Below are 288,358 nucleotides of genomic sequence, written 5' to 3'. Positions count from 1 at the left end.
GGAAGAAAAGTTTTTTGCTTCTCTATAGTTTGGATGCTGAACTTCTGGAAGGATGCACAGAAATTTTTATTGGTCACATAAATGAGTGGAATCTAAACTGCTCACCTTCAAAAGAGGAAACTGAATTCCAGATATCTGTTTCCAATTCAACAAGTGGCCAGACACTGACACTCCCACCCTAACCAAAAAAAGAAAAAAGGATAAGTCCTCCACTCATTTTTTAAAACCTATCAGAGAGCTGAGGACACTAAGAAACCTAAATGAAGTAAAATCTAGGAAAATGACAAGCTCTTCCCAGGAAAGAAGAGACTCGGGGATTTTTGATTGTTTGCTTTTTTATCCCCAATACAGTGGTGGGAAGAGGAGGACTCGTCTATAGACAGGAACCTGAGCTACAAAAAATGCTCCATAACATTGTACAGGATGAAGGAAAATATCAAACAGAAACTCAGATCAATAGCAATGAATGAAAAATACCAGAAAGGGTAAACATAAAATACTTTTTAAATTATCTGTATTACATCATATTCAATTTCTATAAAAGTCTATTGACTGGAACAAAAATAATAAAAGTATACTGTAGGATTTATATACATAGTGGTAAAATAAATGACAAGAAGAGCATAAAGGGCAGATGGGGAGTAAATTTAGCTATCCTACAAATTCTTACAGTGTGTGTGAAGGGATGTAATATCATGCAAAAGTAGAGTGTGAATATTCAAATATTTTATTATAATCCAGATAAACTGCTAAATATAAAAGTGACACAAAGACATATAGCTAAGAAAAATCAAGAGATCAAATAAGATGGAATACTGAAAAAAAAAAGGAATGAACAGAAAATGGATATCAAGATGACAGACGAAAACCCAACTACCACAATAATTATATTAAATTTAAATATTGAAATAGACAGTTGAAAGGCAGAGAGTGTCTGACAGGACAAAACAGTTAAGACCCAACTATCTTCTGTCTGAAGAGAATCCTCTAAATATAAAGACAGAAGTAGATTGAAAGTAAAAAGAGGAGGAAGGACCTAACATGCAAACAGTAAGATGAAGAAAAAAAGCTGAACTGGCTGTATTAATATCAGGGAAAGTAATTTCAGGACAGAAAGTATTACAAGAGACAAAAAAGAACATTTCATAGTAATAAAAGAAGAAATTTATCTAGAAGACATAAACAATCCTAAATAAGTGATGCATCGAATGACAGACCTTCAAAACACATGAAGCAAAAACTGAAGGAAGAAATAGTCAAATCCACAATACCAATCAGAAATGTCAACACTCACCTCCTAGTTATTGATAGAACAGTCTAGGAGAAAACATTCACAATGCATACATCTCATAAGGAACTTGTATCAAAAATGTATAAAGAACTTTTAAAACTTAATACGAAGACAAAAAATCCAATTTAAAACATGGGTAGAGGATTTAAACAGACACATTCTAAAAGGAGATACTGCCTGTCAGCACATGAAAAGATTCTCACCACCATTATTCATTGGGGAAATGAAAATTAAAACCACAGTAATATGCCACCGCGCACCTACTGGACAGGCGAAAACAAAAAAGACAAGAATGTGAAGGAACTGGAACTGTAATACCTTGCTGATCAGCGGTGATATGGTGTAACCACTTTGGAAAATAATTTGCCCTATAACCCAGTAATTTCATTTCCAGGTATTTACCACGGAGAAATGAAAACTTGTGCTGAAAAGAGAGCAGCTTTATTTACAATAGCCAAAATCTGGAAACAACCTAAATGTCTACCACCAGGTAAATGTATAAACAAAGTGTGGTATATCATGGTATATTCATACAATGCAATGCTAGTCAGCAATACAAAGAACAAATTACTGATACACACAAACGTAGATGAATCTCAAAAACATGATGTTGATTTTAAAAAGCCTGACTCAAAGAAACTGTATTGTATGACTGCATTTATATGAAACCCAAGAACGGGCAATTAAAATATAGTGACAGAAATCAGAAGGCGGTTGCCTCTGGAGTTGGGGAGGTAGAACTGCTGGAAAGAGGCTTGAGGGATTCACTGGAGTGACAGAAAGTGGTCATTAGCTTTTTGGAGATGGTGGTTATACAAGTGTATAACATTGCCAAAACTCAATGAACAGTAAGAACAGTAATATCTGTTCATTTCATTTATGTGCAAATCATACCTCAGAACCAAAGGCAAGAGGTGGTGGGAAATAAATCCAAGTAAAATTAAGGAACTTGAAACTCTTTACATTGGATTATATATTGCTGCAATAATGCCAAGTACCAAACAACCCCAAAATCAGTGGTTTGCAACTGCAAATATTCGTTTCGTGCTCACAAGTATGCATGTTCCCCAGTAGTCTTGTGGGACTTGTCTTACCCGGAAGCTACAGCAGCCACCCAGGGCAAGTTCTTCTCAAGGCACTAGCAAAAGAAGAAGAGCAATGAGCTGTGACAGCTCTTGAAGCCTCAGTTTGTAACTAGCATCCTGTCATGTTCACCTTTCATTGGCCAATGCAAAACAACTGACCAAACCCAAAGTCAATGGAGCAGGAAAGATATTCCACCTGCAGTGATCCATGACAAGTGTGGGAGGGAAAGAAGAACAGTGGACACGTAATACAATCTCGCTGTCTCCAATTAGTGTAAGAGGTGGGACAAAAGCCAGGACTCTGGACAATTTGCCCAGTGCCTCTGCATCAGGCCATACTGTCTCCATGTGTTCTGGAAGCCAAGAAGCTAGGCTCTAGCTGTGTTCCAGAGGAAAGTTCCAGCACATCTTCATAGTCCCTGACAGAGAAGTGTGATGAAGCCAAAAGCAAACACAGTGTTCCACGCAGATCTGAGATAGAAAAAGCCTCACTCTGGTTTTCCTAACGTTTGTTCCCCACGCAGTCGGGAGGCTGATTCCGGGGAGCGGCAGAGCCCAGTGCTCGCATTGGGAGGAGAAACATCTGTCAATAGAAAGAAATGCAATACAGCCATCTAATGGCTCCTGGGTGTCATAGGCCTGCCTTCAGCCTCCCTGGGAACATATGAAGTAGATCACAGCACAAAGGGACATAGTGTCCCTACTTCGATGGTTTGAGGTTGAGCATAGAAGCCAGCAGTATCGATGGTCACCTGCAAGGGTGGGATGCAGCAGGTGGACGAGCTCTTCCACTGGATGTGAAAGGGTATGTAGGGGGTGCTCTCCAACTTTTGGGGAGAGAAATATTACCTAACTTAAATACATGCTAGCTTAAATACCCAAGAAGATAAGACATAATTCTGTTCCAAGCAAAGGGAAGAAACTAAGCAAATTTTCACCCACCTAAATGTGGTGGAGACCAGGCCTAAAGACATGTGGTGGTCATTTCTGCTGCATGTACTTACACAAACAAGCAAGAAACTCCAGCCTCTGTGTTCCTTTCAGGCACATTAAACCATTGTCTCTGTGACCATGGACACAAAGTAAGTATAGCAAGGGCCTCTAGGTTCAAAGTCCCTTCCCACAAAGTTATAGTCTGACACAGGCAAGTGATCCGAGCTTCCCCAATCCTCCTGACTTTAGTCATTCCAGTCAACCGAAGAAGTTATTCAATCCCATTCATTCTTCTGACAAACAATGATTGCTCACCTGCTATGTGTTAGGAACTCCACTAAGCTCTGGGGGTATAGCTGTGAATGAGGGAAACGTGGTCGCTTGCTTCCCAGAGCTTATACCCAAGTAGACAAGGTAGATATTGACTACACAGTTTCAGTGCAATGCAGTTAAGAAGCAGAATTGCACAGGGGGGCCTTCAAGCCTCATGAGCCACTGTTAGGACTCACACTTGATCCCAATGGCATTGGGGAGCTGTTTAATAGGTGATACCATGCAGCCACCTGGTCTGGCTGCAGTGTTTTCCTGAGAGCTGTCACATAACAGGGTAATGCTCCAGCTTCTCCATCCTTGCAGGGTTTCAAGCTGGGGACCATTCAGAATTTTAAATTTTTACGAACACAGTAAGTGGTAAAGTTGAAGGTGGACACATTATCTTTTGCCATACCCCACGGATATTGGAAACAGCTTTTAGAATCTCAGGGGGGTCTGACAGAGGTGGGCAGCAGTCCCACAGACCACACAAGGACCCTCTTACACTCTCACACCCCTATCTGTACTTTCCAATACTAAGAAGAAAAAATGTCCTCAGATTGTGATGCAGAAACTTCCCTGCCAGGCCACTCATATTGGTTTTGAAAATCGGGAAATTTTTGAAAATCACCAGTAGAACTGGAAAGGGGATTCTTGGGTTCACATGCAGGCTGTACGTGCAGCCTGCTGTGTGACATTAGCAAAGTGTCTTAAATCCTCATTTCCTTTTAAGTTTTCCATGATTCAGATGGGTAGAGCAGACCTGAAAGTCTAAGGCCCAGCAGACAATCATGATGTAGCATGGGAACCCTAGCAGTAAGAAAAATAAAAATGTAATTCCCACAGAAAATATAACTGGAATAACATCTCCTACTTACAATCGGTTGTTCCTCAGAAGGCTTTTACATGTGGAAGTTTAGAGCCAGGACCACAAAAAAAGGTCAGCAACAGTGGTGTTTTTCTTGGCATTGGGCAGAGTAGGGGCAGGGGTGTAGTGGGGATGGGAAAGGACTAGGGCTTTTTCCCCCATCCAGAAAGTTATATTCAGAAGAAACTAAATTTTAGCCAAAATTTGGTATTTGGACAGCACAGCTTTCTGTTTATAAACACACACACACACCTTAGGCGTGTTGCATTTAGCTCCCTGAGTATGACTAGATTGCCCATGTCAGGTTTGGAGAGTGAGTTATGAGGACACGTGTGGAGAATGAGAAGAGAGTGTAGCATGGGAGCCTCAGAGAGTCTTAGGAGCTTGATATCAAAACCAGTGGAATTGACCGAGAGATATTTCATTTCTTCTGACTGTGTGGGAACTCATGTGGGGAAATGATTCTTATAATTTATTCCCAGAGTACCCAGAATAACAGTTTTGCCTTGCAACTAAAACTGCCCTTTGGAGAAAGGCCCTCCACACCACCAAGACAGTGTCAGCACTTCCTCCAAAACAGCTCTGCTCCTGCCTGGGATGGGGAGCTGGGTCTGCACCAAAGTGTGGGATGGGTCAGGGGCTGTAGCCCTGGTCTCACTGCTCTGCATGTCAGCAATGTGGGAGAAGCACTAGAGGTGGTTCCTTATATCTGCTGAGGACTGACCCAAATAAATTACAGTGCCCCTCACTTCAGCTTAAAGACTCCAGGCCAGCCTCACTCCTTGGTTTATGTGCAGAGTTTACTCTGATGTCAGAGCTACTAAGTGTGAATACACATAGACATACACACACACACACACACACACACACACACACACACACAAACCAGGGCTCCATCATTATCTGCATTCTCCTCCTCCCTTTCTTCTTCCAGCAAATATTTAGGGAGCTCCAGCATCTGCTGGGCACTTTATCTGGGAGTCGAGTCACCAGTTTGGAGGTGGTGATTGAAATGGGTGCAAACGAGCTCTCAGTGGAAAGTGACCTGGACCAGAAGGAAAGGGTGAAAGTGATTTGCACTGCTCTCAGCCAAGTGGGAATCAGAGTGGGAATCTTGGGAGAGATTTACAGGGATTCCCACAAGTGCCGGGGACTGGTCTCCAATTATTCCAAAGATCAGGGATCAAGAATTATTCAGAGCCTGCTATTTTTCCTCATCTGACCTTGTTTGTAAACCAAGCAGAGAGAATGGGAAGGACAATTTATCCTGTGGGGGGAAAAAGAAAAAAAGAGACAATGTTTTTCTGTATAAGAAATGTGTTATTCCTTGACTGGTTAGTATCCACCACCCCTTCCCAACAGTACCCTCCTGCCCAAGATAAAGGCTGGCCAGCCTCAGGCCCAACAGCATATGGCAGACTGATTAACAGTACCTTAAAGACGGACATGTCCTGATTTCTGAGCCCTGTGAAAATGTTGCCTGACATACATAGATAGAGACTTTGCAAATGTCGTTAAGTTAAGGACATGGAGATTGGAAGATTCCCCAGATTACATGGGTGGACCCAATGTCATTATAAGGGTCATTGTAAGAGGGAGCCAGGAGAAGAAAGAGTCAGAAGAGGAGAGGCCCTTATGACTGTGGAAGAAGAGGGAAGCAGAGTCAGAGAAAGAAGACACTACCCTGCTGGCTTTGAAGGTGGAAAAACGGACCACGAGCCAAGAAATGTAGGTGGCCTCTAGAAGCTGAAAAAAGCAAGGAGACAGATTCTCCCCTGGAGCCTCCAGAAAGAATGCAACCCTTCAACACCTTGATTTTAGACTTCTGACCTCCAGATTGTAAACAAATTTGTGTCTTAGGCCACTAAATTTGTGGTAATTAGGAAATTAATAGGAAAATAATAAAAATTAATAGGAAACAAATATACCATGTTTGTGTAAGACTGCTTGGCTTCCAGCTGCCAGCCTCTGCTTCTCTTTCTGAAGCAACTCCTACCTGTGGCATGCTGGAAGTATATGAGGATTGACTGCTGTCACCTCCTCCTGAGAGCTGTCAAGCAATGATTGATGAGAGCTGGTGAATATAAAGCCCACTCCCTTGCCCTTGGGTAGAATAAGTCTGTGGTATGGGTTCCACTCAGGCTCTCCAAGTTCCCTTGTGGTATTAAGCTCCAGGTGTCCAGTGTGGCAGCTGGCTTAGTTAGGCACCTGTTACCAGCTGCCTTCCTTTCCCTAGTGCCCTCCAGGTGCTTCCTGGAATCACTTCCCAAATATACTGCTTGTACTTGAATCCTTGTTTGGGTCTGCTCTTCAGAAAACTCAGACTTAGATGGGGTGTAATCAGAGCCCTGCTTTCCTGAGCTAGATTTGCTGGCTGAAGTCAAGTGACTCAGCCAGACTTACCAGACATTCCCATCTTGGAACATGAACCTTAAACAGAGAGACAAGATGAGGGCTCTAAAAAACCAAAGAGTGTTCAGGCCTATGGCAGCTTCCTGACCACACTGCTCCCTCTGGGAGGGTCTCTCAGAGTCCACCTGCCTTCAGTTTTGTGAGCCCACGAGAGCCTTCCAATAAACCACTTCCTCTTAAATTAGCCAAAGTGGATTCTTGTGACCAACTTTGCAATCAAAGAAACTTTACAGATAGAGAACTGGGGAGGGAATGAAGGAAGGGGACACACTCTCTGACAAATAGAAGGAAAACTTGGCTCTGAAAATAGAATGGCAGATAATCAGACTCAATACCCAGGAGCCTTGGTTAAACGTGGACTTCCAGTGTTTTTTTAAATGGAAAACTCTAGGGCATCCATTTTTCCCTCTCTCTGCCAGTGTCAGCCCCAGGTGAGGTCACATGATTATGCTATGAGGGTTGACTAAGCATGGAAATTTGTCCATTTAATACTTGGGAAAATTATTGAATGAGTAGAAAAGCAGGTGTTCAGGAGACCTTCCCTTCCTATTACACAATGCCTGCGGTGATGGGAACTTTTCATTCTAGGTACCCCATGATAGGCTGAGCTCAGGATACGTAGAGCATGATCCTCAGAAATAGAGTAGGGGAGAGAAGCAAAGCCATTATGCTCAAGAAGTCTGTAGGAGACTCATTCAGTGATTTATGGGCAACAATAAAATGTGTTGATGTAGTGAAAGTGACACAGATTCTAGAGAACTGGTTTCTAGATCTTCTACTAACTGTGTATCCCCGGGCAAGAAACTTCACCTCCCTGAGTCTACATCTCCTTCAGTTGTAGAATAATTGGGCAATGTGATCACTTTGTGGTCTTGTGGCTATAGAAGAACACTATTTTTTGGATAATCTGGTAGGAGCCAACTTGTCATGGCCAGCTGTGATAGGCATGAAATTAAGTAAACATACTCCCCCCTGGCCTACACGGCTCCCTACTCATCACATCCAGCCACCAGCAACCTTGGAGTTTGAAACTGGGAATCCAAAATTTTTTCTTTCAACATGAAAAGAGGCTAGAGGAAGAGGGGTACAGCTCTAAACTTAATTTCACTTCCAAATAACTGCTAGACCAATGTTGTAGGTGAAAGCACTGGCTTTAAAAGAGGAAAAAGTCAAAAGAATATCTTATCTTTCATTAGGTATAAAGTGAAAATATCTCTGTTCCCTCCAGAATGCAAGGGCATTTGGTTTTCTAAAGCTCCTTTAAAAGAAATATGTTCGTTTGGGGGATACTTAAGCTTACTGCTTTCCATAAAACTGCTGCTTCTTAGGACTCTAGCTAAAACTCCTAATCTGCTGAACCAATTCATTTAGAAAACATTTTTGAGCACTTGCTATCCATCAGACATGGTTAAGCGAGGAGAATACAAGCCTTAGAACACATAATTCCTTTTACTCAAAAACTCACATTTATTCATTTAGTCCACAACTACCTATTACGGGCTAGAAACAGAGCTAGTCATTGGAGAAAAAAGAGTGAACAGGGCAGTCTCTGCCTTCAGGAAGTCCCCAGAGCAGTGGCCAAGAGTGTCAACAAAAACAGACTCTTCTGATATTACACAGAGATAGACTTATACATACAGGTAACTGACAGTAAGGTGTCCTCAATGCTTTGTGGAGAGGCCAGAAAAGGCCCCAGCACTGCTGACTCCTCAACGAAGACATAAAAGAACCAGATCAACGGGGTATTGGTTGGGGAAAGGCTGGTGAGAAGAATTCCAGGTAAGAGACGGAAGTGTGCTCAGTCAACCTGTTTTCTTGCTGCAGGTTACAAAGTCCAAACTTGTCAGAAACAGAAAAAAGGAATCTCTTTGCCTAAAACTTCTTTCTTTTCCTCTTCCCACAAATTTAAAAACTATACAAACATTCCCAAGTGGGTGAGAAAATTCAGTTTATGACAAGAAATGTTCGTGACATCAGTCATCTAACTAAGAAGGAGAGGACAGGGAGTACACTCTGGGACTTTCACATCTCTTGGGTCTGGATTCAAAACACAGCTCAACTACCTCCTAGCTCCAGGAATTTGGACAAGCTACTTAACCTCTTCTGTAAAGTGACATCAATAAGAGGATTCTCCAAAAATTGTTGGGAGAAAATGACTATATCATCATTTACTAAGTGATCAATAAATACTATAATTATTTCAAATTTTCTTTTGCTCTTTTATACTAAATACCTTTTTGACCACAATGACAAATGTTCTTAGTTATCAGACGTGTTGAGTAATAATTTCTGAACACAGGCTTATTCTTTACACCAGCATGTGAATATGGAGCCAATTTTATTAATTCAAAATATGCAAACAGTCATTTGTAAACTGATCCTGGTTTTACAAACAAATTCCTGGATAATTTTACTTTTATTTTCATTAAAGTGTCACCAAAATGAGAAACGCATGCCAATTTTTCCTTCTCCGATGATAATACTTCTTGTGTTCAAATTCCATTTTTGGTGTAAAGGCCTGTTGGGATTCTGTGTGACTTTATATGACTTTAGATTTGACAGAGTAAGCATGTATGTGATTTGTTAGCTCCTCATCTGCCATTTAGTAGCTGTATGACAGCAATCAGATTACCTTGCCTGTGCTTCCTTTTGCACATATTTCATGTTGAGACCATGGGTTGCTACAATTAAATGAGTTAATTTATGCAAAGCACTTAGGACAGTGCCTGACACATGCCAAATCCACAATAAAAGTTAGGATCTATTTTTATTATTATTATTACAAAAATCTTCAACACTCAACCAAAATGGGTTGTAAACTAATTTGTAAGGACCTTAATAATTATTGACTGTGAAACTTTCTGTATTAGTTATTCATTGCTACACAATAATTCACCCCAAAACTTTGTGGCTTAAAACAATAATCATTTATAACCTCTCATGATATCTGTGGGTCAGGAATTTAGGAGCAGCTCAACTGGGAGTTCTGTCTCAGGGTCTTTCATGAAGTGGCAGTTACATGGTCGCTGCGACTGAGGTCATCTCAAACAGACATCAGGTGGAGCAGCTGGGGCTTCATGGGCAACTCTCCCTATGTCTATGTGGTCTCTCCACAAGGTCTCAAACGCATGGCAGCTTCAGGTGGTCAGACTTTTGACACAGTGGTTCAGGGCTCCCAAGTCTCAGGGAGGGTGAGAGAGAGAGACAGTGTGATGAAAGCTGTATCACCTTTGATGACCCATCCTCATAAGTCACATAGCATCACATCCACCACAACCTATTGTGGTGACAAGCTCCAGATTCAAGAGGAGGGAACACAGCCTCACCTTTCAGTGGAAGGAGGGATTGTCACATTATAAAAAGAGCAGGTGGGATGGGAGATAGACAGACAGACAGACAAATAGATCTCCTTTCAGCTTTATTGAGATGGGATGAGAGATAGATACATCTCTTCAGCTTTTCTGAGGTATCATTGACAAGTGAAAATTGTAGACATTTAAGGTATACAATCTGATATATATATCATGAAATGATTATCAAAATCAAGCTAATTAACATATCACCTCAGCTAGTTACCACTTTCTTTTGTGTGTGTGTGTGTGTGTGTGTGTGTGTGTGTGTGTGTGTATCTCTTTTTCTTTGTCCATTCTTCCATTGATGAACACTTAGGTTTAGTCCACAGCCTGGCTACTGTGAATAATGCTACAGAAAACGTGAGAGTTCAGATGTATTTTCAACATATGATTTTATTTCCTTTGGATAAAATAAAAATAAAAATAAATTTAAAAGAAAATCCAAAGCACAAATGGCAGCCCGTGCCTCCAAGCAGAGCAGTCAAGCTAGAGCTGCCCTCTGTGCCCACAGAGGGACTCCCTTCGCTCCAGAGTGACCAGGGCAGGAGAAAAGAAACAGGGTAATTGAATGGCTGGCCCAGCCTTAATTGCAGTATTTGGTCTCTCTCCAGCCACCAAGGAGAGCTCTGAAGCCAATTTGAAGGCTCCTGCTCGGGGTCAGGTGTGGGGCTTTTCTGCCAGGAGCAAAACTCAGAAATAATTTTGGGCCCAACTTGGTTCTGATCCCATCTGCCTCTCTGTCTACCAAGATATTGGCCCTGGGCAGAGAAACCTGAGGAGAAGAGCTGTTAATGAGCACAGTTCTGTTTTGTGGGCTTTGGGCTCTTCACTGCACTGTCAGCCCAGCAGTTCTCTATGTCTCAGAAGAGCCTGGCCACAGCCCCATGAAAAGGAATCAGGGGAAAAGGCCTTTGGCTACTATGTGCACGTGCAGGGGGACCCGGAAAAATAGGGCAGCAGGCTAAAATCTTTTAGAGGAGAGCTCTCCTTGTCCAAAGTATACTTCAGCATATGAGTGCACTTCAAAAAGTTTATGGAAAGATTCACATAATCTTTTAATTCTGTTTTTCCATAATTTTTTTCAAGTACCCTTGTATCTTTCCACACGGACTCCAAGGCTGAGGTGGATGTGTGCCATGTGTGTGACTCCCCAACATGGTTTGAGTGGTCCTTCCATGTTTGGATAATTTTACGCATTGTAAGTCTGCCTCCTGCAGGTAGAAACCAGAACTCACTCACTCACTTTTCCTGACTTCTTTGTAACTAAGACAAAGACATGTAAACTAAACTCCACCAATCACATATTCCCAACTTGGATTTCAAAGCAAACGTAGTTGCTGTGCGGAATCCGTTCCCTGCTGAGAGTAACTGACTGTGACAGAGCCAGTGCCTACTCCAGGTGGAGCAGTCACTGACATCATGGAGATAGCACCCCACAGCAAAGCACCTGTGGTGAAACCTGTCGGTTGGTGCCTGAAGGTGGCAGCACTTTGGTTCCTCCTAGAGCAGCCGGTGGTGCCACGTGGGCATCATTCCTGACTGCACAGGCTTCATGCCTAATTCCCTTGCCCTCTGTAATGTTATGAGCTATTTACTCTATTGGAATAAGCTTATTTTATTACTTAACTGGTAGAGTCGATCCTGTTCTTTGCTACCAAGAATGCTGCCAATTACCTGCGCTCAAGACCAACATTGCATCACAGCCTGGAAATGTGCACTAAGTAAATACCTGTGGAGTAAATGAATGTTCATTAAAAAAAAAATCTTGAAAAGAAATAAATAGTTTAACATGTTCACAAAAATGGGTCTTAAAAGTTGTGCATTATAAAAACATTTCCATTTTGGAAAATGGTTATACAAAAATTTAGAAAAGAAAAAAATAAACATTGATCGTGACAGACTTTGTGCTTTGTATTTAACGTGTAACTCATCTCATCACATTAACTTCAGTTATATGGAATTTGATGAATCACATACCACCTCCTTGTTGGTCTTAGCCATGACACATGCATTAGGTACCACTGTCATAAACTGTGGGGTATTAGCAACCATCTGTACCCTATACTCTAACTCACAAGATGAAGACATAAATACTATGGGAGTGGGAAAAGTTTTCTGATTGTCTATAAGCATAACAGAATGAAATAGTTAATTTAATTCCATTCATGAATTATTGTTGTTTAAAAAGAACCAGTCATTAATTTATTCATTATTTTTATTCAACAAATATTTATTTAGGTGCCAGCAATAACTTATAGTTAATTATACATCACCTGCTACTGATGTGATTAAATTCAACTCTTCGGATGTTCTCTCCGAAACTGCTTAATGGACATGCAAACTGGATGTGAACTAAAGTCTTCCAGCTCCTTAAGGTCTAGGTAATGTTGTCCCCAAACTGTTTTGCATGTCTGGAAAATTCCAAAAGCCCTCCCTGCCCCAAATTGTAAATGTCTGAGGCCATGTTCTTACAATTCCTTCTGTCTTCTACTTCCAACCTCCAGTGAATTATACACCTTCCACTATTTAGTATGTGACTTTTTTTTTAACCAGTTGTAAAACTCATATTCTTTCCCTGATCCTCACTTCTACGGTCAAAGAATCCTATTTACACAAGACCTGTATGCCTATAGCAGATTTGGGGAGAGAGATATGTTTATATTATAGCAAGGTAAATAACTTTAAAATGAATATCTGCCATCAGAGCTTCAAAGCTCTTCTGTTCCCCTGCAAGGGGGCTCATCTATTCGATCACCTCTGTTCCTATCTCTTTTCCTTTTGTCCCTGCAACCCATTATTCTTGTGTATTCCTATATAACAAAATAATTTTTAAAAATTAGGCTACAGAGCCTGGCCTCTGTGGTGTGGATCCCGGCTATGCCCCTTAAGATTCACATGATCTTGGGCAAGTTACTTCACATCTGTGGGCCACATTTTGCTGGTCTGTAAAATGGGAAGTGCCCTGGGTCACAGAATTTTTGTAAGGGTTGGGTTAAGTGACCCCTGACACATAGTGAGCATTTGCAAGGGTTAGGGCTTTCCCTGTAAGTAGGGGGAGCAGCTCATTTACTCTATTTGTGCCATCACATGGACTAACCCTTCTCACATTCTGGCCTCAGAAATGTTTGTAACAATTTTTTCTTCCCTGAGAGGAGTTCTATTTTCATTTGCTAAGATAATATTTGTTATTGGCCTGAGCATAAAGTCTCATTTGGCAGTACAACGTAGTGTCTCAGTCCTTGGTTTGGATGACAGATGGCCTGAGTTAAAGCCTGGTATCACTCTTCATGACCCTACCCACTTTTAGGTAACTTATTACTCCTGAGGCTTCAGTTTCTTTATCTATAAAATGGGACTATAATATTATCTACTCCATGGAATTGTTCTGAGGATTAAATAAGTTCATACTTTAAGAAAGTAAAAATTAGCTTGAATTGAGAAAGTAAAATTCCGTCCTGCCATTTACCAGGCTTGGAGAACAGAGAAAAGATAAAACCAGGTGCAAAGCTAACAGTAAACAGTATTCTTCCAAAAAGTGTCATGAAACCCTCTTTGTTGGATGGTAACTGCTTCCTTACTCACTGAGAAACTTTGTTCTCTAAAATCATAGACTATCAGAAACATTTTTGCTTGAAATCATATCAGTATAAATGAAACATCTCACTCTTTTTGTTTGTCTAATTTTTGTTTCTGTTTTTAACACACATTTATTGTCTGTTTCTGTAGCTCAGAAGTTCATGTGGGCTTGCCTGTTTCCTCTGCTGAGGGTCTCACAATGCTGAAATTAGAGTGTTGGCAGGACTACATTTCTTTCTGGAGGCTCTGGGGAAGAGTGTCTCCAAGATCATTCTGGTTGTTGGCTGACTTCAGTTCCTTGCAGTTGTACGACTAAGGTCCCCCATTCCCTTGCTGGCTGAGAGCTGGCCAGTCTCTGCTTGTGGAAGCTTTCCACAAATGCGTCCTGGTCTTACCTAGAGTATTTTAGTCACTTTGACACAGAGAAGCAGCCTGGACTTACAACTCATTTTGAGACCTTCATACTTCAGCTTTCTCGTTGCAATATTTCACATCTACCTTAACTTTTGTGTTTCAAAGTAACAGCCCAACCTTGGGTCCAATGTGTGTCTAGACCTAATCTTTACCCATTCCACACAGCCTTGCTTTGTTTTGAGCCCATCTGAATACTGCTTCAGTTAAATTCCACTTAAACTACATCTTTCTCCAAAATCCTGAAATAACTGCATTGCTTCCTTTATTTGGTATGAGTACTCACAAATCCTCTGTTGTGTGTTTCCCCAGTGCCATGAGTCACTAACCCAACTTAGAAGCTTGTCCCTGGAGACTGTAGACTGATTGAGCTGAAAGAACATGGCAATACTTGACTTAATCTTATCTTTAATAGAAAATATAATAATACTAACTATTATTGTTATCGTAAACTCTGTGAGTAAATGCAAATTAAAGGACAATGATGCTGTGCCCGGGATGGAATCTGTGAATAAGCTAACTGGAGAAAACAAACCGCCATGTACAGTGTCTGCAGAAATCCATACAACTGCAGAGATTTTCCCAAGACTAATTACCACTTCAGAAACCTCACTTGCTATCATGTGACAACACCCTCAGTGTTGGCAGAAGCTATTCAGTCATTTGAGATGCTTCTTTAACACGCAGCATGGCTCCATGTTAGTTCTTCTGGACTTAATTGTTGGAACAATTAAGCCATAGTAAACTTTTTTAAACTTTTAAAATCAGCCCCACAAATAAGTAGAAAGATAAATTAATCTCAGAACTGTTTCTCTCTTTTTATTACTAAGAATATAAAAATTTTATATTTTTGATGATAATGATGGATAACACTAGCATAATGTAAAAGACTCTGGGCTTTGTTTGGGGGATCTTTTAAAAACATGTCAGACACCAACAATTTTTTGGTTCTAGGAGGGCCCAGTGAGGATAGAGGACAGGAAGCTCATAGCATCAGAGAGAGGTCACTCAGAGCATCTTCACTGCTCATCTTTCTGGCCCATCTAGGCCACATCTCGCAACTGAAAAATTAATATTCAGTGGTTAGCAAACATTCAATTTACAAGGCTTGAGTCAGTGTCTAGCAATGCTTGGCATATAGGAGACTCTCAAAAATATCTGTTTGAATAAATGAGTGGGCTCTGATATGCACTTCAAATAGCATACCACCCACCAAAAATGCAAATATGAAAGAAAATGCTGACGTGGAAATGATAAAAGGCATCCAGACAGCAATGTGAAAGTAGTTCAGACATAAATGGACAAGACCTTCCCTAGGGCCACAGAAGAACAAAATGGTTTTTAAAACAAAGAGTAGACAAAGCAGTTGAGCTCACTTTAATTGGCAAAGCTAATCACTTATTGGTTTTCAGGTCAACTATCTTGCCTTCTTTAACTCTATGGGTGTTCACTCGTAAATGCTTGCTGCATGAAGTTACTTAGTGTATTTGGTTTTCTTCCAGTCTCAGCAGAGACTCAAGCTCTATCCAGCCCTCATTGGATGAACACTTCTAGTACTCAATTTACAGGGTCCTCCTAAGCTTAGAAATAACTATTATTCACAACAAATACAACACCTGATTCACTAATATGCTAATATGCTATTTGTTCTTTTCTGTTTCTATTTAATAATTCATTGGGGTGGGCAACATTTAATATATAGCAAAACAAATGAAGAAAAATACAGTGAACACCCAACTTAAGAAATAAAATAGGGAGAGCCCCCATCACCTGGCAGAAGGCAAGAGCATTCACAGGTTCATAAGCAGGAGCCATAGGCACCCTCACCGCAAGGTGGAAGGCAGGAGCACACTGAAAACACCACTTCTGTGAGGATGGTCCACCACAGCCACTGCCACAGCAAAGGTGGCTCACCACCACAGTAGCAGCCACAGCCACTGTGCAAGTAGCCCATTGCCCACTTGACTACATTGACACAAGGAGAGTTACCAGCAGAAATCAGAAAAAGAAGAGAAACTCTCTCTCCTCGAAGCCCACTCCAGAGTAATGGAAGAAGCAACTGCTCTACCAGGTAATCAAACATCAATGTAGAGATACTAGAAATACAAAAAAGAAAAAAAGACAGAAAATATGACACCACCAAAAGAACACACCACAAATACCAAAAAGAACAAAACTTGCTGGTCAAACAAAAATGCAAACAAGAAAGAGAAAGAAAATAAATCTTACACCTCAAAAAACCAACAAACTTCAAAGACAAACAAAAAAAGGGAAAGAAAAGAACAAAAGATATTTAAAACATCCAAATGAAAATTGTCAAAATGCCAGGAGTAAAACAATACCTTTCAATAACAACCCTAAATGTAAATGGATTAAACTACCTACTCAAAAGACACAGACTGACCAATTGTATTAAAAAGCTAGAACCAGCTATATGCTGACTTCAAGAGACTCACCTCACCTGTAAAACACACACACAGACTAACAGTGAAGGGATGGATAAAGATATACCACATGAATGGAAAACAAAAATGAGCAGGAGTAGTTATTCTTATATTGGATAAAATAGACTGAACCAAAACCCAGAAAAAGAGACAAAGTTGGCCACTACATAATGATAAAGGGATTTATCTGGCAAGAAGACATAACAATCATAAATATATATGCACCCAACACTGGAGCACTGATATATAAAGCAGACACTATTAGGCCAAAAAGAAAAAAAAGAGATAGACTCCAATATGATAATAGTAGGGGACCTGAACACTGCTCTTCAGCACTGGATAGATCATCCAGGCAACAAATCAACAAAGAAACACTGGATTTCAACTACGCTTTAGACAAATTAGACCTGGCAGATATCTACAGAGCATTTCATCCAACAACTACAGAACACATTTTTCTCAACAGTATGCAGAACATTCTCCAAGATAGGCCACATGTTAGGTCACAAATCAAGTCTCAGCAAACTTAATAAAATTGAAATCATTTCAAGTATCTTTTAAGAACACTACAGTTTAAAACTAGAAATCAATAACAAGTGAAACTCTGGAAACTACACAAATACATGGAAATTAAACAACAAGCTCTGAATGACTGATGGGTCTAAGAAGAAATTAAACAGGAAATCAAAAAATGTCTTTGTTCTGCAGGATCTTGTGAGAATTTATATTTCTATCAGGAGTATATAAAAGTCCCTGTTTCTCCACATGCTCATCAAAACTTGGAATTTTCAGCCTTAAAATTTGTTTTTGATTATGTATGTATTGATAGATCATACAAAGAGATATACCCTCACATATACAGTTAGCCCTCCAAATCTATGGATTCCACATCCATGGATTCAACCAACTGCAGGTCAAAAACATTAAAAATAAATTACATCTGTTTTAAATATATACAGGCTTTTTTTCTTATTATTTCCTAAACAATACAGTATAACAACTATATATATAGCATTTACATTGTGTGAGGTATTATAAGTAATCTAGAGATGACTTAATGTATACAGGAGGATGTGCATAGGTTGTATGCAAAAACTATGTTTTTTTATATCAGGGACTTGTGCGTATGTAGATTTTGGTATCCTTGAGAGGCCTGGAATTAACTCCCCGTAAATACTGAAGGGGGGATTGACTTTTTGAAATATGCATCAAGAAAGACATAGAGAAAGAAGTAGAGAGGTTGAGATTGACACACACAGAGAGAGAAATCAAAGTAAAAGCAGGTCTAGTTTAGGAATGAGAAAAAAGTGGTCAAAGAAATTGGGAGTTGAAAATTTGTCAAAAACACCCTAACTGAAGCTTGGACCTTAATTGATAGTCTTGTACACACCCATCCAAGCAATAGAGCTGTACACATGCTAATTCTTCTTTTTCCCAGTGCTCATTTAGCTGTCAAAGACTAGAGGGGGATATCTGAATTAAAGATCAGAGAATGAAAAATTTCTTTATCTTTAACTCTCAATTTTCCCTACTTTTAACATTATGACTTTTCAATAAATGCTATCCCTAAGCACTTCTGTTCTCTCTTTTTGTTATGAATAATTCAAATAGCACAGAGCAAATCAATAACATTCTTTTTAACCTAAAGTTATCACTTTTCACCAGCATTCATTCATTTTCTTTTGTCTCCTCTAAGAGAAAGAAATGTTTATTATGTATGCTTGATCGATAGGGAAAAGCACTCAAACTATGAATCCAAGGAGATTAAAAGCCTTTCATACAAATCAGACAGCCCCCACTCAAAAAAAAAAAATTTATAACTTACTAGGCTGTGGGAGACTTCAATTTTCACTAGTTCATTAGTATTAACCCTCTAAGCCCACAGGAACCTTAAAGTAGCACCAACTAGAAAATCCCCATCGTGTGGGAAGGAGGCTCTCACCACGGCTACTACAGATTCCTTCCTCATAAAAGGGACTTCTATATTCACCAGATTATAGAAATTTGGGCATTTTTGCAAGGGAGCTATGCTTGACTGGATAAAAAGGTAAGACTTGTTTTATTAAAAAGCAAATTCAGTTCATAAAAAGCTAACATAGTCTCTAACAAAATAAACTATATTTTAGTTACACATCCTATGTTTTCATGGAAAACTCCTCTTTCTCCACTGAAAACTTCAAAGTATTATAACCTCCATAAAACCCTATACCTTAATTTGCAAAGGGAGAATTTAAGAACTCTGAAAATTCTGGGTCCCTATTGAAATTAATTTAAGAATTTTTACTGGCTGTGAACCATCTCTGACCTTGCTACCCCAGAAACAACATCAACAGTAACCAAAAAAATTCTCCCTTTTGTTTCTCAGTCACACCAATTCTAAAATCATCTGAGTTCTTGACATAACTATTTTAGTCCTTTTCTGTTGCTTGTAACAGTAATATCCGGAACTGTGTAATTTGTAAAGAAATGATATTTACTGCTTACAGGTTCGGATTCTGGGAAGTCCAAAGTCCAGGGAACAAACACATCTGGTGAGGGCCTTCTTTGGTGGTGACTTCAGTGATGCAGGGTATCACATTGCAAGAAAGGCAGGAGCAAGAGAGCTAACCTCCTCACTGGCTGTTCTTTTAAAGCCATCAGAACCACACCTACAACTACTATCAAACCATCAAATGGTTTAATCCATTCACTATGGCATTGTCCTCACAATCTAATCACCTCTTCAAGGCCACATCTTTCAATTGCCATAATAGGATTTCCCACACTCAGCAGTAACAGTGGGGATTAAGCTTCTGTGAGTTTGTGGGAACATTCAATCCATAGCACCAACCACAATTATCCAATGGGCAATAGAGCAATTATTGCCCCACCAATAGGGCAATTATCCAACATCTCTTCCAGGTGTTCCAGTTTCAAAGAGAATCCCTGGTTTGGGTGTCACCATTATTGACAAAGCCACTTAGGCTCAGGAATGTAGATAGAATGTCCTGCCATACTCTAAAAAAAAAACAAAAAACAAAAAGGAGTATTTGTACATTTTAAAAGATATTTCTCTCCGTCTGATTCTTGATCAACCAGGTTGTATGTATCCTCCATTAGGAAATGCATGTCTGAAGTCTCTTAAGTTACCCAAGTCTTACAGCTATAACTCATGATTCTAAGAATACCCAGCAACTTTTAAAGAATATTCTGACTAGCAGTACTTGAGCTCTTTTCTCAGAAGACAATGCCATTTAGAATAATTTATGTGACGTAAAGATATCAGGAGATATGTTGTCATGCAAAAATGTGTTCGAGCTGGGACAGATGTTTAGAGGAGCCATCTGGAGTTTGTCATTTTAAGGTGTGTGCAAGGGTTGCAAGAGGTCCAGAGAAAGACCAGGTGTTTGGGAAAGAACGTGGAGTGACAGAAGGAAGGGAGAGGCTGCACAGGGAGAAAGAAAAGTGGGGAGAACAGAACACACACTAAGTAGGACGCATTTCATCTCCTATAAAACCAAAACTCTCCCTAATAGATAAATACGGTAAGAAATCATAATTGTACTAAAGAAACAGTTTTTTCTTTCTTTGACACATTTTCAATTGATTTCTTTGGGGCTACACTAAACTCCAGAATATCAGTTATCATATAGCAAGATTCAGAATATCATGAATGAAAAGCGGCCCCACCCAAAAATGATAAATACTTGATTTTGGAAAAGGAACTGGCTGTGTGTATGCATGCACACACACATACACACCCCTACCCAAATAAACCAAGACCTCTCCTCCTCCTCGGCTTTGTTATGTGTGGCCCATTGGCTGTAGGACTTCGTGGCTGTGTGCTTGATCTCAGGCATAGCTGTCAAATGAGATAAATGACAACCACAGTCATTAGGAGCCAACAATGGGAAACTAACATTATTATTGGTCATTGTTGTAGTGTGGGTTTCCCCAGAAATAGACCCTGAGACAAAATTTTAAGGGTTTTTAGTTTATTTGAATGATAAAGGAAACACCAGGTACAGGAGTGGGGAAGAGAGACAGGGAGAAAACATGGCCAACAAAGAATGCCTTGTCATTCCAGCTGTCCCCAAAGGTGACTGGGGGAAGTCTGGAGACCAGTACAGAACAGAGTGCCTTGGAATTAACCCATGTAAGGGGAGAGGAGCTGGGAGTATATACAGCAAAGTTCTGTAAGTCATTGGTTGAGGCTGCTGGGAGGGAGGCAGAGGGCAGGAGTGCATGAATTCCCAGGTTCCTTCAGTGAGCAAAGGGAGCTTCGATGGCCACAGAAAGCCTTCAGGCAAAGAACAAGGTACTGTCAGGTGAAAGTGAGCCCTGTGAACTGAGGCTGTAAGGGCAAGGGGACGGGGGCATTGATGCCCTCTGCTTATAGCCATGCAGGAACTCAACATTCCACAGAGCTGAGACTTGATTGTACATGCCATCTCTTCCAAAGGCAGGCTATTAAGCTCCAGTAGTGAAGAGACAATGGACTTTTATGTGGCAAACTCTGCTTGCTTTTGGTGCCCTACCAAGATGCCCAAACAGAACATTATAAAGTTCCACTCAAGTTACAGAGCTTGGACGTACTTTGTCTTTTTATTTCTCAAAATAGATATGAAGACATGAAAGGAATCCAGTGTTCTATAATCCCTCATCTCATAGAATCCTCATGCCAACACCATGTGAGCAAATGCCCAGTTACGTGACAAAGAATTTGGCTCATCTTTGTCGCTGGTTGCTGGGAAGAAACCTCTAAACTCTTGGAATTTCTTGAGTAATAGGAATATGTTTGTTATTCATGATGGGTCTCTTGGACCACAAGGTGACTCATGGTGGACCCTCTGCATAGTTTCAGGATGGGATTATTTGTGCTGCAAAGGCCGACCATATTATAAGAGGGTTGGGGCCTTGAGCTATGTGATATCAGTTCAACTTCATAGGAGAAGAAGAGAGCAAAAGATTGAGTTCAATCATGAAACCAATGATTCAATCCATCATACTATGTAATGAAACCCCACCGAGAAGTCTGGACATCTGAGCTTTAGTGAGCTTCTCTGGTTGGCAGTCATACATTGTCAGGAGGAAGATCCACAGAACTTGTAAGTTTCCCACTCAGACATCACCTTGGGCATCTCTTCATTTGGCTGCTTCTCACTGGCACTCTTGATAACAAAACTGTAATAGTAAACATAGCACTTTCCTGAGTTTTGTGAGCCATTCTAGCAAATTATTAAAACTTAAGGGGGTAGTGAGAACCCTGGAATTTGTAGTCAATTGATCACTTGTCGCCTGGTAACCCCCAAGGTTGCAGCTGGTGTCTGAAGTGAGTTCAGTCTTATATTTAATCTGGAAATTTGGCCTGACTCTGGGTAGTTACAGTCAGAATTACATTGCACAGATCAAGAAGTTATGCAACTCATTCAAGGTCCTTTGAGTGCTAAGTGGGGGCAAACCCTAACACGGCTCCTTCTTGCTCTAATTACAAGTGCTTTCCACTACCCCTTGATGAAATTAGGCTATTTCAGGGAAGCTTCAGGATGGGTTCAGGGAAGACTCTAGTTAAACCTGGCTTATGACCTCTAAGAATATTATAAAGTATTTGATGTTTCCAAAAATGTGCAAGGATAACAGTAAAAAACAAAACAAAACCAAACAGAAAGAACACAAAATTTATTTCAACAAATAATTCTTTTATAAAGAGAGCATGCTGATATAATTATGCCTAAACCTGTTCTTAAACTCCTGTAAACCTAAAATTGAATCTACAGAACCTTTGCTGATACTGCTGTAAAATTACATATTGATCCAGCTTGAGATTTTTCTTATGCCATCACTGCCATTGTATTTTGAGAGTTTTCTAGATTCGCTGTCTTTTGTTTCACTTTCTTTAGCAAAAGCACATAAAGTCATACATTTGCCCACACTAATCTTGAATATGCAGGAAAAAAACGTATTTTTATTACTCTGTAGTTCACTATATATTTCTCACAACTGCCCACCTGCTGGCGTGTGTGCGTGCATGTGCGTGCGTGTGTGTGTTAGGTATTGAAACCACCTAAAACCAGCTGAAACTAGTTCTATCTCCCTATCTCAAGTTGTTTTACAAGTCTTACAGACGTGAGCTGAGCATGTGCGGAGAGAAGGACCTTACCTTCCAGAGGACTGCAATGAAGCAAGAGGTCCTTCAACAAGGAAAATCTGGTATCCAGCAGCTTTATTACCATATATTGATTAAGAGCTAGCCAATCCCTCAACCTTCCTCATTCCTTCAACCCCCTTAAAACTTGTCCAGCCCCTAGATTGAGGAGATAGATTTGAGCTTGGCCTCTTGTCCCCTTGCTGGTTGATCTCACAATAAAGCCTTTCTTTTCTCAAAAACCCAATGTCATAGCATTGGCTTCCATGCATGTCAGGCAGCAAGCCCTTGCTGGGTAACAATATTTCATTTTGCCAGGTAGAATATAGATAACTCATACAGATTTTTTAAGTCATCTTTTTTTGAAATATAATAGGTGTCCAGGAATATGTACAAATTATATGTGTATAGCTGGCTGCCTTTTCACAAAGTAAACACATCTGTGTAACCAGCACCCAGCTCAAGAAAAAGAACATAATCAGCATCCCAGAAGCTCCCATGGTGCCTCTCCTAGGTCAATGGCCATATGCAGACGTGCAACCTAGCAGACTCCATCTAGTGTGCCCCCGAAGCCCAGTCCCAGCGTCCTTGGGATGCTTCACACCTAGCCGGATGAACTTACGTAGGACCCACCACTAGATCCAACCTCAGTTTGGGAACACATCTCCAACACCTGACCTGTTCCTCTCTCTCCATCTCCTTTCCTTTCTTTTGCCAAATCTTGTGCCTAGAAGCAGGAGTCTTCAAACTTTCCTTTATTCCACATCATGTCCTATCTAGGACCTTAACTCTCCTAGCTGAGCTTTTCTTTTCTTCATTGGATTATCTATCTCCTTATCCTAGTGGCCATAAACAAAAGGGGTATATTTACTATGTTGAAAGAATATTGATAATTAGAGTTCTCCAAAATTAGAGAATATTTTCTGGCCCAATAAAGCCTGATTTTCAAGAGTCTGGCCTTGTGTGAGGGATAAGAGGGACCTTCTTTTTTATGTCAATTTTTTTTCTCTTTAAATATCTTCTGTAAAAACACTAATCCTAATCTTTTTTTTTCTCTCCTCTCCATGACTCCTTTTTTCTGCTCTAAAACAAACTGCCTCAAAAAGAAAAGAGAGAATTCATATACATAGAAATGTACAATCAAAAAGCATATTCATATATTTCAAAATATTAATCCCAAAAGACAGAAAATACATTAACGTACAATAGGCAGGGAATAGCATACTTTCCCAATATTTCTGCATATAAACAGAACCACACTTGGTAATAAATGAACTTTGTCAATTCCAGAAGCATTCCATTAAATAACTCTGAAAACAAAGGTAGGTAATAGTGTCTTGCATTTATATAATTATGTACAGTTCATATAGTTATAAACTGCAGCATTTTATAGTTTTCAAAATGCTTTTGAACACTTACCTTATGTTAACCTCACAACACTTTTTGGGATATGTTTTATTATTTCATTTGGAGGCCTAGAGCAGTTCCACTGTTTGCCAGCAACATACAACTATAATGTGAGAACAAGAAACCATGTACTCTAAACATATTGTTCCTGTGGTTCTAAAGGTAGAAGTGAAATGAGTATCTGAGCCAAATATTCTTGCTTTTATGAAAAGACATCTTTATCAAGCCCTTTCCTGTGACAATCAAACACAAGCCCTCTCTCTCCCAGTGCCTTGGAAAAACACTCAGCAGGTGGTATAATCTAAATGCAGAGTGTGCACGCCTGCAGGAAGCGTCCTGCTTAAAAAACATGTAAGGTCTCCATCTTCAAAATAAAATGCTCTCCTTGAGGTTACCATGATGTGAATTGGAGGCATGGGTTGTAGATCTTCCACTCTGAAGAACATCAAAAATGTGGGACTTTTGGAGTTGGAGACAGGAACGTTCTCACAGAAGGAGCAAGCCTTTGAATTCTAGGAAAAAGGTATCCTGGTATTTTAGCTTTCCCTTTTCTGCATTGTGGTTCCCTTATATTATCAAGTGTCAGTGGGGTCTGTTGAGTTCAAAAGCCATCATCCTCTTTTCCAAAGAGGAAAGGGGGTAATTCTGAAAATAAAACCTGAGTCAATATTTTAGTACAAAAGTCTACATTAAAGCTATGGACATAAATTAAGAGCTTGGAGTCTAGAATCAAACCCCAATTACTCACAAGCTATGTCCTTACTAACTGTGCAGTCTTGGACAGGCCACCCAATGCTCTGAATCAATTCTGTCATCTGTAAAATCGAGATATCGATGCTATAATCTCACATGGAACTTTGTGAAGATTAAATAAGATAATTTAGAAAAAGTGGTGTCTGGTTTCCTGCCCCGTTTCCTGGCCCTTAATAAGTAACACACAGTGTTACTCTGTGCCAAGGACAAAGCATTTCACACCAGCTAACTGGCCACTGTCGTTCAAATTTATTTTAAGAAAAATTAAAACTTCATGTTTATCGAAATTAAAATGTTCTGGAACCTTGCATTTTGGAATTATAAAGATAACAGTTTTTCAAAATGATAGGGGGAAAAAAATCCTCTGTTTGCCTTAGGGCCAACTTTCTCGGGTAGAATCTGCATTGGTCTGATGGTAAATCCAACCAGGATGTGAGCAAAACAACTGCTTGCCTTCAGTTGGATTTTCAATTACACCAGACATATAATCTAATGTCTGGAAGCCCTAGGCTGTCAAGGACAGGACTGTCTTTCTCAGGTTATTTAAAGGAGATCTTTGTTTACTTTCCCCAAATGTCCTCATCCCATTTATTTCTTGCAGTCTGACATGCTCCCTTTAAATCCCAAAGGCATCTGTCTTCAAGAGTTCCTTATCTATTGTTATGCAAATGTCTCTGGGAAAAAATAGTAACTCTTCATCAATTAATATTTCTTTCTTTTTTTTTTTTTTTTTTGTCTTTTTCGTGACCAGCACTCAGCCAGTGAGTGCACCAGCCATTCCTATATAGGATCCGAACCTGCCGCGGGAGCGTCGCTGCGCTCCCAGCGCCGCACTCTCCCGAGTGTGCCACGGGCTCGGCCCATCAATTAATATTTCGAGGAGAATCATAGCAACAAATGCTAACAACAATGTCTTGGAAGCCCAGATGTAGGAGAGGTGCATGTAAGACAGAAAGAAAGGGGAGAGGAGACAGCAGCTGGAGGGTGGGTTGTCTCTAAAAGCGAGGTAGGGGCGGAGGATGGGTTTTAGAAGTTGATAGGCCGGGTTCAGATTCCCAGGGAGCTGACCTCCATGACCCTTCGCTTTGTTTCCCCATTTGTAAAGTAGACATAGCAACATTTACCTTAACGGGGTATTTTTAAGGATTAAATGAGACAATATGAAGACTTTGCTTGTTGTCCTATACATTGGAAGGAAGTGATGACCATTAGCTCCACCGCTGGGCTGTAGGGTCTCAGGGACCTGCATTCAAGGTCTCATCTACCATTTGTTCAATGTGAGACCCAAGGCATTGCTTGGCTCACACCCATGTGAAACAGAGACACTTCCACTGTGCTAGAAGGTAATATATGAGACACACCTTGTTAATTTCTACTTAGAAAAACATGTAAATCACTCCAGTTGATTGCATTACATTGACCACTTAAAGAAAAGGATCATCAATTGATATTAGGTGAATGGCTTATTAATCTGAAGCAGAATAGTAATTAGCCAGAAATAAATTTATCTGTAGTCATTACAGTTAAAATATCATCTTACTTATAGCTATACTGAAAAGACTATTGAAGATATTTGACATATAATAAAAAAGAGAATGAAGAAAAAGTGAGGGTGAAATTAAAAGGCTCCTGTTTCCTGTTCTCAAACTGACCTCTGGTCTTCACCTGCCCGGAGCTGCCCTGAGGGCTCCGTTAATTTCTTAGTGAAGCGCCCTTTTCAGACTCAGCCACAAGGTGTCAGCCTAAGCTTAGCCGTTTCTGCACTTTTCTGGGCTTCCGACCAATCTCTTCCTTCTCTTCCTTTTTGCTTTTTTTGTTTGGTTAGTTTTTGGCTCTGAGCAGATGAATAATCTTTCATCTGGATTGTGGGCACTAAATAAATATCAATGGGTTAACCTGAGTTCTAGTAGCTTCCAAAGGGCCTCTGCTGGCAGCAGTTCCCACAGTCTCAAGAAAAGCCACCTTTCCTTCCGATTGCAGGTCCCAAAGCCTGGAAGGACACCTTCCTCTCCCAGGCCAAGCATATCCACTGATGCTTCCTGCACGAGAACAGAAAGCCAGGTATCCATGACCCTTGCAGAGGGAGAGCTGTTTACCTGCATCCTGCGGGAGCAAAAGAATGTGATTCGGGGCTGGCTGAGCAGGTCTGGGAACCCTCCAAGGTGAAAGGTACTTTCTCACTTGCAACCTGTCCTCTCCAGTGTGCCAGCAGAACCTTCCCTCCTGCCTAAAAGATGCCTGTGGTTGCTCCAAACATCATGGTCTCACACAATGCAAAGGCAAGAAATGGGCGGCTTTTCTTTCTTTGTGGATTTTTGTGAGTGGAAAAAAATGTCTTCCAGACACCCCCCAGGACAATGCTTACAACTCCCTGGGCACAAATTAATTGATCCCCTGCCTGTCCCTGAAATGGCCACCAGCAAGAGGAGTGGGGATATCACGATAGGTTTAGGTCCGTCAGATCCATGCCCTGGGCCTGGGGAGGGTCTACATCCATGAGCACATTGCTCTTGCCGGAGATCAGTAATCCTGAGGCTGAACTCTAGGGCCTGGGATGATGAACTAGAGCTCAGAACACAGCACTGCCTCCCAGCTTGGTGAACACAAGTCCAGTTGTGACTGCCCAGGAGATGTACAGCCTGCCGGAGCTTCTGTTAAGCAAAGGCCAGGAAACCACCAACTAAACTGCCTGCCCTTTGATGGAGGAGGAGGAGGAAGAAATACATACTTCTGTAATGTGCATTGGCCCCTCCATGGGAGGAGGCATGCCCAGGCCCATGCATGTCTGTCTCTGTGCCTTTGGGCCACCAGAACCATGGGAGCCAGTAATTTCCAACCAAAGAGACTTCTATGTCCACTTTTGATACCCTTTCCTGGAGCTCATCTATGAGATAAAATATCCAGATGCAAAAACAGGATGACCTGAGGAAGTGGGCCTGGGAAGGACGTGAACTGTGAAACCATTGATGTGCATATCTATAAAATGGGATTCACTGGACAGGATTCACTGGATTCATTGGACAGGATTGGGTAATAAAGGCATTTTAATATGTAGGTCCATGATATGCATCAACTCTAGAAAAAGGAAGGAGAAGAAAGGAACAGGGAGTGGCTTGCAATTGTATATGTAATGCTTTTTTCTCTTAAAAAGCACTCTTTTGCAGAAAAGAACATGCTGTCTGTCGCAATGCTGATGCCACATGAACAGTTTCCAGTTCCCTTGGTGCAACCTCCACCTGAGGCTCAGGATCTCAGGAACACTAAACATCACAGGGGACCAGGCTTCATGCCAACATGCTCCAGAAATCAACCCCAGTGCAAGTTCATGAGTGGATAAGAAAATTAATGACATAAGGCTTGAATCATGAGCCTCCAGCTTCCCCAGGCAGCAGGTAGATACATGGGTGAATAACTCAGTTACATTCAGAGCAACTTCAGGCTCCACCAGGAACAAGTCAGGACTGCAAACCACCCTTGGCTCTTACCCCACAACTTTGTGCAAAAGAGAACTTGGCATGAAATATCACAATTCAAGGGAGCCTCTGCCAGGTTGGACAGTACAATTTCCTGTCCCACTCTGCCTTCACCTTGTCTTATTGCTTCTCAAGAGGGGATTTCCAAAAGAGAATGAGTTTGTGAGCCAGGCTGAGAGTTCTGTACATGGAAGGAGAGGGAAAGGAAGGGACAGGTTCTCTCTGAGACACAGACCTCGGTGTGTACGAGCATGTATGTACTCCAGACCAAAATAGCCCAATCCAATGACTCCCACCACCTCCCCTAGCTTAGTGACCTGAGGCAAGTTTTCTGGATATCTCTGTAGCTCAGTCTTCTCTTTGGTAAACAATGCTAATAGTAGTACCTGCCTCTGGGTTGTTATGAGGTTAAAATCACAAAGGATTCCGAAGAAAACACAGTTGTCAGTACAACACTCAGCATATGTTAGTTCTTATAATTTTTACTATGATTTACCAACTACTCTGATTTTGAGCAAAAGGAGTTCTCTGAGCCTTAGGGCTCTCACCCTACTGCAAAGCACTATCCTAGGGACCAAGAAGATTTTACAAGGGCCTCCTACTGCAAAGTTTTAATAGAAACCAGACACTCCTCACCTCTGTTGCATTGAGTTGGACAAGGGATTCCAGCCTGACCTCTGCAGCAGAATCACCTCTGGTTTTTGTAAATATTTTTTAAAAGAATGACACCGGGCTGGCCCGAGGCTCACTTGGGAGAGCGTGGTCCTGACAACAGCAAGTCAAGGGTTAAGATCCCCTTACTGGTCATCTTTCAGAAATAAATAAATAAATAAAAATTAAAGAATAACACCATCGTAATATTCTAAATAGTTAATGTTAATTACCTATACAAGCAAATGATTTAAACTAAAGCTGTTAAAGCAGGGGGAGGTCACAACTTGAGGCCATCTTCTTTGGTGTAATTTCCATTTTTATTTCAACCACAGTCCTTGGAAGTATATTTCTTACTGGATATTCATGGATGTACCATCATAAGAATTATTCTGTTGTTAATGGCCTCCTGCCAGAGACCACCAGAAACAGACCTGTGACTGAACAAGTTGAGTTGATTACCTTTTGAAACAGGGGGAAACGCCATGGAGAACTGTGGGCTCTCTCAGTTAGAGCATGTTAGAAAGGACATTATAGGATATGTGGCTGGAGTTAGATGCTTGTTTTCATCAGTTTGGGGTGCATTATAACAAAGTACAATAGACTAGGTGGCTTATAAACAACAGAAATATATTTCTTATAGTTCTGGAGGCTGGAAGTCCTGGATCAGGCTGCCAAATTTGTTGGGCTGTGGTGAGGGCCCTCTTCCAGATTTCAGACTGCCAATTTCTTGTATCCTCATATGGTAGAAAAAGGCTTGAGAGCTGTCTGTGGTCCCTTTCATAAGGGCAGTAATCCCACTTGTGAGTTCTCCACTCTCATGATTTAAACACTTTCCAAAAGCCCCACCTCCTAATACCATCATCTTGGAGGTTAGGATTTCAACATATTATTTTGGACGGACATAAACATGCAATCCATAACAGTGTTTTAGGGTAGCTTTGAGGAATCATATCTTTGCTCTGCTGTAGATGCTGTCAGGAAGGGGTGTCAACTCTATGGGTATCTTAAAAAATCTTATTTAGAATTTGGGAAGAAGTGGTAAAGAAACGACTGTTACACGTATTGGCCAGGATAGAGGGGTGTTTGGTCATTTGTGTGCTTTGGGCAATGTTCATGTTTCTGTCTGCATTTAGACATGATTGTGGAATGGTCTTCTTTTGTCTTACTCCACCACAATCACAGTGTGGCCTTTCTGACGCTGGTGTTCTGGGAAAGAGTTGATATTCAGCAGGAGAACATTATGGACTAGCTATGAGTGCCTAGTCCATTCCTAGCAACATCAAGTCCTAACAGATCATGACAGGCTAGTTCCTGGGTATTTGGGGCGGGGCTGCTTCTCTCATGTTTAGTACCCCTTTTGTCCAAGACCAAACAAGGTCAGGCTTCTGGACATAAATCAGTGATCTTCGCTGTTGCGACTAAGGAGCGCTGCCTGTAAGCAAATTAGGGTGTTTAATTCACCATCTTGCAGTAGTCAGGATAGAACCTGAAGAGTTTTAGCAAACCTAATTATTCCTATTTTCTTTCATTTTCTAGGATGAAAGAGTCAAGTTATTATTCTGAATTTTGGATGGGCAGAATAAAGTAACAGTGACAAAAGACAAGAAATAAATCATAAGAAAGTCAGTAATAAATTTAAGCAACATTGTAAAATCACACAGTAAATAACAATTGTAACTGAAAACTAAATTAATAAAAAGAAACAAGAAATTTTTTAAAAACTGGTTTGAGTGTACAAAAAGTGCCAAGATTTGACAGAATAATTGAATTAGAAGAAATCTCCATGATCTAAGCATAAAATACCAGTTCATTTTACATAAAAATGACATTCTATTATATAAGCATAAAAAAACAGTTCATTTTACATAAAAATGAAACTCATTTTAATTTTATTTCTTCTTTACATTATTTATGTAACAATTTTGAGTGAAGAATTTATGTACTTAAGCATACACAGATATATAAATAGGTAACAATTTAAGCTTTTACCTATAGCTTTAAAAAACAATTAGCTTATCAATATATTGAACAATGCATATATATATCATAATAAATTTGTCCCATGAATAAACTATCAGAAATTTCTTAAGCAGAAAATCATATCTACTTTCTTTTACACATTTGTATTTCTCTGATTATGTCTTGTATAATTAACAATTTATATTAAATATAAACAATATATATATTATAAATAAATATGTAAATATAAGATAGTAATATAAATAAATATATAACATAGTAAATATAAAATAAGAAATATATTTTATACTATGTGTTAATATATGGGGTATTTCAAAAAGTTCATGGAATGTTTCATTTTATCTTTTAATACTATTTTTGTATGAACTTTTTGAAGTACCCTCATATTTATAATATATATGTCTTATATTTATAATTTACATTATCTCATAAATATGCATGCCCTTCCCTGAGGCCATTAGCCGTGGTGCTTCCCCAGCCTTAAGGCTCTGCTCTTGTCCTGGTGCACATACAGAATCCCCTGATCCCAGCAGCTGAAGCCTGGGCTAACAGCAACTGTGACTGCAGTCAGGGAAGCCAACTTCAGCGCTACTGAACTGACACACCCCCACATCCCTGGCCAGAGATCAGACAGACAGATCCATCTCAGTCAGACTAACCCGCATTCCTTCCTCTAATCCCCAGCCCCACCAGCTGACTGAATTGTGTGCACCTGAGCCCACAAACCAGAAAAACAACTAACTAGTCTCTGCCCTAATGAGTGTGCCCTTGATCCAGTGGAGATAAAGTGAATCTGCCTCTCCCAGAGTAGGAGAGAAGTGGCCAGGAGATTCTGTCCTGAACAGTCCTGCTTAGCAGACTTGCCAACAGTCCCAGAAGCAGCTGTACCTGCCCCCTCACTGCAGGCCTGCCTAGCAGCTCCATCATGACCCAGAAGAAGCTGAATGGGTCCCTTCACTGCAGGCCTGCCTTGCAGCCCTGCCCACCAACCAAGAAGCAGCAGGATGGGCCTCCTCGCTGCAGCCTAACCTAGTGGCCTTGCCCACTTCCTGAGAAGTGGCTCAGCAGCTCTGCCTTTGGCAATCCAATTCCTGAACCACAGAGGGAAGCACAACCTCACATCAGGCCCCAAGTACTGGAAAAGCAAACGAGCCACTGGCAGATCCACATTCAGCTAGCTTAGCCAAAGTGCACCCACACCCCTGGCTCAGAGAAAGAGCTCAGAGAAATGACCCTGGAAGACCCACCACTAAGTCTTTGAGCCATCACATGAACACACATCTGAATGAGAAACAGTTGGACTGGCATGCACCTGATGGGCCCACCCCTGGTTAGAGAAGAGGAACAGTAACCTTGCCACTGGAAAATCTGTCCCAGAGACCCTGACATGCCATATGCCCACACCCCTAGCCAATAATCAATCCAGCAACCAAGCCACCTCCTGAGATGAATGACCCACAGGGTACAAGTACACACCCCCGGCCTTTGAACCAACCCAATATTATCTCTCCTGGGAAAGTTGTACCACCACTGCCACAAACTTCCAAAGCATAGGTCTCTAAGTCACTCACAGACATAGTGAAAGTGGATTGCAGCTAAAGAAACTAAACAGCATCTACCCTACTGCATCCACCCTGAACAAAACCATTGCATTCTACCCAATTAACTCCTTAGGGTGCATTTACAGGTGAAAGTCTGTTCCCATGCAAGCCACTGTACAGAACTCAAAATGTGACTGTTCTATCAGATGCACAGATATCGAGGGAAACAAACAAACAAAAAACATAAAAAATAAAAAAAAACAAGGTAACATGACATCACCAAAAGATATATATAATAATGCTTCAGTAACTGATCCCAAAGATCAGAAATTGCCAACTTGCCAGAAAAGGGACTCAAATTAATGATCTTAAAGGAACTCACTGAAATATGAGAGAATGCAAACAAACTGTTCAGTGAAATCAGAAAAATAATTCATGATCTGAATGAGAAATTCAACAAAGAGATAGATATAATTTTTAAAAATCAAGCAAAACTCTTGGATTGAAGAATTCGTTGAATGAAATGAAAAATACATCTGAGAGTCTCAACAACGTATTAGATTAAGCAGAAGAAAGAATTTCTGAGCTTGAAGATAGCAGTTTTCAAATAATACAGGAAGACAAAAGAAAAAGAAAAAAGAATGAATGAAGTGTACAAAATCTTTGGGATACTGTTAAACAAACATATATTCACATTATGACAATTCCAGAAGGAGAAGAAAACAAAAAAATGTTAAAAACATATTTAAAGAAAAATAGCTTAAAACTTCTCCAGTCATGGGAAAGATGCAGACATCCAAATCCAGGGAGCTCAAAGGTCCCCAAATAGATTCAACCGAAATAGGTCATCTCCAAGAAACACTGTAATCAAAAAATACAATGTTAAAGACAAAGAAAATTCTAAACAGCAAGAGAAAAACATCAAGTCACTTATAAGGTAATCCCATTAAACTAACAGCAGACTTCTTAGCAGAGACCCTAAAGACCAGGAGAGAATGGAATGTTATATTCAAATTATTGAAAGAAAAGAACTGCCAGCCAAGAATATTAGACCCAGCAAAGCCATCTTTCAGAAATGAAGGAGAAACAAAGTCTTTCTCAGATAAGCAAAAATCAAGGGAGTTCAACAACACCAGAATGGCCTTACAAGAAATGCTTAGGGGAGACCTACATCTAGAAGAGAAAGAACAGTAACAACCATCATGAAAAAAATCTGAAAATATAAAACTTATTCATAGAGTAGATACGCAAATTAGAAAAACAAGGAATCAAATCTTATCAATACAAAAAAACACCAAACCACAAGGATAAACATTAAGAGAAGAAAGGAACAAAGGATACACCAAACAATCAGAAAACAACCAATAAATGACAGAAGACCACATATATCAAAAATAACCTTGAATGTAAATGGATTAAATGCTCCAATTAAAAGAAATAGACTGGCTGAATGGATTTTTTTTAAAAGATGAAGAAGAAAAGAAAATGACCCATCCATATGCTGCCTACAAGAAACACAACTTACCTACAAAGACACACATAGACTGAAAGTGAAGGGATGGAAAAACATATTACATGCAAATGGAAAAAAATAAAACCTAGTAGGAGTAGCTATACTTACGTAAGATAAAACAAAATCTGTTTCATTTTGTTTTGCTTTTACATTTTTACCTTTGTTTATTCCTTCACTAATGCTCTTCCTTTCTTTGTGTAGTTGTAGGTTTCTTTTTTTTTTAAATTTTGTCAGGTTATTTTATTATTTATTATCAGCACATTATTACTACAAATTGTGATTTTTCTTTATGCCCTTTACCTATCCCTCCCCAACACCCACCCACCCCATGCCTTCCCCATTTCCAGTGTCCTTAGGTTTGTTTTCCCTTTTGAAAGTTCAATGAGGGGGGGAGGGGGGGAGGGAGAAGGGAGGGAGGTTTTGGTGATGGGGAGCAATAATCAGCTACAATGTATATCGACAAAATAAAATTAAAAAAAAAAAAAGAAAGTTCAATGAGAACTCAAACAACTATGCAGTAAAAAACAAATAATCCAAGTAAAACATGGGCAAAAGAGATGAATAGACATTTTTCAAAGAAAGACATACAAACGGCCTACTGGTATATGAAAAAATGCTAAACATCACTAGTCATCAGAGAAATTCAAATCAAAACCGCATTGAGATATCATTTCACACCAGACTGGCCACTATAAAAAAGAACAAGGAAAACAAATGCTGGTGAGCATGCAGGGAAAGGGGACCCCTTCTACACTGTTGGTGGGACTGTAAATTAGTACAGCCATTATGGAAAACAATATGGAACTTCCTCAAACAACTACAGATAGAACTACCATATGATCCAGCAATCCCAGTACTGGGCATATATTCAAAGGAATGAAAATCATCATGTTAAAGATACCTGCACTCCCATGTTAATTGCAGCTCTATTTACAATAGCCAAAATATGGAACCAATCTAAGTGTCCATCAACAGACAACTAGATAAGGAAAATGTGGTATATAAACATAATGGAATACTACTCAACCATAAAAAATAGTGAAATTCTTCTATTTGCAGCAAGATGGATGTGTCTACAGAAAATTATAAGTGAAATAAGACAGACAAGGAAAGAGAAATACTGCATGTTCTCACTTATAACTGGGTGCTAAGAAAGAAAGAAAGAAGGACCAAAACAAAATCTGTTTAAAATAGAAAATTTTACTAAGAGACAAAGAAGGGCATTATACAATGATAAAGGGATCAAAACAACAAGAGAATATAACTATTATAAATATATATGCATCCAACATGAGAGTACCTAGAAAAATAAAGCAAATATTATCAGATTTAAAGGGAGAGATAGACACAAACACAATAAGAGTTGGAAAATTTAACACTCCACTCTCAGCATTGAACAGATCATTAAGACAGAAAATCAACAAGGAAATACTGGACTTGAATAGCACCATAGACCAGATGGACTAACAGACATATACAGAGCATTTCACCCAGTGGCTGCAGAATACATATTCTTTTCATCAGCGTGTGGACTAACCATATGTTATCCCACAAGATGTCTCAACAAGTTCAAAAAAAATTGAAATTATATCAAGTATTTTTTCTGACCATAATGGAATAAAACTAGAATTCAATAACAAGAGAAATTTGTGAAACTACACAACTACATGGAAATTCAACAACATGCTCTTGAATGACCAATGTGTCAGAGAAGAGATTAAGAAGAAAATCAAAGTTTCCTGAAACTAATGAAGACAGAAACACAACATAACAAAACCTAAGGGATACAGCCAAGGTAGTATTAAGAGGAAAATTTATAGCAATAAATGCCTACATCAAAAAAATAGAAAGATATCAAATAGACAGCCTAAAAAATACACCTTAAGGAAATGGAAAAGTGAGAACAAACTAAACCCCAAACAAGTTGAAGAAATAATAAAAAACAGAGCATAAACAAATGAAATTAAGACTAAAAATACAATACAAAAAAAATCAATGAAACAAACTGGTTCTTTGAAATGACAAATAAAATCAACAAACAATTAGCCAGACTTACAAAGAAAAAAAGAGAAAAGACCCAAATAAATCAAATCAGAAATGCAAATAGACACATTATAACAGATAGCACTGATATATAAAAGATCATCAGAGACTATTATGACCAAGTATATGCCAATAAATACAAAAACCTACAAGAAGTGGGTAAATTCCTGGACACATATGCTCTATCAAGACTGAGCCCAGAAGAAATAGGAAATCTAAACAGACCAACAACAAGTAACAAGACAGAATCAGTAAGAAAACATCTCCTAACAAAGAAAAGCCCGGAACCACATGGCTTTACTGCTTAATTCTACCAAACATTTAAAGAACTAATACAAATACTTCTCAAATTATTTCAAAAACTTGAAGTGAATGGAATTCTTCCAAGCTGATACTGTAAGGTCAGATTACCCTGATACCAAAACCAAGCAAGGATACAACAACAACAACAAAAACTACAGGCTAAAATTGGACCCAACAGCACCTTGAAAAGATTATACACCATGACCAAGCAGGATTTATCCCTGGGATGCAAGGATTGTTCAACATACACGAATGAATAACATAATACACCACATCAACAGAATGAAAGAAAAAAAAATCTGATCATCTCTTTAGATGCAGAAAAAGCATTTGATAAAATTCAGCATGCCTTCATGATAGGGTCTCAATAATTTAAGTATAGAAGAAAAGTATCTTAATACAATAAAGGCTATATATGACAAACCTACAACTAGCATCACACTGAACATGAAAAGCTGAAAGCTTTCCCCCTAAGAACTGGAACAAGACAAGGATTCCCACTCTCACCATTTCTATTCAACTTAGTACTGGAAGTACTAGCCAGAGCAATCAAGCAACAGAAAGAAAAAATGGGTATCCAAATTGGAAAGAAAGAAGTCAAGTTGTCCCTGTTTATAGATGGCATTATTTTATATAGAGAGAAACTTGAAGAAGACACTACCAAAAATCTCCTAGATCTGACAAACAAATTCAATAAAATTGCAGGATATAAAATCAACATAGAAAAATCAGCAGCATTTCTGTACACCATCAATGAAATAGCAGGAAAAGAAATCAAGAAAGCTATCCCATTTACAATACCTAGGAATAGATTTAACCAAGGAGGTGAAAGATCTTTACAATGAAAACTATAAAACACTGGTTAAAGAAATTAAAGAAGACAAAAAAAATGGAAAGACATCCAATGCTCATAGACTGGAAGAATCAACTTTGTCAAAATGACCTTACTACCCAAAGTGATCTACAGATTCAAAGCACTCCCCATCAAACTACGAATGACATACTTCACAGAAATAGAAAAAAACAATTTAAAACTGTATGTGGAACCACAAGAGGCCCTAATTAGCCAAAGCATCCTGAGCAAAGAGAACAAAGCAGGCGTTATCATACTCCCTCACTTCAAAATATAATACAATGTGATAGTAACCAAAATAGCATGGTACTGCACAAAAACAGACAAATAGACCAATGGAACAGAATAGAGAATTCAGAAATAAATCCACGTACTGATTTTTGACAAAGGAGCCAAGGATACACATTGGGGAAAGGACAGCTTCTTCAATAAACGGTGCTGGAAAAATTGGAGATCTATATGGAGAAGAATAAAACTAGACCCCTATCTCTCAACATATAACAAAATCTACTCAAAATGGATTAAAGACTTAAATATAAGATCCAAAACTTCGAGAAGAAATCATAGAGGAAACAAAGACATAAGTCTGGGCAAAGATTTTATGATTAATACTTCAGAAGCACAGGGAACAAGAGCAAAAATCAACAAATGAAATTATATAAAACTAAAAACCTTCTGCACAGCAAAGAAAACAATCAAGAGAGTGAAAAGACAACCTGCAGAATGGGAGAAAATATTTAAAAACTATGTATCCAACAAGAACTGAATAGATATTTTTCATAAGAAGACATACAAATGACCAACAGTCATATGAAAAAATACTCAACATTGCTAATCATCAGAGAAAGGCAAATCAACCCAGAATGAGATATTATCTCAGGCCACTTAGAATGGCTATTATCAAAATACAGAAAACAACAAATGCTAGTGTGGATGCAGAGAAAGGGGAACTCTTACACATTGTTAGTGGGAATGTAAATTATCACAGCCACTACGGAACACAGTGTGGAGATCTCTCAAACAACTACAGATAGAACTTCCATACAATCTAGAAATCCCTCTATGGGGTATATATCCAAAGGAATGGAAATCAAGAACTTGAAGGGATACCTGCACTACCATGTTTATCGCAGCTGCATTCATAATAGCCAAAAGTTGGAACCAACATAAATGTCCTTCCATGGATGATTGGATAAAGAAAATGTGGTGTATATACACAATGGTATACTACTCAGCCATTAAAAAGAATGAAATTCTGCCATTTGCAGCAACATAGGTGAGCTTCAAGAAAATTATATTAAGTGAAATAAGCCAGGCACAGGAAGAGAAACACCACATATTCTCATTCATGTGTAGAAACTAAACAAGTTGATATCATAGAAGAGCAATAGTGGTTAGTAGACACTGGTGGAGTGAAGAAGGGGATAAGGAGAGGGTGGTCAGTGAATACAAAATATTAGAGAAATAGGAAGAATGGTATCTAGGGATCTAAAGTAGTACAGGGAGACTACAATCAACAACAAAGTACCGTGTATCTTTGAATAGCTAGTCAAGATGATGTTGAATTTTCCTAACATAAACAAGGGACAAGTGTTTGGGGTGATAAGCACCCTGACGTGATCACTGCATACAGTTTAAATGTATCCAATTATCTTATGGTACACCATAAATATATACAATTATCGTGGGTTAATTAAGAAAAGTAAATTAAAAAGAGAAATAGAAGTAGAATAGTGATTACCAGTAGCAGGCAAAGGGAGTGGCGAGAGGGGGCCAGAGAAAGACTGGGAGACTGGTACAAAGTTACAAAGTTACAGACAGGAAGAATAAGTTCTGGTGCCCTAGGCTGACAATAACTAATAATATCCTACTGTATATTTCAAGATAGCCAGAAAGGAAGGCAGTGAATATTATAATCACAAAGAAGTGATAAATGTTTAGGTGATAGATATGCTAACTATTCTGATTAGATCACTATATAATATTCGCATGCATTGAAACAATAAATTGCATCCCATAAACATGCACAATGAAAAAATAAAATTAAAGTTAAAAAAAAATAAATAAGTAAATATATTGTGGGCTATCTCTACCACGAAAATTTTTTTAAAAAACAAGAATAGTTTATATTTTTCCATGAATACTTGTATTATTTTAACAATTGAAATGGATGGATACACACACGGACATACACACATGTTTACACACACATTTATTGATATTTGTATAATTTTGAATACATATATATCCTTCAAAGACAATCACAACTTTTCTTGTTAATATATAGACATTCTAAAATAATAAAAATAGAAATTATCATTGTTTGTGTTTTGTGTGTATTTTTTTACTTAGAAACTTTCCAAGCTTTCCAAACTTATTAATTAACTGAATATTTGTCTAAGGTCTTAAAGTTAGATAAGGATTAGGAAATTACAATTTAGTTAATACATTAAATCTTTATGATATATAGTTTTGTAAGAATATTATAAAATTAAAATCTTTAAAGTGGCATCCATTATTATCATTCCTTTAGTTAATATGAGTTTATGCATATAATTATTTTTTAAAAGTTATGGAAACAGTTGTAACTTACTTATAAATCTAATATAGGAAATTTATAAAATTTAAGTTATGAGAAATTTCATAGTGATCTTGAACAAACAAAAATACTGTCCTGACATGTTTATATGGCAAACCGATTTTTAAACACTAAATTACACCAAAAACACTCCTTTTACCTTCATCCCAAAGCTGTTACTTCTTAGGTCATAACTATAGGAACAAAAGTTTATTACATAAAGATGCTTTTAAGTGTCCATCAAAAGAAACATCACTTAATTTTTTCTTCTTTCGTTTCACATTTTAGCAGCTTTATTGCAGAATGATTTCTGGACCATGAAATTTGCCCATTGTAAGTATACAGTTCAGACAGTTTTAGTAAATTTATAGGTATGCAAGCATCATCACAATCCAGTTTTAGTACATTTCTTTCACCCTCCAAACTTCCTTCACACTCATTTGCAGTTAATTTCCTCTCAGCTTTAGACAAACACTGATCTGCTTTGACTCTATAAACTTGCTGTATTACTGTTTCACTTACTTATAACAGAAATACCTGAAACTAGGTAATTTGTAAAGAAACAATATTTATTGCCTGTAGGTTCAAAGGTTGGGAAGTCCAAAGTCCAAGGAGCGCACGTCCGGTGAGGGTCTTCTCCTTGTGGTGGCTACAGTAATGCAGGGTATCACGTGGCAAAAAGGCAGGAGCAGAGAGAGAGCTTCTCTTTATCATACTGAGTCTTCCAACTGATGAATATGAATTGTCTTCTCACTTATTTTTATCTTTTAAATTTCTCTCAGCAATGCTTATAATTTTTGGTGTACAGGTTTTGCAAATGTTTTGTTAAATTTATTACTATTTTTTCATGTTATTATGAAAGGAATATTTTATTTTTGGATTGTTTATTGCTAATATATAGAAACACATTGATTTTTGTAGCTTGATCTTGTATCCTACAAACTTGCTAAGCTCATGTATAACTTCTAAAACTTTCTACATACAAGATCTTGATATATGTGAATAAAAACAGTCTATTTCTTCCTTGACAAATTGGATAATTTTCTATTTCTATTTCTATTTTATTTTTGCTTTATTTCACTACCTAAAAACTCTATTATAATGTTGAATAGAAATGGCAAAAGTGGACATCTTTTCACAAATTTATGGGAAAAGAATTCAGTGTTGGACCATTAAATATGTTGTGTATGGGTTTTTCATAGATATTCTCTATCAGTATGAGGAAGCTTCCTTTTTTCACTAGTTTGCTGAATTTTTATCACACAAGTGTTAGATAATTTTCAAATGCTCTTACTACATGTACAGATATAATCATGTACTTTGTGTCCATTATTCTATTAATATGCCCTATTATTTTATTTGATCTCCTAATATTAAATATATCTTGCAAATCCTATTTGGTCATGGTGTATAATCCTTTTTATATTTTGCTGGATTCAATTTGTTAATATTTTCTTAAGGATATTTGTGTCTATTTCCATGAGGAATATTATATTTAGTTTTATTTTGTTGTGATGTTTTTCCCTGGCTTTGCATCATAACTAACATTAGTCTCATACAATGAATCAAAAAGTGTTGCCTCTTCTCCTATTTTCTGAAAGAATTTGAATATGTGATAGAATTCACCAGTGAAGTCATTTAGGTCCAGGCTTTTCTTTGTGGGGAGATTTTAACAACTATTTCAATTTCTTTGCTTTCTATAGGTGTATTCAGATTTTCAAATTCTTCCACAGTCGACTTTGCTAATTTGTGTCTTTCAGGGAATTTGTCAACTTTATCAAAGTTGCCTAACATATTGGCACAGCGTTGTTCATACTATTTCCTTATATTCCCTTCTACTCTTTTTAATTTTTTGCAGTGTCAGTAGATATTGTCTCTTTTATTTCTGATTTTATAAATTTGTGTTTTGTTTTATTTGGGGTTTTTTGGACAGTTTAGTAAAGCTTTGTCAATTTTGTTGATCATTTCAAAGAACCAATTCTGGTTTCATTGCTTTACTCTATGTTTTTTATTTGTTTCTATTCACTGATTTCTACTCTAATCTTTATTATTTTCTTTCTTATGCTTGCTTTTGGATTGAGTTTGCTCTTTTTCCCTAGAATCTTAAGGGGAAAGTTTAGGTTATTGATTTAAGACCTCAATTTTTTCCTGATAAAGGTGTTTAAAACTCTCTCTCTAATCCCTGCTTCAGCTACATCCTGTAAAGTTTGATGTTTTTATTTTCATTGCGTTTAAAATATTTTCTAATTCTCTGGTGATTTCTTCTTTGACCCATGAGTTATTTAGAAATGTGTTGTTAATTTCTAAATATTTGGAGATTTTTTTTTAATTTCTTTCTGTTATTGGTTTCGAATTTTATCCTGTAGTTGGAGAACATTGTATGATTTGGATGATTTTAAACTTAGTGTGACTATTTTATGGCTTAGCATATGGTGTATCCTGGAGATATATGTTTACATATGCACATATGAACTTGAAAAAAATTTTTAGTTAGCAGTCATTGAGTGGGCTGTGCCAAATATCTCTGTAAAGTCAAGTTGGTTTTTTGTGTTGTTTACATCTATATCTTTCATGATTTTTTGTGTAGGTGTTCTACTAATTATTGGGAATAAGGTATTTAATTCTCCAACTATTGTTGCTAGATTTTTATACTGCTGCTTGTAATTCTATCAGTGTTTGCTTTATGTATTATGAGAACCTCTTGTTAGGAGTATATACTTTTATGATTGTTATATCTTCCTGATATATTAAACTTTCATCATTGAGATGTCCCTCTGTGTTTCTAATAATATTTTTTGACTTAAAAATCTACTGTATCTGATATTTATAGCTGTTTCAGCTCTCTTATGGCTAGTATTTACTATCTTTTTTTCTTTTATTTTCGATTTCTGTGTGTCTTTAAATTTAAGATATGTCTTGTATATAGTCTGATCATGCCTTTTTATTTAGTCTGGCAGGCTTTGTCTTATGACTGGGGTGTTTAGACCATTTATATTAATGTCATATGGTTGCAAGTATGTCTGTCATTCTGCCATTTCTTTTCAACATGCTCTCTCATTTTTATTCTTGGTACTTATTGATTGTCTTCTTTGCTGTTCTACATTTTTTATGTATCATTTTAATTGTGTTGATTTTTTATTTTTTTGTGCTATTTTTTAGTGGCTACTTTAGGGATTAAAATATGATTCTTATCATGGTCTACTTCAGATTAATACAATCTTAATTCTAGTAAAATATAAAAATTTTGCTCCAGTGTAGCTCCGTTTCCTCCTTCTGTGCTATGTTTTCACTGATATTACATTGACATGTTATAATCATGACACAGTATATTGCTTTTAAAGACATTACAAAAAAAGTGAGAAATATATTTATCTTTGTATCTACCCACATATTAACAATTTCTGGTGCTCTTCATTTCTTTTCCTTTGTTTTGAGTTATTGTTCAACATCATTTGCTTTCACCCTGAAAGAATCCCTTTTGTATTTCTTATAATGCAAGTATGATATCAATGAATTCTCTGTCTTTATCTGAGAATGTCTTTATTTTGCCTTCATTTTTTTGAATGATAGTTTTCCTGGGTATAACATCATTGGCTGGCAAGGTTTTCACTTCTTTTAGTTCTCGTAATATGCCATTCCATTGCCTTTTGGCCTCCATTGTTTGCAATGAGAAGTCAGCCCTTAAGCTATTTTATATCTCCACTGTACATGATGAGTTATTTCTTTTACTTGCTGTGTTAAAGATTTTCTCTGTTTTAGCTTTCAACAGTTTGATCACAAAGTGTCTAGATGTATATTCTCTGTATTTATTCTATTTGTAGTTTGTTGAGATTCTTAAATGAGTAAATCAATATTTTTTATCAAATTTTGGAGGCTTCCAGCCATGTGTGAAACTACACATTTGTAGGTTCACTTGATATCCCACAGGTTTCTGAGGCTCTGTTTGCAGGCCTAGTTTAGGAAACAAAGTTCTTCTTATAGACAAAGAACACACAAGATATTAGACAAACAGAGGGACCTGGAAACTGATGTTAGAAGTACAGAAAAATTTCACTGAGTGATGGAATTTGGATGTGTTGTCCCCTCCAAAACTCATGTGGAAATTTGATCCCCAATGTGGCAGTGTTGGAAATTGATTGAGACATGGGAGCGGATCCCTCATGAATGGATTAATGCTCTCCCTGGGAGAGGGGGGATTAATGAGTGAGTTCTCGTTCGATTAGTTCCCGCGATAGCTCGTTGCTTAAAAAGACCCTGGCACCTTCTCTCTCTTGCTTCCTCTCTCTTGCTTCCTCTCGCCATGTGATCTGCTTGTACCCACCAGCTGCCTGCCACTTTGTGCCATGAGTAGAAGCAGCCTGAGACCCATGCCAGATGCAGCTGTCCCAGAATCATAATCCAAATAAACCTCTCTTCTTTATAAATTACCCAGCCTCAGGTATTTCTGTTATAGCAACACAAAACTGACTAAAACACTGAGGAACAATACCTATCTGATCAGATATACAACAGTATCCAAGGAACTTATAATTGGAAAATAAAGTAAATCAAACATAGAGAGGCTTCAATAAACATAAGAGCTCAGTTGTACTTTAACTTCCCACCCAGCCAAGGGCAAGTTCATGCCTCAACAGACAGACACACGAGAGGTCTCAGATGTACACATTCTTACTTGGTCAAGGATTCTGGTTCAAGGCAATAAAGACTTCAGCTCATTTCAGCTGAATCTTTATTTCTGTCAACTCATTACAGGCAAGGACTCTAAGGAACACAACTATAGCTGAACAAGTCTTGCGTATTGATTTAATAAGGAAGAGCATACATAATGGGGAACTATGGGCCATCACAGTAAGCAGGTATTAGAAAAGACAGAATTTGGACTTGTGTGAGGTATTTTTGGAGTGAATTCAAGGAACCAGGGCTTGGCTTTGCATTGGATGTTGTCAGGAAGTGCGGACAATTCCATGATTGGCTATCTTAATAAATTGTATCAAGAAGGTGATATGTTATATGTTTATCTCAGTCTGTTTTTGAGAAACTTTATATCTTCTCTTTACAAAGAGCAGACACATCAGGAGTAAAGTAGCAGTAATAATATATATCTATGACTTGCACTGTAAGACTTATCTGGGCATGTTCCAGGCCTGCTGTTTTCCTCCTATGAGCTATGTCCCTTATCTACATGAGGCTCTGCTGCCTTCAGAAGTTCTGTTTTCATGGATTCAGTTTCTGATCTTTCCAGGTTTCATGGCATTAGTTTCTTCTAGTAGTTAAGGAGTAGCCAGCAAGACACCTTACCTTAAAGGCTGTTTGTACACCATCCTCAGGCCCAGGAACACGGCCAGAGTGAACTAAGCCAAGACACAGACCATGTTTTTCAGGCCTCTCTCCCAAGCAGCCTCTGCAACCTCTCTACAAGAATTTGCAAACAGTGCTCTTTTTGGTTCCTTCACTGGTCCTTGTGAGATAAGAAAAGCTCAGTTTCCCAGTGTCTGAATATCATGCCACTCCCGAGTCTCCAACCATTCCTGGAGAGCTCAAGTCCCTCCTCTGGGCCCTGAGCTAGAAAATAGTTACTGTTGCATGTCACACCTATTTCAGAACAACACAGGATGATAGAGACCTCACAAGGCAAGCTTCATAATTTCAGTGGTGGAGCAGGTGCACTAAAAAAGAGTTTGGCCTTGAATGACTCTCCACTGAAGGCACTCCAAGTCACCAAGTATATTTTAAGTATACTCAGTGTATGTGCTGGAATTTGACCACCATGCTGGTGTCAAAAGAAACAAACAGAGCATGTGCAAGGTTAAGAGTTACATAATCACTGGGAACCAACCCTTTAGTTGAATATTCATAGATAGTATGAATATGTATAGATGGCCAACTATAAAAGGCAGGATCCAGGACTAAAGCAGGGCTGCAGCTCACTTTTGAGGCAGTGCACACTTTGCCTGTGAAGTGTGTATTCCCTACTCTGCATTAATCTTGCTTTCACTTTCTACTTTGATTCTGCCTGTGAATTCTTTCCTGCAGCAGAGTCAAGAACCTGGTAGAGGACAGGGTTGAGGTCAGGTATCTGACCTCCCCAGAAGTTCTCCTCCTCTAACACTAGGGCACTTATGTCTTCCTCAATGTCATCTTCAGAACGGCCTTGCTGCAAAGCGTTATCTGTTAGCTCTGCTAGGACTTATTTCTCACCTGTATAATGAACCGGAAAACTCGAGTGGCCATCTCCATTAGTCATCCGGACTTCCAGGCAGACAGGACATGTAGGGGAGGATTAGCAGGTAAACCAAAGACTCTGGACAGAGGAGTTGGTGCCAGATGAAATTTCTGAAAATCCAAGTGGAAGACCAGGACTGCTGGGAAATGAAAACGGGAGATGGGAGAGTGGGGCACCGGGAGGTGGGAGAGGGAAGCTTAAACCATCTTCCAGCCCAAGACCCAGGAGAGGATATGGGTGAGGTGTCCTTGAGAGAGGACCATATGAAAGAGGTGAAGATGAAAAGGGTCCCAGGGAGAAGCAGTGCCTGAGTGCTAACCCTTCATGCCCAGCCTCTCTCTGCTGGTCTCAGGCCCTGGTGACTGGCCTTTTATCAACTCCCTTTGCCTGCCTGGCCAATCCTCAACTCCACTCTAGGCGGGTCATAATGTGGCCCTTGTGACCTCATGCTCCCCTCCCCCTACTAGTAACTCTATGATGATAAATCCCCCTTAAGCTGCCCCCGCTCCGAGATCCACCCAGCAACAGTCCTGGTCTCCTTCCACCTCTTGCTCCCCTCACTCATCCCACTTTCATCTGTCCAGTAGAGCCAGCTGTCCCAGGTTTTCAGGAGGAAGAAACGGGGGCTCATTCCCAGGATGCACAAGTGAGCTGGGTCTAAGGAGACAAGCAGAGGACTTACCAAAAGCACTGGTGGGGAGGGGTCAGAGACTTGTGGCTGCTGCAGCTGCTCCAACTCCGCCCCCAGCATTGGGTTCAACCCCTTTCAAGAACCTTCCAGGCCACTTGGCTGGAGTTTCCATGGTGACATAAACAAGCCTCAACTGCCTTGGCCACGCTGCTGTGTCCACCCACTCCTGCTCTTGTTGGAGGATCATGAGCTGACAGTCCAGACATGCCGCTGTCATGAGCAGGAGCAGGGAGAAACTGAACCCACAGGTGAGCGGCAGGGCAGACTTGCAGGGGAGCAGCCTCGGAGCTTGGACGTGGAGAGGAGAGGCCCTGAAGTCTGGGCTCCGAAACTTGGAGAGAAGGCCATCAGCAACAGGAAGAACTGAGATGGGGTCCCAAGAGCTTAGAATGGGGAACAAGGACAGAGGCATGGCGCTGGGCAGCCCAGATGTTGGGTCTCTGGGCCAGGACATGACTAGCCAAAGAAAGACAATGAGAAAAACCAGAAAGGGCTCCATCCACATCACAGGTTCTTGTTGATGGGGTTTTCTGAAAATGCAGCAGATGCCTGGACCAGGTGGAGTCTACCAGGCCCTACGGCTATGTGAGCAGAGGCCTGAGCCTCCTTCAAAGCGCACCACCTGTGAGCTTTAACCGTGAAGTGATGATCAGAAAAGAGGCTAGTCGTTAGATTTTTTCTTTTGGAAAAGTTACATAGTCATGTACACTAAACAGTCCCATAGTTTCTTTTAGACTTTGCTTTAGAATATAATTTCCTCCTTCCATCCTCATTGCTTGTCCTCATTTTCTCTTCACTATTGCTCCATATTTATCTGCCCCCAGGTCCCACACCCTGCTCTGCTGGCTCCCATTTCAGTGCTGGCTGGTGTCTGCCCTTCTCTCTGTGAGCAGTGAGCTCTCTGCATGGCTGCTGCGTGTGTGATGTGACTGCTCCGTGTGTGATGTGTCGCGGCAGTTTTGATCACAGTTATTACTTGCTCTCAGGCGATATGTTCCCAGTGAGTGTTTTCAGTGAGACTTGCTTTGCTTTTTCTTTTCCTTCCTTGTCTGCCTTTTGGTTGTATCTTTGTACCTCTCACTAGCTGGTTGATCTGATAACTCATCTTTGAATGAGGTAAATTTTTCCTGAATCATTTTATTTTATTTATTTTATTTTTTGTAGTAGGAAGTTCACAGTGGGAAGCAAGCCCAGCACTGTGGCCCAGGCTCTCAAAATTCGTCAATATAAGTCTAAGTTTTCGTGTCTGGTTACTTTTCCTATTTTAATAAAATAAATAAAATATGTGACTCACTAGAGAGAAAACATTAAATGTGTATGCAAGACAGAAAGAGAATGAATTAAACAATCACTCATCTTAAGGAGTAGAACCCTATTTATCCTAAGTGAATCATTGTGCAGTATATATACATATTGAAATGCACTGTACCCCACAAATATGTAAAAGTGAATGTTAAAATAAAAAGGAAAAAATATATACTTTATATACTAAGAGCATACAAAACTAAAAATTTAAAAAACAGATATTTAAAATAGCATCAAAAAACATCAGATACCTAAGAATAAATCTAAAGAAACGAGTGCAGGACTTCTATCTACAAGAAAACAAATAAAACCTAAAGAAATGGAGAAATATACCGTCTTCATGTACTGGAAAAATCACTGTTAAGATGCCAGTTCTCCCCAGACAGATCTAAAGATTCTTGTCAATCTCAATCAAAATCTCAATTGACTTTTCTTTGTGAGAATTGACGGAATAATTTTTTAAGTTATAGGAAAATTCAAAAGACTTAGAATAGCCAAAACAATTTTGAGGAAGTTGGAATAGTGTGCTACCTGTTTGCAAAACTTACTATAAAGATATAGTTATCAACAGAATGGAATTCATATCAAGATAGACAAATAGATCACTACAACAGAACAGAATCCAGAAATAGACGTGTATAAAGTCAACTGATTTTCAACAAAGGCATCATGGAAATTGGATAGAGAAAGAAAAACTTTTCAAAAAATAGTGCTCAATATTCATATGAAAAAATAAACTGTTACCTTACCTCTCACCATACACAAAATTAATTTAAAATGGCATCTAGACCCAAACAAAAGGGCTTAAATTATACAGTTAGAAGAAAACAGAAGAGGATCACTGAATCCTGAGGTTGACAAGATTTCTTAGACAAGACTCAAAAGCATTAATCATAAAAAAAATTGACAAAATAAACACCATCAGAATTTAAATTTTTCTTCTCAGAAAACACAAGTAAGTGAAATGGCAAGAATGAGAAAACATATTCACATTAGTTTTATCTGACAATATTTTCATCCTAATTTATAAAGAACTCCTACAAATGCACAATGAAAAGATGACCAAATTTAGAAATAAGTGAAAAACAAACACATTTCACAAAAACAGATGGCCCATAAGCATGTGAGAAAGTGCTCAATATCGTTAGTCAGGGAAAGGCATAAAGGAAATTTCCAGTTTAATGGAAATGTTGCACATCTTGATTGAGGTGTTTACATAGGTGCGTATTTTGACAAAACCCATTGAACTCTACATTTAAGATTTACATTTCACTTTGTGTGCATTTTACCTCAATTTAAAGGAGTCCAAACAGATTGTATTTTCTCTAGCTGATTTGTTGCTATTGTACTATTGGTACCTGAGTGTAGATTTGTTTAAATTCTTTATTTTTTGCTTTGAAAAAAAAAGAAGAAATAAAGAAATAGATCACTAGTTACCTTAACAGTGTTCTGTGTGCCCTTCCCCCAACAACCACCTCCTTTGTAGCCATTATCCTGAATCTTATATTTATTTATCAGTTGCCTTTCTTTGTAGTTTTACTTCAACTCTTTTTACTTTTAAGCAATATATTGAATAGTTTCACACGTCCATAAATTTTAAATGTTGTTTTACACTATATTATTCTTCTGCATCTTACTTTTGTGGTACCGTGTCTTGCTCCTGCCACCTCCTCTCCTGAATAGCTTTCAAGTTCACCTGTGTCTCTTCTTTCTATTCCTTTTCCTCTGGTCTAAGCCACTGTCAACACTTCCCTGATGGATCTAAATTGGTGCCTGACAGTCCGTGGAAATGGTGTGTGGGTGGAGACAGGTGTAACTCCAATTAAGGAGCCTGCTCACCTCAAAGGACAAAACATTGGCTCACTCCTACTGTAATAAATGATACACTCATAATTTGATCTGTACCCCCCTGGATACTATTTACATGGACATCAAACTACTACTATAAAAACAAAATGCAAAAAGACATACATATTAGAAGTCACAAATTTTTATTGATGGATTCAGCAAACATAAATTTAGATACATATAATTAGAACAAATATAACATATGGAAAAAGAATTTCAGAAGCTAATCACAGTGTTTGCTGAAAGGGTGCACATGGGTGATCAATATAGAAAATTGCTGTTGTGCTAGTTACTTTTTGTCCCCCAATAACCATACTTTTAAAAATTATGAATAAAATGGCAATTTCCTATATTAAATATGGACACGACATTTTGAACAAACACTGTATTTATTGATATTTAACAGGTTTTAATGTGACAAACTTTCTACTTTCTTATTACCTTATCTGATCTAGATTAAACTGACAGCAGCAGCACTTACCTGGGGATAATTTTATCCCAACTGTTGCTTTGTTCTGTTTTACTAATACTCACACAAGTATTTTGACAAGAATAGAGAGAGTTTTAAAGCCATTTCAACAATCTCACAATATTAATTTTTCTAGTTTTTATCCAAAATGAAGCAGGTGATGATGTGTTTTCAAAATGTATCTTTAATCCTTCCACAATAGCCAGTTGCATAATTTTCCTGTAGAATTAGAATTAAAAGTAACTTATCTTTTAGTGAAATGAATGAGATCTGCAAACATGAATTTTAAGCATGAATCTTCTTTCAACAGAAACAAATTAAAATGTTCTATCAAGTTGGTAAAGTATTTGGCGATAAACTTTGGCAGATATGCAATATCAAGATCATCAACTACTTCACTGATAATTGTTGTTAAGTCATGGACTTGTCTGTAGAAAACCATATTTTTCCAAACTTCTAACTTAGGCTTTTGCCCTTGATCCTATCCTCCATGGAGAGACACCTTCAATTTCTTTCTTGCAAACCAGTATTAAAATCATTGAAATACCCAAAGTATTGGATAAATAGGCAAAACTGGTTGTCCAGTTCCATCTTTAATGTCAGCATCAAACTGGTTGCTCACCCTGCAGAAACACTTGAGTTCATTTTATCGTTCAAAATTCTCCACCAAACTTTTCCCCTCAATAACCATGTACCTTCACATACATTAACAGTTGTTTTTGATCAGCTTCCACATTATTGCCTACAAAAAAGAAAATAATCTTGAATTTAACTTATTACTCTTTAGGGAATGTATGTGTTTTACTAAATCTCTAAGCACAATGTTTAGTTCAACTTAATTTTTCTTTTTTAATAACAAGACTTTCTCAATGAACAAAGCATTGCATTGATTAGAACCTGTCACGACCTTCTTAATCTGGGTAATTATTGCAGAACATGGCCCTTACTGTGCTCAACAATTATGTAGCTCTTGCCATTTGTGACTCGCCATGTGAATTTGACAACACTTGACCTGGTCTATAACCCTGTTCAATAAGATTACAGTGTAACGAAAGTTTCTAAACACTTGCTTTCAATTGCTGTATTATTCCTGTCCCGGGCCAATAGTAAAATGTTCACTGGCCAGCAGTGAGTGGCCCACAAGCCACACCTTGAATTTTATGATTTAGGCATATTTTCTCCCAGAAGATAGAATACTCCTAAAAGCGATATTTAGTTCATTTTCACACCTTGCAAAGTCATATTATGGCATAATACATTGCACTTAGATTTAATTCAGTAAATATTTATTAAAATTAGAAACATGTAATAGAATTAAATGGTGAGGCCATGTAATCATATTCATGTTAAATCATGATCTTCTATATGCAAGAAGTCCTTTTACTTGGTTGTCTTTCTTTGTGTTCAAATCCTGATGAAAGTTTGTGGATTTTTTGTACGATTTTGAGCGTGTCTTTTCTTGGTGGGGAAAGTCAGCAGCAGAGGGTTGAGTTTGTCAATGGCTCAAGTCAAAGTACAGTATAGTCATTGATCCCTCAAAGTCTACTCTCTTCTTTTATTTATTTATTCCAATTTCCTGCTCTTCTTTTTCCTAACCTCCCCCAGAGAAAATCATTATATGTTGAATATATGTGTTTTATTTTATATAAGTTCTTATAAAATGTATTGTGTTGTAACGTATGCTTATTAAATGCTACTGTGTTATATCTCATTTGGTTTTTTGCTCTTTTAGTCTTAAATATTTCCGTAGACCACTCCAAGTGCATGAGCATCACTAGCATATGAGTGGTCTTTTTAATTAAAAAAAAAAAAGATAGATCCAACTAGATTAGCGTTCAGCAACTACTGCAAGCAAGCCATATCTGGCCCTGTGCTTTTTTATGAAAATAAACTTATTGGAACCCAGCCATGCCCATTCATTCTCATACTGTCTGAATGCTTTCATGCTACAAATCCCAAGTCTAGTAGTTGCTATGATACCTTGTGACCTGCAAAGTCAAATATATTTATTATCTGACCCCTCATAGAAAATTTACAGACTCCTGAACTGAATGATCCAGTACAACTTCCATATTCTAGTTTTTCAAAATCTTCTGTTTCTACTTCCAGTCTTCCTAAGAGGAACTCGAGCTGACATAGCAAAACAAATAAGCAAACGGGTATCATGACTGCAGAGATTTTCCTAAAGCAACTTTCCACTTCAGAAATCCCACTGCGGTCATGTGACAAGGCTTCAGTGCTGGCACAGCCAGTCATTCATTGGAAATGCTCCCTCAACAAGCTCCACATTAACTCCTCTGGATTTTATGGGCTTGAACAATTGTCATGGTGCCTAAGACCTTAAGACTGATTTTTAAATCAGTCTTGTAACTAATGCTGACTGACAAAAGAAGCTGAGCTCAGTGAGAACTGTTTCTCACTCTTCGTTACTGACAATGAGCCCTTTTATTTGTTAATACTAATTATGGGTGATAATTGTTTTCCATGTTATAGATTATTGTAAAAGTCTCCAGTTTTGGGGGGAAAAACATTTAAAATGTAGTAGGCATAGACACTTTGGGATTAGAGTAGGGTTGGTAAAACCAGAGAACTCTAAGCTTAATATCAAATGAAGGTCTTTCAGAGCATGATTATTCTTCATCTTTTGTCTTGATGTAAGCAGCATCTCATATTACAGTATTTATTACAGTCTCCATTTGCAGTGGTTAAGTCATTGTCTGGTACAGTGCTAGGCACATAGCAGACACTCATTAAACATTTACTGGATGCATGAGTGGGGCTGTGAAGAGTACTTTCAATTGAATCCCATCTCTCTAGAAACTTTAAATATAAGAAAAACATACTGACATGGGCATGAAAAGAGTCCAGACATAAATGGATAATGAATTACTGCACCTAAGACCTGCACAACGGCTGTGGGGTGGAGGATCTGCAGAGGGACACACCAAAAAAAATGAATGACCAGCTTCTCTAGAGTCTTATTTACACTCAATTAGTATAATTAGCTTCATATAAATGAGTTTGTGTTCATTAACCCTATGAGCAACCAGTAATAAATTCTTGCTACATGATTTTTTTCATTGCTTTTAGATTCCACTTATGTTTAATTCCTTAGGATTTAAATTGAATCAAGGCATCATTATATAAAAGGTGTAATATTGAAGTCAAAGGGCCTTTCCAAGTTAACAAATAACTTTTTCCCATAAATATATAAGTTAAAAGCTGAGTCATGAATATGCTATTCATTCTTTACTTTTGCTATTTGTTGCTTTTTTGTTGTTGTGCAATATTTAATACTTACTGAAAGACATGAGGAATGAACACATATTTACACATTACCCAACTTAAGAATGGAAGCATTTTCAGTTCATTTGAAGCCCCTGTGGTCTTATGCCTGATCATAGAACTCTCTCTCCCTATTAGCAATAACAACTCTCTTGACTTTGAAGATTATCATTCCTATGTGTCTTTTTATACTTTTCTACATATATATTTATCCCTAAAATTATACAGTATTGTTTACACACTTGTGACTTACATGTGACTGGCATTCATAATTTGGGTATTCTTTTGCATACTGTTTCAATAAGTATTACATTTTTGAGGTTTATTCACATTGATACGTGTAGCTGTTATATACATTGATACCACTACCAATAATAAAATTTGTAACTTATTGAGAACTAAAAATGTAACTTACAAGTATTTTATGTATATTAAATCATTTTATTCTCACATCAACCCTATGAGAGAGATAAAATTATTATCTCCATCTTATGGATACAGAAAATATAAGTGGGCAATTGTTGGGTAATACGCCAAATTTTTCAGCTTTACCAAATATGGAAAATTATTCTTCAAAGTGTTATAACAATTTCTATTCCCATTAGTGGTATATATGTGTTTTTACTCATCCACATTCTTGCAGCAGTTGATAATGTCAGACTTTCAAAACTGGGTTTCAAAAATCTTTTTTGAGATAAGTAATATATATATACATGCATTATTTGTGTAAACTCTCAGATGAGAGAGACTGAGTGATCAAAGTAAATTCTATCTTAGGAGTGGTGGAAGAGGAAGGAGATCACAGAGGTTGGGAGTTGTGAACACAGTAAAATGTCCCTAAGAACGTCAAATGTTATTGATCATCTGGGACATGACTTTTCACAGGGTGGAGCCAAGGAGTTCAGCCACAAAGTCTTTGTTTTTCCAGAACTCAGAGGGCTGAACACTACAAGGAAAAGTCTGATTTAAAAATCAGAGAATAGATAATCCCATTATCTCTAACTCTTCATTCTTTCCCAGTTTGGACATGGTAACTTCCCAGTGAGTGATGTGGCCCAAACACTTCCACCTTCTCCTTTTAGATGTGAATCAAAAAGGAGGAGTTTTCACCTCCTGTAGTTGTGAAGTACGAGCGGTCTTCAAAAAGTTCATGGAAGTATTCATATTATTTTTTAATTCGATTTTCCGTGAACTTTTTGAAGTATCCTCATAGCGCAGAGAAAAATCATTACCTTTTTTAAAACCCAAAATATTCACTTTTCTCCAGCATAAATTAATTTTCTTAAATCTTCTATAGGAGGAAAGAATGTTTATTATTATGCATGTTTAATTGATGGAAAGGTACACTCAAATTACGAACACAAGGAGATTAAGAGTTTGTACAATTGTGGTCAAAATCAAATAAAAATAAAACTTTCCAGCTCATGAAGGTTGAGGGAAATGCCATTTTCCACTAACATACTAATATTAACACTTTAAGCACACAAGGGCCTTAAATTTCCACCAAATGGAAAATGCCCACAGTGTGGGAAGTGGACTTCATACCACAGGGAAGGCCGATTCTCTCCTCCTCAAAGAACCCCTCTGTGCTCAGCAGATTCCAGAAACTCTGGCATTTTTGTGAGGGAGTTATGCAAACATGCCCGACTACGTAAAAGGGTAAAGCTTGCTTTCTAAAGAAATGAGAATTCGGGTGATAAAAATATGAAGATATGCTCACAGCAATAAAACTATATATTTAGTCACACACCCTATGTTTTTATGGAAAATGCCTTTCCTCTCAGAAAACTTAGAGGTAGTATCACCTCCATAAAACACTGCCCTCAATCCTCAAAGGGAGAATTTTAAAACTCTGACAGGTCTGATCCCCTATTAAATTTTACAGAAGAAGCTTTATGAAGCCATGAACCACCCCTTCTGATTCTGTAATTCCACAGAAAGCATTAACAACAGAAGATTCCTTCTTTTGTTTCTCAATCCTGCCCATTTTGGAAAGGTCTCTGAGTTGTACAAATATCAACCTGCCTCATTTAGTGAGCAAAATAAAAGAAATAAATACCTCTCCCTGGTGTTCCAGTTATAAGAGGCACCCAAATTTGGTGTCACTGTTCCTTCAGCTCAGGAATCTAATGTAATGTCTTCTTTCTCTTTTCTAAAATGAAGAAAACATATTTCATGCTGGATGCTTGGTTATGCATGGGTCAGTTTCCAAGTGATTTAGTGATTATAAGGCAGCCCTTCTCCCATGAAACTACTCGAGGTAGGTGAGGTCTACCATGATATTCAAAGGAAAAAGGAAAAAAAAGGGTGGTTCCTTTTGAAAAGACACTGTTCTCTGTGTCTTAATTAAGACAGCATGGGTTTATTCTCCATTAGGAGATCTGTGTCTGACTCTCCTAGGTTATCTGAGATCTCAGACTATAACACATGACTCTAGAAGAGTCTGTTCCATTCAAGAATATTCTAACTAGCAGAATTTCAGCTCATGAAGAATTCAGAAGTCAATGTCTTTTAGAATGATTCAGTACCAAGAAAAAGATTTTGAGAGGCATGCTATTATCCAAGAATGTGTTCATCCTGTGATAGGTTTCTGGAGGCATCATCTGATACTTGTCTTCTTTTTAAATGAGGTGGGAGGCTGGGGTACAGAGGAAGTCAAAAGAATAGGGAAGGAATGGAGAGAGAGAAAAGGAAGGAAAAGGGAAAAAAAGCAGGGAGGGAGTGAGAAAGAATCAATGGGACAGACAAGAACTGCACAGGTAGAGTGAACCTCATTATTCAAATATCTCATTTCTCCCTAATTAGCATACACTAAAATCATATGCTTTTCCTTAAGGAAACATACATCTTTGTTATCTTTAACACATTCTAAAATTATTTTGGGGGGCGGTGGTTTCTAAACTCCAAAGGATTAGTATTTTGGAGAGGAGAAGCAACCCAGATGATTCTAAAGAGTAACACTTAATTTTGGAAAGTATATTGGTTAATACATGTACATATCTTCCAAAATAAACCAATACCTCATTCCCAACTCAGTCTTACAACATTTGATCCATGGCCTGGGGCACGGAGGGTGAAGAAAAAGGCTACTGAACCCATGGAAAGCCCACAAGTGAGGTAAAAAAAAAATCCAACTTCTAGAGTCTAAAATTGGAGCCAGTATTGTCTGTTGTCTTAGTTTGGGATCCCCCAGAGGCAGACCCTGAGGCAGGGATCTGAGTACAACTGATGTATCTGGGAGGTGAAGGTAACACCTGTAGGACATCGAGGAAGTGAGACAGAGAGGGGAAGTCAACCATAATGAGTATGTAATCCATCTACCACTGGAGTAGCTGGGATTCAACCCCATTAGAGAGCTCTGGGAGTCAGTGTAGAGCAGCTGCCTCAAGTATTATCCCTCTCCGGGGACAGGGGAGCTGGGATGCTGATTGAGTGCTGCTTCTAGGAGTGTTAATTCTCTGACACTTCCAGCACCTTCCATGGACAGGCAGAGCCAGACCTGCTCACCAGAAAAAGGCCTCAGGCACAGTAATACAGGTGCACGTAGTTGGAGTCTATGCACATGCGCTGAAGGTGTGCGAGGGAGACCATTGCATGGGCACCAGCAGTGCCAGCTACAGCTGCGCAGGGCTGAAAGGAAAGGATTCTCCTACTCTCGCTTTATATCATAACCCACAGAGCGGTTGACTTCCATGCAGCACAAGCTGTTTCATAGATACATTGCTCTGTGTCACAGCTTATTAAGCACCATTAATCAGGGGCCAGTTGAATTTTAATGCCGCTTCCTTTAACAGTCTAGCAAGGTCCTAAAGCACTGGAAATATGCAGTTATCACTGGAATTGCAGAGTATGAATGGGCTCTGTCTTTCAGTTCTGAAGATATACCTGCAATTATCAAAAGGTGTCCTGTGAATGCAGTTTGCGAAGGACTTAGACCTGCAGATATTTACTCTCACTGCAAGGCTGTGGGTGGGCTGTGGGATTATTGCACTGGTGAGGAAACAGCCTAAGAGGTTATGTGGTTCACTTTACATCATAGAACTGCTAAGAGGTATGAACTTGACCCACTTTCTTCTCTCTTTTTACCTTCCACTCCCTTCCTATATCACAAGGCTACTGTCAGTTCAGGGAAGATTTTAGTTAAAGTTAATTTAAGGCCTCCAAGAATATTGGAAAGTGTATACTATTCCCAAAATTATATAAAAACAATAATAAAATATAAGAAATGTGTTTCAACTTCTAACACATCTATAATGATAGCATACAGATAGAATGATGACTAAATCTTCTTAATTTCTGTCACCTGAAATTGATCCTACATCACTTACTACTCTGGACAGTGTTAAATACAGAACTAGCCTCAACTTTTCCTTATGGCATCATTGCCACTATATTTGGAGAGTCTTCAAGGTTCATAGATTTTTGACTCACTTTCTTTAGCAAAAGCTCATGAAGTGAAGTCACACATTAACTCACATTGCCCTAAGATATGTGGAGAAAAGGTGGCATTGTTGTTTCTCTAAGATTGACTTGTTTCTCACAAGTGCCACCTGCTGGGTTGTATGTGTGTGTCCTTGCGATGTGCAAACAGTCTCATAGGCATTAGAATTTTCAAGCAAACTTTTATGTTGAATGTATTAGTCCATTCCTGTTGCTGATAACAAAATACCTGGAACTGGGTAATTTGTGAGAAAGTGAAATTTTATTGCTTACAATTTTGAAGGCTGGGAAGTCCAAAGTCCAGGGTACACATCTTGTGAAGGTCTTGTTGGTGGTGACAGTGATGCAGGAGTCTCACACGGCAGATGGTGGAGGAGAAAGAGAGAGACTCTCACATGCTCTCCTTGTAAAGCCCTCAGAATCACACACATGACCACCATTAATCCATTTACCTGGGCATGGTCCTCACAATCTAGTCATCTCTTCAATGCCCCACCTTTCAATTACCATAGTAGGATTTCCCATCCTCTTAACACTGTCACAGTGAGGACCAAGCTTCCAACACATTAATCTTTGGGAGAGACACAATTCAACCCACTGCATTGAAGAATAGCATATACAAAGAAATGTGCAAATGTCTTAAGTGTAGATCTGCATGGATTTGCACAAAGTTAACACACGTGGAGTCAGCACTCAGAGCAAGAAATAGAACATCATCAGCACCCCAGACCACACACCTGCGCCACTCTGTTACCGCATCTGGAGTGGGAGTAATTGATATAATCCAATCTAGAAGCCTTGGTCTCATCCAATATTTTAACCATGCAGAAACTATTCATTATGTAAAATGCTCAATCTGTCAGACTGTGCCTCTTTCCTTCTTCTCTGCCCTCAGCAGGAGAGTGCCTGGGTTTGGAAAGTGTGGGACAGAAGTGTCTCATGATGTGGTGGGAGGAGGATCTTAGATCTGCATTTTCAGAGTCCACACTGGTCCTGGGTCCTGGGATCCTGCTGTCATCAGCTGCTGACAGGTGTCATTCAGTTAGTGCAGAGCTAAGCAGGACCCAGTGGTTTTCCTGCTGATTGGGCCCCTGTCAGCACATCAGCTCTGGATGGCACTGTGAGTCTCTCCCAGGCTTCAGTCATGATCCTGGCCCAAACGGTTCCAATATGTTGCTTTTTTCTCCACCACAATGACCCTTCTGCAAGATCCATGGCCATGCTCCCGATTATCTCTATTTCCCTTCTTCAGGGGTATGTGGGAACATCTGGGCCCCATCCATGCCATACAGGAACTGAAGACAGCTTGGAGACACCCAATGTCATGCCTTCCCTCTTTGTGCTTTCGTCACTGTAAAGTTTTCTTCTCCCAGGGTCTCAACGGAAAGTAAATCTTAAAGGGGATATCAGATATGTGTCTCCCCGCAGTGTGATAAGAATTTCAGCTACTCTTATGTTCACCACTCTTCCCCAACCCATAACTACCTTTCTCTCTATTCTTACATTGGGTAATTAAAGAAATAATCTCCAGGCTTTGCTTTTTCCTATGTTACAGTCATGCATCCATCAACAGTGGGGATATGTTCTAAGATATGCATCATTAGGTGATTTTGTCATTGTGCAAACATCATAGTGTACTCACACAAACCTAGAGGGCATAGCCTACTACACACGTAGGCTCTGTGGTATAGCCTATTGCTTCTACACCACAAACCCATACAGCATGTTACTGTACTGAATACTGTACGCTATTGTAACACAATAGTAAGTTATTTGTATAACTATACATACCAAACATAGAAACGGTGCAATAAAAGTACGGTATTATCATCTTAATGGGACCATCATCATATATATGGTTAGTCATTGACCGGAACGTTATGCAGTGCATGACTGTATATCCTGTTCTATCCTAATGGATTCATCTTTCTGCCACTGCGTACCAGCCACTTTTCCTCTCATAATGAAGCCTGACTTTCAAGATTCTTGTTACAAAACAACAAAAAGACAATTTTACAAGTCACTTTGTTCTCTTTGGATTTCTGCTATACCAATTCTCATGTCTTGCTGCCCTCCCAACCTCCCCACATCACCCATCTGCCCAAGGGGATGGATGCTTCAGGTTGCCTAGGGAGAAGTCCATATGCTCAGAAAATAAAATATAAAAATTTCTTAACATACTTCAAAATACTAATCCCAACATACACAAATAAATTAGTGTAAACTACATGAAGAGTAATTTTAGCATCGCCCCCAATATTCCTGCATTTCCACATAACCGCACACTGTAACCAAAGAACTCTAATTTACTAGCTTCAGAAGAATTGAGTTAACAAGACGAAGAAAAGCTAACAGGCATGTATGTTTATATAATCTTTCATAGTTTAAAGATGCTTTCACATAAATTATCTCATTTGCTCCTCACTCAGTGAAGTATGTACTACTGTCCTCATTTGGAGGCCTACCTAGAGAGGCTGAACTCTTTGCCACTAAAACTTTGTGATACAGTGAGATCAGAAAGGTACCTACCACCTTAAAGCGCATGTTTTGTGTTACTCTGAAGGTAAAAGCTGAATGAAGAGCTTTGGGCTAGGCTCGTGTTTTGAGAAGTGGTTCACCATCTTTGTAAACCACTTTTGTCATGAGGTGTAAATCAAACAGGAGCTTATTATTAGGGGGAAACTCTGAACATTGGCAAAGTAATTTAAATTTAAATGTTTCAGAATGTTTTAAAAATGTGATCAGCACGGTCTTGTTAACCTTGCAGAGGTTAACAATGTGGAGTGATGCTTCGCTTCCTTTAGGAGGGATGTGAGGCAGGACCTGGGGGGTCTTTCACTTTGGAGGACATTAAAAACTTAAACTCTTTGGGGGGCAAAAGCATGGACCCAGCAATTTGGCAGCATGCCAGGAGCAGTGGCCATAAAAAAATCAAAGAGAAAAGGCAGCTGATGAATTCTAGGAAAATAGAAGCTGTGAATGTATTTTTAAGTTTCTCTTTTGTGCATTGTAATTCCCTTATGTTATCATCAGGTATCAGCAAAGTCTAATTCACAACAGTGTTTGAAGCTATGCTTAGAGGAATCATGTTTGTCCACATTCTTTGGCAACAGGGACCAGAGAGAAGAATTACAGCATAAAAAGAGTCACAGATGTGCAGAAGGGGACAGAGAGAGAGACCGAGACCAAGCCTCAGCACCTCGGCACCGCTGGTGGAACCATGGAAAGTTCTGGTACTCCTCAGGGTTCTCAGAAATACCTGCTGGCATCCACAGAGGGCTCAGCTTACAGACCACTAGCCAGTGAAGAAAAGGGGGGCTTCTCATTGATTGAAAGCAGAATAGGTCATATTTTTTCATAACTCTTACCTATGCCATTTGTATTAGTCAAAAATGAATTTAAATCCATAGCCACTATGGTCAAATATTGTCTTTCTCATAGATATACTTTACAATGCAATTTTAAAATATCATCATATTGTCTTAAAAAAAAAAAGGTTAGTTTTTATTTTTTGCTTTCTGTTCTCAACTCACCTCTCTTCCTACCAGTTTGCCAGTCTGATTAAGCTCTTAGTGAAGCACCGATTCTACAATAAACCACAAGAGGTCAGCCTAAGCTTAGTCATCTCGGATTTTCCCTTGGAGCAACTTTTTTTTTTTTTGCCTTTTATGACTAAGAGGAATTTTGAGAATCTCAAGACAGGATCAGGCACAGAGACCCCAGCAGCTGCTTGCCCTGGGAGCTCTTCATGCCTGTTAGCAACCGTCTTTGGTGGAAAGCTGAGAAGATAACACAAAACTGGTCCTTTCTGTGATGCCACCACAGGAAATTGTGTATTCCAAAAGGGGAAGTGCAGACAGCTCCAGCATTGGTCCTTGCTCTCTATCCCACCCTCTTTCATTATGCTCTGGGGCAGAGGAGCGAGCTGCTTGCCTTGGGATGTGTCCATCTGCAAATGAGATCCTGCCTTCCTTTTTGCAGGCACCCCCCCCCCCCCCCCCGTCTTACACAGTTATATTTCAATATACGTAAGCAATGTGTGAAGATCAAATTAGGGTAATTAGCATATTCAGGCTCTGTTACATTGTTGAACTTGAAATTTCAGTGGATAAGATTGGGTACTGAGTTCTTAAAGTTTGATTCTGCAGTGGGTCTGATGACATTATTTTGTGTGTGTACTCACTCACGTGTGGCGACATCTGCCTAAAAAGAGCTTCACGTCCTCAGAGAGGAGTGACTATAAGTCAACAGGCCTGACTCCACCTACATATGGAATCTAAAGAAGTTGAGTTCAGGCCGGCCGTGGCTCACTCGGGAGAGTGTGGTGCTGATAACACCAAGGCCACAGGTTCAGATCCTGTATAGGGATGGCCGGTTCACTCACTGGGTGAGCGTGGTGCCGACAACACCAAGTCAAGGGTTCAGATCCCCTTACCGGTCATCTTTAAAAATAAATAAATAAATAAAAATAAAACAAATAAAGAAGTTGAGTTCATTGAAGCAGAAAGTAGGGTGGTGTTTCCTCTAACAAGTTTTTATTCCATCTAACTGTCACGACAAGACAATGAAGTGATATTATTCTCACTAGACAGATGGGGAAAATTAGAAGTATTCAGTAACTTGCTCGTACTCTTTTAGCTACTAAGTGGGACAGAATTACTGGTCAGTCTGATTCCAGAGCCCTCAATTTTTTTTTTCTTTCACCCTATACTTTTTTTTTTTAAACCCCTTTACTTCTGCTGCTTTTTATGCAAAATGGTATCTAGCAAATGGGCCTGATAAGCGTTCCAAATAACTAGCCCTAAATCATTTCTGTGAACATCTATATGAGCAAAAAAACTTCTCGTGAGAGTAGAAACCTCCTTTTTCACGGGGCTACAACAGACCCTCAGGTCACCCCATCTTAATTATTGAGAGCTGGCATGTCACTCTGGCCCACTGGCTAGAACTGCAGAGTCAGTATTAGAAATAGAGGCAGCTATTAGTGGTGAGTATCCAAGACAGAACTGAGCTGCATTTCTAGGTTTGGATAAAACCCGTGATTTTAAAAAGTCCAAAATAAATGATCTCCTCTACAATGCAACCTTCTGTGATGGGTGTAATGTATTTTTTTAAAGGAAAACTTTAGTAAAGCAATGTTGCATCTCTTGTAGGCATTACTGCTGTTCTCTCCCACTCCCTACCTGCCCCCACCTAAGGTCATGTGAAGCTTTCAAGGTTCTCAACCCTATAAGATTTTCCACTCCTTTTGTATACCAAACTTCTTATAACGCCCCCTACAACCTTGAAATAAAATTCACAGGTCACATAACCTATCTAGACAAAAATTTTTAAACCATCAGTATAATTTTAATTCATAGTATAAATAAAACATAAGATACATTCCTAATCATAAATGTATATAAATGTACAAATGATCAAGCATGATTACATTAGAAGACATAATGAAGTTATTTGAGGGTTATACCTATATGTATAATGCCACAGTTACAAACACAGACTGATCCAGGTGTGTCGTAGTAGAGACACGATTACCACAAGTATTAATGCCTTAATGATGTTATTTTCTAAAATGGTAAAATAATCTGAATAAAATTCCAAACAGAACAGAGTAGAATCTTCCCTTTATTTATATCATGGATTATTTCTGGGAAATTTAGGGCATATTAAAATTATGCAAAAAATGCTTTTTGTTCATGTGATATACAGAATTAGGGTCTAAACTAGGAAGATTATAAACAAACCTTTTATTCTCATGAATGCCTGAGGTCACTGGAAATCTGTGGATACTGACCTGTGCATTGCAGATGTTTAGCATCTTCAGCACACAGATTGAGCTAGATTTCTAGCTCAATACCAGTAACAACACCCCTCCTGATCATTGAGACAACCAAAATTGCCTTCACAACTTTTAAAACCTTCTGGAAGGCAGTGCTGTGCTTACTGAAAATGTGAATCTGGGAGCACACTTGGGAACTCTAATGAAAGGTAAAAGTGAAACATCCCTAACCAAGGCAACCATCCAGTTCAACAGGATTCTGAAGCTGCGTTTCATGTTTGGGGGAACAGGTGTCATATGGAGTTGTAAATTCAGCTGACTCCAGGTCAGGCTATGCAGATTAGAGATGGCAGGGAAGGACATGAGGGTAAAAAATAACAGCAGGGAGAAAAACAGAGAAGCAAGAATCATCCAGCAGGTCTGGGGAACCGCTATCTGTAGCTAGTTTGGATGGAATGTAGGGTGTGTGAAATTTATGTATTAGAGATTGGGAGATAAAATTAGAAATTTAAGTAAGAGTCAGATTACAGAGAACCCTCACCATCAGGCTAAGGGTTTGACTGGGAAACCAATTTGGGCTGAGTTACTCTCACAGGAGTAGTGCCCTGGAACAGTGAGCCTTGGTGCACAGCCTAGGACCAATCAGAGTGGGAAAAACTAGAAAAGTAAAACATAAAAGATAGGTAGACCAACCAGGAAACCATTACAATTATCATGGGATGCATGATAAAAGCAAAAACTGGCTAGGATGTAGAACAACTGGAACCAGCACTGCTGGTTGTAGTATAAAGTGGAACGATCACTTTTGAGAGTTGTCTGGCAATTTCTTATAAAGTTTAACTTTACCTTGTGACCCAGCATTTTCACTCCTAGGTACTTATCCGAGAGAAACGAAAACATAGGTCCACAGAAAGACTTGTACATGAATATTTTCAGTAACCATATTCAAAATATCAAAAAAGTGAAAATAACCCAAATGCCCATCAAAAGAAAAAGTTGATGGGCATTTAACAATAAAAAGAATGAACTACACCATGACATGGTTGAATCTCAAAAATATAATGTTAAGTAAGGGACACCAGATACAAACGTATATGCTGTGTGTTTTCATTCGTTTGAAATCCAAATTCAGAGAAAGTTAATCCACAGCAATAGAAACCAAATAGTGGCTGTAGGGGGAGGGAAGAGAAAAGAAGAGTACAGAATGGACTGGAAAGGAGCATGAGGAAACTCCTGGAGGGGTGAAAATGTTCTGCTTGTTATTGTGTCGTAATTACATGTATCATACAATTGTCAAAAACTCATCAATCTGAACATATCATACCTGTGCATTTTGTTTTATGATGATTATATTTCAGCTAAAAAAAAAAAGTCTAGGTCACTGAAAATGTAGTGTTCACTCACTTTTCCTGAAAACAAAATGTAATAAATCAAAACACTCAAGTCTATTAACTGAGGAATTAATCAAAATGAATACAATTGCAGAAATAGTGATTGAAAAAAGCCTAATGGTAAGCAGTAAAATCTGCAGCAAAAATAAAATACTACACTTAGATTTTTTAAATTAATTTAATGATTTTTATAAGAGATGATGAATGTTATGAAATTAATACTTTAATAGCAGTCTATATCTAAAACACCACATTATGGCCAAAAATGTTTAAAAGTTAGTGGGAAAAGATAACACAGTGGAAGGTTTAAAGAAAACTATAATTAAAAGAACATTATTTTAGTCTTGCTGCAGAAAATTCAATATTATTCTCAAATACCATGTTTTTACATCTAAAAGTATTAATTGTAGATTTTAAGGAATATTTTTTCAATTAAGTTCATGATTCATAAAATTGGCCTTGGAGATTAAACTGATATGATTGCATTTATTTCTCACAAGTGATATAGTGCTTACTGAAGTGTGTCCTATCTGTTAGGTAGATAAAACTCATGTACAAAAAGACAGCATGCAGCTTTATGTAATTAGCTTAGGAAACAAAACTAAATTACTGTTTATCATCTCTCACCCGGAAAAGTTCTAAGAAGCGTATACTTAAGATTACCTGTTTGGGGAGTCAGAATTTTGCATCTCGTGTTCAAAAACAAGATTGATATCTGTGGAATCTGTCATTCTAGTGATTTGCTTGGGGAGTAAAAATGAGTTAAGAGTAGTTGAAAGTTCATTCAAGAAGGAAAATATAGCCTTGCACCACATACAACTCACCTACCTCTCTCTAGAGGAAAAACTAAACTGTTACCTGGAGCTGTGTTTTCCAGTGATAAGCAAATAAATGATAGTTCTGTGTAGAAATGACATACTGTGTAGAAAGTTGATTGAGTTGAGAGTGTCACATACATTACAAACTCTTGAAATACATTATGATAATTTGGGTCTACCCAGGTCCCCACTCTGAACACTCTGTAATTCTCTGAACATCTGTTACTCCAGGAGACTAGAACTTGGTTACTGGAAATAAATGGAATGACTCTATGAGCAAGTGGAAGAATAAATTGTGGTAAGTCCCAACAAGGGACTATTGGGTATCTAATAAATACAGTTAATTCAATCCAGGTTGACACTGTGCACTGTTTATGATATAATAAGTGAGAAAAAGCAAGTTTCAGAATGTGTATTGTGTATTGTTAAGAAGTTATTTTGGTTAAAACAAACCGCAAGGCCAAAAATTTTGACACAAGATATGAAAACCTCCCAGAAAATGTCATACTAGAAGAGGTAATATTTTTATATTTAAGAGAAAAAACTTGGAAGATCTGGGTAAAATGCATATAGCAGTTGATATAAGGAAACAGCTCAGGACTGTTGGGCTATAAAAGAAAATTCAGGAAGGATGAATTAACATGGATGGATAGGTAGATGGATGGATGGGAGAAAATAAAGGAAAATAAAGGGAGAGAGAAATTATTTTTCTTCAGAAATCTGCAAGCACTCTACCATTATTTTTCCTGCATCTTATGTTTCTAATAATTCTACTGCCAAACGTTTTTCCTTCTCTTTACTCTTAGTGTTCTTATATTACACAATCAGGATCTAGATGTAAATCTTTTCTATTTAAAAAATCTGTTCCCCTTCAGCTCTGAAAAATATCTTCATATTGCTTTTTAGATAATTCATTCCCCTATATTTCCTCTGTTCTTTCTGACACTACTACTTACTGCATGTTACACCTCCTGGATAGATCCTCTATGTCTCTTACTATTTCTCTAAAATGTTCTGACTCCTTTTCTTGTCCCTCTACATTTTAAGGATTTCTTCAGTCTTTCTTTTAATTAAAAGGATTCTTTCATACACTTTGTTCCTTTTCATAGCATCCTGTTCTGGCTTTATGAATACAATATCATCTCTAGTCGGTATTTTTCTTTCAATTCTCTTCTGTGCCCTGAATTATCCGTGTGTGTGTCTGTCTGTCTGTCTGTCTTGTCCTAAAACAATTAGGAGAATAAGGGTTGGAACTGTAGTTAGAGGAAAAGAGATGTCCACAGATTTCTCGAAGACAGATGACACATTAAAAAGTATTGATGGCTGAGGAAGAGATGAGGAAGGGAAGCTGCTGCTTTGCATACTGCTGAGAATTGTAAGTGCAACGGTTGCGGGGGAGGGGATGAGGGAGAGGTTGGGTGGAGGGCACGGGGAATAATTGCAATTTGAGGTGGGAGACATGCTGATAGTGTTGATCTGATCACCACATCTTGGGCACTGGTGCTGATGGTCAGCTCTGTGCCCCATGGTGGAAATGTATTGTAATTTTAGCATTGCCACTTACTAGTCCACTTACATGACTCCAGGCATTTTACTTAATTCAGAACTTTCACTATTATTTAATAGATCAAATATACAAGAGGATATGTAATATACATACTTGAAAGAGTTGGGTGTGTTTCCATTACCCAATTTGAGACATTAAAAATGACCCGTATTTTAGAAGCTTCCCTGTGTGCCTCTTTCAAATCACATCCCTCTCTCACCCCTGTTGATGTGTGTGGCAATCATTCTTTCAGTGTTTTAAGTTTTTTTTTTTTTTTCAGTGTTTTAAGTTTTGACATCTATGTTTGTACCTGTAATATAAATATATTAGATAAATATTCTTTTTATGTAATTACATGTAGTATAAATTGTATATGCTTGTAACTTAGTTTTGCTTGGTTGAGAACTTATATAAATATAATTATGCTGTAAGTATTCTTCTAAGACTTGCTTCTTCATTCAACCCTATGATTTTGAAGTTCATCCATGTTGAGGCATTTAACAGTCATTTTTTTCATTTTCACTGTTGAATTTTATTTAATTGCATGACTGCATTACCATTTATTGATTCAGTCTACTTTCATAAAAATTAGGTTGTTTTTAGTTATGAATCATGTTGCTATGAAGATCCTTACACACACATTCTGTTACATGACTACATCATTGTCTCTTGAAGTAGATTCTTGTATTACAGAAATGCATAGATTCAATACTATCCTTGATGCCAAACTGGATTTCAAAGTCATTGTACCATTACACCCCAAACAACAGTAGATGGAAGCTCTAGTTTCTTCACATCCTAATCATTGTCAAATATTTTAAATCTTATCAAAATAGTAGTATGCAATAGTGTCTCATTTTGGTTTTAATTTTTATTTCTATTATTATAAATGAACTTTAGCATTGTTTTTATATATTTTGAGCCATCTGCATTTTCTCTTCTGTGAAAAGCTTTGCTTATGCCGTTTGACTATGTTCTACAAAATTGTTTTTTCTTTTTAAGCCACTTACTAAAGAGTCTGTCATTTTGCCCATGATCTTTAATACCCATTAACAGTAATATATGTTACTCGTGGAATCTCTCTATGGTTCTCTACGTTTTCTAGTTTCTTTGTAGTTAGATGAGACCACATAGTTAATTTATGGGCAAAGGTTTGTGTGGGGTAACTTTTAAATCAAAGCATTTACAAACTGGCACATGGCCCTCTTACTCTTGCTACCACCAATGCCACAGTGACCATAAAGCCACCAGGTTCTTGAAGGTACAACAAGATCATGAAGCTTCTCTTTGCCTGGATCCCTGAATAATTCTGAGGGGCAGACTGCATGCTCCAGCCAACTCACGATGGATTTGTACTGTAAGTGAGAAATAAGACAGGTAATTTGTTACCACAGAATAGCCTAGTCTAACCCTGACTTCTCATACTTGCTCTTTTATGATTCAAATTTCCATATAAGCAAAATTTTGTCTTGAATTCTTTATTACGTTGCACAGGACTATTTGTCTATCCCAGCATAAAGAGTATGCTGTTTCAATTAGTATTAAGTAACAAGTTCTTTACTTTTGGTAGGGAAAATCCCTGTATGTTGTTCTTTGTTCAGGAGAGTTTCATCTATTTTTGCCTTTTAATTATTTTAAATAATTTTAGAATCATCTTCTCAAGTTCCATGCCTGAAAAACCCTATTGGGACTTTGCCCATAATTCTGTTAAACAAATAGATCCATTTGTTGAGAATTTTTATATCTTTGCTCTACTGAATCTTTCATTTAAAAATAGTATATATCTCTGCATTGTATTTAGGTTTTTTAAAATGTCTTAAAGTGTATTTTATAATTTTTCCATAAAGAATTTGTACATATTTTATTATATTAACCCCTAAGTAATTCATATTTTTATCTTTCTTAACAATATTTGTTAAAAATTGTTTCACTTAATTGAACACTACTGGTTTGTGGATATTTAGCTAACTTTATATTTTGATTTGTATCAAGCCACCTTATTAATTCTCTTATTACTTTGAATATTTAACCAAAATTTCTTTTAGGTGTTTAAGATAGACAATAATATCATCTATGAATAATGAAAAATTTTATTTTATGCTTTCAGGTATTTTTCTTACCTTACTGATATTTCCAAAATCTCTGGTACAATCTGATACAAAAATTAAATATCATAATTTTTATATTTTGTTGGAATTGGTTTGTTAATATTTAGTTGAGGGGTTTGTATCTATGTTAGTAAAATGACCCTGTAATTTTCCTTTCTTATAACATTTTTGTCAGGGTTTGGTTTCAAGGTTTACAGTTTCATCAATGAGCAAGATAGCATTTCTTATTTTTTTGTAGTCTGCAATAGATTGTATAATACTGGAACTATTTATCCTAGGAATGTCTCGTAGAACTCACTGAAAATTTGGGACTGGTGCTTTCTGTGCAGGAAGATTTTTAACTACAAATGGAAACATTTTGATGTTTCTAGTTATATCCATGTTTTCCATTGACCTTGGGTCAGTTTGGACTACTCGCACTTTCTTGGAAATTATGAGTTTCAGCTAAGTTTTCAAGTTACTTGGCATATATTATGTTACATTCTATGTCTGACAATTTTTCTGCTATCTGCTGGTTTTCATTTAGCGGTATCACCTTTCCTTTTGTATTGTGAATTTTTAATTGCGAGCTACTCATTTTTATTTGAAATTTTATCTGTGCGAATTTTTGAATGTGAATGAGAATTTGAGTTTTTACTCAAGGATATGAATTTCCATCTTCCAGGTGCCTAAGGGCATTATCAAATTGCTACCACTTCAATGAACTGACCTGATTGAAATTTTTTGCAACGCAAAGGCAATGTAAATATAAACTAAAACCCACAGGAGAGCTGATTAATGATTACTTATTTATAGAAAATATTTTTTTCCCTCCTTTCAGTGATAAGGTCAAAAAAGACAAGTTGTGTTAATGTCCTCTTCTGCAGAGAGGGTTTTATTCTAGTTCACCTTACCTCCATGGGCACAGCCCTTAAGGATCCAAGGATTCTAAGATCTCCCAACAGACTTCCACTTTGTGTGGCCCTAAAATTTACCACCTGTGCCCTGTCCCCCACAAAGCTAATCAGAAGCTCAAGTCCCTCCAAGGTTCTTAGAAACTCCTAGGGAAGCTCCGACTATGGCATTCCCCTAATTTACAGGGATCCTACTTTCTTACTTTCACTTTGGTTTGCAGGCTGCTAATTCCTTTTTGTTTGTTTGTTTTATGCCAGCTCAATGAGGCACTTAAATACTTTTTTTGTTTTTTAGTATTCCATCCCACATTTTTATTGTTTTAATTGCGAGGGCCATTCAGTGGATCTAATCTAATCTGGAAAATTTCCAAACCTGCTGCTTTAAATAGATCAGTGTTGCAAAGCAGAACTTTCTGTGACAATGAAATGTTCCGTATCTGCACTGACCAGTATGTTAGCCACCAGCCACATGGCGGTGAAGAAATTGAAATGTGACTCATGATTAAAGAAGTGCACTTTTATTTTCACTTAATTGGTTTAATTTTAAATTAAAATAGCCACTTTTAGTTGGTGACTACCTTACAGGACAGTGCAGAAATAGACCTTCATTCACCCATAGATGGTGCTGATACATAAGTGCTCTTGAGAGGTATAACTTAGAATTACATATGAACAAGGAGATGAGATTCTTGGCTACGTGATTCAAAATGCCATAGCCAAAGAAAAAATATTATAAGTGGAAGTTTAAAAGAGAGCCAGTCTTCTTCCAAACATGGGAAGCCTCTGGCCTCATTTTCTTTTTCTTGTTTGTAAAAGAACAATTTCTGAATGTGTGGCATCTACCTGGACGTGTCACAACAAAAGATTTAGCATAGGTTATGGGATTGCATAAACCAAACACAGAAACAGAGCACAGGAAGTAGCATGAGGCACTCCCAAAAAGGCTTCATTAGGATAAATCTTACCTTAGCCAGCTGCAGGGGCTTTGCCTCCCCAGCCTACTGAGCCAGCTCTGACTCACACTGGCTTCTTGAGTTCATGCCAAAGCCCATAGGCACTCACAGCTGGGCTCTCCTCATGCGGCCACCTCTCATCATTATTTGTGGCATTGAATCTCTTTCCTTGGAACTTCGGGGAATCAGCCGTTCAGCACTAGGCCCATAGAGGGAACTCTCTCCCAAAGCTGTTGGCTACTAAAGACACAAAATGAGTATCTCCTTTTAGGAATATGAATGAGTATTTACAACATGCCTCTTTGCATAGTTACATTCTGCATAGGATAAGTGAGGTCACATGAAACAATCACTGGACTTAGGGTCAGGAGAAATGAGTTCTAACCCCAGCTCTGCCATTAGCCAGTTGCTTGTGCAAATCACACAGCAGTCCTGGGTGTCAGTATCCCCAACTGCAGAAGAAAAGTGTTTGACTCCATTGAAATCAAAATCCCTTCCTGCAATCTAAACAGGGAGATTGAGTTACATAGCATGGACACATGTGAACAGGTAGGAGATGGGACAGACTTAGGTTTCTCTTTCTGTGTTGCCAGGGTCAATCTCAGTAGAAGGAAGATTAACCACAAACTGGTAACTGGGGACTTAGTGATGAAACTGGCACTAGTTAGGGACTTTGGGGACACAGTCTTGTGTCCAGATTACACATGTTATTGCAGCACACCTGCAGTAACAATGAGACTTTCCTCCCTGACATGGATAGAAAGGTTGCACTATGTGGCAGGCGTCCAGGGGCTTAGTGGCTCAAGAGCTCCTTCTCATTTTGCTCCATCTGGAGATTTTTTTACCTGGCCAAGGTGGGTGATAGTTCTGAGTTCTCAGTGTCACTATAGGCATCTTCCTTCCATACCAGTCATTATTGCCCCTGTTTCTCTATGGTCCTTTGCACTCCATCCTCATTGACCTGTTTCTAGTTTAGGGAAGATTAAGCACTCCCACTTCTCGAGAGTGTTTCTGGGTCATTTCTTGGGGTTTCTGTTCTCTATTTAAAGACTATATTTCATTTCCCATTAATATGCATTTCGCATCCATAAACGGAAACCCCTTCCATCTATATAGTGTCTGAAAGCTGGAGACCATAGGATAAACTTATTTTATAACAGCATGTCAGTTACATTTTCAAATAATAAGCATTAAATTTAAAACTAAGTTTAATTGTTGGTTGGAAAAAAGTACAATGAATACACCACAGAGAGTTCCAAAATCTGGATATACAGTCAAAATCATACATTTATTGTATGTGATACAGATGGGGAAACTGAGCCTCAGAATGGCTAAGAGCTCAGAGTTGGTAAGTAGCAGATCAGATCCAGCATTCAAGCCCATATCCATCTGCCTCTAAAGCTCTGTGGTTTATCTCACATTAGGTGTAAGCATCTCAAATCAGAATCAGTTCCCCAACACATTTATGTACTATTTCTCATTGGAAGTTTATAAATAACAGTCTAAGACACCAATTGACCCATCTTGAGGGTGATGGATAAAGTAGTCTACATGCTTTTAATGTATTGGGAAAGAATTGGATTAAGCTTTGGTCACTTCAAGACATGAAGAAAATTATCTTTTCACTATTTTTCCTAAAGAATTTTCTCAAAATATTTGTGTACTTTTCAAAAAGAAACCTTTTTATCCTAAAGCCAATTATTTGTGTAATGAACTTGTATTTGTTCTATGACATTAAATGTATGTGCATGTCAATGTCCTCTACTTGAGGCAGAAATCCAATCACAGGGTGCTATCATGTCTAATATGTTCATGCAATGTATGGCACAGTACGCTAAGCAGCTGTGGTGATACACACTTAAAGAATCATTAAATGTTTGGGCTGAATAGTACCTTATTATAGCCTACTCCAACCTCCCTGCTTCTCTGATTAGGAAACTGAGGCCCATTTAGTCATTCAACACAATCCTACAGTGCGGCTTCATTGGGTGAAAAAGAGATGAACCAGCTCAAAAAGTCAAATGACAGCTCAAGAACACTCATGGCTCCATGCCAGATGTAGAATAATGAAGTTGGGACAATGGCGCTGGGAATGCTTAGGATGTAGCTGTCATAGCGCACATCCGACATGATTTACAAAGGTGTTGATGGCAAAAAGCTACGTGAATTCAAACTCAGTGAGTACCAAGAGAAGGAATGTTTTTAAATATTAAGATCTGAGGACTTCAAAGAAATATTCCAAAGCTTATACAGAAAATCCACTTAGGTGGGAGGGACATGACTTAATAGAATTGTTGAGCATTGAGCAGAGTATTCTCTGGGAAAAAGCAGCCTGGTGTCTAACAGGTACAAGGTGGAGCTCACAAGGCTCTCCAGCCTTGAGACATCAGAAAGTCACTTCTGTCCTGGGTGGAACCAGTTTCTCTGGACTCATATCTTTCTCTCCTCCAGTCTACTCTGCAAGTGAAATCTAAGGGCACTCCCACCTAAACAGATACTGAATTACAAGTGAAATCAGGCATCTCTGGTGAATCCAGGAGGTTAAGGAAAAAAAGAAAAGAAAAGAAAGCTGTCTTCTAAGTGACATTACTGGCAAGGCAGTGAGCCCACAGAGAAGAACTTGGAATTCTGAAGAGTGTAATAAAAACCTCCCACACATGTTCTAGGAAATGACAGGGGGAGACTGTAGAGGTCCTTGTGGCTCCCAGGACTCCGTGGATTCTTCCAGGGGACCTTGGCCTTGGGGAACATCTAATTGACCCTTTAAGGAATATGTGGTCAAAAAGAACCTAAATTTCTGTATATGCCTTCAAAGTCTACTGACCATTAACTCTGGGTGTGGGGGTAGGTGGGTTCTTAGGCTGGGTAACTCTTCCTTTGAATGTTTTATGTCCTCAAGAAGCCTGCTGTCCATGTAGATGGGTCCAGTTTATGTCTAAACTATATTTGTTCCAAGGACTCATGCGTATCTGGACAGGTTTGGAGGGCATGTGAGCTGGGACCGCTAAGAATTAATGGTGATCTGGAGAAGTCCAAGCCACAAGTTTGATTCAGGGCTAATGGAGCAGTGTCACAGGCAGTATGATAGATGGCACATCCAATGTAGCCCTGAGTGTGTATGAGGACTAAAGGTGGAAAGAGACTCCCATAAAAGAGCAAGTGAAAAAGCAAAATCACGTCACTACACTCTCCATGAGACTTGGAGAGAACAGTTAGTCAACGGCATCAGGACCAGTAGTACCAGGAATTGGCACCCGCAGTACAAATGTCAGCAGCCTGGTATCACAGATCAGCTGTCTCCATGAGGACGCTGGCAGGCGCCAGTGCTGGGGCCACCCTGGGACAGGCAGGGATTGGTCAGCACAGGGAGTCAAAGCACAGGGTTCACTTCCTCACACATCCTCTTCCTCAAGACAAAAGGATTAATTTGTTGAATGTACGTGAGAAACCTGCAGGGGCATTTCAGAAATATTCGTGAGGAATTTGAGAGAAGTTGCCATTCTTGCAGAGTGGTTGGGGTGGAGCCAGAAAAATACTGTTTGATGACTCGTCATGAGCTGTATTTATTTATTCCTGTGCTGGTGCAACTTCTAAAGTACAGGTTAGGTAAGAAAAACCTGTGCTTTTTTTTTCTTAAGTACAACGTAGTTGTGGAATCCAGTCCGACAGCCTGATAAATTATAAAATGTACTTTTCACCCTTCTGGTCTTCCTGTGGCCCCTCCTGCGTCCTCTCTGTGTACTGCCATAGGAACAAGCCAGTCAAGATGGGAACAATAATGACTTTGAGTGGACCAATGTCAGTGGATTCTGAGAATAAGGTACATCATTTTCCTCAATGCTGCACTGAACCATTGCCAAAGAAGAGGTTCTGGAACACACATAATGTATTCCATCTCTTACTGTCAAAACATATCTGCTACCCTTTAAACATTCTACTTAAAAATCTCTAGGAATATTGCATTTGCTACATCTCTGATTAGGGTTAGCCTCCATGTGACTATAACTGTGTGTATGTTTGGGTTAATATATTTCTGGGTTATTTTTGTTTGTTTGTTTGTTTTATGGTGAGTATGTTTATTCAGGAAGTTTCCAACACAAACTACAAACAACCAATACATATGAGCAAGAAATGGGAGTTTAGGTGTGGGATGGAGTTACCAGACTAGGGAGGCTCTGGGCTTTACACAAATGAAGAGAATTAATAACTAATTAGTGTTCAGAAGTATCATCCCTGCCCCATGTGCTATAGAGCAGGGGAGATTGCCTCTCATACTCCCAGATAAAATTGTGCATGCACCTTTATATACAGCGTGAGATTGTAGGCAAGTAGCTTGATCCCTCTGGGCTCCATTTTCTGATTCGTAAGACAAGAATAAAAATATTGCCTTTTTCTTCCTCATAGGATTGTTGTAAGATATCATTACATAAAGTGGAAAATTCCAATGCAAACATATTTCTCTTTTATTACAATTAACCTCTTTTTTTAAAATTACCAGTTTAAAGTTAAATGGGTTCTTTTTAAAAGATTCTCTCACAACCTAAAATACTGTAATGCTGAATTCCAAAGTAGTTTATAAACAATCTTTGAGAATAAAGCTTTCTCACTGTCTAAGGGCAGTCCGCATGGAATATTTTGTGTGGTTGGAAGGAAGGGCTTTAAGTCAAATGTTCCTTGAGATACAAGGCAGAACCTCCTGTTTTTCTACAATCTAGAAACTTCATGGTTCAGTATAATATGCATAATAAGTTCTTGGCCTATGATTTGAAGGATAAAGAGGTGAAAATCACATGTCAGAGTTTTCTCACCTGAATAGAAAACACTGAAAAAGAAATGTAGGTGAAAAATAAAATTTAACTGGCTCATACACTTAATTTGTTAAGAGGGTAGATTTCATGTTATGTGTTTTTTCATCACAATAAAAAAATTTTAAACAAGTTTGTGCCCATGGGTGCTGATTTCTCCAATACATCAAAGATGCTACATCAGCCCCCTTGGCTGACTGTGGGAGGTCCCTCTTCGGATAACATTTTGGCAATAGGAACATATGAATCTTAAGACCTTTTCCTGTGATAGACCCCAGGGGTCAGACACCCAATTTCTATGCATCAAAGAAGTGTGTTTCTCTGCTCTCTTTATGGCTCCAATGCTATGCTTGCTGGAGAACTAAGAACTTTTATCTCATCTGTCACCGTGAAGCAGGTAGTTACTGGGGACAAGGCTGACGGGAACCCCACCCCTCCAATACAGCCAGTTGAGCCAGTGCAAACAGGGAATGCACACCTGGGTGCTGGTCCAAGTTTCTGCCGCACCCCATTTGAAATAAGCAGAGGAAGGGGTGCAGCGCTTTGCTAACTGAAAGTGAGGATCAGATATTTGTAAATGTCAGAAATCAAGAGAAGGTCCTTAGCACATTTGCAGTATCCCACAAAGTCCTTCATGGACAACATTTAGGAATATGTTAATTTAGTGAAAAAAATTAAGAATACTCTACTGTTCTACCTTTTTAAAAACCAAAGAAAAAATAACCCTCATATGCACGAAAAATAAGCGTTTTATAAAAATAGTCAATTGGTTTTACATTTATTTTAGAAGTATTTAGATTCTTTGTGAAATTACACAAGTGGAATCATTTTAGTCTCATATGCCATTTGATATTAGATGAAATAGCCTCATTAGCAATAATTCTATATTTAGAAGTTTGTTATGTCAGAGAAATTTTTGTTCAGTATTCACGTACAAGTGCCATGGGGAAATCATTGACCTTTAAGAAATATTCTTTTTAAAATTAAATCTCTTTCCAGGAATTACACACCACCACCTACTCAAGCTCACTGATGCAAAGATCCATTTTTAAAAAGTTAATATCCATCCCCTTCTTCTCCAGGTAGCCAGAGAATCATTCCACATTTTTCTAAATGACTTTACAAATGTGTCATGCTTTGTAGTATTTTTACAAAATGATTTTTTTATTACTCACATTACTCTTCAACGTTTTCTTCTCATTTAGTCATTATTTGTGAGTATGCCTCCAAGTTAGTCTTGGAGATCTAAAGTCATTCCTTATCATACCCGCAAAATGTTGCCTTCTGTGGATATACCACAATTTGCCCAGTCATTGCACAACTGATGGACATCCAGGCTGTGTCCAGGTATTTTGGGGTTTTTTTGTTTTGGTTTTTTTGTGGATGTTTATCTGTCTCCTACAAACAATGCTGTCAGAACTTGCTGTATTTGATACACATACCTTTGAGTGCTGTTATTGACATGGGCTAGATTCCCCAAAACAAGATTGTTGGGTAAAACAGTGCATGTATTTTTATTTTACCAGTTATTTCTTGTTTGTTTTTCAAATGTTGTAACAATTTATACACCCACTGACAGTGCCCATTTCCCTGAATTATTGCGAACACTGGAGGCTGCTGTAATTTAACATTTTGTCATTCTAACAACTATCATTTGACATTTAGATTTTTTTAAAAGAAGATTTGCAGTGGATACGGAAAATGTGGTACATCTACACAATGGAATACTACTCAGCTATAAAAACGAATGAAATACTGCCATTTGCAACAACATGGATGGACCTCGAGAGAATTATATTAAGTGAAACAAGTCAGGCACAGAAAGAGAAATACCACATGTTCTCACTTATTGGTGGGAGCTAAAGATTAATATATAAATTCACACACACACACACACACACACACACACAAAACCGGGGGGGGGGAAGAAGATATAGCAACCACAATTACTTGAAGTTGATACGACAAGCAAACAGAAAGGACATTGTTGGGGGGAGGGGGGAGGGAGAAGGGAGGGAGGTTTTGGTGATGGGGAGCAATAATCAGCCACAATGTATATCGAGAAAATAAAATTTAAAAAAAAATAAAAATAAAAATAAAAGAAGATTTGCAATCTTTTTATTCCTTTGTACTTCAAAAGTCCTGATTATATTGTCATAAAATATTATTTAAGTAGAAAAGCTTGCATGTTCTGATTTTTCCCTTCAGAGTTTTATTACATTAACAATTTTATAACAGATATAGAAAGTAAACAACATCCCTTTATAAATATTTTCTGTTCATATCCATTTGAGTTTTATAAAGATGTGTTTCTAACACACTGCAATTTCGCACTTTTAATTTTCTAAACATTACAAGATAAGTACTTTCCCTTTTAACAGCTACTTAACATTTTATGGTTTATGTCTATAAAATACTTAATTCACCTATTGTTAAAAGTCTAGGTTATTTTCTGGTTTTATAACTATAGATAACAGTGAAGTAAAAATTTCATAAATACAAAATAATCCTTTTTTGATTGGGTTTTCTTCTGGATAAGTTTCTAAGAACAGAATAGTATAAACATATCAATGAATGTTGAGACATACCGTCAAATTATTTTTCAAAAGTGTTGTACTTACTAATCCAGGCACAAGCAAAGAATTAGACTTCTGAATTGCATTTAAAGATCTCTAAATAAATGTCTAGCAGTCATTATTTTTAATGAGTTTTTCTGCATTTTTCAACTATTCCATGCTACTAGAAACTAACAGTTATCCTTGGAGACGTAATAATCGGAAAAGAGAGAAAGTGGGATTCAGGGGCCCCAGTCATGTTCTGTTTCATGACTTAGAAACTGATTACTGGGGTGCGTTCAGTTTGTAAAACCTAGGAGAGCAGGCCACTGAGGATGTGAGCACTTTCTTTTTGCATATAATGTGTTAATTAATGTTCAACAGATGCACTGCAGGAATCGCATGGGAATGTCGGTCACATCACAAGAAGACACATGAACAAACAGGAACATTTTGCCAAGCGCCACTTCGGCTGGAGTTGGATGTCTATTTATGCTCATACATTTTGTCATGTAAACCATCCACGATGGTCTGAAGCGCCAATTCTACGGGTGTTAGAAAATTATCCTCAGTGCAAAGTGACCAAGCATTGTTTGTTTTCTAAACTTCAGCAGCAATCTGACACGGCACCATTTGGAAAACTGGATCTATCAACTTGGAGCTCCCTGTTTCTCAGAATAAACTTACCTGATGAAAAGGCTCCAAAGGTTAAATGACTGGTCTAAGACACACAGCTAACTGATGGCAGAGGTAGAACTAAACCCAGGCCTCTGGGTTACCATAAGAGGGCTTTTCCAACCATAGCAGACTGCTTCTCTCCAGTCTGGGACAAGCATCAGACAAAATAGGTACTGATTAAAGTCTTCAATGGCTTCTCACCGGGCCTGCTTTGAGTCCTCTAATTCTGTTTTTTGTTCTTCCCTAAGGGATTCCCAGCCCTACTTTTCTCCTACGTCGCAGCTCCTACTCTCTTCCTGGGAGAACTACACATTTTTCTGCTTTGCTTCTGTTGCTTCCTTCACCTAAAACATCCCTGTGCTCTGTCTCTGTATATTTAAAACAATCCACACAACAGCCTCATAAAGTAGATTTCACAAACAAGGACTTACCCAAGAGCACACAGCTACTAACTTTTCATCTAGTTCTGTTTAATTTCAAAACCCACTCCCCACTCCCAACTCTAACATCTGTGGTTGGTAGTTGTGAGTCCCGACAGTTGCACACACACTTGCACAAGCATTTGCCCTCCCTTACAACCCTTTGGGCTAAGCATTGCTATTGTCTTCATTTACAGACGAATAAATAGAAGCTTAAAAAGTAAAGTGACTTGCTCAAAGTCACACCATGCTTAGAGTCCACACTGCATAATTTAGCTCCTGATTCTATATTATCTTTCAGCCAATAGCATAAATATTTATTGAGGACTTATTGAAGAAAATTAAACTGGACACTGTGGAAATTAGAAAAAATGGTTCATGGATTGCTTCCTGATGCGTCTCTTCCATCTAGCTTATCAGCTCTTGAAAAGAACAGAGTTTGTCCTGTACTGCTTGTCCTGTACCACTTGTCAGCTCCCACGATGCTTAGTCCAGCCTGTGACCCAGAACCAATAAGAATACATTATTAGACGATCACCTTAGGATCTCCTTGTTTTGGCTTCTGGGATAACTAGATGCCAATCAGCCACCAAACATTCTTCTCCTGTGGTCAATTCCAAGGGTACTATATCCTGGATACCCTTATTTCCCTTCTTAGCAAAAAAAATTTACTTTGAAAAATAATTTTTATTCAAACCAGCCCCAGGCAACAAGTATGAATTCTGACCTCCAAAAACGTATAGGGGCCGGCCTGTGGCTCACTCAGGAGAGTGTGGTGCTGATAACACCAGGGCCCCAGGTTAGGATCCCATATAGAGATGGCCAGTTAGCTCACTGGTTGAGTGTGGTGCTGACAACACCAAGTCAAGGGTTAAGATCCCCTTTCCAATCATCTTTTTTTAAAAAAAATTTAAATTAAAAAAAAACTTATAAAAAATCATCAACTGGTTTCCCATCAGAAATTCTTTCTCAAAATATTAACAATTGTTGGTGAAGATGTGAAGAAAGTGGAATCCTCATGCATTGCTAGTGGGAACATAAAAAATGGTGCATTCACTTTACAGGACAGTCTGAAAACTCGTAAAAATATTAGAGTCACCATACGACCCAATAGTTCCATTCCTAGGTATATACCCATGAAAATAAAAATATATTTCCACATAAAAACTTGTCATTATTCATATTGATCAAAAGGAGGAAACAATCCAGATGTTCATCAACTGATAAATAAACAAACAAAATATATATCTATACAAGGGAGTATTATTCAACCACGAAAAGGAATGAAGTATTATACATGCTACAACATGGATGAATCTCAAAAATATTATGCTAAGAGAAAGAATCCATTCACAAAAATACCAAGTATTATCTGATTTTATTCATATGAAATGTCCAGCACAGGTAAAACTATAGAGAAAAAGTAGATTAGTGGTTGCCTAGGTGAGGAGAGGGGAGGTTGAGAGAAAATGAGGAGTGACTGCAAATGAGTATGGTGTTTCCTTTTGGGGTGACAAAAATGTTCTAAAATTGATAGCAATGATGGTTGTATAACTCTGTGAATATACTAAAAACCATTCATTTGTATGCTTTAAATGGGTAAATTGTATGGCATTTAAATTAAATATCAATAACTCTATCATGTAAAAAAAAGAATAAAATACAGTCTTAGAAACTTCAAAAGCAGTACAAAAAAATGATGTATCATTGCAATGAAAACAAGCTAAGGCATCACTGATGTACATCTTACTTGTAGTTCTTTTCTGAATTTTTCCACGTGTCACGTGCACATCTTTTCTTCTTGATCGTTATCACACTTACATGGCAAGAACTAGAAACCAACCACTTGAAAATGGAACACAGGAAAGTTGTCAGGTTCCCATAACTGGAAAAACAGGCTGAATATAGATTTGGTATGCCACCAGCTCAAATTTATGTGTGTTAGTTCACTCATGGGAAGAAAAAAAATAACCATTTGAAAGAGAAGATGAAATGTGATATGTGATGAAATGTGTCAGCAATATCTTCTAGAAATTCAGCACATCTTAGTTACTGAGCAACTGACACCCTATTCAGAGGTCAAAACCCAGTTAATATACAACCTTCCCTCTCCAACCTCTGTTCAGAGTAGACTGAGCTCATCACAATGCATGTGTGTGTGCATGCAATTTGAGAACAGGGAAACTTACTATGATACTAGTAGCAACAATTTTAAGATTTCATAAAATGAATGTTTTCCAGCAATAAGAATAAACAAATGACAATTATACACAACAATATGGAAAAATCTCACCATCATAATATTGAGCAGACACGATTCCCTGAATATCAGGTCAAAAAGAAGCCAAGACCAAGAAAATCTGCTGCTAAGAGTGAGGATAATGTTTACCCTCAGGAAAGTTGGGACTGCAGAGGCAGGTGGGAAGTTCTGGGGTGCTAGTATTGTTCTGTTTCTTGTTTGAACAGGGGGTCCACATTTTCATTTTGCACTGTGTCTGAAAATTATGCAATTAGTCCTGCCCTTAAAGCTACTCATTTCACACTTTTACTGGGTCTGGAAATTTAAGAAAAAAATGTTTATAGAAGCTCCACAAAGTGTCATAAATAACAAGTTCAGGGCAGGAAAAAAAAAAAAATCAGTGAAGTCAAGCCAGTGTGAAGAAAGCAAGAATTGTTATGAACATTATAAGAAGTACCCAGTGCTGGTAATATCATTCAGCTTTAAATCTAAATCATTGTGATTTAGAGAGGAGAGAAAAGCGAAAATAATCAAGATAAATTGCCCATCTCTGAACCTGAATATCAAGCTTATATAAAGCATAATCCTCCATGCTTTTCTCTTTTCACCAAGGAAAGGAATAATTTATTTGGTTACCAGTTACTAATTAATAGTGATGTGTTATCTATTACTTTTTTAATGTTGCTTAAGTCTTTTAATCTTATCAACATTTTCTTTTACATATTCATGCCTTGCCTCTACCAATAGATTGTTTATTGCTAGCTTCTTCCATGCTGTGTATTCCTCCTACAACTGATATCCATATCCAATATCCTAGGAACCACCTTCTATATAGTAGAGATGCAAATGTTGTTTTGAATTTAAACCTCCAAATTTAATAGTTTGCCTTTTCTTGAAAAGGCTTAAAGAGCATAAAATTTCCCAATATTTTCATGGGAAGACTATATGGTCCTCAGCAATTTTGACGTTCTAATGGTCCAGAGTAACACAGTGGAGGCATAAGGGGTTTAAAGTAAAATATTTGTTGAAAACCCAGAATTATGACTTAGTACTTTTTAACTATCTGTGACCTACACTTAAACTGTTCTCTGAGCCTGTTTTTAATGTGTAAAATGAAAACTTATTGCCTATTATTGTAAAGACTAAATGAAATGTGCAAAAATCCTGAGAATCTATCCAGAACATGGGTCAAGGAGGAGATGGGAGTGGCAGTTTAGCTGACAAAGAAACAGTTTATACTACAAATGAACACAGTATAATCTTCAAAAAGTAAAAAACTTGACTTTCATACAAATATAAAATGAACACATCAAAGATTTTATTCGACACTTTAATCAATGGTAATATATAAAGACAGGGTCAAAGGACATCTTGAAGAAAAGACAAACATCAATAGATGTACACAGGTGTATACAGGGAGACAAGAATCCAGAATTTTCTAATACATACCAGACTGGATAGTGTCCTCTGGGGAAATGCAATATAATAATGTTTGGGACTATCTTATCAAATTGGCAGAAATCAATTATACCTCTACCAGTAAAAATTTATTTTCATTACCATTCACAAAAATCATTAGAATTACTATCAGTGTTTCACATATTAATTTCTATCCCTACAGAATTTTAGAATAGTCAGCAGAATGTTAATGAAAACATGCACACTCCTACAGTGCCAGACACAGTGAACTCCCGAGTTCACTAGATAACATTCTGCCCTCCACTGAAAGGTGCTTCATAATTTCTCTTGCCCATTTCCAAGTCTTGAGCAAAATTTTCTTATGAAATTATCTGCAATGTAACTCAGTGCATGTATACATGTAGCTGAATGGAAAAAATTGAAATGCTGAAGTTCATTCATTTGTTTCAAATGCTATAGCAGAATAATATATTTGCTTGCTTGCTTTGTGTATGTGTTTGTATGTTGTGAGGATGGGTAAGTAGGTGAATTATTGTCGTAGAATATTAATCTAATATATTAAGCAATAGGCATTACCACTCTCCCCTTCACTCCTCATCCTAAGATGTTAAAGGGCCCTTTAACATCTAAGGGGGAGTTACAGAGTAGAATGCAGAAGAACAAAAAACAAAACAAAAATAAAATCTCTTCTGGACTTTTGTGTTCCAAAAGTGATGCTTCGGGGTGATTACAGAGACAACCATGAGTGACAGCAGCAAGTTTCAGGAGAAAAGGATATTCCTGAGGGACTAGAAGAGAGATACTTCCAGGTTGCAAGAAGGCAATCAGAAAAGTAATGGGCAGAGGCTTCCCAGGCAGTGCCCCTAAGAGGAAGGAGGTCCCTGAAAGGACAGACCAGCTGCAGAGGAGGTCTAGGTGGATGGGGCCATAGGCTGTGATATATGCGTGCCGCATTTATAATTGCTATGGTTAGAGATTCAGTCTTCCCACAGACCCAGTGCTTGTCACCTCTTAGGACCCACACTGCTGAACCTCTTAGTGTAAATATCAGAAGGGCTCAGCAACAAGTCCTTGGAAGCTTAGAAAATGTTTTCTTCCAGGACCCCAGAATCACCTCAGGATTCAACTCTGGGGTCAGGATACCCTAGGATGGGTTCACCCTTCAAGGGTCTGGAACCAGGTAGACTTTTAAAATGAGACCATGCTCAGCAGACACATAAAATAATTCCGTCATGTTTAGGAGTCCAGACAAATTACCTAGTAAATTGGGAGATGGGCTACAAAGATGCCTCCCACAGTCTACACATTCAAGATGTCAAGAAATAGATTTTCAGCAATAAGACTGAAAACACTTGAACATTTTTTGTGAGCCTCTAATTTTTACCTACACTGCTACCTTTCTATGGATGATCATAAAATATGTTAGCCTGGGTCAAGCTATAAGTCATCTGTGGCTGACATTGCTCGTGGCCATCAAAACCCACATTCTCCTCTTCTCCCTTAACATGTGGCCACACCATGCTTGCCAGCCTCCCTTGCTGTGAGTCTGGACACGTGACTGAACTGCAGCCAACGGGACTGGGATGAAACAATGTGTGCCTCTTCCAGGCCTGGTCTATAACCCTCATGCAGGCCCTGCTGCATGCCCTTTCTCCTTCATCCAAGGAAAGGGTGATGACCACAGTGACCTTGGAAGCCATGGTCTGAGGATGGCAGAGTTTGGGTCACTTCACTGTGGACATCTGACTGGGTAATATGGTTCCTGCCAATATCCAGGCCCCTTCCTGGATACTTGTGTAGAAGTCCTAAGATGATTAAGGAGATTTGGGGCCACAGTCCCTCCTGTTGAGTTTTCTTAATTGGGTGACCTTACATCAGTCAAACTTGTAGCTTGCGGTCATTAATGAGCTCCATGAATATTATTGCATTGTTTCTAGCACTATTCATGGAGGAAGAAGGAAGAAAAACTCTAAACTTTTTTACTATGTGCTTTCTGATATTCTCTCATAAAATCTTCATAACAGCTCGAGGAGGATGTTATCTTCTTTTACAGATGGAAATAAGAAAGGTTTAGATCAATTTGCTTGATCCCAGCAGAGCCAATTATCCATACCACCCAGTCCCTATAAGTGACTGACATATACTACTGAAATAAAAGTTAAGCCTATTTCATCTGACATAGGACATCGAGGCCACCATCTGTTTATAAGCCAACTCTTTTTTTTTTCCATCTTCTTCACTTACAGGCAAATGACAACTACATGGTACATTTCCTGTGATGAAGCTAAGTTTGAAGCATCAGGACCTGTGTGCACCAGTGGTGTGCAGGAGAATGTGTTTTAACCATAACATAAATGCCTAATTGTACATGACTCATACAAGAATGTGATAAGAGCAGAGAGAAAAGGAGCGAGTTTGAAGTCTGAATGTTCTTGGGTTCATTCTTATCACATGCGTGTGCTATGGCACCAGCTTGAAGCAGAAGAGGCAGACCCTCTTGAGGCCAGGGTAATACCTGGCTACTGAGTAATATCTCTGGGGCTCAAAGACTACTTCTCTGCCTTTCGCTTTGCTGGGCAAGTGCCCCTGCGTCAGTAGGTAAACGGACTCAGAGGCAGCTGATACATGCTAACTTGTACATACTAGCTAGGTCAATCCAGCAGGCCACAGACCCTGATTGTGTGCCTGTGTGTTATGCCTGTTACTGGAAGAGAAAGGCTAGGAGCACAACGTGAATATAGTTTCTCTCTTCTGCCACAAGGGATTTAATTCCCAAAACTCTCCGTATGGAAAAATTCACAGTGAAACAACTTGGAACCTTAAAGTTCAAACAAGTTTAGGTTTGACAAAATTTATTGAATTATACCTTAGGATTTGTGCATTTTACCATAGGTGAACGCGACCTTAAAAAAAAAAGACAAGACAAGTAAAGAAAAGAGGCTCAACCACAACGGCTTGGAACCGGGAACGGCTTCTTGCCGCAGGGAAAACGTAGATAATGGGTGTTGTGAGTTAAATGTGTCCCCCCCCCCCCCGCAAAGTTTCATGTATTGGAAACTTAATCTACATTGTAACAATTTTAAGGGGATGGGAAATTCTATTATGATAATTGAAATGTGGGGCCTTTTTAAAGGTGATTAGATTGTGAGGACTGTACCCTCGTGAATGGGCTGATCTATTGCTGATTTAATGTTCAACGGGTGGTCACGGGTGTGGTTTTGATGACTTTATAAGGAGGGAGAGTGAGCAGGTTAGCTCTCTCTTGCTTAGCCATTCACCATGTGATATACTCTGCGTCTCTGTAGAGCCACCATCAAGAAGGCCCTCATCAGATGCACCCCTGGACTATGGAAATCGCAGCCTCCAAAACCGTAAGAAATAAATTTTATTTCTTTATAAATTGCCCAGTTTCAGGTATTCTGTTATAAGTAATAGAAATGGAAGGGGAATCCCTAACAATCTGCTTATGCTATAGACTCCTGCAATCCAAGCCACAAAGGAGCCACGTGGCCCTTGGAGGCCATCAGCCCAATGTGGGGAGCTGCTAGGAGCCCACATGACTGCATTAATTCAGAGAGGGAGTTTACACTGAGCTCCACCTTCTCCCGATTCCTGGACTGCCACAGGAGGTCACAATTTTGGGATTGGAACCAACACCAGAGTGCATTTTTCCCTGGGGCTTAATAGACCTGGCATCTCAACAGCCCTAAGATCCCTTCTCACACTGTGACTCTGGCACTCAAGCCCATGCAGTGACCTGCACCCCTAGGAAAAGGTGATCCCGTGAAGAACAGAGGCTACCCCAGGACAGAAAGAATCAGTATTTGCACTTTCCAGAGCCTGAAAGCTGACTAGTCAGGGCCTTCTGCCACCACTGGTGGCCCTACTCTCTTCAGTAGAGCACCTGTGTACCTCTCCTAGGGGCACAGAGCCCTACCATTGCTTCATCAAACCCATCCAAAACCAATTTTGGAAGCTGCAGAACTCCTACGTACCTCTTTTAGGGGCAAAGAGTCCCATCTGCAGCTCCAGTGAGCCTGCCCAGGACCCCAACATTTCTTTGGGGGGTTCAAGGCCTCACCCACAACCCCCAGTGATCTTACTCACAGTTGCCACTCCAGTGGAGGAGCTGCTGAGTACCTCACCATCTCCTTCAAAGTCCATGGTTCTGGCCACAGCCTCAGCAATCCTGCTCATGGTTGCCCATTTAAAATGAGGAGCTGCAGAGCACCCTAACATCTGTCTTGGGGGTGCAGGGTCCTGCTGACAACCTCAGTGACCACACACAAAAACTCTTGCTGAGGAGCTGCAGAGTGACCCAGCATCTCCTTTGGCGATGCAGAGCCTCACCTATGACCCAGGACCTCTTCCAGAGTGGCCCATTTCAGATGAGGATATAAAGAGCATCCAGCATCTCTCTTGTATGTGTGGGGTCCTGCCCACGGCCCCAAACCTCATCCAGTCGCCCACTCCAGGGGAGTGATGGAGCTGCTGAGTGTCTTCTTATTGTCTCCTTCAAAGTTTAAGGTTCTGGCTCCAGCCCCACCAATCCTGACCAGGGTTGCCGATTTAAGCTGAGGAGCTGCAGAACACCCCAGCACCTCTCTCAGAGACTCAGGATCCTAGCCACAGCACCAGTGAACCTGCTCAGGGTTTCCCGTTGCAGCTGATGAGCTGCAGAAGACCACAATGCTTCGCCCAAGAGCTCAAGACCCCACCCGTAACCCCAGCATCCCCACCCTGTGTCACTTATTCCAGCTGAGGAGCTGCAGAATGTCCAAGTGCCTCTCCCTAGAGCCCAAGGTCTGGTCTCAGCTACAGCCCCAGTGATCTTTTCCAAGAGTTGGCCACCATATCTGAGAAGTTGCAGGGTACCCAGTGCTTCTCACAAGGGTCCATGGTCTGGCCCATTACCCTGGTGACCATGCCCATTTTTGCAGAAGAACAGCTGATTGCCACAGCACTTCTCCAAAAAACCCAAAGTCCCAATAGCTACTCCAGCAACCTTAGCCAGGGGGGCCCACTTTAGTGAGGAATCACTGAGTGCACCAGTGCATCTCTCAGGAGATCAGGGTCCTACCTACAGCCCCAGCAACCCCACCCAGTGTCACCCACTGCAGCAAAGAGCTGTGGGCACCCCAGTACCTAAACACTCACAGACAACTCAGACTTTGAATACAGCCAGTAAAATCACACAAGACTACACTATTACCCTCATGAGGAACCAAACCTAAAATACCCTACCTGACTGGCACTATAGAACACATCTTTAGGAAAGAGTCTCTTCAAAAGCTACTCCAGAAAATTAGAAAAGGAAACTGTGCCACCAGATGCCCAGAAATTAATATAGGTATATGAAAAACATGAAAAAAAACAAGAAAATATGACACTCCCTATGGAATATAATCATTCTCTGGTACCAGACCCCAAATAAAAGAAAATCTATGAAATACCTGAAAAGGAATTCCTAATAATAAGAAAACTCAAGAAGATGCAAGAGAACACAGATAGAAACCACAAAGAAATCAGAAAAACTATTCATTACCTGAAGGAAAAATTTGACAAAGAGATAGATATTATAAAAAAGAACCAAGCAGATATACTGGAACTGAAGAATTTGCTAAATGAAATAAAAAGTACAACCAAGAGATTAAGAAACAGCCTAGATCAAACAAAAGAAAGAATTTCTGAACTTGAAGACAGGTCTTTTGAAATAACCCAGTCAGACAGAAAAAAAAATTTAAAAATGAAGAAAACCTGTGAAATCTATGGGACAACTTTCATACAAACATCCTTATTACAGGTGTTCCAGAAGGGGAAAAGGAGGAAAAGGGCATCAAAAACCATGTAATAAAATAATAGCAAAACTATTCCTCAGAAATGAAAATGAATAGTGTCTTTCTCAGACAAACAAAAACTGGGAATTCATCACCACTAAACCAGACTCACAAGAAATTATTTAGTCCTACATCTGAAAGCAAAAGAATGATAACTACCACCATGATAACACATGAAATAGTAAAACTCACTAAAAGAACAGACAAGCAAACAAGAAAGAAAAAAATTATATATTATCACTATAAAAAAAAAACCCCATCAAATAGCAAAATAAAATAAAATAGAAAGAAAGCAACAAAAGATATATAAAACAACCATAAAACAATTAACCAAATGTCAGGAGTAAGGCGACACTTTCAATAACAACCTTGAATGTAAATGGATTAAATTCCTCATTTAAAAGATATAGACTGCCTGAAAGGATTAAAAAAAGAAGACCCAACTATGTGCTGCCTCCAAGAAACTCACTGCACCTGAAAAGACACACATGACACTAATAGTGAAGAGATGGAAAAGATAGTCCAAGCAAAGGAAAACCAAATATGAGCAGGAGTAACTAAACTTACATAAGACAAAATAAAATTTAAACCAAAACTATAAAAAGAGATAAAAGAGGGCATTATAAAATGATAAAGGGATCAATTCAGCAAAAGGATATAACAATCATAAAGATATATTGACCCAACATCAGCACGACCAGATATATAAAGCAAATATTACTGGATATAAATAAAGAGAAGACCCAAATACAATAGCAACTTTTTATTTCATCATCTCCCTCCCTCAACATTGGACAGGTCATGTAGATGAAAAAAAAATGAACAAGGAAACATTTGATTAGAACTGCACGGTAGGACAAATAAACCTGATAGACAAAAATGAAAAAGGAGACATTACAATCTCTACCACAGAAATACAAAGAATAATTCAAAACTATTATAAAAAACTATATACAACAAATTCAAAAATGTGGAGGAAATGGATAAATTTCTGGACATGTGCACCGAGACTGAACCAAGAAGAAATAGAAAACCTGAACAGAACAAAAACAAGCAATGAGGTTGAAGCAGTAATCAGCAGTTTCCTAAAAATGAAAATCCCAGGACTGGATGGCTTTTCTGCTGAATTCTACCAAACTTTTAAAGATGAACTAATATCAATTCTCTTCAAAAAATTCCAAAAAATTGAAAGAGGCCATTCTCCCAAACTCATTCTACGAACCCAGCATCACCCTGATACCAGGATCAGACAAAGATACAACAAAAAAGAAAACTCTAGGCTAGTTTCTTTGATGTACATAGACAAATATTCTCAATGAAATATAGCAAACACATCAAAGGGATTATACATCATGATGATCTGTGATTCATACCAGAGATGCAAGGATGTTTCAACATATGCGAATTAATAAATGTGATACACCATATTGACAAAATCTAGAACAAAACCCATGTGACCATCTCAACAGACACAGAAAAAGCATTTGACAAAATCCAACATCACTTCATGATAAAGACACTCAACAAATTAGGTATAGAAGGAAAGTATCTCAACACAATAAAAGTCATATACAATAAACCCACTGCCAATATCATCCTGAATGGGGAAAAGTTAAAAGCTTTTCTTTTCATAAAAGGAACAGGATAAAAACACTCTCACCACTCCTACTTAACATAATATTGGAAGTACTTTCCAGAGCAATCAAAGAGAAAGAAATGGCATCCAAGTATGAAAAGACAAAGTCAAACTGTACCTGTTTGCAGATGACATGATCCTATATTTAGAAACCCCTGAAGACTCTACCAAAAATCTCTTAGAGCGGATACACAAATTCAGTAATATTACAGGATACAAAATCAATATACAAAATTTGGTAGTATTTTTATACACCACCAATCAACTAGCAGAAAAAGAAATCAAGAAAGCAAGCCCATTTACAATAACTGCCAAAAAAATAAAATAGGAATAAATTTAACCAAGGAGGTTACAGCTCTCTACAATGAGAACTACAAATCACTGCTGAAAGAAATTAAAGAGGACACCAAAAGATGAGAAGACATTCCATGTTCATGAACTGGAAGAATCAACATAGTGAAAATGTCCATATTACCCAGTGACCTAAAGATTCAATGAAATGCCCATCAAAATATCAATGACATTCTTTACAGAAATATAATCCTAACATTCATATGGAACAAAACAAAAGAAAACAAAAAAAAAATCCTGAATAGCCATGCAATGCAATCCTGAACAAAAGAAAATAAAGCTGAAAGCATTACACTTCCTGACTTCAAAATATTCTACAAAGCTATAATAATGCAAATAGTATGGTACTGGCATAAAAACAGACACACAGACCAATGGAACAGAATAGAAACACAGAAATAAATCCCTGTACTTATAGCCAACTGATCTTCAAGAAAGGGACCAAGAACGTACTTTGGGGCTAGGAAAACTTCTTAATAAATGTTGCTGAGAAAACTGGATTTCCATATGTAGAAGAATGAAACTAGACCCATACCTTTTTCCACATATCAAAATTAAATCAAAATGGACTAAAGATTTAAATATAAGACCTGAAACTAAATAACTCCTAGAAGAAAACAGAGTGCAAACACTCTAGGGCATAAAACCAGGAAAAGACTTTATGAATAAGACCCCAAAAGCAAAATAAACAAATGGGATTACACCAAACTAAAAAGCTTCTAACCAGAAAAATAAATGATCAACAGAGTAAGACAACCTACAGAATGGAGGACAATATTAGAAAACTATAAATACAGCAAGAGATTAATATCCAGAATATACAAGGAACTCAAACAACTTAATAGTAACAAAGAATCTAATTCTGATTAAAAAATGGGCATGGGCAAAGGAGCTAAATCGACATCTCTCAAAGGAAGACATACAAAGGGCCAAATAGTATATAAAAAAATGCTTAACATCACTACTCATCAGGGAAATGCAAATCAAAACCACTTTGAAATATCTCACCCCAGTTAGACTGGACATTATCAAAAAGTCAGAGAATAACAAATGCTGACAAGGATGTGGAGAAAGGGGGACCCTCCTACACTGTTGGTGGGACTGTAAATTACTGCAGGCATTATGGAGAACAGTATGGAGGTTTCTCAAATGACTATAGATAGAACTACCACACAATCCAGCAGTCCTACTACTGTGTATATACCAAAAGGAATGGAAGTCTTCATGTCAAAGAGATACCTGCACTCTCATGTTTATCATAGCTGTATATAAAATGGCCAGGCTATGGAACCAACCTAAGTGTCCTTCCATGGACAACTGGATAGGGAAAATGTGGTTTATATACACAATGGAATACTACTCTGCCATTAAAAAACTAATGAAATTTTGCCATTCTCAGCAACAGGGATGAGATTGGAGAAAATTATGTTGAGTGAAACAAGCCAGGCACAGAAAGAGAAATACCACATGTCCTCATTCATAAGTGGGAGCAATAAATAAATAAATGAACAAACGAACAAACGAAAGAAAGAAAGAAAGAAAGAAAGAAAGAAAGAAAGAAAGAAAGAAAGAAAGAAAGAAAGAAAGAAAGAAAGAAAGAAAGAAAGAAAGAAAGAAAGAATCAAAATAATATGTTGAACCTTCAGAAGAAGAGACCAGAACTGGTGTTACCAGAAGTCAAATGGAGGAGGGATAATGGGAGAGGGATTGATGAGAAATTGGCTAATGCACATGGCAAATGATTATGTATTGTAATGATGACTAAGCTAACTATCCTAATTTGACCATCACTTATTGTATGTAAGTATTGACAGTCAGCTTTGCACCCCACAAATATATATAATTAATTATATTTCAATAAAAAATATGCAAATCAATAATTGTGATATACCACATCAACAAAATAAAGAACAAATACCACATGATCATCTGAATAGATGCAGAAAAAGCATTTGATAAAATTCAACATCCCTTCATGATAAAAATTCTCAACAAGTTAGGTATAGCAGGAAAGTATCTTAGCATGATAAAGTCCATAGGTAACATCATACTTGTGGAAAAAGGTAAGGAACAAGATAAGGATGCCCACTCTCACCACTCTTATTTAACATGCTACTGAAAGTTCTAGCCAGAGCAATTAGTCAAGGGAAAGAAATAAAAGGCTTCCAAATTATAAAAGAGGAAGTCAAATTGCCTCTGTTTGCAGATGATGTCATCTTATATATAGTAAAACCAAAATACTCCACCAAAAATCTCTAAGAACTGATAAGTGAATTTAGTAACATTGTAGGATACAAAATCAACATACAAAAATCCCTGCATTTCTACACAACAATAACAAACTAGCTGAAAAACAAATCAAGAAAGCAATCCCATTTAGAATAGCTACCAAAAATATTAAAAATCTAAGAATAAATTTAACAAAGTAGGAATAGATCTCTACAATGAAAACTACAAAACACTGATAAAATAAATTAAAGAGGACACACACCAAAAAATGGAAAGACATTTCATGTCCATGGATTGGAAGAATTAATATTGTCAAAATGACCAACTATCCAAAGCATCTATAGATTCAACGCAATCCCCATCAAAATACCAATGACATTCCTCACAGAAATAGAAAAAAACAATCCTACAATTTATATGGACCTATAAAAGATCCCAAGTAGACAAAGTAATCCTGAGCAAAAGAAATAAAGCTGGAGGCATTATAGTACCTTACTTCAAAATATATTGCAAAGCCATATTTATCAAAACAGCATGGTACTAGCATAAAAACAGACACATGGACCAATGGAACAGAATAGAAAACCTAGAAATAAATCTACATATGTATTGCCAACTAATCTTTGGCAAAGCTGCCAAGAACATACAGTAGGAATAGGACAGCCTTTTCAAGAAATGGTGCTGGGAAAACTGGATACAGAAAAAAGAAACTAGACCCCTTCTCACCATATGCCAAATCAACTCAAAGTGGATTAAAGACTTAAATGTAAGACCTGAAACTATAAAACTATTAGAAGAAAACATAGGAAAAACACTCCAAGACAGTGGTCTGGGGGGGGGGGGGGGAATTATGGAGAAGACCTCTAAAACACAGGCTACAAAAAAAATATATATATATCTATATATATATAGACAACTGGGATTACATCAAACTAAAAAGCTTCTGCACGATAAAAGAAGCAATCAACAGAGCCAAAAGGCAACAAGCAGACTGGGAGAAAATATATGCAAACTATTGATTTGACAAGGTATTAATATCCAGAATATACAAGAAACTTAACAGTAAAAATAATCATCACCATCATCATTCAATTAAAAATGGGCAAATGACTGAATAGACATTTCTCAAAAGAAGACATCCAAATGGCCATCAGGCATATGAAAAAATTCTCAAAATCACTAGTCAACAGGGTAATGGAAATCAAAACCACAATGAGATATTATCTCACTCCAATTAGAATGGCGATTATTAAAAAGACAAAAAAATAACAAATGTGAGCAAGGATGCAGAAAAAAGAGAATTCTTATGCACTGTTGGTGGGAATGCAAATTAATACAGCCATTATGGAAAACCTTATGGAGTTTCTTCAAAATACGAAAAATAGAACTACCATATGGTCCAGCAATTCTATTGCATATGTATCCAAAGGAAAGGAAATTAGCATACCAAAGAGATATCTGCAACCCCATGTTTATTGCAGCACCAATCACAATAGCCAAGATATGGTATCAACCTAGATGTCCATCAACAGATGAACAGATAAAGAAAATGTGGTGTGTATACATAATGGAATACTATGGAGCCATGAAAAAGGATGAAATCTTGTCATTTGTGGCAACATGGATGAGCCTGGAAGACATTATGTTAAGTGAAATAAGTCAGGTGCAGAAAGATAAATACCACATATTCTCACTCATGTGTGGAAGCTAAAAAAAAAAAAAAAAAAAAAAAAAAAAAGTTGAACATTTAGGAGTACAGAGTGGAATTGTGGTTAGTAGAGGCTGGGATGGAGAGGGGGAGGGGAATAAGAAGGGGTTGGTTAATGGACATAAAATTGCAGTTAGATAGGAAAAATAAGTTCTAGTGATATACAGTAGTGCTAGGTATCTATAATTGACAATAATTTACTGTATGTTCTCAAATGGCTAAAAGAAAGGAGCTCAAATGTTCTCATCACAAAGAAATGCTACATTTTTGTGATGATGAATATGCTAACTCCCTAATTTGACTATCTCAAATTGTATACAAGTATTGAAATATAACTTTGTACCCCATAAATATGTACAATCAATGTTTCAATTTAAAAATAAATTCCTTTAAAAAAGAGATTAGCAAATAAAATAATAATAATCAAATAAACCATGATGAGGTGTCACTACATAGTCACTAGGCTGGTTAAAATTTTAAAAAGACTGACTATACCAAGTGTTAGTGAGAATGTAGAACAACTGGGATGCTCATAACTAGTTGGTGTATAAACTGGTGCAAACACTTGGAAAGCTGTTTATCAATGTTTTCTGTAGTTAAACTGATACACACCTTATGTCCCAGTGATTCCACTTCTAGGGACATACCCAACATTAATGCATATGTATGGTTACCAAAAGATATACTAGAAAATTCACAGTAGCAATCATTTTAATAGCTAAAAACTGGAAACAACACAAACATCCACAATACAATAGAATAGAATGGATAAATAAAACTATGGTATGTTAATAAGTGGAATACTATATAACAGTGCAAGTGAACAGGTTACTGCTATACACTACCATATGGAAAACTCTTTCAAACACAGTAATTGAGTGAAAGAAGACAGACACAAAATAATATACACTGTATGATTCCGTTTATATGAAATCATGAGGCGTAACTAATCTGTCAAGATACTGGTTTTTTTGTGGGGCAAGAGAGTCATGAGTAGGGCAGGGCATTAGGAAGGCTTCCAGATGCCAGAAATGTTCTACTTGTGGATCTGGGTTCTAGGTGTGTTCACTTTTTGAAATTCATTGAGCTATACATGCAGTCTGTGTGCCTCTATCTACATAAATTACATTGCAATAAAGAAAAATTACTAAAAAATGATTTAGAATGCTCGATAAACCTATATTGAGAATAAACCATAAAAGCCTCTTAAAATGTGCATTTTCTACATTCCTTAAAAGAAAGCAGTAAGAGATAAACTAAATAAAGTGGCCCTCTGTGACTCCTTACACATTTAAATTAGTAGCAATAGGTACTGTGGAAGGCAGAATATGTTCATATTGTAATCCGTGGACCCTGTGAATATGTTACTTTACATGGCAAAAAAGGACTTTGCAAGACATTGGTCAAATGATACAAAATTTTAGTTACACGGAAGGAATAAATTCAAGAAATCTGTTGAAAAACATGGTAACTATAGTTAATAACAATGTATAGTACACTTAAACATTGCTAAAATAGTAGATTTTAAGTGTTCTCATAGCACACACACGCAAAAGGGATAACTATGGTGAAGTAATACGTATGTTAATTAGGTTGATTTAGCCATTTCACAGTGTGTACATCTATCAAAACTCATCAAGTTATACACCATAAATATACACAATTTTTGTCAATTTGAATAAATAAATACATTTTTAAAGGGGACTTTACAGATGTGATTGATGTCACCTTGTGATTATCCAGGATTATTCATTCAGTCACAGTCTTATCATAGGATTTCTTAAAAGCGAAGAAACTTTCCTGGTTTTAGAGACATTGGATTGAAGAAAGGTCATAGAGATGTAGCATTGCTGGCTTGAAGATGGAAAGAGTGGACATTCACAAAGGAATTTGGGTGGCTTCTAGAAGCTGGGAAAGCCAAGGAAACAGATTCTCCCCTAGAGCCGCCAGATAGAGCTGCAGCCTTAGCTACTCCTGATAATAGTCAGACTTCTGACCTACAGAATTCTATGATGACAAATTGGTTTCATTTCAGCCACTAAGTTTACGATCATTTGTGAAGTAGCAATGGAAAACTGATAAACTTTTGAGTATTTTGTTTTCATTTACCATCCCTTGCTAGGTAGGACCATAAAAGGATTAGTTCTATCAAAGCATTAAGGAAAAAATAACAAATTAGTTTTATTTTTTTTTAACAATAAAACACATTCTAATGTTCATCGCAGCACTCTTTACAATAGCCAAGAGTTGGAACCAGCCCAAATGCCCATCATCAGATGAGTGGATATGGAAAATGTGGTACATCTACACAATGGAATACTACTCAGCTATAAAAACGAATGAAATACTGCCATTTGCAACAACATGGATGGACCTCGAGAGAATTATATTAAGTGAAACAAGTCAGGCACAGAAAGAGAAATACCACATGTTCTCACTTATTGGTGGGAGCTAAAAATTAATATATAAATTCACACACACACACACACCAAAAAAAAAAAAACGGGGGGGGAAGAAGATATAAAAACCACAATAACTTGAAGTTGATACGACAAGCAAACAGAAAGGACATTGTTGGGGGGGAGGGGGGAGGGAGAAGGGAGGGAGGTTTTGGTGATGGGGAGCAATAATCAGCCACAAGGTATATCGACAAAATAAAATTTTTAAAAAAATAAAATAAAATAAAATAAAAAATAAAACACATTCTAAAAGACTTTTCAGAGCCTGCTTCTCATTCAAATATGTAGTGCTTTTATGATATTATAACTCAAAGTTAATGACTTTCCTTCCACAACTAAGACTGGAAACACCTTCCTCTCACATATAATTCACAAAACTTTTTTTATGAAAGAGGAGATTTCCTGCCTTTCTCCTGAGTTTATTGAGGTTTTACTCAATGAACATATTATGTTTTTCTATGTATTTCTTTTAATTCAGAGATATGTAGTATTGATCATTTAATACACACAACTGGATCTCTGATCAATAAATCTGACGGACTAACGGGGTCTTGGTTGTCTAGTTGAGGTTTTCACAGACAGACTCTGAGATAAGGATTTGGGTGCAAGTAGTTTATCTGTAGGGGAGGAAGGAGTTTCAAAAAGAGCAGATCGGTAAAACAAGAAAAGGAGGAAAGCTAATATAAGTGTTTTCACAAGAGGACTACTGCTCAGGACAACAGGGCCACAATCCCACCAGTAAGTCTTGAGATACTGTGAACACACCTCAGAATTGTCCCACAGAGAAGAAAAGAATGTAAGGTGTTCATCCACCAACTCCTGTCCCTTCTCAGTTGGGGATTGCTCCCAGAGATGTGAATTCCCCAGCACACCTGGCCCATGCTGCACAAGCAGAGGACATCCCATGGTCAGAGAATCTGCTCAGGCATAGAGAGATACAGAAAGCAGCTTTCTGTCAGGGAACTCCCATCTAAGCCAAGAGAATATGAATGAGGCACTGACTCAGTCTGCTACAGTGGGTCCTGTCTAATTCAGGGCATAGGTATGTAATGATAAATATGTACTATTCACGACTTTCCCCATGACAATCATGCACAAAATCCAGAGGTGTGAAAACTAAACTTGATCTTAATTAAGAATTATATTTTCCACCACAAAGAAGATAAATTGAAGTGGTCCTTTTCTGCATTTTCTCCTATAATTTCAATGACTTCTCAGTCAATTCAGATTTAATGTTTGGTCACATGTAGCTGGCCTTCTTATGTCATTGTGTTAAAACCTGTTCCTGAGAATATCTTTGAGACTGAATTGTTTCTATACTGGGAATTTTTCTAGATGATGACATTCTTCAGGAAATTTAAGTAATTCCACGTAGACTTGTCAGTAGATATTGAGATGCCATTAGTTCTTTGCATCTATTTAATAGACTGTAGGATCTTAATGGATTAGGAAGGGAAAATAAAGTATTTGTATTCATTATCTGGCCAATTCAGTGAAACATCTCAAATCGTAACCATTTCTATTATTCCTTTTATTGGTGGTAGATGGTTCTCAAGTCAGCATCTGAAGGAGAGATATCACTGTAGAAGGGAAAGGGGACTCATTTCTGGACCCAGAGACTTTTGAGTTTATGAGCTGCTTCTGCCACATATTATTCTTGTGGCTTTGGAAAGGTCATTTAACCTGTTGGAACTTTAGTTTTTGCATCAGCCTCAACCCCCATCACATAGATAAAGACTGGGTCACTGAAAATAAATAGATTTCTACACACTGCACAATTCTGACCACTCATTTTGCTCATTTCCTCCATTTTCTGCCAACTTTCTATCCCTCAGTGGTACCAAGAGCTTTTTTAGGACACATTACCAAGCCTTGGAGTATCCCTTTCTTGCCTACCCTAGCTGTTAGCTCCCTTGTCCCTCTTCCATCAAGAAGGGATCTGAGAAGCTGGCATCTGCGCAAAAGAGTCCCCTCATAAGACAAGGCCATGACTGACTAATTTTATCTTTGGCTTTAATACAGTAATGGACAGTTGTATCTTTCCCTTTAATATGAAATATCTTGAGTAGAAGATATGTAAGTGCTGCTAACTCTTAGTTCTGTGAGGCTGGAGACTACGTATGTTTTGCTCATTGCTGAATCCAAGGACTTAGCAAATAACCTAACACACAGTTGTTATTCAAACGTTTGCTGAATGTATTGGTTGATATGAAATGCATTTCGTTATTCAGAGATACCAAATCTTGCTCAATATTTAGTCTGTGTTTTGGTGTTGATCCAATCCTTAAACCTAAAGATGTCACTCCCTGAAACAGAACCTTACATTTATTTTGGCTGAAACTGTATGAAGCAATGAGCCACCACTGATTATACATACCAGCAGCACCTGATGCTGGATGCTAGGTATTTTAAGGTGATTCTGTGCACACAGCAACAATGCACACATTCCAATATGTCAAGTAAATTAAAGTAGAAAAGTTTCAAGAGTGAAAGCATGTACTAGATATCTCCTCAAGGTCTATGTGTCATTATCTAACCTTGGAAATTGGGGTTAGAAAAAAAAAAGTGATGCAGATTTCTGCTGTGTTTTGAGATGTTTTCTTTACATACGGCTTTTGTTCCCTTGTAAAATGAAAATGACCAAAAACAAGAAGAAAAAAAAGAGGATGAGGAAGGGTGAGCGGAAAGAGAAAAGTAAAAATGTAAAAAGAGGAAAGGAAAGAAGATAGAAGAGGAGAAACAGAGAAAGAAAAGAATCACGTAACATTCAGAATTTAGTTTTATCTCAAAATTCTTATTCAAATATCTCTTTGTTTGGGGTGGTAGAGCACACTCAAAATAACACTGTGTCTTTAATGTATCTTTCTCAAGTAACTTGAGAAATCAGGCCAACAGTAATCAGTGTTCTCTCCCACAGAGGGAAATAGACCTACAGGGCTTTAGCTCCCAACTCCCAGTGTGACAGCTGTGGACAGACCACTGAAAAAGCAAGGTCTTCTCTGATAACAAAGGTGGAGAGAGCTGCAGCAAACTTCTGAGCTAGAGACACAAACTGGGCTGGACATACTTGGTATTAACGTCATCGTTTGGCCCAAGACCTTGTCTTATTCCTCCAGCACTCCTGGGAATGGGAAAAATAGGCACTGTCACAGGAAAATAATGGCTGGGAGAAGCATTATCATCGCCTCCTCTGGAAGCCATATTGTTCTGAAGGGAAACCAAACACTGCCCAAGAGAGTCAAGAACCAGGAAATCAGGCTCTGGCAACAGGGACCATTCCTGTCTTTTTGTTTTTGTTTGTTTGTTTTTATCTACTGATCCAATAAATGAATTTCTTCTCTAAGTATCTGATATTAAAGAAGTCTTGATTCAGGAAAGCCATGAAGGTGGGCTGGGGAAGACTCAACAGACTGCAAATGATTGACACTCTCCAACAAACCATATCACTATAGTGCCAGTTGATGGTGAAAAGTGCTTCTGATGATGAGAAAATGAGGTAATGAGGAAACCAGAGGTGTTTTGGGACTGGGACCCTACAGTTACCATCTGCCTCACAACACCTGGGTCAGTAACAAAACCAAGCCACGGTATTATTTTTCTACTACCCCATCAGACATTAGTCCACCAAAAATATTTTTATTCATTTCATAGATGGAAAAATTGAGGCACAGATAGGGTAAATGGCTCCCCCAAGATCACATGATAAAAATAATGCAGTCATGATGAGAAACCAAATATCCTGTCTCCCAGATGTTTGTCTTACTGGAATTCTTGATGGGTTAGTGCTCTCCACTTTATCAGTGGTTTTAACCTTAGGTGGGTTTTGAATGTTGTTGTTTTAAAATGAAATTACCATCTTTTTATTATGATAAAGTATACACCATATAAAATTACCATTTTAACCATTTTTAATTGTACAATTCAGAGGCATTAAGTGCATTCACATTGTCATGCAATGATCCATCACTATTAATTTTTTCATCTGCCACAACTGAAATTCTCTACTTATTAAACAAAACTCCTCATTCTGCACCCCTCTAGCCCCTGGCAACCATCTTTGAATGTTACTTTACAGCAACAACAACTACAAAAAATCTTGACTTTTAACGTTTAAAAAAAGTAATTACACGCAGGAGGGACGGAGTCAGGGGAAGAGATAAATTCACAACTGACTACGATTAGAGGACTATGTGTGTGTCTTTAAAAGACTCTCCACCCCCAGCCCGCCTCCTGACAGTTTGCCACTGGGTTGTTCAGTGTCCAGGTTTCCTCAGTCCCCAGGAGGAGCCGGCATGGGCAATCTCCTTTGTAGGTTTGCAAGCAGGTTTGTTGCCATAGAGTACACATTCTGACTGGAGCTGAGGAGTATAAGGATAACCATTTGTTTTTAGTTGCAAAGATCCGGCAAAAAGATAGGCTGTTGCTCTTCTTCTGGAAGAGCCTGATTGGTAGGATTCCTTTAAGGGCTCAGCCCCAAAGTGCTTTATTCCATCTTCTCACCTACTTGAAAACTAAAGCTTGAAAACTAAAGCCCTTGGACGGAAGATTCACCGCTCGTCACTTCACACAAATGGCTGATCCTGGAGGTGGTGCTATTTGCAGTTGGAATCTTCACAATCACAAGAAACAGAGCAACAGCTCACAAAGCAGAAACTGCACCAAGAATGGAATAGTGAAAGAAGCCCAGGTAAGAAGCAATCTCCCCCGTCCTCACTCTGAACGTTTCAGTGCTTCTTTGTAAAGCTATTTGAGGCTATTCTAACTTAAAGTTCCTTTTATGGAGTGTTTTATGTGTTTTGACTGATTAATTCAGCTAATATCAAATGCTTGGCTACCAAAAAGTTTAGGTGTATGTTAAGGAAAGAATTTCTTCTCTGTACAAGAGAGCACACAGAGAGACCCACCCACCCAGTATTAGACTCCCTAAAATACAAACACACCTACTAGACTTTTGTTTTTGCTCAGGCATTTGAAGGGAGCAGAATTGTGAAAGCTCAAACTCATTAGTTAGATTTTAGTCAGTCAACAGATGTGCTACATGTATCATGCTTCAGAAGAAAAGTACATTTTGCAAAGGTTGTGTGGCATAAATGGCATTCTTCCCTGGTATATGAGAATGCTGCTCCGGTTGAAAGGCGAGTTCTTTCTTGTGTTTAGAGGAAAATTCTCATAGTCACAACTTGATTTGAAGCCAGAATTATCCCTCTTTGAAATGTGACATCAGAGACATTCCTTTCCAAATGCTTTACCAAGTGTGGCTTATTGAGGCACACCGCACACAGAAACCGAAACAGCATCTTTAAAATAAATAGACTTAAGTGTTTCCCAATTGACACTTTTTTTCTGCTTTTCTGCTCGTGCTGTGACAATGTTTCAGGGGACATACTGAGGAGGAGAAGGAACTCAAGAAACATTGTCAGCTTATTCAGAGAGGGAGCCTGGGTCTGTGAGGTACTTGGATGAAGGCAGTTGCCTACTTCCCATGTGAAACCCTGTCACTCTGCCCTGATTAGAAGGGGTAAGCTCACCTGCCCCAGCAGCAAACTTGAGTAACCAAACGCGTAGCATCACTGTTGGGAAATAAGAAACTGCACAGGGAATCTCATGCAATCTTCCATCTCTCCATCATCTGGGAGAGCCAGCCTCCACCCTGGGGAAAAGTCAGATTGTTCTCAGTTCATAGGGCAGGTGGGGCTGGCTGGGGCCAGTGCTCCACTCAGTGAGTTAATAAGTTCATGGGTCCAGTTGGAAAAGGCAAGAGGCACTCTGGAGCCTGGGTTGTGTGTAAAAAGGCTGTGGTCCCCAAAGTGCATTGCCCTCTTAACAAAAGGCATTACCCTAGCTTAGGGAAGTATCTACCAGAAACCTCAGGCCTGGCCTTTCCCATCTGAGCATCTGAAACATGAACCATCATCTGCACAAAAGAAGTGCAGTAATTCCTACTGTCTATTCATCACTAAGTGTCAATTTAGACCACTGCTCCGGATGTTCCTTAACCCTGAAATGCCTCTAACTCACTGGCCACTCGCCTACTCACCCTCCCGATCATTCTGACCTTGAGGGCTCTCATTTGGACAGAGACGCCTTCAAAAACTTTTCTTTCCTTTCTTTACTTTATGTTGATTTTATAACTACATTCTAGTTTTTGAGTTTAGAAACTTAGATAAATGGTTGTAACCACTCCTACCTAAGGGCAGAACCCAGGATCCTAAAGGTTTGTTACTAAGTAAACCTCCAAGACTGTAAATATCTTTGGACATTGAGGCTTCCCTAAGAGCAGCCGAAAATATCAGGGCTGCTGTTGCCTTTTCTGACAGCTCTTTCTGAAGGACCACGCAGAGCCTGTGGGCTCAGATACATTTAGGTGTTACTAAGTTGAAATTGACTTCCACTGGAAGCCTCAATTATGGTTTAAAAAAATTTTTCCAAAAAAAAAATAAACCCTGAGGAGATCATAGGTTAATGTCAGACAAGGGCCTACCTTTCCTCTTCTGATGTGAATTAAGTTGTCTTTACTGACATGATCTTCAGCAACTAGTTTTACTTCATTTTGCTTTGGGGCCTTATGACAAACGAGGTGTTGACCAATAACCTTGCCTGTTGATAAAAGCAATCCATAGAGGCTTACAGATATCCTAGGCTGGAGATCTTCCAAACACAGTCTGCCTGGCCTAGAGGTCCTAGGGTACAGCTTCTAAAATCCTACCAGCTCCTCCAGAGATCACCTGCTTATTCGCAACCACACAGCAACATCGTTATCTCTTTTACACAGTGGGAGTCCTGTAAGATTCTGTTGACAAAGGGTTCCCTGGCATAACAAGCAATATGAAAATCACTGTAAGATAGTTGCTCGGGAACTCTTACCTCTGCTGTAACAGCCTAGTTTCAACACCCTGGCTCTGGCGTGCAGGCTCACTACCCTAACCTACAGGCTGGCAAGGGGCCCAAGCCATTCCCTTCTGGAAACCTCCTGGAGTTCCTTTCTGGGGCTTTTGGGGAGCTTAACCATATTGCCTGCTTTTTTTTTTTTTCCCCATATGCCCTGAGGATGCACTGAAACTTGTTTTCATCACTGATTAAGTCCATTTCTTTGTTTACTTGTAATACTCATATGTCATTATCCCACCTGTTACTTCTAACAGAACACAATTGTACTATGGGATTTGTTCACCCTTCTCAAGAGCATGTCCACATAACAGACAGAAGGGCGCTTAATGTCTTAATCCATTGAACTTGGGATTTCCTATAATTTCCTATAAAATTAGAAATTTTCCTATTGAATAAGAATTTCCTATTTCTTATTTCCATATAATTAATTTGTCATTATTATCCACATACTTGATTTTCAATTCCCATTAATTGTCTTTAATGAGGCCAAAAGCTTTTATTAGGAAAGTCTGAACCTAAGGAGGTAGACCTTGTATCTTCATCACTCTGAATACATAGCATTCCCTTGGAGGTAGTTTGTTAACAGAATGGAGTCTGCATTTTCTTCTATTAAATTGATCCTACAGGATGAATTAAAATTTCTGAGGTTTTTCTGAATCATTTCTTTCCTGGAAAACAAAAATGCCTGGTAATAGAGTTATTCTAAATCAGTGTTTGTTGATTGCTTGACCTGCATGTTATAACATTACCAGATATAGGGTAGTGAGCCCTGAGAGGTTACTGCTTTTTCTATCAATCATTCACTCATTCACCAATACTTGTTAAGAATCTGTTATCCTGGGGACATATAAAAATAAATGAGAAGTTTATAATTTAGCTATTAAGAGAAAGCTTATATTAAAATCAAAATTAACATTAATGTTAAATACAAGGGCAAAGACAGGAGCTGTCATAAAGCAGATATGATCTGAGAACAAATGAGTGGTATAGGTATTAAGTACCAGAAGTTGGGAGACAAGGAAAAAATAACATATATCCATGTTCTACTATGTACCAGGGCCAGGCTAAGCACTTTATGCTGAGGTCTCCTGTACCGTCACAACAGCCCCATGCAGTGGTAGCCTCATACCCATTTTTTTTATTAATATTATTTTTATACATTCTAGGATGTTGTTGCAGAGCAGTTGGGAGGGAGGGGGAGAGGGGAAAGGAGAAGGAAATGTGATGGAAGAAGAAGGAAGGAGTAGGGGTGGGATTGAGGCCTTTGGCACCCCACGCATTCCCACAGAGGAGACTGGGGGGCTTCCAGCAGTGGCTTGGTCATTGCCAGGCTGGGTACAGATGTCAGGGGGGTGTAGGAAAAGCCCTCACCTCCCACCTCCCTGGCTCAGGAACCCAGGGCCCTTCTTGCTGTGGCTCGGTGGTCGTCATTGGGCTGGTTGCTCGTGTTGGGGAGGCGTGACTGAGGCCCTTGGTCCCCCACCACCCCCAGCTCAGGAGACCCCTGGGCGCTTCCTGTGGCTGTTCAGTGATCACTGCTGGGGTGGTTGCACTTGTCGGGGGGGTGGCTGAGGACCTTGGCCTCTACCCTCGGGACTAGTTGCAGGTGTTGGGGGCATGGCTGAGGCTCCTGGCCCTCCCCCCTTTCTGGTTTGGTAACCCAGGGGACTTTTCTGGTCCTTCTAGTTGTTATAAGTGTTCTTTGGTGAAATGAGACCTTTACTAGTTAATATCAAACTTTGCCTCTGGTTGTGGGTACTTTGTTTTTTCTTTCAGTTCTGTGTTGGATTATTTGCTGTTCCCAACACTCAAACTCTGTGCTGGCACTAATTTGTTGCCATTTGCTTACTTCTAAAATGGGGGAACTTCCTATGGGGAGCAGCACTTGAGCTCTGTGGTTGAGCTAAATTGCTGCTTTGCTGCTGATTCCCTAGGGAAGGCTTTGTGTGCAGCTCAGAGGTTTTAATGGTTGACTTTATAGGTACTTCCAGTTCTAGTGAAATCTGGTGCACCTGGGTTATATAGAAACACTGGTCTGGACCTGAGTCTTTTCATCAAACTTTACCCCATGCAATTCTGTATTCCTGACCAGTCTCCTCTGAGTGGTCCCACGCTGATTGAGGGGCAGATCAGCTGTACTTGCTGTCTCCCAGTGTTCCCCTGGTGGGCCCGTCTCCCCCACCACCTGTGCTCCAAACACTTCCCATGGGATGGGAAGTGCGCCAGTCCCTTGCGATGACTTACCAGCCTCTGAGTGGCTCCTATTTTTCAGTTGTTGTGACTCCTTGGTCCTATGTGGATCCATGGGAAACCTGTTAGTGGTCTTGCTGGCCTGGGGACCACCAAGGCCCTCTTCTCCCCTGCTGCCTCCAAGCAACTTCATCTGAAAGGCACAGTTGCAGCTTTTTGCCAGCTCCTGCTCTGTGCACTCAGCAGCTCCAGCCTGGAAATGGCTGAGATTCAAAATGGTCGGAGCATTTTTTTCTTTCTCTCATTGTGGCTTCTCCCACCTTCATGCACTCCATAGGTCTCTCCTTCTCTTTCCCTGAGCTCTAGCCGCCCCAGCTTAGCTGTCATTGCTTTTTTATGGTTGTAAATTGGTTGATTTGTGAGAGAGAGTGATGGTGGGGAGCATCTATCTTGCCATCTTGACCAGAAGTCCCTCATGCCCATTAAACAGATGAGAAAACATAAATCATTAAGAAACTTGTTCCGAATCACAAGCAGCATGGCCAGGATTTGAACCCCAATCCATGTTGCTCCAAAGCTGGTTTGTTTTTTTTTGTCTGTGTAGGAAACCACAGATTGGGGTGGTCAGTGTTGGCTTTACATAGCTGAGAGGATGCAGATTGAATCTAGAGACATTGGAAATGGCAGAGAAAATGGGGAGTTCATTCCTGGGGGCCAAATGAGAAAAAGAATGGAAGGAACTCCAAAGATGAATGTAGGAGTTGCTGGAAAAAGGGCATGAAGCACTCCAGGAATGAGGGGGGAAAGTGTAAAAGCTGCAAGGTACAGCAGTTCACAGGACCTTCAAGGAGCTTCTCTCAATTCAATGAGGCTTTAGCATAGGGAGGAAGAGGGAGGGGTGCTGCTAAGCTGTAGTAAATGCTAGATAAAGGGAAAGAATTAATCCAGATGATTATGGAAACCGTTTCTAGTTCTAGAAACATTTAAGTTGAGCTTTGTGTTCTCCCCACCTTTCCATATCCTCTTGAGACTTGCAATGTCCTGGTACCTCTACTCTTCTGTTATGATATAAACTTCTAGAAAGTGAGAACCATGACTGACAGTTCAATTGCGCACAGAGGTAGACAGGCCATTGTAGTGTCTGTGGGGCTCACGTAGGATGCACACTGATTGAAATAGGGGTCAATATTTTCACCAATTATTAGGAGAATTTGTAAACTAAAAAAGTATTGGCAATCCCTTTAAATTGCTCTGAATTTTTATTCTACTCTTTCTTCCACAATTATTCTCTAACACCTTTTGTTTCTTCATTCTCAGTCCCTTAAAACAATTCCCAGTGTGACAAGGCTTCTCTCTGATCTCTCTGAGAAGGTCCTATTTTTTACATGGGCTTATTATTGTAAAGCCTTCCTGTGTGTCAAGTGCTGTGGTCATTAAGATGAAGATATTCTTCCTCCACTTATAAGTAGCTCAAAGTTGAAGTGGGAAAGAGAGACAAGTAAACAAGCAGTTACAGTATTAAATAGTAAGTACTACAATAGATGTTGCAGTTATCTATTTTTGTCTAACAGTCACCTCAAAACTCAATGACTCAAAACAACTATTGGATTGCTTGTGATTTCTGTGGGCCAGGACTTCAGGCAGTGCTGGGAGAGATGACTCCTCTTTGCACCACATAGTGTTTGCTGAAGATCAACTTGCCTGTGTATCCAAAGGCCCAGCTTACATGTCTGAGACCTTGGTGCTGGCTATTGTCCAGGACACCTTGTGTCTCCTTTATAAGGACACCCTCTCCATGTGGTCTCTCACTATCCTGCAGAATAGCACAAGCTTCTTTACAGGATGGCTGGCTTCAACGAGAGTGAAAATAGAAACTGCAAGTCCTCTTGGGTCCTAGGCACACTCTGCTACATTCTGTTGTCAAGGCCAGTCACAGTTCAACTCAGACGCAAGGGGAGGGGAGATAGACTCTGCTTTTTATTTTCTTTTTAAGTTTTATTTTATTTTTAATTGACAAATAATAATTGTACATATCAATGGGGTAGAATGTGATGTTTCAATACATATAAACATTGTGGCATGATTAAATCAGGCTAATTAGCATATTACTCAATTTGAATATTTATTATTTCTTTGTGGTAAGAATATTTATTATTTCTTTGTGGTAAGAATATTTAAAATCTTCTCATTTAGCTATTTTGAAATGAACAATGCATGATTATTAAGTATAGTCACCGTACTGTGCTGAAACATCAGAAATTATTTCTCCTATCTAACTTTAATGTTGTAACCTCCATTCTGCTGTCTACTTCTACGAGTTCAACATTTTTAGATTCCACATGTGAGTGAGACTATACAGTATTTAAAATAGACTTTGCTTCTTAATGGGAGAAGCTTTACAGTCACATTGCAAAAAGTTGTGAGGGATTAGAGGGATTATTGTGACTATTTTTAGAAATAGTCCATCACAAAAGAGATATATGGACCTTGCTTGGGAACATGAAGGAAGGGGCATCTGACCTAGGCTGGGAAGGCAAAGAAGTCACTCCAGAGAAAATGACATTAGACCCAAGTCTTAAAAGCAGAGTAGCCAGACATATGAGCATGGAAAGGCATTTTAGCAGAGGGTAAAGCTCTCAGAAAAACACAAAACATCAGAGCATGATGTGTTTGGGCAGTGAAAGATGGATTTATGGGATTAAGTTTAGGATGCTTTATAGAGAGAAGCAGGTGATGCGGCTGCAAAAGTAGGTGGGAGCAGATTGTAAAACGCCTTTGAATTAGTTTGCACTCACCAAGAAAAAGACACAGAGATACAAATATGAGTGCAAGAAATTGATTTGGAAGGTGAACCCACGAAGCACAGTAGGGTAATGGCAAAGTGAGACACAAAAGGAAAGGATACTAATATGTTCATCAACAGAACACCACCGTGGGCAAATGGGGCTCAGATTTGTTGAGGACATCTGAAAGATGGTGTAGAACATGCCTCAAAGTTGTCCCAACCAAGGTACAAAGAAACTGGGGTATATATCAAACAACCCCTGTCTATCTGTTGAGGAATGTTCCTAGGGTCACTAACCACACAGTAATTGTAGCCTTCCCACACATGAGCTGAGCACACTTTTGTGGCCAGAGAAAGTGCTCAAGATGAGCTACGGGTGCTTGCAATAGGAAGTCATCAGAATGCAAGAGGCTCTGAATGCACCACCAAGAGTGTCTGCTATCCAAATACATTTGTAAATGATGAAGGTTTGAAAAGAGAACTGTCATGATCACATATGGTTTCTCAGACTGTGTGAGTTTTATTTCTGATGACTCCCAGAGCATAGTCTATGGATTAGCACTGACCTAATTGGCTAATCATCATAGAAGACTAGATTATGCTATTAAGCAACATAAATAGAGCCTGCCCACTGTGCTTGGCAAGGGAGAAAGGAATATATCAAGGCTGAATATCATTGCCATAATTTGCCCCCTTTGCATTCAAGCAAGATGAAAATGCAGAAACCATAAAAAACTTAGTGAAGTTTAACTATATAAAAAATCTAAAACTCTATATGGCAAAAGACATCATAAACAATAATCAATAAAAATCAACTGGAAAATGTAACTGAAGTAAGAACCCCTTTAAAATAGCACTGGAAACACAAAGGACTTAAAAATCAATTTAAGAAGTAAAGTGAAAATCAATTTGTGGAGAGTATTAAAATGCTACTGAAGGACATGAAAGAAAACTGAAATAAGTGGAAAGGCATGCAATACACATGGATGGGAAGACTCAAGGTGAAAATTATGTTAATTCTGCCTAAGTCAATCCACAAATTTCATGTGAGACTAGTAAGTAAAACAACATTTTTTGAGCCAGACAAATGACTTTAAAGTTTATGTAGAAAAATTAACAAGCAAGAATAATCAGAAAAAAATTTTGAAAAAAAATAATAATGAGGGGTGACTAACACTACCAACTAGTAAACCATGTTACACAGAAAAACAATTATAATGGTCCTATATTAGCACATGAGTAGACAGATAAATATATGTAATTGTTAAAATTATTCCATACAAGTACTAGAAAATATGGATTTTTTAATAATATTCACATTGAAAAGTCTTTATGAGTGTGGTATAATACCTAAGAGCCATAAAAGAAGAGGTTGAAAATTTGACTACATGAAAATCAAGTATTTCTTTCTGCATGGTAAGAACAAAACAAACAAAATAGCATGATAAAGTAACAGACAAATTAAAGACCCAGGAATAGGTTTACAATTTACATCACAAAATTCAAATGTCTTCATATATAAATAACTTTAGAAACCAATATAGAAAAAGTCCAAAACCTAAAGAGAAAATAATGTACCAAATATATGAAGGAAATACAAGTGAAAATACAAAAGGTAAGAAAAGGAAAGAAAAAGAAGGGAAGGAAAGGTAGGAAAGGGAAGGAAAGGTAGGAAAGGGAAGGAAAGGAATATGCTAGAATCAGTTTCCACGAAAACAAAAAGAAAAGTCTATTTTCTCAGTATATGTCTATAAAGTACAAAATTAAGTTGAAACAGTTTGAATAATCTAGTTATTTTGATCAGTTCAATATTAATGGTAAAGCAAATAAATAGCATTGTATTAACCACTACATGCCAGGTCCTTTTATATAATTTGCCTAATTTAATTCTCATAACAATACTGCCAAATGGATATTATTAGATATGTTTATAGATGAAGAAACTGAGGCTCTGACATCATAAGAAAATTTCTCAAGGTCACACAGCTAGAAGAAAACTGGGACATAAACTCTATACCATCCACCTTGACCCAACTTCTTTTTACTCCAACAACTGTTCAGGATTCCATGGTATTATCTATTTTTCATTGAAATAATAGGCCTAGAGACCCTTATTTTAAGAACTGAACATAATACCAGTTGCCTAATGTAACAATAACATATATGAATGAAAGGGGCTTATGCTTTCATTGTGATCACAATATTCAAGAACATCATGCTCAAATTTCTAATACATATTGGCCTATAGCTTAAAAGTTTGGGAGGTGTGCAAAGAGGGGGTTAAAGTATAATGCCCTGCAGATTGAGAAGGTACTTTGAAACTGAAGAAGAAACCTTGGCAGGTCTTCAGTAATCAGAGATATTTATTAATGGGGGTGACTTACCTACAGGAAAACTGAATATGGCAAAGAATCAGACATCTACAGCAATCAGAGCTCTAACTCTCTGAAGTTATACAATGTTTATGTAGCAAAAGCCCCTGTTACTAAAAATAACTTCAAGGAAACATTTTAAGAAAATAAGCTGATAACATCATTCAGCAGATGTCTTATGATTCATGAGGAAGGGGTCTTATGTTAGTACTCAGACCTACTGTAATAAATCATTCACTCCCTATGCTCCCTTTACATTTACCCTAAGGTTAAGATATAATTAACCAGTGAAGCAAAGGAATGAGGTTAAACAGGAGTCAACATGGCAGGTAAGGCAAAAAATGACATTGGCTTTGCTCACCCTCTAGCAGGAGGTAACTAAGAAAATAATAATTATGATAATCCCTAACATATGTTAACTTCTTTTGAAGTGCTAGGCATTCTAAGTGCTTTACAGTCATCATCTCACAGTATTCCTATGTAGTATTATCAGACCAATTTTAGAGATGAGGAAACAGAAAACTTTGGTAAGATAACCAAGGTCACCAGCTTGTAAGTATCAAAACCAGGTATAGAAACCAGGCTTGCCCAATCCTAGAACCAAAGTTCTTATCCCTCCGTCAGTGTTGCCTCTCTAAACACGAGGTATTTCTAGGAATGGAATTCATACGTACTTCCACAAAGAAAGGATCAACTGAACAAAGGGCTTTAAAAGCAGAGTTGGTGTAAGTTAAAGGTATTATGAGTTGTTTTGCTTGCTTGCTTTTTTGTTCTTAATGAAAATCTGAGTTTATCTTCATGAATGACACCAAACTGTCACATATTAGAGCTTTCAAAATGCAATATGGTTCACTTACAGACACACTGCATCACCAAACCGGCTACCCCATACTTCAATTTAAACAACTCTGAGTTGAAGAAAATCAACCCCATGTGACCCTGAATTGTGTGGACTCAAACTTAGCTCCAGATGGAGCTCTAGAGATAATCTGGCTCTCACGAGCTTTCTTCAAGGGCACATGGCCTCAATGAATAAGCAATTCACTTAGTACAATATTTCCTGGTAATATTGATATTTTGAATATATGATATGATCAATGAAATATAGTTGTAAATTATTTGGCACATTTCCCATTGAGAGAGAAAATTTAATTCTACTCCCCTTAAATTTGGGCTGGACCTAATGACTTACTTGGCCAATAGAATGTGACAGAAGGGACACTCTGGGACTTCTGAGACTCAATTCCAAAAATCCATGATTGGAATAAGCCCAAGAATCCCAAAGGGGGGACAAAATGGAGAGAAACTGAATGTCCTTGCCCTGTTCCTACCTGAGAAGCAGCACCAACCTGCAAACCGGGTGAATGAGTTTTGTTGGAAGTGGATTCTCCAGCACCAAGTGCTTTCTCCTCCAATTGATACTGCATGGAGGATAGACAAAAGCTGTTCCCATTAAGCTCTGCCCAAATTACACATTCCTGAGCAAAAAAATGATTGCTGTTTTAAATTTGGTGGTGGTTTATTAAGCAGCAATAGCAACTGAACACATGGATATTATATTTTCTTAAAATGCCTAGAAAAGTCATTCTGTAATCTCTATCCATACTCTTTTTCAATACTTGTATTTACGTTTTGAGGTAAGATTTTGTTTTGGCCATTCACTTGCTTTCAATTTTTTGCAAAGATGCCTTTCCCTAAACTGTAAGCCTTTGTTTTGTCTTATTTTGTTTTGTTTGTCATAAGGACCGTATGCTTAAGTTTTTAATCAGGGATGAATGTCTGGTTATAAAAGCCAAATACAGTGAACCCAAATATCACTAATGCAAAAGCACAACCATTTGAATATTGCCAAACCTGAAGTATAATTATACATCCTGAGAAGGCCTCTATTATATTGCATTGTCTATGAAGAAAGAGCTGGCTCAAGACAGTGTGTGTGTTCAGGTGTTTCATTAATCAAAAGAACATATACTTTTAAGTAAATTTAGTATCTGCCAATTAAAATAAATTTTATCTATTTGTTAAAGTTCCTAAAAAAGAATTTTTTCTTTGGAAACACCAGTAGAGGTAGATTGATGTTAACCTAATTACTTGCAAGAAATCACTACATTTATTTTGAAGTACACTTAATTTAATATTTTTATTAAATATGCTACCTTTGTCTCAGTTGGCCTAAACTAACATAGTTTTACTGGAATTCTAAAATATACCAACCTTGGAATAGCACTCTGCCATAAAAAAGAATGAAATTTTGCCATTTGCAACAATATGTGTGAGCTTAGAGAAACTTACGTTGAATGAAATAAGCCTGGCACAGAGGGAAAAATACCGCATGTCCACACTCATAAGTGGGAGCTAAGAGAGAAAGAAGGAAAGAAAGAAAAACTACAGTGGTGCATTGGACTTGTAAAGGGAGAGAGAATACTTAGGGATACAAAGTGGGGTGGGGGAAAAGGGGAGGGGGGTGGGAGGTTGGCGTTTAATTGGGTGGGGGATACAGGGTATAATCGCAATTTGTGGTAATGGGCATGCTGCCAGTATTGATCTGGCCATCACATCTTGGGCACGAGTGGTGATGGTCAGCTTTGTACCCCACGAATATTTGTAACCAATAAAATAAATTAAATTAAATTAAATTAAATAAGTAAGTAAGTAAAACAAAATATGCCAACCTATAAATTCGTGAGAGAAGGAACTATTGCCACCATATTGGAAACAAAGACTTTGGCCAGGTAATTAGCAATTTAGATTAAACATTTGGAAAAAGATACTATAAACATAGCTCAGAGAAATATTCAAAATTGTTCTCCACAATCTACTCTATCCATTACAGTACCATCTGAATCCTGCTCTTCCAAAGAGTTTTGCCACATCGAAAAGCATTTGATTACAGCAGAAGTTGAGATTGCAAATGTCTACAGGGCCTGGCAGGGCCTTGTGTAGGACAATAGGACATGGTAAGAATGAGTTTAACTGAGCAAGGCCCAGGATTGCCATGAGAGAAAACAGGCCCCATCTTGACAGATTTTCTGATTTCCAAAAGAAGCTGAAAAATCCAAATTGGGTAGAAAGAATCTTCTGATTTTTAAGTGCTGGCATCTAATTTTTAAAAATTTCATGCAAATTAAAACTACATTGAAAAACCACCTCCCCCCAGTTAGACTGGATATAATCAAAAAGACATTGAACAACAAATGCTAGCAAGGATGTGGAGAGAAGGGAATGCTCCTACACTGTTGGTGGGACTGTAAATTAGTACAACCACTGTGAAAAACAGTATGGAGGTTTCTCAAACAACTGCAGATAGATCTTCCATACAACCCAGCAATCCCACTTCTGAATATATACCCACAGGAACAGGAATCATCATGTCGAAGGGATACCTGCACCCCTATGTTCATCACAGCTCTGTTTACAGTAGCCAAGACATGGAACCAACCTAAATGTCCATCGATGGATGATTGGATAAGGAAAATGTGGTGTATATATGCCACGGAATTCTACTCTGCCATAATTAGAATGAAATTCTCCCATTTGCAACAACATGGATAAGCCTGGAGAAACGTATGTTGAGTGAAATAAGCAAAACACACCACATGTGCTCACTCATAAGTGGGAACTAAGAAAGAAAGGAGGAAGGAAAGAAAGACCACAGTGGTGCATTGGACTTGCAGAGGGAGACAACAGACCTTGAGATACAAAGTGGAGTGGAGGGAATAGAGGAGGGAGAGGGAGGTTGGGGATAATTGGGTGAGGGACACAGGGTACAAATGCAATTTGTGGTAATGTGCATGGATCTGTCCTTCACATCTTGGGCATGAGGGGTGACAATCAGCTTTGTATCTCATGAATAATCATAACCAATAAAAATTTTTTTTTCAATTGTGTGAATTTCAAGGAAACACTGCTACCCTTCACCAACTTGTATTTTCTGAACTATAGGCAAACAGAGTGAGCTGAATAGACTAAGAGGTTGTAAACAGAGTGCTGTTTTCTCACATATATTTAGGAAAAATGGCTCAGGGAATTTGGATCTTCTTCATTTAAATTTACTTTGTATTTTAAAAAAGCAACAGACAAGTCTTCCGTCTTTACTTTCCTGATGTATTATATTAACACTTGGTCCTAGAATGTGCAGGTTTGAGGAACTTTTATGACTGACTACATATGCTAGATTTTCTTGACTAACTCTGATTTCAAATATTAGGTCCCATAGCATTCATCAGACTGTCAGGCCTGGCAATAATTATTAGCCAGACCCCATCTCTCAGAGTTCTGTAGGAAGAGACACACAAATGTTTTATTAGATGATGCATTCATAAAGCCTGGTCACTATTATTGTTTTCTAGATCTGGTCTAAATGGGCTTTCAAAAGTTGCCCAAGAAAAAGGCTATGTGCAAATCTTGATTATCCTCTTGAGTATGAGTTATATACATAACTGTTCTTTCACTGTCGTGTTGTTAGCCTTTTGGAGGTCAAGGATCTTTTTGAGAAGCTGAGAGATACTTTTTATGGAAACATGAATATGTTCATAATCACAAAATTTTTTATCCAAAGATTTCATTTATTCTCTGACTTCCTCAGATCCCCAGATGATAAACGTCAACTCTGAAATGTCTTTATTAATTAGACTACATCTGCACTCACAAGCCAACTGTTCCAGAGAAGACAGGGTGAAGTATTCACTAATTGATCCACCAAAGATGGAAAACTGCATATAACTCAAAGGCACTTCGGGCAACAAGCCCCATATGTCTTACACATTTATTTAAATATTGTATTAGAACTGTGCATTCTACTTCATCATACATTTGTATTTATTTTACTATAAAACTATTTTTGTATATTCCCTTAAAATTTTGAGTAAAACTGAACTCTCCAGAAAGATACTTATGTGGTAGCTTTTCACACTCCAGTACCCTTTGGGATTTCCCAGGGAAATGTGAACCCTGTAAGGAGGAATGAAGGCATATCATTCTATATCAAACAGAACTGGGTTTGAGTCCCAGCTCTTCCATTTACTAGTTTCTTCTCTTGACTTCCATGATATGATACTCATGATATGATACTGGGCAGGTAACTTCATGTCTCTGATCCATACCTCACAAGGCTGTGGTAAAGATTAAATGAGATAGCCTATAGAAGACCCCCAATAAATATCAGACACACAGTAGATACTCAGTAAGTTATAACTATTATTTATTAAACTTATCCTGCAGCCATCTCTTTCTCCTCTATTGCTATTGCAAGAGTGATAAGTACAATGCCTGGTATATAATAGGTGGTCAATAAATGATAGCCATAAACCCTTGAATCCCTCCATCCAATGCTGACTTCTCAATTCTCATTTTACTAGGTCTGTTGGCATCTTGGACAAAAATAATCACTTCCTCTTCCTTAAAGTACTTTCTTCTCTTGACTTCCAAGAAATGAGACTCCTGATTTCCCCCTTTTATCACTAGTTGTTCCTTAGCAGTTTCTATTCCTGGTTCCTCCTCATCTCTTTGACCTGTATAAAATAGAGTGACCCAAGGCTCCGTCTTTGTACCTCTTCTCTTTTCTAATCGCAGATCTCTCATGCTGATCTGATCCTGTCTTACCACTATATATATAATAAGCATTTTCAATTGACCACTTGATGTATATGTATATTGTAGAGATATATTTATATGGATAGAGATGTATATGTACATACACATACACATATCCATTTTCAACTGCCTACTTGATCTTTCCACTTGGATAATCAAAAGGCATCTCAAACTTAACGTGTACAAAACTGAGCTCCTGATACTTTCTCCCTCTGTCCCCCACACCTACTCCCCTTACAGTCTTTCCCATCTCAACAAATGGCAACTGTACCCTTCTTGTGACTCAAATCAAAAACCTTGGTGTCATTCATGACTTTTCTTTTGCATTCCATTCTACAAACAATCTGTCAGCAAAGAATTGTCCTACCTTCACAGCACATCCAGAACCTGACCACTCCTCACCTTCCCCTCAGCAATCACCCTGGCCTCAGCCACTGCTCTGTCTCACCTGGATTGCTGCAGGAGCCCCATCTATTTTCTCTGTGTTCAGTTATCTATTCCTGAATAACAAACTAGCCCAATATGTAGATAAAAAACGACAATAATTTTGTCATGCTTATTATGGATTTTGCTGGTCAGGAACTCAGAAAAGACACTGTGGGGACAGTTCTTCCCTGCTCCGTGATATCTGGGGCCCTGGCTGGGATGACTCAGTTGGATGGCTGGAGAAAGGGATGAGCCAGGACTATGGACTGAATTGAAGCAGTTATCAACAAGCCCATCAGGATCCAGGGAAAGGAACCATCCCAACTCTCAATGCGAAAAGTATCAAAGAATTCATGGACATATCGTAAAACCTCGATGCCACGTTTCCACCTCCACCACCATCATCTGCAAGACTGTTCTCAACACAGAAACCAGACATCCTATTGAAATGAAATCTGGAGATGTCACTCTTCTGCTCAAATCCTTCCCATGGCACCAACTTCAGTCAGAGTAAAAGCCAAAATCCCAACAATGGCAATAAGGCTCCATGGCCTGGTTGTTCCTGACTCATCTCCTGCCACTTTCCCCTGACATCACTCTGCTGCAGCTGCACAGATTCCTCATTGTTCCCTTAGCCAACCAAGCATGGCATCCTCCTGCTGCAACATTTGTACTTCCTCTTTCCTGGCCTGGAACACATGGTATCCCCAGATACCGACATGGCTCGCCCTTCCCTCCCTTCAGGTCTTGACTCTAATGTCCCCTTCTCTGTGGGTCTTAGGCTTACAATCCTTTCTAAAATTGCAAATCTAACTTTCTGCTCCCTTTACTGCTTAATTGTTTTCTTTATCACTTAACAACACCTGCACATACACATACACACACAGAGTCACACGCATACCTGTACACATAGACACACACACACACATTAATTCATTTCCTATTTGTTGTCTGCCTCTGCCTCTAGAATGTGAACGCCACATGGGCAGGGATTTCTGTCTTGTTCACTGAAGAATCTCCAGCACCTAGACAAGAGCCTGTACATAGTAGATGCTCAATAATATTCATACAATGGATAAAGACCACCCATTTTTACAAATGTGTTGTTTGCAAAAACTCTCATTTCATCCTGCTTTGTTTGTTATTTAAATTGCCATTTGCTGTCCATATGCCTAGTTCTTTAAAAGACTGAAAAAGTCCTCCTCATATAATCCACAGGCTTCTTTGTAAATCACAAAATATAATCTCTTATTAATTAATTCACAGTTTTCCTAACCTTTGTGGGAGAACATGGCTACTATTCACTGCCCTCTTTTTAAAAATCACTAAATCAGTAGATTATTTTGTATACCGGATAGTTACATGCTTTTATCTTGGTATCCAGATAATACATACAATATACTCCAAGCTTGGAGGCAGGAAGCTCACTTGAAGCGAGTGGAACTTTTTGAAGGAAATGAAAATAGAAATGAAATATTTTTGATTCATCTCGATGATTTCTACTGCCTCTTAGCAGGGGATAAAATATGCCTGGCTTAGAGAAAAAAAATGGCTAATCCCTCAGAGGGTATAGGCCTGTCATCAGGTCCTAATAAAACTGTCTTCTCAGAGGTGAATGTCCAAGAAAAGTCAGTACAATCTGTTTTCCCAAAAATGACCCCGTATATAAGATGACTTTTTAAAATTTTATTTAACAAACTTTTATACCACACTACATGCTAAGAACTTTACAAATACTAACTCAATTGATCCTCACAACAACTATTTGAGGTTGACACTATTACTATCCCCATTTTTTTTTTTTTGGATGAATAATCTGAGGCATACAAAACTTAAGTAAATTTGCCTAAGATCAAATTTCTAGTTAGCAATGCAGGCCGGTCCCAGGGTCTGTGTTCTTATTTCTAGACAAAATGCATTTTCCTCCAACATTTTATTGTGAACATTTGCAACCTTACAAAAAATTAAATAATTCTACAATAAATACTCATGCACCTACCACCTAGATTCCACAATTTACATTTTGCTAAATTTTGATCACATCTAGCCATCAATTCGCCCCTCTATCCATCTATCAATTCACACATTTTATGCATTTCAAGGAGAGTTATAGAATAAATATGCTTTACTCCAAACCCTTCAGCATGTATATCATTAACTAGACTTCAAATTTTGTCTATAGTTTTTCTTTTTCTTTTCAGGTAAAATTTACATGCAGTGAAATGCACAAATTTGAAATACATCATTCAATGAGTTTTGACCTACACTGTCTTTTGATTGCTTTTATTGGGCAAGGTTTTATAATATAGTTTTGACCTTGCAAGGATATTCTAAAACAGCTCACTTAACATTGAAGATTTTAATTTCTGTATGAGAGAACTTGCTAATAGTAAATGAGTATCTGATGAATTAATGGAAGCATTCACCAGAAGGCTCTCAGCAAGAGAAACTTCCCTGCTGTACACCCATAATTCCAAAGGGTTCAAGAGCTATTTTCCTTTGTCTTCAGTATAATCCTGCTAGTAGAAATAAAACCTAGTTTACAAATCCTTGCAATTCCACTCCATCTCCTGTCTTCTTACCCATGGAGAAATGAGGCTCAGTAAAGCTAAGTGACCACCTCCAAGACCACACCAATATGAGACCCTGCAGTTTCTTGACACACAGTCCAAGATCCTTTCTGGGAAGTTGCATTTTTTTGAAACCTCAACCTGTTGAAGCAAAGACTAGGGACTGTAATTGTCTGAAAATCCTTAAGATGGTATCTGCTATTACAAATTTCCTTAGTCTTGATTTCAAAATTGATATTGCAAAATTGTATTTGTCTCCTGTCAGAAGTAAAAGCTTCTCTTTTCCTAAGAGAACTTCCCTTTCTGCAAGTCTAAACATGTGTCAGAGAAATCAATAATAATTAGATGTAATAATTACTACCACACATAACTACTATAGATTGGCGCCTTCCGAGATGTTGTTAATACTCACAATAGGCTTTCAAATTTCACATATAAGGAACCAAAGTTTGAAGAGATCAAATGATCACTCACACAGCTGGCAAGTAGTGCAACCAGAATCTTCTACTCCTAACATCATGTAACCCATTACCACGCCCCACAACACTGCCACCCTCGTAACCTGAATCATCGCGTAGAGGTTGGGAGCAGGGTTTCCCTTTCACATTTCCTGAGCTTGGATCAGCTTCATATTGGTAGCTCGATGACCTTGGGCAAGCAACTTAATCTCTCTGTGCCTCAGTTTCCTCATCCGAAAAGAAGGGATAATAGTAGTGCCTACCTATAGGGTTGTTGTGAGGAGTAAATAAGATAATGCATGCAAAGCTTTAGGACAGTTCCAGCCACTGGAGGAAATTCTCCACACATGTGCACTATTATTAATGTTGGACCTTGCGGGAATCTGCCTTAATTCTACCCTTATCCATTCTTTAGTCAAACAGATCAATGCCAGAATATGACAAGAGGATGCATATTGGCCTGTAAAAGCCTTTAACACACAGTGAGAGAAATATTTAAATAAAACACCATGTCTTCAAATGAGGGAAAAAAACCTCAATATCAGAGTATAATAATATGGAGAGACAAAGGTTAGGTGTAGAGAAAGGACAGTGATGAAATGAAGATGTAGCAAATCCTGTCAGAGTCATGTCCACTTCCACTCTTGGCTCCTAATAATTTAACAATTTCCATGTACACAGCATCATTTCCAAAGGCCAGCTCAGATCCCATGCTCTTTGTCTGAGAACAAAGGCACTCTGGAGCCTGTTCTGCTCTAGTGAGCAGTAGATCAGAAGTATTGGAGAATCAACATCCCCAGGAGCAGCCCTCAACCACTGACTGACCGAGCGGAGGATAAATACCCCAGCCCCCTCACCCCTCAGGAAAGATAGCTCTTACATGTGTTCTACACTGTCTCCTGCAATCCCCAGAGGAAGTGAGCTCCAGCTGCCCCGCCCCCCGGTACCTGCCTTCAGAGCATACCATTCACTGATTTCCTTTCCTTCCCTGTCTCATGCCCCCTCTTCTACCAGTGGATCACCTTCCAAATAAACAACGTCCATTTGAATCCTTTACATAGAGTCCACTTCTGGGGAAAACAAAATTAAGACAATGTTTTTTTTATTTAAACCAAACCAATTTTACCCCTTTAACCTTCAACATCAACTACAATGATCCTTTTATCTGGGCATCACTTTCAAATTAAGATCTTATTGGACCCTCAGTGATCCAGTACGTGACCCACTGCTGTAAATTAGACAGAATGAGTGCTACTGACCTGTTTTAGGGATGAGAAAACCAGGGCTCAGAAAAAGAATGAGACCAAAGCCACATGGATGATGGGGACAGAGCTGGACAGCAATCCCAGACATGCTGACTCTACGTTTAGGGATGTCTCAAAGGACTGGCTGCAGTAGACATTTGTCAAGCCCTTATTCAGTCCGTCCAACTCCATCAACTGCTTTTTTCAAGAATAAGTAGGAAGTGCAAACAATCAGAGCCTCTGTCCTTCAGCAGTTTAATTAAGTATGTGCACACACACACACACACACTCACGTGTCATTTTGATAATTACGCTAGCTCAGAAGAACAGCTTTGGAGGTCAGTCTCAGCAATTTTTTTTTTAATTCATGTGATTCTAAAAGCCTTGAAGAATAATGTTGATTTCTACCTTAGATTCCCATAGGTAGGCAGCAAAGTAATTTTACATGGCACATCAGATATCAAAACTTCCTATAAATCCCTCAAAAAATAATTTACCTTTGCCTTCACATCTTTATGTGATATAGGATATGTATTCCTTAGAATTACTTTCTTCTAAGCCTTTCTGCAGCTTCAACTCCATTTTCAGAAACATGACATAATGAATACTTGGCTTCCAGACCCCGAACGATAGCAAGGACATAGTCTCTGATTAATGGACCATCCCTAAGGAAGATGTGCATATGTATGAATATATGTACATGTATACATATATATGCATATGTGTGTATATATGTATGTATACTATAGATACATATATACACACATATATCATTTTTTAATTTCACCGTCCATCAGTGAAAATTTCAGTGAATGTCTTCCTAGAGCTATAGACCAGCATTTGGGAATGGTTAGACTAACCAACAAAAGCATACAGAGATAAGAGCAGACAGTTTTTCCCAGACTAGTTTTGTATTTTGTCGAAATCAAAGTTTACAACAGTTTCAGGCTCCTTCTTTTTCAAAAACTGAATCCTTGATGCTTTTTTTCCTCACCAGAGTCTGAAGTTCAGAGCTGAGACACAGCCTTGGGACACTCATGTCCTTTTACTGCTGATGAGGCTACTTGGGTTTTATTTTTAAATACGAAGCAACTGAGACTCAACCAGGTGCAGTCACTGGCCCGAGTGACTCAAAATGGCCAATCCAGGGCAAGCTGTGCCTCTGTCCATGGCCAGTTCCTAGTGCCTCTGCACAACACTCCTTTCACATCACAGAACCAAAAACAAACCCCACAGGAGCCTTTGGCACTGAAACTTTGTGCCAACCCATGCCAATGATTTGGGGCAGCAGAAGGGCTGGCTTTTCTCTAAGGGGTCATATCTCTCATTGGTTGATTTTTAGCAACCAACTGAATCAGATACTTACAGACTAAGCATGGTACTCAGAAATAATAGTACTCTGCATGGTTGCATGAGAAAATGATTCAGTGGCTGAAATAAGTCACAAACATCATTTTTCTTTTGTTAAGTGTATTATCAATCTTTATATCCCAGTTTACTCATTCTTGGCACCCATTCATTACTTCAGGCTCTGAAAGTATGATGGATAGAAAATGCCTGGATCTACTAAAACGATTGATTCAGAAGTACAGGTAAAAACTAGTCAAGATTAGCCTTGCTCTAGGAAGAGGTTACTTTTTTTTCTACATTATATGACACAAAATAAGAAAAAATAATTAAATGATTATAGCTATGACCGTGGATCTTATCAGATATTTTTTGGAAGCAAAGGAATAAATTGTTGTGGCGTCATATTCTTAAGGAACTTGTTGTTTGGAGACAATATACTTATTTTTCACAGGAACAAAAGTTTTTCATGGAAAGTGTACTCTGCCTTCAAATGCAAGCAAAAAATAAACCAGGTTATCTGAGGTGACAGGCAGAGAAACAAGTGGGAAAGGTATGTGCCACCAAAAGCCAATTCCTAATAAACATACAGAGAGGAGAACAGCATCTGAGGCCCTGGCAAGTTTCTCTCTTTCTGGGCCAGAAGGGTTTCTGCTTCTGCATGTTGCTAAACAGCAGACCGTTTGGTTTAGCACCAGGCAATGGAAGTTTTGAGTAGGACCCGGGTATAGTACTTCAACATCACTGAGGTGCAAGGAGAAATTAGTTCATTTTGATTCATAGAGAAAAAACACTGCTTGTAATCCAAGTTCAGTCCCCTGAGCTCAGCCAGGTGATTCCCAGAAGCACACTGTGTGTACCTTCAGGAGCCCCACCCTCCTATAAGGCTTATAACTCACCCATGAGTCATTGGCTTCCCAGCAGCAGAAGAAATGCCACTGTGCACATTACATCATGATGTCAAAACATGTCTGTTGTTGGTTCATTCCTATGCCGTTTAGGAGACTCTGTGCTTTTGATTTTTGGTCAGAGGGTCAAACTTCTATTATCAACTGAGCAAGTGGGATTCATCAAATCTTCTTCCATAACGTATGTAGAAGAGATTTTAAAACCATTGTGGATCATTAAATGTGGAAGCTACCTTGAAGATCCGTTCTCCACACTGCCTTTCCAAAGGCACTTTTGAAAATGCATATTGATCAGGCCACCATTTGTTCAAACTCATCAGTGGCTTCTCTTGTTAGGATCAAAACTGCAATTTTTACCAGTCCTGCACAACCTCCCCAGCTATTCATTGATCACATATTTGTTGGACACCAGCCATGTCAGATGCTGTTCTGGGCCCTGGGATACTAGTAATGGACAACGTGGGTGGAGCCCCTCCTCCTGGAACCGACACTCAGCCGTATCTGCCCCTCACTATCCATGCCAGTTGTACCCCCAACCTCGCACCATTTTGCACAGTTCCTCAGATCTTCCTTCTGCTGGGAAGACTTTTTGTACCTCGTAAACTCCTACAGATTCCCCAGATCTCACTTTAAACATCATCTTCTTTAAAGAGGCCTTTCTCTTTTTCTGACTAGGTCAGATCCCCATCCGATCCATTCCACAGCATCATTTTCCCTTTTGTAAGTATTGCTCTGCATCTGTATTTCCATCTAGACCAGAGGTTGGCAAACTTTTTCTGTAAAGGGCCAGATAGTAAATATTTTCAACTCTGTAGGACTTTCAGTCTCTGTTAAAACCACTCAAATCTGCCATTGTAGCATGAAAGCAGAAATAGCACATGAACAAATGAGTGTAACAGTGTTCCAGTAAAACTTTATTTACAAAATCAGGCTATGGGCTGGGTTTGGCCTCTGGCCACAATTTACCGTCCTCTGAGCAAAGAACTGATGATGATGATGGAAATACTCTATATATATCCTATGCAGTAAGGTAGCCACTAACCACACGTGGTTATTAAGCCCTTAAAATATGGCAATTGAGGCAATAGTTCAGTTGAGTCTCTAAATCTTTAAATTTATTTCACTTTAATTATTTAAGTTTAAATGTAACTAGACACATGTGGCTAGTGACAACTATATTGGAAAGCACAGGTCTAGACCATGAGATCAGGGGCTGTTTCCCTCTTGCGAACTACTTTGTTACCTGGACCTAGCACAGCAACTTGCACAGAGTAGACACTCAGTATATATTTGTTGAATGAAAGAATTAATTAATTAATAAACAAGTACATAAATACAGAATGAATTATCAAACCTCTTGTTTCCTTTTTACCACTATTGTGGCACTTTATTAGATGTTGACACTGGATACTTCTTGCTCTCTAGTCTTGAAATGTCATATTTTCCTGTGCCCGTTGTATCACCCCACTAGCTCATGAGCTCTATGGTGATGGGAGCTGTAAGAGAGACTACCTGAGTGAGCCTCCTTGTGCCCAAAACAGGTACATGCATGTGGTAGTCAACCTTCCCACAAAGTGTTTGCAGCCACCACTACCCACCTGGGAAGTAAAAAGGTTCAGTTCCACGGCCACTTGATTTCTGAAATATGTTCCAATCTATCATGTCTCAAAAGTCTAACTTTATGGTTCTTTCTAGCTTCAATCCTGTTGTTGTGGAGTTAAGAGATTCAACTCAGACCTGCCTTTTCCTGCTTTATAACCTTGGGCAAGTTGCTTAATAACCTTGTGTCTCTCTTATAAAGTGAAGATAATTCTAATTCTACTACAGCTATCCACCACCTACCTCTTAGGAATATCATGTAAATAAATGAGAACATGTTCATAAAAGCTTTTGAGCACCTTAAAGATAGGCATTATTTTCACACAGCATAATATAATTGATCAAGAAAGTGGTAGATATTCTCAGAGATACTAAACCTGTGGTGCATTGTTTTCTCTGGTTTATCAGGATAACTTAATAAAAGCTCTGTTTTTCTCAAATGAGCCAGCTGGTTGTAAACAAGATGAAAAGAACGCAAACATTGCCACATGGTGAAGGACAGCCACTTAGTTTCAAAGCCGAATTATGTCCAATTGTCTTTAGAGGCTCCACAACCTATCCATGAAGCTGCCATCCCAGGTGGGGCCCAGTTCACAAGTCTTTCTTCCCCACATTCTCCTACAGTTCTGACAAGAGGGCATACCAGTGAAAACACACCATTCTTTCACCACTACCTGAAACAGATAGTCTGGCTTACCCCATCTTAGAAGGCCTTTTAGTATTTAATTCCAGTGGGCTCTATACATCTCACTTTCAAGTATGTATCATATGAGGTCCAGCCAGAAGTCCACGAAATACCCTATGCCCTTATTTCTACCCACCAGTGGGCACACAGGCTGGTCTTCCTATCCTGGAAGGTCCTCACCCAACTTTCCCAGTCTTGGCTCTCCCTCAATCATTCATTCCTTCAGCAGATATTTATTGAACAGTCTTCTAGGGACTCTGTCTAGACCTCTCCATGCCATCCTGTTGTTTCTGTGAATCCTTCCCTCGCCTCTCTGGCTCCTCCTTGTTTAAGCCTGTAGCTCTCCACATTGTCTGCCCTGGCTTGTTGGCTAACTTCTCAAGTGGTGGATGGGAAAGCCAAGATGATGGGGAACCAGCTTAACCTCTTAAGAACTGAACTAGTTCATTAATAGAAAGAAAGGATTGGAGTAACTAAGACAGAAAAGACATGTCCCCTCCAAAGTCTGTGTTTGTAAACTGCCTCTCTCTCTGACTTTCGGGGTCACTGAAGCCTAAAACTTGCTATGTACTTTTTTGCCATGCACCACCTGACACAAAGAGATGCTCAATTGAATCAAGAATTAAGAACTGAATCTTCCACTGAGTTAATTTTCTGACTTAAACTCCCCCAGACTTCAATTAGAATTTTGGTCAGGCCAAGCTGGTCCTGATACAGACATTTCCTTGAGGAGATAACTTGGCTTTCAGACTTCTTCCAAACCCTTCTAAACAAGGGTTAGGGATGAAAGAATTTTAACAATATCCTTGCAGTATGTATGTGTTAAGGTAATGGGTAGTATAATACATAAGCCACCAAATCTCAATAACATAACCCAATAGAAATTTGTTTGTCACTAATCTTGTCTAACTGGCAGTGACAGAAAGTTAGAGGGAAGGTGGTGAGGATTCTGTTCCACACAGTTGTTCAGAGAACCAGGCTAATCAAAGCTCTGCAATGTTTAATGTGTGGCTTCCAAAGTCACCTTGGCCATCAACATTGACATGATGCATTAGTCCCTTTCTGTTGCTTATAAGGAATACCTGAATCCAGGTAATTTATAAGGAAATGAAATTTATTTCTTACAGTTTGAAAGCTGGGAAGTCTGAGGACCAGAGAACACATCTGGTGAGGGCCTTCGTCTTGGGGGGAGCTATACAGCAAGTCAGAGTATCACATGGCAAGAATGGGCTGAGCAAGAGTTAGTTAACTTTCTCATTTGCTCGCCTTATAAAGCCATCAGAACCATGCCCACTACTCCATAAATGGATCAATCCATTCATAAAGGCACAGTCCTCACAATTTAATCACCTCTTAAAGGCCTCACCTTTCAAACACCATATTTGGATTTCCCACCCTATGAACATTGTTACAATGGAGGTCAGATTTCCAATACATGAACTTTGGGGGGACACATTTAATCCTTAGAAGATGGCAACAGGGGGGCTTTATGAGAAGCTTTTATGGACCAGGCATGGAAGTGGCACACTTTGCTTCTACCCACTTCACATTGGTCAGAACTCAGTCACATGGCAATATTTGTCTGCAAGGGATGTGGGAAATGTAGCCTAGCTGTGAAAAGGAGGAAAGAGAAATGGGTTTGGTGAACTTTGCCACACTGGACAGTAGTGTTAAAATATTTGAAAGCCCTACATGAGAGATAATGAAAGCTATTATTTTTGCAAGTGATCTTTTATTTTCTGTTCTTTTATTAATTAACAGAAAATATTTATTAAATGACTTGTCTTTTTTAATATTTTAAAAATATTATTGTAATACAATATGGTGAGTGTAATGATGGTGTTATGCAGTGAGAACATCTAGCTGGATATTTTTAGAAAGTAAAGCCATAGCTGGTTCTTAAACAGAGCTGGATTTTAACAGCAGGCAAAGGCTATGTGTATGTGGGGTAAAGATGGGATAGAGAGGGCAGGAGAGGATAGTTAGTAAAAAGGAGTAGAAGCTGAAGAACTTGCAGAAAAGTGACAGCATGAGAAAAGGTTAGGAAGTGATGAAAAGCAGAGTGTGAAGTGAAAGAAGTTTGATGTTGCATAAGCAACAAATAAAAGGTGAGAAATAGATTAGGCAGGTCATTGTCTTGCATGCTAAGCAACTTAGCTTTATGCTGAAATCCAGCACCTCCAAAAGAGAGTTTCTGCCATGGCATAGGTACATTTATTTGAAAGCTGACAAATATATTTGATGTGTGTTCTAGATTTCCCAAAGTTAAATGTTTTGCTTTAGTATTTTTCACAGCACTTAATAAGCTAATTCAATTAACAAATATTTATCTAGCACCAACCATGTGTGAAGCAGTGTGCTGACACTGGGGATAGAGTGATTAACAAGAAAAATGTTCCCCTGGCTCTTATATCCTAGCTTTTGCACATTACAAATCCCCAAGAGGGGCCAGAGGTACATAGTCTTTCCAAAGACCTTTTTGTTGATGGTAACCTCTAGGGAGCACGCTGGAAATCCTGATATAAATGATGGCTGGAACTTAGAGCTAGAGATAGAACTGTACAGCAACTGCAGAATTGAGGAGTTAGGATGAAGTAATACATTGAAATTTCAGGAGAGAACAGAACAGTGGTTACTAGAGGTGACTAACGGGGAGAGGAGTTAGCGAGAAAGTGGTTAATGGGCACAAAGAATGATTATGTTTTGTAATGATGAATATGCTAATTATCCTGATTTGTTCATCACACATTTTACACAGGTATTGATATTCAACTCTGGACCCCATAAATATGTGTAATCAGTTATGTTTCAATTACAAAAAAAAAAGAGATCATCCAGAAGGTGATTGCAGTGGTCTAGGAGAAAGATAATCAGTCTCCCACTGATGCCGCCAATTCTACCTTGGGGATCTTATTCTCTAGCTGTCCCTACTGCCCTCATCCTCCTGTCCTTCATCCTTCAAGCCTTTGGCCAATTGTCTCCTGTTCAGGAAGCCTCCCCTGCCTCTTCTAGCCAGTGTTAAATGCATTTTCCTATTTTATTAATTCCCACTCTATTTTTTATTATTTCCTTCTATCTGATTAATCTCACTTTAGTTTATTCTACATTTTCAAGTGCCTTAAGGTGAAGAAACAGGTTATTGATCTTTTTCTTTTTTAATATAGGCATTAGAGATGTACATTTTCTACTTAGCACTGCTATAGCTACATCCAAAAAATCTGGGTATACGTACCTTCATTTTTATTTATCTCAAACTATTTGCTTATTTCACTTGATTTATTCTATGACCCATTTACTGTTTAAGACTACGTTGCTCAATTTCCACATATTTGTAAATTTTCTGTTATTGTTTTCTAATTTCATTGTGGTTGGACAGAATATATCTTGCATGATATCAATCCTTTTAAATTATTGAGGCTTATTTTATGGCTATAGATAATGTTTCATGTGCACTTGAGAAAAATGTGTATTTTGCTGTTTGGGGAAGAAGTGTTTTATAAATGTCTATTAAGTTTCATTCTCCTGCATATGGATATCCAGTTATCCAGCAACATTTGCTGAAGAGGCAGCCCCTTCCCCAGTGAATAGGCTTGGTGCCTTTGTCAAAGATCAGATGGCAGTAAGTGTGTGGGTTGATTTCTGGATTCTCTATTCTATTCCATTGGTCAGTGTGTCTGTTTTTATGCCAGTACCATACTGTTTTGGTTATTATAGCTTTGTAGTATAGCTTAAAGTCAGGTAGTGTTATGCCTCCAGCTTTATTTTTTTTTGCTCAGCATTGCTTTGGCTATGCGTGGTCTTTTATTGTTCCATATAAATGTCTGGAGAGGTTTTTCCATTTCTGAGAAAAATGTCTTTGGAATTTTGATGGGGATTGCATTGAATTTGTATATCACTTTGGGTAGTATGGACATTTTCACTATGTTGATTCTTCCAATCCAAGAGCATGGGATATCTTTCCATCTTCTTGTATCCTCTCTAATTTCTCTCAGCAGTGGTTTGTAGTTCTCATTATAGAGATTTTTCACCTCCTTGGTTAACTCAATTCCTAAGTATTTTATTTTTTTGGTGGCTATTGTAAATGGGCAGGCTTTCTTGATTTATCGTTCTGCATGTTCACTATTGGAGAAAAGAAATGCTACTGATTTTTGTGTGTTGATTTTGTATCCTGCTACTGTGCTGAAAGCATTTATCAATTCCAACAGTTTTTTTGTAGAGGTTTTAGGCTGTTCGATATATAGGATCATGTCATCTGCAAACAGGGACAGTTTGACTTCATCTTTTCCAATCTGGATGCCCTTTATTTCCTTCTCTTCTCTGATTGCTCTGGCTAGTACTCCCAACACGATGTTGAATAGGAGTGGTGAGAGTGGGCATCCTTGTCTAGTTCCTGTTCTTAAAGGAAAAGCTTTCAGCTTTTCCCCATTCAGGATGATATGGGCAGTGGGTTTGTCATATATGGCTTTAATTATGTTGAGATACTTTCCCTCTATACCTAACTTATAGAGGGTCTTTGTCATGAATGAGTGCTGAACTTTATCAAATGCTTTTTCAGCATCTATAGAGATGATCATATGGTCCTTGTGTTTGACTTTATTAATATGGTGTATCACATTTATTGATTTGCGTATGTTGAACCAACCTTGCATCCCTGGGATGAATCCCACTTGATCGTGATGAATAATTTTTTGTATGTGTTGCTGTATTCTGTTTGCTAGTATTTTAGTGAGGATTTTGCATCTATATTCATCAAAGAAATCGGCCTGTAGTTTTCTTTTTTGGTTATATCTTTACCTGGCTTTGGTATCAGGATGATGTTTGCTTCATAGAATGAGTTTGGGAGATTTGCATCCGTTTCAATCTTTTGGAATAGTTTGTAAAGAATCGGTGTCAATTCCTCTTTGAATGTTTGGTAAAATTCTGCTGTGAATCCATCTGGTCCTGGGCTTTTCTTTGTTGGGAGCCTTCTGATAACAGCTTCAATCTCCTTTATTGTTATTGGTCTGTTCAAATTTTCTACGTCTTCATGGTTCAGTTTTGGGAGCTTGTGTGTGTCCAGAAATTTATCCATTTCCTCCAGATTTTCGAATTTGTTGGCGTATAGTTATTTCTAGTAGCCTCGAATGATTCCTTGTATTTCAGATGAATCAGATGTAATATCGCCTTTTTCATTTCTAATTTTTGTTATTTGAGTCTTCTCTCCTTTTTTTCGTTAGCCATGCTAATGGTTTGTCAATTTTATTTATCTTTTCAAAAAACCAACTTTTTGATTCATTGATCTTTTGAATTGTTTTTTGGTTTTCAATTTCATTCAGTTCTGCTCTGATCCATACCTCTCACCGTATACTAAAATCAACTCAAAATGGATTAATGATTTAAATATACACCCTGAAACAATAAAACTTCTTAAAGAAAACATAGGAGAAACACTTCAGGAAATAGGACTGGGCACAGACTTCATGAATACAACCCCAAAAGCACGGGCAACCAAAGGAAAAATAAACAAATGGGATTATATCAAACTAAAAAGCTTCTGCACAGCAAAAGAAACAATTAAAAGAGTTAAAAGACAACCAACAGAGTGGGAGAAAATATTTGCAAAATATACATCTGACAAAGGATTAATATCCAGAATATATAAGGAACTCAAACAACTTTACAAGAAGAAAACAAGCAACCCAATTAAAAAATGGGCAAAAGAGCTAAGTAGGCATTTCTCTAAGGAAGATATCCAAATGGCCAACAGACATATGAAAAAATGCTCAACATCACTCAGCATCCAGGAAATGCAGATCAAAACCACACTGAGATACCATCTAACCCCAGTTAGGATGGCTAAAATCCAAAAGACTATGAACGATAAATGCTGGCGAGGTTGCGGAGAAAAAAGAACTCTCATACATTGTTGGTGGGACTGCAAAATGGTGCAGCCTCTATGGAAAATGGTATGGAGATTCCTCAAACAACTGCAGATAGATCTACGATATGATCCAGCTATCCCACTGCTGGGAATATACCCAGAGGAATGGAAATCAAGTCAAAGGTATACCTGTTCCCCAATGTTCATCGCAGCACTCTTTAGAATAGCCAAGAGTTGGAACCAGCCCAAATGTCCATCATCAGATGAGTGGATATGGAAAATGTGGTACATCTACACAATGGAATACTACTCAGCTATAAAAACGAATGAAATACTGCCATTTGCAACAACATGGATGGACCTCGAGAGAATTATATTAAGTGAAACAAGTCAGGCACAGAAAGAGAAATACCACATGTTCTCACTTATTGGTGGGAGCTAAAAATTAATATATAAATTCACACACACACACACACACACAAACTGGGGGGGGCGAAGATATAACAACCACAACTACTTGAAGTTGATACGACAAGGAAACAGAAAGGACATTGTTGGGGGGAGGGGGGAGGGAGAAGGGAGGGAGGTTTTGGTGATGGGGAGCAATAATCAGCCACAATGTATATCGACAAAACAAAACTTAAAAAAAAATAATTAATTAATTAATTTTTTTTAAAAATGTCTATTAAGTCTAGTTGGCCTATAATGTTGTTCAAGTCTTCTATTTTCTTGTTGGTCTCTGCCTATTTGTTTTATCCATTATTAAAAACAGGATATTAAAGTCTATTATTTTTGTGAACTTGTCTATTCCTCCCTTCATTTTTATCCATTTTTGCTTCACACATTTTGGGATTTTGTTGGTATATGCATATATGTTTATTATTGTTGCATTTTCCAAATGGATTGGCCATTTTCTTAGTATAAAATGTCCCTCTTCATCCCTAGTAACAGCTTTGTTTTTAAGTCTATTTTGTCTAATATTAGTATAGCCATTCCAGCTTTCTTATGGTTGCTGTTTTCATGTTAGATCATTTTCTGTTCTTTAAACTTATTTGCCTCTCTGAATCTAAAGTTTGTCTCCTATAGACAGCTTATAATTGGATCTGATTTCATTTTCATCCAGTTTGAAAATCTGCCACTTGATTGTCACACAATTCACATTTACTCTTATGATTAGGAGAGTTAGATTTACATCTGCCATTTTGTTTTTTGCTTTCTGTGTATCTCATGTCCTTTTTGTTCTCCTATTTTTACTATAATGCTGTATTTTGCATTAAGCAAATATTTTTCTAGTGTAGTATTTTAATCATTTAAAAAAATGTTTTACATATTTCTTTAGCTTTCTTAGTGGTTGCTCTAAGACTTACCATGTATATCTTAACTTTCAGAATCAACTTCAGATTTCTACTAACAAATCCAGTAAACTATAGAAATGTTACTTTTGCTTAGTTTTCCCTCTTTTGTCCTATTATTGCTAAAATATTACACCTATATATCTTACAAAAGCAACAATATCATGTTATAATTACATTATATAATTGTGTGTATTTTTAAAGAGGCTGGAAGAGGAAAGGATACCAATATATATAGAGGGAGAAAGAATTTTTTTTTATGTTAACTTTCCTATTTACCTTCTTGTTTACCATTTTGGTTCACTTACCTTCCTATTTACCATTTCTAGTTCCATTCATTAATTCCTGTGGATTCTCATTATCATTTTGTGTCATTTCCTTAATCTAATATATCTTTGCTCACATCCAATTCCTTTGCATTGTTATTGTCTAACATATTATATGTCTACATATGTAGACAAACATAAAATTATACATATTGTTTTATACAATTTATTTTTAAATCATTTAATAGAAAAAAGTAGAAAAATATGCATTTATACTTTTATAGTTTTATAATTATCTTTGCCTTTGTTTTGGGGGGGTGCATTTGAATTACTGTCTGAGATCACTTTCTTTCATCCTGAAGAACTTCCTTTGGTATTTCTTATAAGGTGAATCTGCTATTAATAAATTCAGGTTTTGTTCATCTTGGAAAGTCTTTACTTGGCCTTTATTTTTGGAGGATAGTTTGGCCAATATAAGATTCTTTGTTGATGTTGTTTTTATCTTTCAACATTTTTAATGTGTCGTTTCACTGCCTCCTAGCCTTCACTGTTTCTTCTCAGAACAAAACTGTTAACTTTGTGTTGGTTCATTTGTATGTGATGGACTGTTTTTCTCTTGCTGCTCTGAATATTTTCTATTCATCTTTGTTTCTCAATGGTTTTATTGCAATATGTGTGGTAGCAGATTTCTTTGCTATTATCCTACTTTGATATTGTTGAGTCTGCTTGTATGATTGTTTTTCATCAAATTTTGGGAGTTTTCAGCCGATATTCCTTGAAATGTTCTTTTTCTGTTTCTTTCTCTCTTTTCCTATTCTGTGTATATTGATGTCGTCAATGGTATCCCACATTTTTCAGAGGTCCTGTTCTTTTTCTTCATTTCTTTTCTCTCTGGGGTCTTCACACCTCCAACCTCTTAGCCACACTTTCATAAAATTTAGCCTCCACAAAACAGAGCTGGGAGTGATAAAACATGCTGGCAGCTTGCACCACTCTGAGAAATATGAGTATCACAGGCCTGGATTGGAGTGGGGGAGAGAAAGCCCATCTCCTTAGCCTTACCTTCTCAGAGTAGAACATTTTTTCATGGTTATCTGAGGTGGTGAGGGATGGAGGGAGGGAGTGGGTCATGGCTCAATGCCACAGACTCTTACTGTTCTTTTTTGATACTTAGTGGATTTTCTTGAATAAATGTTTCTTCATTTGCTGTATGCCCTTAAGACAATTTCCAGATACTTTAAAAAGTTATATATCTTTTTATCACTTTTCAGCATTTTTTGTTGTTGTTTTACTGTGAAGATGGTCTGTAGAGCTCTTCATGCCATGTTAGAGAAATGGTCTTGCCTTCTGTAGCTTTTCAGCCAGCTCCCCTATTTAGATATTGTGTGTAGAATGTCTCTTATTCTATATTACTCACAGTGGTTCTTTCTGTTTCCCTGCTCAAAACTTAACTGCTACAATGTAGGCAGAGACTCATTCCCCAAATGCCAGTGTCCTTGGCAGTTTATGTTCTCCCTCAGAGAAGAATCTATGACAACTCTTAATCATATTATGGAAAACTGTACACATTCCACATCAGAAAGAAACATGACCATCTCCTTATATGCAGTGCTCTGGCTTTTCATCCCAGAACCAATATTATCACCAAACTTTCTGCCTTTGTAGAGTCACCAAGGCCTGAAAGCCTACTCTTCCTCCTCATTCTCAACTTGATTTTGAGATGTGCCATGTTAACATGGGCTGCCTTCATCTGAAAACAAATGTTCGCTTGTGAATGGGTGGTGAGTCTACAGAATTACCTTGGCTTTAGATATGCTTATTCTTTTTTATCATACTGCAAGGACCTAGAACAGGACAAGGGTCTGCAGCACAAGTTTTTCAAAGTGCTACCAAGATAGTTGATGTCACTGTGGTCAGTATGGTCACATGTGCTCATCATCCCATTTTCCTCAAAGGGCTTTGCTCTAGGAATTGTACTATCTCCTTATTCTATTGTATATTTTAATTATCCTTACTCTATTTGATATTTTTCTCAGCTCCTAAATATTCTCAAAATTTTTGTGTTCCAACATAAGCATCTCACCTCACTATTAGTATATTCCATTTCTGTTGCTTATGACAGAATGCCTGAAACTTGGTAATTTACAAGGAAAATGTATTTCTTACAGTGTTGGAGGCTGGGAAGCCCAAGGTCCAGGAATGTGTCTGGTGAGGGCCTTCTTGGTGGTGACTCTCTACAGGTGAGACTGTCCTGAGCAAAAGAGAGCTAACCTTTTTACTTGTCCTTTTTATAATGCCATCAGAACCATGCCCATACTCCGTGAATGGTTCAATCCACTCACAAGGGCATGGTCTCCCAATCTAATCACCCCCTAAAGACCACACCCTTCAAGTACCATAATAGGATTTGTCACCCTTTTACCACTGTTCCAATAGGGGTTCAGCTTCAATGAGTTTTGGAGGGACATTCAATCCTCAGCAGTACACAAAGTCACCACCTTCTCTCTATTCCATTTGTCACCACTATACTTCTTTAATGAGTAGTCACAGCTTCCTGTCCCAGTGCCTCCACACCCCCTCTCTCCTTAATCTCTACAAACTGATAAAACTGAAGGGATAACAGGCTGATAAAATCACGTGCTTAAGTTTTCTTGTGAGAGTCCTCATATACACTGGCCTTTCTCAACTTCAGTATGTCAACCCCCAGCCTCTCTTCCCCCTTTAACCTCCCACCTCTTCCTCTCCTCTGACTCTTGCAATCTCCTTAGTGGACTTTCATTCTCCCACTCCTCCCTAACTGCAGGTATTGGCCGAGGATCTATGCATATTCTCTTCCTCTTCTTTCCCAAATATTTCTCTAAAAGAGGCAACACATATTCTAATAGTTTCATCTATCATCTCCTCACAGAAGATTTAATGAAAATCATAACATTTAATGAATGCTTGTGCTGTGGCCGATACTTTGCATATATTATCTCATTTAATTTTCAAAACAACCCTTATTAGCTCCATTTGAGGCCCAGGGAAATTAAGTGACCTGCCTAAGGTCACACAGTCAGCAAAACGAAAATGCCAGTATTTGAACTCAGGCACTCTGATCTTGTGCAAGCCCTCTGTACCATTCTACTCTAGCCCCCATCAAGGCTGGAATCAATTCCTACCTCCTCCAGGAAGCCACTCCTTATCACTCAATGTGATATGGTTCCTTCATTTGTGTCACCCTTATGACATTCACATTTTGGTCTATAATATGGTCATTGGTGCCTGCCCACCTCCCCCACCCACACACACCCCATTGCACTATAGATTCTGTGAAAAAAAAATGCTATTTATTGATTTCATATGTGTGCGAATGTCAGCCAAGTACAGTGCAAAATAGGCAGTCAGTAAAAGAGCTGCCACATTGAATAGAATAGTAATTGTCTATAAAGATGGATCCTTGCAGTATATCCCACTACCCTGTTTATTTCCAGACATGACAGGAGTGCAAGAAGTAAAAAATCACCAGGTTGTCACAGTGCCCCAAATGACCAGGCACTCTGGGTAAGTTGGCTCAATACCTGTTTATTTTCAAGGCTATGAAAAAAAATGTTAGAACAAATCAAAGTATATTACAGATCATAAAGCTATGGCTGCAGCAACAAGTGATTAACAAATGCAAACTTGTTTTAAAAAATTGTATTATAACATCATTGATTGTACATATCTGTGGGGTGCAGAGTTGAATATCAAGCCTGTGTGCAATATGTAATGCTCACATCAGGATAATTAGTATATTCAACAATATACAATATAATAGTTTTTTGTGGCCCTTTACCAATTCCTCCCTTACCCCATCTCTTCCTCCCCATTTCCCACCTCTGGTAACCTCAGTTATGCTCTCTCCTTTTGAAAGTTCAATATATTATTGTGATTGTTGTATCTTTCTTTCTTTTTTTTCATTTATTTGTTTATTTTTTAGCTCCTCCTTATGAGTAAGGACATGCAGTATTTCTCTTTCTGTTCCTGGCTTATTTTACTTAACGTGATTTTCTCTAAGTTCATCCATGCTGCTGCAAATGGTAGTATTTCATCCTTTTTATGGAAGAGTAGTATTCCATTGTGTCACTATATCACATTTTTCTTATCTAGTTATCCATTGATGGACATTTAGGTCGGTTCCAACTCTTGGCTATTGTAAATAGAGCTGTGATAAACATGAGAGTGCAGGTATCTCTTCAACATGATGATTTCCATTCCTTTGCGTATACCAAGTGGTGGAATTGCTGGGTCATATGGCAGTTCTGTCTCTAGCTCTTTGAGGAACCTCCATACCATTTTCCATTGGCTGCACCAATTTACAGTCACACCAACAGTGTAGGAGGGTTCGCTTTTCCTGCATCCTCAACAGCATTTGTTATTCTCCATCTTATTGATAATAGCCAGTCTAACTGGGGTAAGATTTTATCTTAATGTGGTTTTGATTTGCACTTCCCTGATGCTGAGAGATGTTAAGCAGTTTTTCGTGTGTCTATTGGCCATTTGTATGTCTTCCTTTTAGAAATGCCTATTCAGCTCTGTTGCCCATTTTTTCAATGGGTTATTTCTTTTTTTACTGTTGAGATGTTTGAGTCCCTTGTATATTCTGTATATTAACCCTTTATCAGATGCATAGTTTGCAAATATTTTCTCCCACTCTGTAGGTTGTCTTTTCTCTCTGTTGATTGTTTCTTTTGCTGTGCAGAAGCTTTTTAGTTTGACATAATCCCATTCATATATTTTTCATTTTGTTTCCTGTGCTTTGCGGGTCATATTAAGAAAGTCTATGCCCAGTCCTACTTCCTGAATTGTTTCCCTTACATCTTCTTTCAGGAATTTTATAGTTTCAGGTCTTATATTTAAGTCTTTAATCAATTTTGAGTTGATTTTGGTATATGGTGGGAGGTATGAGTCTAGTTTCATTCTTCTACATATCGATGTTCAGTTTTCCCAGCACCATTTATTGAAGAGGCAGTCTTTTCCCTAAGGTATGTTCTTGGTGGCTTTGTCAAAGATCAGTTGGCTGTAGATCTGTGGGATGATTTCTGGGCTCTCTATTCTTTTCCATTGGTACAAGTGTCTGGGTTTTTTGGGGGGGGTTTTTTGTTGTTGATATACAATGTGGTTGATTATTGTGGCCAATTACCGAAACCTCCCTCCCCACCCTCCCAACAATGTCCTTCCTGTATGCTTGTCATATCAATTTCAAGAAATTGCAATTGTTATGTCTTCTTCCCCCCCCCCCCCCGGGTTTTTTTGTGTGTGTGTGTATTTACTTATTTATTTTTAGCTCCCACAAGTAAGTGAGAACAAGTGTTTGTTTTAACACCAGTACCAAGCTGTTTCATTACTATAGCTTCATAGTATAGTTTGAAGTCAGGTAGTGTTATGTTTCTAGTTTTATGTTATTTATTTATTTATTTATTTATTTATTTACTTACTTACTTACTTATTTATAGCTAAAGATTGGTTTGGCTATACAGGATTTTTTGTTGTTACATATGAATGTTAAGATTGTTGGGTTTTTTTAATTTTTATTTCTGTGAAGAATGTCATTGGCATGTTGGTAAAGGGCCACGAAAAACTATTACACAGTTACATTGAATCTGTAGATCACTTTGGGTAGTATGGACATTTTCGCAATGTTAATTCTTGCAATACAAGATCAAGAAATGTCTTTTCATCTTTTTATGTCCTGTTTAATTTTTTTGAATGTGATTTGTAGTTCTCATTGTAGAGATCTTTCACTTCCTTGGTTAAATTGATTCCTAGGTGGGGGGTTTTTTGTTGTTGTTCTTGGGGGTTTTTTTTGTTTGTTTGTTTTTTGATGACTATTGTAAATGGGCTAGCTTTCTTGATTCATTTTTCTGCTAGTTTGCTGTTGGAGTATAAAAACACTACTGATTTTTGCATGCTGATTTTGTATCCTGAACTTTACTGAAATCATTTATCAAGTATGAGAGTTTATTTTGTGGAGTATAGGCTTTTCTGTGTATAGAATTATGTCATCTACAAATTGTGATAGTTTGGCTTCATTTTATCCATTTAGGAAGCCCTTTATTTCTTTCTCTTGCCTGATTGCTCTGGCAAGTACTTCCAATACTATATTAAATAGAAGTGGTGATAGTGGGCATCCTTGTCTTGTTCCTGTTAAGGATGATATTGCTGGTGGGTTTGTCATATATGGATTTTATTGTGTTGAGGTACTTTCCATCTACACCTAATGTGCTGAGAATCTTTATCATGAAGGGATGTTGAATTTTATAAATGCTTTTTCTCTGCCTATTGAGATGATCATATGGTTTTTGTTCTTGATTTTGTTGATGTGGTTTGTCACATTTACTCACTTTCATATGTGGAACCATACTTGCATCCCTAGGATAAATCCCACTTGATCCTGGTGTATAATTTTTTTGATTTGTTACTCTATTCTGATTGCTAATATTTTGTGGATGATTTTTGCATCTATATTCATCAGAGATATTGACCCGTAAGTTTATTTTTTTTGTTTGTTTTATCTTTGGCTTTGTTATCAGGGTAATGCTGGCCTCATAGAATTAATTTGGGATAATGGCCTCTGTTTCAATTTTTTGGAGCAGTTTGAAAAGAATTGGTATTAATCCTTCTCTAAACATTTGGTAGAATTCAGCAGTAAAGCCATCCAGTCTTGGGGTTCTCTTTGTTGGGAGACTACTGAATACTGCTTCTATCTCATAACTTCTTATTGGTCTGTTCAGGTTTTCTATTTCTTCTTGATTTTGTGTTGGTAATTTTTATGTGTCCAGAAATTGATACATTTCCTCCAGGTTTTCAAATTTGTTGGTACATATTTGTTGATAATAGTTTCTAATGATTCATTGTATTTCTGAGATATAGATTGTAATGTCTCCTTTCTCATTTCTGATTTTTGTTATTTGGATATTCTTTCTTTGTTTTTTTAGTTAGCCTAGCTAATGGTTTGTCTATTTTGTTTACCTTCTTAAAAAAACAACTTTTTGTTTCTTTGATATTTTGTATCTTTTAGGGGTTTTTATTTCACTTATTTCTGCTCTGATATTACTTATTTCTTTCCATCTACTAATTTTGGGATTGGATTCTTCTTGTTTTTCTAGTTCTTTGAGATGTAGCATTAGGTTGTTTATTTGAAATCTTTCTGTTCTTTTGGTGTAAGTGTTTATTGCAATAAACTTCCATCTTAGAACTGCTTTTGCAGCAACCCACAGGTTTTGGTATGATGTGTCTTTATTTTCATTAGTTTCAAGAAGTTTCTTGATTCCCTGTTTAATTTCTTCTTGAACACAGAGGTCATTCAAGAGTATGTTGCTTAATTTCTATTTGTTTGTATAGTTTCCAGAGTTTTGCTTGTTATTTTTTTCCAGTTTTAATCTGTTTTGGTCTGAGAAGATATTTGAAATGATTTCAATTTTTTCAAATTTGTTGAGGCTTTATTTGTGACCTAACATGTGGCCTATCCTGGAGAATGTTCTATGTGCTGATGAGAAGAAGGTATATTCTGTGGTTATTGGATGAAATGTTATGTAGATATTTGCCAAGTCCAATTGGTCTAAACTGTGGTTTACATCTTGTGTTTCTCTATTGATTTGTTGCTTAGATGACCTGTCCAATGTTGAGAGAGGAGTGTTCTGGTCCCCAACTATTATCATATTGGGTCTAACTCTTTCCTTTAGTCTAATAGTGTTTTTCTCATATATCTGGGTGCTCTGATGTCAGGTGCATGTATATTTATGATTGTTATGTCTTCTTGCTGTATAGATCCCTTTATCATTATATAGTGGACTTCTTTGTCTCTTTTTATGTTTTTTAGTTTAAAGTCTATTTTATCCAATATAAGAATAGCTACTCCTGCTTGTTTTTGATTTCCATTTGCATGGTATGTTTTTTTTCCATCCCTTCACTCATAGTCTCTGTGTGTGTGTCTTTACAGGTGAGGCGAGTCTCTTGTAGACAGCATATATAGTTGTTTCTAGCTTTTTAATACAGTCAGTTTGTGTCATTTGAGTGGGAAATTTAATCCATGTACATTTAGGGTTATTTCTAAAAGGTATCATGTTACTTTTGGCATTTTATTGATTTTTATTTGAATGTTTTAAATATCTTTTGTTTCTTTCTTTCCCTTTTATTATTTGCCTTCAATGTGTGTTGGGTTTTGGAGATGGTAAGATACTGTTTCTTTCTCTTTCTTGTTTGCATTTTTGTCTACCAGTGGGTTATGTTCTTTCTTGTGTATTCATGGAAGTGATTATCATTTTTTGGATTCCAGATGCAGGATTCCCTTCAGGATTTCTTGTAGGGCTGGTCATGTGTTGGTGAACTCTTGTAGCTTTTGTGTGTCTGAGAAATACACTATTTCATCTTCATTTCTGAAGGATAGCCTTGCTGGCTGGCAGATTTTTTGTATTTTTTTTTTCTTGTAGTATTTTTAATATATCATCCCATTCTCTTCTGGTCTATAGGTTGTCTGTTGAGAAGTCTGCTGTTAGTCTAAAGGGGACTCCCTTTTAGGTGACTTGATGCTTTTCTCTTGTTCTTTTTAGGATTGTCTCTGTCTTTGGATTTTACCAGTTTGACTATAATGTGCCTCAGAGAGGATCTTTTTAGATTGAATCTTTTGGGGGTTATTTGAGCCTCCTAAATCTGAAGGTCCTTGTTTTTCCCTATATCTGGGAAGTTTTCTGCTACTATTTCATTGAATATATTCTCAATGCCTTTTTCTTTCTCCTTCCCTTCAGGAATACCCATGATTCAGATGTTTGTGCACTTAAGGTTATCTACTAATTATCTTAGATTTTCTTCACTTTTTAAATTCTTTCCCCCCTTTTTTTTCTGCCTGAGCTATTTCAAAGAGACTGTCTTCAACTTCAGAAGTTATTTATTCTGCTTGCTCTAGTCCGCTGTTTAAGCTCTCAGTTGTTTTTTGTTTCATTGAATGACTCCTTCAGTTTCATGAGTTCTGCTACATTATTTTTAAAGTATTAATCTCTTTGTAGATTTCCTCCTTCATATCCTTGGATAGTTTTACTAAATTTATTGCATCATCTAACTGCATCTTCTTGTATCTCATTGAGTTTCCTTAAGATACTTACTCGGAATTCCTTTTCAGTCATTTCAAGGGTTCCATGTTCTATAGGGTCTGGTTCTTGAGAGTTATTGTATTCCTTTGGTGGACTCATATTTTCTTATATTTTTGTATTTTAGTATCTCTTTGTTGATGTTTAGTCATCTGGTTGAGCAGTTGCTTCTTCTAATACTCTCCTTTCCTGAACCCCACTGCTGACTCTCCCGTTAATTCAGTTAAGTGGTCAGTGATCCATCTTCACAGTGGCAGTGGCTGGGCTGCTGTAGCTGTTGCTGTGGTAGTAGGCCACCCTTCCAGTGGCAATGGTTGTGGTTGTGGCTTTAGTGGGCTTCCTGTGTAGCAGTGTTGGCTCCAGCAGCTGTGGGCTGCTCATGCGATGATGGTGGCTGCTGGGTGGCACTGGTGGTGACAGCAACTGCAACAGTGGCAGCTGCAGCAGCCACTCACTTCGCTGTGGTGTCCGCAGTGGCAGACGATGCAGCTATGGTCAGTGGGATTAACTTGCAGCAGGAGCAGTGGCAGCAGTAGCAGCAGCTACAAGTGCCTCCCTGGCATCTGCAGTGTCTTTTTCGGCAGTGGGGTTACCTCATGGGGGTGGCAGCATTGCTGGTGGCTGCAACTGCCTTGCTCACATATGTAGAGTCCTTAGTGACAGAGGGGTTACCTCATGGTGGGGGCGGGGGCAGCTTCAGCAGGGGCTGCAACAACCTCACTCGAGTCTGCAGTGTCTTTGGCAGCAGCAGGGTTAACTCATGGTGGCAGCAGCAGCACTGGCAGCTGCAATTGCCTCCTTGATGTCTACAGTGTCCTTGGCAGCAGTGAGATTAACTCGTAGTAGCAGCAGTGGTGGCAGTGGTTGTAGTCACTTTTGTCACATCTGCAGAGTCCATCATTGCAGCGATGGACCACCGGCAGGACTGCTGCTCTGTAGGGAGCTGTTCTGCAGTGGGTAACGACTCTGGGACCAGACAATGGCTCTGGTGACTGGTGGCAGTGGCAGTCGGCCTGTTTTGATCTTCTTCTGCAGGAGGAACATGCCCTTGCACCTCTAGCCACCATCATCCCAGAAATCACAAATGAAAACTTATTAAGCAAGATTTTATGCTTCATTTACTTCGAGTGAATAAAATCTCATATTTCAGAATAACTATCCAACACCAGATTGAGAAATTCTTCCCAAGAGATGGGGACTTCGATTTTAAATAAAGGAATATCGTAAATGAGTCACTATCCATCTGTTAAAGACCTGTACATTTCCACATCACTTTTTTCTCCATGAAGGTATCTCATTTTCTCTCTGCCAAATAAAATTAACTACATTACGTTACATTATCTTAAGAATTTATAAGTTTATATGAGAGGAACGTAGATATTAGTTTGTGCTGAATATTTCTCCTTTGTGTTAAAACTTTCTTCTAAAACAAGTCACAGGGGCAAATAAATAGTTCCATAGGCTCAGCCTATGCAACCAACTGAGGGTTATATTTGCATATAGGTAGGCCATCTGTTATGTACAATACAGGCTTACCTCAAAGCCAATTCAAGCAGAAACTGCTGATGGATTTAAAGGAAAATGCCCTACTTGATTTGGCCACATGTAGTGTTCAGAAATGGATATGGGGCCTAGAAAGGAGAAAGAGAAATCTTGCTGATCCTCACAGGCTGGCTTTGAATGTCCTTGAAGTTAGTTTCTTTATATGCACACATATAACTTAGACACTTCTAAGTCAGCCAAAAGGGTTTATTTGTGAACAGGCTAAATCAAGAGTCTGAGGTCACCCACAGAGGGTCTCCTTCACTATCCCTTCTTCTTTAGTTGTACCTGTAAAAGTGCTGCATCCCAAAATTCTGCCCAAAGTCTACTGAACTTCCCTCTATATGATTTGTCCCTTACCACATTCACCTTCAACCATAGCTTAAATTGTGCCTCATAGTAGTTGAGTCCAAGATCCTCTACTTCGTCATGGCTTTTCTGTTTTCCTGCATCGTTTTCCTGCCTGGAGAACAACCCCATTTCTGCAAGCAATCACCACCTCGAACTTAGCATGTCCCATACAGACTCATTGCCTTCCCTCCAATAAACAACCTTCTTTCCAATTCCCTTTCTTCTTATCAATAACACTATACTTCCTCCAGATAGTTTTCATCCTCCTCTTCCTTGACCTCATACCTAACAAGTCAAAAAGGTTCAACATATCTTCCTTCACGAGAATCTCAGTCCTTTTTGCTAGAGTCCAGACAAATCTGGCAAGGGAGCCAATTGGGCCTCCATGATGTGGAAGGAAGCAGGAAGTAGATCTTAACTGGATGAGGAGGTCACTTGTAGTGCTGGAGACCTATATTACCAAGTGCAGACAAGGACCAAGGAAGGGAAACAAAGATTGATACTAGAATAGCAAGATTAGCTGTCCTAAGTGACTAGAGTGAGGACATAGTTAGTGGGAGGTCAAGCAGTCAGGAGCAGGAACTGGGTCTGTCTTGTTCATCCTGGAATCCCAGAGCCAACCACATTGTCTACTACTGGTAGGCACCCAATAAATGCCCTAAATACAAAGCAAAATTATGACCTCTCATTTTTTTTTCACTCAGGACCTCGTTGTAAGCAATGCTGTCTCATTTTCATTATTTTAAACCATCAGGTAGTGTTTGGACAAGACACCTTAGACAGCAACAGCTTTCATCAGTGTTAGTTTTGGATGTCTATAGAGATAACCTGACATAATGGATAAATAAGGAGGCAAGCGTTTTTAATAATAATTAATAATATTTTGTGGAGTTTTGCCTTAACAATTCAAGTACTAGATGTCATTATAGAAAGGCTTTTAAAAATTGCTTTAAGAACAAGTAATGTAGAAATCAAAAATATTCATATATCAAATTTATTTATTTTTCTTCTATTTTGTGTCTTGGGATAAAAATTCCAGTGACTAAATCATAAAGATTCTAAAAATGCTTCATCTCAAGCAACGTAGAATAAATGAAGATGATATTCTCTGGAAGACTGTGTTGGCTGTGATGATGATAAAGACTATGAGACTGGCAAAACAGTATTTCTAATTAACATGATTTAATATAATACATCATTCTAAATATATATATTAAAGCTAAATTAATGCATTAAATATTAGTAGATATTTGAAAATTTCTTGTAAATCACTAAAAGTTATTTATTCTAAGTGGTCAAAATACTTTTCATGAATCACCTCATTGGAAAATGTGGAATCTTTAATTGAGTTATATTTATTGAATGAAATAATGAATGAATGCATACATGTTAAGGATTAAAATTTAATTAAATATTAGTATTCAAAATAATTCATTCACTATCCCTTGAGGAAACATTGATTGAGCTACTATGTGCAAATCAACTAAACAATAATCAGAATGGTTTGGTACTAAAAGTCCACTTTCCATTGGAATGTTGATACTTAAAATAAAAGATAAAGCTTTTTTAACTCTTTATTGTGAAAAATTTCAAACGTACAGAAGAGTAGAAAAATAATATAATGATCACCCATGTAACTGCCATCTAGATTCAACAGTTGCTAACATTTTCCCAAAGTTGCTTTATGCATTGCTTTATGAAAAATTGCTTTATGTGATTTTGATGAATGATTTAAGAAACTACAACTGTCACAGCACTTTACTCCTTAATACATCAGCAAAAGATTAAAACATTCTCTTTCAAATCAAGAAAGGAAGCCCATTTACAATACTCGTCAAGAAAATAAAATACCTAGGAATTACTTTAACTGAGGAGGTAAAAGATCTCCACAAGAACTATAAATCACTGCTGAAAGAAATTAAAGAAGATACAAAAAGAGGGAAAGATATTTCATGCTCTTGGATTGCAAGATTTAACATTGTGAAAATGTCCATACTACCCAAAGCAATCTACAAATTCAATGCAACCTCTATCAAAATATCAATGATATTCTTCACAGAAATAGAAAAAACAATCCCAACATTCATGCGGAACAACAAAAGACCCTGAACAGCCAACTCAATCTTGAGCAAAAAAATTAAATAAAATAAAGCCAGAGGCACAATACTACCTGACTTAAAATTATGCTATGAAACCGTAATAACCAAAACAACATGGTACTGCCATAAAAAGAGACACTTGGACCAATGGAACAGAATAGAGAATCTAGAAATCAACCCACATACTTACAGCCAACTGATCTTTGACAAAGGCAACAAGAACATACATTGGAGAAAAGACTGCCTCTTCAATAAATGGTGTTGGGAAAACTGGACATCTATATGTAGAAGAATGAAACTAGACCCTTACCTCTTGCCATATTCCCAAATCACCTCAAAATGAATTAAATAGAATACCTGAGACTATAAAACTCCTAAAAGAAAATAGAAGGGAAACACTTCAGGAAGTAGGACTGGGCAAAGACTGCCTTGTGAATAAGACCCCAAAAGCACAGACAACAAAAGAAAAAATAAATAAGGGATTATATCAAACTGAAAATTTTCTGCACAACAAAAGAAACAATTAACAGAAGGAAAAACAACCTACAGAATGGGAGAATATATTTTCAATCTATGCATCTGACAAGGAATTAATATCCAGAATATATGAGGAAATCAAACAACTTAACAGTAAAAAAACATCCTGTTAAAAAACGGGCAAAGTAGCTGAATAGGCATTTCTCAAAAGAAGATATACAAGTAGCCAACAGATGCCTGAAAAATGCTGAATATCATTAAGCATCAGGGAAGTGCAAATCAAAAGCACATGAAGACATCATCTCACAGCAGTTAGACTGGCCTTTATTAAAAAGACAGAAAATAACAAATGCTGGGAAGATGCAGAAAAAGGGGAACCCTCCTGCACTATTAGAGGGACTGTGAATTAGTACACCTATTAACAGCATGGAGTTTCCTCAAACAACAGATAGAACTGCCATATGATCAGCAATCCCACTTCTGGGTATATACCCAAAGGAATGGAAATCATCATGTTAAAGGGATACCTGCACTCCCATGTCTACTGCAGCTCTATTTACAATAGGCGAGAGTTAGAACCAACCTAAATGTCCATCAGCAGATGACTGGATAAGAAAAATGTGTATCTATACACAATGGAATACTACTCTTCCATAAAAAAAAAAAATGAAATTCTGCTATTTGTAGCAATATGGATGAAGTTATAGAAAATTATGTGGAGTGAAATAAACCAGGCACAGAAAGAGAAATACCATATCCTCACTCATAAGTGGGAGCAAATAAGTAAATATATAAGTAAATAAATAGAAAAGTACAACCACCACAATAATTCATTGAACTTTCAAAAGGAGAGTACAGAACTGAGTTTTCCAGAGATGGGAAAGAGGGAGGAGAAGGAGAGTTAGTGAGAAATTGGTGAAGGGCCACAAAAAATGATTATATTGTGTGACGTCGAATATACTAATGATCCTGATGTGAGCATCACATGTTGCACACAGGTGTAGATATTCAATGCTGTGCCCCACAGACATGTACAATAAATTACATTTCAATAAATAAAACAAACTCTTTCATAACCATCATATTACTGTCTTTCCTACCAAAATTAATAATAATTTATTAATAAGATGTATTTACAGTACACATGTGGATTTCCACAGTTGTTCAAAATGTCTTTTTCACCTTTTTTTTCACAAAAAGTAATTTTTTTAAAACAGTATTTAGTGAAGGAACACACACTGCATTTGGTTTTCGTTTCTCTTAAATCCCCTCTTTACCCTTTTTTCTTTTTTTTATTCAATTTTATTTATATTTATTTTTTTCGTGTACACTGTGTTGTGTCTATACATGTATATCTTGCACAATGATTCGCTTATGGAAGATAGCATATCTTTATCCCCAAGAGTTCACCCCCATTCTTCCCTCCCACCCCCACACCTCCCAGCCTCTGGTAGCCATTATACTACTTTTTCTTTTATTTTTTATACCTTTTTTAAAAAAATCAATATACAATGTAGTTGATTTTCGTGTCCCTTTACCGATTCCTCCTTCCCCACTCCCTCTCCCCCCTCCCACCCATCAACATCATATCTGTTCACTTATCTGAAAAAGTTCAAAGAATTGTGATTGTTGTGTCTCTTTCCCGTCCCCCCATGTATTTGTGTATTTATTAATTTATTTTTAGCTCCCACAATTAAGTGAGAACATGTGGTATTTCTCTTTCTGTGCCTGACTTATTTAACTTAATATAATTTTCTCTAAGTCCATCCATGTTGCTGTGAATGGTAGTATTTCATTATTTTTATAGCAGAGTAGTATTCCATTATATAGATATACCACATTTTCTGTATCCACTCATCTGATGAGGGACATTTGGGCTGGTTCCAACTCTTGGCTACTGTAAATAGTGCTGAAATAAACATGGGGGTACAGGTATCCTTTCGATGTGATGATTTCCATTCCTCTGGGGATATTCTCAGCAGTGGAATAGCTGGGTCATATGGTAGATCTATCTGTAATTGTTTGAGAAACCTCCAAACCATTTTCGATAAAGGCTGCACCATTTTGCAGCCCCACCAACAGTGTAGTAGAATTGCTTTTTCTCCACAGCCTCACCAGCATTTATCATTCTCAGTCTTTTGGATATTAGCCATCCTAACTGGAGTGAGATGGTACCTCAAAATGGTTTTGATTTGCATTTCCCAAATGCTGAGTGATGTTGAGCATTTGTTCATGTGTCTGTTGGCCACTCATATATCTTCCTGTGAGAAATGCCTATTCAGCTCCTTTGCCCATTTTTTAATTGTGTTACTATTTTTTTGCTGTAAAGTTGTTTGAATTCCTTTTATATTCCAGATATCAATCCCTTGTCAGATATATATTTTGCAAATATTTTCTCCCACTCTGTTGGTTGTTTTTTCACTCTGTTAATTGTTTGTTTGTTTGTTTGTTTGTTTTTGCTGTGCAGAAGCTTTTAGTTTGACATAATCCCATTTCTTTTTCTTTTGGTTGCCTGTGCTTTGGGGGTTTATTCATGAAGTCTGTACCCATTCCTGCTTCCTGGAGTGATTTCCCTATGTTTCCCAATGTTTAGGGTGTATTTTTAATTCTTTAACCCATTTGAGTTGATTTTGGTATATGGTGAGAAGTATGGGTCTAGTTTCATTCTCCTGCATATGGATATCCAGTTTTCCCAGCACCATTTGCTGAAGAGGCAGTCTATTCCCCAGTGTGTAGACTTGGTGCTTTTGTCAAAGATCAGATGGCTATAGGTGTATAGGTTGATTTCTGGATTCTCTATTCTACTCCATTGATCCGTATGCCTGTTTTTATGCCAGTACCATGCTGTTTTGGTTATTATAGCTTTGTAGTATAGTTTAAAGTCAGGTAGTGTTATGCCTCCAGCTTTATTTATTTTATTTATTTATTTTTTGCTCAGAATTGCTGTGGCTATTCATGGTCTTTTTTTCATTCCCTATAAATGTTAGGATAGTTTTTTTCCAATTCAGAGAAAAATGTCATTGGAATTTTGATGGGGATTGCATTTAATTTGTAGATTACTTTGGGTAGCATGGACATTTTCACAATGTTAATTCTTCCGATCCAAGAGCATGGGATATTTTTCCATCTTCTTGTGTCCTCTTTAATTTCTCTCAACAGTGGTTTGTAGTTTTCATCATAGAGATTTTTCACATCCTTGGTTAACTTTATTCCTAAGTTTTTATCCTTTTTTTTTTTTTCTGGTGGCTATTGTAAATGGGCTAGCTTTCTTGATTTCTTTTCTGCATGTTCACTGCTGGAGTATAGAAATGCTACTGATTTTTGTGTGTTGATTTTGTATCCCGCAACTTTGCTGAAATCATTTATCAATTCCAAGAGTTTTTTTGTAGAGGCTTTAGCCTGATCAATATATAGAATCATGTCATCTGCAAACAGGGACAGTTTGACTTCATCTTTTCCAATCTGGATGCCCTTTATTTTCTTCTCTTCTCTGATTGCTCTGGTGCGTACTTCCAACACTATGTTGAATAGGAGTGGTGAGAGTGGGCATCCTTGTCTAGTTCCTGTTCAGGATGATATTGGCAGTGAGCATATCATATATGGCTTTAATTATGTTGAGATGCTTTCCATCTATACCTAACTTGTAGACAGTCTTTATCATGAACAAATGTTGAATTTTGTCAAATGTTTTTTCAGTGTCTATAGAGATGATCATATGGGTGTTGTCTTTAATTTTATTGATGTGGTGTATTGCATTTATTGATTTGCATATGTCAAACCAACCTTGCATCCCTGGGATGAATCCCACTTGATCATGGTGTATAATTTTGTGTATGTGTTGCTGTATTGTGTTAGCTAGTATTTTACTGAGTATATTTGCATCAAGGATATTGGCCTGTAGTTTTCTTTTTTGTTGTATCTTTACCTGGTTTTGGTATCAGGGTGATATTTGCTTCATAGAATGAGTTTGGGAGAATGGCCTCTGTTTCAGTCTTTTGGAATAGTTTGCAGAGAATTGGTATCAATTCTTCTTTGAGATCTGGTAGAATTTTGCAGTGAACCCTTCTGGTCCTGGGCTTTTCTTTGTTGGGAGCCTTCTGATAACAGCTTCAATCTCTTTTACTGTTATTGGTCTATTCAGATTTTCTACATCTTCTTGCCTCAGTTTTAGTAGTTTCTGTGTGTTCAGAAATTTATCCATTTCTCCAGATTTTCAAATTTGGTGGCATATAGTTGTTTATAGTAGTCTCTAATGATTTCTTGTATTATCAGTTGTAATATCACTGTTTTCATTTCTAATTTTTGTTATTTGGGTCTTCTCTCTTCTTTTTTTAGTTAGCCTTGCTTATGGTTTGTCAATTTTATTTATCTTTTCAAAAAGTCAACTTTTTGATTCATTTGATCTTTTGGATCATTTTTTGTGTTTCTATTTCATTAAGTTCTTCTCTGATCTTAATTATTTCTTTCTGTCTACTAACTTTGGGTTTAGATTGTTCTTGTTTTTCTAGTTCTTCAAGGTAAAGTGTTAGGTTGTTCACTTGCCATCTTTCCATTCTTTTGAAGTAAGCATTTAATGCAATAAATTTCCCCCTTGGTACTCTTTTTGCGGTATCCCACAGGTTTTGGTATAATGTATCATTATTTTCATTATTTTCATTAGTTTCAATAAGTTTTGTGATTTCCTGTTTAATTTCTTCTTGGACCCATATGTCATTAAGTAGAATGTTGTTTAATTTCCGTGTGTTTGTATAGTTTCCAGAGTTTCATTTGTTATTGATTTCTAATTTTAATAGATTGTGATCTGAAAAAATACATGGAATAATTCCAATTTTTTTGAATTTACTGAGCTTGATTTGTGACCTAACATGTGATCTATCCTGGAAAATGTTCCATGTGCTGATGAGAAGAATGAATATCCTGAGGTTGTTGGATAGAATGTTCTGTAGATATCTGCCAAGTCCAGTTGGTCTAAAGTGTTGTTTATATCATGTGTTCTCTGATGATTCTTTGCCTAGATGATCTGTCCAATATTGAAAGTGGGGTGTTCAGGTCCCCTGCTATTACTGTATTAGTGTCTATCTCATTCTTTTCATCTAATAGTGTTTGCTTTATAAATCTGGCTGCTCTAATGTTGGGTGCATATATGTTTATCAATGTTATGTCTTCTTGATGGATAAATCCTTTTAACATTACATAGTGGCCTTCTTATCTCTTTTTATGGTTTTTGTTTTAAAGTCTATTTTATCTGATATAAGAATAGCTACTCCAGCTTGTTTTTCATTTTCTATTTGCATGGTATATCTTTTTCCATCCTTTCACTCTTAGTCTATGTGTGTCTTTACAGGTGAGGAGAGTCTCTTGAAGGCAGCATATGGTTGGGTCCACCTTTTTAATCCAGTCAGTCAGCCATGTCTTTTGAGTGGGGAATTTAATCCTTTTACATTAAGAGTTGTTATTGAAAGGTGTTGATTTACTCTTAGCATTTTATTGATTTTTGTTTGGATGTATTAAGTATCTTTTGTTCCTTTCTTTCTGAGTTACTGTTTGTCTTCTGTATTTGTCGGTTTCTTGGGGTGGTAGATAAACTTTTTTTCTCTTTATTGTCCACATTTTTTATTTTACTAGTGGGTTTTTTTTTTTTTTCTTGAGTATTTATGGCAATGGTGGTAGTTTTTCAGGTACCAAACCCAGTACTCTCTTGAGAATTTCTTGAGGCTGGTTGTGTCATAGTGAACCCCCACAGTTTTTGTTTTTCTGAGAAATATACTATTTATCCTTCCTTTTAGAAGGATAGGGTAAAGTATTTGCTGGGTAAAGTATTGTTGGCTGGCAATCTTTGTCTTTCAGTATTTTGAAATATATCATCCCATTTTTTTTTTTTCCTGGCTTTTAGGGTTTGTGATGAGAAGTCTGATGTTAGTCTGGGGCTTCCTTATAGGTGACTTGACACTTCTCTCTTGCAGCTTTTAAGATTCTCTCTTTGTCTTTGAGTTTTGCCACTTTGACTATAACATGTCTTGGAGAGGACCTTTTGGGTTGAATACATTTGGGGATCTTTGAGCCTCCTGAATCTGAAGAGCTGTGTCATTCCCTATACTTTGGAAGTTTTCTGCCATTATTTCATTGAATATGTTTTCCATGCCATTTCCTTTTTCCTCCCCTTCTGGAATACACATAATTTGGATATTTGAATGCTTAAGGTTGTGTGTTATCTCTCTTAGATTTTCTTCAATGCTTTTAATTCTTTTTTCTTTTCTTTTTTTTTTTTTTTTTTTTTTGTCCACCTGTGTTATTTCAAACAGCCCATCTTCAAGGTCAGAAATTCTCTCTTCTGCTTGTTCAAGACTGCTAGTTAAACTCTCTGTTGTGTTTTTTATTTCGTTGAATGAATTCTTCAGCTCCACAAGCTCTGCCACATTCTTTTTTATGGCATTGATTTCTTTGTACATTTCTTCTTTCAGGTCCTGTATACTATTTCTCATTTCATTGTGTTGTCTGAGTTTTCTTATATCTCATCTAGTTTCCTTAGATTTGTTGTTCAAAATTCTTTGTCAATCATTTCAAGGACTTCCTATTCTATAGGATCTAGAACTTTCTTGTGTGGTGTGCTTTCTTGATTTTTCATATTTCTGGTATCTTTCCTTTGGTGTTTAGTCATTGTGGCAGGGAATTTCACAGTCCACTCATTTGCCCTAACATCTAGCTAGGATCTTGCAGGGACTGCCAATTTGGCATGGCTGCCTCAGTGCCTGTGTGCAGGAGGCTTGGGCCTCTCTGGGCCACGGGTACTGGCCTGGGCTGGGAGGCTGGGCTGGGAGTGCTGCAGCAGCACCTACCTGTTCCAATGTGGGTGGCTTGGGGTATGAGGTCCCAGCAGCTCTTGGGCCTCTCGGGGGACCTCTCTGGGTGGTGTGCACTGGCCTGGGCTGAGGGTCCTGTGGCAGTGCCTACCTGCTCTGGTGTGGGTGCCTTGGGGCATGTGGCTACCCTTTTTTTTCTTTTATGAGAATTGAGTTTTTGAAAAGACCAGGCTAGTTGTCATATGGAAAGTTCTACGTTCCAGATTATCTAATTGTTTTCTTAAGAAGTCATTTACCATGTTCACCTATTCTGATATTTCTTGTAAAATGGAAGTTAGATATAAGAGCTTAATTAAATTCAGGTAAAATGGTTCACAGATGATGTATATTGAATATCACATTATGAAAAGAGCATAGAATGGCTGGTTGTTCCAAAATTTGTGATTTAATTTGATTATCTGGGTAAGCTAATGACCCCACGTTTGTGATTAGGAAGCAAACTGTGGAGTTATACTTTAGCATCTTACAAACACTCTATCCTCTTTAATTTTTCACCTAATGGTTTGAGCATTTGTTGAGAATTTTTGCTTGAACCAATTATTTCATTAGGAGTTGTAAAATAAAATTTACAGCTTTGATTATCCTCTTCAATGATCAATTTCTAATTCTTTCCAAGCAACTTTTGCAATCTTAAAAATGTTCTTTGAAATTTAAATGGTTGAAAGTCCAAAATTCTAAGTATCATGGTATATTTGCAATGGGAGAATATTAACCCTGGATTTTCTTTTGTCTTTTCAGCAAAATGGGAAGCCACATTTTTATGATAAGCACATTGTTGAATCCTTCGAGGAAGCACCTCTTCATGCAATTGTTTTTACTTACATGGGATATGGAATTGTAACCCTGTTTGGCTATCTCAGAGACTTTTTGAGAAACTGGAAAATAGAAAAATGTAATGCAGCCACAGAGCGAGAAGAACAAAAAGTATGTATATGCACATCCCTGGATCTTTGTCAATGCCTCTTTTTCTCTAAAGTGTTCTCAAAAGTGTTGATGCAGGTACAGATCCTAGAAACAATGAGGTGCTCAGGAACTATTTAGGGTGAATTCCATTCATCTCCACCCCCTCCACCCCATCCTCTGTGTGTTTCCTGGACTTGTTTTTTACGAACATTTATTGAGCAACTACTATTTGCCAGATACTGAATGAAAGGTTGTCCCATATATTATAATATTTAATTTTTATAAGAACCCATGAGCTATATATTAAATAACCATTTTAAAGATAAAAAATATCTAAATATAAGAGCAAGGGCATCTGGATGGTACTGTATTCTGGTCTTCTAGTTGTAACTTTAGTACTATTTATTTAATAGTACTATTCTATTAGTACTATTCTATTTAATAGAATTCTGAATTATAAAAATGTGTCTGAGTGAACTGAGACATTTTTATTTCATCTAGGTCAGGGTTCCTCAACTTTGGCCTATTTATATTTTAGACTGGATACTTCTTTGGTGTGGAGGCTGCCCTGTGCATTGTAGGAATTTTAACAGCATCCCTGGACTCTACCCATTAGATTAGCCATTAGTACCCACACACACACCTGTGAAAACCAAAAATGCCTTCAGACATAACCATTATGGTTTGCAAAATCACCCATGGTTTAGTACCACTGAGCTAAGTATTTTCTATAGTTAACTGATAAAAATCTATATCTATAGTTAACCTGTAAAAGTCTATATCATCTCTTTTTTACACAGAGTTAAAAGACAACCTGGAAGATATTCAGAGATCAGAAAAGATCCTGCATTGTGTTAACATGTTTTCCAAATAACTTCAAAGGATTTATGATGCCATGAATCTTTTTCCAAAAATTATTTTGGAATAGTATAATACGGGTATGGATCATTCCGTGTGATGGTGCCTTGAACACATATAAGAAAAGAACAGAGGTTAGACATAAACTTCAATGTAAAGACAGAATTTCAAATTCCATAACTTAGCAACTAGTACCTACACTAAAATAAACACTCATTAGAGTAACACACCCATGAAGAAATCATGTGGAACACTTCTTTTGGAATTGCCTTAAGTCAAATATATCATCTTCAGAAAAAATCAGACCCAGATTTATTATAATATTCTTTCCTACTTTTAGCAAGTATATGGTCACATGCTCTATACCAGGTAATGGGTGATGATATTGATAGAAGAAAAGACAGTTTCTGCCATCAGAGAACTTAAAATTTAGTGTGCAGATAGACTTACAAGGAAATCATATGCTAAAAGATAATGACAAGGGGTGGGCGACGAGGGTGATGCGGGTCACTGGGCTCTGTGCCATGATGGTGCATCAGGAAGCCATGATGCTGGGGCTTAAATGGTGAACGGGAGTTTGCCAAGTAACAGAGGGTGCAAAGGAGGACATTCCCAAAAGAGGACACTACTTGTGGAAAGGCATGAGTTAATTTATCAAGTCAGATTCTTTTTGAACATGTATTTTGTGCTAGGCACTGTGCTATGATCTGGGAATATAGGAATGACCAAGACAGACAGTTCCTGCACTCAGTGATATAACCAAACAAAAGCTATAGAGTGTGATAAGAGACATGGTAGGGGTAAGTAGACACACCATGGGAGCAAAGAGAAATGTCTCACCTGAACTTGGCATTCAGTGAGGGCTTCTAAGAGGAAGAGAAAGTTAAATTGAGATATGGAGAATGAAGAACAAGTATGTAGTAAGGCAAAGGGTGTGGTAAGATGGGAGGAAGGAATCTTTAGGGAGAGGGAACATGGTGCAAGATGGTCCAGAGGTAAGAGAAAGCATTGTGCACTCAAGGAACCAAGGAATTTCAATGACCAGAGTGTGGTGAGAAAGAGTGAGAGTATGTGGGGAGAAAGACTATTTGAGAGGCACGCAAGGGCCAGACTATAATGGGTTTTTATAAGCCACGGATACTTATAAGAACAGTGGGAAAACACTGAAGGATTTCAGGCATCAGAATGCAGATTTGTAGATTAGAAAGAACATTCTCTCTGCTCTATAAGAAATGGATTGCAGAAAGACAACAGATACTAAAAAACAAATTAAGTGGCTGATGTAGATATGCAGGTTAAAAAAAATCTAGGTGAGACAGTTGGGTTGGGACCAGGGTAGTGATAATAGGAGTAATGGTGACAGATAAAGCCAAGAGATGTTTAAGAGGTGGAGTTAGAGATGGTTGATTTGACCTGGGGAATTAGGAAGATGAACAAATCTAAGATCACACCCAGTGCAGCTGGGTAGAAGGTGGTGTCATTCATTGAGATGGGGAACGGAGAAGAAAGATCCAGCTGGAGGGAGAAAGTGGTCAATTCATGTTTTGACAAGTTGAGTTTGGAGAATTGGCAGCTAAATATAGAGGTCTGGACCTCCAGAGAAAAGTCTCAGATGGATTTTGTGGCATCTCCAGTATATTTTTAGCATATCAACTTGAATCTTAGCCAGAGAAATGAACAAGATCTCCCTGAGAAGGTCCATAGAGAAAAAAAAAAAAAGGGTGAGAAGAGAATGAAGAACTTTAGAGAACTGAATAGATGTCAGAGATGGAATTTTAATTCAAGACTAGAAGCACAGTGACAACAGTGCTTCTTCTGAAAGTTTACAATAGTTTAGGAAAGAGATCATTTTTGCTTGAGGTAGGAAAGAGATAGATGGGATGAAAAGGGAATGGATTATAGAGATATTTAGGAGGTATCAACAAGTTTTAGTGGCTAAGAGTGTGGAAGATAAGACAGAAGGAGGAAAACGGTAATATCGAATTTCTAGTTTGGTCAGATATGTGGATGGCAATGTCACATCCATCACAATGGAATGGTCCTATATTGGAAAAAAGTTTGCTACAGACAGTTTTGAGGATATAAAGGATATACAAACAGTTAAACCAAGCAGGAGACATGCTCCCAGAGATGCACGTTTCCCCAGTCCTAGTAGAGCTGATGATGAAACTGGGAAATTGAGACTAGAAAGGGAATTTCCCTTGGCCATTCTCACAATGATCTCCATGGCCCTTGCCCAACCAGTTGGACCCTTCTAGAGGCTCTTATCACCAATCCACCTACTCACCAGGTAGAAGTAACTAGTGCAAAATAAATCAGCACACTTCAGAGTGTGTACTGAGACAAACGGTGAATCAAATGTAAATTTCACAGGTGTGGCCTCACTTGGCAGGCTTAGGCTTCCAATCAGCAATATATTTTCCAACCTGAGTTTCAATATGTTTGCATTAACCCAGCTGGCTCTAGTCTCCTTGGTTTTTCTAAAGTCTTTCTTACATTTCAAACAGGAAAAAAAAAAATAGCCATGATGAATTGTTTCTCAGGAAGGCTACTCTGAGATGGTGGCCTGAATGCAAGTTTATTGGGATGTGCTCCAGGGATCAGTGCCTGTGAGGTAATGGAGGAGCTGGGACGGGGTGAATTGTGATGAAGCAGGTCCAGCAAAGGCCTCAGCTGACCCTACAGTTATCTCTGGAGATAGGGAAGCCCTGGAGAGTCATTCTAAACTGAAGGTAGGGGTCCGGGCCTTTGAACTCCTGCATGGATAGGGGCTGCCACCAGGGATCTTGGTTGAGGACCATCCCTTCAGGCCCAGGCAATCCTCAGAGAACTGTAAGCCTCCAAATGCTCCCAGCAACTTGGGGAACAAGGGCTTCAGTCCTGAAGTATGGGCTATGGAGAGCACATAGCAGCCTGTACTCCAACGCCTGTCCCCGTTGCTGCAAGATCTGCTTGAACCACCCCACAGGAGGATGCATTGCATTAAATAAATCAGCATTTTGTATCGTTTTGCAAAATAAATGGTTTCCATACTGTTGGATTCACCTCTGTGAGGTATAGAGCATCAGTTATTAGATGCTCTCTGCCTTGGTAGGTATATCTTTTATATGGCATGCTTTTTATTTTTTCCATTTGAGCCTCTTCAGAGACTTAGCACTTCTCAGAGTAACAGGTTGTAATTACGTGCAATCACTACATCCTTTTTGCTGGGACTTGCTTATTTGCTGCCCTGTCTACAGATTGACACTTCATCCTTCTAATACCTCCCCAGCCCCATACTTCTGACAGTGTCTTTGCTTTGTGTTAATAAGTTGTCTGGGACACATCTTGAAGTCTCTTGCTTGAAACATGGGATATGCAACTTTCCAATGATCCCTGGTTCTTTCTAGTAGAAATTAGCATTATTCTATCCTAAAATCCAGTCACTGGGAGCACAAAATACATTGTCCCACAAGAAAAATCAGCCATCGGCAAAATGACAAGAGAGCACACTCATGAAGTGGTGGTAAAGACAATTATTTTTTAAAGATCACAAATCAATGCTCTTATTTACACTTTTAATCTTTTACTCTATCTTTTTTTCTTAATCAAGTATAAGAATTTATTAATCCAGTTTCCCTGTTTTCTTTTTACTATGATTTCTCTCATATCAAAACATCCATTCAAACTAAAGTGTTCCCCAAATTTATAATCTGTATTTGCTTTTTCCTTTTTTATGATTTCTAGCCCAAATACCCTGAAATTGACACCAAAACATAAAGGCTCTGATAATCCCCTTTATCTACTTCACTTGAATATTAACTAAGTAAAAGAATAGAAAAATCAAAACCTTCCTCCTAGACAGCACTTGGAGAAAAGAACGAAAAATCACAAACCCAGAGCACCTGGTACCTCAGAGAGACTCGACTAATAATCAGTAGACTCTAGCAAAGAAAAGGACAATACAGATACAAGTCTTAAACATTTTGCTTAAATTCTCTGTTTAACTTTATTTTGGGGTCACAGTCCCTTTTTTTTTTTTTTTTTTTTTTAACCAAAAGCAACATTCAAGTTGAACCGCAATTTCTCAAAGACCTCTGGATAATTTACTTTCTCAATGATGTAATGTACTTTCTCAGTAACCCAACTTTATAAAATCCAGAACAGGATATCGGCAAACATAATCAATCAATATTAAGCATCATCAGAGACTTAAAATACTTAAAGCACAACTCATTCTATAGGTCCACATTTCTCAAGTCCCTGTGGTCCCAATACTAAGCAGGCTCTACCAGATCCAATATAACTTGGCATGAGACTGATAAAAATATTTTGTTGAAATTGTATGATCACATTACATCCAAATAGTCCCCAGCAAATTATGGACACACATTAAAGTTTAAGAAGCACTGCTATTCTAGAGGTTCTCAATTTGAAGTCCAGCCATCACCTTTGTTCAGGTGGTGGCAGCACCATCCCTTGAAGCCTCCAAGTGTTCATCCCCTTTCACATGCACAGCTGTCCAACAGCCAGCTTCACGAAAGGAGGTCCCAGACCACCTGCACTTGATTGTGGTAGCCCTTGGAAGTTAACTATTACAGATTAGCAGCTGATAATAACTGATCATGCTTCCCGAACTTGGCTGCACATCACTATCATCTGGTCTGTGCCAGGTATTTGCTATTATCAGCTTTCTCCTTCCACTACTGCCTCCAGCATCTGTTACCCCATCCCATCCCTGGAGCCTGCAAACCCTTAATTTTAAGCTCTTTTCATTCTTCTGCATTCCCCTATGTCCTCTTTTCTTTCCTTCTTTCCAGCTTAAATTCTACAGGCTTTGATACATCCCCATGCTGACTGATGTCCCTTTAAGTTCAGGATCGCTAGCCTCAGGTGGCTCTCCACACTGCCTGGTGATCACACTGCGTTCATTACCTGAGTACATTTAGTGACTGGCTCTTCTGGGAGATGGTTTTATGTTTTCTCCTTTCCTCTTAAACCTCTAACACTTCCTGTCCACCCAACTTTCCACTAATAGACTTGATTCCTATTTCCTTAAGAAAATAAAGTCAGAACTTCTACCAGCTCCTTTCACTTACCTTCACTCACATGCTTGGTTTTCCACCCAGGGCCAGAGGAGGTGTCTGAGTTCCTACCTAGGACAAGCTTCCTACCTGTGCACTAGATTCCATTCATCAGCAATCACTCAGCCTTGACACATCCAAAACTGTGCGCTTGAGCTTCCCCTCCAAATCTGTGCCTTTCACAGTCTTTCCCATATCAGTAAATAGCAACTCCACCAGTACAAGTGCTCTAGACAAAAACCTCCAAGTCATCCTTGACTCATCTCTTGCTCTTGCACCCCAAGTTAAACCTGTCAGCAAACACTGTCAGTTCAATGTTCAAAACATATATGTTATCAGACTACTTTTCTCCCCTGCTGTTACCAGCTTTGTCCAAAACACCATCTTCTCTTACATCAATGTACCCTGCTTCCACCCTTGAACTCTACAGCCCCTTCTCAACTGACAACCAATGTGATTCTTTTAAAACCTAAGTCAGGTCACATCACATCTCTGGCCAGAACCCTTTAAAGCCTTCCCATCTCACTCAGAGTAAGGGTCAGAGCTGGCTGAAGCTCTGCAGAACGCAGCCCTCCTTATCTCTCTAACTTCATCTCTTGTCCCACTCTTCACTCTCCCACACTGCTTCAAATACCAGGGCCCCGTTTCTCCTCCTCAGGCACCACCTGCATGTGCCTACCTCAGGGATTTTCCACCTGCATTTCCTTCTGTCTGGGACACTCCCCCCTCAGGTGTCTGCATGGCTCATTCCTCACTTCTTGACTCAGCTTTCACCAGAAAACCAATAGCTTTCAATGCAGCAGGAAGCCCTGGCCAACGATGTGCCCAGTCTCTCCCCCATCAGGCGTGGTTCCAAATATCTTCAGGCTAAAAAGCAAATTCACTCTCACAGCGGTAAAGATTTTCCACAACTGCGTCTAGCACAGCATGTGCCATAGGCTGGGGAGACAGCTCCAAAATATTAAAGTTCTAGAAATATTTTGCAAAATATGACCATGGGTAAAATCAAATCACAGCCTCCCATTATGAACACTCAGAAAGGCCAACACTTACTTGGAAAAATGTATATACATATACATATATATCATTTCTGTTGTGTCCTTCAAATGTTAGCCAAATCACTTTTTTTTTTTTTAATTTCTTCTACAACATAGAACTCTCTGCTTTTCTTGGCAAGAGGGAATCTTATGATAGTAGGAAGGGTTGATTGATTTTGATGAGGTAGACATGTGCTAACATATATTAATTAGCACAAAGCTGTGAAATGTGTGGTTTAGGACAAGCCCTAATAGCCACCTCTCAAACTCATACCCTTTCCCCTTTCCTTTTCATTATAGAAATAATGCACAAGAGCAATCTCTCTGTGCATCCTTCCTGTCTCTTTAGTGCTCTTAACTACACTTATGTTTATTTATGTTACTCCTCTCCTTAACATAAATAAGATCATATCACACATATTGTGTGACTTACTTTTTTTTACCTAACTATATGGCTCGTGATCTGTACGTGACAGTACAGGATTGCCTCACTCCTTTAATAGCTGTAGGATGATACTCCATAATATCGGTATATCATAATTTATGTTTCCATTTTTTTATTAGTGTGAAGAATTTATCAATTAATAGCTAATGCATTGATTCTAGAATAATTTTCTAGAAGTGGCTTTCTGGGTCCAAGGAATGCACATTTTAACTTCTGAGAGATACTGCCAAATTGTCTTTGCAAAAAGCTTGCCTAGCTAGACTCCAGTAAACAGTAACTGAGAGTGCTTCCTTGCCAACACCTGGTATGTTGATATCATCAACATATTCTTTATTCTTGCCAATCTGATCATGGACCTTTTTTATTTTTGTCTTTATTTGCATTTTCCTGATTAAAAGCGAGATTGAGCTTCCTTTTATATGATTTTTGGTCATTTATGCTTACTCCTCATGTACTGCCTATATGTATCCTTTGCTCATAATTTTATTGATATTTTTATTGATTTAGAGGAACTCTTCCTTCTGTCAAAAATTTGTACATTAAATGTACTCAAGTATTTCTCCAATTTTGTTTCTTAGCTCTTAACCTTATCTATATTGCACACATTTAGTTATACATAATTTTTGTCTTATATATCAAATATTTCTTTTATGTTTTCTTTGTTGTTATTAGTTTTCTTCATGTTTAGAAGGGCTTTTTTTTATCTTAAAATTATAATAAGTATTGTAGGTTTTCCTCTAATTTTATTTAGGTGTTTATTTTATCCATTTAGTTCACAGAACCATCTAGAATTTATTTCTATGTGCTGTGTGAGGTAGGACTAATTTTTAAAAGATATTCCTAATTGTCCTAATATCGTTAACTAAATAGCTCATATTTTTTACCCACTGATATGAAATATTGATCTATTTGTCTATTTTTTAGATCATGCTACAAGTTTTCTGGTAATTTTTGGAGATTTTCTCTCTGTGTGTACTTTAGAATTAACTTGTCAGGTATTATATTATAAAAAAAAGAACCTTGCCAGTTTTAACTGGAAACAGATTAAATCTGTAGATTAATTCTGGAAAATTTTATATCTTCATAGTATTGAGTCTTCCAACTCAGAAACATGACATGTATCTCCATTTCTTTATGTATTTCCTTTGTTCTTTAATAAAGTTTTCTTTATAGAAGTCTTACCATTTCCTATTATTTGGGTACAATTTTTTTTATCATGGTGTTATTTGAATACTGTCTTTTCCCTCATACCATCTTCTATTTAGTTATTGATAATTTATAGGAAAGCTATTGATATTTTTATACTTTAGTATCAAGTGCTACCACTTTAATGAGTTCTCTCTTTCACAGATTCTCAGTTATATTGGAATTTCTTGGAAATTTCCATGTCTACCATGAAAAACTGTATATTGTCAGTAATTACAGGAAACTTGCTAATTGTGCTATTTAACTCTTTTAGACTTACTTGTTTTTTGTCTACTCAAACTTTTTTCTAAGTTTTTTTTCGTATGTTTTTTCAGTATAACAATTAGATACATCAAAGTTCTTGGCTCTAATAGTTCTTGGTGGGTTTTCCCTTTTATCATGCTTTTTACCTTATACTCTATTTTGCCTCATATTAATATTTATGCATTCTCTTCAATACTATCTCTTTATTTTCATTCTTCACTATTTTCAGAAAATGTACATCTCTTATGAGCAGCCTATAGATTGATTTTAAATAAATGTGAACGCTTCTGTATTTTAATAATATACTCTATTAATTACTTAAAGCATATGAAATTATTGTTTTTGTAGGTTAAAATGTCGAACATTGGCAATTCCATATGGTTCAACCTAGTATTTTAATTATTCACATGTTTAAACTTATTCCTGCCATTTTATGTTTTACATACACATTTCTTGCCATTTATTTCAATTTTTTATTAAATAGTTCTCCATTCATACCTTGGTACATTTATTTATTTTATTTTAATGCATATTTTAATGTGGTGGGGGTTTTTTTTACTTTTAAAAAAATTTTCCAGTTTAATGAGGTATAATGATAAATAAAAATTGTATGCATTCGCAGTGTATAATGTGATGTTTTGATATATGTATACGTTGCGAAACGATTACCACAGTCAAGCTGATAACAGCCATCTCCTCCCATACTTACCTTTTTGTTTCTTTTCTTTTTGTGGTGAGAACCTGTAGGATCTACACTCTTAGCAAATTTCAAGTATGCAAAACATTATTACTAACATCCTGTACTTTAATTCTCCAGAACTTATTCATTCTGCATAACTGAAACTTTGTACCCTTTGACCAACATCTCCCTATTTCCTCCTCCCCTCAGCCTCTGGTAATCACCATTCTACTCTCTGCTTCTATGAAATCGACTTTTTTAGATGCCACATATGAGTGAGATCATGCAGTATTTATCTTTCTGTGCCTGGCTTATTTCACTTAGTGTAATATCTTCCGGGTTTATTGCAAATGAGAGAATTTTCTTCTTTTTTTGAGGTTGAATAGTATTTAATCATGTATATATCTCTCACATTTTCTTTATCTGTTTATCTGTGATGGACACTTGGGTTGTTTCCATACCTTGGCTATTATGAAAAATGTTGCAATGAATGTGGGAGTTCAAATATCTCTTGGAGATACTGATTTCATTTCCTTTTGATATACAGCCGTGAGTGGATATATACTTAATCATACAGTAGTCCCATTTTTAATATCTTGAGAAACCTCTGTACTTTTTTCAACTATGGTTGCACCAGTTAACATTCCCATCAACAGTGTATAAGGGTTCTCTCTTCTCAACATCCTCACTAACACTTGTTATCTGTTGTCTTTTTGATATTAGCTGTTTTAACAGGTATGAGCTGATATCTCATGGTGGTTTTGATTTGCATTTCCCTGATGATTCATGATTTTGTTTTTTCATGAACCTGTTGGCCATTTGTATGTCTTTGAGAAATGTCTGTTTGGGTCCTTAGTACTTTTTTTAATGGATTTTGGGGGGGGGTTGCTGTTAAGTTGTTTGAGTTTCTTATATATTTTGGATATTAACCCCTTATCAGATGTATGGTTTGCAAATATTTTCTCCCCTTCCAGAGGCTGTCTCTTCATTCTGTTGTTAATTTCCTTTGCTGTGCAGAAGCTTTTTAGTTTGATGCAATCCCATTTCTCTACTTTTGCTTTTATTGCCTGTGCTTTGGGGGTCATATCCAAAAAATCATTGCCCAGGCGTTGAGGATCTTTTTCCCTATGTTTTCTTCTAGTAGTTTTACATTTTCAGATCTTCTGTTTAAATTAAGTCTTTAATCCATCTTGAGTTTTGAGAAAAGTCCAATTTCAGTCTTCTGCATGTGAAGATCCAGTTATCCCAGTACCAGTTATTGAAGAGATTGTCCTTTCCCCACTGTGTGTTCTTCCACCTTTGTCAAAGATCAGTTGACCACAAATGTGTGAATTTATTTCTGAGCTCTCTATTTTGGTCCAATGTCTGTTTTTATGTCATGATGTTTCAATTACTATAACTTTGTAGTATATTTTTAAATCAGGTAGTGCACTGTCAGTTACTACAGAAAAGGTCTGTAGGTATTAAATTCATGACTACTTATTTATATTGGAATGTATTTACTTGGTTCTATCATTTAGTTGCTGATTTGGCTGAGTATAGAATATTAAGTTCAAAATAATGTTCGCTAATAATCTTTCTCATCATTGTCACCTAAGGAAAACCTGAAGTGATCTGATTCTCATACTGTTACACATAAACTGTTTTTACCCCCCTCTTTGAACAGTTTTGGAGTTTTTCTCTTTACCCTTGGAGATCTGAAATGTAAGAGGATGCATCTTGGCACAGACCTCTACTTATTTGCCCTATTCAGTACCTGATGGATGCTTTACATCTCAGGATTCAAACCCTTCTTTATCTCTAGAAATTTTCCTCTCCTTCTTCTACTTCCTCCTCCTTCTCTTCCTCTCCTCTTTAACTTCCTTCTTTCAATTTTGCCATGCCTGTTGGAGAGATATTGAATCTTCTGAAACTATTCTATATATCTCTTGATTTTTCCTTCATACTTTCTTTTCTCTTTGTCCTTTTTCACTGTGTTCTAAGAAAATTAGTCAATTTCATATTCTAGCTTAATAGTTTGCTTTTTGCCTATGGCCATTACATTCTTGAATTTTTTATCATTTTAAGGGATGCATTGTTCTATTATGTTGCTATAAAAATGGCATATATCTATATGAATTATTTTTTCATGTTCACCTGTCTTGAATGATGGTAGAAGTGGGATGGGATGAGTTACCAGGACCAATAGCTTGTCATCTTGTGTTTTGGGTTCCCCACTTCTCTACATTGGGAAATTGCTCTTTCTTTCAGTCTCTGCTGACTCACAATACTTTCCTGTGGATAATATTACTACATCTTACTATTAGCCCAGTAGGAGGAGGACAAAGGAATGTAACTTCCCAGTTAATCATCCTGGATGCCAACTTGTTATAGTTCTTCACTCTCAACTTGAAGCTGCCTTACAGTTAGTTTATTTAGTTTATATCCATACCAGTCTTCTCTGCAAACGTTTTGAGCTAAGGTTTCCTATGTCTTTATTTCTCCATTTATTTGATCTTATTTATGTTCTGTCTTTGTGACTGATTCTTCAACATTTCCGACTCAATGACACTCTTGATTATCTTTCTAGATATTTATACCTTTATTTTGTTTTTAAACGCCTATTTTTTTTTTTTTTTTGTAATTTAATGGGACTTTAAAAGAGCGGTAGGATCTATATGAGTATGGAGTCTGCCATTCAATCGTCATCTAATCCCTTAAAAATAAAAATTAAATTTAGCCATTTTGACTTTGGGTTTCTCATACTTCAAAGAACTGTTTTAAATGCACCTACCAAAAAGGAAATAATTATGTAAAATGAAGTATTAGGTGAGAACAGAAGTGTCAATGTAAAAACAAATGAATTACTAGTGTTTGATAATCATTCTTCCTTTCTCTACAAAGCCATCATTATATTTGACAATGAATAGGCAGGTAGTAAAATCAAATAAGAAAGGACATGCTTCCAAATCTGGTAGTAGTCTTTACAATGATCTATGAATATGTTCCTTTCATTTCCTTATAAACACCAAGCCCTGCAGCACGGTTTATTAAAAAAGAGCATTGGTTTTGGAACCGGATACAATTCCCAATATCCAGCCATTTTTTCTGACTTTCCATCAACTTATCTATAAGAGTTGGATATAAATATCTGTAACACTTGGAAAATTATAAATTATCCTACAGGTTTAAAGCTGGAAAAATAGATTGTCGCATTGCAGAAGAAACAAAGCCATTTTGTGGCTATATTTTTACACTTCTTTCTACACTCCACCCCCAAAATGGTTGTGTCTTTATGGCCTGGAATTCTCTATCACATCTAACCATTAGTGTCAGAAAGAAAAATAAAGATAGTGAGTAAGCCAAATGACAATTTAAATCTACAGATAGATAAAGATATGTCCTATTGCAATGCTTCTGTTTTTGAAACATCAAGTTCAGCTTCATTTTCTGGTGTAGTTAAAACGCTGTGGGAATCTTGTCTGAGGCTAGAGGGCATTGACCTTTGGAAGGTGTTGGCTGCTGCTGAAGAAAGCCCACTGCTGCTCAAAGGAATGGGGTGGAGTGAAAATACACCCATGCAGAGACAGGAAGCCTCACAGGTAGGGAGATGAAGGACACCATGCCCAAAAGCAAGTCGGGTCATTCCCAGACCAGATCTTGAATTCTAAGTAGATTTCCAAGCTCAATTGTCCCTCTCAGGAACATGTAGGCTGCCAATCTTGTGTATCAGAGCTGGGATCTGGGTTAGTGTTTATGTCATGCACAAAAACATTAACTCTGGGTGTCTAAAACCTGGCCCTTCCATTTTATAGAGTAATTACAAAAAGCTAACTCATAAAATTTCTATTGAATGAAAAGATTATTCCCAGCAGGAAGTCTTCCCCAGCCACTCAGAATAGGTTGGAATCCCTGTATCTTGCCCTCAAAGCATTTATCTCGGTAAAGAGATAGCTGCCCACTTTTACATAGAAACAAAGTTGGGATCTCTGAGTCAGGAGGCAGAAAGTTTAGGCAGTATTTTCCCACTTTCTCTCGGATGGCCATGACGATGCATCTTCATAAGGCGGGAGATGGGGAAGCCACAGGTTTTCTCAAGTCAACGCCAAGTTCCCCATGACTGGTGGTCACTCCTACTGCAGCAGACTGCAGTCTGTTGACCTTAGTTTTCCATATTGTGGGCCAGATTTTTTGTCATCACTGGTGTTTTAGATGGCAGCTGGGTAAGCCGGAGGTCACTCTGAAATCACTGCCTCAGAGCGTGGATGAGGCCCAGATGCTGACCAGAGTTCAAGTAACTTACATTTCTGGTTCTGATTTTCCTCATGTGACAAATAACTATTTGAGCTCTGTGATCTTTGTGTCCCCTCTATGACCTCTACTTCTGGTGCCTTGTGCATGTTGTAGTTCCAAATCTGAAATTAATTTTGTTTTAATTTTATAGACAAAATGTTTTGGGTTTTTTTTCTCTTTTTCTCTCCAAAATCAACTGCTACTTTATTTGGGGTAAATTTCCTTATAAAACTATTCAGAGTTCAGAAATATTACTTACAGACCTACATCTCTCTTTTTTCTTGTGACTATGTTTATATATCATCATTTCAAACAAGGCAATAAAAAATTATACGTAGAGGAAGACAAATAACACTTGGGGATATAGAATAATCCATAAAGCAGTAAACAGTCAGAAACAAAATTTATTGAATCAATGAGGAAATAATTTGGAAATAACATTTCTGGAATTACATAATCTTTTTTAAAAAAAACAAAAACTCTTTTTCCCTGTAAGAACATGAAAGGATATCATTGGTTGTTATAAACTTGTAGCTTTAAATCATAATAAAATCTGTATCACAGTTATGAGGGGTCTTCAAAAAGTACATGGCAAGATTCACATTATCTTCTGATTCCATTTTCCATGAACTTTTTAAAGTACCCTCATATAGAGAAAATGCATTTGGCATGAGATTTTAAATGTAACTGGTAGAGTTGCCCAAACATCCTCCTAATTTACATGCAATAGATAGTTCCTAGTATGTGCTTATGAACATTCTTTCCTACAGAAAATCATAATTTTCTCTAGAAATGATGCCATTGTCACTGAGGACCAAAGAGAGAAGTGACAGAAAGGGCTGTGGCTTGGATGCAGCCACCTGCCACCAAAACCTGCACATCCTGTAACTTTCCTCTGGAATGGACCTGCTCGGGGAATGAGTGGGCAAACTAGTGGCATATAAAGGTCGTCCACAAATGCTTTCCTCGGGGGCTTCCTTATTCCTTCAGGGAATCAGCTCCATTTCATAAGGAAGGGGAGCAAAGGGCTCAAAGATGACAGAAGGGAGAAGGGAAACACTCACCCCCTATTACCCAGTGGTTCCCCATTGCCCGTAGTCCACGCTCCTCACGTAGACACTTAATGCTCCCACTGTCTATGCCCAGCTATGTTGCAGCCTCCCTCACACTACAGAGAGTGATCAACAGGTGGGATCACAGAGGTAACCAGAAGCCAAATGAGTCAGGACCCTGAATGAGGTAGGAGCCATTATAGGTTCTGAGAAAAGAGTGCCAGGATATGCCTTATGTTTTATTCATTCTTCTCAAATACACCATATTTGCAGCACACAGGCCCATTCACCCTGAGAACCTACCCCCAGCATCCCTGCCCAAAACAATCTCATTCTGCCTTGATGCCATATCTAAAACCCCTCCTACATACACCTTCCCTGACTCCTCAAGCAATATGTGTCCCTCTCTCCCTCACTAATCCTATGAAATGTCCAAAGTACTTGGTTCAGACCCTAGTTACAGCTTTTGCATTTTCTGCCTTGTATTAACTCTTATGAGTCAGGTGACAAAATTAGACATGTCTTGTTTCAAGCCTCAGCTGGATTTCAGACCCCTCCAGTCATGAATTACAATGTATACAGCAACAACAGCTCAGCCTCCAGGCCCCTAGCCATGTGAAAGCCAGCCACCTCTCAATAGCAGTTTTGCCAACAAATCAACAGTTCAAGTTCATCCACACTTCTGAAAATACAATGAGTGGGATGTCCATTAAGACCAAATTATCTTCTAAACCATTTATTTATTTATTTATTTTTCCCAAACAAATGGCTTTGTACATAAACACCCGTTGTTATGTGTCAGCTAGAATTCTCCTTCCTTAGGAACTTAGGGATTTGTGGTCTCCGCCACTTGTTCTGGGACTTGTATTGCACTGTCATCTTTGCTACCCATCTTTATCACAATTTTTTTTTTTACCTCCCCCACTAAAGGGCAAGTTCTCTGGGATCCTGACCTCACAGATTTTCTCATGGAGTCCGTCTTTCCCTCACCCATTGGCCCTTGCTGAAAATATATCTGCAGATGGATTATTGGCATGGCTCTTACAAGGTCTTCTCCCAACCTTCAATAGCAAATAAAATACAAAATGTGAGAGACCAAAGCTCACTTTGTACCTCTGTCATGACAGGATTTTGTGCCTCTGTATCAAGACTTTGAGAATTTTTACACGCGGAACATTTACATGCGAATCAGAGACAATTGGAACCGGCCCATCTGCAGTGCTCCAGGGCCTCGGTTTGACATGATGGAAAGGGTGTCAGATGACTATAACTGGATGTTTAGGTGAGGCAGCCACTTGGAGGGGGTTGGTGGAAAGAATATTCTTTCAAGAAAATCCTAGCATGAGCGCTGGATTAAAGATAGGAAAAACAAAACAAACAACAACAAAAAAAACAAGGCATGGAAATAGGCATGATGGTCTTCCATCATTCAGCCCTTCTGATGCCAGTAATTAAGTTGCCAAGAGGACTTCACTATATTGTAATTAAAGTGAGAACTGTGTCAGAAGGTGTGGGACACACAGAGCCAGCTGGAAAGAGCCCTTTTCAGCTTTCTTGGCAAATCGTACTCTCCTACTTCTTGCCAAAGTAAGTAATGATGACCATGGCTCTTATCCCTGTAGAAGGTTCTTGCTGGAATTTAAACCAAGGCATGGGTGTCATGAAAGCAAGCATCCAGGAAAATCAGGGCTAAGTAATACTTCATGGCTGGGGATACCTCTCTTGTGCTCTGCCCAACTTTTTTATGGGGTTATTTTCCTCGAAGGGCAAATCATTTTATGCTGACAATGGTGCACATTAAAAAGAATATATATAGGGCTGGCCCCGTGGCGCACTCGGGAGAGTGCGGCACTTGGGAGCACAGCGGCGCTCCTGCGGCGGGTTCGGATCCTATATAGGGATGGCCGGTGCGCTCACTGGCTGAGTGCAGTGCGGGCGACACCAGGCCAAGGGTTGCGATCCCCTTAACGGTCACAAAAAGAGAAAAAAAAAAAAAAGAATATATATATACATATGATTTAAATAAGTCATATGTATATATATATATATATATATGATTTGGGCCAGACTGAAGGTCCCTTGGGCACTAGGACGACTTTAAATGAGAAAGCCCTTTGTGCTGGGTTTGCTGCAGGTTTACTGGAAGAATCATCAAAGATGTCATCAACATGGGCTCCTATAACTTCCTTGGCCTCGCAGACAGGTACGATGAGTCTATGAAGACAATAAAGGATGTTCTGGAGGTGTATGGCTCAGGCGTGGCCAGCACCAGACAAGAAATGGGTATGTACATTCACTATTTTGAAATTTTTTCCAGTTATATCTCAGATTCCTTGTGGCAACCTCTCAAATCTAGATTGTATCTAGACTGTATGCCCTGAAAATCTGTTATAAAATGCAAAAAGGAAAAGGAATATGAAAGTCTTATGGGAAATTTCAAGCATTATGCTGTTGCCATGTAGTTTATCAATTACATGTTTTAATTCTTCCAAATAGATAAAAATGGGTATTTCCTGACCACATTATCTAAAAAGCAACTATTTTGCCTCCTCCACCTAGTCCTTTTCTCTCCTTTCTCCCACTTTCATTAATGATATTAGTCACTGACTGAAATAATCTTGCCTTTGTATTTGTATATGCCTGTCTGTGCTACTAAAACGTAAGTTTCATGAGGAGAGGAATTGGCCTTGTGGAATGTTGTGATGAATGAATAAATGAATGAATGGATGGATGAAGAATGAAGGGACAAGGTGGAGCAGACTGTCTATTTATTTCCCTTTAGCTAAAACATTTTTCTCTTATTCAAATGAGTGAAATCTGTGAGAAGGAAACTTCCACTCCTCTCCACTTCAGGGAAAGAGAATAATGCAAGCTTGTTCTTGTAGAGTGCTTTGCAATTCCTGGCATGCTTTTTTATATAGGATCTTATTTACTCAAAAAATAAAAAAATGCTGTGCTGTAGGCAGCACAAGTGGTGTTATTCTCATCTCATGCAAGAGGAAACTGAGGATCATTGTGTCTAAGTGATGTGCCTAAGCTCATTGATTAACCATGCTCACTCTCAGTCTGGCTCAGCTATCTCTACTACAGCAGTTCCTCATCCTGGTGACACATGTACGGTTCATCAGATCAATTCAGGTCTATCTAAGAATGAGAGGCAAGTCTGATAAAAAGGCATTGACTGTTAATGAATAATAAGCCACATGCCCCCTTTAGATAACCCGTTAGCAGAAAGCCTTTAAAGACAATTTAATTATTCAGACCTGTGCAACAAATAATTCAAATTAAATAAAGTAACTTTTTAATTCAAGCATTCAAGGAAATACTCAGAAAAAGCTCCAGAGTTGGTAGTGGTTACCCAGATTTCTTAAGAAAGTCACTTACTTATCTTCGTTTTGAGGCATAAGGGCTGGAGATGTAAACAAGGTGCAGGGGGAGAGGGGAGGACTTACTACACTTAGAACTGGGTTGCCTGTGAGAGTTTCAAGATGGCAGTGGCTGCGGCAGCTGGCGTGGAGTAGCTGAGGTGGAAAAGGTGGCCACTGGGCCTTAGGCAGCTGGGAAACTTGTGGACCTTCCTCTTGCCGTCTCTTAAGGGAGGACCACTGCTGGTGGCCGGTCGTGGGGGCTGACAACCACTTTGCCCTTGGCAGGAGAGGCTACCTCATTTACAGGCAACAGCTTTGAAGTATGGAGCAGGAAAAGAACTGTTTCTTAGCTGCAAAAGCGAGTCTCTAAACAGGGAACATGGCGCCAGGGTTGCTGTGGATGCAGCCAGGATCCCGGAGGCTGGGGCCGTGCTGAAGGCAGCCAGCTGCCCTATTCATGATTCGAGGTTTCAGGCCAGCATAAAAGAAGATTGCTGGGAGCACCTGAGCTGCACCATGGGACTGAGCAAGCAGCCCGAGGCAGCGGGAGCCAAGAATGGGGAAAGCGACAAACCAGAGGCAGAGAGGGAGCCGCCCGACCTGGCACAGCCCTGTGAGTGACCCCCAACCCGGCCCTGCTCGGGGGGCTGATGCCCGCCCGGCTTTCGCCTGCATCACCAGGCCACTCACTGCCCCCGGGGCTGCCTCCATTTTCTCAGGTGGTGGCAGCTCCGGCCCGGCTCAGCCAAGCCTGTCCTCCTCGCTCGGCTCAGCTCCTCACTGAGCCTTCGCACTTGCTTGCCCCAGCGCGGGGCTTCCCAGGGCCTGCAGGCCGGCCTCCCCTCCCATTCCCTCCATGATTCTCTGGCAGGGCTGGTGGCGTGGGGCATCCCCGGCCAGCGTCGGGAGGGCAAGGAAGTATGGGCGGGGCCGACTGTCACTCCACCGCACCCTGGGCTCCGGCCCCGGTAAACTTCCTGTTACTGGGAGGCAGATACCATCTCTGTGGCCACCAGTTCGGAAAAATGCCTAACCAATTTCTGGTTAGGAATAGTGTGGTTGGAGAGTTCCCAAGTCCGCTTGAACATGCCGGAGAGCTGACTGTGGGCGGGCACCGAACTCTGTCTGCGCCGGGGGGATACAAAGGTGAACTGTGTGCTACAAGCTCCTCCCCCGAGGAGCTCACGCTCTGGTGTGGGAGATAAGACAAGTACACAAATAACGGTGATACCAGGAGGAAGGTGATAAGTCCCGAGAAAGATCTACACAGTGCTACAAAGGCACCCACAGCAACCAGTCGTCTGTGCCTAGCAGAAACCTGGTAGACCTCCTGGGCGAGGCGGTGCCGAGCAGGGTCTTGAAGGCCCAGCTGATACATGAGGGTTGCAGAAGACACGTCCCAGCCCAGCCCACTATGCACAGAGTGGGGAGACGTCCGGCTAGGGAGGCAGAGACTCGACAGAAACTACACACCATGTGGGGTCACCACTGCATGATCCAACAGCCCGGGCCAGAGCACATGGAGCAGGGAGAAGTCCTGCATGGGAAGTGAAAGCTCAGCAGAGATCACACACCCTGTGGTACGTGATCCACCAGCCCAGCAGAGTCCAAGCTTACCAGAGAGGTGGCTCCCCGGAGAGGCCCAAGACCTGAGGCAACCATACACACAAGACACTAGAGGCCAACTGAGCAGTCACGGAGGTAGCCATACCAAATTGGCAACCACAGCAACATCTTAGTTAGTCAATAGTCTCAAACCGGTGGACTGTGAAACGACCTGCCACAATGAATAAACATCAAAAAAAAGATACCAGAAATACAAAAAATCAAGAAAGTACACCACCAAAAGTTAATAAATCTCAAACTCTAGATCCTATAGAACAAGAAGCCCTTGAAATGACTGACAAGGAATTTCGAGTGATAATTCTAAGGAAACTGAATGAGATACAAGAAAACTCAGCTAGACATCGTGATGAAATGAGGAAATGTATACAGGATCTGAAAGAGGAAATGTACAAGGAAATCAATGTCCTGAAAAAAAATGTAGCAGAACTTGCTGAACTGAAGAAGTTATTCAGCGAAATAAAAAACACAATGGAGAGCTTAACCAGCAGGCTTGTCGAAGTTGAAGAGAGAACCTCTGAACTTGAAGATGGGCTGTTTGAAATAACACAAGCAGACAAAAAGAAAGAAAAAAGAATCAAAGACATTGAAGAAAATCTGAGAGAGATATCAGACAACCTTAAGTGCTCAAATATCCGAGTCATGGGTATTGCAGAAGGGGAGGAAAACGAAGATTGCATTGAAAACATATTCAACAAAATAGTGGCAGAACACTTCCCAGGTATAGGGAAAATCACAGATCTTCAGATCCAGGAAGCTCAACGATCTCCAAACGTATTCAACCCAAAAAGGCCTTCTCCAAGACATGTTATAGTCAAATTGGCAAAACTCAGAGACAAAGAGAGAATCTTAAAAGCTGCAAGAGAGAAGTGTCAAATCACCTATAAGAGAGCCCCAATCAGGCTAACATCAGACTTTTCATCACAAACCCTAAAAGCTAGAAAGGAATGGGATGATATTTTCAAAATACTAAAAGACAAAGATTGCCAGCCAAGAATACTCTACCCTGCAAGGCTATCCTTCCGAAATGAAGGGCAAATAGTATATTTCTCAGACAAACAAAAACTGCGGGAGTTCACTACCACACGACCACCCTTACAAGAAATCCTCAAGGGAGTACTGGGTTTGGTTCCTGAAAAATAACTACCACTGCCATAAAAACCCAAGAAAAATCAATACCCACTAGTATAATAAAAATGGCATCCATGAAGAGAAAACAAGCTAACAAAAACACTATCTACAACCTAAGGAACCAGCAAATACAGAAACCAAACAGTAAATCAGAAAGCAAGGAACAAAAGACACCTAAGACAACCAAACAACCAATAAAATGCTAGGAATAAATCAACACTTTTCAATAACAACTCTTAATGTAAAAAGCTTAAATTCCCCAATTAAAAGACACAGACTGGCTGACTGGATCAAAAAGCAGGACCCAACTATATGCTGCCTACAAGAGACCCACCTCACCCATAAAGATTCACACAGACTAAGAGTGAAAGGATGGAAAAAGATTTACCATGCAAACAGAAAAGAAAAACGAGCTGGAGTAGCTATTCTTATATCTGACAAAATAGACTTTAAACTAAAAACCATAAAAAGAGACAATGAGGGACACTACTTAATGATAAAAGGACTGATCCATCAAGAAGACATAACAATCATAAATATGTATGCACCCAATGTTGGAGCAGCCAGATTTATAAAACAAACTCTATTAGACCTAAAGAAGGAAATAGACACTAATACCATAATAGCAGGGGACCTGAACACCCCACTGTCAATATTAGACAGATCATCTAGGCAAAGAATCAGTAGAGAAACACAAGATCTAAACAATACTCTAGACCAATTGGAATTGGCAGATATCTACAGAATATTCCATCCAACAACCTCAGAATATTCATTCTTCTCATCAGCACATGGATCATGCTCCAGGATAGATCACATATTAGGTCACAAATCAAGTTTCAATAAATTCAAAAAAAAAATGGAATTATCCCATGTATTTTCTCAGACCACAATGGATTAAAACTAGAAATTAATAACAAACGAAACTCTGGAAACTATACAAACACATGGAAATTAAACAGCATTCTACTTAATGACATATGGGTCCAAGAAGAAATCAAGCAGGAAATCAAAAAATTTATTGACACTAATGAAAATAAAGATACAGCATACCAAAACCTGTGGGATACTGCAAAAGCAGTATTAAGGGGGAAATTTATTGCATTAAATGCTCACCTCAGAAGAATGCAAAAATGGCAAGTGAACAACCTAACACTTCACCTTAAAGAACTAGAAAAACAAGAACAATCCAAACCTAAAGTTAGCAGTCAGAAAGAAATCATTAAGATCAGAGCAGAACTGAATGAAATTGAAACCCAAAAAACAATTCAAAAGATCAATGAATCAAAAAGTTGGTTTTTTGAAAAGATAAATAAAATTGACAAACCATTAGCATGGCTAACAAAAAAAAGAAGAGAGAAGACTCAAATAACAAACATTAGAAATGAAAAAGGTCATATTACAACTGATACCTCTGAAATACAAGGAATCATTCAAGACTACTAGAAACAACTATACGCCAACAAATTTGAAAATCTGGAGGAAATGGATAAATTTCTGGACACACACAAGCTCCCAAAACTGAACCATGAAGACGTAGAAAATTTGAACAGACCAATAAAAATAAAGGAGATTGAAGCTGTTATCAGAAGGCTCCCAACAAAGAAAAGCTCAGGACCAGATGGATTCACAGCAGAATTTTACCAAACATTCAAAGAGGAATTGACACTGATTCTTTACAAACTATTCCAAAAGATTGAAACAGATGCAAATCTCCGAAACTCATTCTATGAAGCAAACATCATCCTGATACCAAAGCCAGGTAAAGATATAACCAAAAAAGAAAACTACAGGCCGATATCCTTGATGAATATAGATGCAAAAATCCTCACTAAAATACTAGCAAACAGAATACAGCAACACATACGTAAAATTATTTACCACAATCAAGTGGGATTCATCCCAGGGATGCAAGGTTGGTTCAACATACACAAATCAATAAATGTGATACACCATATTAATAAACTCAAACACAAGGAGCATATGATCATCTCTATAGATGCTGAAAAAGCATTTGATAAAGTTCAGCACTCATTCATGATAAAGACCCTCTATAAGTTAGGAATAGAGGGAAAGTATCTCAACATAATTAAAGCCACATATGGCAAACCCACTGCCAATATTATCCTGAATGGGGAAAAGCTGAAAGCTTTTCCTTTAAGAACAGGAACTAGACAAGGATGCCCACTCTCACCACTCGTATTCAACATAGTGTTGGAAGTACTAGCCAGAGCAATCAGAGAAGAGAAGGAAATAAAGGGCATCCAGATTGGAAAAGAGGAAGTCAAACTGTCCCTGTTTGCAGATGACATGATCCTATATATCGAACAGCCTAAAACCTCTACAAAAAAATTCTTGGAATTGATAAATGCTTTCAGCACAGTAGCAGGATACAAAATCAACACGCAAAAATCAATAGCATTTCTTTTCTCCAATAGTGAACATGCAGAACGAGAAATCAAGAAAGCCTGCCCATTTACAATAGCCACAAAAAAATAAAATACTTAGGAATTGAGTTAACCAAGGAGGTGAAAAATCTCTATAATGAGAACTACAAACCACTGCTGAGAGAAATTTGAGAGGATACAAGAAGATGGAAAGATATCCCATGCTCTTGGACTGGAAGAATCAACATAGTGAAAATGTCCATACTACCTAAAGTGATGTACAAATTCAATGAAATCCCCATTAAAATTCCAAAGACATTTATCTCAGAAATGGAAAGAACTATCCAGACATTTATATGGAATAATAAAAGACCACTCATAGCCAAAGCAATGCTGAGCAAAAAAAATAAAGCTGGAGGCATAACACTACCTGACTTTAAGCTATACTACAAAGCTATAATAACCAAAACAGTATGGTACTGGCATAAAAACAGACACACTGATCAATGGAATAGAATAGAGAATCCAGAAATCAACCCACACACTTACTGCCACCTGATCTTTGACAAAGGCACCAAGCCTATTCACTGGGGAAGGGACTCCCTCTTCAGCAAATGGTGCTGGGATAACTGGATATCCATATGCAGGAGAATGGAACTAGATCCATACCTCTCACCATATACTAAAATCAACTCAAAATGGATTAAGGATTTAAATATACACCCTGAAACAATAAAACTTCTTAAAGAAAACATAGGAGAAACACTTCAGGAAATAGGACTGAACACAGACTTCATGAATATGACCCCAAAAGCACGGGCAACCAAAGGAAAAATAAACAAATGGGATTATATCAAACTAAAAAGCTTCTGCACAGCAAAAGAAACAATTAACAGAGTTAAAAGACAACCAACAGAGTGGGAGAAAATATTTGCAAAATATACATCTGACAAAGGATTAATATCCAGAATATATAAGGAACTCAAACAACTTTACAAGAAGAAAACAAGCAACCCAATTAAAAAATGGGCAAAAGAGCTAAGCAGGCATTTCTCTAAGGAAGATATACAAATGGCCAACAGACATATGAAGAAATGCTCAACATCACTCAGCATCCGGGAAATGCAAATCAAAACCACACTGAGATACCATCTAACCCCAGTTAGGATGGCTAAAATCCAAAAGACTCTGAACGATAAATGCTGGCGAGGTTGCGGAGAAAAAGGAACTCTCATACATTGTTGGTGGGACTGCAAAATGGGGCAGCCTCTATGGAAAATGGTATGGAGGTTCCTCAAACAATTGCAGATAGATCTACCATACGACCCAGCTATCCCACTGCTGGGAATATACCCAGAGGAATGGAAATCATCAAGTCGAAGGTATACCTGTTCCCCAATGTTCATCGCAGCACTCTTTACAATAGCCAAGAGTTGGAACCAGCTCAAATGTCCATCATCAGATGAGTGGATACGGAAAATGTGGTACATCTACACAACGGAATACTACTCAGCTATAAAAACGAATGAAATACTGCCATTTGCAACAACATGGATGGACCTCGAGAGAATTATATTAAGTGAAACAAGTCAGGCACAGAAAGAGAAATACCACATGTTCTCACTTATTGGTGGGAGCTAAAAATTAATATATAAATTCACACACACACACACACACACAAAAAAAACCGGGGGGTGGGGGGAAGAAGATATAACAACCACAATTACTTGAAGTTGACACGACAAGCAAACAGAGGGGACATCGGTAGGAGGAGAAGGGGAGGGAGGAGGGACGGAGGTTTTGGTGATGGGCAACAATAATCAGCCACAATGTATATCGACAAAATGAAATTAAAAAAAAAAAAAAAAGACCTGGGTTGCCTGTGACACCCATTTGGAGATGGTGCAGAGACTCCAGGAATACCCCCAACCATTGAGGTGTGGAGTCAGAAACCATTTGGGATGTTTCCTCTGATGATGAGACATCCAATACCAGGGTTTTCAATGACCAGACAGAAGGCATGTTCCTGAAGATGACTACTCCCACTCAGTGAGACAGAACACTTCCCCATCACAGTCGGCAGAAGCTCAAGGGAGACACCTTGACAGAGACAATGATTTGCCTTTCCTGAAAGTGAGATGGGGAACATGGGTCCCTCATTCTTCAGGTTCCGTGAACCCAGAGAAATTAGGCAGAAATAATGTTCTCATTCGATGCTACCCAACACATAAGTTCTTTCTCCACCTATTCAGACTTCTGGATCACTGGGATTTTAGTATTTACTGGCTTTATTCAGCTCTTTAGGTCAAGTTCAAAAAAGAAGACTTTAAAACTTGTCAAATAGTGAGAGACCCAAAGAGAAGCCACCCACACTAATTTTAGGCAAATAGAAGGACTGAAACATGAATACAGGTGAAGTATCCCTTGTCTGAAATGCTTAAGACCAGAAGTATTTCAATTTTTTTAGATTTTGGAAGATTTTCAGAATACATACAGGTTGAGCATCCTTAATCCAAAAATGCAAAATACAAAATGCTCCAATGAGCATTTTCTATGGACATCATGTAGGCACTCACAAAGTTTCAAATTGTTCAGCATTTTTAGATTTCAGCTTTTTGGATTAGGGATGCTCAAACCTGTATAAGCAATCAGTCAAGAAAAAAATAAAGAGGGGACATTTGAAAGTATCCTGCAACATAAATAATAATCTTAACATAGTATGCAAGAATTAGAAGTAGTATAATTCTAAAATCCTTTTATTCTAAGAAATTCAAGAATCTTTTGGAAAACGTGCTTTTGAGTCTTAAGGAATTGTTTAAAAGAGCAAATGAGTTCACAATAAAAATTGGAAAGACAGAAGTTTCACAGTTTTCAGCAACCAAAATAGCTTCTTGAGAAACCAAAAGTAAATGTTTAAGAACTTTTAGTCACTTAAAAGTAATTTCCCAGAACTTTAAAGAATAGTTTTTAAATGTTCAGGAGGGCAGGGAGGAGAGAAACTATAATTTATATTTTAAAAAAAGGAAAATAAAACAAAAAAAAAGGAAATCAAGAAGCATTTAAAACGTAGTAAAAGGACAGAAGACTAAAGATATTATTTTGGCCCCCAAAAATATAACTAGAACAGATTTGCCTACTAGAAGTAAAAGACTGAGATATGGCCAAAAATCTAAACTCAACTATGTGCTGTAATTTTTTTAAAAAATTATTAAATTAAAGTTATTCCAAAAGGTGAAAAGTACAAAGATAGGTCCCAACTGGCCACCTGGTTTCTACCTTTCTGTTGCAAGCACCTCCACTATGGTGCAGTGCCAAGGAGGGAGGCCAAGTCAGTAGAAGAAAGAGCAGAAGAGGAGCTCAAGAGGAAGGTTGTTTGCCTAATTTCCACCTGCAAATGCTAAAACTAAAGCCCAGAATATGGCTTAAAATGATACATTTCCAGACACATAAGTACAGAAGTGCAAAAGCTGTTTTTAAGATGTAAAATGATATACTCCTGTTTATTTTGAAGTACAACTAAAAATAGTGGAATACAGAGGGATGCTTTAATTCTCTTATGGGTTAATTTAACATTTCAAAGGCTAATGGGGATGGTGGAGTGTGAACATTTTATATCCTAAATATAAGGCACAGTAAAATGGCAATTTGGAGCATAGTCAAGCATTTGAAATGTCTGAAACATTTTAAATTTATACCATCTACTGATGTTTTTTGTTAGACTGCTCCTAGATCTTAACTGTCCCTTCTATACTGTGTGCTATATGTGCAAGTTTGGTAGTGACAAGCCTAATTTTTACTAATAATTTCATTAAAGTACTATGAAAAATTACAAATTTTTGAGTGATATTGTTGTGAATTAGTGAACTCTAAACCTAACAGCTTATCAAAGTTTTAATAAACTAATACTTGATATATGCTTTTCAAGGTGACTTGCCTCCACATATTTAGCTGGAAAGTCACTAGAATAACTGCCTGCAAAAGGATTCTAAAACTATATGTATTTTTAGGTTTTCAGCACTGGGATTGAAAATTGTGCACAAATTGTTTATAATGTCTGAGTACTGAACATCAAACACCAATAAGTAATATCTCCATTGTGCAAGACATTTCCACATTTGGTCTTTGAATTTTTTATCTGAAAAAACTACCTGATTTTTCTCTATGTAGAAGATGCTTATGTGAATATATGGGTTTACCAATGGAAGACAGACTGCAACAACACCAAGGCATAGGCAATGCATCACTGCTTGTTCTTTTATATGAATTAAGTTTCAAATAAAGAATAAGCTGAAACTTTAAAAATAAATAAATAGCTTAAATAGATGGTGCAAATATGAGCAAAAAGGAAAGCAGAAGTTAAGCTTAAGACATGAATCATTCAACAGAATAAGAGATTTGCATTATAAAAATTATATGGCAATCCCATAATGCAGATAGCTGCAATTCCTATAGTCTCTATGCATCAGATAACACAACAGAGACACACATGGCTGTTTATACTTCTGTGCAACTAGAAATTAGAAGGATAATGAATTACAGAAAGCATGTGGGTCACTTCACATTCCACAAAAACAAAAGCAAGAAAAATTTTTAAATGCAACAGTGATAGGAGACTGTAAGGTACCTCTCAGTCCTTGGAAGTAAAGAAAGCAAAATTAAATAAATAAATAGATAAAGCCATAGAGGACATTAATCATTAATTGTTAATGATTAATTGACAATTTAATAGCTATATGTATTGAATGTTGACCTTAAAACATACTATCAGCATACTTTATCTTTTTGAATAGTCATTGAATTTTCACAAAAATATGCTGCATATTATGCCACAAAGAAAACATCATTGAATTCCAAAAAGTGGAGCCTATGTAGGTTACATTCTTTGATCATAGTAAAATAAACCTAAAAATAAATAACAAAATTAGAAAAAAAAATTCATTTTTAAAAAATAACTTGAAACTTTTAAATTCCTCTTCTAAATAACTCTTGAATCAAAGGGGAAATGAAATTATGGTTGCATCATATTTAGAAATTAAGAATTATGAGAATACCAAGAGATGCAGCTAGCTGTGTACTCAGAGGTAAATATATAGTCTTACTTTACTACACAGGAAAATTAAAGCTAGTAAACAGGGCAACCAACACAGTAAAAAAGAAAAGAAAAAAAGTATTGAGTTATTAAAGTTAAAAATAGAAATTTATGAATTCAAAAAAGTAATTTCTTTTTTTTTTTTGTCTTTTTCGTGACCGGCACTCAGCCAGTGAGTGCACCGGCCATCCCTATGTAGGATCCGAACCCGCGGTGGGAGCATCGCCGCACTCCCAGTGCCGCACTCTCTTGAGTGCGCCACGGGCTCGGCCCCAAAAAAGTAATTTCTATTGAGCTGAGATCTGTATTTTTAATGTCACTGGAGGTGATTCTGATAGTAGCCATAGCTGACAACCACTGACCTAGCGTAACCCTGATCCCAAAATTTGATACACATGCATTTAATAAAGAAAAATTATAAATTAATATTGCTTAATAAAATACTAGAAATTGGCATTGAGAATCCAACAGGGTATTTAAATAACAGGATACTATGATCAAGTAACTCTACTCAGGGACTGTAATGATAGTTCAATAATGAAACAATTTATAATATTAAAAGATCCAAAAGTAAATATATTATTATCTTGATAGATGTTGGTAATCATTTATAAAATTCACTGCCTATCTCTCATAAAAAAAAATTTTATAATTTTTTATAAATAAGAGATTTCCAAGTAGATAAAAAGTATCTGCTTCTAACAAAGAGACTTTACTATGCTTTGTGGTGAAGCCCTAGAAGTATTCACTTTAATGTCAGGAAAAAGATGGTAGTACCTATTTTACCATCATTTTTAATAACTTTGGAAGTACTAGACAATATAATTATTCATTCATTTTTTTAATTCCTTATGCCAATGAATATTTATGGAATGACTTCCATGTGACATAATAAATATATGTATAACAAAAGAAGAGGTAAAATAACCATCATCTGCAGGAGAACATATTGTTCACACTTCCAGTTTTCAAACTGTTATCTGTGGAGAGGAAGGGGGACTTCTGAAGGGGCTGTTCCTGGAGCCACTAGAGATGGCGGGTAGTTGAGGAGCAGGTTGGATGGTGAGCCATCTCTCCCTGTGCCTCTCCATCTGCCCATTTAAAACAGTGTTTTGGTTCATTTTCTTCCATTTTATTTATTTAAATAATCAAAAAGTTATTAGACATAATAACAGACTCAATAAAGACTAATTTTCAAAATTCATATAGTAAAATCAATAATCAGCAATCATCAGTAAGAGAATATGCTGGCGAAATGATATTATTAATAGATAAGAGCAAAAGTAGCAAACACCTAGGGAATATACTTATTTTGAAAATGTTTAAAACTTACTTGAAGAAAACCATAAAACTTCTATGAAAGACTTAACAGAAGCCTTGAAAGAAAAAGAGGTCCCATACCTTAGAAGGGGAAGACATAGTATTGTAAATCTATCAATTCTTCCCCAAATTAATATGCAAATTGAACACAATCCCCATGACATGTATAGGTAAGGTGGGTCTAAACTGAAAGTCCAGAAATAGAACTTTGCACACTCATTTTTATGTGATAAGAACAATATTTCAGATCAGTTGGGAAAGGATCAATGATTTCATAATTAGTGTTATGATAACTAGCTGATCATTTAAGGGAATAAGATTCCTACTTCATACATTACATCTAGGCAAATTATACCTAGATAAATTGCAAATGCATTTGAGATTGAAACCTAAAAAAAGCAACCACCACCAAAGACAACTGTATTTTAAAAGTTTAAAATGAATGAATGAATAAAATAAAACCACTGAGACAATTCAAATATGAAAAGCACTCGTTCCACATGGGCCACCCTGGTTTGTGGGAAACAGGCACCCTTCCCTGTTAGAGAAGAGGCAGCTTGCTCCCCACCCAACCCCTAGCCACAATTGTTCCCCTTCAGATTTCTCAAGCCTGATTCACACAGTTGTCTAGTGTGTCCTCACACTCCAGGGAACCAGAGAAAGCACTCACAGAAACATTAAGGGAAAAGATCCAACACAATGAAACATTTAAATTTCTGTGCATAAAAAACAATGTTAACAAAGGTAAAAGTCAAAGAACAAAATTGGAGAAAGTTATTCCCAAAGTATATGAAAAATATTAATAGTCTTAACAAAGAAAGACTCTTATAAATCAAGAAAAAGAACACCCCAATTTAAAAAGCAGGCCAAGTTTTTTTTATAAAATCCAAAACAGACAAAAATATAAAAAATAATATGTATATATATTTTTTTACCTTGATGCAGTTATGTGTGTGTTTACTTTATAAAATTTCACAGAGCTCTATATTTAAGGCTTGTTTCTTTTTCTGTGTGTACATTAAAGTTCAATGAACATTTTACGTTGAAAAGTAAATCCAGTAAATTAACATGCAATTAAGAAAAAAAAGTAATATAAGCAGCCAATGAGTCTGTGGAAGATACTCTGCCACATGAATAGTCAAAGAATGATTAAGACATAGAGATGCCATTTTTCACTTAATTGGCAAAAGTTAAAAAATAATATCTGCTACTTTCATAGGAATAAAGACAAGAGCATCCTTACATACTATTGATAGAGTAAATTGGAGGGCAATTTGAAAATGTGTCAACAGCAAGCCATTTAACTCAGTAATTCCATTTTGAGAAATTTTGCCTTAAAATACTTGAATAAGTATTTAAAGATACATGTTCAAGAATAATTATTGCAATGTGATTAATAATGGTAAAAATGAGGGGAAATAAGTGAGTTTCCAACATTAAGAAATTGATTAAATATATTTGGTGGATCTGTTCAAAATATATTTAGATTAGAGTGCTTGGGTTCAAGTCCTAGTTCCTCCTTTTCCTATCTACAGCCTACAATAAGCTATGTGCCCCCACTAGTCCTTAATTTTCTTCTCTGTAAAATGGGAAATACGTTGTTAAGATAAAATAAGTTATAGAACAGTGTGCACATTATGAGTCCATTTTTAAAATGTATTACATATGAATATTTGTGTCAAGAAAGGTTATATTTTATTTTGTAGTATTTTCTAACTTTTTCACAATGACCTCATATTTCTTGGGCTAATTATTTCCTTAAAAATGAACAGGAGTCTAAATGAAGTCAGGTGTTTAAGCATAGTCTTACAAAAAGATTGCTGGCATTTCCAAGATGTTGCAACTGAGTCAGACAGACATGATTTTCCAGCCCATGGAAGGGGCTCTGCCGCAGGCTGTGAGGATTCATTAGCTTAAACCAGTGGCTCTCACGTTTAAGCTGGCATCAGAATCACCTGCAGGACTTGAAAAACACAGGTTGCTAGCTCTACTTATGGAGTTTCTAATTTGATAGGTCTAAAATAGGACCCAGGATTTTTCATTTCCAATGAGTTTCTAAGTGATGTTGACACCGCAGCTCTAGGGACCACACTTTGAGAACCACTGGAAACTACATAGCATGGTTGACTGTCTCGACCTAATTAGTCAAACATTTTCCAGAATGCAATGATCTTTCACTTTGTGTAGAGCGAACACTGCATATGCCTGGGAAATGGAGTCTGTAAATAAAAAGTGGCAAGTAGGTAATAGACATCCCAGAAAATCAATGAAGCAGGTTGGTTTTGATCGCTGGACATATCCTAACACATACTCCTGGACCAGATGTCCAAATCCTGGAAAAGGTTAAATTCAGGCAAACCATAAAGAAGCTTTTCTTTCATTTCTTTTCTCTTTCCTTTTACTCTACAAGGGGGTATGGTTTCTTGATCTTTCTTTCCCTGAGCACCTGATGATTAAGAATGAATATGTAGTAACAGCATATTATTTGCATATATGTAATCTATAAACCCTTTATGCTGCCATAGTCACCCAGCTATCGTTAGTCACAAATTCACTCCTAAGAAGACAAGTTTATAGAAGGCCACAAGACTAATTCATGTGCCAATGAAAGCTCATCTCTATTTTGAGAGTTTTCTGCCCTTGAAAAGGAAAGCCTCATGTTTGATTCTCATTACGGGTACCTGAATAGTATTCATACCTAAAGACAGCCTAGGTGAGAACATTCCTTCAAATTATAATTGCAATTTTGAGAAGTAGTCTCTAATATTTTTGTTTTAAAAACATCAGAAGGGAAACAATTTATTTAGAAATTCGTGCAATTGGATGTAATAAGAAAGTCTTTTCCATTCTGAAATTTCAGGTGTGATTTCCATGTCAGTAATGTTGCAAATTTAGTAAAATTTCTCTTCTATTTTTCAACTTAAAAACCCTGTTCTTAATCATTAGTTTGTAATTCCCTACCCAACTTATCTTCCTGACAAGTTCTCCACTATCATGAATTCAAATTATCAAGGCTCTTCTTGTCTCTTCTTGCGCTTTTTTCTCAATTATTTGTAGCCAGATTAGAGAATGCACAGTCTCTCTAACTCGAGCTTTTGAAGAAGGGGCCAGCCTGCAGTTTCAAAATGTCTAAACTAAAGCATATTTTAAATAAATATTGGCTTATGGCCTTCAAGTTCCTCTGGTAATGAGCAGTTTCAAAGAAATTGGTACCAAGTAGAGATCTTGCTTTCTTTAAAAAAGCGATTTTAATTAACACATTGCTATGCAAATCAATACCACAAACATGTTTTAAACCAATGGATTTGATTAAATAGGCTGTAAATATCTCCACTCCAGCTAGATAATTTACACAGCAAAACCCTTCTTCATAAATAGAGCCAGTTCCCCTCAGACCAAATTACCGAAAGTTCTGATTGATGAGATTTTACCGCATTTCTCTCAAGCCTCTTTATTTTCCTTTAAGAGTATTTGTAAGAAGGGGACTCTCAGAGGAATTGTTTGGGAGCAGGAAAATGAAAGTGTACCTTGGGTTCTGGGAGCCTTTTGGCAATTTTCTGAGAACAAGTAGACTTCTGACAAGGTCATTGCTCGACAGTGACAGAAATTACAGCACAGTGAAATTTTAACTAGCAGGAATATTTCTGCAAATGTAGAATTTGGCCCTTAGGTTCAACAAAGCTAAGAAAGCACAATTCAACAGGATATGCCAGTGATTTTACATAAGCGTAATACATGCCTGCAAGGTGATACCAGGGATGAGCAAACAAAGTTAAAACTGATAGTATTTCAGAATTTGTAGATGATCTACCTCCTTCCCTTCCCCACCAAAATACCATAAGATGAGAAGTTTTTAAATGACTTACCAATCAATGTACCTGCAGTCTGTAGGTTGAGAAGTTAACACGAGACGTCAGTTCTGTTGAACAGCTCTTTTTACTACCCCATCCTCCTTACCACTAAAACCAGAAACCATCTAGAGCAGATGTAACTAAATTAACCCAGCTGCCCTCTGTTTTTGTACTACTCATAAATTAAAAATAGTTTTTACAGTTTTAAATACTTGTAGAAATACAAATAAGAATAATATTTTGTGGCACATGAAAATTATGTGAAATTTAAATTTTGGTGTCCATAAGTAAAGTTTTGTCAAAACACAGCCACACTGTTCTTTGGTGCATTGTCTAAGACTTCTTTCACTTTACGGTGGTGGAGTTGAATAGTTGCAATGGCAACCATATGGCCTGCAAAGCCTAAGCTATTTATTCTGTCGACCTCTGTAGAAAGTTAGCTGACCTAGACACGTACTTGCCATTATAGTGATTTGGAGAGAAGAATCCTCTAGATTTAATAGCAATAGACCAGATTTCAAAATCCAGGACATATCAGTGTATGATAACTTACCCAAGGTCACATAGCTAGTAAATGAAAAGGCCATGTGTATCACAAACTCAGGTGTGCAAGTAGTGCTCAAGTTCTTCTTCTTTTCTTTTTTTAATGAATTAAAGTTGATCCCAAGTCCCAATCTGGCTGTTCTACTTTTGGTCCATGTTGAGGCACCCATTGTTCAAGACAAAGCAATGATTCTAGCATGTCATGCAGCTCTCAAACATCACAGATATCTCCTGGTCTTTGGTCCCAAGACCACTCTCATAAGCACTGATGGCCCACTGTTTCAGTGAGCTCAATCCTTGTGGCCCAGCGGCCCAGTAATTCTGTCCCATATTGGATACCAAGGAATCTCTGGTGAGGATAGAAACCCCAGTGTCTAACATTCAAGCCACCCTTGTGCAACTTGCAACTGTCCCCAGGTAGCTACCACCAAGCAATGTGCATGGATCCATTGACCCTAGTCTTGATCAAATCCCCCTTACTCTCTCTTCTTCAGATACCATGATTTCTTCTCCTTTGAGTACACCTAATATAATCCCTTCAACTTGTGTAAGCTTTTCTACAGACATGAAGGAAGCAATTTCCACTTTGGACTCTGTATCATGAATTTCCCCAAAAGCAAAAGGCTAAATATGCATGACTATCTTCTAAACATGGGGGGGAAAATAGCTATTTAAGGAGAACATGCATAAGTTAATATTTTAATAAATTGTCCCACGATTTTTAATGACAACAAATCTTTTTACAGAGGCTACTCAACTTACAGCGGTGTTATCTCCTAATAAACCCATTGTAAGTTCAAAGTATCATAATTCAAAAGTGCATTCTCAATTTACAATATTTTCAATTTACAATGGATTTATCCAAACACAATCTCATCATAAATTGAGGAGCACACTGAATGCATATAGCTTTTGCACCATCATAAAGTCAGAAAATTGTAAGTCAAACCCTCCTAAGTTGTGGGCCATTTACATATTTAGAAGTATACAGATGCTTGGCACCACTTAGGCTAGAAGCTGTCAAAATTTCCTGCCTCCAAAAGTGCCATCGAATAGTGATGAACAGTTCCATGTCTAGAGTCAAACAGGCTGAATTTGAATCTTTGCTCTAGAGTTAGTCATTATGTGACCTTGGGCAAGTAAAGTAAACTCTGGAGCTGTTATGTCCTCATCTGTAAAATGAGGATAATAACAGTAACAATCTCAAAAAGTTGTACAACAATTAACTGAGATAAGGCTGCAAATGTTTCAGTATGATAGGCTGTCGGGCTGGTGAGGAGAAGATCTGTACTTATTAGCTGTGTCTCCTTTAGATAACATCACCTCTGTGCCTACTTCCTCATTTGTAAAATAAGGACATGGTTGTCTACTTCATAAAATATGTACAGGTGTGAGACTAAATTAAATAATCGTGATACATTCCTATATGCTCATTACAAGTTATTCATTCCACTTCCTTCTTCTATGTTTTTATTTTGGAGATGGGTTTTAAAAGTGGGAGATTCAGATTTGAGTTAGGTCTGTTTAGTAGACAATACTATGGTATCAGTGATAATAGTACTGTAGATACATAAAAGACTTCCTTATTTTTTTAGGAAGTATACACTGAAGTATCTAAGGGTAAGTTGGACATCATGATTGCAATTCATTAAACAGTTCAGAAAAAATTACACATGGATGTATGTATTTATTTATATAGATGGAGAGACAGAGACAGAGAGAGAGAAACAGAAAGAGAGACAGGAAGAAAAATGTAGTAAAATGATAACATTTAGGGAATCTGGGCAGAGTCTGTCTGGGAATTCTTAGTACTATTCTTGTAACTTATACATAGGTTTGAATTATGTCAAATAATGTAGAGGACACCATGCTGAGTGAAATAAGCAAGACGCAGAAATAAAAATACTGTGTGATCTCACTTATGTGTACCTTTAAAAAAAAAAAAAAAGGCAAATACAGAGAGAGAGAGAATGAAACAGTGGTTACCAGGGGCAGGGAGGTGGGCAAAAAATGGGGAGATGTAGATCAAAGGATACAAAATTGCAGATATGTAGGATAAGCAAGTGTAGAGATCTAATGTACAACGTAAGGACTAGAATAATATTTACTGTACTTAGAGATTTGCACTAAAACAGTAGATTTTAGGTGCTCTTGCTACAAAAACAAAATGTGTAACTATGTGAGATAATGGATATGTTAATTTGCTTGACTGTAGTAACATTTTCACTACATGTACATCAAAACATCATATTTACACCTTAAGTATAAATAAATAAATAAATAAAATGTTTAATAAAAAGGATGAGAACGTGAGGTAAGAGAGAAGCCACCGTTCTGTCTACTTGAAAATTCTTCTCTCATCCAAATTATTTCACATGAAGGCTCATCATAATTACATGCCCAAGCCTCACTTAAGGTCTTTGTTTGCATCCAGCTCTAATTATCTACCAATGATTTAATTTGCCAAGAAGTGATGAGTGCTTTGTTTAAAGTGAAGGCCTGAGTACATGGGCAGATAAAAGTTGTTTCTGTTATTTCACCGGACTTCATCAGGATGGAGGGTCTCTTAACCCAGCAGTAGTGGCCTACATTCAGTGTGACAATAAGACCTAGACCCATATCAGGAACCACATCTGGCTTCTTCCAGACTTTCTCTGAATGTTGTCCAGAAAAACAAAGCCAATCAAGAGGCAACATAGCTCCATAACCTCTGCCAGGCTAGACACAAGTGGAACAAGGACTGTGGGGTACCCCAAAAGCTGTAGGTGATGAGCTCAAAGGTGGGATCCTATAAACAGATGTGTTGATGCTGGCTTTAATGCAGAAATAACCAGTTGAAGCAAAGTGGCACAGATATGGACATGATGGCTACAGCACAATTGGAACAGCCAGATGGAATAGCCACCAGGTCCCCGTAATAAACGAAAGCCTGCTGTTAGGCCGAGTCTAGGGAACAGTCCACAAACAGGACATTCTGGGCCAAAAGAAACTACAGTCACAGTTTGGAAAATAGTCTTCAGGATTGCCACATAGGAAGAATTGGTAGCTGTAAAAGATTTGTTAATGACACCCACACTTATTATGTCACTATGAAGGCTAGCAATCCCCATGTTATGACTAAAAAATACAAGCCAGTCAGTATAAATAAAAAATCCAGCAGAAATATATAGTCCATAAACAGAATGTTGGTACTTTATGTTGAATCTAATGTTTATTGTTTTGACTAATGACAGTGAACCCAGTGTTTGGCACATGAAAATACTGCATAAAGAGCTGGAAAGAGGAAACATTCAGTCTGTATTTATTCTTTTATTCACAGAGCAGGTTTTGATTGTGCCACTGGATAAACCATCAGGATAAGAAGATTAAATATATGCATAATATAACAATTTGGAGATCCATTATCATTAGGCAATTTGTGGCTGTTATCAGCCTTCAAAAACTAAAATGTCAGAAAGAAAAACTGTTAGGGATTTGTTTGTACCTTCAACTAGGATTATAGCTATACTTTCTTGGAATTTTTTTAAATGCTACTATTTATATAACAAAGACAAGATACTGAATATGATTTCTAGAACTACCCAAGTACTTGAACCACCAACTGCAACTTGACACATAAACTCAATCAGGTATGACTGAACATATGTAGAAAGCAAGCTTGTCAAGTTTCGAGTGACTATTTTGTTACCCCCTGCTCTTCCTACACTTTTACTTCTTCAATCTGAAGAGCAGGAAAAGGAAAGATGCACTTAATTGATAAAAAGTTATATTGTTTATTATTCCTCAAAGAATCCCACTTTACCCCAGGCAAATCCAGTTCCAACTTTCAAATGCATGGCTTCCTGAAGTGGATAACGTTCAGCCATCATGGGAATCTCTCAAATTTCTTTAAAAATTCTGAGGTATGAACACTAAACAGGAAAATTCTGTGATAAAGGGGCTTGGGGACTATTTTTTCTACAAATGAAAATAAGCCTCTAGATGCAAAACCATTCTGCTGTGGATTGGCATTGTGCGGCTTTTTGATCTTCTTCCCTGTGCCATCTCCTACTCTGAGCTCAGCCTTGTCTTCTTTCTTCATTGAAAGACCCCAGACAAATCTACAAGCACTGACTATGTGTCAGCATTGTACCAGACACTGTGGTTGCCAAGACAAACATCTACAATACTATCGCAGTGTCTGTGATACTATGAACATCTATGATACTGTTGTTAGTACCTGTGGAAGTCATGGGATCTCACACTGTACAGGAGTCCCCTCTTATCATTGGGGAATACATTCCAAGTCCCCCAGTGGGTACCCCAAACTGTGGATAGTACCAAATCCTACATATAATTTGTTTTTTCCTATACATGCATACCTATAATCTATAAATCAGGCAGAGTAAGACATTAACAACTAATAATAAAATAGAATTTACTCTATTATAAGAATATACTCTAATAAAATTTAGATAAATAGGTCTCTCTCTCTCAAAATATCTTAATGTACTATATTCGCCTATTTTCAGACTGTGGTTGACCCCGAGTAACTGACACCACAGAAAGAAAAATCGCAGATAAAGGGGAACTACTGTATCTGCACCTCAAGGGCTCTTTCTATAATGAAAAAGAGTACCCAGGAACATCCTCAGTTCTATTTAATAAGTGCTATAATCATCATGTGATGAAGGTTATTTGATCTCAGAAGAGAACGTAGTCAATTTTGTCTGGGGAAGCTAAGAACAGCATCAGAGCAAAGGTGATATGTTGGGTGGATTTAAAAGAGTATATAGGAGCTGCCACAAGGACAAGAAGACCATTCCATATAGAGGGGATCGTGCAAACACCATCAGAGAAGCCTAAAACAGCATCGCTGCCAATCCATCCAGACACTTTGAGGGCAGGTAGCCAGAGGCCACTCAGCTAGTCAATGGAAGAGCTGGGGCCAGAACCTAGTCTCCTCATGCCCAGGCCAGTGGCCTTTTTCACTACCTATTCTTGGGACCGTTAGCATTCCCTTTGGGATGCAATCTCTTTTAGTAAAAGCAAATCTGACAAATAACTATGTGCTCATGTTCTATCATTAGATTTCAGGTTTTTTTCTGCTCCATAAGATATCTTTGATAATACAAAGTTTTAAATTCTAATTTAGAGTTTCAATTTTCCCTGTAATCTTAATTAAGATTGACGGCTAGAATAGTTGTTTCACTATGACTTCTGACAACTTTGGGGGTAAGTTTGAATCCTGGTTTGAGAAGAAAGCCCACTTGCCATCTGTTATATCACAGTGTGACCTCTTCAGAAGAGGAAATATTGATCATCAAATGTCTTTTTTGATCTTAAATGCAAAAATAAATCTTTAAACTGATCATTCAATACCTTCTAAAGTTTAAGCCTTCACCATTTTAGCACAGTAAGGAAGCTAATTTACCAATTTAAGTAAAAGACTGATATCACACTCTGTATAGTAAAATATATTGATCCTTAGGTTGAAGAAAGTATGTTTATAATAGTCCTAAACATACAATATTCCTCTAACTTAAATCTGAGCAACAGCTCCTACATGCTGTGGATGCAAAAATATAGTGCAAGACACATGTAATTTTAAATTTTCTAAGAGCCACTTTAAAAAAGAAAAAACAGGTCAATTAATTTAATAACACATTTTATTTAACCCAATATATCCAAAATATTATTATTTAAGTGTAATCAGTATAAAAAAATATTAATGAGCTATTGTATGTTCTTTTTGTTTTTTTTGTACTAAGCCTTCAAAAAATGGTGTATATTTTACACGTACAGCACATCTCAGCTCAAACACTAAACTTCCAGTGGTTAATGTAAAAGTAATTCTATCAAAATAATGAAGTTGTATTTAGTGGAAAATATTTTACAGTGCTTCTGTTTTAAAATTTAAATGAAGCTAATAAAAATTAAATAAAATGAAAAATGCAGTTCCTTGATTGTATTAACCAATATAGCTAGTGGCTACCATTCTGGACAGTGCAGATCTAAAATTTCCAGTGATAGCAAACAAAAAAATATGTGAATCGTCATCATTTGCTGCCAGCAAGACATAGGAAAATTATGTTTAAGAAGGGGTCAGAGAGCAAGCATATAAAAGATCATAGAGAGGTAAAAACTTGAACTTCGGAGTTAGACAAGATTATTTCTATTGCTTTTTATCTGTGACCTCTTTAAGCTTCAATTTTCTTATCCTCAAAGTAGTAATACCTGCATTATTGGTCTCCTAAAATTAAATGAGATAACCTAAATACCGGGCTTAGCACAGTATCTAGTGTATTTCTACAGTTCATTCAGTTAAAACTGGTTTTATTTGTGTCTATGAAACAAATAACTTCTGAGGGGGGTTATAATTTAATTAATTACTTGTGGGATGTAGGGTGGGGATAGAGAGGAATTGTGGAATTTTTTGTAAATTTTATTGCATTATAAAATACATACGTAAAAGTGCACCAATAAGAAGTATATAGCTCATTGAATTTTCATAAAGCAAATGTACCTGCGTAACCAGGACCCAAATCCGGAAACAGAACATTCAGAGAAACTTAAAACTGTCCTCAAACTCCTAACAAAAAGTAACCACCATCCTGACGTCTAACACTGTGGATTGGTTTTGTCTGTTTGTGAATTTTATATAAATGGACTCATACAGCCTGTACTCTTTTAAGTCTCTGACTTCTTTTGCTCAACTACATGTTTGTGAGATTTATCCACATTGTTATATGGAGTAGTAGTTTGTTCTTTCTCACTGCTGTGTTGAATTCTACTATATGAATACCCCACAATGTATGTTTCCATTCTACAGTAGATGAACATTGGGCCATTTTTAGATTGGGGCTATGACAAATATTCCTGCTACACACAATCTCGTACAGATCTTATAATGATGCCTATATACTAGAATCTGAGTTTGCAATCTTGAGCTTGTTGAAAAGAAAAGGCTCACTTCGCATAATTTTATGTGCAGGAACCTTGGATAAGCATAAAGAGTTGGAAGACCTTGTGGCTGAGTTCCTGAATGTAGAAGCAGCTATGGTCTTTGGGATGGGATTTGCAACAAACTCAATGAATATCCCTGCGCTAGTTGGAAAGGTGAGAATTTGTTAACATAATTGTCTTCGACTGTAGTATTTCTAAGAATTATAACTTTGAGCAGGTCCTTTGTCAGAAGCATAGTTTAGAAGATCCTTTTCTTTTTTTTTTTTTTTTTTTTTTTTTTTTTTTTTTTTTTTAAAGATGACCGGTAAGGGGATCTCAACCCCTAGCTTGGTGTTGTCAGCACCACGCTCAGCCAGTGAGCAAACCGGCCATCCCTATATAGGATCCGAACCCGTGGCCTTGGTGTTATCAGCACCGCACTCTACCGAGTGAGCCATGGGCCGGCCTAGAAGATCCTTTTCTTAGGAGAAACTAATTGCATATCTAGATTTTTTAATAAATGTGTCAGCTTAGTCCAGCAAATCTCTTCATCATAATATTCCTGGTTTTAGAATCACAGCCCTAGATGTAAGTCAAAATTCATCTTCAATAACGGTTTACAAAATCAATCAAAGCTTTAGGCCCCTTAGTCCCCATTTGCAAAGTAGCAAATATATATTAAGCATGTATTTGGACAAAACATTTTTCCTGTTTATTCATTCACTTATTCAATAAACTATTTATTGAGAATCTTCTATGTCCTACTATGAGGCAAGAAACTGGACATAGAAAGAGAAACAAAACCTATGCCTTGTAAATGTATGAAATTTGCAGTCTAGTGAGAGAAACAACACACTAAATAAAGTAGAATCAATACCAAAGAAAAGGCAGGTACATACATGGGGAAGAACAAAGAGTTGCCCCAAATTCCTCTTGAGAAAGTCAGCAATACCTGTGCAAAGTAGATGACGTGAGAACAGAATTTTAACAGATGAGTAAGTCATCTCCTTACGACAGGGAAGAGGGAACAGCATGTATAAAGTGCAGAAATTTTGAGGAACTAGAACATCAGACAGTGGTCAAAGAAGAGACCAGAGATGAAGGCAGGGGCCAAATCACCACAAGCCTTCTTGTGTCAGTCGTACCAGAGTGTTTGAAATTGTTCCTGAGAAAAATGAGAAGTCAGTCGGTAAGCAAGTGTGATCATCAGATTTATATTTTTAAAAATCTGACTCATGATACCTAAATGCAATGTATGATCTTGGATTGGATTCTGCATTGAAAAAAATGGAAGGAAAGATAACATGTAGAAAAGACATTAAGATATTATTAGGACAGTTGGAGAAATTTGAAGTTGAACTTTGTGAGTTTATCAGATGGCATTATTACTTAAATGCTGAATTTCTTGGATGTGATCATTGCATTGATTTTGTAGAGGAATGTTCTTATTCTTAGGAAACATGATAAAGAATGTAGAAGTAAGCTATGAAGTTTACATGTAACTCTCAAAAGTTTCAACATAAAAACTATAAATGTATACACATACACATGGCTGTAGTATGAAGATATGGAAATTTTTCTGGCTTTTGCCTCAAAAACATAAAACATGCAATATGTGAAATTACTGAAATACAAGGAAGAACTCAAAGATTCAGGGTGGCCACAAAAGACAAAAGTCCACCATAATTTGTCTCTGCTTTTTTGTTATACTTGAACAGTTTCACAATTTAGAAATTTTTAAATTAGAAAACAAAAAAATAATTTTGCAAATAGTAAGTTAAAGTGATTTTTTTCCACTTACCTCAGATTGAATTGCCATCTATGCTTTTCCAAATTCAAAGTCAACTGTAAAGCAGTGATGTGTCTGTCAACACGGGATGTTAACACAATGGAGAATGAGAAATCGGAAAGCAAGAGCTCGAAATGTCCTGCAGAAAAGACTCCTGCCTTCCCATAGAAATAATTGAGAACATCACAAATAATCCAGCATTAGATTGAAGAGCTCCAGCAGGGCCATAACCCACACCCAAATATATCAGTTTTCCTTTCAAAGATCAATCCTTTAGACTCTAGATGGTGTTTAACCAAGATTTCAGATGAACTTCTCTCTTGAAAACTATAGGTAAATGTTTCAGTAAAGATGTAATCTTTTAAAAACAATTCCCATCTCCATCAACTAATTGCTATACAGAATTTTATTCATAGAGACACCAGGTTAAACTCTTAGCTTTTTAAAACTAAAGAGGGTTTTAGGAATCTGTGTTACAGGTTTTAGAGCATCTTCCTGTTCCCACATGTTGTTCTAACTTTATTTTATACATTGGCTTGTATTTCGTGTGCTTGTTTTTTGCACAGGGATGCCTCATTTTAAGTGACGAGTTAAACCACACATCTCTTGTGCTTGGGGCCCGACTCTCAGGTGCAACCATAAGGGTCTTCAAACACAACAGTGAGTATCAATGTATTATCCAACACGTACCAGCTTGCTCCTAGAAAAATGTAAAGATTATTGATGGGACTTTGTCCTTACCCTTCAAACTGGGACCTTAGCCTAATGAAACACAATTATGTTTATACTCACTACTGCCTTGTTAACCTCTGGGGATCTGAAACCAATGGTTGACGTGCATTAAACATCCAGATTAAGTATAACCCAAACACCCTAGTGTCACTGTTAGTGGTCTTGCAATGTGACCTCTGAAGACAGGAGTGACCTCCTAGGACTGCTGTTTAATTATCCAAAGTGTTATAATTCTTTCCTTTCTATAACTCTGCCTTGGGAAAGTTTGAAGACTTGTTCAGGTTTTGTTATAGTCAAGTAAAAAGTGAACTTTTTTGTCAGTATAATGCCTCTTTTCACTATCCCCACTCACGGAATGCTCAGATACCCACCCCCCAAAACCATCTATTAGACTGCACTGAAATGTCCTTTCAAACTCCAGGTTTTGTGGTTGGGTAGTGAGGAGGAGGCTGGTGGCTATTTCTTCTTCAGAGACTTGATGAGGCAGCATGGGGAGTTTTAGGAAACACTTTGAAGGAGGTAGGTGGTGGCGGACACCTGAGTTCTCTTCCAGCTTTGCCTCAACTTGTAACGTCGCTTTGTGTAAATCCTTTAATTTTTCTTGCATTTAGTTTCCTCATCTGAAAAACGAGAGTATTGAACTATATGGTGTGTAAGGATCCTCCCTATTCAAAGGTTCTGATTCTAATTCATTATCGGAAGTCTCCTTCATTCACATGCACACGCGCGCACACACACACACACACACTTGTTTTCTCTCTCTTCCTTCTCACAATTTTTCTCTGTTGTTTTCCCTCCTCTCCTCTTTTCCCTGTTTCTTTCCTTGTCACTCCCGTGCATCCTTCAACAAAAGTAACAAACATTGAAGTGAAGACTAACAGAGAACAAAGGAAGAATTGTTCCAGTTCTGTTCTGCCCACCTCACAGCAATCTCCAACCAAAGAATAATTGTCCCATGGGGGAGGAAAAAATGCATGGGAGTGTTCTAAAGTGAACTCCCTTGTTTAACTTGTAGAGTTATGAAATGCAATGAGAAATGAAAAATATCCTGCTCTCGCTGAGTGGGATGAGATCTGGCTATGCCTTACTGAAGTACTTTCAGCATCTGTGTGAAGATGAACACTCTGGAGTGAAGTTGAAGGGCCTGGTCCTCCAGAAGAACCAGACCGTGGGCCCGTCAGTGTTACAGATCCACTACAACATCAAGCTTAATGTTAATTTAAAATACATTGACATCATTTATTAATTTTGCATTAAACACTCAATCTTGGGTTTAGTTTTTGATAAACTGAATTAAATTCCTTCAGTTCTGTTTGATTTATGATCAGTTGTCACTTCTAGACTTAAATGACTTCAGCAGTGTTAGGAATTTATGTGTAGAGTAGACATCTTTCAGAGCTTCAAGAAGTGAGTTTATTAGATCACAGAAAATGCTTTTGGTATTAGCACAAGTGTGTTATGCCCTTTGATTCTTTAACACGACAGATGATTGGCAATCAAACGCTCTGTCTATTTGAGAAAGAATGAAAGGGATAGTTGGACAATTATTCAACCGTGGTTCCATCTAAGGATATGGTTAAATGTGGTAATCACTTCTGGAGGGAAACACAGTCAGATTGTTATCTACATAGGGCAAATGAACTGGATCATTATTGATGTTAACCTCTCCTTCCTTCACTCCATTCTACTGAGGGCAGTGGCCCATGACCCTAGTTGTACAATAGAAGCATCTAGGAAACATCTATGAAAGATCAATGACTGTGTTCACCTGCAGATCAATTGAATCCAAATGTAAAGATTGAGGCCAAGGCATGTGCATTTTTCAGACTTCCTCATAAGATTATGATGCATAGTGAGGGATATGAGGCCTAGAATCTTCTTTTCCAATCTGCTTTAATCTAACCTGTCCCTGGATCTTGCCAGTGTGCCCTGGGATATATCTCCAGACCCACTGCCATGTTAAATACCCTCACTCTTCCTCTCATAGTTCTCCAGACCCACTGCCATGTTAACTACCCTCACTCTTCCTCTCATAGTTCTCTCACACTCCTGATCTAAAGTTGACAAAGGAAGTCAAGAAATGCAGAGAGAGTTTTTCCAGCCAAATTTATTGAACATTTATTAAATACCTGCTCTGATTCGGGCACTGTGTTAGGCCTTTGGAGGACTGTAAAAACAAGGTAATATCTTAGCTATCTGAGAGCATACAATCTAGCAGGAGAGACAGATTTGTAAACAAGTAACTGTATCACAGATCTAAGTGAAAAAGGGTCATGGTGACATTAGGCAGTGGCCACACTACCTTTTCTCACCCACAAGAATAGCTAAGATAAAAACGATGACAATACCAAATGTTAGTGAGGATATGGAGCAGCTAGGACTCTCATTGCTGGTAGAGTATAAAATGTACAACTTCCTTAGAACACTCTTTGGCAAAGTGTTATAAAGCTAAACATACCCCTATTCTATGACCCAGAAATTCCATGCCCACCCATTTGCTCAAAAGAAATGACAGCACATGTCCCCAAAAAGTCTTGTACAAGAATGTTCATAGCAGCTTTATTCATAACAGCCAAAAGCTGGAAACAACCCAAATGTCTATCAACAGGATAATGGGAAAAAATTGTGACTTATTTATACAGTAGAACACTATGACAGAAAAATAACAAGCTATTGATACACACAACGTGGATGACTCTCAAGAAAAGTTATTTTGAGTGAAATAAACCAGACACGAAAGAGTATGCAATACGTACTGTGCGAGTTTATTTGCAGCAAATTCAAAGACAGACAAAACTATTCCATAGTGATAGGAATCATAACAATACTTGCCTCTGGTTGTGAGAAAGGGAGTTGGTGATAAGAGGCATAAAAGAAGGTTCTGGGGTGATGGAAAGGTGTATCTTGATTGAGGTGATGGTTACATTCCTATTAAAAATAACTGAATTTTACACTTAAGATCTGTACATTTCCCTATAAGCAAATTTTATCTGAAAACATCATTATTATCGTGTTGCATATATAAAATTAAAACCTTTGATTCAGTATTTCTTTTGAAAAGTACAGGCTTTGACCCAAGCATTCAGTTTTTCATTCTACAGCTTATTAGCCTTTGGTCCTAGACAAATTACTTAAACTTCTGGATCTCAATTTACTTATTCCAAAAATGAGAATAATTATTATAATTAATAATATGTTAGAGAAGGCATATAAAGTGCTTAGCACAACGCCTACTGAATTATTTGTAGCTGCTATCTTATTATTATTCTTATCCTTGTCATTGTCATCATCAGGGTCACTAAGGGACAGCAGAAAACATTATGGTAACCCAGAAGAATGCAGATGTCATTTCACCTTAGGAATGGCATGAAATGGATGGTATTTGCAGTAGATTTTGAAGGATTAAGAGAATTTTAATCAGGGAAGAGGAAAATAATATTTCAAACAAAAGAATGACTTGGAGTGTGCAGAGAGCAGCAATAATTCCAGTGCAGCCCAAGTGAGGGGCCAAACTGCCAGAGAAGAGGATAAAAATAAGACCTTGGCCAGTTAATGTAGAGCCATTACAGTGTATATACCAGCTAAGATATATGAGGGTACTTCGGAAAGTTCATGGTATGATTTGTATTAACTTTCAATTTTATTTTTCCATGACCTTTTTGAAGTACCCTTGTCTGTACTTCAAGAAGCATCATAAGGTATCTGGGAAATTCTGCTTCATTTATTTGCCTTCCCCTACGTCCAGTGGACATGGAAACAAAGAAACAAGCTTTGAGTTAAGTTAAAGCTTTGAACAGCATCAGATCGAAAAACAATACTTACATGTGTTATTGTTTAGAATTCAGCCCAAATTCTACCATTTGCTAGTCTTCCTTTGGCAGTTCTGTAGAGATGATTGGTAGATGAGAAACAGATAGAGACAGACAGACAGACATATACACATATACAAGGAGTCTTCAAAAAGCTCATGGAATGATTCATAATATTTTCCAATTCCATTTTTCCATGAACTTTTTGAAGTGCCCTCACACATACATAACCAATTGGGGGACCAAGTACAAGCTTTATTAATCCATGACCAAGCATCCCCTATTCTCCAGCTTAAGGCTCTTAGAGTAGCAATCCTACAAGGTGGCCACCAACTATCCCCACCTCCTGGTATTTATGCCCATGTGTGTGGTGCCCTTCTATGTTGTATAAATGTTGATCTATGTCATCAAAAGGATACAGATTAAAAAAAAAAAAAAAGGTTGGGTTTTAAAGGCATTGTGGCTTCTGCCTCTCTCATTCTTTCTTGGTCACTTATGGGGACATAGGCAGCCTGTGGAGAATAACACAGGCCTTTTTGCTAACAGCCATGTAAATGGGATATCTTGACCAATTCTCTGGTCTTAATCAAGCCTTCAGATGACTGTAGCTCCAGCCAGTGTCCTGACGACAGCCTCACAAGTTTCCTGAGCCAGAGTCATCTAGTTAAGACTCCCAAATTCCTGACCCATAGAATCTATAAGATAATAAATTTGTTGTTTTAAGCCACTAAGTATTGGGATAAATTGCTATATGGCAATAGATAACAAATACATCTTCTCCGGCCGTCATTGCTGGGGCACAAACCGGACAGTGAAGCGTAGCTTCCTACCTCCTTCTCCAGGAAGTTCAGTGGAGCAGACCCTGAGTCCTTTTATGCAACTGTGTTATCCACCTAATCTCTGGCAAAGAAACCAAAACGAAATAAGTTGGAGGATATTTGGGACTTCCAGAACAATTCTGTCTGTGTGAGGACAGGAAATGTGGGGGCCTGCAGCACACAGGTGAGGAGGTAAAATAGGGTCTGGCTAATGCTTCTTGACTTCTTGAGATAGCTTCCTGAGCCACTACTACAGCATGGCCAAGGAATGTCAGGATCTGCCCCACAGTGTTAGCAACTTTTGACTTGGGGACAGGTGAGGAGATGGCCAAAAGTGATTCTTTCCTTACTGACTGGGACTGAAATACGAAAAAAAGAACAAATCACTACCCACCCCCCCATCTCACAAACAGTTACCAAAAATGCCTCGCTTATTCATAGATATTTGGAGTAGGTGCCAACAACATAAACACATCAAAGCTCAAGCAAAATATTCTAACATAAACATAAAATACAAATCGTTTTACAGAAACCCACAACCAACAACTTTATTTTAAATATTCGTATAAACCGATCCTGCCACAGATTGAGTCTTTCCACTAGTTCCAACTGCTCAGTAATTGTTCCAGGGATAATTCAAGCTGCCCCTCCTGACCCAGCTCCTGCAACACTGCAGCTATTTGGTATCTTCTCCTTCAGATTCCAATCACAGGAAAACAATTCCAGTAAAATTACACCCAGGGGACAACATGGTAACTACACCAAGGAGAAATCAGCCAACCCCTGGACAGTTGATAAAAACTAAAGTCATCACTGAGGAGCAGATGGACATCATGTTTCTCCAGATGTGATACCCTGAGAAGGATTCAACATCATTTGCAGGGCAGAACAGTGAATCTTATCATTAGACAATCCCAAATTAGGGACAATCCCAAATAGTATTCCCCAAACATGACAATAAAGTGGCAAAGAAAGGCTGAGAGGATGATCCAGATGAAGGGATATGGAAGAGCTGTGACAGCTAAGTGCAATTCCTGGTCCTAGACTGGATTCCGAGAGATGGTGAAATGCTATAAAGGACATTACTGGATCAATTCACAAAATCTATCTACCCATTAGGGAATATCAGGCAAGAATAGTGGATCAATGTTACATGGATAGAAGTGGATAACTATTCTGTAGTCCAGGGATAGACAACCTATGGCCTAGGAGCTGAGAACAGTTTTTACATTTTTAAAGTGTTGTATAAAGAACAAAGAAGAATATGCAACAGAGACTGTATATAGTCCACAAAGCCTCGGGTATTACTATCTGGCACTTTACAGGATAAGTTTGCTGACCTCTGCTATAGTTGTGTAAGAGAATGCTCTTATTTTTAAGGAAGACACACTGAACTATTGAAGGGTAAAGGCCATGATATATGCAATTTAGTCTCAATTCGGAAAAAAGAAACGGTGTGTGTGTGTGTGTACACATGCAGGATAGATAGAAAAACAGACAGAGAGGGAGATAAAGAGAGATTGAGGTAGAGGCAAGATAGAGACAGACAGACACACAGGATGATAAAGCAAATGGGATAAAGGGTTAATAGATACATCTAGGTAAAGAGTAGGTGGGTATTCTTTGTAGTTATTATTCTTTCCATTTTTCTGTTAAGTTTATAATTACTTCCAAATAAAACTTTGTTTTAAATCCTTCATTCTTTGCTGAAATTATAATTCAAGAGTTAAATTTTATCTTTCGATTTTACAAACCTCTGAAAATATTCAGTAATTTATTCCTAATCTCACTTTGTACTTCTGGAAAATAGATGATAGTTATTTTCTATATCTTCATAATAAATGTTAGCTGTAGTTACTTTATACCAGCAACTAGCACTTTCTGAGAATTTTCGCTGTGCCAGATGCTGAGCTAATGGCCTTCTCTTATTTACTTATTTAGTCCTGTGGAAAATCCCAGGAGGTAGGAATTAGTTTACAAATGAGGAGATTCAGGCTTGAGGATATTAATCAACTTGTCCAAGATCATATAATGGCTCAATGGTGAAGTCTGTATAAATGCTGCCTTTCCCAACAAATTGAGAATTGTGTGCAGCTAGGGTCAGAGTCTATCATCTAATTCATGGGATTTTATTATGTGTGGCTCCTTTCTTAAGAGGTGTGGAAGTGAGAAGGTATAGGAGAGAAAAGAATTCAATGGAGTTAGAATATGTGAGGCATCAATTTCTGCTGCCTCTCTTTCCTGCTCTGCTGTTCCCAGGATTACCCGAAATGCTTCAGTCTACAATGAGGCGTTAATACTTAATATGCACCCACACAGATTGAAGTGATGATACGGAAACTGTTGAAGGATCTGCAGATGTCAAGTTGCCTCCCTGTGTGTGTATAACACATACCAGTCCAGACAGAAGCTAAGAACTTGTGAGGCAGGTTCCCAAGGATAGCCACCTAAACCGGAATGCTTTTAAACTTCAGGATTATGGGATTTCAGGCCACCCTAAACTTGTTCTGCTCCCCAGACTGTCCTCCGCCTCATGTCTGCTCCTTACGTCTTAACAATACTCCTCTGACTGTTGCAGGAGAGGAGGTTCTATTTTTATATAGTACCAATGGATATCCTTTGTGATTTAGGGCAACTATAAATTCATCAGAATTCTGGGCCCTTGAACTTTTAAATTCTGAATAGGAAAAATCTACCTAATGTGTATTAAACCTCAGACCATCATAATCAACTTTTAATCCTGTATGAATAGGCTCGAACACTGACTTCAAGCTACCCATCGTTTCTCCATCTCCCACAAAGTCAGAATGAGGAACTGAGAAGACTAAATGGTGGGAAAGTTTTGAAAGGGAGCGAACTCAGAGCAGCCAAAGGCTACTCCCTAAAGAAAAGTGAAGGACTCAGAAGTGCGGTTTTAGCAATGCTAAATTCAAAACTGGTACCAGAATCTTTTATTACCATAGGTTCGTTCTTCCTGGACAATCAACGTGGACAATAACTGAGTCAGACTGTCATTTATTCCACATTCACTGCTGCCAGGCACTACATTAAGCCCTTTACATAATTAAGTCATTTAATTTTAACAACCCAGATACGTAGTTCTCTTCATTACCCCCTTCATTTATTAGAGTGAAAACTGATTGGCAACGTGATTAAATGACCTGCCCAAGGTCACAGAGATGATAAATAGTGGGAGTCAAAACTCAAACCCAAGTCCGTTACTTTTGTCTTGGTTCGTTTCTCCCAGCAGCAGACCCTGAGACAATGATTTGGGTGCAAGTCACTGATTTAGGAAGTGATTCCGGGAAGCACTGGCAGGTGAGCAGGAAGGGACGATGGCCGAGAAAGGGTGCAAGTTACCACAATGAACAACTGGACCTCAATCCTAGGAAACTCTGGGAGCCAGTACAGATACCTCAGTGTTATCCCACCTGAGGGGTGAGGGAGCTGGGGTATTGATCCCCCAATTCTCACTCGTGGTTGATTCAGGGCTGGTCCCTACTCAGGCAACGTCTGCTCCCACAGCCAGAAAAAGAGCTCTTAGACAAAGAAGGGCCTGTGCTTGCAACGGAGAGCTGGGCCGAGGAGTATACGTAGGCCATGCACAGCATTTGCCAACACTCTTCACGTTAGTTAGGTCCAGCTACTGCCAGGCCACACGTAGGACCCAGAAAGCTGTGGCCCTTTGAGTAAAACTCAATCCAGTGTGATGGCTGATGGAGCCCTGTCCTGCCAGTAGCCCCAATGTCAACTCAGAATGCCGAAGTCTGGCTTCTGCAGTCTTGCTGGCTAAGTACTAAATATCTCCTTGCATTTTCAACTGTAAGCGGTAAATTAGCCAATACTTAGTGCCTTTGTGGTTCACTGGGTGCCACAAAATAGCTTCTCCAGCAATGTCACAGCCTAAGCTAAGGAGTCAGCTCCAGCCAGGGGCTAACCAGCTTGTTCTCCACTGTGGTTTGGGTGTGTTTTGAGGAGAAGCCTGTGTAGCACTTGGCTGCCTTTGGTGAACACACCCTCTGAGCTGAGTGTATTAACACACTGAGCATTCCAAGACCTCAAACCCTGGCTTTATCTCTCTGGAAAGGCCAACATCTTCTTTCAGAGATTCAAGGGGATCAGGACTCAGTTATTTTTCCCCTGAATCTGCTCACATTCCTGGTAATTGCATATGATCTAGACTCTCGAATAATGTTTCTCAAACTTCAGTGTGCACGCGAGGTACCGGAGGGTCTTGTTAAAATGCAGACTGTGACTCAGCTTTGGAAGGGGCTGAGGTTCTGAATTCTGATGAGCTCCCAGGCACTGCTGCTGCCATGCAGGACCACACCTAGAGCAGCAGGGCTAGAGGCGATCTCAGCCTCAAGTGAGTCTCGAAGGGATTCTTAAGCCAGTCTTGGGGAAGAGAAGCAGTCACTTCAGCTGAGAAATTACTATGAGGTCAAAGGTCCAGACAGGCAAAGAATTTAAAGTTAACAAAAAAATAAGGTGGCAAGGAAAAACCAAAATTCTACCTAGCAGCAATTAAAGGCCAAGAGGAGGAGGAACAAAGAGTCCGGTGTTTACTGGAGAACTCTGAGCGCTACTTTGTCTGCAGAACAAGGGTTTCTGAGGCTGCTTGAGTGGAAGTTCAAACCTATAAACATCACGTAAGCCACTTTGCAAACCATGACCTTTGAGATCTCAAGGTCCTACGTGAGGATCGTTTAATAAATACAGCGACTGCCTCCCTGTATTTTAATGATAGTTAGCAGTAGGGAGCCCTTACTCTATCTATCTAGTGAGCCTTTTACATGCACTAACTCATTGTGGCCTCACAATTATACAGTGAGGCCCCTGCTATTATTATCTCCTTTTTACTGATGAAGAAAGAGAGAGGCACAAAGTGGGAAAATGACTTGCTTAGAGACACAGAGCTAGGAAGAGGCAGTGCTGGGATTTAAATCTAGGAAGTCTGACTCAAGTCCCCATTATTAGGCCAGATGCACTTTTACCTCCTCTCCTGGCCTTTTCCACCCTCTGCTTCCTCCTACCTGGTAGAGTGATGTGTGCAGTACTTAGCAGCCTCCATCTCCCGGACATCTCTCCCTGGGCCAGGGCAGTTTGGGGTAGGTGGGTACAGCCGGCATCCACCTTGCTAAGGGCCCAAGAACTGGTTCCCACGGTGTTCCCTGAATCATGTCTCACCTTCCTGCATTGACCCTGCTCACTTAGGGATCCCGTCCCAGCAATGTGTTTAGTTCCACAGGCTTTTCCCTGAGGAGCAGAGTCCAACATGCTGCCCAGAGCCTGAGTGCATGGGACACTCTGTCCCCATATTCTAGGCTCTGCCTGTCCCTCATCTTATGTCCCTGAGGTCAAAATTTGCTGCTATGAAACCCCCGCCTGCCCTAGCACCTGCCTCATCCCCAAGCCCAGCCAGGTCCTCTGCTCTCGCCCACTTTTTGCACTCTTTCAAGAAGATCACCTTGTTTCTTTGACCTGCTGTAAGCCATGCAACACCTGCGCACATATTTACAGAGCCATCGAGAAAACCTGAACCAAAGTAGTTACCCAATCTCCTTTACAGAACTTAAAGGCACCAAATTTTCAATGCACCAAAAATGCCCTTGATGATTTCATGGAGAAGAAACTCCATAAATGTGACTTTCAGAAAAAAAAATTTGTTTTGCTTACCGAAGTTGGCCATTCTGACTTTGTTCTCCCCAAAAAACTAAATAAGGGGGCAGTCCTCCCCACCACCATCTAAAAAGTAAGAATAATTTCTTTATCATCATTCAAAATTATGTAAATACTGCTTAATATTTCACATTTGGACTGAATCCTGAGGGATGAAACTGGGTATCTCTGAAGAAACAAGAGGCATGGGGATAAAGATGGGGAGAAAGGAATTAGAAATAGTAAAAAGAAGCACTTATTCATAATCCATTTAGGAAATTTCTATCGAGTGCCTACCATAGGCAAAAGTGGAAATATTGGCGGTAAGCAGCCCATGGAGTAGGCAACCAAAAGATATCTCCAGGTACAGCTGGAGGTGGGCTCTCTGGAGCCATGAATGACAGGATAAACCACCCTCCACACCATGGAGCATGCAGGAGCTGGAGGCTGACATTCCAGCCCCAACCTTGGGATCGGAAGAGAGGAAGGGCACGGAGGACTGGGAGGTGAGTCACATGGCGGTGACTCATTACGTCTAGCCCTTCATCAAAAAGACAATTGCACATAAGAAGAGGAAAGAGGAAACCACGGCAGAAGAGACAGAGCTGTCACTTTACAGCAAAATAAGAGCAACGAACTTATCTTCAGGAAAACACGCTTGGATTCTACCTTTCCAAGAAGATTCTGATTCCCTTTCTTCCTCGTGACAAAATTGTATCTGAAGCTTTCCCCGAGCCAGGAAGCTTACTGATATATTATCAGGGCTTTGAATTTAAGGACAGGCACAGGCTCAGGCTTGCTAAGCGTATTTGTCACCTAAGCCTAATTGTAGTTTTGACACATAGTTGGATTATTTCGGGTATTTAGTGATTCAGTAATCCAGTTCACCATGCCTGTGAGAGACCAGGACTGCTTTGCACCAGCACCAGAAAGTGGCCTCCACACTTTCACTTTGCTTAGCTAAATAACCACCACGCCAGCTCAGTCCTCTCAGTCCTCCAAAAGCAAAGGAAATCTTGGTGAGTCCAACTTTGTGGTGATTAACATCTAAGGCATTATAGATGCTCAACTTTGTGATGATTACATGTTCATAGTATGTCATTATAACTTATAACATTGTACAATAGCACTGTGTATGTGTGCCTTGATGGTGTCAAATTTATTCTAATTTCCATATCCCAGAGTTTTCTTATAAGCCAACAAAAATGGGTTTGTTTGAGAGCTTTTGTTTTTCATTTTTCATAAACAAAATTCTTGGCATTCATTTGCTCATCTGACAAAAAACAAAAACCTAATTGTTCTTCCCTGCTTCTCAGAGGTATCATGAGGATTAAGTATAAGTGCTTTAATAAGCATCGTTATTAAAAATCCCTTGCAGATGTTAGCATGTGGCTTGCTGAAACAGTAGAATCCCACAAGACCTACAAAACATAAATCACAGTCTCCTGACTCCTGTGAGTTTGTAACCCACACGCCGTAGTCTTGTAAAGCAAGACCCTGAGAACCAGAGAGGAAACTACCAGAGGCCAAACTGGGCCCAGCATCCACGCTGAGTGACATCATCCCTTTCCCTGTGTAGCTTCTGCGATTCTAAGAGGTCAGAGAGTTCATCCCTCACAGGGAATAAGAAAAGGTTGATTGATTTTCCCTCTGCTCGAGGATCACGATGTGTAGACCTGGGGGTTTATGAAGGCTACCAAAAGCTTCTCACCATGGAACTCTCCATTCAAGTCGAACATGCTGAGGTCCCTGCCTTGGAAGGGACTGGGATTCCTTTTGCTTCCATCTGCAAAATGCATAAAACAAGACATAGCCACTTAAAGGCTTGTTTTCATGTCCTGTTCGTTATTTTTTTTTTAAATGGAGAGAAAATTCTCTTTAGGAATAGTGGCGTTCATTTTAAAACGAATCCTGGACTAACCCTCTAGTGTATATGTGACTTTTTTGATGCAAAAAAAAACCAATACAATAACCTCTGGATTTACAGATTTTCCAAAATCTTAGAATATTCATTTAATATCCTAATATAGTTCACTTGGGTTTATTTTTATTACTATGGCATTGGAGTCACACTTACCATGTGTCGTTCCTGTACAAAAACTTACAAGTTACAAATCCCAGAATGTTCTTTAAACAGGAATGCTTTCATCTATTATCTCTTGATTCCATTCAGAGGCTAACAGGCCTGTGGTAGATTATAGGAAAGGGAGACTGGTTTCCCCAATCACGTTTTCCTTCAGCATTTTAGAAACCCAGCCTAAAGCAAAAGTGAAAAGGTATCTGTCAATACAGGTGAAGGTTTATTATCCCTGAGAATTTTCAAAACAAGAAAGCTGCTTTCTGTTTCCTTGGCTGCCATCTAGTGGTTAATGATGGAGTGTCACTAAAACATGCTCTTTTTTTTTTTTTTTTTTTTTTTTTAATTTTATTTTGTCGATATACATTGTAGCTGATTATTGCTCCCCATCACCAAAACCTCCCTCCCTTCTCCCTCCCCCCCTACCCCCCAACAATGTCCTTTCTGTTTGCTTGTTGTATCAACTTCAAATAATTGTGGTTGTTATATCTTCTTCCCCCCCCCCCCCGTTTGTGTGTGTGTGTGTGTGAATTTATATATTAATTTTTAGCTCCCTCCAATAAGTGAGAACATGTGGTATTTCTCTTTCTGTGCCTGACTTGTTTCACTTAATATAATTCTCTCAAGGTCCATCCATGTTGTTGCAAATGGCAGTATTTCATTCGTTTTTATAGCTGAGTAGTATTCCATTGTGTAGATGTACCACATTTTCCGTATCCACTCATCTGATGATGGGCATTTGGGCTGGTTCCAACTCCTGGCTATTGTAAAGAGTGCTGCGATGAACATTGGGGAACAGGTATACCTTCGACTTGATGATTTCCATTCCTCTGGGTATATTCCCAACAGTGGGATGGCTGGGTCGTATGGTAGATCTATTTGCAATTGTTTAAGGAACCTCCATACCATTTTCCATAGAGGCTGCACCATTTTGCAGTCCCACCAACAATGTATGAGAGTTCCTTTTTCTCCGCAGCCTCGCCAGCATTTATCGTTCATAGTCTTTTGGATTTTAGCCATCCTAACTGGGCTTAGATGGTATCTCAATGTGGTTTTGATTTGCATTTCCCGGATACTGAGTGATGTTGAGCATTTTTTCTTATGTCTGTTGGCCATTTGGATATCTTCCTTAGAGAAATGCCTACTTAGCTCTTTTGCCCATTTTTTAATTGGGTTGCTTGTTTTCTTCTTGTAAAGTTGTTTGAGTTCCTTATATATTCTGGATATTAATCCTTTGTCAGATGTATATTTTGCAAATATTTTCTCCCACTCTGTTGGTTGTCTTTTAACTCTTTTAATTGTTTCTTTTGCTGTGCAGAAGCTTTTTAGTTTGATATAATCCCATTTGTTTATTTTTCCTTTGGTTGCCCGTGCTTTTGGGGTCATATTCATGAAGTCTGTGCCCAGTCCTATTTCCTGAAGTGTTTCTCCTATGTTTTCTTTAAGAAGTTTTATTGTCTCAGGGTGTATATTTAAGTCCTTAATCCATTTTGAGTTGATTTTAGTATACGGTGAGAGGTATGGATCTAGTTTCATTCTCCTGCATATCGATATCCAGTTATCCCAGCCCCACTTGCTGAAGAGGCAGTCCCTTCCCCAGTGAATAGGCTTGGTGCCTTTGTCAAAGATCAGATGGCAGTAAGTGTGTGGGTTGATTTCTGGATTCTCTATTCTATTCCATTGGTCAGTGTGTCTGGTTTTATGCCAGTACCATACTGTTTTGGTTATTATAGCTTTGTAGTATAGCTTAAAGTCAGGTATTGTTATGCCTCCAGCTTTATTTTTTTTGCTGAGCATTGCTTTGGCTATTCGTGGTCTTTTATTAAATGGATAAATTTCTGGACACACACAAGCTCCCAAAACTGAACCGTGAAGACGTAGAAAATTTGAACAGACCAATAACAATAAAGGAGATTGAAGCTGTTATCAGAAGGCTCCCAACAAAGAAAAGCCCAGGACCAGATGGATTCACAGCAGAATTTTACCAAACATTCAAAGAGGAATTGACACCGATTCTTTACAAACTATTCCAAAAGATTGAAACGGGCGCTAATCTCCCAAACTCATTCTATGAAGCAAACATCATCCTGATACCAAAACCAGGTAAAGATATAACCAAAAAAGAAAACTACAGGCCGATATCCTTGATGAATATAGATGCAAAAATCCTCACTAAAATACTAGCAAACAGAATACAGCAACACATACGAAAAATTATTCATCACGATCAAGTGGGATTCATCCCAGGGATGCAAGGTTGGTTCAACATACGCAAATCAATAAATGTGATACACCATATTAATAAACTCAAACACAAGGACCATATGATCATCTCTATAGATGCTGAAAAAGCATTTGATAAAGTTCAGCACTCATTCATGACAAAGACCCTCTATAAGTTAGGTATAGAGGGAAAGTATCTCAACATAATTAAAGCCATATATGACAAACCCACTGCCAATATCATCCTGAATGGGGAAAAGCTGAAAGCTTTTCCTTTAAGAACAGGCACTAGACAAGGATGCCCACTCTCACCACTCCTATTCAACATAGTGTTGGAAGTACTAGCCAGAGCAATCAGAGAAGAGAAGGAAATAAAGGGCATCCAGATTGGAAAAGATGAAGTCAAACTGTCCCTGTTTGCAGATGACATGATCCTATATATCGAACAGCCTAAAACCTCTACAGAAAAACTGTTGGAATTGATAAATGATTTCAGCACAGTAGCAGGATACAAAATCAACACACAAAAATCAGTAGCATTTCTTTTCTCCAATAGTGAACATGCAGAACGAGAAATCAAGAAAGCCTGCCCATTTACAATAGCCACCAAAAAAATAAAATACTTAGGAATTGAGTTAACCAAGGAGGTGAAAAATCTCTATAATGAGAACTACAAACCACTGCTGAGAGAAATTAGAGAGGATACAAGAAGATGGAAAGATATTCCATGCTCTTGGATTGGAAGAATCAACATAGTGAAAATGTCCATACTACCCAAAGTGATATACAAATTCAATGCAATCCCCATCAAAATTCCAAAGACATTTTTCTCAGAAATGGAAAAAACTATCCAGACATTTATATAAAACATGCTCTTCAGAACATTTCAGAAGATACCTGCTGTCTTTAAAACAAAAATATTATAGAAAACAATGCAGAGGTTTCTCAAAGAACCACAGGTAGAGCTACCATACGATCCAGCAATCCCACTACTGGGTACATATCTAAAGGAAAGGTAATCATCATGTTGAAGGGACACCTGCACTCCTGTGTTTATTGCAGCTCTATTTACAGTAGCCAAAATATGGAACCAACCTAAATGTCTATCAATGGATGACTGGATAAAGAAAATGTGGTGTATATACACCATGAAATACTACTCAATCATAAAAAAGAATGAAGTTCTGCCATCTGTAGCAACATGGATGAGTCTGGAGAAAATTATATTAAGTGAAATAAGCCAGGCAAAGAAACAGGAATACCACATGTTCTCACTCCTAACCGGCTGCTAGAAAAGGAGGGGGAGGGGGAGGGAAGGAGGGAAGAAGGAAGGAATGAAGGAAAGAAAGAAAGAGAAACAAGACCACAACAATACATCGAACTTTCAGAAGGAGAGAACAAACCTAAGGATACTAGAGATGTGGGGGCAGGAGGGAAGGGAGATTGGGAAGTGATAGGTCAGGCAAAGGGCATAAAGAAATATCACGATTTGTAAGAACGAATATGCCAATAATAAATTAAAATTTTAATGCAAAATAAATAAAACAAAAACAAAAACACAGTTAACTAAATAAATATACTACAGACGTAAGGCAATTATACTTTCTAATAATTCTTACTTAGTTCCCAAAGTGGCTTTTCCTTTCCTGTTTCCTGCTTTCTCCATGAAAAGAAAATTAATTCAGTCATCAAATATTGATTTAGCACTGATACTGTGCACTAGGACTGGGGATATAGATGAAGAAGATAAGGTCCCTCCCTTCTGTAGAGGTGAGATGTTAAAACAAATAATGATCGACATGATGAGTGCTTTAAAAAAGAATAGATGAGTCATGAGGGACCCTTAATTGTGGATGTGTCATTGACCAGAAGAGTTTGAGTCATGGCTTGAGTGATGTGTGGGAGCTCTGCAGGCAGACAAGAGGAGAAAAGCATATAGGAGAGTCGGGAGGCTGTGTGTTGGGAAACATTGAGAAACTACATCAGAAAGACAGGCAGAGGCTGGATCAGAAAGGGCCTTTTGAGATTAAATTAGATAACTACAAAACCTCAGTGGCATGCAACAATCAGCACTTATATCTCACTCATGACTGCAGGTGGGCTGGGGTAAGTGTGCTCTACGTTACCTGTCTCTCGTCCTCCCCTGGGGCCATCCTGGGACTTATGGGCTAGCCTGGGCATGTTTGTTGCATGTCACTAGCAGAATCACAAGAGAAAGAGTAGAAATGTGTAAGGCCTCTTCAGACCTAGGCTTGCAAGTAGCAAACAGTCTCGTCGCTTTATTAGCCAAAGCAAATCACTTGGCTGAACCTAAGTCAAGGGACAGGGAAATGTCCTCCACCTCTTTAGTGGTAAGGACTGCAAAATCACATAGCCAGGGACTCAAATGGGGGTGGGGTGGGAAATGAGGACAGTAATGCAATCTGCCACAAGTTTTATCTTGGAAATGTTGAGTTTGAGGTATCCATGAATTTGTCTTAAAAGTGGTTGGAAAATCACTAGGGGCATGAAGTTCAAAATAGAGGTCTAGCTTTGGGTTATGGATCCCAGATCCCCAAAGACCCCAAACATGCAAACTTCTGGGGCCCATCCCACACCAACTGATTTGAATCTCTGACTAGAAAGACCAGGAATCTGCATTTTAACTAGTTCCCCAGATGATGACTCCTAATCACACTGAAGGTTGAGACCCACTGGTAGGTAAGTGAAAAAATAGAGAAAAGGACAGGGGTCAAAAAGAAAATGGGCGAAAAGAGGACATGGTTCCCACAAAGGATGCTGAAAATAGTAAGGATGGATAAAAGAAACCTAAGAAGAATGGTGTCCAGACACCAGAGGGAGATGCTTGAAATATGAGTGTGTGTTGAATTACATCAAATGCTGCCTACACATTAAGTAGGAAAAGAACTTTAGAAAGCCCTGTGAAGCAATTAGGAAATAGTTTATAAATAGGATATAAAACTGACTCCAGGGATATTATTAGGTCTGTTTTGCAGATGAAAAGCAAACAAAAAAGTGACACAAAATGAAATGAAGATATACCATCTCTTCCATTTCTTCTTTCGCTGGTCCCATGTTACCATGGTGAAATTGATTAATTCCACATGTGAACTGACATATCTCCAGCTAATTATTAAAGAAAGAAAAATGCCATTTTTGTACCTATTGGTTCTCTTGTTATGGCTTATATTAACAGCATACTAAAAAGGGCTATTTCTAACACATAAAGCCTTACATATTTGAATAAAGACTATTCCTTGATTTTCTTATTTTTTTTCATTATTTCCTTAATTTCTTTATTATTTATACTGTAAGTTTTTTTTCTTAAGCAGGTCAAAGGATGTCAAAGAGTGTATGTATTATAACTAACTCTTGGATTTCCAAGAGCAATCTCTAGAACTTAGCACCCTATTCACATGTAACACACTCTTTCTGAAATGCCAGGACCCAAGATCCAGTCTCTAGTGTTTGGATGCTGGAGACACCTTGGTTAGCACTATTGATAACCAGTGGCCTCTCAGCAAAGAGGTTCTGATATTGAGCTATCAAATTCTAATGTATCCTCCCTCACTCCAGTTCACATGAAGGCACCTTTATTTGAATATGGTCTGCTCAAGTAAACCTGATCATTCACACACACACACACACACACACACACACACACACACACACAAATACATCTACAACTCTATTTTAAAGAAATACTTTGTGGCCTCATTGAGAGTGGCAAGGTTGCATCGTGGAAAGTCAATGCACCTGCTAATGTATTCACCCAGCTTTGCGGGAAGCCCTAAAACAGATCCACACACTGATTGGAGACTCGAAGACAAAGTTGAAGGGCTCTTCACTGAGACCCAAGAGCCTAGCTAATTTGAGTTCAGACCAGTGAGTGGCAAACCAATGGACATCTTCTTCTTGAGAGCTTTGTCCTACATGGGTCAAAACCAGTATCAACTGTGCACTTTTTGATTTGTCTTTGCTAGATGTCTCCTTTTGTGAGCATTCTAATGGTACTTTAATGCCTGGTGAGCAGTACATAACAGTCACTCCAGCAGTTCAGTAGCACCTCCATCCCTTTAAACTAAGATTGGATTCTCAACCTAAAGTGTTTTAGTTCCAGATTCTCAAAAAAGGGAAGCTTAGGAAGTGCAGAGAAATATGGTAGAAACATAGCAAGTCAAAAAACATGCACATGGGGCTGAGCCCCTGGCGCACTCGGGAGAGTGCGGCGCTGGGAGCGCGGCAATGCTCCCGCCGCGGGTTCAGATCCTATATAGGAATGGCCAGTGCACTCACTGGCTGAGTGCCGGTCACGAAAAAGACAAAAAAAAAAAAAACCATGCACATAAACCTTTGCCATTTTTCTCTCTCTAAAGGCTTTAAAAGCTAAAAACAAAATAAAACACACACACACACACACACAAATAGCTGAGTTGGTAGACAAGTTTTTCCAAATGATCTCTCAACCCCAGCCCAGTCATCTACATCTGATTGCAGGTAAATGAAATGCCACTGATAATTACATTTGACATTAAAAGTTAACGAGAATGTTTTACTAGATATTCATCCTTCCTTGTTTTCCTATAGCATGGAGTTTGAGAAGGGATAACAGCTCTCACAAAAGGCAGTACAGTAGTGGTTACAAATGTGGTTCACAGTACAGACTACATGGGCTTAAATTTTGACTCTGCCATTTATGATCATTGACCTCAGACAGTTTACCAAATCCCTCTGTGCCTCAGTTTCCTGAACCATAAACTGGAGATACTACTAATGCCTCCTCTGGAAAGCTCTTGTGAGGACTAAATGAGCTCTGGCAAAGCATGGGCTTAGGAGGTTGCCTGGCACATGGATGGGTCTCAATAAATGTAAGGTACTATTAATACGTCCAGAGTTCCCCAAATATTTTGCAAAAGAGTGCTAATTGTTCCACTGCCTTAAGGTTTTGAAATGTCTGAGGTTGTTGGATGTTGAAAATCAAGTCCCAAAACCTAGGAAGTGCAATCCCTGCCAGAAATGCTGCTGCTTTGTGCAAACTCGGCCAACCTCTAACATACTCATGTGTAAACAATAGATGACTAGTAGTTCATTTTGCCTCTCGGGGTTTATTTTAACCTGGCAACAAAGCTTAAGAGGTGCATTGAGAGTAGGATTTCAATCTCTCTAGGGCAGAAGAGGAGAGATTTGTAGGAATCTAGGATACCATGAGCCTCCAGTGGGGTTTTACTCCGCCTTCTTGTACAAACCCGACTATTCCTCTTGTCACAGTTAAGTTTTTCTAGAAAATACACCTCTCTCTCTCCCTGAGTGTTCTCTAATTCTGACTTAGCTCTGTGAAAGTTCAGGTCTGAGCATGAACTTAAAAAATCTGATGCCTCCTCGAGAAAGAAAATGGGGGAGGAAAAGAAAACCCTCTTATGACTCCATTTCTTTTTTGGTATTATTTAAAGACATGCAAAGCCTAGAGAAGCTTCTGAGAGATGCTGTCATCTACGGCCAGCCTCGGACCCGCAGAGCTTGGAAAAAGATTCTCATCATGGCGGAGGGTGTCTACAGGTATGTTGATAACCAGAGGCATTTTAACCCTGTGGCCCACAGCATGCTAACTAATGGGGAGAGGGTGACCTTTCCTAGCTAAATGGAAAAGTGAGTGAGATATGGATATTACAGAGGACCTGAGACAGAACTACCAATGGGAGCTGTCAGACCTTGGGGGCACCTGTCTTTTCAATGACTCTATGCATATGGCAGAGCACCTTGAAGGCCAGCATGCTTATAAAGGCTTCCTCAGAAATGTCCTCACAGGGGGTTGCTAACTTGTGTTGGTTCTTTTCACTACCCTTGGCTGCCCCAGTTTCAAATGTCTTTTGCTTGCAGTTGGGTTATTCAATATCAGGACACTCTTTGCCTTAATGACTGTCATAGATGTTGCCACTGGGTTGCCCAGATATTCCCCCAACAGGACAGGGCACCTGACCTCCAGACACTTGCTGAATTTGGCCAATGATTGACATCAGAATACAAAAGGCCCGTGTGGTTTTACAATGTAGGACTAACCTGGAGTGCAATTCTCACTGCAGAGCAGGATGGTGGGTGATCTTAGCATCTAAAGATATGCCCTTGGCCTGAGTTTTCCTGCTGCTTTAAGCTGAGCAGACAAAATGCCCATGAAGCCATTCAGAGCACTTTTATGTTGCAGGTTGCGACTGAATTTGCTTCATTCTCTGTCTGAGTTGATTATTGTTACTGAGATGGAAAGTGCTCCCAAGCATTCCTTCTGTTGGGTGTCCTAGGCTATGAGCCAAGGAAACATAATCTCGGAGTATCCGCTTCTAAAGTAATTCTCAAACATCCTGATGTTGGAGGAATCAAGGGAGATATTTCCTATGAGATAATGAAACATGAAAAACATTAAAAGGAAGGAAGTGAGGTGCTGTTTGACTTCCCACACAGGAGGAGTGTGGACCTGGTTAAGCCGGATAATCTGATCAGCCCCTGAGTGCTCATTGTTTCTGTTACGTGATGAATAACAAGAACCAAAAGAAATGTGCCTACCTTCCTTTGGAGAAAAAGAATCAAATTCTCCCATATTTAAACTAAGAATAATAAGCCTGGAATCGTGTTTTGTTTTTTTTTTTATTTTAACTCTAGTACTTATTGCCCCAATGGCTGATGTTCTGGCTGTCCCCAGTGCTACTGTGGGGTTTCATAGCTGGCATTTCCAGTTTCTAGTGGCCCACTTTGTGCAGCGCCTGTCAACCCAGCACCTATCAACCCTCCTAAAGTCAGCCCAGAGGATATGTCCTGTTTATGAAGTCATGGAGATGACTCTAGACCAGAAGTTCTCCAGGATGATTTAGCCCCTGCCCCCAACCTGGGCACCTTTGTCAATTTTCAGTTGTCACAACTGCAGTAGAGTATGACTGACAACTAGTGGGGAGAGGCTAGAGATGCTGCTAACCATCTTCCCATGCACAGGTAGCCCCCCACAACAAAGAATTTTCTAGCTCAAAATGTCAGTAGTGCCAAGGTTGGGAAATTCTGCTCTGGAATCATTAAATACTCACTAGCCCTAAACTTGCTACATTTCGGAAATAATCCCATACTGACTCTGGGCTGTTGTAACCTCAAGCATGGATCTTTCTCCCTGTGTGATTGGTGCCAGCTGCCAGCCTGAGAGGGAGCAAACAGCCCTTATCTAAACACCTGTCACTCAGGCCTGGACTAATGGGAGGACAGATCTGCTGAGGGAGAACAGACTGAGCATCTCCTTTAACCAAAGTAAACAGAATCCAACTGCAAATAAACAGAACTTGGCTCCACTAAAGGAAGGTTACATTTTAAGCACTTTGATCATGGCTGAAATTAAGTAGACCACCAACATTTTACTGTCAAATATCCCCATCAGTTAGACAGAGAAACCTCCAGCAGCAGGACTTGTTAATGGCTACGCCAGGCCTGTGTCCTACCATGATATCAGGGGGACAGAGGATCCAGGTGTGAACTTCCGGCTCTAAGCCAGTGTGGCACCAAGCCACAATTTAGGTTGCATTAGTAATAGTAACTGCTCTGCTATGTGTTGCCATGTAACAAACAATACAAAAGAATAAGGATTTACACAGCAGTGATTTATTATTTCCCATGCTACTGTGGGTTGTCTGGACCAACTGGGAGGTTCTTCTGCTAAATATGGTGTTGGTTGGAAGTCATTTGTGGGACTGCATTCAGCTTCGAGTTCAGCTGGGACTAAAACATCCAAAATAACCTGCTCATACCTGGCCCTTGGTACTAGCTATCACATGGGGTGCCTTGTTGTCATCCACATGACATTCTGTGTATGTAGTCTCCTCATTCAGTAGTCAAGCTAGGGCTTCCGTATAACACAGTGGCTGGCTTCCAAAAGAGCAAAGCAGAAGCTGCCAGGATTTTAAAAGCTAGACCCAGAACTGGTATATGATCACTTCTGCTGTATCCTATTAGCCAAAATATATCAAGAGGCCAGCCTAGATTCAAGGGGCAGTGAAACAGATCCTACCTTTTTGATGAGAGGATCAGTTTGTGTGTAAAGGGCTGGGAAGACTTGCAGGCAGCACCTTTTGGAGGCAATCTATCACAGCAGCTCAATAACCTGCCTGTATAATAAATTATACAGAGTGAAGTCCACACTTTCCATGGACTTGCCTTCATAAAGAAGATTCCTTTTATTTCCTTCACACAGGAGTCTTGGTTTTAAATGAGACCATGACCTGAAAGACCTCCTTCACAGACAAAAATCAGGGCACCTCTTTGACAGGCCTCAGTAGCTCTTGGGGCCTCAATTTCCTCATCTGTAAAATAAGGATAGCCTGGAGGGGTGTTCTAGAGCCCTAAACCTCAAAGGAAAGGCCTTCCTGTGGGTGATCTAGTTTGTAACTATCACCAGAAGATAAAATTATTTCCCACAGGATTTTCCAAAGGGCCAGGGTTAGGAAGATAAAATCAATAGTTCACAAATGCGCTTCCACTTTTTAGAGGTATATTATGGACGCCTAGCTTGTTCATACCTACATAAAGCCTCCTTTGAATTTTAACTCCCCAATTTTTTTCTCTTGCTTATAGCCTGCCACCTGGGCAAAGTGCCCCCACTACAAAGAGCTACATACATCAACTTTTTCATAACTCAAAGAGAACAGTCAGCCAAATCAGAAAGTTTCATGCAGGTTTTGAGATAGAAAAGGCTGGATGCCAGGACCGAGAAGTCAGAACACCCCACAAAATAATAATAATAATGATGATGATGATGATATCAACATTCATAGGTATCATTATTTATATGTAGAATATGGAGGAGTCAAGATTTGGAGGCAGGTCTAGGATCTGGGTTCAAATCCTGGTGTTACCATCTCCAGCTGTGCACCCTCCATAGGGCACTTTTGTAGGTTCTCAATGAGATCATGTGAGTGAGTGCAGGGCCGAGGCCCAGCCCATAGAACGCCCACACCCAAGGCCAGCTGTCTTCATCATGATATTTATGTTCAGGTGCAGAAACTGCAGCCGGGAAAACAATAAGCTCTCTGTGTAGCAAGGCTGCTCACTCTTCACCCCCCAGAAGAGCAGGTGTCAGAGAAAGAACTCAGAGCAGGCATGTGTCCATTTCCTGTAAACATTTCACGAGGCGATCTTGAGTACACCTCCCAGTACCCCTGAGGTTATTTTGAAGAAGACACAGTCTTGGAGGTGTAGATAACTTGCCTCAGAACAGACAACCGAGATGAAGCAGAGCTGGAATTAACATCGGGTGGCCCTGGTGGGACAAAAGCTCGATGTAAATAGAAGAGTCAGCCCACGTGTCCGCATCCAATGAAGTGAACGTGGGAAATGCAAGGTCACCCATTTGACCTTCGTCGTTAACCTCAGTTTCTTCATCTGTAAAATAGAGGGATTGAAACTTGAAGTCTAAATTTCCATGAATCCGTGATTTTGGGTTTAGCAATATGATAGTATTACTTTAGTGTTTCAATCTGTGTTTTCTTTAAGTATTGTTTTAAAGTCACATTTTTCAAGTTTTGTGCTTCTCAGAAGTCCAGATTTCTTGTTAAGTCATAGTGGTTGAGAAATCTCAAAATTATTAAAAAATATACTGGGGGGGTGAGCTGGGTGTTCCAAATAATGTGAACATAAACTAGCATAGCTGGAGCCTAAATTTTCAAAAAAAATAATGAACCAAGAAATAATATCTAGCCCTTTCAAATAAATACATATATAAATATATGCTGAAATCTCAGAATACCATTTACTCTAAGAATGTAAGCCATTGTCCCCAACATAATGTAAGTTTGAGGATTGAGGACTTTGGTGGTAAACTCTATTCTATATCTCTATGATTTAAATAAAGAATAAGAAAACAGAATTTCATTTTTAATTGGTCTTAACTTCTTTTTTTCTCTTTCCACCTTCCTTTCTTGACTTGGGTTATACTTTGGACTCACCAAGGCGATTTTGTCACCATGCAAGTTGGCCAACCAGTGATTTAATTCTCAATCCTGCCAGTGGATAATATGGGTTATACGTGGAGGAAAAGATGGTGAGAGAGAGAGATTTCAAAAAGGAGGCTTGTCACTTAGTTAATACATAATGTAACAGAAAAGATATAAAGAAATTATTCATGGGCTTGCTGGTTTAAGAATAATTCAAGTTCTACACAGAGCTTCAAATTAACTGGTGAAATTATCTTTATCTACTGTTGTATTTTAGTTGCTTTTCTTCTATTGAAGTCAAAAGGAAAACATAACCTTCCTTCCGGGGAGAAAGAATAAAACTCTGTTCTTGCTTTCTTTATCAGTTTTGGCACTGTTTTTTGACAGCAATTTATGGGAATAACATAGATAGCCTTTTTATTCATGCACCAGATTCAATATCCCACCACAGGAATAGTTTCAATTCAAATGTGATCACGCTAAGAAAACAAAAACTTAATGTGGGTGAATATAACTCTATAGAACTGAGTTCTCCCTAGGACTGTACGTGTACCCTTCATTCAGTCCAGAAATCAGCAGTATGTTAGAGTCATTAATCTTAGAGGAAGAAATATAAACCAGGTGGTAAAGCTCCTTACATCAACTAGAACATTAAAAAGATGGTTAATTAACCACCCAGAGTGTCTACAAACACTGCTCAACATTAACCTTGGCTCTTGCCAAACCCAGTTCCAGAACAAAGAATGGCTATTTGTGGCATCTCAGATTTTCAGCATACTTGTGTTAGCAACTTATAATATTTTTTAAATGAGAAGAAATTTCTAGAATTCTGAGAGCCTGAGGACATTTATTATGTATGACACCCACAATGACATCCACAAGCCTCATTCCTCAAAGATTCAATAGAGTGTTGTCAAGGGGCTCCCAGTTTCTCAGGTCAGGCCTTGTTGCAAATATTTCCTCATGAGCTCCTCCTCCTATGAACAACTGAGTGCACACTATGGGTTAAGCACTTTACAAGTATGATTTATAGTCACTGTTATAAAGATCCTGTGAGCTGGGTCCCGTCATCATCTTTATTTTACATATGAGGAAACTGAGGCAGAGGGCATCATGTAGGTTGGCCGGGTTTGTAGTAGGTAGCGTGGCCACATCTAAGCGTAGTCAGTCATACGGCCAGACTGTCTCCCCATCAGTGGAAACAACTTTAACAAGCACATTAACTCACAAACACGTAAAAGAAGATGACTCTATTTGGTCTTGAGTTCATTCAAATCTGAACTCAGCCATCCAGAGTGACCTTGTGAAACACACAAATGCTGCACCTGCTAATCATCACACTCCCTCCAAAGCAACACCCATTGGTCTGTATAACTGCATACTGACTGCACTGTTTTGACCAAATCAGCCTAACACGTAAGCTTATTTAAAAAAAAAAAAAAAACAAAGTTAAATTCAACCTAATAAATAAACTAATTAGGAAGAAAGGAGAAGTTGAGCTCTCCATTTGATTCTATTGATTAGATCTTGAACTACATTGAAGGGTTGCTTGAGTTGTTGGACACATTCCTTTGTGTGGTGAGTGAATGAGTTTGTGTTTTCATAAAACTCGCCTGTCACAGCAGTCAAAACTGTGTGCAGTGTAGACACAACTTACAAAGTGTTCCGAGAACTGATTAGAGTCAAAAGCTCTTTCAAATCTATTGAGTCCCAGAGGTGCCATGTAAATATAAATTTTAATTTTACTTATTTATTGACTTCATATCTTTCCCTTTGCCAGAGGACTTGAAGTGTTTTTGCAATTTACAATACCTTGAAAAATAAAACACGTAGGGCTAAAACAAAAGGGCTCGTCTATAGCAGAGGCCCTCAAAGTGTTGCCAGCTGTTGGTGTCAGCATCTCCTGGGTGCTTGATGGAAACGCATATTCTCAGCCCCTTCCAGGCCTATTGAATCACTCTAGGGTAGGGGTCCAGCAATCAGTGCTTCAACAAACCCTTGAGGGGATTCTGATGCTCGCTTAACTTTCTGTTTCATTGCCCTGAAGGAACAGAAAGAGGGTCAGCACCAGGAGCCCCAAATAAACCTTTGACTTGCAGTGTGTACTGAACAGAAGGTCCTAAGGACTTTTCATTGTGCTTTGACTAATATTATGTCTTAAATAAAGTTCTTTTGTGTGTTTTTAATAGCCCCTTTTAATCTCTGGCGATTCAAGCATTGAGTTTAAGTCAGACGGACCTGGGTGAATAGTCAGCAGCAGGTGGATAAAGGTGGATTACCATCGAGTAATTTAATTTAAACTAGCAGAATACCTGCAATCCAAAATGGTCAGTCTAGTTACACTAGTCAGCTTTACAAATAAATTGGATCAATGATGTAGTGAGTAAATTGTTTCCTTTGGGAATTAGCTATAACAATCCAAAGCACTCAAATCCGTTGAACGTAAATTATTTTATTCAAGTAGCCCAGAAATACTGGAGCAGCCTTACAAGATTGAGAAGATTGTCTCAGCCAAACAAAATATGCCCTAAGAAGAAAGGAATGGCATGCCCCTGCCATCCCTGATTGGTGTCAGGGCAAGCTGTCTGAGACATGTTGGACAGGAGACTGACACAGAACTTCCCAGAAGGGTACTCTTTAGTTATAAGCATTTCTCCTTCTGTCCTAGCATGGAAGGTTCCATCTTGCATCTGCCCCAGATCGTGGCTCTAAAGAAGAAATACAAGGCTTACCTCTACATAGATGAAGCTCACAGCATTGGTGCCGTGGGCCCAACTGGCCGGGGTGTCACGGAATTCTTTGGAATAGACCCCAGCAATGTTGACGTGCTCATGGGCACATTCACCAAAAGCTTTGGAGCTTCAGGAGGTTACATCGCTGGAAGCAAGGTAAGAGAGGGACTCCTTATGTCTGTTTAAAGTCTGGACACCCTGGGGATGCGGTCTGTAGGTCTTCTCTGAATTCTGTGAAAGCTTCAGTTCAGTTCCCACACTGGGCTGATCACTGCAGCCTAGCCATGGTGGGCTCACTGCCAGGCAAGGTCCAGCATGTCAAAGAGCACCCCCCCACCACCACCGATAGTGAAGAGAAGCGTGAGGAGTCAGTTATGATAAAACGGCAACTCTAGCAGTGTACGCAAGGTACAAAGGCAAAGGATGATGAACTCCACAGGGTAGAAGTTTGGCACCTTTTCTTTTTCTGAATGTCAGTCTTGTACTCAAATGATGGGGGATTAGGTTTCACAGAGACGGAATAATGCATCTCAAGGGGATGTTATGAGAACTACGAGTAGAGCGGTTTTTGTGGCATGAAAAACACAAAGCAGAAAATAGCAACAGTAAACAAACGTCAGATATTAGGGAGCTGATCCTGGGCTACAAGTTGTGGGTGTTAAGAGTTTTAACCAAAACCGTGGCAGGATCAGGAATGTACTTTTAAGATATTTTCTCTGCAAAATAATTCTTTTCCACGATGTTGAATAAGCCAGAGGTCCAATCTTGCCATCCCATATAGTTATCTATATGGCTTAAAAATTCGGATCGGATGGGATTAGACTGCTAAGTGAGTGCTGGCCCTGTCATTCTAGTGCCAATATCACCGAGGGGGGTGTGAATGTAAACCACATGCAATGTTTGAGAGAAAACTAAAAAGAAGAGGGAGGGAAGGACAAAAAGAAAATCAAATATTCAAACCTAGATTCGAGGGATAACGGAGCCAGCTGCCTGCCCCATTCTATGACAGCCTTATCCAAATGCCGACTGCTATCGCAGACACCCGTACTCCTGTCCCAGAGAGACTATGTGACAGTGGTGTTAGCGCCACCTAGGACAGCACAGCAGGGCCAGAAGAGAGCATGCAGGTGGCATCAACAGCTTACCTAAAATTCCCAATTCCTTACCCATCGTGACCAGCAGGAACAAGAGCTCAGACTCCCGGTAAACCAGTTAGACAAATCAGGGCGTGCAGTAGAAAACAGTCCTGTCACTGAAAGCCAGTGATTTAAAACAACAGATTTAATTTTGGCCACTTGCCCTGCCATGAGACACACAGATGCTTAAAATGTTCAAAGTTTTAAGTGGTCTTCACCCTTCAATAAGCACTGCTTTCTTCCAGGCTCAAAGCATTGTTTTCCATCTTCCCTCCCCCAGCCTGTGGGAATTAGCTGGGTAATGCTAAAAACATAGAGAATGCCCAGGATCTTACAAAATTCAGCTAAATCTGGTCAGGGGTCAAATGTGCCCTTCCTAGGTTGTCGAAGCAGTGGGATCAGAGGGTCTCAAATTTAGGAGCTCCCTTATCCAGGCTACGTTGCTTTGTGAGCTCGTGGTTTTGTGATTACTTTAGCAGCAGTTCTGAGCTACACATTTTTTAACCAAGTGTAATTCTGTTTCCTGGACCAAAGGCACCTGAATAAACCGAAGCAAGCAGATCCTTGAAATGTCATCAAACGTGGTAGATGTCACATCTTTCTCCTTAGGGTTCCTTCATTGGATACCCACTTTGCACAAAAGCTCATGACTGGCTGAAGTAAGGACCAGCAGCTCACTGGGGTTCTGTCTTACACTCCCCATCCCGAAGCCAGTTGGAGTATTTTAAAAGTGAAGGTGATCTTGTCTACATAACTTCTACTACTGAGCAATGGGGGAAATTATTATTATTTACATTAATCAAGGTGCAGAAAAAGTATGTGCATCTGCTCATTTTCTTGCCCTTTAAAACACTCATTCTGTGCATATTTGGGTCCAGAGGGCTGTCCCATGCATTCTTCCTCCTCCTTTCTCTTCTCCCCACCCCTTCTCCTCCCCAGCTCAGTCTCTGAGATCACCACTAGATGGCAGCAAGAATTAGAGAGTGTTTGGCAGAGGCCCATTCCCCATACTGAGATACGCTGCCCTAATGCAGCAAGATGCAAAACCTGGAAAACAGGGCAGTTTTCAAGACCTCGAGGGCAAGGAGATAGAAGCGCACTTGAGAAAGTGCATGTATGTGTCATTCCCTGATTATTTAAAAATCTGTCAGATACACCTTTATCTAGAATGGTTTTGGTGAGACTGTGATAAACCCAGATATACTGGCTTCTTTCCAACCTCATGAGCCCATGATTTAATAGAACTTATGTATCTGCTCCTCTGTATATTTAATTTTTAAATTATGTGTAGTTTCAATTTAAACCACATATTGCGTTCTCCTGAACTTTAGGTAATTTTGTGAAAATTTTTCACTTTGAATCTGTTTTAAACTATGATTTTTTAACTGAAAGGAGATAGGATTAAAAATAGTAAAGATTTTGGCTTGAAAAAAATGTTCCACTTATCTGATTAAATAATTAAGTACAGTTTTCAGAGTTTCAAAGTTTATATATATATTACATATTAAATGTATAAATAGATATATATTGCATATATACATATATACATCCTGGATATTTTGCAGTATATATCTCAATGGGGGGGGGGTACTGCAAAATTTTCAGGATTATAAACTAATGGATACAAAACAACAAAATTAACTATAAAAAATATTAAAGTGCACACACTCAGACTTGACATTTTTCTGAAACTCTAAATATTTCAATTTCACTATGTTCATATTGAGATTTGAAAATAGTCACTTGGGTTCAAAAATCTAGAAAACTTTAAAAGCATCTGACTCTTAATTCTCTTTTTAAATGATGTTAATATTGATGTACAGGAACTATATTCTCAATAACAGTGTCTAGGAGGATGTAAAACTCTTTGTGGAATGGGTCAAGGTCAGAACATTAGATATTAGCAACCAGATGAGTCATGTAAAAGAAATATATTTGTAAACAAACAAGGGGAGAAAAAATTGGTTTGGTGCTGAGATACTATCACAGAGAGTAAAAGGTTTTGTTTTGGCCTCAGCCTTTCCCTCACAAAATGCCCTGCAAATTCATCTCTGCTAATTAGTTTACTGCCAGGATATGAATCCCTCTCCCCACCTCAGGGAAACTACCAAAACAGTCACTCGAGAGCAAGCAAGATTTGCTATTTTGCTCACTTTGAATTTGGAGCTGCTATAGATGTACTGTGAACAGCCCAATTTGAAGAATTCTGTCCTTTCAAGACCTTTCAAGTGAAATACCATATAATTTCTCTCCACCTATCAGCGCTCCATGCCATGAATGGATTCTTTGAAGAAAGCGTGAGCTGATGGGACTAGGTTTTTTTGTTTTTATTGTTTTAAATTTTTATTTATCCAGTTGCTGAGAAGATGTTGTGAACACTCCAGACTCCAATTTTTCTCCAGGCATGGATCCTGTGTCCTCTCGCATGTCTGTCACTAACCACTGGTTTCCACAGCCTCCACAGGCTGACCAGACACTCTCAAATGAATGACCCAAAGGTAGCCCTCATGACTGATAGCTTTCAGGGCTCAAGTCTGGAGGAGGGAGGCAGCCAAATTTGGGACGAGCGTTAGCCCCAGCAGCCTACAGGCCAGGCAAAGGAAGGTCCCTTGCAGAAGCCAGCTCTGCCCTGCACACCTGGCCCTGGCTGTCTTTAACAGCCCTTTGAAGTAAATAGAGGTCATGGAATGAGCATCAAGATGTTTATTCTAAGAGCCTCCTGTCTGATTTCCTCCCAAGAAGCCACCATTGCCCTTGAACTCCAGGACTATGGGTAGAGAAAATAATCAGGGTTTTGAACTTATAAATGGACTTGGAAACCTCAGTACAAAGGGACCTCTAACCCACCCTGAGGGAAGACACAACCCAGACTCACTTTGCAAAAGACCAAAGACAACTCTTAATTCATGGCTCATGGTGCCCAATGGGGGAAGGAAAGGAGACAATCGGTAACCAGGATTCAAGACTTTCCTCGATGCTCTTCAAAAGTTACCCAAAGCGTCCCACTTTCTGAACCACACAAGCAAATTAGCCCCTGTCCACAAACCCAAACCCTGAAAGAAATCAAACCCAATCCAAAAAAAATAAAATAAGATGTGGACAAGACATTCTTCATTTTAAGAGGAAGTAATGCTGCAAGATGAGGTATTTATCCAAGCTAAGAATGCTTGTGACCTTGACTTTATAAAATTTCTCAATTTGTGAAGGAAAATTGAAAATTGGGGACATTGGGAAGAGCCCTTTTAGGAATTAAAGAAAGCTTTGTCTTGTTTCCTTATCTAACCTTTGTCAGCGATGTTCCCCAGGCTGAGACTATTGCTACACTTCCTCTTAAGAATGCACCTTAGTACCCCCTAAACACTGCAGGACCCCCCATCCGTCCCCAGTCTCTGAATCCCCTCTGCTTTCCATTAGTCTATCAGTATTTACCAGGCCCCTGCTGAGCACCCGCCACTGTGGATTTTAAGAGAAGTATGGAACTCCATCCCTGCTCTCAAGGAAGTTTCAGTCCCTTTGAAGAACTGAGTAATAGACATGAAATATTTTGAGACTGGTGTGATTCAATTGTGGTTTAGTACTGTGTAGACTTCAGTATACCAGAAATCCCCCCACCCAACACACACACACCCCAAAATGAGGAAAATGTCTGTGGATTAGGGAAAGCATCACAGGGTAAGTAGCAGTCGAGTTGTTCTCCTGGACTGCCCTCACCCCACGCCAAGGCTGCTCTCTTTCTGGTCTGGAGAAGTAATATAATGTGGTGCTTAAAGTGGGGACTGTGGAGCTGGATTCTTTGGGTCCAAATCTTTGTTTTATTGCCTTTTGTGAATAATTTTCTGAACCTCTCTGTGAATCAGTTATCCTATTTACAAAATGGGGATAAAAATAGTACCTACCTCATAAAGTTGCTGTGACACTTAAATGAGTTAATACAGGCAAGGTTCTAAAAATGGAGCTTCAAGCAGCGGCTGGATATCAGCTAGGGTACCAGCTTCTGGCCCCACTGTCTCTTCAAAATCACTCAATCTGTCATCAAGTTTGGGTACTCCTTTAAAGTGCCTTTCTCTTTTTCTTTCTTTTCACTCCTAAGGCTATCACCCCAGTAAGGGTGGAGGAAGAGTTGGGCTGAAAATCTTTGTTCTGATGTCTGGGTCTAGCAGTGTGTGGTTACGTTGCCTTACAACATTAGTCTGCTAAATGTGGGGGCAGTCCAAGGAGTTACTGTGTTTTGGTCCCTCCTCCCACCTTATACTCCTGGTTCTAAGAATCTTTGAATTGGCAGTCCACTAGCAATAATCACCAACCGCATCAGATATTCACTATGTGCCAGACACTGTTCTGAGCACCATGTGTGTATTAACTCATTTCCTCTCCCAGTGACTCCGAGGTCGGTATTACTATTATCTCGTTTGTCAGAGAAGCAAACTCAGGCAGAGAGAGATTTAGTAACTTGCCCATGTCACATAGCAATGAGTGTCAAAGCCAGTACTGAACCCAAGCCATGGGTTCCAGAGCCTGTGCTATGACTCCTGGATCACACCTCCCCTCAAGGGACAGCCCTCCTCACCTTGTCTCAGAAGCACTTGTTCTTCCTCACTCCCAATTGACTCCTCCATTCTTTGCCCATATGATGCCATCCTTACTCCCAGCATTAGCACATGCCCGTGCCTTTCCCCTCCTCTGCCTCTATCCAAATCTACCCAACCCTCGTGGCCAGATCACCCCCAGGAAACGCCCCTTTCCTCACACAGGTCCACATGAGCCTCCAACATGTGATTTCTGTTGACCTACCCACTCTCTCCTACCGGGCTCCCCCAACATCTTGTGGGGAGGTATTTGCTCTCAACAGAAAAAGAAAATCCCTGCTCTGCTCACTGAGAGTGCTGAACTTAGAGCTGTGAAGGACAGCCTGGCTGCAGCTGCTCTGGGGAATGACCGCTGCTCTCTGAGGTGCCCCAGACCCTGCAGCGAGAACTTCCAGGATGCTCTGTGGCCAGTGCCTCAAGTCAGGCCATCATTATGCACATCATTGTCAAATATGGGGAAAACTCACCCAGCTCTTCTTATGAGATCCACCAAACAAAAGAATAGACAGAAATGTTATTTTATTTTATTATTTTAGGGCTTGGGCATCGGTATTTTTTTATTTTATTTTATTTTTTTTTTAGTTTTTTTCATTCAAAATATTTTAACATTTACTTATACATGTGTGTGGGGTACAGTATCTTGTTTTCAATACATGCATATACTGCACAATTATTCACTTAGGGTAGATAGCATAGCTTTGTATCCATTTGTCCACCACTTTCTCTGTAACATTTTTTTAAACTTTTAATTATATACATGGATAATGGATAGCCTGACAGCCCCTTTCTATCCTCCTTCCCCTCTTGGACTCACGCATACATCTAGGACAGAGCCAGAGCAAGTACTTGGTACATATTTTCTAGAAGGAAGGAAGGAAGGAATTAGAAATAAAGAGGGAAAAAAAGATGCAACGGAGAGTTTGAAATGAAGAGAGGGGGAGAGAGAGAGCCAGAGTAGAAGGAAGGAAGAAGGAAGGAAGCCAGAAGGAAGGGAAGAGACAAACGAAAGGAATAAACAGCTTGAAGTGAGGAGAAGAGAGGAAGTCAGTAAAGGAGGATGAGTGGAAGAGCGGTTTAGAATAAAAGACACGTTGGTGGAGGCGGGAAAGACAGTCCAGAGCCGCTGGTTCCCCCCGTGGGTCGGGGAGAGGCATTGCATCATTGACTTACCTTCCCCACCACCTGTGAGACAGGCCACCCACGTGACTGAGGCAGATGAGCTGTGAACGATTAAAATGCTTGTAAACAACCATGCTCACACATACACCAGGAGTGCAGGGAAAGTGAAGGACAGGGCACAGTGCCAGGATCGGAGATGGGAATGGATGTGACCCATGAAGGAGGTTAGAAGGATACGGACCTCCCGAAGCAGAGGATCTTGATTCCCAAGAGCTCTTCCCAATTCACCTTCCTGAGGAACAAGCAGAGAAGATCCCTAAGTCGGATTCTGAGCTGTGACATTATTTTAAAGAGAAGATGGCTGACCCTCTCAAGACCCCACTGCTAAAGCAGAGTTGTTATCAGCCCATTAGCTTTTTGCAGGACACCCGGAGAGGCACAGACCGTGAGCCAACAGATGGTCTGTGCAGCCAGGCCTGAGCACATGCAGATGCCAGCTGAGACCCTCCCCATTGTGGCACTGAGTTATTGGAGCTACTTAAGGCTCTTAGCAAACTTACCTGGGAACTTATGTTTGGCCTCAGGAGTCAGGCACACAGGCAAAAAATTATTTCTACCACTAAAGACCAGCATTTTGTAGGGGCTCAGCACTCCAAAGAATGTTACACAAAATTTCCAATAGTTCTCTACTGCCCAAGGCATAACCAGAATTTATATGGTCTTAATGTACACTCTGGTTTAATTTCCTGCTCACCTCTACTCAACCTGTCCTCTGCTGTCCTCCAGACATACTGTATCAGTTAGCTATTGCTGTGTAACAGATCACTCGAAAACTTAGTGTTAAAATCACCACTATTTAATTAGCTTACAATTCTGCACATCAGCAATGTGGGCAGGGCTCAGCTGGGCAGTTTTTGGTCTCAGCTGGGCTTGCTCTTGTGTGACAGTCAGTTGCTGAGTCATCTGGGCACTGGTGGGTCTGGGATGGCTTCAGCTGGGATGCACTTGTTGACTTCACATAGCTCTCATCTTCCAGCAGAGTAGCTCTGGCTTGTTCAACATGGCAGCTGGAGAGGGTTCTGACACAACAAAAGCACTCAAGGTTTCTTGAGGCATAGGCTCAGCACTAACACACCATCACTTCTGCCACATTGTACTGGTCAAAGCAAGTCACCGGGCCAGCCCAGATTCACCTACCTCTTGATGAAAGGAGCTGCAAGTTTGGATTGCAAAGATGCACGAGTACAGGGAGAACAAGAACCACAGCCATTTTCTGCAAACTATCTATCATGCATGGCTTCTGCTTTCTTGCCTTCATGCTGCTATTCAACTTCTCCCTCCTGCCACCCCCTCTGTCCAAATTTTCTTTCTCTCCTTATGTCTTCATTCTTCAAGGCTTAATCAATTCCATCTCCTCACTGGAACCTTCCCTATCGACTCCAGCTAGCAGTACCTTCTCTTTTCCTCTGCATTTTGTAGCCTTGTTACAGATACTAGTTTACATGTACTGTTACTTTTCCTACCATTACTTTTCCTTGAGCAAGAACCACATTCTGTATTCCTTGGACACTCTCGAATATTTAGTCAGGGCTTGCGTGTAGTAGGCACTCAATGAATGTTTTAGAAATCATTTTCCTTCACACATCTGGCTCTGCCTTACAGACTTCAACTCCAAACTTGCAGCATTCCACTTTTGTGTAGCTTCTAGGTTTGAGGGAAAGATTAACAAGAAGAGAATAGAAAAAAATAAACAGTTTGGTGATTGCCATTGAAAGTCAGATCACATTCATCTCTTGACCTGCGGGAATCAAATGTCTTTTGCTATGTTGGGAGGTGGGAATGGGATAAATGTGATTCTCACTACTGGTACTGAGATTTATTTGCCTTCTCTTTGGTTTTCCCCCTTTATTTAAGGAAATTGTGGATCATTTACGGGTTCACTCACATAGTGCTGCTTATGCTACATCCATGAGCCCCCCGATAGCAGAGCAAATCATCAGATCATTGAAATTAATCATGGGACTGGATGGGACCATGCAAGGTAAGAGGGACTGCAGAGACAACTCCCATCAACTCCTCTCCTAGGCCTCTGTCTCCCTTCTGCCCCATCAATCTCCCCCATTGTCAAATATACACTTTGTCTTACATAACCCAATTTGTAAATCAACCATGTGATATATGTACTGGAACTGCTGTCAGCACACACACACACACACACACACACACACACACACACACACAGACACACACACACACAGACACAGACACACACACACACGCACATACACGCACACACACGAATCCTTTATTCAAGCAAAAAAATCTTTCCAAATCACCTCTTAATGTGATGTGACTAGCAAATTTGGATAATTTTGTGTGATTAATTTTGTTAAAATGAAGTAAACATTTTGTGAGTATGTTTGCCTGTGCTTGCTTGGAGCTGTCACTTGTGTTTGCCTGAAGCCAACGTAGTTAATTTAATTTTTTTTTTTCATTTTATAGTCTATGTTGATTCTTTTTATTTTATTTTTAATATTAAATTATTATTTTTTCAATATTGTAGGGTTTATAGCATATATAAGTAAAATACATTATAACAATAGAATAAAGGCTGGGAAAGTTAATAGAACACAACTTTCAGAGCTTTATGCTATTCATGAATCGGTATACTGTCACTTAAAAGTGGACTGTAGAAAGTTAAAGTTTTATGCTATAGATCCCAATGCAACAACTAAAATAACAAAGCAACCACTAACATTAAAGAAGAAAAGAAAAAAGTCAACAAAAGGTGAAACTGAATAATAAAAATACTCCAAAAAAGGCAAAGAAAGAGAAAGTAACAAAACACAGATAGAACAAATAACAGGATGATAGACTTAAACCTTACAATGACCTATTATTTAATGTTTTATTTTAAAGGCAGATTTCGTTTAAATGTTTCCTTTTAAAAAAATCAAAAAGACTAAGACCATAGAAAATGTGTTCTTTGACCACAATAACAGACGGAAACATAGAATATTCACAAATGTGTGGAATTAAACAACACTCTCCTAAATAAACAGTGGGTAAAAAATCACAGGGAAATTAGAGAGTACTTTGAGATTAAGGTCAAAGTGCAACATATCAAAATTTATAGGATGCAGGGCTCATGCAGTGCTTAGAGGAGAATTTATATTTGTAAACACCTATATTAAAAATAAGAAAAATCTCCAAACAATAATGTAAACTTCTACCTTAAGAAAATAGAAAAAGTAGAGCAAACTAAACCAAAAGCACATATAAGTAGGAAATAACAAAAATTACAAGGGAAATATATGAAACAGGGAATTAAAAAACAATATAGAAAGTCAACAAAACCAAAAGTTAATTCTTTAAAAAGATCAACAAAATTTGCAAACCTTTATCTAGACTGATTGAGGAAAAAGGGAGAAGACTGAAATTACTAAAATCCGAAATACAGTAGGGGCATTATCACATTGTCACTATGGCTTTTTGTGATCATAAGATTTTAGTTTCTTTCTCTTTCTCATTTGCATTTTTGTTCTACCAGTGGGTTTTGTTCTTTCTTGTGTATTCATGGTAGTGATTATCATTTTTCAGATTGCAAATGCAAGACTTCCTTGAGGATTTCTTGCAGGGCTGGTCCTGTGGTAGTGAACTACCACAGCTTTTGTTTGTCTGGAAAATACATTAGTTTTCTCTCGTTTCTGAAGGGTAGCCTTGCTGGGTATAGTATTCTTAGCTGGCAGTTTCTTTCTTTTAGTATTTTGAATATATCATCCCGTTTTCTTCTGGCCTGTAGAGTTTCTTTGAGAAATCTGCTCTTAGTCTGATAGGGGCTCCCTTATAGGTGACTTGATGCTTTTCTCTGGCTTTTTTTAAGATTCTGTCTTTGTCTTTGAGCTTTGCCAGTTTGACTACAATGTGTTTTGGAGAGGATCTTTTTGGGTTGAATCTGTTTGGGGATCTTGAAGCTTCCTAGATCTGAATGTCCGTGTCTCTCCCTATACCTGGGAAGTTTTCTGTTATTATTTCATTGAATAGGTTTTCCATGCCTTCTCCTTTCTCCTTCTTTTCTGGAACACCCATGATTCAAATGTTTGTGTGCTTAACATTGTTTGCTAGCTCTTTTAGATTTTCTTCCCTTTTAAAAAATACTTTTTTTCCTTTTTTGTCTGCCTGGGTTATTTCCAAAAGACTATCTTCGAGGTCGTAAATTCTTTTGTCTGCTTCCTCTAGCCTGCTGCTTAAGCTATTGGTTGTATTTTTTATCTTGTTGAGTGAATATTTCAGTTTCATGAGTTCTGCTACATTGTTTTTTAAGGTATTAATCTCTTTGTAAATTTTCTCCTTCATATCCTGGATTTTTTTCTCATTTTATTATGTTGTCTAACTGAGTCTTTTCATATCTCAGTAAGTTTCCTTAAGGTTTGTTGCTTGGAATTCCCTTTTGGTCATTTCAAGGATTTCCTGCTCTATAGGGTCTGATATTTGAGAATTACTGTATTCTTTTCATGATATCATATTTTCTTGGGTTTTCATATTTCTAGTATCTCTACACTGATGTCTGGCCATCTGTTACAGCAGTTGCTTCTTCTGTTACTCTGGAGTAGGCTTTGAGGAGCAAGACATCCTCTTCTTTTTCTGGTGACTCTCCTTCTGTCAATGCAGTCAAGCATCAGGCAGGCAACTTGCAGAGTGGCTATGGCTGCTACTGTGGCATTGAGCTTTTGCAGCAGCTGTGGCTATGAGAGTGGCTATGGTGGGCTACTCACACACAGAAGTGGTGTTTTCAGCATGCTGTCCTACCTACTTCCAGGCAGAGGGGACTTCCCTGAGCTCTTGCCTAGGACCCTGGGCATGCTTTCTTGCCTGCTTCCAAGTGGAGGGGGCTGCGGCTCTCAGCTCTTGCCTGGGACCCCGGGTGTGCTCTCCTGCTTGCTTCCAGGTGGGGGGAGCTGTGGCCCTTGGCTCCTTGCCTAGGACCTCCCCTTTTAAAAAAAAAAAAAAACAGTCAGGAGTTAGGCAGAAGAAAGCCACCACTGGACACTTAAGGATATATGGACAAAACATACAATAACTTTCCAGTCATTTCTTTCCCTATGGGATGCCACAGCCAAGGCGTGCTACTTTGCTCAAACCAAATGAACTTACTCTTTTTGAAAAATTGTTTCATCAGTGTGTCTTGGAACTCTCCTATCTTTCAGATGTAGTTTTTGGAGCTTCTACTACATGTTACACAGTGGTGGGGATAAAGTTATAAATAAGGCAGGGCTTGCTGCCAGGCGAGATAGTGAGTGCATGTAAGGAAATAGCAAGCTATATTGGCCCCAAAACTAGCCATTGGCTAACAATCCATGTGCCCCACCCCACTTCCCAGCTGATGTGAAGCCTTATGCTGTTTAGTGCAAGCTTACAAGGCTACTATTTCAGTAGCAGTACGGGGAGAACCATCCTTTTTCAGTATTATTAAAGCAGAATAATTTATGCACATACAAATTTTGCCAGAAGCCTACTATATAAAACAGATAAGAACAAGGCTGGTCTGGTTGAAGTAATGTCTCCACCTACATCTATACTGATAGCCCTAGTGATTGCTGGGACACTGGTTTGAAAACTCACAAGATAAACCTTTTTAACTAAAGCAGGAAAATGGTCTGCGGGATGATTTTTTTTTTCCTTCCATATAAAATGCAGTGATTGGTTGGTCTATAAGGTCCCTTACAGGTTTGTCTTTTGGGTTTTATGATTCTACATATTATTTAATGGCCTTTTGGAAAAGGAAATGAGAATCTAATCTAGGGAGGCCTCATGGTACAAGACTGAAGGTGGATGCCTGGATTTGACTCCTAGGATACTACTTATTTGCTGTGTGGCTTTTAGCAAGTGACTTATCTGTTCAACCCTGAGCAAATTACTTAACTTCTCAGTGCTTCAGTTCTTCCAGCTATAAAATGAGGAAAATAATATTTATGATTCAAGTTTTTGTGAGAATTAGGTAAATTAATCCATGTAAAATACTTAAGATTGTGTCCGAAAAAATTATTAGTGAGCATTACATAGTTGTTTGCTATTGTTATTTGCAATTGTTCCTGAGGTGTTCAAGAAGCATTTTAAACAATTTCTCAGGGATGCTGTAGGGAGAATTCTTATGATGGAAGTGAAGTAGAACTAGATGTTCTCCAAGGTGCTGAATTAGTCAGGATAAGCTAGGTTATGCCACCATAACAAATAAACTCTGAAAACATCGGTGGCTTAACAGAACTTTATTTCTTGCTTATACCAAGTCTAATATAATCCATTCAGCTCCCTGCACAGTTCTCTTCCATAAGGGCAGTGACTTCCCATGGGGGCAGTTCTTCTAGCTGGAGGCTTGGCCATCTCAACACATAACTTCCATGGTCAGTGAGGTAGAAAGAGAGTTTCAGCCTGGAAGTGACACTTTTACTTTGCCTATAGTCCATTGGTCAAAACTAGTCACATGGCCATGCCCAGAAAAAGAGGAGGCAGTAAATTAAGGGATATGGATATTGAATAAGCAGGTATCTTTCAGCCTTTTAAAACTGAAACTATAGAAAGCTGTATCCATACCTACATGGGCTGTCAGGTTGTATGAAGAAACTGATCTGAAACCACTGGCTTCCCACAAAGCCATATTAATCTTCTTCTTGAACTCCAAGCATTTCTTAATGAAAAAGCAATTATTTGAGATTTAAGCAAAATAAAAGTTGAGTGAATTGTCTCAATGACCAAAATTATCCTCTGGTCTTATTTTAAAGAAGAGTAACTAGGAAAAAGTTATTCTGCAAATTAGCCCATGTCTCAACAAGGATTGTCACTAATTTCTTAAACCCTTTAATGTATATGTTATCAGAATCAGTTGATTGATTTACATGTACGCAACTTTGTAACCATTTCCTTCCCTCCTCTGGATTGGTTTTGCCTCTTCATCACAGAGTTCTTTATCTCTACTCACAATTAAAGATCTGCAGATCTTTACATCTAAGAATAAAATCATTTGTCCTTCAACAGTCATCTGTCATCAGTTTTTCTTCCCCTGAGGTGGGAGATATTTTTCTTGGTTCTCTCTTTTACTCTTATAACTAAAGAATTTTTTAAATCTCAGTTAAAGTTTCTCACATTACTCCTCTTTGTGTATTCAGAGAAAAAACAGAGAAAGAGACGATGCTGTGTGTATGGTCTGTTTTCTTATAGCAAAATAGAAGAACCAGGGAGAAAGATAGGATGGTTTATTTTCAAAGAAATGAACAAAGGAAAGTAATAGAAAAGAAAACTGGCAGAATCATCAGCCAAGTTTCAGGTGGTTCTGCCTGATGTCTTTTGAAGAATTCAAAGGCACACAGTGGATGATCACACTGGCCCCATTTACAACAATGCCTGCTTTAAATAAAATGCATAGGACAGGTTGGGAATATTGCATTGGCTCATCCCTTTCTGCAGAGATAGACTGACTCTCAGGGTAAAGTTGCCCAAAGCTCAAAGGGATGCACTGTGTCATGATAGAGCTGCCTTCCAGGATCTGAGAAAGAAGAGCCTGGCTCTGAGCCTTCATCTTCAGCCCACTTGGCTGCAACTGTGATCAGAGCCTTTCAAGGCTTTGTTTCGGGTTGAGTTTGGAGAGTGGTTGGCCAGATCTGTTCCTTGATGAATGTCTTCCACTTTAATCTGCAATGCAAAGCCATACGCTTCAAAGAAAGGCAAGCTACAGGAATAAGGTCAGTGTTCCTTTGATGCCAGGGTTCAAAGATGAAATAGCAGTCCCAGTGAAATGACAATGTTTATGTACAAACAGCCACCTTCACTCTGCAGCAAGGCTGCTCACAGTATTAATGCACACAGGCATAGGGGCTGCAGGCCAGACATGCATTCCATATGCATGGAGGCCCTTTTAATCTCCTGGCCTGTCACTCCATGCAGTGCAGTGAGCCCAAAGTGGAGATTTGATTTCTCCATCTTAATAAATGTTGGGTGGTCCCCTAGCCAAACCAATGCAGTAAGCCCCTTAAGGGCAAGAAATATGTCTTGTATTAATTTGGTGTTCCTCTGAGTGTCAAACTCAGTGCTCAGCTTAATAAATATGTCATGACACAACTTCCATCTTGCCAGTCTGCTTGATTTCAGGTCAGTGTTTATGCTGATAAGATCATGGTGATGTTTATCTCACAGGACTGGGAGCTGGAAATCAGTTCCACACCAGTTGTAGCAGTTGAAGGGATCACTCAGTAATTGAGGTTAGTCTTGGAGAGGTCCAGAGAGATTGTGGCTCAGTCATTTTCTTCATCTACACATGGCACAAGCGGCCACAGGAGAGTGAGCCCAAACTGCACTGACTCCCCTAAAGAAAGCACTGTCAATAGCCATCTTATCTTGTGTAAATCTTTAATGCATGTTTTTCAATTAATCAGTCAATATTCTTTTTGAATTCCCAATTTTGTCGCTGCCTCTCTGCACCCCCTTACCCTTCTCAGAGTAAATAAGAGGTTGTATTGCATAGATGATTAGGGGGTGGGCTCTGCAACCGGACTGCGTGGGGCCCGGTGCCTGGCCCGCCATTTGTTTCATGACTGTCAAGTCACTTGTCCTGTCTTAGCCTCAGTTCCTTCATTGTAAATAGAGGTTGTCAGGAGGATTAAATGATGTCATATAGATAACAAACTTAGCATGATACTCAGTACATAGCAAACACTCAGAATACTATTATTTTTAACTCATCTGCTTTCTTCCCTTCCTTCTCCAAATTTTCCAACAGCTTTTACCCATCTTGGAATTCTTCCTTTCTCTCAGACCTTGTGCCTACAGCCCTTCCTTTAACAGCCTTTCCTGCAGCCTTTCCTGCAGCCCTTCCTTTAACAGGTATCCAGAAGCTGGTCCCTTCCCCAACCTCCACCACTACCTCCATCACCTCTCACCTGGAACAGCGTCTGGAATATTCTCCCTTCTGCCCTTGCTTTTGTATGGCTTGTTCTTCATACAGAAACCAAAATCACCTTTTAAGAAAAAACAAGGGAAAAAAAAGCAACTCACAGTCTCCCCCACTCAGAATGTTCCACTGGCCTTGCAACTTACTGAGTGTCAAGTTCAGACTGTGGCCTTCAAGCCTTCTCTGATATGATCTTTCATATCTCCCACCACTTTTCCCCTCCCTCAGTCTACTCCAGGCAGCTGGCATCCTTGCTCTTCCTCGAACCCAGAGAGGAGCTGTCACTGAGAGGCCTTTGCACTTGCTGGGCCCTCTGGAGCTGCTCTTTGACTACCTCTCTCCACCCCCCCCCCCATATCTCTGCTCAAAATCAGCCTTCTTAGGGGAGCAGCTCTGTCCTAAATGATATACCCTCCTGTCGCTATCATTCTCCTCCCCTTGCTTTAATCCTTACAGCACCAATGAGTACCTGGCAAATTATATGTATATCTGCTTCTTGTCTGTTTCCTCTCACTAGAATGTAAACCCCAGGAGAACAAGCATCTCATCTACTTTATTTATTACACAGAAGACAGTGCCTGGCAACCATAGGTTCTCAACACACATTTATTGAAAGAATTCTTCTCTCTTTCTCTCTGATCTCCTTTACATCTCTGGGCTTGATTCTTTCCCATCCCACCTTTGGAAAACACTGCCCCTTTTCTCAGCCATGTACTTGTTGGTATCCCTCATCCTAAAAAGCCTGCCTTTACCCCATCCTCCTCTTCAAACAGCCAAGTCTCAGCCCTTCCATTGCAGCACATCTCCTCAGAAGACTGACCTATTCCGCCTGCCCCCTCCTCCTTCCCCCCTCAGTTTTCAGCTCCTTCTGCTAGTCCCCTGCCCTTTGTTCCATGGACTCTGCTTCCTCCAAGGTCATCCCTGTTCGTGTATCTACATTCCTGCTCCTCCTCCTGCTGGACTAGACCTGACCTTTCATTGCTCTCTCTCTCTTTGAAAACGTTCTTCCCTTAGGTGGGGCAATGCTCTCCTCTTCTGGTTTTTCCTCTTCTTTTTCTGTTTGCTTTCTCCAACTCTGACTGCATTTGCCAGAATCCCATCCTCCGTTCTGTCTATGTACTCTCACCTGTTTCCTTTACCTTACATGGAAATGAGGTTCTTAAACTCAAGCCTGCATCAGAATCGCCTGGAGGGATGGTTAAATCTGCTTGCTGATACCCCCTCCCCAAGATTTCTGCAAGAAATGCTGGTTGCATTTCTAACAAGCCCCAGGTGATACTGCGCTGCTGGCCCAGGGACCACTCTTTGAGAACCACTGCTGTGTAATGACCTTGTAGTCACTATCTCCCTCCCATCACACACTGACGAACTGTGCATCTCTTATGGATAGAAACCATTATATCTTCACATCATCTTCATATCATCAGCAACCAGCACAGCCTGACACATAAGAGGCCTTCAATACGTATTTTTAAGTTGAATTGAAAAGAAATGTGTTAAGTTTCAACTGTGCCATGATGCAGATGCTTATAAAATACCTCTTCGTGGCCATCTTTTTATGAAAAGACTTGAGCAGAATCTCTGAATACTTAATACGAGTCATGTGAGTAACTGAATTTGCTCACCAAAGCCAGCCTCTTCTTATAATTCTTGCCTGTGCCCATGTCTAGTTTTGCTCGCTACATTTACATGCTTATTATAATCTCATTGATAGCAGAAAAAATTACCCATGTGTCCCCAATTATCACTTCATGCTACATGAAGATGGGAGTGCCTGATGGGGGAGACAGAATGATCCATCATTACACAGCAGTGGCTCTCAACGAGTCTTGGATTAGCAGCGTCAGCATCACCCGGGGCTTGTTAGAAATGCAACAGGCAACAGAATAGAAAACCCAGAAACCAACCCCCATCCTTACAGCCAACTGATCTTTGACAAAGGTAATGAGAACAAACATTGGAGAAAAGACTGCCGCTTCAGTAAATAGTGCGGGGAAAATTGAACAACCATATGCAGAAGAATGAAACTGAACCTGTACCTCTCACCATATACCAAAATCAAATCAAAATGGATTAAAGACTTAAATATAAGACTTGAAACCATAAAATTACTAAAGGAAAACATAGGGGAAACACTCCATGAAGTAGGACTGGGCAAAGACTTTATGAATAAGACCCCCAAAGCACAAGCAATGGAAGAAAAAATAAACAAATGGGATTATATCAAACTAGAAAGCTTCTGCACAGCAAGGGAAACAATCAACAAAGTGGAAAAACAACCTACAGGGGAACTCTTCTATACTGTTGGTGGGACTGTAAATTAGCACAGCCATTATGGAAAACAGTATGGAGGTTTCTCAGGCAACTACAGATAGAACTGTCATGTGAACCAGCAATCCCACTACTGGGTATATATCCAAAGAAATGGAAATCATGTCGAAGGGATACGTGCATTCCTGTGTTCATTGCAGCTCTATTTACAATAGCCAGAATATGAACCAACCTAAGTGTTCATTGACAGATGACTGGATAAGGAAAATGTGGTATATATACATAATAGAATACCATTCAGCCATAAAAAAAGAATGAAATTCTGCCATTTGCAGCAACATGGATGAGTCTGGAGAAAATTATATTAAGTGAAATAAGCCAGACAAGGAAAGAGAAATACCATATATTCTCACTCATAACTAAGTTCTAAGAAAGAGGGAAAGAAAGAAAGGGAGACAGAAAGACAGACAGACCACAATAGGTTGAACTTTTAGAAGGAAAGAACAAACCTAAGGATACTAGAGAGGGGGAGAGAGAGGGACGGGATTTGGGGAGGGATAGGACAGTTAAGGGGCATAAAGAAAAATCAAAATTTGTAATAATGAATATGCTAATAATAAATAATAAAACATTTTTTTAAAAAAAGAAATGCAACTTTTGAATCAGAAACTCTGAGGTGGGGAGTGGGGGGGTGGTCAACAAGTGGGTTTAACCATCCCTCCAGGTGACTCTGAGGCAGGCTCAATTTTGAGAACCACGTTTCCACAGAGGAAAGGAAACAGTTGAGGGTACTTGTGCGGAGGGAAACATAAAGAGAACAGAGGACAAAATTCTGGCAAATGCAGAGCTTGGAAGGCCCAGCAGAAAAGGAGGAGGAAGAACAGAGAGAAAAACAAGAGACAGACAAAACAGAGGGAAAAATAATAAAACCAAAAAAGGTTTGAACCACTTCCTTAGACCCTTGTTTAAATCAAAACATCAGTCTGTTCACTCAATTAGTACAAGCACTGCACCTGTCTTCCCTAATACCAGAGACCACTTCAGCATCAGGAACAGCAGAGAGCTCTTTGCTCTCCTGAAATGTATGTGCCTCGCTACAGGCTCTGTCTGAAACCTATGCTTTCATTTAATTTTTTGATGTATAGAAAGTCATTAAGAGTTCATGGTGGCAGCATTGATCATATTATTTGCTTGACAGGAGGCATTGGATAGAGATACTGCCATTTCTCTAATAAGTTGTGTCCCTTGGGATGGACTGGGCAGTATTCATCATAATTACTTAAATTCTTTATCTCTTTAGTGCATCTTCGATAGGTGGAATCAATTTGGTGAGAAAGGATATCCCCAGAGGGCAACACTGCTGAGTTTTGATTTATTATGGGAATAACTTATGACAAAATATTTTATATTCATAACTTGGAGAGAATGGCTTTTCCTATAATTATGTGGGATCTGCTCCACTTTGCACTATAATTATCACCCTTCTTTTGGCTACTCATTTTCCTGCCACAATTGCTGCAATTTTGATGACATGGGGTTGAAACGATATTGGCACTTTTAAGGAAAAGATGATCTGCTCAACCTGATGTATCTATTGAATATCAGATACTAAAGTTTTGGTAATACTTTCAATTTCATATCAGGATGAAATAGCAACTATACATTTTGTCAAGCACTTACTTTGCCTCCTTGCTAAAGTGCAGCTTTTAGATCTGCAGCCCATGTACCTGAAGATCTAGATCCTTGGATATTTTAGAGCATCAGTCCTTTTAAATACAAAATGTAACCAGAGACAGGAATAGTTGGAATGATTCTAGCTATAATTAACAGGCCAGTACTTAAATTTGGATTGCTCCATTGGCTGGCTTATTTCTTATTTTACCAAAACAACTGGAGGAAAAATCATAATGTCTGTCCTCTCCCAGCTGTTATTTCAGTGCTAGGCTGATGGGATAATCACCAACTTTCTGAATCACAAAACCACTTTTTGCTATCACATGCATGAAAATATTTGATTTGTTTATAATCACATGGTCAGTAATGTCTGTAGAAAGGAAAAGAGTAGTAGAAATGTACTTACAAGAGAAAATAAATACAGAATTCCAATTCCTAATATATAATATCTGATTTCAGTAGAATATACCTGCATCATTGGTAATTAAATCTTCTATGCTTAAATGATAAATTAAGGGAAAATAGAGCTCTCTGTTTTCCTTCAGTCATTCATGATCCTCTCAGTCCTTAAACAGAAAGAGTTTCTGGGCAGCAAGGGGCGGGGAGGTATCTGGATTGTGCAGGAAGGGAAAAACTAAAGGTAAAGTTGAGATGGAAGAACCAATTGTGTTCTTCCTGGAAATAAGACATTAGCTATACAAGCTTCTCGAAAATATAGGAATTTGACAGGACAGAATGACAGTAGGGTGTTTTCTCTTTTTAAATCCATGTATTTTTTCAATGTTGTATTCAGTGATTATTGCTGCAGAAAGAGGACATAAATAGTTACAATATTACTATTATCCTTTCTTAATCATTTTAGATATTATCAGTCAAACTTAGACATTATCCAGATAATTACCTCAGTTCCTCACTTTCAATACGAAGAAAAAGTTTAACTTACCAAAGTATGGAAACCCAGGTTTTGCTCAACTTTAGTAAGAAGGCCAGTGAAAGAAGGATGGGAAAATGGAGTGTGCGAATTAGAGCTAAATATCCCCAGCCAATGCACTGGTGCAAGTAATTCCTTCTTAGTCTGGGCTTCCAGAGCCTTGAGAAATCAAAATTGACTTCAGACCAAGATCTGAGGAGGAAATATTAAAAAGAAATGCTCCCCAACAGAGGGCCTCCTCACACCAAATCTTCCTGTGGTTTTATTCCTTGGAAGTCTTGGGAAGTATTCAAAGCACGCCATCTGTGGGGAAGTGGTTAGCACATCACATGTGCCTTTCACGGGGCTGGGGAAGGGAGGCTCTTGGCTATCAGATGCTCTTTTTTTCCTTTGGGTATCGGCCTCTGGGAGGAGGCTCTCCATTCCCAAACTGGGGAGGTGATGGACTTTAAACCCACATTTTGTTATGTTATAATGTTATTTTATATATGCATATGTATCTAAAACATGCATACATGCACACAAGAGGGTCCTTCAAAAAGTTCATGGAAAGTAGACTTAAAGGTGATAAGAATCTTTCCATGAACTTTTTGAAGTACTCTTGTGTATATATACATGAGTGTACAGTTATACAGTGTTATATTTTATGGTGTTGTTGCCTATTCCAAAACTAAAACTGAGTATTCTGCCCTTTCATTGCAAAATTCCTGGTTCTATTCACTGAGAGCATTCAAGGGGCTCAAGATGACTGGTTTCTATACAATGGGAAAGAAAGCATATATTCTGTTACTCAAAGAAGTTCAGATCATGTTTAAAAAGACAGATAATTTTTTTTTTTAAAAAAGTCACTGATCAAACATCCTCACAAAGAGATAATCTCTCCACAAAATCAAAGGAAGCAATTGGCCTTCTCTGATTTCCCAGAGACTTGCAGCCTTCCCTCACCTTTAAACCCCTACCACACAGGCCTTCCCTGCTCCTCACACAGGTGGCCCTACACCTGCTACAGCTTGACCTCACCTCTCAGAACAGGCTCAGAGCCCAAACTCGGGACCCAGAGGAAATCTGGACCCAGAACAGCCTGGGGATTCATACCAGAGTGACCCTTCTAGTTCCTGCCACCAGCCCAGAAAGACCTTCCCTAACCATCCTTTCTAAAACATCGTCCTCTTCCCTATTGGTTAGTATGAATATATATTTACTTCCTTGGTTATTGTCTGTCTTCCCCAGGAGAACACAAGTGCTGTGAAGATAGGAACACTGTCCCCAACCTCAAGCAGTACAAGTTGGCTGAATGAATGACCCCATTCAGTGTTAGCTTTGGCTGCACCCCATCAACTCTTCCCTTGGCATTTGTACCTCCCTGTATGTACTCATGGTTTTCCTTCTTTCTGGAAGGATCTCATCTCTCCCCACAGCCCACTACATTCCTTCTCTATCTCCTAAACCCCCATTCACCCTTCTCAGCCACATCTTAAAGCCCCAGTCTTCCCTCCTCCAGGGTTTTGCAGTTTTTTTGCTCATATTATGTTACTCACATACACCCCCAACCCAGCCCTCCAAATAGGTAGTGATTAGTTATTTAATGGTGCCCTAAGCATCAAATATGTGAATGAATGGGTAATGGATACTGGATTTGGGACTAAGCAGATTTCCTGGACAAGCCTTGGAATCTAATCACCATTTGAAAACAATTACAACGTCATTTCTTTAGAGGTTGCCTATATAATTATTTAGGTTCAAATACTAGAGTTATAATCACTTCATGGATGGGTGCATGCATGGGCCAAAATCCAGAGTCTCTTTTCCACTCTTTTTATAAATGAATGGTTTTACATTACAAATACTAAGGATTTGTCTAAACACCATCAGGTACAGAGGTGATGTGGGTAAGCTCAATAATACAAGCCAATGCTACCTGAACAGCAGAAGCAAAACTGGAGTTTTCCCTTTAATTACCCAAGCAGTTTGCTAAATCCCTCATGTAAGGTTTCCCATGCAGACACCATCTAAAATTCAAAAGTGCATTCGACTTTTTTATACACAGTAATCAGCAGGACCTGGGCACCAGCTAATCCTCTCTGTCCAAGTTAAAGTACATTTCTAATATAGAGGAGGGTGGGTCAATTCTTAAGCATCCAAAATGACATTTTCCATCTTCTCTCCTCCTCCTCCCCCTTCTTAATGATGATTTGCACTTAGGATGTTTTCAGTCAAGAAACACCATGTTTTCCTGACATTACTTGGCGACTAGTAATAAGATGCTGAGAAACTAAAACTCCCACAGAAAAATTTGGGTCTCCTTATGAACGGTAGAGAGGCATTAGAATTTTGAGTCCTTGGAAGTTTTCCACATTATCCTTCTTTTTAGAGTTGGTATTCATTAAGGTATATTCGTCGTTATAACTGACAGACCCCAACATATCAATGGTGTAACCCAATAGAAATTTACTGTATCCTCATATAAAGTCCAAAGTTGTGTTCCTATAGAGCAGGTAGTTCTCTTCCAGAAACCTGGCCTCCTTCTATTTCATGGCTTCTCCTGCTTCAACACATGACTTTCAAGTTTGCTGCCAAAGGGGTAAGGAGCATGGAGGATCATGTGTGTGACATTTTCGTGGGCCATGACTGGAAAGGCACATGATATTTCTGCCCACATTTTATTGGATGTAACTCAGTCACGTGACTTTGCCTAACCACAAAGGAGCCTGGGAAATGAAGTTAACCATGTGCCTAGGAGGTGAAAATGACTTTGGTGAGAAGTTAACCAGTCTTTGCTGCGGTACTTAACCTCAACCCAGGATATTCTTTCCTCTGACTGCCTGATGGACATATATGATGGTATTTCAACAAAGTTCATGGGAAGACTCATATTATCTTTTAATTCTATTATCCACACACTTTTTGACGTACCCTGGTACTTTAGAAAGACATATATTTTAGACAGTTTCCCAGTCTTTTCCTATCAACTCTTGACCTGAAATAGAATAAAAGCAAGAACAAAAGAAAAAGAAAGTCCAAAAGACTAAAGAAAGATTTCTTTTCCTGTTATAGGGACTCTGAGGGTAACTGGGCTGGTTTTACTACAACCAATTCTGGTTTCTTTTTCATGGAACTCAGTCCCAGCCCATCATTATGTTACTAAATTCCCCAATGCTGTGTACTTTCTGGAGGCAGAAAATGGACCCTGAGGATAATGCTTCCCCAGAAGAAATTAAAATGACGTAAAAATTGAAACAATTTTGGAAGCAAGGCCAGAAGAGGGGAGAATGTGTATTTTATAAATAGTAACCTACTCACATTTTTTTTGGAAGGGGGGCTGTGATGACACACAAAAAAATGGCATCATTATCAGAAAATTATACATTGCAATTTAAAAAACATGGACATTAGGTTAATTATCCGAATTGTATGAGTTTATTTTGGGTCAGCTCCAAATCTCTCACTCAAGTCCCCTTGAGTCCTTTTGGGGCCATGGACTAAAAGGAAGCTAATAGGCTTGCACGGGGATTGAACTTCTGGTGTTCATCACATCAGCACCCAGCCCTTGACTGACTGAGATAACCAGGCACAAAGAAGATTGAATTCTGAGCCCAGATAGAGAAAGAAAACTGGAAACTTCATCTCAAGATTGAGTTAATATGATCGTGATCAACATCCGTTTCCGCATTTTATCTCCTTTTGGAAGCACTAAAAGCTGTTTGTCTCTGTTGTTATGTCTGGGTGGGCAGGTTTGCTCCAGATAATTCATTCTGTACCATATCTGGAATTGTTTGTAATTTTCGTAAGGCTTAAATTTCCGGTTTTTATTCAATTATTAGGAGAAAGAGTTGAGTAAAATGCCAAGGTCTTTCAAGTAGCTCTCTTCATTTTTGAACCTCAATTATTTTTATTTACCTTCTATGGAGAAAAGGCAAAGCAAAAAAGAGTGATTATTTTTTTATGTATTCGCTATGAAAAATACAACCATGCCTCACTTTAAAACCATTTTGTATGGTTATTCTATTTATTCTGATTGTTTGTGAAATTTTATCAGGAGATTGGTGGGTGAGGTACTGAACCTGCTCTTCACCCAACATGCACTTGGAGAAAGTGGCACCAGCCCCTGCAGCTGTGACCCTCAACCTTTGGTCTGGTTCCTGGAACAGGGCACACATATTTTTACACTTGAGTTTGATTGGTATAAAAAACAGGAGTGACTAAGTGGGAAGATTTAGGGCATTCAGGGGGGAAAGAAAGGAGTACAAAGGAATTTTCTCACTTTCCTACTGTTTATTTTTGACATGAGATACATTCCCAAACTGCTCACATAAGATATTGCTGTACTTCAGCGCCAGCTGTCTGGTGGCTGCAAACTGCACTTATCCAGCCACATCATCAAGCTTATCTTGTGACTGTCATTGCAGATATTTACTCTTCAGTCAGAATTCTGTCTCTCCTCTGAGGCTGAGGTAGTGAAAAGCAAAGAGGACTGTGACCAGGGCGACAAAAACATGATAATTAAACACCCGGTTTTAAAAGGTCTCACATTTCTGTGTCTACCTCTGTCGAGAGTTCAGTGAACACAAAACTGACTGCCTAATTTTTTTTTTTCTCCCCATCAAACTCAGCAACAACATGTGGTTATTTTGGTCCCTCAATGAATGCAAGAGGCGTCTACAGAGAATTCCACCTAAAACGCACCATCTGGGGGCCCCAGCATGGAAGGCCCTTGGCATTGTTGGGGGAGGTACTAGCTGCTGCTTCCTAAATATATTTGCCACTTGGTTACCAGCTGGAGACACAGGAAGAGGCCTAGAAAGAGACAGAGGGCACGGAGAGCTGCGTTTTCTAAATGGTTTCAGGCCACTGGCATTTCAGCAATAGCTAATACAAAACAGATGTCGGGAGCTACGCTCCACCGGCTTTCAACCAAGGGCCTGCCTCAGTCCATGATTAATCACCTGCGCTGGGGGTAAAAAAAAGTTCTACCTGGTCTTTTTGTGTGTGTAGACCTGAGGTCAGGGTCAGCAATCAAGGTGACAGGCATTCCTCTCTGCCCTGTGGCTGCTTACATACATGAGGACAACCTGGATTTGTCCAATAAGCACAAGATTAGCCAGCAAACTGAACTCTAGCTAGGAGGAGAAGTTTGCCTGATTGTGCAGAAACGGCTAGCAAACTGTTCCAGAACTTTCTGCCCCTTCATTTACTTCACCTTAAGAGTTAGCCGGTAAAGTTTTATGGCAGCCCAGTAAATTCTGCACTTGCTCTGAGTCCTTAAACATTTCCCTAGTGAAAGTGTAAAGAGAATCTGTTTGTCTTTTGGATGGCACTGGGGCAAAAGGATATTGTAGCCACTTCCTTCCAGCTGTCGTGCAAACGAGATATCCTTTTACACTGCGAGTTCTACAGAAGCTTCCTCCTCGCATTGGTTTCTTCCATGTGAATGGACTGTGAGACGGGGGAGTTGTGCTGTAACACATGTGGAATTCCATGTTTCTTCAGTCCAGTGGGAGAAGGAAGGAAGACTATTCCATTCGTAGCATCTTCCAGGGTGAAGGTCTTCCACATTGGTCTTTGTTTTCCCACCACTTGCTTATTTTTAGCTAAGCAGCAAAAAAAAAACCCTCAACCCCACTCTTGTTTGGAGGATTCTGTTGTGAGAAACTGCTACCTCACCAGTCACAGCTGGGGAGGATTAAGCAGGTGGATTTGTGCCTGAGGACGCTCAGCGTGTGTGTGTCTGGGCTAGAGAGAATATATTAGCTTTCTGTTTTTGCATAACAAATTACCACAAACCTAGTGGCTTAAAACAATGCCCATTTACGACCTCAGTTTCCTTGGGTCAAGAATTGGCACAGCATGTTCTCTGCTCAGGTTCTCCTAAGGCTGAAATCAAGGTGTCAGCATCTGCACTCTCATCTGGAGCTCTCCCTTTCCAAGTTTGCATGGCTGTAACAGAATCCAGTTTGGGGGAGTTGTAGGACTAAGAACCCCATTTTCTTGCTGGCTGTCAGCAGGGGCCACTCTCGGCTTGTAGAGGCCACTTGCTTTCCTTAACATGTGGCCTCCTGCACCTGCAAAGCTGACAATAAAGAGTTAAGAGCCCTGTCCTGTCTGAGTTCACCAGATGAGGGCTTAACTACTGGTGAATGTCTCTGTAGTTTTCAGCCCTTTGTAAAATAAGAGAATTTTATGTAATGAGATTCTCAGTGGTCATCTGCTTCAATGTGAGCACTGAGAATGACAATTATTCCAATGAACACTTCATTCTGGGAGACAGGAAGATATCAGAGGAAATGCCTTGGGCACCCAAAGGACTGAGGAGGACACAGGGACAGCCAGATAAGCTGTAGGTGCCGCAGGTCAGTTACATTCATCACCAGGACCCCGCCTTAGAGAGAAAGTCCAAGTCCACTGTTTGGTTCAAGTTAAGCATTTTCAATATTTGGGAACCATAGAATTTTTTCAAATGAAATGTGTATGAAAGTCCATTACATAAAACAAACATTTTCAAGTTTTACAACACTGTTTATTGTGTGCCAGACACTCTACTAAGTATTTAATATTTGATCCTCTTAATAGTATGGAATGGGAACTATTATTATTATTGTAGCAATTCCCATTTTATAGCTAAAGAGCTGGAGTTACAGAAAGATGAAGTACCTTGCCCAAGATGCTAGAGTTAATTTTGAACCAAGGAAATTGTAAAATCTTTGAGCACTTGGCCATGATGCTGTTGTTGTCGTAGAGGCAAGGCCGGCGGGGGGGGGCCCTCTCTGTCAATGCCCCCCCACACACACACACACACACACTGCCACCCTAAGGCTTCTTCAATGCACCCTTCCTAGCAAACACTTTGGAAACTAGAGGTTTTCGTTATGTAGGTGGCCACTTTCATTTGCATGGTTTCTCAGAGTCCCTTCACGGGACCCTGTTAATCCAGTTGCTCAGCCCAGGATCTGTCCTATGCTGCCTCCTTTGGCTTCTTGCCAGAAATCACAATAATTTTTGACATACATGTTTTCACCCACTTCAGATGTTTGCTGCCACCCTGGCCACCTAACTGGCTCTGTTGCCCCCAGTTCTGCCCTCGTCCTGATCTATGCACTATATACCACGAGCTCCATCTGCCTAACCTCCTCAGTATATGTCATTTTCTGCTGAGGATACTGCCTTTAGCTCCCCATTACCACCCCAAAATTCTGACTCTCAGGTGGCATTTGGTCTGACTCCACTGATCGTTCCCATGACTGTAATCCAAACGTTTTAGGCAAGCGAGTTGCTCATTCCTCCCGTAAGCCCCACCAAGCATACGTGCACAAGATGTAACTTCTAGGTCTCTGCTCCAAACTCCCAGAGAATTTATTTCATGGGGCACTTGATTTTCTACTTTCTGTTATGATTATATTAATTTTTCTAGTTTATAAGCCCCTTAAAAATTCAGTAGATAGTCATCTTTTAATCCTCCACTGAACACAAAAGTCACTTACACATAATAGGTACTAAGTAAGCAGATGTTGAATTAATCATCCTCCCAAAAGTCCTGGGAAATAGCTGGAGCAGCAATTACTAGCATCTTCACTTAACAGATCAGTAATTGAGGCTCAGAAATGATGAGTGACTTGTCCATCTTCATAGAAAAAGGGGCAGATGGAACCTGCCACACCATCTGTTGACTGAGTGCAAAAATTCAAGACTGAATTGTTCTCTGGTGCCTTCAATTAAGATCAGTCAATAACCGCAATGTAATTTATGAGTTTGAGCAGTGGTTCTTAACTGGGGGTACACATCACAGTTACCCAGAGAGTTTTTCTGAAAGGTCTACCCCAGACCTTCTGGAGCAGAATTTCTGCAGAGGGAGGCTCATGTGTATATTCAAAAAAAAAAAAAAAAAATCCAGAAAACTCTGGTGTTTGGTGTGTTCTGCTTAAGAATCATTGATTTACAAGGGTCCCCACAAGGCCTCTAGCTTCCCAAATTACCTCATTCAATGTGTACAATTCCATAATTAATGGCTTGCTAAGATATTGCTTTCTATTTAAGTAAATTAACATTGAATCTTATTATTCATTCTATAAGTATCATGAAGCAAAACTATGTGAATGTTTATGGCACTTATTTTTGATTGCATATTATTTGATATCTGCCCTGTCTTCTTGAGACCATTTCTCTCCAGTCTCAGAATTTATCTTCTACTCCCACCTCAGCAGGTAGCCCCGTTCTTGTACGTAGTGTGTGCTTCTCATTTGTGAAATATATGAATCCGTGAATCCATGCCTCATTATGAGTGTGTTTACCAGCTTCTCCAGAGTAGACTTTGATCATCTCATAGGCACAGCCAATTTCCAGATCAGCTGGGTACCACATTTATAATCTCTAAGACTCAGTTTCCTTATCTGTGAAGGAGGCCCCCAAACCCAGTTCCTGGCTCATAGTAGGTGTGCAAGAGATGTTTGTTCTCACCCCTCCTTGTGGACTAAATCCCTAGCAGTGGATATGAGTAGCTGGTGGGGAGGTGGAGGCCAGGTGTCTCCCAGGGCTATGCAGACAGCCACCCACCCTTGCTGTCCCACCTGTTCCCGCATGGATTCCACAGGGGCATGACTGAGAGGCCCGGAGAGCCCTTGGAACATGTGTATGTGACTATAACACATGCTGTAACCTTGGAATCTGGACATCAAAAGGGAGAGCTTCAGTGCCTGATAAAAATGTGCGCTCCTCTCAGTAAACCACCCCAAATGCTCTCTCCTCCACCCCACGGGGAAGCTTGTTGCTGCTAATGTAATTCTTATGATTCTCACTGCTCTGTAGCCTCTTGATCTTTAGTGAGATCTCTCTGCCCCTGAGTGTGTTGGAAACAAAATGTCCTGTCTGGTGTCCAGTGCTTAAAATAACAGATGCTGGGTTCCTGCTTCCACACTGAAACTTTATTCCAAGGTCTCTCCCCAACCACCCTCGCCCCCTCACCCGCCGTACCAGGGGGAAAAGCCAGGGTAAATGGGCAGACAGAGGAGGGGGGAGACGCAAGGGGAGTGGGCATTTCAGACCACTGCAGCCGTTCTTTAATATCAATTTGATTTTCCCTGAATTAATTTTTCAGAAATATCAACTTCTTTAATTGTGGGAAATGTTTTACGGAAAGATACTACCCATCTCTGAAGACAAGCACCCCATTTTCCAAGCATGTTTGAGATTGTCCAGTCTGTATTCTGACAGTGGTGGTGTGCCACATAATTTAAAGAGGGAGTGAGCAGTGTGTATTTCTGCATGCACATTTTTAAGCCAGGAATATAATAAAATACGTCATCTGGAGGCATCTGGGCATATTCATGTTTCTCTGTTAGAAAGTGAGCTGGCAAAGTCTGCAGAAAATAGAGTAGCATGGTATTGGCCCACAGGCTCATCAAATCCATCCCTTTTACTTAGTCTTACAGGGGGAAATGCCTTTCTCTTTTTTTTTTTGCGTGGCAATGGGTCAATGGAGAAGAAATTTTCCTTCTTCAAGACAGGTCATTCTCGTAGTTTCCACTGTACATAATTCCTTCTGGCCCTCTGGGAGACTGAGTTGTCCCAAACATATTTTTGGAAACGCCATAGACCATTGTTTTTATTAGGGGACTGCAAAGCTTTGTAGTAAGATGCTTTGTGTTTTATTTGTTTTCCTTCCCCTGCCCCAGCTGTTTCTGTTTTAACAGCATTGGAGAGAAGGTTAAAGTATTCGTGGCCCCCATTAACCTAGCCCATCTCTCGAGCTGGCTGAGCTAGAAATCTGGATGACTGGAATGGCCACATACTGGTCATCTGCCAGGATGGGTTCACCCCTGATTTTAATCTACCCTCACGAGAGAAGTCAGACTGAAATGGGATTGATCTCAAGTTGAGTGAGTACTTTGGAGCAGAGAGCTGTAAGGAGAGCAGGTCACCCCCATAAAACATACTCTCTGAGAACCCAGAAACTCAGTAACTGTTGGGATATGATTATGCCAAACGAGAGGCTACCCTATATGCCCATCTTTTATTTTCCACATCCAAACGAGGAGCATGGCTCAGCCAGGACACAATTAGGCACCTAACACAGGGCGTGCCTGGCCTTAGGGGTGAACTGGAAATGGCAGCTATTTCTCAGACATCCAAGTGTGCCTGGTTGTACCTTGTAAAAACCAAAACTCATGCCAGGTCCCATCCCCAGAGATGCCAATTTGATTGGTCTGGGGTGCAGCCCGGGCGTGGGATTTTGCCAAGCTCTCCACATGGTCCTGAGGTACCACTGGGGCTGCTGAGAACTACTGCCCTATGGCAAAGGGTAATTAATTTTCAAGTGCCTCCTGGATGCCAGGTACAGTACTAAGAACTTTTCCTGCATTAGCATCATTTTTTCTCCTGATTTTCTTGTGAGATGAGCTTATTTATCTCTATTTGACAGATAAAACCGAAGTTTTAAGGGTTTACATTGTCCAGGTGAAGTGTGATTCCTAGTCCATTTAACTCCAAAGCCTATTTCTTTTCCACTCAATAGCCTCCTCAGAGAACCAAGAATATGACAAAATGAACAGTTATGTAAACTCTCCAGAAGCCTGTGTAAGAAACTGTCTCCTTCACTTATTTATTTGAGTAGGGACCTTCCCTATCTTTTATGTAATACATGGAAGAAGGATCAGAAGTGATTATATTAGGGACTCTGAGTGTCTCCAAGGGGATATGGCTGCTTGTGCCCTATCTCCAAAGTGCCCAGGTGCCATCGTGGCATGGCCATCCCTGTACGAAAGGACACATGCCAAATATTCCTTCTACTTTTACAAAGCACTCTTTAAGCAAGGATCTCAAAGCACAACATAATTAATAAAATCACCCACATCCTGTCTAGATGAGTAGCATTTTATATGTACAAATTCCCCTCTGCCCCTAGGCCCTCCAAGAGTAGGAGAATGTTTCCAATTTTAATGAATGAGCAATACAGTAATTGAAAGGAGCTGTATCTGGGCCAACTCAAAAGACCTGAAAGGCATTTATAGTGACCTATATGAGAAAACATGGTGACCACAAAGTGTGTCATAATGGCTTGTCAGCCGTGCTGTGCTAAATGGTTCAGAGATAGGCAAGAATAAAACATTCTATTCTTACAAGTCAGATACCCCTGGAATTGATAGCATGGTCTGTTTGGTCAACTCTCCAACAGATCTAGAAGCAGTGAAGGGGTGACATTAGCTGATGATCCAGTTATGTGAGTTAGTAAAGGCAGAGGGGACAGACGGGGCCAATTAAGTAGCCAGGCAGACCAATGACAGATGAGTCGTTTTAGGCAAGAGCAAAGATAATGCCATTGGGAAAGCAATTTAAGTCATTCATGAACTTCCGGGCCAGGAAATCCTTCTAGTCTTTGAGGGAGAACATTTAGGAGTCATCAGGCCCAGCCTAATGAAGTCATCTGTTCATTGTGCAGCTAAAGACACAAAAGAGCCGAATGCACAAGGGGACAGGCCATATGGAATACATTTTGGTGGCTGGGATGTATATATCTGTGTCTTCATTATAATCACCTTTAAGACAAATCTCACCTCAGCCCTTTTTTTCTTCTGTCCACAGTCTCCCCGTCCTCCTTATGTTCTCGTGTCTCTAAACACACAGTTTCAATGTATGCATGATTTTTTTTTAAGTAAAGAAAATATTTTCCTTCCTAATTTCTAGTTCTGTACTTCAAATAGACTGAGCTCTGTACACATACAAGTTTCCAAGGGACACTTCAGTATGTTACAAAACAGGTCTTTTTTAAGCCCCAAGGAGGCTGTGTTTATTCAAAAAATCTAAATAGATCTATTCTTCTCTGGATCCCTTACTTGTATTCATGATGCTAATTTAGAATTGGGAGGGGTATTTTTTTTGAAGGAGGTGGGTGGGAAAAGAATATATGAATTAAAGAAAACCATACTTGTTACTACCTGTTTCTTTAAAACCAAAGTTCGACCCAAGGACCCCAAAGTAAAGGTTATCAATGACTGTCGTGTTGATAAATCCTATGAACACTTTTCCATCTCCTGATTTATTTTCTCCCTCTCTGTTGCTCCTGTTTTGTCTCCCTTTTGGGTTTAAATTGTATTCTTCAATCCCTATAGTCTCACTTCTTTTTTTTTAAGACCATCTACCCATCTTTCTAGCCTCATCTTATCCCACACTCAACCACATCTTACTTGATTCTCATCCATAGTTCTTCTACCAACCACAGGACAAGTGCACCTGTTTTCTGTGCTTGGAATACTCTCTTCTAGCTTTTTGCCTGGTGAATACTTGCTCATCCTTCAGATCTCTGCTCACTCATCATTTATTGACTTTCTCAGATTTGGTCCGATCTTCCTAATGTGCTTTCATAACACCAGATAACTTTTCTTTACAGTGCTCATCAGAGTTGTGACTTTACATCCATTTGTAAATTTATTTGTAAATTATTTGATTAATGTCTGTCTCCCCAACTGGATTATATGATCTACTCTGTTTCTGTATCTTCTCCCCCTATTGCTACTGGCTTATGTTTCATTGCTCACCTCTCTTCTTCGCAGGATTCCACAGCTTCTACAAAGCAATGGCTTACTCTGTTTCATTAATTCTGCCAATAAGTTATTTCTCTCTCTGTCTTTCCATCTTTACTCTCACTATGGTTAGTTCCCCCTAAGTTTTCCACATCCACACTTTAGTAGCAAGAGGATCTGATTTGTTTAATTCATATGTATTGTCTCTTCATCAAAGTTTCTGTGATAGACCAACTCATGACTCCCTGGCCCATACCCAAATGGGCTTCCTCCATTCATTGTCTATGCCAGGATAGAGGGGTGGAGAGGTCAATTTCCCTGAGTAAGAATAAAAAGCAGATGCTTTCTCCAGCACAGCATGCTTGCTGGGATCTGACAGAGTTCGGTAGGGATCTTCCTTGAGAACTGGGGTTGTGTGAAGGGTAGTAACAGAAAACAAGCATGAACAATTGGGGCAGTCAACATCCTGCTCTGGCTGGGGTTCCACTCAACTAAATCTCCATTTCTCTGCATATAGTATTAACACAATTAAGAATCACAGAGGTTAAGTCCATTTGGGCATTACGAGCAAAAGAAGACTCTTAAGGGAAAATCTGAAGTATTTGGGGAGTGATAGAACCTAGAGGAAGAAATGTCCAATGATTGAACAATGAAAGTGCCCTTTGGGGGTCTGTCTACTTCTGGTTCACCCTTACTGCTTGAGCACAGCCTTTCAGGGTCTCCACCCAAAGTGAAGGGAGTTCGCCAGGCCTCCCCTTTGGCAGGCACTGGACTCTAAGCCTTGGTGCCCTGCCCAAGCCCTCTCAACATGAGGCTGTCAACAGCTTGCTCAGCCTTCAACCTCTCAACTGCCTCTACTAGGAAAATAATTGGTATATAATGGTCTGAACAACTGGCAGAGATGAGAGTTTTATTGAGCTTGAGAAGAGATGACCACCATCCATTACTTGGGCAGAGCACTATAGTGTAGGGGTCATAGCACAGATTCTAGAACCCAATTGTCTCAGTGCAATTCTGGCTTGGCTATCTACCAACTATGTTACTTGTCTTCCCCTCGTGTGTAATGTAGGATTACAGCACCTATGTTAATATGGTTGTCGTGGGGATTAAATATGTTACTCAATATCAAATTCTTATAACAGTGCTGATATTACATATGTGTGAGCTATGATTATTGTTGCTGATATTATTGTTGTCCTGTAGAGGCCGCCTGATCAAATTAGTGGTCACCTGTATTACTCAGGACACATTTGGCTGGTTGTAGATGGCTGTATTAGTCCGTTTCTGTTGCTTATAACAAAATACTTGAAACTGGATGATTTAGAAAGAAAACAAAATTTATTGCTCATGGTTTCTGAGTCTGGGAAGTCCAAAGTCAATCTGGTGCTGATGACAGTGACCAAGGGTCTCACATTGCAAGATGGTGGAACCAGAGAGAGCAGAGAGAGACAGACAGACACACTTTCCTCTTCTTTTAAAGCCCTCGGAAACACACCCTGACCACCATTTTTAATCTATTCACTACTGCACATTCCTATAATTCAATTACCTCTTCAAGGCTCCACCTTTCAATTACCATGATAGGGTTTCCCACCCTCTTAACAATCAACTTGGGGACCAAGTTTCTAATACATAAAACTTGGGGGACACAATTCAAGCTTCAATGAGTTTTGGGGAGACATATTCAATCTAGTACAGTGGCAGAAAAGAATATTCATTAGTTTATGAGCAGAGAAGTCCAAACGATGGCCCAATTCAAGCATGGCTGGACCCAAGGGTTCAAAGATGCCATTCAACTCTCGCTGCCTTGTGCCTTGGCTTTCATCTGAGTCAACATCATTGTCAAGCAGGCCTCCATATGGTAGCAAAGATGTATCTTGAGGATTATCTCATCCTTACATCTCTCCCTCAGTGGATCTGAAAGAAAGACTAATAGTCCCAGATGTGTACCATTATTGAACCAATATCAGAGGGCCATGTTTGGGCCTCATGTGCTCTTGTAGCAAAGAGAAAAGGCAGGGTCAACCTTACCCAAATGTCACAGTCTCATAGGGGAAGGATGCTGAGCAGAAGATAACCACCACTCAACCCTTTATTAAGGCACACCCTGGGGCCATTCTCTAAGGAAGAACTAGATGACCATGATGGACATCTTACTGAAATTTTTACACTTTTTCCATCTGGAGAGTTACAAACACCCATGAGCAATGTTCAAAATATTGAATAACCCCTAGAACAGGACCTCTGTTTGGTCTGAATGAATGTCTGATCAATCAGAATGGAAGTCAGCTAAAGACAACTAGTAAGAAATTAGAAGCACGTTCCTGCTAAACAGCAACCCTGCATCAAATGCAGACATTGGGCTGATTTCTACGGGACTTAAACGTTCAATCCTATTATTCTTATTGAGCAAACACTCTATTTCTGGCTGGTTTACTTGCCTAGCTACTTAGAGGCAGGACAGAAACAGACAGGTGTTTTCAGAACTCTTTCTACTTTTTAATCCCCTTTGTTATCTCGCGTGTGTGACCTCTGCCCTGGGACAGACACTTAGGACAGAGAATATGCTTCTGAGCTGAAACACCAATAACCTTGACATGTACACATGTCCCTTGATTGACCTGTTTTGGGCCAATGCTGTCCTCTTTTCTGGCTGGGGAAAGCAGAGGTCCCCATCTTCCTTCCTTTCTATTATTCTACCGTCACCAAATGCCTCGCAAAATAGCCCTGGTCTCAGCTGGACTTATCTTTGTCCAGGGATGTCCTACCCCTTCAAATTCAGGTTGGATGAAGGGTCTTTGGTTAGAGACTTAAATAAGGAGCAGCTTAATGCACCATCTCAGCTTGGCTAAAAAGTGTCTACCAACAACTGGTGTCAGTTATGGGATGTGTGTCTGTGTGTATGGGTGTGTGTTACTTCTTACCCCACTCCCTTCTCCTGAGTTAATGTTTTTAAAGCACTCAGCATAAAGTCCATATACAGTAGGTACTTCGCCTGCCTTCCACCCTCCCTGCAGCCTAGCCTGGCTATAGTTGCTTGTAGCACCTAATGGCATCCCCCCTCATTCCTGCCTTCCAGGCTTAGGGCTGTCCTGGGTATCAGTGCCTACACCTGCTCACCAGGAGGTATTTTCTCACCCTCCTCTGACTCGTCCCAGCTAATGATGCAGGCCTGCAGAAAGACTTAGGAACACTTCTCAGGTTGACCTGACCTTTGCTTCCCTCTTCCCAGTGGGAATTGATGGATTTCATGGCTGTCTCTTTTCAGGGTTGCGGAGATTACAGCAGCTTGCAAAGAATACGAGATACTTCAGACAGAGACTGAAGGAAATGGGATTCATTATCTATGGCAATGAAAACGCTCCCATTATTCCCATGCTCCTTTACATGCCTGGTAAACTAGCGTAAGTATCCAAGACTCTCAGAATCACACCTACGTCCCACAGGGACCTCACTAAGGTGGTGCTTCTGACACTATAAGGCTTTTCCCCACAGGCATTAGATAATGCACTTTGAATGGGGTGTTTGGGTTCAGAATTTACTGGTACAGCTTCTTGGAAGCCACTTGCCACCCATCAGCAGGGCCTTGTCCACAGGTCTTATAAGAAGGGAACCAGGTGGTAAAGCTGACATCTCTCCCTGACACCATTTTCAAGCTCTATAAATTTAGAGAATTCACATATTTCCCTTGGCCTCAACTGTAAATTAAGGATGATCCAGAGCCTCCTTCTGACCCATGACCTTTCTCAGGGAGAACTTCTGAAGACAATCTCTCTCAGCATTTAAAAACGATGTTACCGGATTCTATGTACTTTCTGCTACTGAACTCTTGTGGCTGTCCTTGGAAGAGGGCACCATCATTTTAAATATGGGGAATCTGAGGCTGAGAGCAATTGTAAAACTAAGAGGTGAAAAACCCAAACCTCGGCTCACTCCACAGTTCAGGCTCATAACGCCAAATTTCAATGCCTCCCCTCTAAGTCTATTTTGGGTCATTTTTCACTAATTGCAAGTCCAAAACTATTGCATTAGCAATAACTACATAAAGAGAAAAAAATGGCTTTTTCTCTGTATGGCATGGACAATTTTATACATGAGCCATTCTCCAACCTGCTAGAGACTAATTACCTCTGTTATTAAGAGGAAGTTAACTAAAATGCTTTCTAAATGTGAAATGCTTATTTGACATAACCCTGTCACTGGAACTTCCTGTTTGACTCTCTAATAATCTGAGTAGATTGGCAGAGTATTTGAAGCATAGAAAAGGTTTTGGGCCTAGCAGTTAAGAACGCATGGAGGTAGGATAAATTAGAAGTTCCCCAAAAACGGATTTTTTGAAGTATTCTCTTGTGTCATTTCACCACAGCAAAATAATAAATAGTCAAAACACACACACAAGTGTTTTAGTGTGCCATGCCATGGCCACTAGTGGGGCCTTTGATCTGGGTCAGGAAAACAATGTATGGAGTGTCCAGGAAGATGGTGCACTACAGAATCGTCACACACCATACCACTCCATGCTGATGGCAGGGAGGAGTGACAACGGTCATCCAAAGTTGCAGATCATCCAAAACCCTTGACCATCTGATCTTGGAAAGCACAGAAAACTCGCATTTATTCAAAGTGGTTGGACAAGTGGTGTGTTCTGGAAGAAAAATTCCAAACTTAGCCCATGTCTATCCAATATTTTATCATTTGCTCAAAAGAAAGCACCAAAAATAAACTTCTTCAGGGTGTAAAGTACACAGTTCTGGAGGGGTGGCAGCAGGGTGTGTGCTGGATAGTCCTAACTTTGATTATGGAAGCTAGAATTAGAATTGCAAGAAGCTGGAAAAATGAACCAACCCAATGAGAAAAGTCCATGAAGAGTAAAAACAAATGAATTTAAATTTAAGAATTCAACTGTACAGTATGCTTCATATAAAAGTTCTGCTTTGTGAGAAGTTTGGAATCAAAAAGAATTTTGACTCTGCCTCTTCCTAGCTAAGGGATCTTGGACAAGTTACCCAACCTTCTGAAGGCCCAGTTTTCTCACTCATAAAATGGGGTATAACAGCACCTGCTTCATAAGATCATTGTGTAGATGGAACAAGGTGAGGTCTATGCGGCATTTGGCAGGTTGCTTCTTATATAGGAGCTATTCAGTATTAGCTGTTGTTATTAATAATATTAGTAATACATATAAAGCACTTAATATAGTGCTTGGTGTACTATGATTTAATCAGTGATAGCCATTACTATTACTAATAGAGAGTACTCTTACTATGCTGCAATAATAATTATTAGTTTCAGCTGAGTGCAAGGTTGAATCACCTTGGTTGCACGGCTCCCCACAATAATTATTGTGGTCTTTGGTTAAATCAATACAAATAGAACTTCCAGAGTTCTATAGCAAGTAAAGTAGGTAGTAGTAGGTAATAGTAGATAATAGTATAGTAGATAATAGTAGATAAAGAGCCTGCTATACTCTGCATCAATACTGCTATATAGAACACTGGCTGATACCTCAAACTGTCCTGTTCTTCCAACATAAGGTTGTTTTTCAGGAGGCTCTAACATTGCTGAATACTTATGCTAAGTATGTTATATATATATATATATATATATATATATATATATATATATATATATATATATATATATATATATATATATATATATATATATGCTGAATATATATGCTAAGTAAGGCTGTTAGAGTGCAGTGATCACCCATTGAGGGTGGGATGCTTGTGAGGATGCTGAGACCCACAAAGGTCAAACTACTTTCCAAAACTCACATAGCTTGGGCAGCAGAGCCCAGAATTCAAAGCCAGTTCCATTTGCCTCCTAAACCAGAGCTCTTTTGAACACACAGTACAGCCTCTCAAGCTTTAGTCCATAGGAAAAAAATGCACGTCTCAATAAAGTAACAGAGAGTATGAATTTAACTCTCTTTAATGTCATGTTTGGTGATTCGAAAGGCATCAATCACTATGACAGAAGAAAAACCTAATTGTGTGGGTTGTCTAAGGAAACTGAGAACAGGTTAGTTACAAAAGGTAATATCATCTATGGCTGGCAGAAGTTGCTGGCCAGAGCTTGCCCTGCATCCTGGCTTTTTTCTTTCTATGACATTTCTTCCATTGAAAGTTTATATGTAGGGAAGCTTTTGAAACAGGCAGTTAATTGTACAAGCCAGTGTAGAAGCCCTTCTTTTACTTGTTCATTTAAAAACCTTTGATTTTTAAAGAACTGTGATTTCACCAAATTTCTACCTATGCAGAAGGAAAATATAATCTCTAGTTAGTTTTGCTTTGGAACAAAGTCCTGTTATAACTCTACCACTGCAGTCGTCTATGCATTTCAGTATAATCTGATTTCACCCATAAAATATGCACTTAAATAATCAAGCATGTATTATATTTAGTACTTGGTAGAGGGTTTGCATTTTCCCTCCACAGTTCTCATCATACGCTCGGAAGACAGTGGTACACAAGACATAGAAATGCTACGTACAATGCAATGCAAATGTTTATTATAGTATTATTAGTATTATTTCACATAGTTTAGTTTCTTTCAATCTATGCCAGCTCTAATTTGCTTTGGGGAGTACAAACCCAGAGGCTCATTATATAAAATGTTCAGTGCAATCATATACATTAAGTTAAGGACACTAGGTTTAGTAGTGTAAGTTTTAAATTCAAAAGTGCTCCAGGGAGGCCCCAGATTAGCCTAATGAATCAACAGAGTCATATATTTTCCTCCACATTCTTTGGCAAAACTCGCTTCCTTTGGTACAAAGAGAAACATGCGGACAGTGAAAACGGTCTTCTGGGAGTCCTGAAAACTGGCCGGAGATCATGGGTCAGGTGGTTTGTACTCTAGCAATAAAAGCACTTGACATGTTTCTCAGACAATTATGAGCTCTCATCCTGTGTGTTGTTCCGTGGGCAGCCTTCCATAGGGTGATCAAGCAGGAAAAAGAACAGCCTCTGTTTTCAAGCTTTCTCAGCTAGAAAGCTTCATCTCCTTGTAACCTTCCCAGTGGAAATCAAAGGGCAAATTTTGCCTTACCCAAGCCAGGGGGCCAAAGAGGCTGTGTGTTGTGTAGGTCTTGCGACCTCCATTGCTTCGTGGCAACCAAAAGGCAAACTGCTGAACAGCAAGACAGATGAATGGACAAGCAGGCTTACTCTCCACGTCTGGTTAAAGAATGCTTCCTGAGTTATGAGTAGTGCTGTCAGCTTCCAGCCTAAAATAATACACCAGCAACCTCTTAATGCCAAGAACAGATCTGAGGCATTTACTTCACTTATGGGTAGAGCCACTCGGTAATTAAGATTTCCTGCAAAGAGCAACAGAGCCCAAAGGGAGGAAAGAGTCACTTGGAGGTACATGCCTTTTTATCTGACTCTTGGCTCTCAGCATAAGAAATGTACAGACTTTCAGCTTGATATTCTAGAATTATTACTGAGATTAGCTCTGGAAAAGAAAGAGGCTAGCAGGATGAAGGGAAGGAATTATAGCTTACAGTGGTTTTACCCTGCATTAAAGAGCTTTGTAGTTATATGACTTACATCCTACAGGCTGCATCTATCTGCCAGTTCTCTGTGTGTGCAGACTTCTTTCCCTGTCTCCCGCCTGCCCTATTCCCTTTTAACCCAGTCAAATGGGTTTACTATCCCTGTGCATACCTGAGTATGTTCATTCACACATTAAAAAAAAAAAAAAAAAAAAAAAAGAGGAGACCCTTGCTATTTCTTACCTCTGATTTGTTAAAAAAAAATATAACATTTGACCCTAGAGTGGTAATATTGGCTTGGAGTTGGATCCTACAGGCCTTCTGATCCTGGTCTTCAAATTGTAGTCACTAAATATAGGGTTTTTGAAATTTCCACATCATATTATTGGTATTAATTAAGTTTTAAAAACATATAGGTTTGCATTTAATACATACTCTTTCTTTATGTTCTTGCATCGTATTTGCTGCTTGGTTTTTATTCCTAGGAACCCCGCAGACAAAGGATTTTTACACTGTTGCAGACTTGTTAAGCCAGAGTCGCATACACCAGCATTTTCTGTTCGATGTCAAAGACTCAGCACCCACAGTTGTCCAATGAGTGTGTCAGGCCCCAAAATACCACACACTCAGTTATGGGTGGCATCAAGTGACTGACTGCCCATTTCTTTGTCAATTGTATTTGACAGAAATAATTTCAATCATCTTCTACTTACTGTCATAAAAAGTAAAAAGTCAATTCACCACATTCCTTTGTTGGGCAACATAATTCTGTCTTCTCTCGGTTAACCTCCTTTTTTTTTTGCTTTTCCTTTAGGGCTTTCTCAAGGCACATGTTAGAGAAAAAAATCGGGGTGGTGGTCGTTGGCTTTCCAGCCACTCCCCTTGCAGAAGCCCGGGCTCGGTTTTGTGTTTCTGCGGCACATACCCGGGAGATGTTAGACACGGTGAGTACGCCACGGGCCAGCCGGACCTTCAGTACTGGTAGCTTGCATTCTGAGCAAGTCCTTTTATTGAGCCAGGTTGAGGTTCTCTTGGGAGATTTAGGGAAAAAACAGTAACAAAACTCACTGCTAAAAGACGGGGTATGTCAGCAATGCCCAGCAATGTGATCAACTCAGCAGATAAAAAAGAAAATCATTTTAGCAAAGATTTGAGTCAAGTAAGTATTTCGGTTTCACAGAAAATACTGAATAGCCAAATTACGTGCTATTTACTTGTTCTTAAATGCAAAAGCTGATCTCACAGGCTATGTCAGCGTTAACTGCCTGTATCCTGACATTTTTCACAATCACCAAACCTGCCGTAATAAAATATGACCAAACTAAGCAACATGTTGGAGAACCAACCACAAGGACAGATGTATATTACATCAGCAGACCCTAAGTGAGGTGAAAATTATTTTAAAACTTCATTTAATTGTCCCTTGATTTCAATTTTTATGTGAATGAGTAATATCAGAGAACTAAGCCTTTTCAATCAGTTTGGGATTAATGGAGCTGTCTCATGATATCAATGCAGTTTTGCAAACACTATTGAGTGTCTATTATATACAAACCCTGGAGCAAAAAGAGTAGGAGAAGATATTGATAAGCAACTAACGATAATACCAGACAAAATAAATTAAGTTTGAAAAATAAATGTAGAAAACTGTGGGAGTGTGAAGGTGTGAATGAATTATTACAATGGGGAAGATTCACCGAGGAGGTAACTTTTGAGCTAGGGTTTTATTTAATAAAGGCTGTGGAGTAGCATTGGAAGTTTCTGACCAGAGGAGTAACATAATCACGTCACTATAAAATAAATGTGACAAATAGATTAGAGAGGAAAGAGACAAGAGGATGAGAGCTAAAATGAGCTCCTTGAACAAAACAGGAGACACAAGGCCAATGGCCATAGAAACAAAGAAACGGATCTAGGAACAGACATTACAAATGCATGGAGTGGCCAAGATGTGGCAAATGATCCGACACAGGGCATGTGGGGGAAGAGGGAATCAAAGAGAATTCAAGGTCTGCAGCCCTGGTCAGTAGAAGGATGGCAAAGCAGTTAAATGAGATAAGCTGTACAGTAAGGAACAGCAACTCTTCAATAGGAGTGGGGGAATAAAATGAGCTCAGTCCTAGACATGTTGAGATTACGTGTCCATGGGCCATGTATGGAAGAGAAAATCAATTATAGAGTTTAGGAAACTGGGGGATTATTAAAGCTAATGGTAGAAGATATAATTGCTCAGAAATAATCAAGAGTGAACAGGCCAAGGGCAGACTCTTATGGAATGCTTACAGACCAGGGTGGATATGGGAATCACTTAGATAGGACTAGAAAGGTCGGAAAAGACATGGTCTGGTGTGATGTTAAACACAGTAAAGAGGATAACGTTTCAAGGAAGAGGAGGATCAAAATGTCCCAGAAAATTGCAGGAATTTTAAATGTGATGAGTGATGAAAAGAAACTATTATATTAGCAACTAGTAGGAGCTTGATGTTCCTAAGAGTGGGCAGTTTTAGGGGAATACAGGGAACAGAAATAAGAAAACAGAACTAAAGAATGAAGAGATAATTTGAGATTGAATTACACACACAAACACACACACACACATGGTCACTGTGTGTGTGATTAAGCCTCAGGACTTAAGCCAGTGAATAGTACTTGGTAAGTACACAGTAAAAACTTATTGAACGACACAGCAACAACTGGGCTAACTCTAGGTTTTGAGATGATGGGTGGATTCTTTTGTTGTTTTTGATATCCTTCTATATTTTCCAGATTCTCTTAAATGAGTACATACTTCTATTTCCAGTACATTAATTTTAATAAATTGCTTCTTTTAAATGGAGTGAGTTGGTGGTAAGAAGGGTAGGTAAGTCTCTCAAGAAGTTTGGCTGTAAAGTTGAGAAAAATAGGTTTAGTAAAAACCCTTAAAAGCAGGGGAAGATCTGAGCATGTTCACACATCAAGGGAAGAAGACAGTGAAGAGGAGACTGTGGGCATGGGAGAGAAGGGGACATGCCAGGGAGCAACACCCAGAGGTGACAGGGGGATGCACAGCATGAATGAATTCTTATTTTTTGTGATCCACATAGCATTGAGGTACTCATGTGTACCCAGTTCTGTCACTGCCAGACTTGTGATTCTGTCCACAAGTCCTTAACTGCTAGCATTGAGACATCATCTAGACAGATGCCTCTAAACTTTTGAGATCATGCATCCATCTCAATGGAAAACTTTGAGCGCTTCCTTAATACACACATAAGAGAAAGTGAAAAATGACCCTGTTAAACAGCATTAGGACAAGTGCACTCGATGACCATGTTTGGAACAAGACAGAGCTGAGACCACTCTACAAACACAAACTGGCTTGGCATCTCCCTTTTCTGACTAAAGGCTGTTCCTTTACCAATGACAGCCCTAGCCTTTCCTTAATCATTCCACCTTCCAGATAAAAATTATAAATATATAGATGGCCAATAAACTGCTCCCACTTCTTGATGGCATCCAACCCAGAACTGGTTGGTCCCTGGGAATCATCTCAAGCATAAGCCCAAATGCACTAAGATGCCCATGATTCTTCTGGAATGTGCTCTCCTGTGCTGCAGCAAGCTAAAAAAGAAAAAAAAAACTGAGTACAGGTGTGTTCTGGGTGGTCTTTGATCAGAGGACCTCACCATAAACTATTTATAAATGATATATACATTACCAATATGCTATGTACATTATATAACAGACACAAAAGCAGAAGTTAGAAAGGTTGAGATGAGAATGAATAAAGATCCTAATGTTTTCCTCCCACATTCTCCATAAATTGTCTTTCATATCCCCAAGTGTGCTCCACTTTGGAAACCTCTGAGTTATTCCCCACCTTCAGCAAAGATCAATAGAAATTATCCCAAGTAGATGTCATTTAAAAGATAAACGACCTAATTTTATTTTAGATCAAATCTAAATATTTAAAAAAAATTTTTAAATTTTAAAAAACAGGGAGAACATATTAAACACTCTTAATTCTACCACCAAAAATTAAATTGATCTTAATATGTTTGTGGATATTTTAATTGATGTCAGTTTGAAAGACTTACCAAAGAGGAAAGTCCATCAGCCCCATTAGATTAGTCATTCGCTCTAATGTTAACAACCCTCACTTTACCTGTTTAAAAGCATTAAACCCTAATCTCATATAGTCTCCCTCCTCATTTGACAGGTTAAGAAAAAAAGGGTTGGAAAGGTTAAAAAGGCATACTCAACACCATAGGATTAGTGATATCCTAGAAGTAAAAATTACATTTTTTACTTTCTGGATCTCCATTGTTTCATTTGTAAAACTGAAGATACATTTAATTGACTAAGGTAGGAGAATTGAAGCAGGTGAATTCTTGGTCCCTTGTGAGTTTAAGTTCTATTATTCATGGAATATAGAAATAAGTATTTAAAAGTGGAAGATGTTGGGAGATAGAGCATGGGAAGATAGAGAACGATGTTAATTATCTCCCACAGTGTTCCAGTTTGTTCTTGGCTGAGCTGGTTTGCTATGTCATGAAGACATACTTCAAATGCCTTCTACAACCTTATCTTTTTCTTCCACAAGGTTATATATGTCATTAATTTTTAAAATATAGCCTTAAAGGGTAAGCATGGGTCAGATATTTTTATTCCTCTGCTCACACTCCCAAAATAAAATAAGCATTTATAATGTGAAGTTAGATGATTAAATAAAATAAATTAGCATTTAACATTCCTCTAGGGCCTATAAACCACAACCTAATGATATGAATCTTGCCCCTTTAAAATCAAAGAAGCTGGCAAAATAAGACTGTGGGTCTTTGTGAGACTGGCCATTAACCTGGCTCTACAAAGCAGAGCCACTTAGAGGTTTAAAGATAATGGATGGAAGGCAATCTCGTTGCAGGTTTTGGAAGCTCTTGATGAAATGGGTGATCTCCTGCAACTGAAATATTCCCGGCACAGGCAGTCAGCACGCCCTGAACTCTACGACGAGACGAGCTTTGAACTTGACGATTAAGTTTCCTGGTCCTGAATGCATCATAAAGACTGCCAGGAAGACCTCCCTCCTTGCTTCAGAAGGAATATAAACAAATTTCTCCCCCTTCCTAAAGGACAATTTTGGTTTCCAGACCAGCTTAATTGAACTGAAGGAGACATAGTTGTGTTTTTAATGTCTCCACCTTGGGACTGCAGAGACAAAAATATGTTTCCCGATTTAAGTCTCTCTTCTCTCAAGTATTCTGCTAGAAATACAACATGCGTGCACACACACATACTTCTTAGAATATTTTTAATGGCAATGAGCCTAGGTCTTAGCTGCTACCGTGCAGCCTCTTTGGTCCAGACCCTTTCAGGGGTTCCAACCAAATGAGAGGATTTTGATTTTTAATTCAGTCATCTCACTTTGTGTTTGCTTATTTCATCTGCAGGCATGGGAGAGGGTGGTGGGCAGTAGCTGGCTTCCTTGTTCCACCCATTAAAGTACCAGCTAGAACTCATCCATATCACCAGAAGTTCCAGGCAGGAGGGTGAAGAAATGTTGCTTCTACTATTTGCCAGATTTGGACTTTTTCCAAGGGCAAGTGTCAAAAGGCATAGTTACTATTTGCAGGGAGAGAGCAGAACTGGCCAGCAGCAACTACAGATGTCTTTGAAGGAGACTTTCCTTTTCCTCTTGCTGGTCTCCTACAGTTTTACAGCTAAGCTTTTGAGCTTCTGAGGTTTGGAAAGTTCAAGACTTTTGTTTCATAAGGAAGCGGGCAGAAAGCAAACAGAAGTCAACTTTAGGCCTAGACTAAAACTGTAAAGTTATAATAACTTGAACATTGTTGGTGCTATGCAGAGCTGATGCTTAGCATGCTTAGCCTTTATTACTTTAAGAATGAGTTGTCATTTTCCCATTGAATTTTGAGTAAATGGTGAGATTTAATTTCCTTTAGAACTGACTCCCAAGACCACACTTGAAGAACATATTGATGCAAGGACATTTAAAAGCAAATTCTGTCTATCTTTTTCAAGACTGACACTCCCATTCAGGCCTATTAAATAGTACTGTTAGTTGGCACATGCATTCCAATTTGGTACAAAGTAGGCTTGTACACTTTGGGGCAACTAAATGTAATTCTCTCTCTCTCTCTCTCTCTCTCTCTCTCTCTCTCTCAATGGGAACACAAACTTCTCTGGAAAACTAGTCTTTTGCTAATTGGATCTAGTTGGTATGGAAAAAGCCCATGGAAAACCTTATCTTTAACAAGCTCCCAGATGGTGCCCAGATTTGGAAACTAAAGAGCAGTGGTGACCTTTTAGCAAAGCTTCTGTAACAGTTTGAATGAGTTACAGAACATTCCACTCCATCAAATGACACTGTAAACAAATCACTTCAAGAGAGGTTTGGCTTTGTGTGACACAGATGGACCCAAGCTTTCATGCTGTGCTCTGAGATAGAAATCCAACCCGCAGCGCCTATGTTGGAGGGAGCAATACGGCCTGAAGCTCAAAGCTTATTAAAGGAAAAAGGTGATCAGCGTGGAAAGCCTGTTATGGGGAAATTATGACCCCTAGTGAGTACATCATTTTAAAGTGGATCACGATGATAAAGTTCCTCATAAATGTTTAAGAGCTGTAAGAAGTATTGTTAGTGAAAGAGGACAGTAAGTCGGTTCTCAAAATAGTTGCCCCACCCAGTGACTGATTGTGATAACTAAATCCCAATTCTTCTTGATGAGCTGGTGCAGCATTACTTGTGCAGAGAAAACGCGTGTCATATAAATGTGCAAAGAAAGGAAGATGTGTAGATTTTTTTCTCTTGAATATGTACATTTAAATGAAATTGTTACTAGTTAGTTATCCAAAATGTGTGAATGCCTTGAGATCTACAAAGGAAACAAGAGGTAAAGAGGGCAGTGGGACATCTAGGCCTTCCCAAAGGGACAAAAAGCAGTAACACTCCTCCCTTGCGCCCTGGATCTGTCTGTGATCTTCACATGCACCTAGATGGGTGTCTTCATGAACAGGAATGTCCACCATTATTACTTTCGTGGAGGAGCTTGAGTCTAATTCATCATGGGAAACTAATTCCTTAGCCACCCAGCATGGGGGGCAGAGAGGACCTTACTCCCTTTTCATCAATATCCAAGAGTCCTGGGGCCATTTATTACATTCCCATGTATAATACAAAAGACTTATTTCTGTCAGAGCGTCTGTCTTGAATATACACTTATGAGAATAGCTATTATCCTAGTGGAATGTTTCCCAAGTGCATTAGGAGGTACACAGACTCCTTAGGGCTGGTAAAACAAGAGTATATGTCATGTAGAATGAGGTTGGTTAGGAGGGTGAATGTGAATACTAAAATTTTCTAATTTTTACTTTTAAAATGTTTCTAATGCTAGGTTAATAAAACCGTGATTTCAATTCAATAGGGATTCTTGAGTCTTCATAATTATATCAGAGCCAAAAATGTCTCTTTGGTTCGGTCTGTTGGGATAAAGAATTTTCTAACAGAACTATAATATTATTTGCCACCCCCCACACACACACATTTTCATGCACATACATGCACACATGTAGTTTTCCTTTACAGAGGAAACAAGAATATAAAGGCATAGAGATGAGAATTTGGTTAGTTGATAGATAGCTGGAAGATATTATTCTAAAAGAAATGACCTCAAGGAAGCAAAAGATAAAGGCTCCAGGGTAATATTTGTAAGGAGGCTATATTTCCATAATGAAGAAATGGCTTAGATTCATTCCTAACCTTATCATGAAAAGATGGTGTCATGGAAATTTAGCCATATTGCCTTCAGCATGTTTTGGTTTGACAGAGACCACAGGCTTCAGAATTTACTACGAAGCTTATTAAAATGCATATTCCTGGGCCCCACACCAGACCTCCACTGAATCATAATAGCTGTAATGCCCAGGAATCTCCATTTTAACTAGCTTTTCCAGATGGTTCTAATCCATGCCAAAATCTGAGAACCATTATTGGAGTTTTTGTTTGGTAGACCAGTTGGCACTAACAACACAATAGGAACTTTGTTCTGATTCTCTAGTGATTGTTAAGGGTGCTTATACTGGTGAACTAAAGTGAATTTATTCCATGGCCAACCTTTTCTCCTCAAAGAGACATTTCATTCCCATTTTCCAAGCAACTTTTCTTTCTTCAAAAATGGACCCAATATCTGCCATTAATTTGGGAAAAACTATTTCTTCTCCAATTTTCTTCTGTATCATTCCCTACAAGATGCTCCTTTTCCTCCTCATCACCTTGTTCCTTTGAATGTGGTGTCTTTTCTCTTTTGTCTTACTAACCTTTAAAAAAAACAAAAAACAGAAACCTTCAGCCTGTGATTATTTATTTATTCTAACAACAGCTCTTCAGTAGGGTAAAAAGTTCTTCAAACATGCAATGTTCCTCTGTATTTTTCTTCAGAGATAGTAAATATTATAAATGGCTTACTCTGATTTAAAAATCCAAGTTCTGATGAAGGAATCTTGACTCTCTTAAATATACTCTTTGATTGATAGCAATAATAGCAATTGTAATAACAGCAATAATAACAGCATCTGGTGAATTCTGGCAATTTTTCCTCTTAAAATGGTAAGAACAACATATTTGAAGTCTGTTCTCTTGGAATGCCCTACCCAGCTGTGTAATGTTTAGGAAATTAAAAGGAGGCTGTATTTTAAATGTTTCTAGGCAATTGTGGGGCCTTGTCTTATGGCGTTGTGGGGTGTGTGTGTGTGTGTGTGTGTGTGCGTGTGCATGTGTGTGTGTGTGTGTGTGTGTGTGTGTGTGTGTGTGGTGTGTGATGTGTATGTTTCACTGAAACATTTGAGATGACCAATTTCACTTCATTCTGCCTGTGAAATGTTAGTTTCTTTAATAAACAAATCACCAAAATTGACAGTATAAAAAATAATTGATGGTTTTGTGTTGATTTAGTTTAGGTTATCCTGAAAAAAAGACTGAGATGGAGATTTGCACACAGGAATTTCACTGGGGAAAATTGGTAGGGAGAGCTGGAGTTGGCTTGCCCTGTCATGAGAACCGATTATACAAATCTCTTTCCAACTCCTCATTCAGTGACATCCCATTGATAGCTTGAAATTTGCCACAGTGGGAGTATTTACACCATGGAAATGGGCAAAGACTGCAAATCAGGGATCTGGAGAGCTGACTGTTAAACATTTACCAGCACACCATTGAGACTATGTACTATGGTACAATACCTAGGCTAAAGTGAGGAAATAGGGTTAGGAAGAGGGAACAATTGAACTCTGATTGTTGGAGAGAGCAGGACTGAAGCCATGGGCTCTAAAAGATTTTAAAAGGATGCAGTTTTTTTTTTTTCTTAGCATTCATTTCTCTGAGTTCCCTCTTTTCTCATGGTTATTTAATATTTTGAATACTGGTTATAGGGCAAGATAACATTATTTACATAAATGTAAAGTTGTTTTTCAGTCAGCCTGGAGCTGCAGACTTACATGTACTATCTAAGGGAAACCAAGGAAGGCATCGATAAAGCTATGCTGATTCCACTTCTCCAGCAGGACCCTGAGATAAAAGCAAGGATGGGAGCAGAAACCAGATGAGTCTTAGCAAGACTGCACCTGGCCCGTTGCATGTCCACCTCCCTCCTGCTTTTCATTTCCCACATTCTATTCCCTCTGTTCCTCTTTAAAACCCCCCTGAAACCCTAAAGCAGGAAGACAGTTCTAATCTATCTCCTCAGATGTCTCATAATAAACTTCCTGCCTCACACCAACATTTGGGACAGTTGAGTCTTTTGTTTCTGAGCAGAAAGCAATGGGACCTGGATGCCGGTAACATGTCATCAAAGCCAAGGCCTCAGTGAATTCCATGGGAAACTGTGCAATTGAGATTGTCCTTTAGAGTTATCTCAAACTGATGCAAAGAAGAAAGGTTCCCCCCATCAGCCAATCATTGGAGGCAAGCTACCAGGGTAGAAGTGCAGGACAAGACATTGCTTTGGGCAAGACAACACTATTCAGCTGAAGACAATTTCTGAGAAGGGACTCAGCTGTGATTTATTACTTTTAAAATTATTTTTAATCCATCCACTTAAAAAAAATTTATAATGGAAAATTTTAAATGTACAGTAAAATAGAGAGAAGAGCACAATGAACCCATAAGCACCTATCACCTAGCTTCAAACATTATCAATTCATGGCCAGTCCTTTCGTCTGTTCTCCCACCCACTTCACTCCCCCCTCACCATATCACTTTGAAGCAAACCCCAGAAATCATATCATCAGTAAATATTTCAGTGAGTCTCTGTAAAAGATGAGGATGTCTCCATTTGTGCCTCTTTTCAACCTTATTAAAAGATAAGTCTTCAGGATGACAAAGGCATTAAAATGAGTTAAATGTTAACCTTTTTTTTATCTCAGAGCTGGCATATAAATTTCCTGGATCAAAACTAGGGACTATTTCTAAAGTACATATGTGGTGTCTTGAATGATAATAAAGCAATCATTTTTTTAGACACTTAACATGTGTCAGACACTGTACTAAACTCCAACAAACATTAACTTCTGGTATTCATGTAGAGATTAGTAACGGATTCATCTTGGAAGACAACAGTATTCAAGATGTAAGGGGATTATCAGAGCATAAAGAGGACTTCCAAGACTCAGATGGTACACTGTTCTTTCTTGAAAGGCTAGTCCTCTTCCTTATCAAATCAACGCTCCTAAAAGGTTATTTCAGCTAAGCTTTATATATTAGCAGGAGTAATTCAGTCAAGGGTAAGAGAACAAGTGAAACCAGCTTACCTGTTTGAAAAAGGTAGATGACAATGCCAGTTTGGGTTTAAGGTAGGACTTATTATTCTAATTCTTGCTGCATCTTTTGGTCCAAATGAGAGGCTGAAATCTAACATTTGCAAGTTGACTGCTCTGAGAAGTTATCACAGGCACAAATCAATAAACTATCCAACAACAGAAAGTCAGAATGGAAGCAAAAGGAAATTTTTTGCCATGGCATGAAACAGTGCTCCCTTTTATTCAGCCCAGATGCTAATTTTTATATCAAAAATATCGATTGAAGGAGTTAGTGATTTTGGCTCTCTCCCAAGTTTATTCAGGATCTTTCTTAATTAGGTTTGGGTCTGCTGCAGTGCCCATGGCCAGGGGTAGGTCTGGCTCCAATCACCACATCGTGCTCTCTACTTCATCATAAGCCAAGGACTAAGGCAAGGAAATTGCTGCTGCTTTGTTTCTCCAGACTGTAAGTATGTTTTTTTCAGATTTGAAGTATGCACAAAGTAAATGTGTAAGGAAGACCAAAAGAAGTGTAATGGTTTCATTGTGACCAGATCAATCCACTCTACAACTTGACTGTGATCTCCAGAATGAATAAGGCTCTGTGTACAAAAATGAATGGATAGCAATTAGAGGTCATGGAAAAACAGCTTGGCATCTTTTGAATGAAAACTTTTCAACAGACTGAGGTGGCCAATCAGTCTATAAGTTTTTTATAAAAGTAAAATAATCTTTTGCTAACAATACATGATTTCCCTATAATGTGTCTATTTTGTAAATAATTGTAGTTGTCATGTAACTATTTTTGTGGTATCCATACCAATTTCATATAATTTATACCAGTCTTTTAAAAACATCACACACATAAAGATTCAATAAATCATAGTCACAAATTATAGACACCTATAACAAAATGGGTTTTCCTTTATATATAAGATGGTGTGTTGATAGTAAAAAATATAATTCAGATCCCCTAAAATATTTTTGACAAAATAGCTATAAAGAGTTTTAACTCTAAAAGAATTCTTAAATAAAACTTCAAAGTATAGATGTGTAAGAGATTTTATTAATGAGATAACTCTACATGAGATCAATCAAATGCTAAAGGTATCCTATATTGACGAGGCTGTAACTCCTACACATAGTCAATGTTACAGGAGCATTATACAGAAAAATTAAAATATTTTATTAAAGTTAGTCCATTTCTAGTAAAATGGGAACTAACTCTTTTGAAAATTACGTTGTTATTTTTTACTGTGTACTTATTATTTATAATAGTCAAATAAAGAGGAAACATGATAGCTACTCATATTAATCAGCATGGCCTCGATTGTGAATAAGGATAGAAGACAAGGGATTACCAGATATTTGGGGAAAACCAGCAACACCAAAATGGAAGGCCAAAATGAAAAGAGAGAAAAACTTTCACTGACAAAAACAGACAACTTATGGAACACACAATTTTTATAAGGTTCTAATTATGATCCTTGCGGGTTAACCCGGCTGTATGGAGATATCATATCCACAAAACAAGAATATGTTAATATGAAAAGGAACTCAGAGTTCATGAAAATTAAAAATATTTAATATCCAAATGTTTGATGAAAATAAATCAATAGAAAGCAGAGAAGAAATTTTTTAAAATCTCTCTCAGAATATAAAGCCAAGGACAAAAAGAAAACATGAGAGAAAATTTAAAAGATAAGATGGATCTTTACACGAGGACCAATATCCATCTAACAAAAAGGTGAGAAACAAGAATGGGAAAAATTGAAAGAATGAAAAAAATAAAAGAAATAATGGAATAACTATTTCTCTGAGGCTGAAACAAAACAGAAGATGAAAATGGGCTAGTAAGAACTGAGCTGATAAGAAAAGATTTTTCACCTAAATACATCATCATAACATTTTATGGTACCAAGGCTAAAGAGTACTTAAAAGTTTTCAGCTAGAAAACAACAAAACAATCTCACTTAAAAGGTAAAAGTAACCAATTTGACTACTGAATATTACAAACCTGTCCTCCAGAAATTTCATACCAATTTTCATTAACAGTGTATAGAATATTCATTTCCCCAAGCTGCCCCGGTGCTGAGTATTACCATTTTTATAATCTTTGTCAGTCTTATAGAAAAAAAAAAATGGGTTGGTTGTCTGATGCCCATTTACAAGCAATATAATTTTTTCATATGTATATTGCCTGCATATATTTGTCTTTTGTACATTTCTTGTTTGTATCCCCTGCCACTTTTTCTATCATAAATGTCTCATTAGCAATACTGGACCATAGAAAACAATGAAGCAATGCCTTCTGAATTCAGCAGGAAAATTGTTTTTAATGTAAAATTCTATATACAGAAAAAATCTACCTAATCAAGGAAGAGCAAAATAGAGATTTTTCTATATGAAAGCTTCAGAACATTTACTTCCTCATTACCCTTCTTTAAGAAATCATTTGAATATTTCCACCTAGGCAAAAGCCTAAGTCAGTCCCCTCTGCTTGGAAGTAGAAAAGAAGCAGAGCAAGCCCAGAGTCCTAGGCAGGAGCTGAAGGCATCATCCCCCTCCCAGAAGCAGCAAGGAGCATGTTGAAAACACCACTTCCATGCAGGTGGCCTGCCACAGCGACAGCTGCCACAAAAGCAGCTCGATACCACAGCAGTAGCCACAGCCACCATGCAGGCAGCCTGCCAGAAACTTGACTCCATTGACATAAGAAGAGTCACCAGCAGAGACCAGAAGAAGAAGAGGATGTCTCCCTCCTCATAGCTCACTCCAGAGTAACAGAAGCAATTGCTCTACCAGATGGCCAGACATCAATGTAGAGATTCTAGAAATATGAAAACCCAAGAAAATAATGGCACCACCAAAAGGCCATAGTAATTCTCAAATACCAGACTCTCTAGAGCAGGAAAACCACAAACTGACTGAAAAGGAATTCTGGGCAACGACCTTAAGGAAACTCACTGAGATATGAGAGGACTCAATTAGACAACAGAATGAAATGAGAAAAATAAATCCAAGATATGAAAGAGGAAGTTTTCAAAGAGATTATTACCTTAAAAAAGATTGTAGCAGAACTCATAGAACTGAAAGATTCACTCAATGAAATAAAAAACATAACCGAGAGCTTAAGCAGCAGGCTAGAAAAAGCAGAAGAAAGAATTTATGATCTCAAAAAGAGCCTTTTCTAAATAACCCAAGCAGACAAAAAAGGAAAAAAGAATTTTAAAAAATGAAGAAAATCTAAGAGAGCTACAGACAATCTTAAGTGCACAAATATTCAAATCATGGGTATTCCAGAAGGGGAACAGAAAAGAAAAAGCATGGAAAATGTATTCAATGAAAAAATAGGTATTATAATTCCCAGGTATAGGGAGAGACATGGACCTTCAGATCCAGGAGGCTCAAAGATCCCAAACAGATTCAACCCAAAAAGATCCTGTCCAAGACACATTTTAGTCAAACTGGCAAAGCTCAAAGACTAGAATCTTAAAAGAAGCAAAAGAAAAGTGTCAAGTCACCTATAAGGTAGCCCCTATCAGACTAACAGCAGACTTCCCAACAGTAACTCTACAAGCCAGAGGAAAATGGGATGATATATTCAAAATACTAAAAGAAAAAAAAAAACTGCCAGACAAGTATACTATACCCAGCAAGGCTATCCTTCAGAAATGAGGGAGAAATAGTGTATTTTCCAAACAAAAACTGTGGGATTTAACCACCACACAACCATCCCTACAAGAAATCCTCAAGAGATTCCTGCATTTGGAATCTGAAAAATGATAATCACTACCACGAATACACAAGAAAGAAAAAAAAAAACACTGGTAGAACAAAAATGCAAATAAAAAAGAGAAGGAAACTAAAGCTTACCACCACAAAAAAAAAACCATAATGACAATATGACAATGAAACAAAAGCAAACAAACTCTCAGTCTTTTGGAAGATGATAGGGAAACAATTAATTTTTCTAAAACTAGTAAGTAGAAGGGAAGAGTCGGGCATTTGCCCTGTCTTTCCTATGTGAATTGTTCCTTAGGCTAACCATAAATTGCTAAGAAGGAAACATTTCTGTCTAGTGAAGTATTCCAGCTGGTAAATAACGAGGGAATAAAATAATTAGAATATGGTATTTTGCAAATCCCTATTGCAATAGTGGATCTAGCAAATGATCATCAATGACCACTAATGTCACAGAGAGATGGCCAAACACAAAGGGCTTCCTGCAGTAAGAACATACCCCTCTGAAGCCAAATCTAACCTGAGTGAGACCAAGCCTCAGGATCCAGCAACTAATCATCAGGAAATACAGGGGATGGTGGAACATGTTAAACGACACTACTGGGATGGCACCAGCAAATCCAGACCTTGAGAAACTTATGGGGGTAAAGGGGAGAAAAAATAGATAAAGTGGGAACTTATAGACTAAAAGAAACTTAAGAGACAGCTGACATAGCAACCGATGCAACAAGCAGAACTTCTCTGGATTCTGACATAAACAAATCAATTGTAAGAAAGAAAGAGGGAGGGAGAGAGAATTGGAGAAATTTAAAAATGTCTAATGTTTGATTATATGAAGGAATTGTTATTGATGTTTTAAATGTGAAAAACATTGAGTAATTGGCATCTTACTCGCTACAGTTCTGTTCAAACTCTCTGTTTTTTCATAATTTAGTCTTGGTAGGTGGTGTGCTTCTAGGAATTTATTCATTTCATCTCAAAGATCTAATTGGTTGATGAACAGTTATTCATAGTATTCTCTAATAATCCTTTTGATTTCTGTAAATTTAGTTGTAATGACCCCTATTTCATTTCTGATTTTAGTTATTTGAGTAGTCTCTCTTTTTTCTTAGTCTGTCTAGGTACAGGATTGTCAATTTTGTGGATCTTCTTAAAGTACCAACTTTTGGTTTCATTGATTTTCTCTTTTTTTCCCTATTTTCTATTTATTTTATCTATGATCTAATTTTTATTTACTTGTTTTGCTAGGTCTGGACTTAGTTTGCTTTTCATTTTCTAGTTTCTTAGGGTACAAAGGTGATTGTTGATTTGAGATCTTTCTTTTTATTAATGCACTCATTTACATTAAATAAATTTCCCTTTTAGCACTGAAAATAAAATAAAATAACTTTTAGAACCTATAAAAATAAAACTCCAGGCAAATAAAAGAAACACCACTTGTACTCACTTATAAGTGGGAGCTAAAAAATAAAAAAGAAAGAAAGAAAGAAAAAGTCAGTCAGTAACACATTGAACTTTCAGAAGGAGAGAACAGAACTGTGGTTACTAGAGGTGGGAGAGAAGGAGGGGGAGGGGGGTTAGTTAGAAATTGGTTAGTGACACAAGGAATGATTATGTTTCTTTAATGATGAACATGCTAATTATCCTGATTTGATCATCACACATTGTACACAGATATAGATATTCAACTCTGAAACCCGCAAATACATGTAATCAATTCTGTTTCAATGAACATTTTTTAAATACGACTTCCAAGAAAAAAAGAAGACATGATATCCAGGAAATAGCGAAATTAATTCAGGAATACAATGAAAAGAAAACCTGGAGTGATCATTTATAGTTAAAGTACGTTAAACTGTTGTGACAAGGGTGATAGGGTTTTTGTTTTGTTTTGTTTTGTTTTTGCTCCTGTTGAAGTCCAAATGAATGCTTCTGGTTAGCAAGCACTCTCCTCCACGTGGTGTTTCAGGGACTCAGGCTGTTTTGCAGCCTGTGGCTCCACCAACCCCTAGGACTCTGTCATTGCATATATAGTTGAGGCTCCAGGTTTCGGCCTGTGGAAAAGGAGCAGTGGGCATGAAAGAAGCCCCTCTTATCCTTTGTGGGGGGTCTGCTGTGGCTAATGTCTGGAATCCTGTCAACATTGCCAATTGTAGTGTTCTTAATCCTGTTTGTGATGCAAATTGTAAAGCTAGGTGACCACACTAGCTGTCGGGCTCTTTTACCTGCAGGTAATCCTGTACTGACTGGGCCAATTGTTGAGCTAGGGCTAGGTCTGGAGCTCACAGACCCCTCAAGCCCATTCACAGACTGGGTCACAAACCCTTTACATGCCATGCTGGGCCACCAGACCCCTCACACACAGATCTATGAGCTAGGTAACTGGCCAAAAGGTCCTTGGAAGCTGTAGGCTGGAAAGCATGGCCATGCAGGGTGGACACCCGAGGCAGACGCCCTCCCAACTGCTTCACTAAAACTCCCCTCTCTCTCTCTGAAGAACACAAGAATAGCAAAAAAACTAAAAAGATACATTGGCACACATGCCACTAACTCCACACACACAACTTGCTTACAAAGAATGCTGAACCACACCCAACTGGACCCGAGTCAAGGGCCCCAGGCAAACTACTCTATTTTCCCAACATCCTTATCTGATGATTGACTTAATTCTGACTTTTTGGACACATTTTGAGGTGGCTGGTAGGCCTTGATTCTGTGCTTCAAAGGGAATTCCAGAGATCTGTACGAAGCAAAATTGTGGCAGATAGTGCCTTCACATCTCAGTTCCTAGAGATTCAGCCCTTCTTCCCCAACTCTGCTCCAACAGCAACTTCGTTTACTCACGTCAGATAGAAATCTCATAAGCTCCATCTATACTCCAACCACAGAACCCGAACCAGCTGGCCAGCAGGTTAGACCGGTCACTTCTTGTCCCATCTCTCATTTTCATCACCTAGTTCCTCAGAGATGATGGGCTCACTTCTGTTCACAGTGGACAAGGTGTCTGTAAGATGGGAATGCTGTCAGCCAAGGCACCTTCAGGAAGGGTGGGCTGGGCTGGAGGAGGGCTATCACAGCAGTGGAGTCCATCTGTTGTTCCAGCCACAAGAACCATGGGCACACCGAGTCTGGCCCATATGCTACTCAGGATATTAAAAGAAAGGTGATAGGTTTCTCACCTCTGTGATCTTCACTCTGCCTCTCAAATTGTCACACCTCGCTTCAGGACCCTCCTGGGTTTCATTAGCCATGGGGAAAGGCGAGCCAACTGGGGATTGGTTTGTTTGGGATTGGCTCTTTTAAAATTTCACTTTCACAGAGTAATAGCATGGAGTCAACTCTCCAGTGAAATGCTGGAAAAGAGAAAATATGGTGCACTTTATGGCTTGTTTATCCATCTGCAGCTTCCCTACCGCACGTTCCTAGAGTTTCTCCCTTCCTGGGTTATGACCTTTCAGGGCTGTGCAGCTTGTTCAAAGCCACTTTTCAGTGACAGTTTAAGGACTAGGAGCCACTAAAAATAACTAGCGTACACAGCAATCCATTCCTGCTCCAGCCCTATGTAGCTCCTTTTTCACCACCCAGCCTCCAACATGCATATGAGTGATGGGGAAAAGAGAATTTATATATGGTAGGTCCTCACCTTGCAGAAGGAAGAAATTGAGGGCGTGATTTTAGAAAATTCTTGTTCATCATAATTTCATGGGCCTGTTCAGGTCTTTTGGATTTATACTTCCAAGGTTTATGATGAAACAGATGTTCTATTTAAGGAGAAAAGATTAAAATGAGAGAGAGGCACATTGAACACAGATTTAGTTAATCAAAGAGCTGAGAAATTATTTACAAGCTGTCTAGTGTTCATTATCATGCTCTCAATTTATACTTATAAGACATTCCAAAGAGGACAAACTTTTTTCAATATTACATACTGTGTATATTTATCAAATTTTAATGAATGAGATACATTAAAAATGTACGTGGCTCTTGTAATTCCACCTTTGAGACTTTAGCCAAAGAAATACTTAGGAACTTTAGTTTCTGCAACATCAGGGTCTAAATAACCAGAAACCCTCTCATCAAAAAGTGGGAATACTAGATAAAATGTAAGACCCTTTTAAATGCAGGGCTGGGCCTGCAAGAAAGTTACAAAAATATCCAGGGATGAAAAATGAGAAGGAACCTGAAATCTTAAATTGTATTAACTCAGTTGAAACTCCAGAGGCCTTATAGGTGTTTTCTGGTCTCCATAACAGAGGTTTTAATGCCCATACATGGAACAAAGATGAAGACAGGTCAGTGAGAGGTGAGAATTTACACCAGAAAAGTCCACCCAAAGGCATACAGAGATGACAATGAATTTTTCTATCTAGGCTCTAGATGGAGAAAAAAATGATGTACTCTGAGGATTTGTAACCATAGGCCTGTCCTCATACATTAGACATTAAGATTTATACTAGAATTTCCATGTCAAGAAATTAACATAAAACATGTTTTCTGCTGGTAATACCCACTGTGTGCCTCACAGAAGTCATCAGAAAATCTCTCTGATGGGATGTATTCTTACACCAGGATCCCCACTGATGTCCACAGAAGATGAGCTCACAGTCCAAAATTACAAACTCACGGGGAAATAATCCACTATGAGCAAGGGCATGGAAGTAAATCCCAAAAACCATGCTAACAGACATCTCCAACAGACACTATAGAAAAGCATGTTGAAATGATTAAAGACATAAAGAATAAAAAGCAAATATAAGGAAAGATGGTACAGGTCTGGAAAATAGAATTTTTAGAAATGTCAAAATGTAATAATTGAAAATAAAATCTCAATAGATGGGTTTAACAGCAGCTTAGACATGGCTTAAGAGAGAATTGGTGAACTATAAGAAAAAAAATTATTCAGAATGCAGCCCAGAGAAATAAAGAGAGATAAAATATGAAAGAGTGCTTAAGAAGGAAGTAAGGATATTACAAAGATTTAACAACAGAAGTCACAGCACTGTTTGGAAAATATAAATGTTGAAAATAATATAACTATCTTCAAATAGGAGATTTGTTTAATGTTTTATTTAAGATTTTTAAGATTTATTGAACTTAAGGTAAATGATAACTGCAGAAATATATCTATTGACATTGAAAGTATAAACCTATATAATATAAAATAGAAACCTATATTTAATTATAAAACTAATTAAATATTTAAAACTTGTATTTATATAAGTACATAGGAAAAGATCTAGGAAACTATTCTCCATTTCATCTGGGTAAGTAGGATTATGGACATGTGTGTGCGTGTGCGTGTGTGTGTCTGTGTGTGTGTGATCTTCCACAGTTAGAAAACAAAACAAACAATTTGGAGGAAAAATACCACCCTACTGGAATACTCAGAACACCACCCTTGGATTGACAATTCTTTCTTGTTTCATGCCTTGATTTGATGTCCCCTCTGCCTGGGTGCTGAGCTCTGAAGATAATGGTCAAGGCTGTTTATAGGTTTGTGGCTTTGCATTCACAGATGAAAGAATGAAGAGGCCTCTTGAAAGGCCTTCTGACCCATGAAGAGTGAAACCTGGATCTCAGACACAGAGTGTCCATCATACAGACTCAACACCTAGATTTTACAGGGTCCCCCAGCCACCATGTCCCTATCAACCACAACTGTCTACTGTGGGGAGTCTCCTATTAATTCTTCAGGACACCCAGATTCTGTGAGGATATTGAAAGAGCTGGACCCCATCCTGTTTTGTAGGATGAATTTGTCAATTTCCCCAATACCACCACCCACCAAGTTTTCCCCATGCTAGAGAGTTTGTACTCTATGGGAACACCGTTGGCCATTCACAGTGCTCAGCATGGGGAGTTTGACCTTCTCTGTAGCCATCACTCATCCAGGCTTTGGGTTGGGCTCCCCACCTCATTCTGAATCCTGATTCCAGGGGTTGACAGTCTCACAATGACCCAGATACTCACAAGAGAAAATTCTGGGGGGAAAAGTAATGATTTCAATGATGGACTATAAGTTTCCCACTTCAGGCATTACAACATTGTATTGCAATAGCAATTATGTATCACAAGACACAAACTATCAATATGCTATCAGCATAATAACATTTATAAACCACAGTAATCTCATCTATCACAGCCTGATAATAACATCTATACTCATATTTGATTAAATGCCTTTAACCTGCCGAGCACTATGCTAAGTACCTATCAGATAGAGTTGCAGCACCAAGGGGGTGTTTTGAGATCTTTGTTAACTTTCCCATTATATCCATGAGCACTTCCCTAATTGATGATATTTTCTCATTCTTCTGCAGAGTGCTACCAGCTCCTGCTTTCCCTTCCATCAAGACTGCTGTCTCCTCTAAATTCCCCCAACACAGAAATTCTAGAGCTGC

The 288,358-nt window shown here is 38.8% G+C and overlaps 1 protein-coding gene across 1 annotated transcript; it reads left to right on the top strand.

Moving 5' to 3' along the window:
- The first annotated feature begins 102,561 nt into the window (after window positions 1–102,561).
- On the top strand, window positions 102,562–272,517 carry SPTLC3 (serine palmitoyltransferase long chain base subunit 3). Its single transcript, XM_063077770.1, has 12 exons — window positions 102,562–102,678; window positions 155,708–155,893; window positions 171,855–172,009; window positions 172,862–173,010; window positions 197,013–197,137; window positions 199,319–199,412; window positions 219,520–219,625; window positions 226,694–226,913; window positions 235,513–235,639; window positions 263,190–263,325; window positions 268,240–268,369; window positions 272,329–272,517. Exons 1-12 carry the CDS (start codon window positions 102,562–102,564, stop codon window positions 272,440–272,442), a joined length of 1,659 nt encoding a protein of 552 aa, XP_062933840.1. The 3' UTR covers window positions 272,443–272,517.
- The last annotated feature ends 15,841 nt before the right edge of the window (window positions 272,518–288,358 follow it).

Source organism: Cynocephalus volans, chromosome 1, assembly GCF_027409185.1.
Source record: "Cynocephalus volans isolate mCynVol1 chromosome 1, mCynVol1.pri, whole genome shotgun sequence".
Taxonomy (NCBI): Eukaryota; Metazoa; Chordata; class Mammalia; order Dermoptera; family Cynocephalidae; genus Cynocephalus; species Cynocephalus volans.
The sequence above is the reverse complement of the archived record's forward strand: the minus strand, read 5'-3'. Positions and strand labels throughout refer to the sequence as shown.

Excerpts from the sequence above, each read along its gene's own strand:
- SPTLC3 (XM_063077770.1), top strand. The coding sequence starts at position 102,562 with ATGGCTGATCCTGGAGGTGGTGCTATTTGCAGTTGGAATCTTCACAAT. Across the intron at positions 173,011-197,012 it reads CAGCACCAGACAAGAAATGG|GAACCTTGGATAAGCATAAA; the intron begins GTATGTACATTC and ends TTTTATGTGCAG. Across the intron at positions 235,640-263,189 it reads ACTGGATGGGACCATGCAAG|GGTTGCGGAGATTACAGCAG; the intron begins GTAAGAGGGACT and ends GTCTCTTTTCAG.